The sequence below is a fragment of the Thamnophis sirtalis genome, unplaced genomic scaffold (assembly GCF_051295495.1).
Source record: "Thamnophis sirtalis isolate CommonGarterSnake01/CBP01778 unplaced genomic scaffold, rThaSir2_p1.2 scaffold_7, whole genome shotgun sequence".
Taxonomy (NCBI): domain Eukaryota; kingdom Metazoa; phylum Chordata; class Lepidosauria; order Squamata; family Natricidae; genus Thamnophis; species Thamnophis sirtalis.
Genome location: NW_028261387.1, coordinates 53254143 through 53507483, shown reverse-complemented (window position 1 = coordinate 53507483; position 253341 = coordinate 53254143). Strand labels below are relative to the sequence as shown.

The window sequence follows — 253341 nt, the reverse complement described above, 5'->3', positions numbered from 1 at the left end:
AATGTAACAAAAAGGCAACAGTAAAAATATTGGGTTTCTGCCTGGATGGTCTCTTGTGACGAGCAGAAGGACAGAGAATGGAAGTAGTGATCTTCCTCCCATATTTGGGCATACCAGAGGTTGTAAAAAATCTAATATATATATATGCAGTACCTTAGGTATAAGTATAGGTCTCATTCCCACAACACAACAAGTGTCATGTGAGGTATGTTGAATTGAGAAAGAGTAATTTGCTCAAAACCATTCAGTGCACTTACACAGTAAAGAGTTGACTAGAATCTGCATGGGTCCAACATTCAATCCTTAAATCAACCTAGTACACAGCTTGGTTTCCCCTCTTGGTTCCTGCCCTTAAAAATGCAATATTAATCTTGATCTTACAGCAGAAATGCAAAACTTTTAATATTTGTTTATTAATATTATACAGAATTGGAAACTAATATCACATAGATACATTATTCTTTTTGCATGGAAACAGAGGCTCTTGAGCAAAGAAAACAAATACTGTAAAACTATAAATGTAGACTCCATTTTCAGGGTCCTTATTTTTGTAGAAGGTTAGTGCTTACTTAAGCAGTTTTACAGAGAATTATTTTTAAAAATACTAAAGAGAAAAGAAATATTGGAAAAGGGAATTTAGTAGAATCAATTTGTACATGGAAATACATAGTAGAGATTTGAAAAAGGGATTAAAAAATACATTGGATATGTAGTTTATTCTTACCATTGTTCAAATATTTTTTTACTGAAAAGAATTTCAATATGTGAATTGTATTTATATGGAATAGATTGAAGCCATTTTCAGAAAAGATGTTCTCACATTGAATCAGTATGGAAATTTGAAGCATAATCAGGCCAATTATTGTCCTGCCAGCTTGCTGTCTGCTTCTTTGTTGGATATATGGTACTTACCAGAAGGAAGAACTCAGGTACTGGGGAAAAATACTTTCTTCCTATAAGAGTTAATGATTCATATGTATGGATCAAGGAACAGGGTAAATTAGCACACGAGATATAGATCAGGTCATGGCTAGCCGGTACAAATATCTGTTCTTTGTTCATATAATGATTGAATGTATCACCTTCTTGTAAACTAAAAGAAGAGACTAGACCCGTGTTGGCAAATCTATGGCACGCGTGCCAGAGGTGGCACACAGAGCCCTCTCTGTGAGCACGCATGCTGCTCTTCTGATTTCCAGTGTGTACATGCATGCCAGCTGACAGAGCACCTGAAAATGACAAAAAAAAGGCCGTTTTCTGGATTGTTTCCAGGACTTTTTCGGGCTGTTTTCATACCATTTTTCATACTGTTTTTGGACATTTTTGGGGCTGTTTTATGCCATTTTTAGACTGTTTTTTGGCGGTCCAGTGGAAAAACAAAAAACAGCCTAAAATGGCCCAAAGAACTGCCTAAAATGGTCTTAAAAATGGCCTGAAAATGGCCCCAAAACCAGCCCCCAAACCGGCCAAAAACAGGCATGAACACCAGCCAGCTGTTCTTTGGGTTTCCGGGGCTCTGGTGCATGTGCATGCATGCGCATTCCGGTTTGGGCACTCAGTGCTGAAAAGGTTCGCCATCACTGGAGTAGACCAATATTGAAAATATACAGCTCAGCCAGTGCAGACAGCAACCATAATAAAATTATTAAATTAATTTTTATTGATTTCCATCTTGTCAAAGGACCACATGGAGCCTGAACTGATATCTCATTGCAAATCAGAATGAATTGGGCAGGGAAATATGATCTCGTGAATCTGTTCTATAAATATTTTGTTGACTGTACTACTTGAAACACCTTGGAATTCAGGTTTGGCTGGTGAGGACACAGCCAAATCATTTTTGGACATTGTGCTGCCAACTCAATTAAAATTGAATTTAATAAAAAGAGATGTGAAATTACTTACATGGAAGAAAGTAATCAAATGCACAGCCATAGGATCAGTGTGCCTAGTAGTTTCTGCCTGAATGGATCTTAGAATTTTAATTGCGCGCACATATTGTGCATGGATTAGTGGTGTGATTGTGCATGTATGTACATGAACAATATTGATGCAGTCTCAAAATGTGTATTTTGGGACTGTTAATAACTTGTAAGAAATGGCAGTTATTATATTGAGTATTGTATTATACATCTAATTGATCAATAGGGAAAAAAATCTAACACTTATCAAGAGAAGGGTCCTACAGCAGGGCTGGATTATAGATTTTTTGTTTGGATTCCTACACTGAGCAGAGTTGGGTAGCACATCTGTGTTTCTGGGAACCCAGATATATCCTGCCTATACTGAAGCACAAAGTAAAGCTTTCTAGATCAGCTGGGCATCTAGATATCTACAACTTGGTGGGCAACTACAAATAAGCGAGCCAACGGTCCAAAGGTATGAACAGGTAAAAATAGGTTTCCTTAAAAAGATTTTCCTAAACATTTTAAAAAATTCCATTGTGGGACAGTAGCTCATAAAAGTGATTATTCAAGCATATTTCTTTATCCCACAAAAATTATTCTATGGGATGTTGCATATTCAGTTTAATTCACCAATTCACTTGTGAATCCCATACTTACTGCAGAAGAAAATCTAATCAAGGATGACTCCAGAGTCGATGTCAATTCTGTATAAGATTTAAATTAATAATATGATTTGCTTAATTGTGACTTTTCTTATGTGAATCCAGCCTATGGGTATTTATAATCTATGGTTTGTGGACAAAATGGCAGCCTTTCTGAGACACTGAATTTAGGTAGGTCAATAGTCACAGATCATGTCATGTAAGGGGGAAGAACTGCAATTTACAATTTTTCTCCCTGAATACTTGTTTGCTTTTTTAAAAAATCTTAGATTTTTGTGTGTGTTGTGTGTTCTGCCTTAGAATATCAGAATCTTGTGACCTTTTCACTTTAATGTGAATGTGATCAGAGGAGCTCAGGACTGCTATGAGGGGATTCAGGATTTCATTTCAGTTTCAAGGTGCCCATCCAAGGTATAGACTTTAGTGTACTATGCAAAACATGGCAGCTGGAGTTTATTTAATAAATCATCAACAACAACAATTTATTACTACAGTCTTAGACCAGTGACCAGAACAAATAAAAGCACTCAGTATATATAAACTTAAACCTTCTAGTGTAAAATAATAAATAACAACTAAAATCTATAATAAAATCCAGTGTCAGTTAAACGTGGTCTGACTATAAGATAGTTGCAATCCCTAAACTGTGTGACCCATTGTAGGTTCAATGCTAAAAGGGAAGTGACTAAGCGGTGCAAAGTGTTTGCCACAATTATTACATAACATTGCTATGGTGGAGAAGACACCTGTTTGCGACAAATCCCCAGTGCTGCTGTGCAGAATCTGGCCACCTACACTGTAGTTATGGACTGTTCATCCTTAAGCAGCCGCTGGAGATAGGTAGTGACAGAACGGCCAGGATACCTAGCAGTTATTGGCAGAATATGTTTTTTCCTAATCTTTGTGTAAAAGGAACATCTAAGGATCATGTCACCCACAGTCTCCACCTCTCCTGAGTCACAAGGAAAGAGTCTTTCCGTCAATGGTATCCTTTTATACTTTGCCATACAGAACAGCTGATGGAAGCGCATGGCACCGTGCAAGCAAAAATGCTTTCGGGGGGGGGTGGTTTGCTGACTCCAACTGATTAAGGTAGCTGGCAGGAGCAACAACACGTCTAGTGGCATCTGGAGCCAGAAACAGCAGAACTTTCCCTCAGTCCACCTGCCTCTCGATGTCCTCCACCCTTTGTCGCAAGCTTTGTCATGGTTACTAGATCTAAGCCTCTATCTGTGGTGCAACTATAGCTCTGGATAGCAAGATGGATGGCATATAAAGTCAATAAATAAATAATAATTCAGCAAAAGTAAATCTATCCATGAAAACGGCAAAGCCCTGGTGGCTTGTGGATAGAATGACTAATATTTTCAAGTCAACCTTTCAACATTTGCTTGGTTTCTCAACTGCTTTTCTAGTCAGGGTCAGTTTAGGAACTGAGTTTAAAACAGTATACACGATGGATGGATATTTCTAGAATACATATACAATATAACACAACCCTTACTTATCCCCAACCACTAAATATCTACTTAAATACAAACATCTTGCATCACTTGTGGAAGGTCTCCAGGTCTGCTCTTAAGTTTTATGGCAGGGAAGAGCACTCTCTCAAGGTCTGTATGCCCACATTGAGTAAGAAAACCATCTCTCTTCTGTTTCCCACCTTGCCCCAACCAGTGGGATACCAGGACATATCATTATTGTCCAAAATCTGAACTAACACGTGGGTCTTTTAATACATTTTAATTTCAGGGCTATGGGAAAAGGAAGGTAGGATTATACGTGAATGATCTTATCAGAATTTGGCATTGGGGGGGGGCAATCAGAAGGTTGAGACAGAAGGTTCAAGTTGGATTAGAGCTGTTGAGTGGGGTTACAGAGATTTTACTAGCCCCTAGCCCTCTTATGTGTATTGCAGTATAATAACAATAATAAGGTGAATAGCAGCTCACATCTTCATGGCTTGAGAGCCACGGTGGCACACTGGTTAGAATGGAGTATTTCAGGCTAATTCAGCTCACTGCCAGGAATTTGATTCTCACCATCTCAAGTTTGACTCTGCCTTCCATCTTCCAAGATCATAAAATGACCCAGATCATTGGGGACAATATGCTGATTCTGTAAACTGCTTAGAGAAGGCTGTAAAGCACTATGAAGTGGTATGTAAGTCTAAGTGCTATTGCTCACCATCCCCCAAAAAGAAAAGGCAGGGATATGGTGCTTGGCTGTTAATAATGCAATTGTCCTTTCTAATTGACATTTAGCCTCTTAGTTTTTTTTAAAGGCCTCCACAAAATATTGTCCTGGTGTAACTACCAGTAACAGTGTAACACTATTTTTCTTAAATACATAGGACAGTGTTTCCCAAACCTTGGTAAATTGCTCAAAAATGGATAAAAGTGTCATTTCCCCACCTTTGGGTAAGAGCACACAAACCCATTACCCAATCACAATAAGAACATTTTTATTGACTTGAAAGTTTTTACTGTTGGTAAAAGGTTTTTCTAATAAGCACTGTCTAATAAGCATTTTTTATAGTGAAGAAAAATGTCTAGGAAGCACATAGATAGGGTAAGAATGGTTGGAAGTTTTATGGATCCTACCAGTCTTTATTTCATCAGGAGAAGGAGAAGTACAGGGAGATGCAAGCCCTCTGTCCCCTAAATAAAATCATTTATGGTGGCAAGAAGATTACCGGGTAGTGCCTTAATGTGATTCCAAGCAACCAGTGTTAACTCTATAGAGAAAGGCTGTAATACCAACTTTACTTCTGTCTCCTTACCTTGCAGCGTTTGAAGATTAGTTGACTTTGTAGGCAAAGAAGCTCCAGTTCTAGTCTATTGACCTGGGAGCCTGGCCATTGTGGCCCATTGAGTAATAATATTGGTTTTCCCTAACAAGGCACTTTCCAATTTGTATCGCTCCCCCAATTTCTGCAGGTCTCAGATTCTAAGCTAGTATATGCCTGATCATATATCCTTACTGGACCAGATTTTACACACAGGGATCCTTTCCCACATTCCTTCCTTTAACATTTCACATTTTATCTCCTTGTGCTTGTGGATCGATCCCTTCAACTGGAGGTGGGAGATTTGTCAGGGGAGAGTGGGATGGTGAGAGAGGGAAAATGGCAGGAGAGGGCATTGCAGGGATGACAGGCATGAGAATGTATGGTGGGTGACAGCCTGGGTAAAAACCAAGAGATGCCCATTGGGAAAGCTGTATGGAATCTCTAAGTGGTAGTATAGTTCAAAACTTAATGGGCCATCAATGGGTCAAGTGCAACTTTAAAGGAACTCAGCAACCCAGAGCAGACTGCCTTAGAGGACAAGGACCAGCCAATGGAGGAAAGTCCAGCGCTAGGACCAATTAGTACTGAGGCTACTATCATATTGAAACTAAGCATTAGAAACAATCTGCTGTGAAAGGTTTAAGGTTTTCTGGTTGGGAAGCAACCATTTTAAATCTAAGCAGGAAAATATGGGTGTGCAGTATATATTCACTCATCTGGGTGAAGAAGAATGGAGATGTCATCTGCTCCTGTACTTAGAAAGCATTGGATTTCCCATGATGGCAAGCAAGACCTTCCCCAAGATAGACAGAAAATTGTTCTCCTTAAAGCAGGAACCATGCCCACCCTTAGAGAGTTTGATCTTAGATCCTGATCCAAAATCACATGAAAAAAATGAGGTAATAGATTGTTTAGCCTTCCTTTTTCTCTTTTTTTTAAAAGAAACACAGTGGATTTCCTTTGATCCTAGGTCACAGGTTAGCTGTGAGAGTGACTTGTCAGCTTGTCTAATCTGGAAATGGTAATAGAAAAAATTCCATGGCTGGATTACTGAAAACATTTAATCTTTCCTCCTTTTTGTATTTTGATTACCCATGGTTTAGCAGCAAGGAAAAGATTCAGGTTTTAAAAGGGGTTGCTGACTTTGAATGTTCAGCCAAGCATCAATTTCCCAGATGCCATTTGCATCATCTTTGTTGAATGGGAAACTCCAAAAAATGTTGATAATAAGGAGAAACCAAGTCCACTTTTTAAGAAAGCAAAAGGAAATGCAAATTAGATCATTTCTATCAACTGTTGGGCCGTCTTTTGAGAGAAAGGTCTGATGTGTCCAGAATGAACACAATGAACGGTATTGCTATCACTTTGCTTTGAAAATTAAAGAAGAAAATATCAGTGTATTAAATATGTGTAGAGAAATATAGCTTCCTGCAGTCACATGAGTTCCAAGACCACCTGCTGGTTCCCCATTGACTTTGCTTCTGGGGATCTGTCAAGAATCATTGGAAATTGTAACTACACTACAACAGCCACAACTTTGCAAATAAACTGGTCTGAACATTCTAGAAATTTCAGCTCAACTGGAATAGTAGGTCCCAAGTTGTTCATATTTTTAAGCTAGCAGATTTTAAGTCAACAATTCAAAAAATTGTTGCAGTATAATGCATCATTTGGGCTAACCTGAGGGTACAAATGAAGCAAACACTGAGAATTTTGGTAATTTATAGATCTCACTTGGAAATCTCCAGATTAATGGTTGGTTTTAGTTATCTCTTCAGGAGATAACTCATCATGTAGTAGACACAAAAAGTGGTGCTACTTGCTTAATACATGTAATGAAACAATCTCTAAAATGCTAACGCTACAATTACCTTAAATTGCAAATATGACATTGCAACAACAGTTTATCACAGAATAAGATATTATATGGTAGTATCTCATTCCTGAAACCCGGTCAAGAGTTGATATTAGTTATATATGAGCAATTTCTAATCATGGTATTGAAATGCCCCTCTGATCATGTTTGGAAAGTGTCCCCCACTGTGTCTCCTCCATGCCTTAAGTATGGCTATTCCCAATAATACATCCTATGTCAATAAGCTGCTTTGGAACCTGCAGTAAGGTTAATAAAATTCATCTGATTATGTGCTGATTGCAAGTGATCAATATCTACAGTAACAGGTTGCAATATATCTAGCTTTAAAGGGTTTTGGATGGGAGGTTCTCATTCAACTAACACTTCATTGTGTTTTCCTGTCATCCTAGAGCTGTGAAAATTATATCATCTTAAATCATACTGCCTAGATAGCATCTTAATGAGCATCTGGAATGGGTCTTTGCTGGATGGCTCCTCCACACGACACTGACTGTAGTTACAGTTATTGGCAGTTTTCCTTGGCCAAAATTTAAATGCTACCAACAGGACTAGCTCCCATTAAATTTTATATGAAATACCTGTTGGCTATTTTTGGTCAGTGTTGAAGGCTGTCTTGATATTGTGTTTGTGGAGAATTTTGCTGATGAAAAAAATAGACCAAAAAATAGCCAACATCTTAAGAAACCCCAAAGACAAAATCCAGCTAGAAAACCAAGGAGTCTACGAAATAACATGCAAAATCTGCCCTGCAACATATATAGGATAAACTAATAGGAGAATAAATACATGCATAAAAGAACACAAGAACGCAGTAAGAAAAAAAGAAAAAACTTCCTCCCTTTTCCAGCACCTTAAAGCTACAGGACATGAAATTGATTTTGAAGGAACCAAATTAATCTCTAAAACTGAATACTTCAACAAAAGAATAATTATGGAAGCTATCAAAATAGAGAAACACCCCCACAACATGAATAAACGTGACGATACCTCCTGCCTACCAGACATCTGGAAACCAGCCCTAGTCAACAAAGGAGCCCCACCACCCAGGCCGTTACAACACAAAACAACAACGGACACAGCCAGCACCAATCAGCACCAATCTACCAATTATGATACAATTACACAGCCAATCAATCCACTTACAGAAACAAAGCCAGCACTCCACACACACACACACCAAGATTTATAGAAAGACAGCAGCTCCGACCATGCTTTACTCACACAAACATGAAGCCGAAAACACCAGCCTGAAGATGGCAAGTGAGACCTCACCAAAACGTTGCCAAGACAATCTCAATTTTACATGGGAAAAGACCCGAATACAAGAAGACGTGCATTTAAGAAAAAGAGAAAAAGAGGAGCAGGTAGTGGCCAATTAACCCCATTTCATTTAAACTTTCCTGTGATTGGAGCTGCTGGCTGGAAGGGGGGAAGCAGTGAGAAAAAGAGGAGTAGGTAGTGGCTTGCGCGCCTAACGGCATGCGAATCATATGCCCATAAACCAAAATAGTAATACATTCTGGATTAGTGCGCTTGAAATTGTGATTTTATTTATTTCAAAATGACCGGTTTAGTTCAATGTAATAGCTGTCTTGCACCTGTCTTTCGCAGTACTCTTTTCAAATTTGGATACTGTCCCCTTTGTAAACAAATTACTAGTCTACATAGACATTCTAGATTACCTATCTAGAATCTCTAATCTGTGCTCTCCAAGCGGAAATTAGGTGTCCAATTCGGCCATTCCACTCTACGGAGATACCACGCTATCAGCCCCCCACCGCAAAGATCCCACAGGAGAAGAGCAGTCTGGACAACCGTGGGATCTGACAGGATGAGAGCTGTGAACCATAAACACGAAGCTTTTGCTGTGACCCAGCATAACAAATATAGTGCCCTTGCTGACCCTAATGTGGACACTAAAGAGACAGGTCAAGGTAGTTGGGATAATGATGACTCAAATAAGCAGACTCAAATGAAGAACTTACTTCAGAAAGGCAAAATGGGGAACTAGGTATCACACATCAGTCGCACAAGAAAAGCAAGGTATGCAAAAAGAGAAATCACCTTCTGGTTGGTGATTCAATCATAAGGGATGTAAATTTAGGAAAGGATTTGGAAGTTTTAAAAGAGGTCAGGTGTCTGCCAGGTGCTAATGCCAGCAGAGACAAGAGGCATATTCTTAAGACAGTCAAGAATGCAAGTAAGGACTGTGATGTTGATGCTATTATACATCTTGGCACAAATGATCTGTCCCAAAAAGATATACTTTCTGTGAAGAATGATTTCCAGAGCTTGGGGTATGAATTTAGTAGTATAGGTTGTAGGCTTATCTTTTCAGAGGTTTTACCAGTATATAAGGAACAAAAAGGGAAGGGCCAGTGTGTAGCAGAGTTTAATGTGTGGCTAAAGGAGTGGTGTAAAAGGGAAGGCTTTGGTTTTATTAGTCATGATGTCCAATGAAAAACTGTACAAAAGAGATGGTTTGCACCCATCCAAGAAAGGGACTGAGTTACTTGGCATTAAATTCACAGATTTTCTGGATAAACATTTAAACTGAACATCGGGGACAGAGAATTAATTGATACAGAACATTTCTGTCCCCAACAATCTAAAGTTCATAGGGTTATCAGTGTATGTAACACAGATGTTTGTGCAGGTAAGAGTATCACTCCCCTTGTCAAGCATTTAATAGTGAGTGCCATGCCATATGCATGAATCATACAAGTGGTAAGAAAACAGGGGCAGTCAGGCATAACACAGGTTATGTATACAGTAAACACAGGGTCAATCAAAATGGACTCAAATGTCTATACACCAATGCACAGAGTATGAGGAATAAACAGGGCGAATTAGAAATTCAAGTAAAAGAGGGCAGATATGATATTGTTGCCATTACAGAAACTTGGTGGGATGAAACCGACAAATGGAACATACAGCTAGAAGGATTTAAATTATTTAAAAGAAATAGACCAAATAAAAGAGGAGGTGGAGTTGCACTATACATAAGAAATAATTACCTCTCTACAGAAATAGAGCATAACAATGATCAGAGCTATCTTGAATGCATTTGGGTCAATATTAAAGGCTGGGGGGGGGGGGGAATGACATTGCCATAGGTCTATACTACAGGCCACCCAACCAAGCAGAGGAAGTAGATGAACTTTTTGCTAGTCAGCTAACTAAGGTATGTAAGAAGCGCACCACAATAGTAGTGGGGGATTTTAACTACATCAACTGGGAAACAAACTCTGCGCCAAGTGGAAGGTTCCTAACAAATGTAGCAGACAACTTTGTTTCCAAAAGTAGAGAAGGGAACAAGGGGATCAGGCGTATTGGACTTAATTCTCACTAACAGAGAGGAAATGATACAAGGTGTTAAAGCTACAGGAACCCTGGGGGCAAGTGACCATGCAATATTGGAATTCAACATTATGCAAACACAAGTAGTAGAACAAAGTGAAACTAGAGTCTTGAACTTTAAGAGGGCTAATTTCAATAAACTTAGAGAGAGCTTGGATGAGAATCCTCAAGGGGAAAACAACTCAAGAAGCTTCGGAAATTTTGAAAAAATGAGATTACAAAAGCCCAGTCTGGCACAACACCAATGAAGAAGAAAAATAACAGCTCCCAAAAGAAACCAGCACTCTCTGACAAATTGAAAGACAAAAAAGATAAGTATAAAAAGTGGAAAGGGGGGGGGGACATAAGTAAGGCAGAATATCAGCAAATAGCCCGAGCATGAAAAAATGATATGAGGAAAGTTAAGGTTCATAATGAAGAAAGGCTTGCCACAAAAGTAAAAAAATAACAAAAAAAGCTTTTTCCAACATGTTAAAAACAAGAAAAAAGTTAAACAATTGGTTAATTGCTGGGAGAAAATGGCAAGAAGGTGACAAGCAACAGGGAGAAAGAAGAACTATTTAACTCATGTTTTGCATCTGTCTTTACACAAAGGGATAAAACAGTCCAACCTATCAAAAACAGCACCACAAAAATCAGATTAGGAACACAAGTTGAAATAGGGAAGAAAATGGTAAGTGAGCACCTGTCTACTCTAGACGAGTTCAAATCATCAGGACCGGATGGATTACACCCCAGGGTTCTGAATGAACTGGCGGATGAGATCTCAGAACCACTGAACTATATCTTTCAGAGATCCTGGAGCACCAGGGTACTACCAGAGGACTGGAAAAGAACTGATGTGGTTCCCATCTTCAAAAAAGGGAAAAAAAACAGATCCAGGAAACTACAGACCTATCAGCCTGACCTCAATACCAGGAAAGATTCTGGAAAAGATAATCAAGCAACGAATTAGCGAACACCTAGAAGCAAACAAAATAATAGCCAAAAGCCATCATGGGTTTGTCAAAAAAAGATCATGCCAGACTAATCTTTTTGCATTCTTTGATAATGTGACAAAATTAGTGGACCAGAGGAATGTCGTCAATATAGTTTACTTGGACTTCAGTAAGACATTTGATAAGGTAGACCATAAACTACTACTAGATAAAGTAGAAGAATGTGGGTTAGACAGCATCACCATCAGATGGATTTGTAACTGGTTGACTAAACGCACTCAACGTGTAGTGCTCAATGTAACTGCACCTCCATGGAGGGAAGTATGCATTGGAGTACCCTAAGGCTCTGTTTTGGGCCCAGTACTCTTCAACATCTTCATCAATGATTTGGATGAGGGAATAAATGGGGAACTCATCAAATTTGCAGTTGACACCAAGCTGGCAGAAATAGCCAATATTCCAGAAGATAGCCTTAAGATACAGAAGGATCTTGACAAACTTGAACATTTGGCACTATCTAATAAAATGAAATTCAATGGTGAAAAGAGTAAGGTTCTACATTTAGGCAACAAAAACGATATGCACAGGTACAGTATAGGTGGTACTTTGCTCAACAGTAGTAACTGTGAAAGGGATCTTGGAGTCCTAGTGGACAACTATTTAAATATGAGCCAGCAGTGTGCAGAGAAGAACAAACAAAGATGATTTGGGGACTGGAGACTAAAACATATGAAGAACGGTTGCAGGAACTGGGTATGTCTAGTTTAATGAAAAGAAGGACTAGGGGAGACATGATAGCAGTGTTACAATATCTAAGGGGTTGCCACAAAGAAGAGGGAGTCAAACTATTTTCCAAGGCACTTGAGGGTAGAACAAGAGGCAATGGGTGGAAACTAATCAAGGAGAGAAGCAACTTAGAACTGAGGAGAAATTTCCTGACAGTTAGAACAATTAATCAGTGGAACAGCTTGCCTCCAGAAGTTGTAAATGCCCCAACACTGGAAGTCTTTAAGAAGATGTTGGATAGCCATTTGTCTGAAACGGTATAGGGTTTCCTGCCTAGGCAGGGGGTTGGACTAGAAGACCTCCAAGGTCCCTTCCAACTCTGCTATTGTATTTTGTGTGTGTGTGTGTGTGTATCTACCTACTTTATCCAAAATGATCATTGACATATTGTCTGATCATTTGAACAACCTAGTGACTATGCAGTAGCATCAAAAACTTGAGAAATCACTTTACTAATTCTTAGAGCAAATCAAATCACAGAACACCTACATCTCTATCATCCAAAAGAGTAAGCACGAGATTGCACGTTGAAATTGCCCCAGGTTATATTCTGTGATTCAAGAAATGTTGTTTAAAAGCTTTCCTGAGATTCAGAAAGGAATTTCCCACTGCCATAAAACTGCCAAATCCTTTCAAGCTTTCAGTTTCTCTTAGATTAAGGTGACCAGATTTTCAGATTGGTAAAGAGGGACACCTTTGACCGGGGGGGGGGGGGGGGGCTTGATTAAAAAAATTATGATCACGTGACCATGAGAATGCTGCAACGGTCACTAAGTGTGAAAATGGTCGCTAAGTGTGAAAAATGGTCATCAGTAACTTTTTTCAATGCCATTGTAACTTTGGTCACTAAGCCCATTATACCACCTTTCTTGCCACAGTTCTTAAGTAAATAACTGCAGCTGATAAGTTAGTAACATAAGTGAATCTGGTTTCCCCATTTGACTTTGTCAAAAGGTCACAAAAAGCAATTACATGACCCCAGGACACTGAAACCATCATAAATACGAATCTGTTGCCAAACATCAAATTTTGATCGCGTGACCATGAGGATGCTGCAACAGTCACTAAGTGTGAAAATGGTCGCTAAGTGTGAAAAATGGTCATCAGTCACTTTTTTCAACGCCATTGTAACTTTGGTCACTAAACAGCCATGTTCCTGACTTAACAACCACCATGATTCACTTAACGTGGCAATAAAAGGTCGCAAAATGAAGCAAAAATCATTTAACAAAGGTCTCCCTTAGCAACAGAAATTGGGGGATCAATCCTGGTCGTAAGTCGAGGATTACCGGTAGCCAATTGCAAAAGGCAACTTTGCTTGGAACAGGTGAGATTGTGCCCAGATCCCTTTCATGCCAACATCCTATCCTGTCCATGGGGAGAACTCCACAGGCGGACAAAAGCCCCCAATCCCCTCTCAACCTCCAGCTGACTCTGCCATCCGCCATAACCACACATGCCCCTCAAAGGCAAAACTCAGGGGGCTGAATTCTACAGGGGGAGGAGTAAAGGGGGGATTTGAGGGGCAGCCCAAAGCACCATCTGTCTAAATTTGCATCAGGCAGGCAGTAACATTTTCATAGACCATGATCAGAGGAGCAGCTAATCCTATGGAGAGACTCCTCCTGCATTCAGTCCCAGGCCTACAAGTGGAAGTACCCCTTCCTTCCTTCCTTCCTCCTTTCACCTTCCTTCCTTCCTTCCTTCCTTCCTTCCTTCCTTCTTTCCTTCCTTCCCTCCCTCCCTCCCTCCCTCCCTCCCTCTTTCTTCCTTCTAGCCTTCCTTCCTTTCCATTCTTTCTCCTTCCTTCCTTCCTCTTGCCTATCTGCCTTCTGTCTTTCTGCTCTTTAGATCTCTCTTCCTCCTTCCTTCCTCTTTCCATCCTTTCACCAAAAATCAGGATGTTTTATTAGCATCAGCATCATTCTGCTGAAAATGCCAGATTCTGTGGTACTTCTGGATGAGATTTAGAAAATTACAGAGACATGAGGAACCATTATATAATTTCACTTGGCAAAACTCTGATTAAAATAATAGCAACAAAATGTAAGATTTTTTAATTTTAAAACTCTAACAAAACATAGATTTGTTTCCAGTTTAGTTAATTAATGTCATTATAAAAAGGAATGCAATTGATTAAATAAAAATGACTTTTTCTTTTATTAAGAATATTTATGCTACATTAAACTAGAAAATATTTCATAGGCCCTTCAACAAGTTTGTTACAAGTTTTCAGGAATGCATGCATTCTTGAAACTGATACCATGTAATGTTAAAAAGCAGATGGTTAACTAAGTACACTAAAAACTATGTTTAATTATTTGCTACTTGAGGCCAATAGCAATGATGAAGAAATTTCTGTCATCCTCAGTGACAATATTTTTAGGGCCAAAAAATAAAACTCTGTATATTGGATCTGTTGAATGGAGAAAGGCCTGCTCCCCCATTTCAAGGAGCTGCCACTTCTTCCACCGCCTATTCCCCCGCACCTCTTAGAAGTCCAGCCAGCTGCCCGCCAAGCTCTCCGCGGAGACTCACCCAGAGTTTTCACCGCGATTTGCCTGGTGAGGGGAGGCGGCAGGTTGATGCAGACCAAATCCACAGTATAATAAATGCAAGTATAATAAATACCTTCCTCCTCTTTCTCCTCGCTGTGATCTGGATGCCCGACGCGCCTTCCTTTCCTCCACGTTCGGCCCTTTCGCGTGGAGCCTCAAGATAATGGGCAATGCAGGGTTACTATGTTAAGGGCGCCCAGTCCCAACTGGGAACTACTGCTGCTGCGGCACCCGATCCCTGCAGCAGTGGCTGGCTCTGCTCCCGGCTGCAGGCCCCTGCCCTGCCGCGTCCAGCGCGTCTTCAAAAGCATGACCCGGCATCCCAAGTGGAGCTCCCCCCCGCCTAGCTGCATTGCGCACACGCGCGGGGATTCAAGGTATCCGGCCGGATTCCTTGAATCCCCACGCATGTGGGCAACGCAGCTAGGCGGGCTCCGCTTGGGATGACCAGGCTATGGAGGGCATAGCCTGGTCATCTCAAGCGGAGCTCCCCCCCGGCCTAGCTGCGTTGCGCACATGCCCGTGGATTCAAGGTATCCAGCCGGATTCCTTGAATCTCCGCGCATGTGCGCAATGCAGCTAGGCGGGCTCCGCTTGGGATGACCAGGCTATGCCCTCCATAGCCTGGTCATCCCAAGCGGAGCTCCCCCCCCCGCCTAGCTGCGTTGCGCACACGTGCGGGGATTCAAGGAATCCGGCCGGATTCCTTGAATGCCCGCGCATGTCTGCCACACAGCTAGGCGAGGGGAGCTCCGGGTCATGCACATTTGGCATGACCCAGCCAGGGAGGGGCAGCGACAGCGAGCCGGGCAGGCAACCCGCTTGCTGTTGAAGACGCGCTGGACGCAGCAGGGCAGGGGCCCGCGGCCAGGAGCGGCTTCTGGCGGCTCCCAGGCGGAGATCCCACCACCATCCACTCGCGGCTCTTTCCGCCCGGACGCCCAAAGCCTCCCAGCCCGCCCGGGGCGAGTCAGCTGCAGGGCAGCCGGTGGTGGGCAGGAAGGCTTCTGGCGGCTCCCGGGCAGCGATCCCACTGCCATCCGCCCGCTCACTCGCTACGCTACCCCACCCATGCGAGCGCAGCGGATGGGCGGGGGAGCGAGCTATCGAAGAAAGTGCCAAAATTAAGCAGGATCTTTTGGGAACGGCCCGGGACGCAGGAAAAATTATGAGAAAGCGTACCTGTCCTGCCAAATGCAGGATGTCTGGTCACCCTATCTTAGATGGATCAACCAACTTGTTTAAAAAAGAAAGGGGGATAAAAGTGGCAGTGGAAGGCAGAGTTCTGGAGTATTCCTCCTCAGAGCTCAAATGGCATTACAGAAAAGGCCCTGAGCTACGCCTAACTACAACATCTCAAACCTATTCATAGATATATCATGGATTGTCCAGACAGAGAGACTTTTGCTGTTTTCCCAGAGGAAACATTATTTTCATGGTGTACCCTGGTACAGGTACATATTTATATGAAAGAGGCTTCATTGTGACAAGAACGTGTTCTCAGCAAATGGAAAGCAGGGTACCTTTGCACTGCTCCAAGCAGGCTCTGTAGTTGAGCTGACAGCACAGATATTAAAAGGTGTGGCACTTTCTCTACAACCTTCTGAATGCATTCTGTGTCAAGTTTAGAAATTTTGATTTCTTCATTTTTAAAGGCAGTTTATGAAAAATGTTTTAAAGTAGGTCAGTGCCATCTTAATTTTCAAGACAGGACTAACAGCCTATTAGTGTGAAATCATCCTACATGTTTGCTAGTAATGGAATTGTACATTGACATAATTGATTGATTTTAGAGGATACTATAATGTAATGCCATGTTGCTAATCTGCAGTTTTGTTTTCAATTTAGGAGAAGTAATTGTAAAGGAATAGCCTACACACTATCATTATTTCTTCAGAGCTTGCAGAATTGGAATTAATCACACTCTGCCCCTTTGAGTTTCTGCCAATGCTAAATGGCTTCTAATATCCTTACATATAAACATTTCTAGTTTTTTCATAAAATTTGGTCACTATTCATACACAAATGAATGATTGTAAACCACCCAGAGTTAATCTGTGGTAAAACAGTCAGCCAATAAATATTGCCCACTTAGCTTTCTTTAGCCTCTGCTGACAATTGCTAAATGGGCAATATATTTTAAGTTCCAGAGATCACAATGTCTGTTTCCTCTTTTATAAATACCCCTGTAGCCGCTATTTTTAGGATAATTCGCTATATGTATGTATGTATATATACATTAACATACATATATACATACACACATACACATATACATACACACACACACACACACACACACACACACACACACACACCGTACATGCACACATACTCATTCAGAAATCACACACATAGTTCCATAAACTCTCAAATCTATATCAAAGTTACGTATCTCCAAGTTCTGGTCAGATATAAAAAGAATCTTGGCCCATAACTGGGTCCCATTTACTGTGACCATTGGCATTCTCCCAAATAGTAAATGAGATTCTGGTTATAAAAATAGTGTCAGCATTCCAGATAGAATCCAAAATTAAATCAGAGTCCAAGGCAAAGTACTGCTCAAAGTTCCAATTTATTAAGAGAGCCATGCTGGCACATCTGGGAAAACCCAAATCTGAAGCTTCTCAGTTTTCCCCTCCCTAGTTAAAGTTCATGATCTTGCCCCCACACCCACAAGTCCATCACATAGTTCAATCTTCCAGTGCCATGCTGGCAGTTCCACCTATCCAGTTCCGGTCAAGTGCAGAGGTACCAAGACAAAGGATGACCTTGGCAATCTAGAAAGGAATTTTATTTTGGCTACCTAACATTCTACTCCATACTATCCCCCCTCCCAATTCCCCACTATAGAAACAGCATAGTGGAATAGAAGTGTGGCAGGCCAAAGATCCAAAAGGAGCATGGCTGCAGGCTGACAAATAGTGGGTCTTCTATTATCTTAAATGTTCCGAATATAGTCAAACTATCTCAATGTAGATTTCAAGGAGTCCAAACTAATTAAGATATATTTTTTATAAAATGCATATACCTCCAATTTGTGTCTTTGAAGCAGTTCTGATTCTACTCCCTATATCAATCCATATTTTCCCAAATACAGCAAAACAGTAGATTCGAACATTCTGCTTCAATATTTAATTATAATTATCTAAATTAGTTAAGAAAAGCTGTGAGATATTCCCCACTCTGTTGATTACACCCCAAGCATTGGAAATGCTTTTGAATTAGTATGTATTTGGTTCAGATTCATTCAAGGCTAACTCATCCCATGTAAATATTACAACACAGGGACAAAAAGATCCATAGTTGGTTAGGTTTCCCATTCCTATTCTTATTCTGTATTTGCTTATATCCTGTTTGGTTTTCAATAGGAGAGTGCTTGCATAAACAAAAAGTGTCCATTTTAAAAAGGTTGCCTTTAGGCCTTTCTTATTAGATCTTTACTACAACATTAATGGCCTTTCCTAATAGTATTGTAATATAAAACAGTGCATTTACTTCACTAGTGTTGGAAAAATGAACTAAGCATTCTATTCAAATTCCATTTGTTGTAAAATGAATTGCAAGTACAAAGATTTGATACAGAATAGATATAGCAGTAGTATCATGATAGTCTGAAATCTACTCTTAGCTTTGGAAACTCAATGACTTTCAGTCAGTTGCTATTCCTCATTGTTTCCCCCTTTGCATTTGAGCATGCAAGAAGGGCAGGAAAGGAGAAAGGTAAAGAGGAAAGACAAAGAAAAAGAAGAAAAGATGGAAATAGAGCAAGGAAGTAAAAATAAGGAAAGAGGGGGAAGAAAGGAAAATGAGGAGGGGAGGGAATGGAAGGAAGGAGGGAGGGAGGGAGGGAGGGAGGGAGGCAGGCAGGCAGGCAGGCAGGCAGGCAGGCAGGCAGGCAGGCAGGCAGGCAGGCAGGCAATTATAATGAGAGGGGGGTCCCAGCCTCCCGAGGTCAAACACAACCCTGATGCAGCCTTCAGTGAAATCATGTTTGACACCCCTGTTCTAGAAGGTCTCTTTGAAGACTAATGCAACCCTAACCATATCCTAATATAATGTAAATTGCAATATAAAAGTGTAAAGTCCAAGGAGAACTTCAGGTTATATATGTCAATCAATTGTTCAGTTTCAGGCATTCAAATGTTAAATGACAATAATAAAAGCATACGAATAAACACATAAATATACATTTATGTGTACATAAATATTGTTATGTCGTACATATAGTACATACTTATCTCAGAGAAGTAATATAATGCAGTTTAGAAACAGAGACAGAAATAGTAAACACTGGGCGAGATCATTCGGAGGCACGGGATAAAATACCACCAATATGCGGACGATACGCAATTGTATCTGTCCGCCCCGTGCCAACTCAATGAAGCGGTGGACGTGATGAACCAGGGTCTGGAGGCCGTTAAGAACTGGATGAGCGCTAACAAACTGGTACTCAACCCGGACAAGACCGAGTGGCTGTTGTGTTTCCCTCCCAATAATTTGGCTAATACACCAACGCTTAGGCTGGGGGGTCAAATTTTATACCCCTCAGACAGGGTCCGCAACTTAGGAGTCCTCCTGGACCCACAGCTGACTTTTGATCACCAGCTGTCAGCTGTGACCAGGGGGGCATTTGCCCAGGTTCGCCTGGTCCGCCAGTTGCGGCCCTACCTAGACCGGGGGGCTCTCACAACAGTCACTCGAGCCCTTGTGATCTCTAGACTGGAATACTGCAATGGGCTCTACATGGGGTTGCCCTTGAAGTGCATCCGGCGACTACAGCTAGTCCAGAATGCAGCCGCGCGAGTGATAGTGGGCGCACCGCGGTTCGCCCACGTTACACCCGTCCTCCGCGAGCTGCACTGGCTACCTGTTGGTCTCCGGGTGCACTTCAGGGTACTGATGACCACCTTTAAAGCACTCCATGGTAGTGGATCTGGGTACTTGAGAGACCGCCTTCTGCCGATTACCTCCCTAAATCGACCAATTAGATCGCACAGACTGGGCCTCCTCCGAATTCCATCTGCCAGTCAATGCCGACTGGCGACTACACGGAGGAGAGCCTTTTCTGTTGCTGCTCCGACCCTGTGGAACGAGCTCCCCATGGAGATCCGTACCCTCACCACCATCCAGACCTTCCGCGCAGCCCTCAAGATCTGGCTCTCCCAGCAGGCCTGGGGATAGGCTTTCAACTTACCCGCCCGAGTGTTTGATTGTTGAATGAAAGTTGTGGTTTTACTATTTTTTCTTTGTTCACATATTGCTTTGTTTTTGACCTCGCACCCCCCCTCCCCTGTGGTTGTAAGCCGCCCTGAGTCCCCTCAGGGAAAAGGGCGGCATATAAATCCCAATAAAACTCTAAACTCTAAACTCTTTTATTTTTTTCAAAATCACTCCAAATTTTCTTTCCCTCTATTATTCACACTAGTCTTTGATTTTGTTTTGTTCCATTATGCAACACATAACAATATCTTTCCCTTATCCTTATTTTTGTGTCACCATCTTATATGCCTGTGTTTCCTGTCACAACTTCTTTCACTTCAATCAAGTATTTTCTTTTTTGTATTTCCTGTTTAGTCTCCATGGATTTTTGTGTCACTCAATAACTAACATCTAATTATTATTTTCCAAGATGTTTCTGTCTCCTTTCCTCACATTTACATTTATTCATTCTCTTGGAAGATTAATCTATCTTGTAATATCTTTTTCTTTTATTTCTTTTACTTCCATTTTATAAAATGGAAAGCATACATTTATAGGATAGATTTTTTTAAAAATAAAAATAAAAATTATGGCTTTACTTTGGTCTAATATTGATACGATTTTCACATCAACAAATAAAGTTTCATTCTCTCCAATGCAATAATGTGCTTTATCTGGGATTATAATCTACACAGAGTAAAAATATAGTTAAATCAATTTCTAAGGTTTTTTTTTACCCTGAAAGCACACACTTCTGCAATCTCTGTCCTGATTTTTTTCAGGGAAAGCAAAAAAGATTTCAGGGGTAAAAAATGCCATGCATAAAAACTAAGGAATATATTTCATTAACGCCACGAATGTTCCCAGTATTAAACTAAGGCGTGCCTTCAGAAGGGTCTATGACAATTCACCATGGCCAACTCACATGACCAACTTGCCACAGCCAACTCACTGCATAACAACTCACCACACCCATCTCGTCACAGTACAACTCACTGTAGGACAAAGGTTGCACTAATATCAAAGAAATGGTAGAATAGAAAAATTAAAGAAAGGATGCAAAAGGAAGAACAGAATAAAATGTGAATGGCAGAAATTAAATTTTTTTAATTTATTTTAAATGATTACATAGAATTGTTACATTGTCCCGCAGCAAGTTGTCCTGTGACAAGTTTTCTCACAATGAGTTGGCTGTGATGAGTTGGTTGTGACGAGTTGGCTGTGGCAAGTTGTCCCATTTCCCCTTCAGAAAGGACAGGTTGACGGCAATGATGATGTCTTGCACATGCAATGCCATTAAAATTGGGTGGACCTTCAGTCACTCCATAATGGTCAGCTTGCTTTTAAAAAAATCCTATGGATATCCTGCTTAAAATGAAATATGAAGAAAATCACTGATACTCCAAGTAAATTCAACCCTGGAACCAAAGATTTTAGAATGGCGCAAAATAGCATAAAAATAGTTACACGATCTTATCCGAATAATCTGTGAATTGAATTTTACAAAGAAATATCATTCTGATTTTAAAACTCCTTAGCCTTTTTGTTATTTTACCAATCTTCAGCCTTAGGGTAAGATAGGGGAAGGGCACACAGAAGGACGACAAGGGTGAACAAGTAACAAAACATGCCACAAACTGTGCCTCTTGTATGTGATATTGTGTACAACATCACAAGTACAAAAGGACACAGCTTGTTTATGCAAGTCACGCTTGGTCATTATTCTGGCTAGTCAAAGATGCCTATACTTCTACAGAACCAAAATTTCCACTTCCATAGCTGTATTGTACTGATACACTTATTCTGATGTCATAACACAGAAAACCCCAGATGCTAGCTGGGGCTCATCCTCTTTCCTCCGACTGACCAAGTCCAAGAATATGTTCCAATTAGTGTCCAGTGCTCACCCTCAGATATCATAGGTCATGTGGTAACAAAATTTTACTTACTAAAGAAGTTGCTAGACTAGCTTTCCCTGCATGTATTTGCATGCATTTACTTCTTGTGTTTGCCAAAATATCCATGAAGGTGCTGTGATAGAAAACTGCATGATAACATCAATTCTTTAAAAATGAGCAAGGAAATCCTCCAGAGACTTTGCAGTTTACTCACTATCTTTCCTCTGTTTTGTTTAAAAGCTACTCTGAATGAGAAAAGTGAAATGGGAGCACCTCAGCAATTTTCCCTCATAGCTATGATCATGGTTACATGTTGCCACAGTGGCTGGATTTGGGGAGGAAAGGAAATAAACAATGCATCCAGGAAGCGACAAGTTCCAAGAAGAAAGATGTTTAATTTTTATGGAGAAGGGAGGACTGATTGAGAAAGTGACAGTTGATTTCAGTCTTGGATCCAGAAGCCACGGCAAGGCAAGAGTTCCTGCCAATGTGAAAGTTACAAGATCTGTGATGATTCAAAGAAAATGTCCACATTGCTGTAGTTTTAATAGCAATATAACCTGATACTAAAGCAAATGATAAAATTAGCTTAATCATATCCAGAGTTGATCCAAAGTGAGACAATGTGAAAGGGCTCTTAGAAATGGCAAACAGGATGTAATATGCATGTACAATAATAAATGAACGTTAACTCTCCACATAGGTAAGGAGCACAATAAAGAGTACTTGATTTCACTCTCTTATGGGTAAAGAATTCTGAAGAGGATATTCCACTTCTGTGCGCTGGGACCAGGTGCTTATTTCATCACCATCTATTATCATACTCCTCCCTTGTTTACTTGTCTCTTCAAGGTTATGGTTAGGAACCAAAGAAAGCTGCTTAATTGTGTGTGATTTATGAATATTAGTATCCTGGGACATGCATTGTTCATTTTAAAGATGAAATAGAAAGTGTGGTATACATAATCCTCATCCCACTGAAATATTCTGACAATATGTATTTACTGTATATTGCCACTTAAATCCCATATCAACTGGATACACAATGACTCTTCTAAATTGACTAATGTAATCATCCACTTGGGGTGTTCATTCTTCTGTCATTGTTCCTGAGTGGCCACTGCATCAAAAGATTAGTAGCTTTCATCTCAAGTGTTTTGAATTGCATGGAGTTTGGTCTTTATAATTCTGTTTTCTCATTTTGTTTGTTTTAAAGCTGTATACAAATCTCTCTAGGGCAACATTTTGTAATCATTTATCAATGTTTTGTAAACTTTTATAACCATTATATCAAATAAATTTCTGATTTCCTGAAGTCATCTTTCTTGCTAATCTCACATTGAGTTGGTTCAAGAGAACCACTGATAAGAAGTACTCCATTTTAACTGATCCTGATCAGAAGGAGAGTGAATATTTCATAATCATTATTAAAAGTTATTTAATAGCCTTGAAGGTAAAACTAATGGATTGCCCCCCCCCCAAATCCCTGAGAGGTATAGCGCTTTTCTCTGCTATGCATAATCACATAATGCACAAAATGACAGGCCATGATATCAGTATAGCTGGGGAATGGCAAAGATCTAGCTATACTAGCGCTACAATTTTTACGTACCATTTCTGCAAATCAGCATGTAAGAAGGATTATAAGGAAGTGGCAATTTTCCTGGCCAAGTTTGGGATTTGCTGAAATCAGCAGTCAGTTCTGGCCTCAAAGTGCACCATTGACCTTGGTATAAATATTCTCTGTGGGATGCAACAAAGCCCTTATGGAATTTTGCTTTGGTCTCCCAAGGCTAAGAGCAAATAGCTTTTTTGAATTTTAAAGCAGAAGTTTCTGCAGCAAGATACTTTCTTGGTTTTATTTTTTTTACTATTTTCACAAAAAGTACAAGAACTATAGAGTTGTTCCAAAATCTTCTGATACCTGTGTTCTCTCTCTCCCCTCGCAATTTGTGAAGAAAAAAACAAACTAAAGTTATATTAAATCAACTACAACGGTTAAAGTAAACCAAACCAGGTAAACCAAAGTAAAACTAGGAATGCATTGCATCTCCCTTGAAAGCAAACCAGAAAAATGAAAGAAATCCTAGCCCCAGAAAATTACAAGATGGGACACATTCACTAGACATTGTTACTGTGTCACTTCCAATTTTTGCTGCCCTTGAAACATTCAGTGCAACTTCCAGCCTTCAATAGTTTTTCACCCTTGTACAGCATTGAGAACAGACAAAATAATTCCTACTAATCATGGTCAAGATACAGTATTATACAGTATTCTTTAATGTTTTAACTTCAAAGGATTAACTATCTGTACCATAATTATGTAATTAGTAAATAATTAGTAAATAATTTGTGCTTGATTTCTTGGAAGGATTTTCCACTTCAATGAATTTACCTTACATTTCATGCTTCCTGTATTTCTAAGTGTGTCTTCTGGCAATGTTTGTCTCCCTTTCCTCCCCCTTCCTATTCCTACCACGCCAAAAAAAAAAAGAGTCCCTGAGTGAATATCTCAATTCAGTAAGTGAGATCTGAAAGTTGTGTTAGAGACAAAACAGAAAAGCACATATGGGAATCTAGAGGCCCTTAAACTTTCTGTTTCCCCTGCATTATAGAAAACCAACATAAATTGCTTTTATGATACCAAAACCTTCTGCAATGAACATACCTTATCTTATCATGAGTACATTTTAATTTGCAGGTTGCACAGAAGCTGGCTAATCATGGTGTATAAAAATGACATCATAAACCATCTCTGTGCCATATAATTTTGCATTGCCTGAAATATTCTAGAAATAACATAGTTCAGTTTATTTCCACAAACTCAACATTCTTGAATAACATTGAAGTTAATTATACTAGCATTTGGCACTCTTACTAGTTTCATCTAAAATTGTTTTCAAGTATAGCTTCTTAGGAAGATTATGTGTTCAAACAGTTTATTCCAGTCTATTCAAAACTTCCACTGAGCAGAATATAGGACTAAAATTTCAATTAAAATTAAATTAAATTAAAATGGTAGGAAAACCCAAAAGTCTGAAAATATTTATGCCATTGTTTAAAACCAGTAACAATCTTGAAACAACACTCAATTTATATTATTTATTTAATTAATAAAATGTGCTTTATAAGGTGAATCTTATATGAATAATGAGGCAGGCATCCTCTTTGCAACCTCCAGATTAAACCTGAATATTATTAACTCCAAATATTAATGCTTAATATAGTTGTATTTTCTTCAACTAATCAGTCAGGGCTGTAAGAAAGGGCTGTGTTTCTGAGTAAAGGTGATGTTTCCGTTCATCTCTTGTAAAGTCTCTGCTTAAGAAAGGGATTTTATATGGAATTAAGTCAGGGGTGGGATTCAAAGCTTTTTACTGCCTATTCTGTTGGTGTGACCTATTCTGTGGGCGTGGCATGGTGGTCATATGACTGGGTGGGCGTGGCCAACTTGATGTCACTCAAGAGAAAATGTCATGGATTGGGTAAAATGTGATGAAGCTGACTTAACAACACTCTTGCTTAGCAACCAAAATTTGGGTCTCAATTCTAGTCATAAGTCAAGGACTATCTCTGCCTTCCTCTGTATGGCAGTCTTGTCCTAGTAAACTCCTCCTTCCTGGCAATTTTCCTCTTTGTTAGAGGCACCGAAATAATCCAGACAATGTAAGGTTTCCTGCTGCAGCATGGGGTTGGACTAGATGGCCTTCTAGCCCTATATTGCTGTGCTGTGTTTTTCTTTCTTTCTTTTTTTCTTCCTTCCTTCCTTCCCTCTATGGGAAGCACCCCCCGCCAAATAAAACATTACTCCCAGAAAAACTCCGAGAAAAAGGAAAAATTAAGCTGCTGACAAAGAAACCTGCCTGAGGCTCATTCCACATTCCTGCCAGATAGAGATAATGAGATAATGAGCCTATAGAAAGTTTGGCTCCATTCACACAAGCAGGGAATCATCCAAACACAAAGCCCATATTGCACAAACCCCCAAACTTCAAAAACATAGAACTATATAAGAATCCTTCCTTTTATTCAGTTTGTCATTCAGCTGCTGACCCAGAAACAAACTGCTGAATGTCACTTTGCAAACCTCCTTCCCAGCAGCTTTTCAATTTAAAGCAGGACTCCAAAGTTTGCAGCTTTAAGACTTGTGGGCTTCAACTCCCAGAATTCCACAGTCAGGCATGCTCAGGTCCAATTTAAAGCGACAGCATTTGTTTTTCTCCTTTGCTAAATCTCCCGACTGAAAAGTGAGTTTTCTTGTTTTCTTTTTTCTTTTTCTTTTTCTTTTTCTTTCTCTTTCTTTCTCCCTTCCCTTCCTCCCTCCCTCCCTCTCTCTCTCTTACTTTTTAAAGCTTTTTTTTCCTTTGCCTGAACCAGCAGGGGAAAAAAACTTTTTTTAAAAAAAGCTTCTCATGGGAGAACAGGTTCAGGGGCATGGCCAAGCCATCATTACTACCAGTCCTATCCGGTATGCCAGATTTTCACTACCTCTTCTGGCGTATTGTACTGTACCGGAAGGAACCCACCTCTTAATTAATTGCAACAGAGTGGTAAATAGATGGTTCTCTGCTTATTTGACTTCAGTTAGGGAATAACTACTTATACAGGAAGTAGTTCGCAATTGAAAAATAACCATCACAGATCAATAGAAATGCCTACTACTGCATAACCAAATAATTAATTTTCCCTTCCTTTAAGCCGATTGTATAGAACAAAGGAACTGCTACCCATTCAGTACTGTACCACTAAGTGATTTCTGTCTCACAAACCTATTCCAGTATTTCTGCTGTCAATGACATCAGATTTATCTCGCCACTGGCAACTTACCACAGGCAACTCTCCATGGCCAACTCACTTCAGGCACTTTGCTGAAGGACAAGAGTTACATTAATATTGAAAAAATAGTGGAAGAGAATTATTAAGGAAAGGATCCCAAAAAAGGCAAAAGGAAATGTGAAAGAAGAAAATTAAAATATTTTTAAATTATTCTAAATAATGAAATTGAATTGTTGAATTGTCCTGCAGTAAGTTGTCCCGGGATGAATTGACCACAGTAATTTGTTCTGTGGTTCACTGGCTGCAGTGAGTTGTCCACAGTGAAGTGGCTGTGATGAGGTGAGCATGACAAGTTGGCCATGGTGAGCTGAGTACAGTAAGTTGTCCCATTTTGGGTGCGGGTCTGGGGTACACCCACAACATGAAGTTTTTCTAATTCAAGTACAAGATCCCATTTGGAGGAGCTGGTAGAGCTTGCAGGACTACCAAATTTGTGCTGCAATAATCCTGTAGATTATTGGATGCCAGCATAGATATATTTAGTGGCCCCCTGGATTTTTGAAACCCAAATTTGACAGCTAAATGTTGGAGCATTGTGTCCTAAATTTAATCTACAATTTTCATTCAAAATACTTAGATCTATTATCCAAGGCTTATATGATATTCACACATGACATATGACTTGTCTGTCTGAAAACAGCCAGAGAGAAAAGATATCAAAAATGAAAAGTAAATTATTCATTCTTTGGACAGGTGAATCCAGAATCATTGCGGAAATATCCCCAAATGATGATAAATCAAACCAAGGATAATTGGTTAGATATACCTGTTTCAAAAGATGTTCATCACTTACCCTAAGGGCTCACTATGATGCAAATATGTATATGTCCCTGGTCTTGTGAATAACATGTACTGATCATATTATATATGATAAGTGACTTTCTATTAAAGTCTAGAGAATTACATAATCAATAAACAATTCCTCTTATCCCTACAAAGGGATAAAACAAATATTTCATACTCCAGAGATAATTTTATGTACCTATGTGTTTCATTACGCATATGCACTCTAGGTATGCGTGGGTTTCTAAAACAAAGGATTTAATGATTTGCTGGAAGTCCACCTACATATACAATGACCTCTGTAAGCAAAAATCTTAGTCTAAAGCTTAATGTTCTTTCAAAACTTCAGTGAAAAGGAATGTTAAGAATCCATAGAGCTGGGACGTTTGGAAAAGGAAGTGTAATGCCTCTGATTTCTGTGCAAAAGGAAAAGCTTTGGCTACAATTGAACTGTACCATGGCTGTTCTCTAAGATTAAATATACTCCTCTAAACTTACTGTAAATTATTAGCTTCTGACTTTTACTAATTACAGGATATTGTATCATCTGATAACCTAGCTGATACAATACAGCCTTTCCATTCTTTTCCAATCTGTCTACCTATGGATATTAAATGTGTGTGAAAAATTTATTCTCTTATCATGAATTATCATAGAATCATTCCTATCCTGTTCAGTGATATTCCACTAATAAACCTATATTCCAAGGATTTATTGGTTTCACAAACCAGTTAGGTCGGTGGTTAGAAAGTGGGAGCCTGTGAGTTCAAGTCCTCCTTTAACCATAAAAGCCAACTGGGTGACTTTGAGTCGGGCACTTTCAGTCCAAACCAGCTCACAGTGGGAGCTATTATGGGGGAAATAGAAGGAGGAAGGTGTGACAGATATGTTTGCCACCTTGAGTTATTTACAATAATAACAAAGGCTGGATACAAATAAATAAATGAATGCATAAATACATTTAGAAGTAACCATATGCTATTTTTGCTTCTAATAAAGGATGGTTAGTAAACACAAAAAAATGTAATACACTGCTGTAGTTTTGTTGTTCTTCCAACATTTGCCTTATCCTATATATGTGATCGGTCACATGGTGATTCTTATTAGATATTAACAAGATTGATAATCACATGATACCTGGAAGTACTACATTTGAATAAGGTCATAGATTTTTTTAAAGTCCTTAATAAATTATATTTTATTGTTGGTCAGCTAGTCAACCAAATGTTTGGATTTGGCATTTTTGTCCACCTACCAACTCATTGTTATTATGGTTCATTGCATAGTCAGCCAGATATTTAGACTGGTTTTGGCATTTTTGCCCATCTATGAAGTCCAGAGGTGGTATTAAGCTGGTTCGATCAGTTCAGACGAACCAGTAGTAGAAATTTTGCATAGTTCGGAGACCCGCAAATACCACCTCTAGTTGGCCCTGCCTTCCCACCCCCGTTGTTCCCTGTCTTGTATTCTGTGGTTTTTTGGACGTGATGTGCCAGTGCCTCGAGTCTGTTAGGGACTGGATGGGGGTTAACAAGCTTGTACTCAATCCGGATAAGACCGAGTGGCTGGTGTGTTTCCCTCCTACTAATTGGCCAAGTTTTCCATCTCTCAGGCTGGGGGGTCAAACAGTACGCCCCTCAGACAGGGTTCGCAATTTGGGAGTCCTCCTGGACCCACAGCTGACTTTTGAACACCACTTGTCGGCTGTGACCAGGGGGGCATTTGCCCAGGTTTGCCTGGTGCACCAGTTGCGTCCCTACCTGAACCGGGAGGCCCTCACAACAGTCACTCGTGCCCTTGTGACCTCTAGACTGGACTACTGCAACGTGCTCTACATGGGGCAGCCCTTGAAGAGCATTCGGAGACTTCAGCTTGTCCAGAATGCAGCCGCGCGAGCGATCATGGGTGCACCTCGGTTCACCCACGTAACACCTATCTTCCGCGAGCTGCACTGGCTGCCTATTGGTCTCCGGATACGCTTCAAGGCGCTAGTCGTCACTTATAAAGCCCTTCATGGTATTGGACCTGGGTACTTGAGAGACCGCCTGCTGCCAATCACCTCCACTAGACCGATTAGATCCCACAGATTAGGCCTCCTCCGAATTCCATCCGCCGGCGAGTGCCGACTGGCGACTACCCGGAGGAGAGCCTTCTCTGTGGCTGCTCAGACCCTCTGGAACGAACTCCCCGTGGAGATTCGAACCCTCACCACCCTCCAGGCCTTCCGCAAAGCCCTTAAAACCTGGCTGTTCCGACAGGCCTGGGGCTAAAGAGCTGTTGCCCTCGTCTCGAATGGTATGACTGTTGTGTGTTTTTAAATTATGTATTGTTATGTTTTGTCTTTTATTTTCTGTCTGTACCCCCCTTCCCTGATTTGAATTGTGAGCCGCCCTGAGTCCCCTTCGGGGGAAAAGGGCAGCATATAAATATGATAAAATAAAATAAAATCAATAAAATCAATTTTTTAGCTCAGCTAATTCATGTGGCAGAGTAGATTGCTGCGTCTCAGCTGAGCTAAAAAACAGCTCAGCTCACCAGCACTGACACCAAGGGCGGTCTTTGAGTGCTGTGCATGTGCACGAAGTGCTCTCTCATAAAACCGGTAGAAAAAGATTTGGAATCCCGCCACTGATCAAATCTTCCCAATAACCTGAGAAAGGCAGGGTTTTTTTTCTTGATGGTATTACAGGTATCCTCACAAGATATAAACTTTATTAATTGAATAATGTGGTAATAAATACAAAAAGTACACTATTTTTATGGATTCTTGTATCCTCTATAGTTGTTAAAATAATTTGTGACTGTGAAATATTTGCCGTATTTGTGTTAAATACTAGAACTGATTAAGAAAAAAGTTCTGGGGTAGTTTCTTCTACAGTAGAACTTAAATCTTTTTCCCTTCCTCAAATTTTAGTCATCTATACTTAATAATCAACCAGATACCCCATGCTATTCCTATTTATTAGGAAGTTAAATTTTATTTGGTTTAAGTAGAGCTTACTTCCAAATAGGAATGCCAACTTGCTCTTGATTTTAAGTAGCTTGGGCAGGTTTTGTACCTTGAAATAGAGAAATCAAGGAAATGTTCACTGCTATACACATTAGTAAGATTTGCAGATCAAATGGCTGCTTAAACCTGCAAGTAGAATAGATAGTTGAAAACTTGAAAAACTATACTTTGAAATAAATAAACATCAGTCTGCTGCTGCCAAGACAAGATACTTTATGCTGACACCAGCCCTGGTAAAATACACAAGTGTATTTTAGGTATACAGGCCTGGACTTTGTGTTAGAACATACACTATATTGCCAAAAGTATTCGCTCACCTGCCTTTACTCGCATATGAACTTACTGTAAGTGATATTCCATTCCTAATCCATAGGGTTCAATATGACGTCGGTCCACCCTTTGCAGCTATAACAGCTTCAACTCTTCTGGGAAGGCTGTCCACAAGGTTTAGGAGTGTGTTTATGGGAATTTTTGACCATTCTTCCAGAAGCGCATTTATGAGGTCACACACTGATGTTGGATGGGTTTACATGGTCTACCACTTCGTGGCTGAGTTGCTGTCATTCCCAAACACTTCCACGTTCTTATAATATAGCTGACAGTTGACTGTGGAATATTTAGGAGCGAGGAAATTTCACGACTGGATTTGTTGCACAGGTGGCATCCTATCACAGTTCCACGCTGGAATTCACTGAGCTCCTGAGAGCGACCCATTCTTTCACAAATGTTTGTAAAAACAGTCTGCATGCCTAGGTACTTGATTTTATACACCTGTGGCCATGGAAGTGATTGGAACAGCTGATTCTGATTATTTGGATGGGTGAGCGAATACTTTTGGCAATATAGTATAGCAACCCCCATTATAGCCTTTAATGAGATTTCTCAAAGTTTATACAGCAATATTTCATTTAGTGACCATTCAAAGATACAATGCCACTGAAAAGTGACTTATGACAGTTTTTCATACTTATGACCATTGCAAACTCACATGACCAACTTTTGGATGCTTGGCAAACTGACATGTATTTACATATGACGATTGCAGTGTCCCAGTGTCATTTGACACTTTTTGCAAGCCTCTCACAACCAAGTCAAGCAAGGGGAAGCCAGATGCATTCAAAAACTGCAGTGATTCACTTAACAAAAATGTCATGAAATGGGGCAGAACTCACTTAACAACTGTCCTTCTGAAATTTGGGGCTCAATTGTGGTTGTAAGAAAATAAGATTTCAGGAACAGAGTGGTCAATGCCTGGAATGCTCTACCTGACTCCATTGTTACATCCTCAAACCCTCATAGTTTCAACCTTAAACTGTCTACTAAGGACCTCACCCCATTCGTAAGAGGTCCATAAAGAGGGTGTGCATAAGTGCACCAGCATGCCTACCATCCCTGTCCTACTGCCCCCATTTACTTGTATTCATTTCCTTTGTTCATGTCCATGTTTATACTTATACCTGCTATTTGGTTTGGTTTGGTTTGGTTTGGTTTGGTTTGGTTTGGTTTATTAGCATTTGTAGGCCGCCCTTTTCCCTGAGGGGACTCAGGGCGGCTCACAGGAAACCAGGGAGGGGGGAATACAACATTAAGACAACAACATATAATAAAATAGTAAACAACATACATTCATCATTCGGGCGGGGTAGCGATCCTTATCCCCAGGCCTGACGGGCGAGCCAGTTCTTCAAGGCTATGCGGAAGGCTTGGACGGTGGAGAGGGTACGAATCTCCACGGGGAGCTCGTTCCAAAGGGTCGGGGCTACTGCTGAGAAGGCCCTCCTCCTTGTAGTTGCCAGCCGACACTGGCTGGCCGATGGAATGCGGAGGAGGCCTAGTCTATGGGATCTTATAGGTCGTAGGGAGGTAATTGGCAGAAGGCGGTCTCTCAAGTAGCCAGATCCACTGCCATGTAGGGCTTTATGGGTGACTAATAGCACCTTGAAGCGCATCCGGAGATCGACAGGTAGCCAGCGCAGCTCGCGGAGGATAGGTGTTATGCGGATGAATCGAGGTGCACCCGCGATCACTCGCGCGGCTGCGTTCTGCACTAGCTGAAGTCGCCGGATGCTCCTCAAGGGCAGCCCCATGTAGAGCACATTGCAGTATTCCAGCCTAGAGGTCACAAGGGCCCGAGTGACTGTTGTGAGGGCCTCCCGATTCAGGTAGGGTCGCAACTGGCGCACCAGGCGTACCTGGGCGAATGCCCCCCTGGTCACAGCCGTTAAATGGTGGTCGAATGACAGCTGTGGATCCAGGAGGACTCCCAAGTTGCGGACCCTCTCTGAGGGGTGTAAAATTTGACCCCCCAGCCTGAGTGTTGGAATATTGGCCAAATCTTTGGGAGGAAAACACAACAGCCACTCGGTCTTTTCTGGGTTGAGCACAAGCTTGTTAACCCTCATCCAGTCCATAACGGCTTCAAGACCCCGGCCCATCACGTCAACCGCTTCATTGATTTGGCACGGGGCGGACAGATACAATTGAGTATCGTCCGCATATTGATGGTATCTAATCCCGTGCCTGCGGATGATCTCTCCCAGCGGTTTCATGTAGATGTTGAATAGTAGGGGGGATAAGACCGAACCCTGCGGCACCCCATAATTTAGGGGCCTTGGGGACGATCTCTGCCCTCCCACTAACACCGACTGCGACCTGTCCGAGAGGTAGGAGGAGAACCACCGTAACACGGTGCCTCCCACTCCCACCTCCCGCAGTCGTCGCAGAAGGATACCATGGTCGATGGTATCGAAAGCCGCTGAGAGGTCAAGGAGGACCAGGATGGAGGAATGTCCTTCATCTCTGGCTCTCCAAAGATCATCCATCAATGCGACCAAAGCGGTTTCTGTGCTGTAACCGGGTCTGAAGCCTGACTGGAAGGGGTCTAGATAGTTTGCTTCCTCCAAGGACCGTTGGAGCTGGAAGGCCACCACCTTCTCAACAACCTTCCCCAGGAAGGGAAGGTTGGAGACCGGGCGATAGCTGTTAAGAACAGCTGGATCCAAGGATGGTTTCTTCAGGAGGGGTCTCACCACCGCCGCTTTCAGTGCGGCGGGGAAGTTCCCCTCCCGAAGGGAGGCGGTTACGACCGCCTGGATCCAGCCTCGTGTCACCTCACTGCAGTTAGCAACCAGCCATGAGGGACACGGATCCAGAACACAGGTGGAGGAACTTACAGCTCTCATGGCCTTGTCCACATCCCCGGGGGTAACGTCCTGAAACTCAGCCCAGAGCTGTTCTACTTGATCCCCTTGTGCCTCGGCTGGAACTGCAGGTGTGGAGTCCAAGTCCGACCGAAACCGAGCAATTTTGTCCGCTAAGAATTGGGCATATTCTTCAGCTCTGCCCTGCAGGGGTTCCCCCGTCTCCCTTTTGTTCAGTAGGGAGCGGGTTATCCTGAACAGGGCGGCTGGACGGGACTCAGCGGATGCAACCAGGGTGGCTATGTGTGATCTTTTTGCTGCCCTAAGTGCCCTAGTATATTCCCTGGTGCAGGTGGTTACCATTGCTCGGTTCGATTCGGACTTATCGGACCTCCAACGGTGCTCTAGGCATCTCCTCCGGCGCTTCATCTCCCGGAGCTCCTCAGTGAACCAAGGGGGTCTCCGGGATCCGCCGCCTCGGAGGAGCCGCAGTGGCGCAATCCGGTCGAGGGCCTCTGACGCTGCCAAGTGCCACGCAGCAGCCAGAGTCTCCACCGGACTGTGGGCGAAAGTGTCAGGAATAACCCCAAGCTCTGTCTGGAACCTTGATGGCTCCATAAGACGCCTGGGGCGGAACCACCTGGTCGGTTCCTCCTCCCTACAGTGGGGGTTTGGCCTCCGGAAGTCGAGCCTCAGTAGGCAATGGTCTGACCACGACAGGGGTATGATGTCGCTCCCCCTCAGACCAAGATCATAAATCCACTGCTCCGAGAGAAATACAAGGTCAAGCATGTGTCCCGCTGAGTGGGTTGGGCCTCGGATTACTTGGGTCAAGCCCATGGCTGTCATGGAAGCCATGAACTCCTGCGCCCCATCAGAGTTTTCACCGAGCGATGGCAAATTAAAGTCCCCCAGGACCATCAACCTAGGGAACTCAACTGCCAGCTCGGCTACCGACTCGAGGAGCGAGGGGAGGGCTGCTGCAACGCTGTTGGGAGGCAGGTACGTTAGCAGCAAACCCACTTGACCCTTGAGGTCCAACTTTAACAGCAAAGACTCACACCCGACAATCTCCGGAGCAGGGACCCTACGAGGAACTAACGACTCCCGGATAACGGCGGCCACACCCCCACCCCTTCCCTGGGCTCTCAGCTGATGCAGCACCTGAAATCCTTCTGGGCACAGCTCTACAAGGGGGACTCCTCCCTCTGGGCCCAGCCAGGTTTCAGTAATACATGCCAGGTCTGCCCTCTCGTCTAAAATTAAGTCCCGGACGAGAGGAGCTTTATGGACAACAGACCTGGCATTTAGCGACAACAGCCTGAGACCAGGGTCCTGACTACTTACGCCATCTGGTCTTGGAGTGGGACTCCCAGGGCCGGAAGGAGGGATCTCTGTAATGTAGCGAACCCTCCTTCCCCGGTAATGGCCTGCCCTGAAGTCCCCGCCGTATCTGCCCCTCCCTGTTACGACCGCAATACCCCGACCCTCTCCCGTGTCTCTGGTCCCCTCAACCACCCCTATAGCCCCCGCAACTCCCGGCAGGTCCTCCGAATCAAGCACACTCATTTATACACTCAAGCAGTCCCCACGTAATAATTAAAAACACATAAAAATACAACAATCATGGAGTAATAAAAGTGGGATCATCCAGTTCACACATACAGTCCCATGCACTCACCATACCATTTAAAAATTTGTGCAGCGTGCGTAGGTCTTATAAAAGAACGTACAAAAAATATGCAGAAGGGAGGGTAGCATTTCTTCCCTTCTTATGTGGTTGGAAAGGTCCCAGAAGTCCAGGCGATTAAAAGAAATCGTCAAAGATGTTAAAGTCCGGTTTGCCAATGATGTAAGTGAAGGCAAAGTCTGGGTAGTTGAGATGGTTTCCCTGGGGCGACGAGGGGCAATACTGATCGGATGGGTACAATTTGTTTGCACGTGAGGAAGCCCAAGAGATGTAATTGTAGATGTAATTATAGGAGGGGTGGGTAGATGGTAATTAAAGAGGCGGTAAAGATGATAAAGATGGTAGAGATGATAAAACCAGCCAAAGGATGGAGAAAGTACCATTAATGGCCACTGGGGGGAGTCTGAGGTCCAAGTACGCTGCCTTTCCGGAGCAATGGCGTCCAATACAGAATAGTCCGGTGGACGATTTTGCCTAACGTGGCCCTCCTGAGGCAGCAGCAGCAACAGATGATAACCAGCACAACAAGGAGCCTGTCGTTAAAATCCTGGGATCACAGTCCAGGTAGATAGATGATAGAACGATGCAGAGCCCAGTGGGAGCAACGGCAAAACACAAAGAGGATGCCGTGCCAGGGGGGAAAGGAAGGAATCAGCAGGGCCACGGTACAGAGCAACAAAGTTGCGGTGGGGGTAGAGAGCTATCCTGTACATGTTTGACAAACTAATAAATAAATAAATAAAATAAGTCAAGGTCTCCCTACGAAGCAAGGCAATATCGTAAATAAAAAACAGTACCCAGATATATTCTTCGTGAATAGTAACACAAGAGAGCTTTCAAGTCTTTTTTCTGTGTGGGCCAAAAACTCTGGTTGCTTCTTTCAATTTTTCTCCCAAGCCCTCCTCTGTTCCCCCACCCCTTCTCCCTTTTCTCTCTAATTTCGGTTCCTCATTCCTGCCTGGATAAAATTCTTCCTCCCTATGTTAGCTCAGACAAGTATTCAAGTGAACACAAGGGGATTTAGTTGGTCTAAAAATATAACATAAGGCAACTTGGGAGCTAAAATTTCAATACGGATTATTTCACCTAAAAGAAGCAAAGGACCTGTTTCTCTCCTGAGTAACATTTCTGGCCAAGTCCTTCAAAACTGCTTTGTTCCAGACAATGAAACTCATTTGACTAATGGAGGCATTTACTCTAGGAGTATTGCTGATTGCCCCAGTCTGTTCAAAATCAAAAATTCCATATAGAAACATAATTATCGTGAGAATATTATAAAGAATTTATATGCAGAACTTTTTCTTAGTAATTAGAGCACATTATGTTAAGTTAGAACCTCAACCGTAAGATGGCAAATCCCAATGAGGGAATTAATGCACTTTAATTGTAATTACTACAAATCTATAGAGGTTAAACTGGGACTAAGTCTTATTGACTTTTCTATAGTTCAAGAATTGGACTGCTATGGTTTTAGTGAAAGCTTAATGTCATTTGTCAAGCTTGTACCCCTTAAAACTTCAACATTTCAAATCAAAAAAGTTGCCATTCTAAGTTGGGTTCATGAAGGTTATTATAATAAGTTCATCCGCCCTAAGATATTATCCAATGAAGAGCCATAAATTCACTAATAATGTCTAGAAATAAATCCTCTACTTTGATAATGTTATCATGGTGTGTGAAAAACAATTATATTTTATATGTATGTACATTCTAGGGTACACAAAGGTCTAGAACAGGATAAATTTATTTCCTCTTTCTCAAACTTCCTTGAATAAGTTATCAGCAGAGCAATAAGTAAATACCTCTGGATATAGAACTCCGCTCTCTTCAAATCTCCCCCATCTAGAAAAGAAGCAAAGCAATGCTAAACTTCCATCTTGAGGAAGATTGACTCAACTTAGATCTTCTCTTGGAAGCAAGAGTCAGAAGTAAGGGGTTCATCCCTATGCTAAGCCAAGATTTGGTTTGTGCCTTCGCATATTGCATGAACTTAGCCAATTTTAGCTTATTCAATAATTATAATTAACCAAATGAACCCAACCAGTGAAGCTCTCCCAACTTTGATGTCTCTCAGCTGGCTCTGTCCAGGGCATTATATAGAGTTATCTGTTGCAGGAACTACTGATTGATAGGGACAAACTTCCTACATCTTTCATAATTTCAGTACAGTATACATTGTCAACAGGCTATACCTATTGAAATAGGCTTGCTGACAATTATTCAAGATGCAGGACCTTTGCATCATTTTGGTTTCAAATGTCTGTTATTGCACTGTAGAAATGGTAATAATGCTTCAGCTTCAAATGTTATGTTTAAGCATATATAAGCCACCATCTATGGAGAGCAAGTATTGCAAGACAAGATACTCATATACAATAAATGAACAATAAATAAGAGTTGATTTACAATAGCGTACTAATGTGGACACAGCAGTAGGGATAATAAACAGAATGCATTTCTTGTCATAATTTCCCTTTAACACTCTTGCAATCACTATCCTTCCAGATGGCACCCTGTGGCTGAAGAAAATATTCCTCCTTTACATTTGGAGAAAGTGCATGAGATTAATTAGTGATTACAGATCTGGCTACAAACCTCTACTGTATATATGCACTAGCTGGCAATAAAAAGATGCATTTTTTAATGTTTGCCATCTGATTGAAGTTCCTATGGATCATTCCCACAATTTCCTTGGTTTTCAAAGAACATGGAACCACCCAAAAAAACCAGCTGCGTGCACATACCAAGGAAAGCTCCAGAAAACCAAACTAAAGTTAAAGGTAACGCCTTTATCAAAGTTAAATAAATAAATATACATGTATATTTATTCATATCAGATTCCATTTCATAGGAATTATTAAATATGCTGTTATATTATACATATCATAAAGGTGTAACCCAACTTTTAAACTCTGCAGAAGTATAATGCCAAATTTCAATGACAGGAATGCACACTCATTGTATATGTGTACAAGATTTGGTTAATGTAGTAGTAATTTGTAGTATGTACTACTTCCAGTAGTAGTTTCCATTCTACCAGGTAACAACCAAGAGAAGAGGAAAGGGATAACAACCTTCCAATGTTCTGAGTATTTGCTATGAGAGCATTAGAAGGAATAATCTTTACACAATTAGTAAATCTCTAAATAATGTTTGTTTCTGTTCTATAATCCTGTATTGCAAAATTTAACCTTAAATCCCCTGAATCCCATGATATTAAATGTTATTCAAAAGTAAATTATTAGAAAGCAAGTGTGGTGAATTCATTGCTCATGACATACAGTCCAGCATCTTATAGTAGTCACATAGAAACATCTAGGTCTAGGAGTTCAAAGATGATAATCGTCCACTAGCTCAGAAGCATAGGATCATTCTATTTGGCAACTATATATAGCCATGGGCTGTAGACATGTATAGCAGGTTTTTTTTAGTAAGCAGTCATCACTATATCATCATACATTCACTATTCATTATGTATGTTTTGAAGAAAGAGAAAAGAGTCATATATTTATGGGTCAAATAATTATGGTTTTGAGATCACTTTCTTCCATCCCATCTTCACAGTGATGTTGTGAAGATACCATTAAGAGTTCTAATCTATGCCTGAATATAGTAGACAGATATGGAGCTAAGGATCTTACAAAGCAACCACCTTAAATCTGGTATTCTTGAGATGTATAATGGAATGCATATTCCAGAATCTGAAACAGACTTTGACCATATTGGCAGAGAAGTTTGAGCAATGGAGTTCCACCACCTCTCAAGGACATGAGAGCAGGAAAGACATTACAGGTATGTTATCCTTTTTCTGGGATTTCTGTAGTTTCATATTTAGCTACCCTGTAACCTCAGGTGATACAGATAATTAATTATATTTACAGGGGAACAAGTGTGCACCTATTTCCTCTTATCTCTCTGGAAACAATTAATCAGACTTCTGCTTTCATTGATAAACCAAACAAGTATGATTTCTGGGCACTGAGATAAGTTTGTAATATTAATTATACTTACAGATGAAAAATTACTGACACTCTTGCACTCCTCATTTTAAAAAAAACAAACCCATATATCAAAATTAATTTCCCAGGGTTAAATGTAAATTCTTGGGAACTTGTCAATGGCATCTCCATCTTTTTCTCTTCCTGCTTTACCTTTGTGTTTCTGCTTCCAATTCTTCTCCTTCCCCTGCTCTTTCTCAGCAGCTGCAGCAGGAACTTGTCAATGGCATCTCCATCTTTTTCTCTTCCTGCTTTACCTTTCTGTTTCTGCTTCCAATTCTTCTCCTTCCCCTGCTCTTTCTCAGCAGCTGCATATCAAAACAACAAAGCAGAGTATTGCTGTAAACATCTCTGCCAATATTTATAGGACATGGAGTGCTGACTGGATTGTAGCTTAGCTCCCAATATTGGCATCTGAGCTTACAGAATCAATGTCAAGTCATTATACAGTCTGCTAATCCTAACCATTCACTAATCACTAACCTGTGATGCTCCTTCTTTGCACCCACCAGGCAAACTTCACCAAAATCCAGCTTTAGGTATGCAATCTCCCTTGTGTTACTATCTGAAGAACTGTCCTTGTGTGGAAAGTGAACAGATCACTGCTTTTTTATTTCTCTCAGGAAAATGCCACTATAATCATTTTGAAGTAAAAAGCAGAGGTAAGAAAAGGGCAGCCCTACAAATGCTTTTTTACTGCAATTTCCATCATCTCCTAACATTAGCGCTAGTGTCTATGAATATGTTATGAATATGTCTATGAATATGAATATGACATATGAATATGACATATGTGCGAGGAGAACTTTTACCTTTACCTATTAACTATGACATTAGCTTTCCCAACAGAAACTGAAATCTAGTCATAGTACATTTCTTTAAAATTATTTTTTAAGGACCCTGACAGACATACAAATAAGGATGATATATTTCTATTTTGGAATGCTATTCTAATGAGCTTGTTTAAAACTGTAGCCTTGTGTGATTTGTATGCTTGTGCATCTATGTGTATACATCTGTACCAGTGTGGAAGTGGGAGAACTAAAACTGCTCAATATCAGTCTCTTCCTTCAATTTAGGGACTTCAGAATCAATTGCCACTTTTGAGGAGGTCTTTCCTTTGCTTTCATTCCACCTCTTTTATGTCATTCTTTTCTAAAATAAAACCTGGAAGCAAGAAAGGAAGTGCTTTCCCCTGGACATCCCATCTTCAAAGCCCGACTTGTGGGAGTTCAGTAGATGGCACAATGAATCCCATTGTTCTTGACTGATGCAGATTGGCCATCAAGAAGACAGATAGACTGGCAGGAGACACTGTCCAGTCCATCAGGAAACCATAGAACAGGTCAACAAAAGCAATTCCTCAATTGGCAACCCTCCCAAAAGTCCCAACTTTGGAAACAGAGTCATGTTGGGGAGGGGGGAGAGCCCACTGGACTCTGAATGTGATGTATTGTCTAAGAGTGGCCACCTAGGTCAAAAGGATCAAACAACCTGATTCTAAAGGGAGGGGAGACATATAGAGAAATTGGGGGTGGAGGGAGCTGTCCTTCTAGTGCCTTCTTATCTCCTTTTCCTATCCCCTGGGCTTTGCCTGGATAGAGCTGTTAGCAACTGCCTCGCTTGCAAGCCAATCAGACTCCAAGCTCTGCCCTCTGTCCCCTTGACTGAGGTGAGTTATAAATGAGTCGCCGGGCTTTTGAAGCCCAGAGCTTCTCGGTTGCAACTCCTTGGAGCAGGCAGCTCTCTGCCTCCTGTCACTTTGTGCAGCTCACTCACCTGCCCGGATCAGCCCATTGCTGCTCTCCTCCTGAGCGAAGGTAAGCCCTGCTCCAACACAATTGGGTTCTTTGTTCAGTTTGGGCATAGGGAGGGAGAGGGGGAGACTTGCTTGCCAAACCATTGGGTGTGAATTTCAATATTATAAGACCTAAGGTGCCTTTAAAAAAAAACCACCCTATTTTTTCTTCTTTTTGTGCAAAGCAAATTTACCAAGGAATTAGTTGGTAATGATTCATGAAGGAAAATATGGCAGGATGTATGTGAATTCATTAGTATAAATAGTATCAAAGCCCTAGCGCTCCATGCTCAGACAAATTTGTCCTGAATTTACTAAAAATGCTGGATAACGGAGTAAATAGTCCAGAATTATGCAGTATACCCCCCTCCCCCAGTCAGAGGGGATTTAAAACTTCAGCCAGTGAATCTTTTTAATTAGATTTTAGTACCCAGCAAATCAGAGAGCGGATCCAAAGAACTTACAGCCTAAATACTGAAGAAAGCCGATTGTCGATAAATTATGCAAGAAAAAAGAAGTAATGGCATCCAGGCAAAGATATATGAACAAAAGAAGGATGATGATCAGATCAGACAGTCTTCCTGCTATCCTTCAAAGCATTGCACTACAGTTCCCACCTGGGGCAGCCAGCAAGCTCAGTATACTGAGTGATGATGAATGAGAATTAAATTTCTACATACCTAGTAAGGATTAAATAAGGAAGATAAAAGATAGTTAAACTTCGGTTTTTCTTGTGGGGAAAAAAGAACACAAATTTCCACGTAGCTCAAGGAGAGTAATGAAAAGTCATGAAAAACAGTGTTGTGGTGGTAGTTTGTGCCAGACTGACATTTCAAATGTCAGGATGCTATTGTCTTATTTGCTTGTATCCAAGAATTTGACATTTGAAAGAAACAGATCAGTTTCTGGGCTCTAAGCATGCAAAAGAAGTTACAAGAGAGGAATCAGGTGTGGCTATGCCCTCTTTCCCTGGGTTTCTAGGCCAGTCTTCACAAAATCATTCACATTGTTTCAGAGCAAGGAAAGGATGCATATCACTAACATGAGACCTATGAACACACACACACACAGAAAATCTGTATCCAATTATTTGTGTTCACCTGAACCTAGAAACACAGAAAAAGACACTTTTTGTGTGTGTTCTCCTGAATCTTCCTTTGAACAACTATAGTAACTGCAAGCATAGAGAGAGATGGAAGAGAGAAACATATATTTCTTTGTCTATGGAAGCATTTGAAAATGGCACCTGTGCTCCAATCTGGGATTTTGGTGCAGGAAATAGGAGAGGATTTAACACACACCCCCCCCACACACACACAAACACACATTTATATTCTCTCCCTCTCTGTCTTTCTCTCTCCCTTCCCCTACCTCCCAGGTGTGGGTTCCGGTAGAGACTACTGCTGGTTCACTCAGGGATGCACATGCAACTTGATGTGCACTGTACATGCATGCACAGTACAACTAAAATTGCTCTGCGCATGCGCAGAAGCAAAAAAACAAGATGGCAGCACCTAGTTCAGGGGCCTAGCAGGCCTGAGTCACTGCTGGTTCCAGCGACCCAGGCCGCCAAGCTACTACCGTTCAGCTGAACTGGTCCAAACCAGTAGGAACACACCACTGCTCCCTCCCTCTCTCCCCCCCCCCCTCTCTCACACAAACATATTTGCCTGTATAGGAAAAAATAACAGAAAAATATAACCTTTGCACAAACTATGAGATGTACACCACAAACACTATCCAGGGTATACCGGTATATACATTTTAATTTGATTCATTCTGATTCATCCTATTCTCTGATGGATTTGGGTGACTGTTATTGAAACAGCTGTCCAGAACACAACTTTTCAACTTACAGTTCTGGATCTGATAAGTAGATATCAGATTTGAACTATGACATCACCAGGGGACCATTAATCATGTAAAGAGTTTAAATAAACATAATCTGAAGTCATACAGAAGTAGTTACATTTTACTTTTTGAATCACTAATAATACATACTTTAGGACAGTGTATTTTTTTCCTATATGAAAAAACAGGATCTACTAAACTACATTGAACCTTGAGAACAGGTTATACTAAATTAATTGAGCCTTGAGAACAAGTTATACTAAACTAATTGAAAAATTATGTTAAACTAACTTAAAAATTTACAGAAAGTGAAAAAAGAATGGCAATAATAATTGTTTAAGATTCACTCTCATACTTACATACAAAAGTAAATTCCATTAATCTCAGAATGTACTTTTATGTTTAGTGCACAACATGTAGACCATGTGCTACTTGATATTTTTAAACAAACATTAAAATACTTGTGGCTTACAATTGCTAGAAATATAAATATTTTAAACCTTTTAATTGATTAAAGGAAGTATTTACACGGAGTGATACTACTAGAATTTATGCCTAGCTAGGCACATTCAAATGTATTGCCTAGATGCTTAATAAGCTTTTCACGGAATGGAGAAATGCTCCTAGGAAAATGAAGTGTGATGCTAGAGAATCTAGGTTTATAGTCCCAACACTTCTGGAGAGCCCTGGAAATTGAGTAGCTGCTTCAGGGATCAGTTCTCAAAGGAAAAACTTTCCTAATTTCAGAAGCCTTCACTTCCGGAGGGACAATGAAGATGGTATGAAAATATTTGTTCTTTTCCGTGCCTGGTTCTCTAACAGAATCTAGGGGGTGGTAAAGAGGTGTGCCTTAGAGAGCTTTCTACAGGCACCTGGCTGAAAGTGTTCTCAGGTTCTACTCAAATACTACAGTCTGTAAACTTTCTAATGTTATAATACTTTACATTGAGCATTCATTTGGGGTACTAACAGTATGTATAGCAACTAAAATATACAGCTGACCAACTGCACTTAGCAGGTGATCCTCAATGGAATTACATCTACACTGAGGGAAGTGTGCAACAGGGTACCCCCAAGGTTCTGTCTTAGGCCCAATGCTTTTTGACATCTTCATCAATGTTCTAGATGAGAGGATAGAAAAGGAACTTATCAAATTTGCATTTGAAGCTAGGGGGAATAACTAATACTTCAAATGATAGACTCAAGATTCAGAAAGACCTTGACAGACTTGAATACCGGGTCCTAGTCAACAAAATACAATTCAGGGGTGAGAAAACTAAAGTCGTACACTTAGGCGAGAAAAATCAAATGCAGATATGAAATGGGTGGTACCTGGCTCAATAGTAGCAACTGAGAGAGAGATGTAGGTGTCCTGGTAGATCACCACTTAAGTATGAGTGAGTAGTGTGCTACAACTGTCAAAAAAGCTCTGCATCAACAGAAGGATAATTTCAAGATCATGTGAAGTGATGGTATTGCTTTATGCTACACGTGGATCACACTTGGACCACACGTGGAATACTGCATACAATTCTGATCACCATGATATAAAAAAGAAGTTGAAATGTTAGAAACAGAGCAAAGAGCAACAAAAATGATAAGGTCTGGAAGATAAACTATATGACGAATGATTTAGGGAACTAATTATGTCTAGTCCAACAAAGAGAAGACTAGGGGCGATATGATATCAATCTTCAAGTACTTGAGGGCTACCACAGAGAAGGACTCAACTTATGCCCCAAAGCATTTGACAACAGGACAAGAAATAATGATGGTATATCATTAAAGAGAAAAACCAACCTAGAACTAAGGACAAATATCCTACCAGTGAGAACAATTAATCAGTGGAAAGGCTTGCTTTCAGAAGTTGTGGGTACTCCATCATTGGAGATTTTTAAGAAGAGACTGGACAGGCATTTCTCCAGAATAGTGTCCTGCCACAGGCAGGAGGCTATACTGGAAGACCTCCAAGGCCCCTTCAATCCTATTATTCTATGTTCTATTTAGAAATAGCAAGTTCAGGAAAGACTGTCCATTTTACCTCCTTCATTTCAGCATGTAGTCTTACATATTCCCCAAGGAAAAAAAAAGCCAATGGGAATCTTCTGGTTGAAAATAATATTTGTGCTCTAAAAGAGATTTTCTCTGTCTGTCTGAAAGAAGTGGGGAGAGAAGTATGTCTCATCTTTTAACCAACCTATGATTTCCACAAGCCAAGACCCATGGGCACATCATAAGGTGACCAGTCATTAGATTTCAGAGGTATAGATACACCCTCTCCCAATTGCATTAGTCCCCAATCTTTGATTGTAAAAAAGCAGGATGCAGATAATGTCTATACAACAGTGGAAAAAATGTAGCCATAAGCATATTTACAACAAGCCATGGCTATCTTCTCGGGGTAATTCCAGAGACCAATAGTCTGCATCTTTCACTTAAAGACATACAACAATAGCATTCTGAGAAGGAGCAGAGCTTGCATCAAAAGTCAATGTTGCTTTCATTATTTGCTCCTGCAGTGAACACCTCTGAAAGTAGTAGATTGATCCATGGATTCTTCTGCTTGCTTCTATATCTTCCTTTCTTTCACACTCTGCTTCTTATTTTTCTTTCTTTTCATCCCCACCTATCTCTGCCTCATCCTTTGCCCCCAGTACATCTTTGTTCGTATTCTTTATTTTGTTTCAATCCCAAAATATTGGATTTTTAAGAGAAAGCTTTATGTCTACAAGGAAAATATAATCTAAATCATTGTTTTTCTAACTTGGCAAATGCATAGACTTCAAATCCTAGAACTTTCCAGCTAACCTGCTGGCTAGAAAAGTTTGGAAGTTGAAATCCACACTTCTAAAAGTTGACAAGTTAGGAAAAACACTGATATAAATGGAACTATAAATGTCAATAGGACTTGGATTTTATCTAGATCAAAACAATGTTGCCCAGTGCTGACCCAATTTCCAACAACATAGCATGAGCTGTTTATCTAAACTTGAAGTGAAAAGAAGATACAGAAATATAGAAGGAAAAAGAAGAAATAGAGACAAAAATGTGCAAAAAAAATGAGCCCATCAAGTTTTTAAAGATATTCTTCCTCAGAAAAGAACAGATTAACAATTTCATCTGGTGGAACAAATGTCCTGGTTTATCCACTCCCCCCCCTCCTCCTCCTCCTCTTCCTCTTCCTTCCTCTTTGTTCTTTTGTGTTATGGAACTTCATATACACTTCCAGATATTTGGGGCTATCCTAATATCCTAATATCCTAAACTCAGGCATTGTGTTCAATACTAAGTGGTCATGGAGGCTATAGTTCACCTGTTGAACTATAGCTAATTGTATTTTTACTGCCAGAAAGCAAATCATAGTTTCCCGCCTCTGGGGCCAAAATAATTTGACTGAACTAAAATTTAATTCATTTTGACTCTGGCAAAATATGTCCTGGTTTTATGCATTATGCCTATGTCTATTTGCTTAATTTCATTTCCTACCCTTGGACTCAAGATGAAAGAAAAAAAATATGCACATCCATTTTAATTCAATTGCTCCAGGTGTGTGTGTGTGTGTGTGTGTGTGTGTGTGTGTGTGTGTGTGTGTGTGTGTTAGTAGTGGCCAGGTGTCTGAAATTCTCATTCTGGCTGCCAAGCCCATCGTTAGTTTGATTTGAAACTCATGTGAAGTGGTACATCAAACATTGGCACAGGCTCAGCAAGTGTGAAAGCACTAAACCTATGACTGACTCCTGGCTATTTTATTCTTTTACACTTTAAAAGACCATCTGCCTGTAAAAATCATGTATAAATGCTCCAAATATTTAATGTAAGCAAAGAAAAACATTGACATTTGGCTTAACTAGTGGAGACTCAAGAGGTCTGGTGAGAACCAGAGAGCTTTATGCTGACATCCTACTTTGGCAAAATGAATGTAAGAGCATTTTAAAACAGGGAACAGAAAGGAAAATGAAAAAAGACATCAAAATACACCTGCTTTCAAACATCTATTAGACTTGCTGCTGAGTGATTGTGTGTGTATGTGTGTGTGCATGCACATGCAGAGTGTGCAGAGGTGGGTTTCAAATCCCGGCACTACCGGTTCACTCGTGCTTGGTCATGCACGCATGACACTTCCGTGTATGTACAGAAGCATCTGGGTGGGTGGGCGGATCCTCCCACCACCGCCACTAATAGTTCGGTTAATCCGGGCCAAACTGGGATCAACCCACCTCTGATAGAGTGTACAAATAATGGTTGCTGCTATTTTAAATCACAATTTTAGATTCTTTTAACGCAGCCCTCTGGATCCCACCCATGGTCCTCCTCCCTGCACTTCATTTCTCCACTCAATAACTCTCAGGCTCCGACAAAACATTATATGCCTCAATTTTTATTATTCTGAAAATGGAGGAGAAAGAGTCTGAAAAAGAAAGTGGCCAGTTCAAAACCAGCCATTGGACTTCATGACCGACTGGAATTGAAATCAAACCTAAAGTCATCTTTCCTCCCAACCTATAATGTCTCTAAGGTCTAGGATATCTCACCATGGGCAACTTGCTGCAAGACAACTTGATACAGATCAACTCGCTGCAGTACAATTCAATGCTGCATTAATCATTTCATTCAGTTACTTTTATTATTATTATGTTTGCATTGAAATTATTCCAAATCTTGTTTCTGGATTGAGTTTATTTTATTATTATTGGCTAAGGTTGCATTGAAATTAATTTAACTTTTGTATTTGTTGAATTGTCTTGAGGCGGGTTGACCATGGCGAGTGGCTGTTGCCATTTATCCCATTCTGCACTAGCATGCCAATGTCACTGGGCTTTCCTTGTGGCAGTAAAAGACTGAGACAAAGTGCTAAATAAAAGACCTGACTGTTGATGTACTAGTTCTTTAGGGAGAAGAAAACCCTCTGCTTTTCATACCAATGGTTCACAAGGGATAGATTATTCAGATAATCGAATCAGTGGAAATTTCATAAATGTCAAATTATAAAACATGCACCCCAATGGATTTGCATTCTCATTTTCAATAATGGCATCACAAAGCAGAGGCAAAGAAAATTATACATTGGCTTTTTCATTTGTTGGCTTTCCTCTTTTAACAGGCAACAAACATCCAGCCATTTTGTGATGTGAGAGAGAGAGAGAGAGAGAGGGAGAGACAGACAGACAGACAAACAGACAGACAGACAGAAGAGGGACAGACAGACAGACAGACAGACAGAAGAGAAAGAGAGAGACGAAGATGTGACAAAGGACAATATGCAATTTTTCAATTTGTATATAATATCTTGCATTTACATATCAGGAAAAGAGCATCCAAAATTTGACAGTCATGCATCTGATTCAGGTTACCATTTAAAATGGAAAAACTGGATTTAGAATATTGAACAAGCAATTTTTGGGGGGAAGGGGAATGTGAAATGAGGGGTATCAGCTCTTAATGTACAGCACCTAGCATCATTGTTAGTCAAGGCCTCCAGATGGCACTATGAAGCAGTAGTTTGAAGGTATAGCATGGTCGTTTGCTGCTTTGGGTCAAATTCACACTATTCTTGCATATAAATCACTTTAAGGTGGTTATATTGCTTTAATAAATTAGTACAGGAATGTTAGGAGTTCTCATCACCTGAATAACTATGTTTTATTGGACTCCATTTAACTGAAGATGCTTAGATTTTGATACATCTAATAAAAAGCTGGAGCTGACAGCCTAGGTTCAAGATCCCAGTGCCATGTGACCAGGCCCTGCCTACCTAGTAGTTAAAAAGCATGCAAATATGAATAGATAAATAGGTACCACTTTGATGAGAATGTAACAGCATTCTGTGCACCTTGGAATAAAATCATTCTGGCCACATGACCATGGAAATGTCTTTGGATAACGGTGGTTCCCTCAACTAAGAGGAGATGAGCACTGCCCTTAGAGTCAGACATGACTGGGCAGGGGATACCTTTGCTTTTACCACAGTATCTCCACATACCAGCATAAGAGGTCTTGCCCTGTAAGCATAAGAACTTTTTATAACATACTTTCTTTCACTACACGTAAAACGGTATTTACCCTTTCCAATTTTAAAGTAGGGGTTTTTTTTGTCTTCTCTCAACAAATATTCATGTGTCTGAAGACATGGGTTGGTGTCTTTATCTCAGTTTGTGGATTTGAAGCTCAAAGACTGATGAGGAATCGTTAAAATAATCCATACTAAATTCAAATCTAGATACTTGGATAAAAGCAGGAAGAAACAGAATGTGATCTATTACAGGAAAAACAATCAATACTGCCTTTCCCCCCTGAAATAGATCATATTCCATTTCTTCTTGCTTTTATGTGCCCTAATTCTGGGATTATATAAATCTTTATACTACATGCAGTTTTGCTGCATGCTAATTTCTTTTCAGCTATGATTGGCTAGTCTGGCTAGGAATTTTGGAAGCCCTAGCACTTCACTGGAGGCAGTAGCTACAATACTATACTCAACCATGTTGAAGAAGCTGAAGCTTTTTAAAGGGATTAACTTTCCCAAGATATGACCAATTCACATCAAGCAGGGGAATTAGTCATATCTCAAAGGGCTGAACAATAACATTAGCAATGGCAAGATGGGGACAGAGAAAAACTTGAGAAAAAAAAATAAAACAGTGCAATACATGTTTATCAAGTCCCTCCAAAATTGGGCAATTTATTCTACATATGATTGCAGTTGTTGCCCCCGAGGTCCAGAACCTAGAATGTAAATTATTTTTCTGCCTCCAAAGATTTTCCTTTCAAACTGTTCATAATTCATTTCATGTCACTTTATGAATACAGGTTTGCATTCTAAGTGTTAGAGTTATTAAAACAATTCAACTTGTCCTGTGGTCTTGATTTTCACTTCAAAGTTATCAGTCTTGCATTCTTCTGAATCAGTATTAGCTAACCTATTCTCACAATGTTTTATCTGGGCAGAATAAATGTACTAATATAATATAATGACCAAATATAACAAAATGCTATATAATTGCAATGCACCTCTGGATTTTTGAATTCAGATTTCTTTCCTACTCTCCCCTTTGTTTTTTGTTTTTTTTAAAGACCATTGATAACATCTGCAGAAGTGAAAAGGAAACTAAATTATTTTCACTTTCTTAGTACAATATATTACACTCACTAAAATAAAGTAATAATCCGACTCAAAACTATATCAACTAACTTTTATTGCTGATTTCAACCCGAACCATAATGTTTACCTGTTTAGTAGTAGAAATATTTATGTGGATGAGATCAGGGATAAAAAGGCAACTGAAAACATGTTTAGTGAAGACTATCGTCAGGTGCTCAATTTAGTCGTACCAGAGCAATATTTCATTTGAATGAAAGGTACTTGACTTCCTGTGACATGAATTCTGCTGTAATATTGCAACATACAGATCATGGTAATAATAGAGTGTATTACAATGTGCTGTCATATATTTCTTCATGACTACACTGTGTCCTAAATGGTGCATTCAGATCTGTATAATCCTCAGTTTCCCCCATCCTATTTACTTAAGAAGGGGTTCATTTATGGTGCAACACATACTTTATTTCCCCTTCTACACACAAGGTAACAGAAGCTCCCATTTCATTTTCATTAAGATAATACAGGTAGTCCTCGACTTACAGTCCCAATTTTGAGCCCAAAATTTATGTTACTAAGAAAGATGGTTGTTAAGTGGGTTTTGCCCAATTTACAACCTTTCTTGCCACAGTTGTTAAGGGAATCATTGCAGCTGTTAAGTGAGTAACACAGTTGTTAAGTGAAGCTCACTTACTCATTGATTTTGCTTGTCAGAAGGTGGCAAAAGGGGGTCACATAACCTCAAGCCACTGAACCATCATAAATATGAGTCAGTTGCCCAGTGCCTGAATTTTGATCACATGATCATGGAGATGCATCCATCAGTGGTCATAAGCAGTGCATATTTTCAGAGCCATTATAACAATAACAAACTGTTCTGAGTTGAGAACCACCTGTATGTATTTTAGAAATCTCCAATATAAAATTAAGATTTTCCGTGGCCAAACTTCCTTCAAGATAGTTGAAGTTGATAGTTGCCATGCACTCTTACAATTTTGTTTTCCACCTTCTTATGAATAACAGGAATGGGCAAGGATCTCTAAGATAATAAGTGTGTGGCAGATTTCCAGGGAATCAAATGGCTCAGTTTTCATATCTAAAGCTAAATCTGTATTACACATGATATACTACAATCAATTGCAGACAGCAACTAGTGACTTCAGGATCTGCATCTTAAGACTGAATGACGATTTATCCAGTCAGGTCGCAAGAGTCAGATTCAACATCCATGAGCATTTTCCATGTAGTCCTGTTCTAATAACAACAAGGAAAACAAAATAAAAACACCCTGCTCTTGTGAAAATATGTCTTCCTCTAGTGGAATTCTGATGATTATAGTAGTGGAGAGCAGAATAAAATAGGAAGCAAACCATGTCTATACAAATGACTCTTATGAGGAATATAGGTCAACTACCCAATAATTAGCCCAATAGAATACAGCCAGGAAATCAAAACAACAATCAAATGCAAATGTGTGATGGAAACTTTAATACTCCATGCAGCTAGGACATCAAATTTTCATAATCCAATTTCCTTACACAATTTGTCTGAAAACTGGGCTGAACATGCTCTGAACATTTTAAATATTAAATTTCAGGAAACTAGTTACTAATCACACTTAATATCTACTTACATATTTACATACTTATGCACACAACAACTGCTACATTCATCTAGCAAACTATGCCTATTACCACTAATATTCTGCTGGAGATTATATTTTTGTAGTATATTTAACTACCAAGAGAACCCTTTAAGATTCTAATAGAGATACATAATGTTTCAAAGTTTCAAAGTTTAATAACACTTGTATGCCGCCCAATCCCGAAGGACTCCGGGCGGCTCACAATACAAATAAATCAAAAGGCATAGAAAAAAAAGAAAAGATAGACTTAAAAAGACACCATGCACTCCATTCCAAGTGGGGCTGGACCATATTTTAGGGTCAACAGCCCCAGGCCTGCCGGAACAGCCAGCCATAATAGCATAAACAAGTACATGTACAAGTACAATAGATAACTTCAAGCATTCCAGATGTTTTGAACCAATCCCACAATCTGCATCATTAGTCATGACCTATTGGAAGCTTTCTAGAACATCTGGAGCAAATCAACTTGCCTGCTTCTACTTTATGAGATCTAAATTTTATTTTTCTAAATGAACAAGGATGGCTGCTATACATTGGCCATAGCATCTAGTTTTCGTTTAATATGACCAGATTCAGCAGAAACAAAACACAATAGAAAACTTCACATTACTTTCACACAGTATTCTTATTTTCTAATATTTTAATACTTAAATCTTTATTTGCTAAAAGTACACTCCTTAGAATCTTCAGTAGCCTTTTCATCTATTTATACATAAACTACTGCTAGTGAAATGAATGCAATTTCTTCTCATATAAGCGTGCATAGTTATAGCTATATAGCTATAGCTATCCTAGGATACTTTTGAACAGAAGCCTGATACCGTAGTATCAGCAACCATAAACTAAAGGGGAAAAATAACGGAAGATGTGGGGAAAATTGGAAGATTATAGAAAGCAATTTTTTTGGAGATTCCATATAATTTTTGAGCAAGAGAGATCTCTCATAACTCAAAATGTATTCCAGAAGTTCCATCACTCCCAAAATGTTTCAGTTTCTTACTTTCCAGAAGTGTCACTAAAATAGCATTTTTGGTGCATTTTAATGCTTAGGTCAAGCTTATGAGTTTGACTGAATCTTGTCTTCATGAGTACAATACAACTCTTAAAACCATCTATACTTATTTTATCTCTGACAATAGATCATTCTATTGTGTTACACAAGTTCAAATGTAGAACATTTAAATACTTTTCTTCCAATTGAAGTGATACCAGATGCTCTTGACAACAAAGAACAAAGCAGAAATAATGGAGGAAAGGCAAGCAGCAGAATAACAAAGTCTCATGATTAAAGTTCCCCCTAAAACAAACAGGCCAATGATGTCAACATCACCAAGAGCCAGGTTTTGGGTTAGTCTTATCAATGGTCTTTCCCTAAATTAAACACAAATTGAAACTTTACAGATTAGGACCCATGCAACAGAGGACACTGAACTTGAAATAGAAAACAAGGCAAGCTCCAGAGAAAATTGAGGATACATTTTTATTTATTCAAGCTGACCATCAGACTCTATTCTGATTCTAGACTCTCTGAAAAATGTTGTTGACAACTTTTATTCAGCAATCCATTGTTCTACAGATTGTTGCACACAAAGCAAATCAAGCAGAAAAAGAATGATTGGGAATTAATATTTGGAAATATTAGGTATACTGAAGAAAATTGGATGTAGTGATTGCAAGATTTGTCTTCATTTTGTGATCGGATTAACATTGTCCCCTACCCCAATCTCAGCCTTTCAGATAGTTGACAAGTTCATAGAAAGAGAGTATTTTAAGTTCTGAGTTAACGAGGATAATCAGAGCAGAGGTGGAATTTGATTAATTCCATTTGCATACAATTTCTGGAAACTTTGGGAATGCTGCAACTGTAATAGGAAAAAGTCAAAGAACAAAAATACTAGGGTTGTGCAATGCTTCAGTTCAGTTCCAAAAAGGTGCTGGAAGCGATGGGTGCAAATTTAATGCCCCACTGCAACTACTTAGAGCAAATACATCTTTTCCTGGGATTGCATGGCAACTGTGGAGGGCAGCCATTTGATTCTAGGACAGGTGTTAAATTTGCACTCCCATTAACTCCAAATGATCTTTCATAATTAAATCCAATCTGCACAGACCTAGAAAATGTAAGCTGGAAAACAAATGATGGGTCCTCTGCATAAGGCAAAGAGTTGTATACCTGGGGATGAATGACACCAAGAAATGGTGAAAAGAATGTCATCCTTTCTCTCAGCTTGTTCTTCCACCTTTCTCCAAATCTGAAGAAGAATTTGGCTAGTTTCATGCTGGAAGCAGTTTCGATATATCAGGCTTCAGTCTATCAGCCTAGTTCCCCTAGACAAATTCTGAAGAGTTGGCTGGGGGGCAGAGGGAAGGGATGAAAAAGTGATCTGAATGTATTGCTGTGGCTGAACCTTGACAATCTGATCAGATAAAGAACAGAAAAGAAAGACCCACTTCAAAGTATTGTTGTTTAAAAAGAAAATGATACAAGGAGAATAATCCTCCCAACAAAAAATTTACCAAATCATGATCGACGTCTAGGGACTCAAGCAGGTCTGGCAAATGGTAAACTCAAAGAAATCCTAATTTATGATTCAAAATCAGCAGCTTGAATTGTCTTTCAAACACAGAATTATTACTGGGTAGTGATCACCTTTGATTTAGCAGTGTACTCTTCTGCAGTCCATTATATTCCACTACAAATGCAACCTCTTGTAGATATTTTTGTGAATCAAGAGGGTTTTATCATTCTCTGAAAGATGGACCCAATCCATGAGCATCTCTTTCCTACCATTTCATGAGAAATCACTCTCTGTAAATTCCAAAATGAGTGACAAAGAGCTAAATTCTTTTAGTGACAGCAATGATTAGTTGGCCATTTCAGAAACTTCTAGCAGAAACCTGCCTTTTCCCCTGGCAATCTTTGCTGCCCCTTTCTTACCCTCTCTTTCCCTTAGGCAGTCTCAGGGTGGGATGCAGGAGGCCATTTGTTATGAACTCCTAATAGATATTGGAAACTTCAATATACTTGGCAGCTAGTAAAAAATAATAATTTTGAAAGGGGTCACAAGGTGAATTCTTTCATTTGAGTGCTCCCAAATTTTTGCATACAAAGACAAATAAGTGTTCTCGGCTGAAGAGAGTCATGAATAATGCTTCTTCAGAGAGGTAGGTTCCCCTATGGAGTCTACTTTTCATTAAGGGTTTAAATATGTTTAGGATTTCAGTTTCACAAAACAGAAAGCAGTCCCAATTCCCCGTTCCAAAACTGGTCAAGGAAATCTCAGTTCCAGCAATCTCCCATGTCCAGATTATTTATTCCAGTTAGTCACTGGACAGAATCAAATCCAAATGTCCAGTTTTGCAAAACAGATATCCCCAAAAGAAAATTTTATAAGGATCTGATATTTGAAAATTATATGTCAAATTGACATTAGTTAATATTTTTATTTCCCCACACACACATTTTTCAGAAGGTTGATATTTTATGGGCAATTGTATTTCAGTGATTTTTTTAAAATTTTGTTATGTATTGGGGAATGGTTGCTAAACAGGGCATTGGTTAAGCAAGTCTACCTGTATTGAATTATCACAACCAAGGAATTTCACCTTGATATCTTAGCAATAAAGAAATAATCCTCTTTAAAATAAGAGTCTATCCAACTTTCTGCTTGCTCTATTGCCATTAAAGGCCACACATCACTGCTTGAGTGTAAGAATGTATGATTTGATATCAATCTCCATCTAATTCCATCCTTTTGCACACTTGAAGCTTGTTTTCTGCTTTAAAATTACCAACTTCCATCTAAGCAGTATTAGACCTTTTCAAGTGAATGGCCTGCACACACCTTCTCCTCTAGTGTCAGCTCTGATTGGCTACAGAAATAAGCATATCCCTCCCACCCAACTTCTGGTAACTACTCTATGCAACCATTTCAACTGGGTGCCAGGTTCCTATGTTATCCACTGGTCTGCAATTGCCATTTTAAAATTATTTTGTGGTTAATCCAACAATCCACTTACCTTGGGCAGTGTTTTCCCAGCCTATTTAAAAGTTTATTGCTCATTTCAATCCATATAGCTGCCTTTTGTGGGCACCTATTTGGTTTTCACTCAGATTAGATAAAGCATGGAGTAAAACCTAGGAATTGGCAAAGATGAAACTGTCTTGGAAGCTCACAATACTAAACTAAACTGGTCCCAGTAATCAACCCAGAGTGGATGCACGTATATTTGACTTCATTCATGAAAGATGAAACGATCCCTAAAAGAAAATGGCAAACAGACACTGACCTTTGCATTCCCTGCTTGGGTAGGAAGGACAAAAAAAAAAGGATGGTGGACCCAACATAGACTGAATTGACTCCATTGCTAACCCAATGTCTAAAAAATGTGGCCCGATTGCCAAGCACCCAAAATCTAGTCATGTGTCTGGAGGAGGGCAACTATTTGAACTTCCAGCCCAGGTTTTAAGTACCCTCTAGATAAGCCCATCAGAATGTCAAATGATGCCTAAGGTGAGATCTATCTGTAATGCAAAAAAAAAAATGCCCTCTGAATTTAACTATGTGAACTCTTTCTCCAGTTACTTCATAATTCTTTTCATAATTGTTTGCCCACTTACAAGACACCTAAATACCTAAGCATAATACTAAAATAATCACCTCTGTACTTGTTCTATTTTTGAACATTTTCTCCTCCAACTCCAGCTTATCATTATGCAAAACTGCTCTTTCCCCTTCCTTTGATCCTTTTGTTTATATTAAGGCCTTTACTGCAAGGAGTTTATTTATTATGTACCACTGGTAACACCTTGATACTGACACAAGACTGGTTGAGCTGGATTGATTGGCATTATTATCATTTAAATAGGTCAAATTGTTGCATTTCTGTGTTGTCCTTCATTCCAAAGCATATTTACTGAATGGAAGCTCACACACTAAAGTTCCTGGAATGGCTACTCTGAATACAACCAGAATCCCCAAGGCTCTGCTGTAGAAACTTTGACAGTTTCTAGCTCATGTGTGAAACAAGAGATACAGTGGACACTAATCCCATTTTCTTTGTGATAAAACCGTGGTAGAGGAAAACTGAATGTCTGGCCCATGACTAACAATAGAACAGCAGTGTCATCACAGCAGTATCATCACTGTGATAGTCAGCACTTGGCCGTGTGTGTGTTTTTTGAACCTGCTCTTCCTCCCACACCATTCAAATTCCAGGAGGCCTTCCTTAAGGCAGTGATGTCTCAAGAGAGGCCCAATCCCTGGTTTCTGGAGAAAGGGCAAGGACAAGGGGTGGGACTTGGAAAAGAAAAACCTAAAGCACAAGTTAATGGGGATAAGGGTAAGAGAAGAAAGCTAACTCATTTTACTAACAGACCTTCTTTTGGTGATGCTCACTTCCTTCTCCAGTTGACTTCCATTTCACTTTGAGGTGAAAGATTTCATGAAGCAAAAATGATTGAAACTCGGTCACGCTACATCATCAACCGTCCAGCTTATTCTAGCAACTACTTTGATGAAGAGTTTGACCGGAAAAGTAGAAGTTACCCCCTTGGAGAGAAAATAAAGAGTCTTTTCAGGTAGGTGGGATATTATAGATTGTGAAACACACATGGTCTCCAGATTTTTGGATACCCTAGCCCTTGATGGTAAATGTATTAGTCCTCTAGATTTTTTTTTAACAGGTATTGTCAAAATGAGCATCTGTTTTTGGTTTGTACAATCCAAGAGCAAAGAGACCAATTTTCATCCCAGGAATATTTTCCAGTAAATTTAATCCCATAAATTTTTCCCCAGTCAATTTATTCAGAACTTGCAGTCAAAAGAGTAATTCAGATCTGGAATTGGGTATACCAATTACCCAAATATTGGAGACATTGGAAAGATGTGGGAAATAGTCCCAGGTTCCTTTTCTTCTTTTTTGATAAGATGTTGTTTAGTAAAGGACAAGTAGAGTATGTTTCCATTGCCAAGGCCAAGTAAGATTAGAATAGGCAAACTATGCAAAGAGGAAAATACAAAATTACTTTCCAACTTTCATCAACAGAACGTCATAAAGGATGCAGATAAGGGAACTGGCTGTACTAATTCAGTGCCAGCATACCTTCCATTTGCCTTTATTCGTTATTGAGCAAATATGATGATTTTTATTATGAAAGAAAAGAACAAAAATATTGGTTAGCAGCCCCTAATTTTTTTTCATATATATGTATATGTGTATATGTGCATACACAGACATGTACAGGCACACCCAACACATTACATGAATACTTTTAAAAAGTAAGCAATAGTAAGAACAAAAAGACATTTGTGCAAACTATGGAGCCTTTAAAAAAACTTTTTCTTTTTTTTAAAAAAACCTTGCTTTTTATTATTTCAAAGCAAGTTTTAAATTATTTTTCCCCAAAAAATGCTTTGGGATTCAGGGCATGGACATTTTTACATTTAGCTTTTTTTCAAAAAAATGTGGGTCAAAATACATAAGAGAATTTCCAAGCCGCATTACAGTTTCTTAGTGTGGTATTATTTCTACTTCACCTGAAGAAATGAGGTGTGGTATACATAGCAAAATAAACGACCTCTTGTCTTTGCCCTGAAGCCTACAGTCTGAAAGGCTATAAGGAAAGGAGGAGTCTCAGGCAAAACCAGAGGTCAGAGCAAAAGGTGAGTTTTGATCAGTCCATCACCGAAATTAGGCATCTATCCCACCATTCTAAGTGGGGGGGGGGACTCCTTTCAATCAACCCTAATTCCTGGCAATGGAAACTTGGTTTGATCCCTATTTTACAACCAAGCACAGGCAATAAATGTTTACATTTGTCCTTCATACTTAGTAAAACATTTTATACTGGGGGTGTCTTAAGGCATGCTTAATCAAGTATCCTTTGAGTTTTCAACTTTGTTTTGAAGAGAAGAAAAAACTTACCTGATTAAATGCAGAATATTGGTAATAGCATAATTCAAGTGCAAGAAATATGAAAATAACAACCGGACTTTGTAGCAAGAACATTTTTATTACGGTATTATTTGAATAGTATGCTTCTACTATTGTGACTTGTATGCATGTCATTTGATGTATGCCTTTGGTAGATGTCAGTTAAATGAAGGCATAACCGAACTAGCTTTACTTAAGTAAACTGGATGCATTACTTTAAACTACACAGCAATTCTCATGTTGACTTTAGAGTTGGGTGGCACCCAATGTAACTGAATGGTCTCTTAAGTGGACAGTGATGGAATCATGCCAAATAAATAATTGCTTTCTGAATGATCTCATAGATACATGATCAGAGCTACTTTAGAGTCTTAGTTGAAAAGAACCCATTTCAGTAGCAAATGTACAACACTCCTCTTATGTTGGATATATTAATGCTTAACCAAAAGCAGCAGTAGCTTAATTATTGTCACTTATTGCCAATGTTATTGAAAAATTAAAAGCCTGACAGCTTTCATGTTTAACCAGGAAACTTAGTTCAGGTTGAAGGACTTCTTTGGCTGTGATTAACTCCTTATGCTTTCAGAATTAACTGGTTTTGGTTCAACTTTTATTTTTGCTTTCTGCTGATATTTATTCTTTGCTGCAGAGATATTGTGTATAATGGTTTCTATACAAGTTTGGCATTTGTTTAGTATAGAAAGAGACTCATTTACTGCTCTTGGTTCTCTAACTATAGGTTCACATTGGTGCAAATAATAGACTTATGTTGTATGTATTTTATCTGTGAGTTGTAATACTCTGATCAGCTTTGCTGATGTGCTTTGTTGGGCTGCTGAGTCAATAAGAAGCCTACTCTGCATACAGACAAGATTAAAGAGATGGAGAAAACAATCATCTTGAACTCCTTATTGATTTATTAAGATAGCTGGATAGAGGTTACTATTTTATAGTGATGGAGTTTAGCCCTGGAAGACAGCAGACTTCCTCCAACACTTCTCCCTTATTCTAATGTATACCATAACCATTACAATAATGCAGCACTTACACTGAATTAAGAGTTGTAACTGCTGTCATTAATGTTGCAATATCACTGTTTCTTTACACCTTAAATTTAAATGCTATACAGTAAAGGATTTTGTAATGATCTTATTTGACTGCAATCAGTGTAACAGAGCAGTAATATTACTGGAATAAGCTATAATCTATGCATGCTAACTAACTACAGTGCATACTTAATGCCAATGTGATATTTCAGGTTTTTTATTTTTAATAAATTTACAGACATGCCTAAAATTCTGTTTTCACTTTGTTATTATGGGATACTGAGGGTAGATTGATTAGAAAAACAATGAATATCTATAGAATCAGGCTGCAGCATAACAAAATTGACAAAAGTGAAGGGGGTCTTAATACTTTCTGAATTCACTAAATGTTTATTTCATTTATTTCATTTCATTTATTGAAATGAAATGCATTGGAACATGTGCTTTGCTAGGTTCAAATGTGTGCATTTCCAGTTAAAAGGTGAGATTAAATAAGGACTCTAGAAACCTCTCTAATCAAGAGAGGTTTTCTGGGAAACCCCTATTTATAACACTTCTGACTCAGTCCAACACATCCTGGATAGAAGGCTGTAGAAGTAAACATTGACTGAACTAGGCAGTTAAGTGCTGTTCTATCCAATTGATTTCTTCTGTTCCATTACTGAAGTAGGCCACTTGGGACTGTTTTGTTCTCTTAGCTAATCTGTTGAACATATTGTACTATGTTTCCTTGAATTAATAATATAGGCGCTTATTAGAATAATTGATATTTAATTTCTCAAAAACATGCTAGATATAACCGTTTTGCTAAATTCTGATTTGGCTTGAAATTTTGGTATGTAGAAACTTGAAAACAATTCAAAACCTAGGCCAGATATTATGCTCTCTGGAATTTGATGAAGCCAGGATTCAGGGCATTATATACAATGTGAAAATAATTATGAATAATAGGAGAAAGCTTTTTTTTTCATTGTGCTTTCTATGATTTGTTCCAGTGCTGTGTGGGTACTGAAAACAAACCTGAAATGGTAGCTCTTTGCTCTACTTGCACCTTCAGATAATGAATAATCATCTGCCTTCCCATGTTACAGAATAAACCTCATAGTAAATATTTCCTATTAATGTCTTTTCTCCACAGATGTTCACCATCCAGACTCAAGCTCATCCTTTACAGTCTATTTCCCATACTTGTATGGCTTCCAAAATACAAAATCAGAGATTACATTGTGCCTGATGTCCTTGGTGGAGTAAGTGCTGGAACTATTCAAGTACCTCAAGGTGAAAGAAACTTGTCTTTTCCATGTTATTCAAACATTACTGGGTGGTTTAATTGTTGGACACATTTGCAAAAAAAAAATCCCTTCATGTTCCTTGCGCCTACATTCCATATAAATCCTACTTGCAATCATGCTTAGATTCAGTTTGTCAATGCAGTCAATGAATTAGTAAAATTTGCAGTTTTCTTTCTTTCTTTCTTTCTTTCTTTCTTTCTTTCTTTCTTTCTTTCTTTCTTTTTTAAAGTCTACCCAAGCTTTTTTTAAAAATAAAATAAAAAATATTTGGGTATAACTTCAATTTCCTGTTTGGGAAGTATGAAATAGCAGAAAATGTTCTGGTTCTCACAAAAAATATGGGTTGAAACACTATACTTGACCATAAAAGAGATTGTTTGCTTTTGCAAACCCAAATGTTGTTTGTAAAATATTGTTTATAGATTACTATAGTGCACTAAGCAGGAAAATTGTGAATTATTCAATTAACATGGTTAAACAAACCACGATTTAATGCAATACATTGACATCCAAATACAGCCAATTTCTATTACCTTCAAAAAAGAATAAGTCATTAATATTAGCATGGGTTTATTATAGAAATATAAAGCTTTTCAATTTCAAGGTTTAAACCCTTTACACAGACTCATATAGGTAATGTGGATTACCTCTATGAATTGTTTTGTAATGCTAAATATATTAATTTCTATTTTTTTGTAATTTCATCCTTATCTTGCTTTTTGTAGAACTCCTCTGCAACATGTATCACTGTGCTATTACTTTGCCTCGCCAATAATTAAGGTTGGGCAATATACAGACTTACAATCAATCACAGGAAGTCTATACACCACTTTTCATTGCAACTGCTAACTTAATTTCAAAAGTCCTCTACACTTCTACCAGCAACCTGCTTGGAAAGAAGAATACAAAAGGAAAAAGGAAGGAAAAAGGAAAGGGAAGGGGGAAGCAAAGAGCACCTCTCCAAAGTTTTCAGCTTCACCCATTGTTGGTTTAACCAACACCAGGCAGACAAATTATCCCAAAAGGCTAATAGTTCCACATAGGTTCCTATGTTATAATTCACTTCTGAACATATCTATAGCACCTTCTGTAACACATTCATCACAAGATGAGCCCTGGGAAGCATATATGAGACTGTCATGTTTTTGCATTATGTGATCTTGAGTGTAATTGTAGGAAGGAAGATTTGATATGTTCTTCATGTTTGTTTTCAGGCATGGCTTTTGCCCTGCTGGCCAACCTACCTCCAGTCAATGGGCTCTATTCTTCTTTCTTTCCTTTGATTACCTATTTTTTGCTAGGAGGTATTCATCAGATGGTCCCAGGTAAGATTTCATCTTCTATTTTAATATTTACTGAGTGCACATATTACATGTTTGTAATCCTAGTGCATGAAATTATATTATCAGGATGTTTTTTTCTCAGTTTGCCATCTCAAATCCTTTCATGAAACAACTGTAAAATATTGGTTTCTTGATTATGATGAAAGCCAGAGCCGAGTCAAAGAACTTCCTTTAGAGTGTAATCAAATACCAATTAACTACTATTACTAATTTATATGCAATCTGGATATAGTGTACTTTAAAGGACATTTGACTGTTAATTACAGGATTTAAATCTAACATACATTAATGGCATCAGGTTGAAGAAGATTGATCTGTACAAACTTGGAGTTACCAGTTATTTATAGACTAACTGTAATATGAGAAGATACTCAACTCAAAAATGTAAGATAAGTTTCATACGTGTTTCCAAACAGGTACATTTGCAGTCATCAGTATTATCGTAGGAAATGTCTGCCATGAGCTGGCTCCGGATTCTGAATTTCAATACTTTAACCACACAGCCAATGAAATTATGGTTAACAACACAGCCATGGAAGCAGCCAGATTGGAGATCTCTGCCACCTTGGCTTGTCTGACAGCCATAATACAAGTAAGAGGGTTTTTTGCATACAAAACTATAGGAAATTTCCATATGACTTACAATTCCAGCGACTGAATGTCTGAGTGGAACACATATGGATCTGTTTATGCTAAATTACAATTTCCAATAGCCCTCAAAAATATGACTAATAGTAAATAATACACGGAATTGTAATTTATCAACAAATGGAAGACTATATGTTCCACAACACTAGTTTTATTGTCCTTATCTGTGTTTCTGCACTACATACTTTGATGTACTCTATGCAATGTGCTACTGCTTTCTAAGTTGCTCTTATAAGATCAAGAAAACATTGAAATCTGAATTCTTCTCTATCTTGACTGAAATATAATTTTAATACTTGTTGCATAATGGGAAATCTATCAATCTATTTGTCAAAGACATACATACATACAGGCAGGCAGACAGATGATAACAATAATGAGGAAGAGGAGGAGGGAGAAGGAGAAGGAGGAGGAGATTAGAATAGGTCAAAGGTTTTTATCATTAGAACAGTAATTCTGTTTCCATATTTCATAGCACTTAAATATTGATGCAATCCAGGAATCCTGTCTTCCAAATTTTCAAAATGTTATTAAACAAATGGTTGTAATTCAAGGACTACCTCTGGCATTTATTTCCGCACATCAGTGGTTGTGCCAATTTTTTATTATCTGCAATCTCTTTCTCTGAGAAATTCCATTTATTATTGCATCTGACATGCCCAACCATCTCTCTTTCCATAGATATGCCTAGGATTTGTGCAGTTCGGCTTTGTAGCCATCTACCTTTCAGAATCCTTCATTAGGGGTTTTATGACAGCAGCTGGTCTACAGATCCTCATCTCGGTTCTCAAGTATATTTTTGGTCTGAAGATTGAAGCCTACACGGGACCCCTTGCCATTGTCTATGTAAGTGAGGCTGATACTATGATTATTGCTAAATCTTACGAGATTGGGTGCGCAATCAGTGGGATCAAGAGTAGCACACAGATAACTGGAATTTGTCAGGGGTTACACATGATTAAGGAAAAAAGGAAGAAAGGAAGCCAGTATGATCAAAGCAAGATAGTGACTTATTGAGGAAAAAGAAAGACATTTTCCTTCCATTCTATTTACCTTTGGTTTTTCACAACTTTCACTTTCACCAGTTTTAAAATATTTAAGTGTAATTTTGACTTAATTACCAAAATGGGAGTTTCACCTATTTCCATATAAAGGTAAACTGCTTAGATATGTCTAACTCTAGTGGCGATGCTCATGTCCATTTCTTAGCCAAGGGAGCTGGTATTGTCTGAAGACACTTCCATGGTCATGTGGCCTGCATGACTATATGCCTAGGTACATGGAATACAAAATGTGGAATTATAGTCATAGATTATTCCCCAAAGATAAATGCCCCCTGGGGGTATTTCCTGGATGGACCCAGGAAAAGCCAATTTATCAGTGTCCTCTGTAAGAGCTGCAGGCTAGGGGGTGGGATGGTTTCAGAGTGATGCAGTCTGTATCACAACACAAACTCCTCCCCGTTTCTACATGAACCACAAAGTTACAATCATACCACAAAGGGCAGAGCTTGCTAGATGATATTGTGACTCTGCTGCAAATTTTTTTGATGAAAGTAGCAAGAGACTGCTGCAACTCACTGTACAAAGAGAGGGATTAACAGAAGTATAATCCGAAATCATCAATAATGGTGATGAAACAATTTCTTCTTACTTCAAAACACAAGTAATTAAACTATATGAGAATCAAATGTTTATGAAAGAAAATATGATTGCTTTTAACCAACAGGATGATTACGGGGGCTATAATTAAATTTATAAATATTCATTTCCAAGGTAACAACAGTTATTTAAATTTCTCATTGTATTAAAAGCTGTATAAGAATTTGGATATGGTGGTATAATTAATCTTAATGTAAATTTATTGTACATTTTCCTAGAAAATATAATTACTTGTTTATATTTATTTCTTACTAGAAGAAATTAATTGTTTGCTTATTATTAGCTACTATATACTGTATGTTATTGCAAAATAATGGAAAAGGAAATTCCACTTTCTTTGAGCCACTGGTAACTAACAATGGGTGAAAAAAGCATTGACTGAACAGTTAGCATAGCAACCTTTAAAGAATATATTATTGGCATCTGGTATCTGTTATTTAGAGCACTATAACAATAAGGTACTTCTATTTAAAAATTGATGGAAATATTGAATATAGTACTACAGTAGATTTATATTAACTCCTAATTATTTTACTTTTTGCTTATGAGCAAAAATTGTTTTCTGGATTTTTTTTATTTCTCGGTTCCTAGATTTTTAAAATTATTTTAAATATTTGTTGATAATGTTGTTAAAGTGTTGTTGTTGTTATTTTAAATAAAAGAAAAAATAAAGTCTGAAACCAAGGGAAAAATATTAGGATTCCATTGTTCACCAAATCTTATACCAAAACTTGAATTTTATTATATAATTTTTTCCCAAATCACTGCAACAGAACAAGTAAACAAAATTTTGCCTGGAACATGTTTTCTTTCTGGGCAACTCTTGATTCTTAAGATCCCAAATGCCAAGGTTTTTGCAATATTAAGGAATGAGCTTAGAAATAGCAGACAGTTACAATTAATTCTAGTCCATTTTAATTATAAAGGATTAGAAGAAAGCCTTCATAGAGTTTTGGAGTTTCTCAGTTACCTGTTGTGAGCCTCTTGAATTTTCTTCTAAGTCTCAGCAGGATGTTCAGGTTAGATTAAATACATCCTGTCTGGTCAGGCCCTGTTTACTGACCTTTTAATTAATTCAGAGTTGGCTACTGTCAGAACTGCATTTTATTTTTGTATTGCTTTGAGTGTTGGCTACTACTGCAAAATGCAGATTTCTCAGTTAATCTTTACATGTTGACTAATAAACACCATAGCATATTTTCCATTCTAGCTGGCATGTTGAAAAACCTCATGTTATCTTTTTCTTGATGAAACCTCCAGACATTTATTGATATTTGCAAAAACCTGTCGAAAACCAATGTGGCTTCCTTGGTGTTTGCTCTGATCAGTTCTGTGCTTCTCATCATTGTGAAAGAGCTAAATATGAAATATATGAAGAAGATTCGAGTCCCAATTCCCATGGAGATCGTTATAGTAAGTAGCAGTTACAGATGTTTTCATTCACCTACTATTTTCCTTGGGATTGGTACTTTTCAGAAGCAGAGATAAATTGGAAAAAAAAAACTTTTAAGACGGAGGTAGCATGCCTTTTTGTTGTTTATTTTAGGAAATGCTGATTTGATTATAAGCAAAAGTGCAGTGCATATGGCAACATAAGAAGACCACTTAGCAATAATATTTTGTACAATAATTTCAAGACTATTGTACATAAATAAAGATCACTGGGGCAATGAAATTAGTACTGAGATACCAATAGACCCTTGCTCACTTATATTTTATAGAGGTCCCAAGATACTGAAAGCAACCATTCCAAAGATATTGCAACCTGTTGAACTCCATATTTTTCATCCTGCATGGTCTTTGTTATAATTGCAGTCTCAAAACTATTGTCAGATATGGGGTGACTTTGGTCATCCAAGATAAAACACTGGCATGCAGAGGTTGACCTTGATTGACTTACATTTCAATGCATCCGGGTTCAACATCCTTGAAGTATTCAGTAGCAAAGGTACATGCAGGTAATGCAGCTTTATTCTAAAGCATTGAAATATGATTAGAAAAAAAAACTAAAGTAAGATGCTTACATGTCTCTGGTACGTGCTGACATCCAGGGAGTATTGGTGTAATTAGAGCTGTGGGAAATGCACAGATTTTGGCAGACAATGTCTTTGGTTTCAGTTTGCAATCCATCCAGAATTGCATTCCTGTGAAATGAGCATTGCTTGCTAATATGGGAACCTCTTAACCAAATTTTCCCTGTTCTGTATGAAAGGCAGTAATGGATACAGAATAACAGGAAAAAAGTTTATGGTAGTTTCAAAAACTACAGTGAGCAAAACAGTTTCTGAGAAAATGGGTATTTTGTAGAAACTATTCCTAGGGGAGTAAACTCAGATCAAGAGCCCAGTAAGAACTTTCTCTTGTAAATACAGATCAAGTTTAAATCTGGAGATCTGAACAGTCAACTATGTTAGTCCATGCAAACAACCAAACATGTTCTAATCTTAGATCGTCCTCAGATTCTAGCATTGTGTTCTGATTTTGCATTTGGGGATTTGCCTCCCTTAAAATTAGTGTATTTGTAAATTGAAGTATTGTGGTCTAATTACTTTGTTAAATATGCAATACCTACTTGAATCATATTAGATATCAGTGAGGCACTATGTGCAAACCGGCTTTGATTTTTATGATCAGGCTACACTTGCACTTTCTGGGGGCAATTGAACTTAATAATAAAAAAATAAGAAAAGATGGGTCATAACATTCAGGGTCTTTATTGTTCATATACTACTGCTCTGAAATAAACCAAGGTAGGCAAAAACATATTATGAAGACCAACCAAGGTACAGAATAGGCAAAAACTAATGGACACCTGGTGTTTATCCAGAAAGGTTTGGCAGACAAAATAAACCATTCAACTGCTTATGTCATCAGAATATTGCCTTGATCACCATATCTAGAAGTAAGAATCTAAAATGTTGATGATAAGTTAGATGAATGAATCAAAATCATAGAATAAAATTTAGCAGGGACAAAGGAAACTACCTTCACTCAGTTAGGAAATATTTGCAAGTAATAGCACTTGTGAAAAAATTCTTGGAATAGTTGGAATAGTTGGAATAGTAGTATGTAGGAGCCCAATGCGTGATATGATTGCAAAACAAAATCAACTGTTTCCCTGAAAATAAGACTTCCCCGGATAATAAGCCGAATTGGACCTTTGGGCACATGTGCTAAAACACAGCAGCAGCCATGAAGTGACCATGCTCGCCGCCTCCTATAACTCAAAAATAAGGCTAGGTGCTTATTTCAGGGATCAAAAAATAAGACCCTGTCTTATTTTTGGGGAAACACAGTAGTTTGCCGATTAGTTTTCCTTTATTCCCATACTTAGGTGAATTGACTGAAATATTAACTACTTAATTGTATAAGAAGGCATTAATATACTGCATATGCAGAAGTCATTTTTGTTTACTACATGAGAGATTTATGCTTTTGTACAATATAGTTTTTTATTTTTCATATCGTACTTGTTTTAAAATGAAACTGAGGAAGAAAAATTGATATTATGGCAGTCTTGATAAGGTAATAAATACTCTTTTCAAGAAAGAGGAGGAAATAAACTTAATTCTTCCTCTTTCATAGAAAGTCATCAACTTTTATGAACCTTGAAAGAGAGAGTGCTTGAGGTACTCAATCACACCACAACATTTCATGAACTTTGAGCAACAGTTTATAATAAATATTGAATCTCTTTCAAACTTATATGCTAAGACACGCATTATATTCTGAAAGAATACAGTTCCAATGCTGATTAACATCACAAATGAAAAATTAAGCTGAGCTAAAATTTCTGTTTATGCTTGGACTTCAGGTCATTGTGGCTACAGTCATTTCTGGAAGCTTTAATATGCCTAAGAAATATGACATGCCAATTGTTGGACCTATTAATATGGGGTAAGTAAATATTATTTCTTTCCAAATAGGAATTTGCTAGTGAAGCTATCTCATTAGTACCATTGTATTTATTACATTACTAAATCTGTTGTTTCTTGAGCAAGAATTAAATTATATAACACGATAAATTAAAATGGTGAATTAAAAATAGTAGACCTAGAGTATGGTTCTAATTAAGAAAACAGTATCAGGAATCAATAAGACAAATTGAAGGACTAAACTTCTCCTCCTCCTCCTCTCCAGCTTCCGGTATTGTAACCAGTAGTGTTAAAAGGAAGGAAATGATGGATCTTCTTGAAAACAAGTTAAATTTAACTTAGAGTTTTCAATGGCTGAATTCATCCTACCCTTTATAAATACCATAGAATTTTGTAGAAAGTAGGGCAGACTAAAAGTGTTAGTATCTGCAAGGCTTGAATGACAATGAGTCAATCCACTACTAATTTGCAGTCATAGCATAATTACAATGTGTATAATAATTATTGCTATGTAAAGCAGGTGACAACTCATTATAGCGCTCTAATTATAAATTTACACTGTCTGCATTGCTATGATGAAGGAAATACTGGGAATCCAATAAACTAATATTTCCTAGTTTATTGCTCTTTGGGTAATTTCAAGAAGATTGTGGTAAACATAGATCTTTAGATGTTCTTTGTTAAATTCATGCATTGCTTTTATGCTACATTTTTCATGATATATACCATCTCTATTGGAACCATTAATAATGTTATGGAACTTCTGATTACCGGATCAAAGTCTATATTATATGTCAGTACACTGAGAAAGTCATAAGGGTTGAGTGTACCTCAACAGCTACAGCTATTTTACTAAGGCTGCTGAACACTGGGGTGTGAGATATGGTGGCTCAGCAGTTAAAGTTGCTGACCTTGTCAGCCAGAAAGTTGACAACCTGGGTTTGAGATCTGAGTGCCATGCAACAGGGAGTGCTCTCGTTACTTGCCCCAGCTGCTGCCCAGCTAGCAGTTCAAAAGCATGCAAATGTGAGTAGATAAATAGATACCACTTCAGTGGTAAGGTAAGAAGCATTCTGTGCACCTTTGGCATATAGCCATGCTGGCCACATGACCATGGAAAATCTTTTTGGACAATGCTGGCTCTCTTGGCCAAGAAACGGAGATGAGCACTTTCACCAAAGTCGGACATGACAGGACAGGGAAACCTTTACCTTTGCCTTTACTAGACACTGAGCCTTAATAATACAGATGCCAGTTATTGTTTTCAAAATCTTAAACTTACAGGGCTCCTTACAGTAACTACATTGAATTCTACTGTATAGTGCAATATTAATGCAATATCAGGTTTTCAATTTCAATTATATAGCATGTGAAGGATGTGTGTTGTGTTTTTAATTCGTTGTACCGTGTGCAATGACAATAAACTAAAGTAAACTAAACTAAACTAAGCTAAACTATACTAAACTAAACTCCTCTAGCCATACAGCTATCGGAGAACTCAGAAAAATACCATTTTTTTAAAAAAAGATATAAAAATAATAATGTAATAATTAATCGAATATAAATGTCACCAACTCCTAGCAGACTCTGGGTAGCTTCCAATTTAAAAAACATTTAAAACAGGAAAACCACAAAAAATGAGCAAAGATGGCAGAGACAACAAACTCAGACAGAAAGAAAATAAAAGAAGGAAAAGGGATTCAGTCATGTTGAGGAAAGATCTGAGATGAAAGACAGGACTTGAGGTCCCTGTGAAACACCACTAGAATGGCGGGGTGGGGGGAGGGTTGGACATTTGAATCTTGGGAGGAACCTCATGCCCAGTTTTGCAGTCTCAGTTGTCCTTAAATATATTGCATTTGACAGCCATACTTTTGCTCATAAATGACTGCAGGCTTCCTCAATCTGGTAATTTTGGTATGGAATTTTGTTTCCATGCTAAGAACAAAATGTCCTAGTCTGATTTATCAATTTTGAACTGAAGCATGGGCTTTTATGTCAAGCTTGTTTTTTTTTCCTTTTCATTCTTAGGTTTCCATCTGCCACACTTCCTCTAGTGGGCAAATGGAAAGATATGATTGGCCCAGCTTTTTCACTTGCCATTGTGGGCTACGTGATCAATCTAGCCATGGGCAGAACCCTTGGTAACAAGCACGGCTACGATGTGGACCCAAATCAGGTAATCTTGATAACTGTGAAATATATAGAATGATTGCATGGCTTGCCTGCCCATAATTCCATTTCCAAGGCTGGAAATTTAAATACATCTAGTCCTGGACTTACTACCATAATTGAACCTAAGAATCAGTCATATGTCGTGATTGTTATAAAGCAGGTCATCACATCAATGATCTGATTTTGTGACCTTTTTGTAGCAGTCGTAAAGTGAATGCCACAGTCATAACTACACCCATTGTTCTTTATGGGCACTTTTTGCTGTAAACTAGAAGGAAAAGCCAGTTCCTGGGGGAGGGGGGGAGTAAATTATGGTAATGTGACCACAGGACATTGCAAATGGCTGTAAATGCTATATGCTGAGCACCCAAATTTGTGGTCACCTGGCCTTGGAAGGTGTGTCCATCTGAACTTCAGAATTGGATTATACGTAGCTTTTGAGGAAAGGGCAGGGTCCATTGTAACTTTGAACCAGTGGTGCAATTCAGCCAGTTCTATCCAGTTTGGACAAACCGCTAGCTGTGGCGGCAAGAGGCTCTGCCCACCCTCCTGGACATCATCACGTCCAATTTTTGACCCTGCACATGCTCATGAAAGTAAGTTGAGTTCATCCCTGCTTTGAAAAATTACTAAGCAACCAGTCAGAAGTCAAGGACTACTGTCTTCTTCCTCAGAGAGACACAACTAGATTTATGTAAGGATGGGTAGGCAGGACTTATTGAACAGTGTCATCCTCCTCTGGCCTTTTTGCATTATGAAATGCCCTAGTAAAATACCATTATATCAGTGAATTTAAAAAAATCTTTATATAATTCAAAAACTGCAAAGTATAGCGGTTATAAAGGATTTGAAGTTATTAAGAAAAATGGTCGCTGTAACCCAGCCTTTTCCAAGGAAATCTCTTACCGACAGTAAGTTAGTAAGCCTACTGAACAATTTTCTCAATACTGTATTCCTTCCAAAAGAGAATGGCATGTATTACTCAGAGAAAGCAGATTGCTTCACAGAAAACACAACCTCATATAGATGGCTATTAGGTGGAGCCGTTTAACTGTCTCTGCTTCTTGGCATAGTTAATTGAGAACTTATGTGTAGAAGAACAGGATGTAACTTACATTAAATAAATAATAACAACAGGAGGAGGAGGAAGCTATGACACGTCCCTGTGTCATAGTTTTAGGTGACCCCTCTACATAGAGGTTGTGCTGTCAGGCAGCCAGTAAGAACCTGATCATTACTACTCTTCAATTGCTTCACAACTGCTGACTTGCCTCAGAGCAGAATCTGGAGCAAACCGTTCAAGGGATTTAGTATGTAAATATTTTTAGTCCAATTAATCAAACTTCTTTGAAGAGTAACTTAGAATGATGCCATCTGAGAATGCCATCAAGGAACATCATATACAATAACTTGCACAATGCTGGCCTTTTAAACAATTGCTACAGCCAACTGTGCCATTTCTGCATGACCTGCTCTCTCTTAGCCCAGTGGCTGAAAGGATGATTCACTTGGGTGGCAGATTTAAATTGGCAGATACCTGTTAGTACTGTCTTGGCCTGAAAGTGTCCAAACATGTGACTGATGTGACCCAGAGAACCATGGGATAATTTTGGAATGAGTGGAAAGAATTCTTGTGGAGGGTTGGTGGTGGATGATTCTCCTGCAATGGGATAGCAGATTCTGAAGACTTAATCGGTGCAGTCTTTGTATGAATAATGTCACCCACAAATGAGGGACCAGATTAGGATAATGACTGACCTATTTCTATTTCCAGTTAAGTGTTGCCAAAACAAACTCACTATAAGGACAAGGGCTTGATGTTTTCTACAACCTTAACTGACTCATCCATTGTCTCCATAGGAAATGTTGGCCCTGGGCTGCAGTAACTTTTTCGGATCCTTTTTTAAAATCCATGTGATCTGCTGTGCGCTTTCAGTCACCTTAGCTGTGGATGGAGCTGGTGGAAAATCTCAGGTTGTTTATCATTTACTTGCCATTTCATCTTCATAATGGGAAGATTTATTTGTGAAAAGTATTCTAGACATTTTTACACTATGTATGATGATCCTGGGAATTCAGAATTAAAGTTCTCAGCATCCTCTCCAAACCCATATTTCTAGAGTCATATTCAAATTAATACAGAATATTTGTAAGATATAACTGGGAATTTCAGGCCCGTCACATTGCAATTGACCATGGTGATTAGGACTGCTGAGTTTTGTATTGGAGCAACAACTAGAGATCATTGTTACTCTGCATAATTTACCCTACTATTCTTAAAGAAGTGGCCAGAAGGATGAGGAACTCGCAGAAAATTAAGTTCTGTGACTGATATATGGCAGAGCAATGCAGTTCTTTAGATTCAATTCCAGAAAAGTGCTATGCAAACCCAGGAAAAGATGTGACTTCTTGAAGGAGTTGCAGGCACATGCTACCTTTGCAACCCCATGCTCTCCAAAGCACCTTTTTGGGAATCAAATCCAAATTATTGGACAGCTCTAATAATTAGCATTTGAAACGCCATATGGTCATCACTGTTTTAATTAATCATACCAGGTAGTATTACTGTTCCCATACTGTAGAAAGGAAATGAAGTGATACAGCTAAGGCCACCTTATTGATTTAGAATCCCATCTCTTCATTATTCTGCTCTCCTACACTACACCAGTTTGCGAGCTAGCACTTTAAATTCAGCAAATTCAAAATATTATAATGAGTCATTTTTCATCAGCAATAGTTTCAGGAGATTTAGTCAACTTCTTATACATAACATTTCTTTCTTTTGCGGGAATAATGTAGTTAGAAATAATTGTGCTGCAAGAGAAGCTTCTTTTTTTCAGTCTGATTCCCAGAGTTCTTTAGTATTTTTGGATTTATTTTGTTGTTGTTGCTACAAGGTGATGGAGAATATTGTTATTCCTTTCTAATACAAATTTCTCCCAACTACAGAAGTCACAATGGTTGTCCATCCCTTCTAATCTGAAAAAAGATCTTAGAAGTTCTATCTTGTCTTCTCTTCTCTTGAGGTTTAATTGAGGTGTGAGATATTAGGGAAATTGCAATCCATTAAGAAGTGATTTGTACAATGAAAAATAAGACACACAGACACATAATTTAGCCACATCCTAATTAAAAAACCCAACTTCTCACTCATGTGAATGTGAAGGCAGCCATGGTGATGCAGTGGTTAGAATGCAGTATTTCAGACTAACTCTGCCCACAACCAAGAGTTTAATCCTGAATAGTTCAAGGTTGACTCAGCTGTCCATCCTTTCAAGGTCATGAAATGACCCAGATAGTTGGGGGCAATATGTTTTTTAAACAACTTTTATTTATTTTTGAACAAAGACAAACATAAAAATAAAAAAGGCCATCTTCCATTACAAATTGTAGAGAGTGTGTCAGTTGGTTACAGTATTTCCATGCATCTCTTCCATAGTCATTACCTGCTTTTCATATCAAATCACATATTTTAAATTCTTATATATTCATATATCACTATTAATATATCTCAACCTTAATTTGACTATAATTGCTTTTACATCCTTTTATATATAATATTCAAAATCTAGAATAGGATTATATGATAACATTCTATTAAATCCTCCTAAAATCATCCAATCGCAATACATCTTTATAACATTCTAGATAAAGCTTTTAAACCTCCTCTCATATTATCCATGTGTTGTTTATATAAAATTTCATATTATCAAATATATCTATATGTATTGTTATCATTATTAATCATTATTTAACTATAACTATTGTCACTTCATTATATATATATTACTTGTAAACTAAATTTAGCTTAGTTTTTATTATATATTTTCATTGCATCAACCTGTATCTTTCCAGTAATAGTGCAGTCTTATATCTCTTGCCATTTGTAGCATTAATATTCTAGTTACTTTCTTAATAAATCTTGTATGAACTTCTCTTCACAACATGTTGTTCCTTTCATATCTCATAAAAGCTCGAAACCCAGCATCTGCTCTTTCCATCAGCTTATCTTTGGTTATCACTGGTGCTTTTGTCAAGATTTCTCTCCTTATCTCCGTCATTTTTCTCTCTTTTCTTCTCTGTGCTTTGAAGTCTGGGGTAGAGTTCCAATCCCTCTATCTCCCCTTTCCATATTCCACTCTTGCCATTACTAACCACATTCATTTTGTTGTCAGTATCCACAGTTTTCTTATCTCTTTGTTCATTTTTATTCCATTTTTGAACTCTGTCCTCCACATTCTTCATTTGATAAACAGCCTCAGTTTTTCAATCAGATTTTTCTGTTTTGTATTCCATATTCTCCAATTTCTTTTCAATTCTCTCTGTCACAACTAATAGGTTTTGAATTTTAAACATAATCATTTGCAATGTTACAGTTTCTTTTTCCTGCTGTGCCATTCTTCCAATTTTGCAGGTACTGCCATCATAGGATTCAAGCTATTTTAATAAACTTCAAACAGGTTCATTTATTATCTTTCAAGTCAAAATGTTGTCTTCCCTCCAATAGCTAGTGATAGAACTCCCAAAAAGCACCTGTATAAACAACTTGTGCTCTTCCTACTATCACTATCAGTAAACAAACTGAAAGAACCTTGAATCTCAAGTGATCAAAGAAAAAGAAGAAAAAACAATGTATCCAGCCTCCAGCCTCTAAGTGGCAGTGTAACTGCTTTTCCTCCTGTTGTTACAACCCTCTTTATAATCATTCTTATTATCTTCTTTATATTCCAAACTTAAGAAAGAGAGAAAAACCTTAAATGGAGATCAAAAACTATCCAATCAATCCAATCAAGCATTATAAAAAACAAGGAATTTTTTATTTAATCCATAGGTGTAATCAAAAGTGAAAAAAGAAGAAGAAAAATTAATCCATTCAGTTTAAAAAATAGGAAGTCTTTGCAAAAATTCCATCCATGAAAAAAAATTAGAAACAGGATAACACACTAAGTTTAATGTAGATTAATTTTGCCGCTTACAGTCTTTTATCTTCAATTTTAATTTAACTTAATTTTTTGGGGGGTAGTCTCTTTTTCTAATAATAAATTTTCCTCCCCAATTCAACACACTTTCTCTTTTCGCTTTCTTCCCGTTCCGGAGCTGTCCCAACTTCAGCAGCTTCATTAGCTGCATTTCTGTTGCCAGAAAAAAAGGCTATTCCTGGATCTTTCATGGATTTTGCGGTGTCCCTGAGATCAGCAGGAGGTGCCCTTCTCAATCACTGTCTCTGCGGGACGGTTTAGATCCAAATGGACCATCCAGCAGCAGAAATATCGATGCGATTTCAGAGTACCAAAATCGCACGTCGCAAAATCAGCCCCTTTTTCTCATTGGGGCAATATGTTGACATTATAAACCTCTCAGAGAATGTTGTAAAGTACTATGGAGCAGCATATAAGTCTAAATGCTATTGTTATTGCTAATATCACTACATGTTTTCATTTTGGGGAGAACTGCTTTTACATTTAATTAAATGGGATGTTTCTTCATTGCAAAACAAATATTCAGTGCAGCAGCAGTAACTATTATTACAATGATTTCACAGGACAAATTAAAATGTGCATTGTTATAAATTAGGGCAGGAAACTATCTTTATTTCATAACACTTCCTTTCATCAGTTATTTTGATTTGTATTCTTAAACTGGAATGTACTATGACATAGTCCCAAATAGTTTTTTGTAATAAGCTACTTTTCTCTTCTCAGGTGGCAAGTTTTTGTGTAGCATTGGTGGTAATGATGACCATGTTGTCTTTGGGAAGCTATCTTAGCCCTCTTCCAAAGGTAAATATTCAAATTACTAGATCTGTTTTAGAGGGTGTTTTCATCATAGATTTAAACAGGGGAAATGCATTTTTGTGAACACATTGTTTGATTGCCAAAGTACAAATTTTTCAGGAAAAGTCAGAAAAGTTGAATTCATATGGAAACAACTTAAATAACTGAACAGGAGATGCAATAAGACACTTTGACCAAACTTCTAGTAACAAACTATGAGTAAAACAAACTATATTTTGTTTGTCAGTAATAATTTGTCTGACTCCTTAGAAGCTCCAATTTTGTCTCTGGATGGAATTACAGCCCCCAAAGAAAAAACAGATCCATGATCAGGAGATTCACTTAGATTCATGGCTCCTGCTCAAATAGAAGATGGGAGATGCCACCAGGAGTATATCCCTCTGGCTTTAGTTGAGGCACCAGAAGTGGCTGTTCTTAGAGCTACATGCTCTGGCTAATGTGACTCAAGCCCTTAATACCTTATGGTTGGACAACTGTAGAATAACTTACTTGGGGCTGCCTTTGAATCATTTCAAAGAATGGTAGAAAATGTGCTGACAGTTAAAACATGATTCCACAGACTCCTTTCCTTCAGTCAATGCACTGGTTATTAATAGGTTTCACATACAATTCAAGTTATTATGTATTAAGGCCTTTATGGTTTGGGTCCTTTGGGATTGCCTGCTTCAAACAGAATGTGCCCAACCTTACACATTTGAACTTTAATGCCTGCTGCCTATTCTACTTCTAGAAGAAGACACTGACATTCTTCTGCTTGGTTTTATGGTTGCTTTACACTGAAAGCTACTCAATCTGTTTGGGTGGCACAGAAATATTGTAAAACAAATATAAATAAAGAAGTAAATATGATTTTCAGACATTGTAAACTGTAATTAAGATCAAGGGGGGCCAACAGACTTGTAACTTCCCTTGCAGTCAAGGGCAAATTATATGGCAAAACATTATAAATTGTTTGACTCTTAAACATTTGCCTTTTAGATTTTAGCTAGAATATAATTGCCTTTGAAATAGGACTGAGCAAGAGGATTTCTGAAGTTGCTCTAGTTTAAAGTAGGAAGCCTAAAAAAGAAAAGAAAAGAAATCAGTGAGGAAAGCCGTAAACTAGATTTAGTAGAAATACTATAAAACATTACCACCACCCCTCGCTCATGTACTATTTGTACATGATTTGGAAGCTGAAACATATCTATCAATTAGAAATAGTTAACTTATTACTTAATACACACACATACACACCAAATATTTTCGGTTACTGTTTTTTCATCATCCCAAACCAATAAGACTAGTGGTCAGGGGCTGAAAATATCAGAAATCTTTGTAAGTGGATTTGCATATAATCATAGGAAAGCAACTAAGTAATTTATTTCAAGAAAGAATTTGCTCAATGGAAAAAGGAACAGAAAATAACAAACTAACGAACCAGAAAAGAAGATTTTTTAAAATCTTCTCATGATGCCTCTCATATTAGGACAGCAATTTTACATACACTTCTTGGGATTAAGCCTTTTTATTTATTAAGACTTAATTTCGAGAATATTTGCATATGATTGTGCAGCTACTTTTCTTTCTTCTGTGATCTGTGTCCAGAAATACTGTTCTGTATGATAAAATGGACTGTGATAATAATAACACAGTACTTTGATCAAGTCCTCTGAAAGGAGACACATTCCATGTATTTAGAGCAGGCAGGTCAGGGTTTAAAACATTTGGCTAGACAACATAAATGTTTTCTGCCATCTGGTGGTCACCAGATTGTTGCAGCCCATACCTGAAAGATCTAATTAAGCCACATTCCATTTCACATTATTTGGCAAACACACTTCTTTTAGGTTGCTTCTATAAACTTATCCTAGCTGTTTACAAATAAAAAGGCATTACACTGGGGGCCTACATATTCACACCTATTTTGTCATTAATTTTATCATGTAATCTCCATCACAGGCTGTTCTAGGAGCTTTGATAGCTGTAAATTTGAAGAATTCTCTCAAGCAACTGACTGATCCATATTACCTCTGGAAAAAAAGCAAGTTGGATTGTGTGAGTAGCAGAATATTTAGAGAAAGAAGAATATGCCTTTTAGTGTGAATTAAGTCACTATTTTATACAATGTTAGCAAAAACCTAGACAAATATTTTATTTACAGTAAAAAAAATTGCATTTCTGTACAGCAGAATTCTTCTAGAATCTTACCATAAAAATATTCAGAAACTTTGTTAAAACAGTCTAGTCCAGAGAAGCATTTCAATCACATCTTTCGTTTTAAAAGATACTGTATGTCACAAAATGCATGTTGTATAAATTGCATTACATATTTAGCTAGATACCAGGTTTTTCTTACTGTTAAAATGATTTTTTGTGACTTTATAACTAGTTATGCATGGATGTTAATAAGCGTATATGAGTTGATATTACAAAAAGTAAGTTGAACTAAGCTGTGATATATGTAATACCCAGACTGGAATTACTATTGCATATGTTGAATTTAAACATCACCAAAGCTTAAAAAGATGGGAAGTTTTAGCTGAGAACATGGATAGCAGATGCTAGTCAGAGCAGAAAATATGAGACCAGAAACAAATTACTTGAATTTCCGCAAGGTGACAGACTTACTAGAACAGTGTTTCTCAAACATTTTCAGCCTTGGGATCCCTCTACATTCTTATAAATGATTGAGGACTCCAAAGAGCTTTGACTTCTGGGGGCTACATATATCAATATTTACTGTATTAGAAACTAAAACCGAGACATTTTAAAATGTTTATTTATTTGATGTCACATACCCCCTGAAAGGGTCCCATGGATTTCCAAGGATGCCTAGCAACTTTGAGAGTTGCTGTACTAAAATATAGATGACCTTCCACTAACCAAAGGAAAAAGGCTTAAAAAGAAAACGATAAGAGTACTAGGCACTGACTGAAAAAAATTCTATTGACAAACGTATAACATGTTCCAAACATTTTATCATGGAAAAAGCAAATCTCTTCGGTGTTTGCTGTTGGATATTTTGTTTGAGCAAGTTGCATAACTGTAGATTACATCTGCATACATTTTGCCCATATTTGCTAAAAGTTTATTCAGAAATTGCTTTATCAATAAAAAAGAGATCCATCCTTTGAATTTCATTAATTTATGCTCTGTCAGTTAGCATTGGAGAGAATGATTCACATCAGCTTGCAAACACAGAGGCACTGACTCTGTAACTCTTGGAATCATACTCCAACTAAACTCTCTTTTAACTAAAGCAAAGGTAGGCAAGCAGGCCAGCCAAAGGTTCATGCAACCTCCCCTGGCCCATTTTTGCAGTCCACAAAGCACCACCAAATCTTGTCTTTGATCAGCACACATTTCTGTGATATTAGCAAACAAATGTGTAAAATAAATGTGATTAATGTCTGCACAGCCTGGTTTATACCTTACCCACCCAATTCTCCCCCAAAGTTATAAATTTCCCCCTTGCCTGAATAATACTCCCATAGTCTTTGTAGTCAGAGCAAATTTAAAAATAGGAGAGGGGCTCCAATAGAAAAAGTTACTTATCTTTGATTTAAAGCACTAATACTTAACTTTTTTGCTGGACAGATTCCAAGAGCAGCTCATAAGTCAATAAAAAATTATAGCAACAGTAACTAAAGAGCTACTGTTTTAGTAAAAGCTAAAGAATTTAATCTGCCATTGTTGTTATTTAAAGAATTAAGAAGAAAGGGAAAAGGGAAATTCAGACACAAATTTCTTCTGTTACACATTCCTCTTGGGAATAGAAACTCTTACAATGATTATGCTTGGTTAACACAATGGAAAATTGGAAAAGATCATATCAGTGCTTTCTGATGCTGCCTGGGCATGTTTCAGGAAAGGGAAAAAATTATTCTACAATGATATATAGAGAGATGTTGGTATTTATTGCTACAGAGCAAATATGTAAAAAGAATAGTTGTTGCATGTGGTCTTAGAATTTGACTTGGTGTTTATGAAATTGTCCTGAACTTGAACTATTTTCATACAGGGCATGGTTACAATCGTAATTTACATAAAACAGAATAGTGATTTCAGCATTTGTACATATTAATGATGCCTCTAGAGTACCTGATCTTGATTTATCTAGAGACAATAATGCAATTCCAAGTTCTAGTTTCCATAAGCCATAGCTAAGCAGGTGTCTTTCAAATACATGCTCTGCTTTACCCACTTCAGCAAACTTGGGCTCAATACAAGGAAGTAACCTGCTGTGTTTCTGTCTTTCCACAGATGGTTTGGGTGGTGAGCTTCCTATCAGCATTCTTCCTAGGCTTGCCTATTGGACTCGCTGTGGGAGTGGGTTTTTCCATCCTAGTGGTAGTTTTCCACACCCAGTTGTAAGTATTAACGCATCAGTAGAGACATTTTCCATAATTTATGTCAAAATGTCAAATGAAAATCAGAATGGCATTATGTGGAACATGAAGGAACTACCCACTGTTAATAAACTGCTAATCTATCTTTCCTGTGAACATATTCCAAGGATGGAATAGGAAAGTACTTCTGCCCTGTATACACAAGGGAATTTCCTTTTATTGCTTATCAAGGGCTCAATGTAAGAAGTAAAGGGTTTAAGTAAAGGGTAAAAGGATGCTGGTTTCTAACAGCACCGAAATCTGATAGTATAGTTTATGGCTAAAGCTAATCTTTCCACAGCATGATTTCATTTGTGAAAGCCAGTCTTGGGTGCTATACTTCTCTGTTAACCTCAGGTAAAACATGATTGGTCTATGAAGCATCCGGATGTGCTTATGAACTGTATTATTGTTATTGTGGTAAATAAACATTTAGGAAGCATTCAAAGTGTTTTAGGTGCTGGACAGATTATGGAAATATAGAATAATTCCTATCCATTCTCTAATGGGCATGATAGAAAAGGAGAAAAAGAGCAGGAAAGATGAGGAAAGCAAACATTGGATGGATCTTTACTTGTCCATTGGTCTTTCTTCCCAGGGAAATAATTTTTAGAAAGCAAAAGATGCTGGTTTCTAACAGCACAGAAATCCGATAGTATATTTTATGGCACAGGGCAAGACATGCTTTTTTCTATATGTCTACAGTCCAAAGCATCAGAAGATACAAGAATTATAAAGTACTTCCATTCATGAAATTAAGATGGCAAAATCAACTATGTGAGAATTTCACCACCTAGTAGTCTGTAGAGATTCTCAGTCATCCAGGTCATGGCTGTCCCAAATATGCTTTTTCACAAAGCAACTGGACTTTCTTGTTTTTTTCTTTTGAAGACATTTCACTTCTCATCCAAGAAGCTTCTTCTGCTCTGACAGGATAGTGGGGAATGGAAGGATTTATATTCCTTGCAGACAGCTGGTCATTTGCAGCCTTTTAGAGGGTCACTGAAGCACTTGGAGGTTTATCTGTGTCCTCAGGGTCACCTGAATAGTGTTCCTGGTCCTGTAACCTGCAATTATTTCTCTGGAAATCCAAAGGTGCTTTTTCAGGAGGCAAATGGACTCTCTTGTTTTTTTCTTTTCTTTTTCATCTTTGATACAACCATGACCTGGATAACTGAGAACCTCTACAGACTTTTAGCTACACAATTTGGGATGAACACCCTTTGAATGATAGGGGAGTAGGAATGGATTTCCAGAGAAAAAAAATGCAAACTACAGGACCAGGAGCACTACTCAGATGACCCTGAGGGTGCTTCAGCGACCCTCTAAAAGGATGCAAATGACCAGCTGTCTGCAAGGAGTATAAATCCTTCCATTCCCCACTATCCTGTCAAAGCTGAAGAAGCTTCTTCAAAAGGAAAAAACAAGAAAGTCGGGTTGTCTCCTGAAAAAGCACCTTTGGGACACCAGCTATAGTTAAACAAACCAATAGAGAGAAACTTTTCTGCAGCAGGAATTTACAACAGTGAACAGTATACATGCGATGCTGGCAGTGCTGATGCTGGCTTCCCTGTCTCTATTAGGCATAATGTCTGGGGAATTCTGGGAGTTGAAGTCCACCCATCTTGAAATCGCCAGGTTTGAAAAACATTGATTTAGGAAGATAATTCTTTATCATTAGTCTGCCTTCACCTGGTGACATTTTGGTATTTACTTGTGATTAAGTACTGTGATTATTTACTTGTGAAGTGTATCTTCGTGATTACCACTGCATGAAAGAGTATTGTAATAAATGCCCAGGTCCATGTGTAATAAATAATCCACTGCCATGAAATTTCATCCTTTTCTATCTCCACAATAACTATTTCATTTTCAATTCTTAATTTCAGTGTATTTTTGTATTCTAAATATATCTATAAAACTTTATCATGCATTCACATAGGGGAAAACAATGTATGCTTCAGACAGCATGTTTATTCACACTTCTTCCAGAGGAATTCACTGGGTATTGGGAGAAATAATCAAGATGGTGGCCACAATAGTGTGACTGAAGTTCAACATGCTTTTCATTTGCATTGCAAATGCATATAAAATAAATGGATGGAGCTTCAGTTACATTGTGGCTGCAATCTTCACCCTTTTTTTATCAAACTCTCTAAAAACCATTGAAGTTTTCTTTTCTCTGAAAATCCAGTTCTACTATTCCCAATCTAGTACTCTTTGGATGCTGGTTGGTAACATCCAAAATTGTAGACCACTTAGTTCATTAGCAGCAGGGAGAAGGATTGAACTGCAGAAACAACCACATAAGCATATTGTAAAACCAGTGCACCTAATTCACTTAGAGAATTTCCAATAAATGCAGTAGATGTATTTTGAACAGATGTCTTCCATTGCCCAAATCCCCATGATTGCTCTGGAAGTCACTCCTCATCACTTTGTCAGAGCTATCTAAAACTCTTCTGCTGCTCCACAAGATCTGGAAATGAGGTTCTTTTGTTCCATATATCTCTGCATCAGATGAAAGTTCTCACCTGTTTATCTATCTAGGTCTTTGCATTATGACTGCTTCCCCAGCCTGACTTATTCTTGCTCCATCTCATTCCTTCACTCCTACATAGTGCAAATATTGTCTTCTACTCTGAAGGACTAAGCTTTCCCATCACCTGGTAACAAAAAAAAGGAAGAATAGTTGAATATGATTAGTAGTGCATTGCTTCCAGACACACCCTTCATCTCTTTCACTAAGGAAACCTCTCCCAACGTCAAAATTAATCACTCAGGCCAGGGTGGGTGAGAAAGAATTCAAAATAGTTCCAGTTAATTTGTGTAGATTTTTTCTAGTATTTTATGCACAAGAGCTAATTCCTTACAAATATTTATTTATGTGCTTGCTTGCTTGCTTGCTTTTATGCCACCAAAGACACAGTCCTTTCTAAGCTTTCTTTTCTCCTTCACATTGGATTCAAACTCCTACAACCAGACCAATGATAGTTTGATAATTAGCAGGTTAAAAAAAATCACCTTCTTTAGCATTTACTGCTGTGTGCATATTCCTTGTAAACTGCATCTGTTAGCTATCTGTAATTTAACATTCATGCTCCATTATTTTCTTTCCCAGTCGCAATGGTTCTGTCCTCGGCCCTGTAGCTTCTACTGATATATATAAGAACCCCAAAGTCTACAGCAAGGTAATAGAAGCAACAAAAGAGCTTCATACCATATTGATGTGATTTGACTTTGTTGAGCGATTATGGTTTCTATATAATGCTAAATTATAAAACATTTTTGTTTGTTTGGATGTGATGTGCAGCCTATCCCAATGAAGCCATAGTTTTGAAACTGAGAGGCAAAATTCTCAAACAATATTATAACTTCATGATCTGTGAATCAGCATTATTGCTAAAGGTAAAGGTTCCGCTTGCACATATGTGCTAGTTGTTCCTGACTCTAGGGGGCAGTACTCATCTCCGTTTCAAAGCCAAAGAGCCAGTGCTGTCCAAATTCATCTCCATGGTCATGTGGCTGGCATGACTAAATGCCAAAGGCACACAGAACGTTGTTACTTTCCCACTAAAGGTGGTTCCTATTTTTCTACTTGCATTTTTACATGCTTTCGAACTGCTAGGTTGGCAGAAGCTGGGACAAGTAATGGGAGCTCACTCTGTTACGCGGCATTCAAACTGCCGAACTGCTAACCTTTCTGATTGACAAGCTCAGCGTCTTAGCCACTGAGCCACTGCGTCCCCTGCATTATTGCTGCTGGCTCTTATTTCAACAATATTGAAAAAGTAACACTTTTATCCTTAGATTTCTTCTGCTCCTCATGTGAATAGTTTGGGATTATTAAAAAATCAAGGAGGTCTCTGTATAAAACCACACTATTAGGAGGACCCATAATTCTGACATTTATGATCTGATATTAGGCTTCATGAGACCATATCACATTTGGAGGCAAATGGTTTAAATGCAATGAGATAATTTAATACCAAAGGTCCAGTCCAACCTCTTTTTCTTTTGCCCAAAGCACTGTTGACTACCAAACCCAAAATGTTGGTGTCATTATGGGAAAATAGGAGATTTTGGAAATAGTTTTAAAAGTTATAATGGAAATGGTTTTTACTCTGGGCTGCCTTAATTCTTAATTTACCTATTCTTAATTCACCCATTCACTCATTAAAAAAAAAACAATCAAAAAAGATTTGGATGTACTATAGTCAGAGGTGGGTTTTCTGCTGGTTCGCCCCAAATTGGGAGAACCGGTAGTGGTGGCGGCGGAAACTGGTAGTGGTGGCAGCTCTGCCCACCACACCCTACCCCACCCCCGGACGCTTCTGCGCATGCAGCGAACCAGTAATAAAATACATTGAAACCCACCACTGACTATAGTGATATTATGGTATCAGAGGACAGCTTCCAGGAGCTGCCAGAGCAATGGAGCTTAAGTTGTGGCTGCTTCTTGTGCCATCCACCATTGTGGACAGTGATCTCCAACTTTGGCAACTCTGCTGGCTGGGGATTTCTGGGAGTTGAAGTCCACCAGGCTTAAAGTTGCCAAGGTTGGAGACCACTGTTCCATCGTAAATGAGTCATTTCTCCCTAATAATCCTACATACATAACACATATTGCTGAAGTGTATTCTCAGTTATAGCAGATGTTATGTGAACCAAAAATAGAAAAAATAAGCAATCCTTTCAAAGAGGAGTCTTCATTTGAAGCCTGGATTGTTTAATAGCATAGGATGAGATTTTATTTTATTTATCCCTTTAGCAAAGGGAAGAAAGTGAGCAGAGCTAGAAAACCCTTCTGTTCTTTTGTTCGCTCCTTACTTTTATTGCTATTGAACCAGAAAGGGAAAGATAACAACGGAACAAAACAGAACAGAATAGAATTCTTTATTGGCCAAGTGTGTTTGGGCACACAAAGAATTTGTCTTTGTACATATGCTCTCAGTGTACATAAGGAGAATAAAATACATTCATCAAGAATAAATGATACAACACTTAGTGATAGTCATATTTAACATTCTAATTAAATCAAATTCTGATATATACTTGATACTATTTTTCATGCCTTAAAGAAGTTCCCTTTTTCATCACATTAAAAAATAGAGCGGAGCAACTATTTTGGAGAAATCTAAATTTAATTCTATGTCAAAAATTCTAAAAGACTTAATCTGAATAAGACTTTGTAGTACACCTGAAATTGCATCATTATGATCTACAGAGGTTATATATCTGTACTATATACAGCATTAAACATATAGCCCTTATTTTGCTGCACTAATTAACCTGTGATTGAAAAGCAATACATATTTTTATTGTTGATATTTTAAAAAGACAAAGTATAGTTTAACTTCTCCCTATTTTTTTTTCTTCCTTCTCATTTTGCTGGTCCCATGAAATATTCTCTTACTGAAATTTGTCACTCTTGTTTTGTAGGTTCAAGAAATAGAAGGGATTAAAATTGTCACCTACTGCTCCCCATTATATTTTGCTAATTCAGAAATATTCAGGGAGAAAGTTATCGCAAAGGTAAGAAATTTTGATGCAGATGAATCATATCCAAACTGGAAACAAAAGGCTGGATCGTTTCTGTATATGCACATACATGCACACATGCAAATGCACACATATGCACAAGTGTGCATTTGCATACTCACACAAATAGTTCTTTAAATTTATTTTGGCCTAGTGGATGAGAAGGCTCCTTGCAAAGTTATCTTCCAGGGAGTTCTTTGTTTAGAAGAAGTGAATATATTGTTACTTCCCTTAAGTTTTTTTATTACTACTATGTGTTTATACACTGCTTCAAGTTTTGGTTTTAATATTTTATTAATGTTTTATTTTAGGGAAAGGGATACTTTTATTCATAGTCCACCCTAAAACTATTTTTACTGAAAGATGGCATTAAACTTCTTAAATATAATGTCTGCTTGTTGAAGTTTATTGCAAAGGAAAAACAGCCGATGGGCAAACATTTATACTGCAAAATTATATCTTAACTTTCCTCAGTGTTTCCCAGAGAGATGTTGGTATGGTTTATTATCTAATAATAAATTAAATTTTATTTCATATGATATTCTTATAGTCTCAATATATGGTTTTAAAAACCAACCAGGGATATGTTGATACAAATGCTATTATTGGATGCTAACAAAAATTCCAATTAATTAAGTAGAGGTCCTCTGCTTTATTTTTTTATGTCTTAGCATGAAAAAATAGTACTCCTTTATTTATATGTCAGGTTGACATTTAGATATCCAAAAAGTCCAGGTATGAAGATAATGTAGCTAAATACTTTTTTCACCCTAAACAGACTGGTGTGGATCCCATCAAAGTCTACTTGGCCAGAAAAAAGTTTGTGAAAAATCAAGAAAAGGTGACAGCAGTACAGAAAACAAGCAAATTCAAATCTATCTTCAGAAAAGACAAGGTAACCAAGCAATTATCTAGGTTATAAGTGAGGTTTCCTACGGTTAGACAAAAATGGCATTTTCTTTCATCCTGGAAAGAAAAAAATAATAATTTACACATATATTTATCACACATTAAATATTCTGAGCACCTGGATCAGATTTGTAAAATAACTACTTTTCTTTGTTACAGACTGTGTCTCTGCAAGAACTCCATAAGGATTTTGAAAGCACCTCTCCAACAGATACCAATAATAACCAGACAGCTGCCAATGGCAACAGCATCTCCTATATTGTCTTCAACCCAGCTGTGAACTCTTTACATCCAAATAATACCTCATGTGAACAGAGAAACACAGCTGATCATAGGAACAGCAACTGCAGCATTAATCCAGCCTCCGGAATTGATCCTATGAACCTTGCACCCCCTTTTGTGAACTTCCACACCATTATTCTTGACATGAGTGGAGTTTGCTTTGTGGATCTGATGGGCACAAAAGCTTTGGGAAAGGTATGGGGTTTTTTTTGGAACCTGTCTTGTTCACTGAAGCTAGTCTTTAAAATGTCCTGTTTAAATAGGATTAATCAGGACTAAAGTTTGATACAAGTAGCATTGTACTTCTGGCTGCAAATTGGAAAGGTGGACAACTCAGTATAGTCAGAACAGACTATATTGTCTCTGGAGAAGACATGTGAGAAGCCAGGAGATTATTTGTGAAACCAAAGTAACAACTAACATTCTGTTGATCAAACAAACAAAAAACAAATACTGCACCTTCAGTAGATAAAATATGAGTTTTTACATTGTTATTTTAACTTTCTGACTAAGCACTATATAGCAAGCCACAGAATAAAGAGATGCAGATTGTGGCTTCAATTCTATATGCCAAGTACAATATTATTTTCATTTTCAAAGATATACCTTATAAATAAAAGTGAGCCTTATGATTTCCATTCCCGTTCTAATTATTTGGTTTTAGACTATATATTACATCATTAATAACTGGGCATTTTGGAAAATTCAGTGCTGTGTTGTCTTTGGCTTTATTTATTTTTTTAGAAAAAAAAAAGAGCTTAACATATTATATCTAATACTTACACATTAAATGAATGCTTGTAAATGCTAAGGCCACAACTATTTGAAATCAATCCATCACCACTGTCTCATTTTGTCTTCTTGTGTAGCTTTGTACCAACTATCAAAGGATTGGGATTAAGGTCTTTCTTGCAAATATACCTGGTAAGAATTTTATTCTTTATTACTTATTTAAAATGCGATACTGTTTGAGCTGAAAAATATCCAGGGTAGTTTACAGATTAATAAGGAAGCCATGTTTTCAGAGTTTAATATATAAAGACAAATAAAACAATTGAAAGAGGTGGTGAATAAGAGAAATATGGATATTTAATATTTTAAGAACTTTAATGACAAAGCTGATAGAACAAGCTACTTGGTAATTGTTGGTAAAGAGACAAACCCATATACCTAACTTCATTTGACTTCCATTTAACAAGAGGCCAAACCATTTCTGGTGGCAAATATCAAAAGTTGAATGTTCACTTACTATATCATATCATATGTAGGTTTACACATGCAATATATAGTATATCCCAGGGACTGGAAAAATCACAGTTCAAGCAACAGTTTCATTTTGCTATCTTCTGGTTTTTAAGAATTTAAAAACAAACACAAAACTGATAACATTACATTGCCTCAAAGGCTTCTTTTTCAAGGCAAAAACACTTTAAATAGACTTTTAGTGATCTTCTAGGGCAAGGAAAAAGTTTACAGTAATACTAGCTCCTGAGAAGAGCAGAAATGAAATCAAACTACTTGAGGTAGCCTTCTAGTAATACGCATGCAGAAACATATGAGCTGTGTGGGTTATTTTTAAAATGCAAGATAGCTTCAAAGTTTAAACTCAACCATAGGTGAATGATCAGGCTCATAAAGCAGTTTACACAGCACAAGGTTTCCAAAGGGAGAGGAGAGGAACAATTAATTTTTTTTCAAAACGCTCTACTGACTGATTGTCATGGCAGAGCTAAAATTCATCTTCTTTCAAAGAAGGAAAGTTATCTAGCCAGTCCTAAGTGGTACAGATTTTTCCTGTTCCCTGAAAAATGTTCTGCTATGTAAAATCAACTCTATTTGAGTATATTGCTCAATAAGCTCATTAGCCAGGTAGGGGCAGTGCAGATCTTTCAGTCTTCCTGTTCAATCTGTTTGGGCTTCAGATGGAAGCAACAATAGGGTTTACTTAATTTACTTAAAAGATTTTGGAAATCCCTCTCCAACAGCAGTTATAGTGAAAAAGAAATGAGCTGCAATCAGTAATTTTAAGTTTGTCTTTTTCATTAGCTCAAGTGTATGATGATATTCGCATTGGTGGAGTCTTTGAAGAAGGAGGTCTTGAGCCTTGTCACCTCTTTGTGTCCATCCATGATGCTGTTTTGTTTGCAACAATGAACAGCAGCAGAGCTCCTTGTCATTCTGTCCTAGAACAGGTATAAATAATTCACTTATTTAGTTATATTTACTACTTTATTTCATACCCTGATTTTATTTTCTTTAAAAATATGATTAAACACTGATGACGCATGGAACACTGTTACCTTCCCACAAAAGGTAGTCCATATTTTTCTAGTTACATTTTTACTTTTGAACTGCTAGGTTGGCAGAAGCTGGGACAAGTAACGGAAGCTCACTCCGTTATGGGGCGCTAGGGATTCGAACCGCCAAATTGCCAACCTTTCTGATCGACAAGCTCAGATTCTTAGCCATTGAGCCACCGCATCCCCATTTATGGATACATAACAACAATTCAAAAAACAGAAATGATATCATGTATGCTCTTCCATCTTTTCTCATGACCACCAAAACTGTAGCTGGCAATTCTATTGTCATGGCCAAGCTAACTTTAGCAGTCAAAATTCTAAAAGGAGAAAAAGAGAAGTGTAGACATTGGGGAAATATAGATTTTGTGCAGCTAAAATGAGAAAACAGTATGAGTTTGGTAACAGGCGTTTTCATTTTATTTTCTTACTTGAATTCCATTCTATTTGTAGTTTTACTATCATTAAATTCTATTCAAAGGCTATACTTGCCCAATCCTAATTATACTACTGTTTTTAAACAACCCACTAGCTTACTTTTCCTGTAAATCTAGTTGAGTTTATTATATTACAAATTAAGATGAAACACAATTGTTGACAGTCTAACATAAGCATAATGAACAAAGCATATAAAAATGGATCTAAATAAGTGTAAATCAAATGTGATATATAATTAAAATGGTTGCTTGTTATTGATTTAATCACAAGATGACAAATCACGCTTTATATCTTAGTTATTGCATATATGCAATCATAAAATCTTATTTTAAACTCCGTGAAAGTCAAGTTAGAGACAAAATCCATTGAAGAACAACTTCCTCCTCTTCCTCCTCCTCCTTGCATTTATTGTGAAAAGCTAAACCAGGACCAGTTCTGTTTACTCTTACAAAGTATCATGTAATCACTTTGGACAAAAGCTTGTTGATCAGCAATATCTTCATTTTATATAGGTCAAACTAGCTTATTAGCATTTCATTTAATCATTCACTGATTTGAGCACATTTGCCATCTCACCTAAATCTGACTGGGATGATAAATGAACTTGCTACCATCAGTACACAAATATGGCCTTACTACTTACAGCTTGAATATATGAAATGGCAAGTTAAATCATTTTAGAAGTAAACTACCTATTTGTTGGTATAGTAATTAAAGGCCTTGAGCTAGAAATCAGAAGAAATCAGAAGGCAAAGCCAGCTGAGTGACTTTGAGCCAGTTATTTTCAGCTCTAGGAAGAAGGCAATGGTAAACCACTTCCCAAAAAATAAAATTCTGTTCAGAGACCTGCATAGACTTTACTATATAGTCTTCAAGAAGCAAAACTGGCTTGAAAGACCACATACACATAAAATCTGCTTGTTTGATCTGTAATGGCACATTAAAATTTAGAAACATCAGCTGATGCTGCAGTTTTCAAAGAAATCTGCCTTCAAAGTAAATCTACTACGTTGTACACAACACACCAAGGGAAAATAGATATTTTAAAAAGACCACCAGATTCTATTCAGTTACGGAGATCATGGGTCACTGCAGCCTTTCTCAACTCAGCAACTTTAAGATATATAGACTTCAGTTCCCAGAATCCCCCGGCCAGCAAGATGTAAGTATAATTGCAGAATTGCTTTCTAGTTTTGTTGCACATCAAAGAAAATACATCAGGATGCTGCAGTGATTTAAATTGTAAAAGTGGTAAGACCACACTTGGAGTATTGCATCCAGTTTTGGTTGCCACAATATAAAATTTATATTGAGGCGCTAGAAAGAGTGCAGAGAAGAGTAACAAAGATGATTAGGGTACTGGAGTCTAAAACATACAAAGATTCAGGAATTGAGTATGTCTAGGTTAATTTAAAAAAAGGACTAGGAGTGATATGATAGCAGTGTTCCAATATCTAAGAGGCTGCCACAAAGAAGAGAGTCAACCTATTTTCCAAAAGACCTGAAGGCAGGATAAGAAGCAATGAATGGAAACTAATCAAGATGAGAAGCCACCTAGAAGTAAGGAGATATTTTCTGGCAGTGAGGACAATTAATCAGTGGAACAACTTGTGTCCAAGTGGGTGCTCCAAAATTGGAAGTTTTTAAGATGACATTGGACAAGCATTTGTATGAAATAGTATAGAGTCTCCTGCTTGTGCAGGAAGTTGGAATAGAGGTTCTTCCAACTCCGTTACTCTGTTATTCTGTTAAATGCTTTTATCTTTCCTGTATATCAAATATATTTACTCCATAGAGGTATATACATTTCAATCAATCTTGCAATCACTTGGATCCTGGCAAAGTATTAAGCTCATGTTTTATAGATAGCTGAATTTAGAGTTTGTGTCTTAGAACAGAATTATAGGACTAGCATAATCTTTTTTGAAACTAAGTCTACATAATATATACTGTATATGAAATAAATTCTAAGTGGTATATATAAATATTTGCAGTTAAACCCAGTTGTATACATTCACTTTTTCAAACCTAGAATGATTTCCACTGTCTGTTTCTACTTTAATAAATTATTAGAGAATTAGAGAAAGAATCGTGTTACCCGAAACTTTGAAAAACCTAGGACTTGTATTCTAGGACTTGTCTTTCATGGGATGTCTAATAATTTGGTTTGAGTACATTAATAGAAGATTATTGCCAGCTATGAATTCCATTTATATTTTTCCAGCTCTATTCCTCAAGCATTTAAAATACCACCTGTCAACTATTTATTATACAATCCAGAAAATTTTACTGGTATTTGAAGCACAAAGATAATGACAGAGCTGATTAAAATATCATACCACCCTAAAACATTATTTGTATACCATGCTATTGTTAAGATAGGAAATGCTGGTTTACACCTATATATATTGCAACTCAGAGCTATGACACACGTATCATAATTATAATTTGTAATTTGTAATTTGCTAAATATGTCTTACAAGGCTGAAACATTATCAGTGGCTCCTGAAAAAACCCATAAAATATTTATATTATGCTGTAACTTGGGTTAATCATCTTATATATGTGTGTATTGATTCATGAACTTATTGAAATGTATATTACATGAAATGAATCCCCTAGAATCTTATGCTGATAAAAAAAAGACTCTGAAGCTTTATTGTCATATGTTAATCTTGTAAACAATAACAACTTTCTTCCTACTCAGAGGTCAAATCAGATCGAAGTCTCTGTTTCAGATGAATCTCTGGAAGATAGCAGTGCTGAATTCCAAAATTTGGAAGAGGTCAGTTAAAAGAACAAAATGATATTAAATGAAGACACTGACTCATTCCTCTGCCAGATGTACTGTCTATTATCTCTCATGTTCATGTTTGAATTGTTGCAATTTGTTGTACGTGGTCTGCTACTGAACACATTCAGAAACTTCAGTTAGTACACTTAGTCCGTTGCAGGAATTGCATTATTTATAGATATAAATTTACTTCCAATTGCAATTCAAGGTGGTTGGTGATTATCTCTCTGGCTTGCATGGCTTGAGAAAGGGATGAGACCTCTGTTTTGATTCATATCTGCCCATCCCAATCGTGCTTACTGTAAGGGAATTAGATCAGTGGTGGGGTTCAAATTTTTTTACTACTGGTTCTCTGGGCATGGCTTGATGAGTATGGTGTAGCATGGCTTGGTGGGCGTGGCAAGGGAAGGATACTATATAATCTCCATTCCCACCCCATTCCAGGGGAAGGTTACTACAAAATCTCCATTTCCTCCTAATCAGCTGGGACTCGGGAGGCAGAGAATAGATGGGGGCGGGGCCAATCAGAGGTTGTATTTACCAATTCTCTGAACTATTCAAAATTTCCACTACCGGTTCTCCAGAACTGGTCAGAACCTGCTGAATACCACTCCTGAATTAAATGGAGTGAGACTTAAGCCCCTGCTATCTCTTCCTTCATCTGGAACAGGTTGCCTCCCTAAACTCAAGACGTCCCTATTAATATTTAGGACACTAGTTAAAACACTGGTCTTCCCACAGGCCTTCCAGTAATCAGTGTTACCATGCTGTGGTTGAATTCAGTGATGGTTAAAGTGAAATGTTAACTATTCTATTTCTTGTTCAGGATTATGTTGCTTTATAATGAATTGCTTCTGTATTTTACTATAGTATAAACTGCTTAAAATTTGTAAATTGAGGCAGCACACAACTATGAGTAAACAGATAATAAAATCTAAACACAAGAAATAAGGAATTCATAATGATTAAATTCAAACAGAATTAATATTTGTTTCTCCAAAATCAAAAGGAAAAATTAGTTACGATTAAACTACTGGTCAATGCCATAACTTAATTACAACTAAAGTTTATTATAAGCCATAGTCCAAACATACATCGGATTCGAATGTAATTTTGTGACACATTGTTAGTAATGTTGGCATCAGTTTATAATTCAAACCTCCATTTTTTTTTGTAGGAAATGTTTGGAAGCATTTTTCATTCGGAAACACAAACAGCGCTGTGAGCAACTCAGGAACATTCCTGTGATAGCAAATTATTTGTTTATGATGTTTTCTTATGAAGGTTCCTGTGTCTGAATGGCAAGGGAGATGGCCTTTCTAGCAAGGGGCCATGGGTGCTTCTATAGCACTGAGGACAGAATGTCTCTCGGACCTGGTATTCTCTTCTATAATTCCTCTTGGATTATGAACCTCAGAGCACTTGACTCTTGAAACAGTTGACATGGAAGGAAGAAACTCAGGGAATATATTTCATCCATCTAGAAGAAGCAGAAGGATAGCTTGAATATCTCTTCTTACACTGTTTATTTATGGAGCCATAAGTATGCATGTAGCAGGCATGCATATCTACTAATTCTCCAGCATTGTTCTTATGAGGGAAAACAAAGGAAAATACGGAAAATGTTTGATTGCCAGATAAAGTGCTCACAAATTGCGGCAGTTTCAGTTCACAAGGAGGGGCGATTGTTTCGTTGCATAGACTCCACACTAAAGTTAAACACAAGTATGATGATGCCTAGCCTTCTTCTAATTCTGTTCATTGCAACCTACTACTATATTTCTTATTTTTGTGGCCTAAATGCACCAACTCATTTCTCAAATCAAGGCTGTGTTTATTGTACTACTGGACATCATTAACATGTATTACTATATTGCCTAGAAGTAATACTTCCTTTTTCATTATAAATGACATCTATCTCTGATCTTTTTCTCTCTCTTCTGAAAAATGTGTTTATGTTTAGAGGATGAAAATATTTCATGTACATAAAGCATTTCTAATGTTCTTTGAATTTTTTTCAAAATTAAACTTATTTGACATAGGTTTAATTAAACAAAACCAAAGAAGATACATTAATTTATTCTAATACAGGTAGTCCTCGACTTATGTCCATAATTGAGGCCAAAATTTTTGTTGCTAAGTGAGACATTTGTTAAGTGAGTTTTCCCCCATTTTATGACATTTCTTGCCACAGTTGTTAAGTGAATCGCTGCAGTTGTTAAGTTAGCAACACATTTGTTAAGTGACTCCAGCTTCCCTATTGACTTTGTGAGAAGGTTGCAAAAGGTGATCACACGATCCCAATACCCTGCAACAGTCATAAATATGAGTTGATTGCCAAGGTCTGAATTTTGATCACATGACCATGAGGACAGTACAATGGTCATAAATGTGAAAAATGGTCATAAGTCACTTTTTCAGTGCCATCGTAACTTCGAAGAGTAACTAAATGAACTGTTGGAAGTCGAGGATTACCTGTAACATTTTTATTATACTTGCGTTTATAAATTTCAAGGTTATTCCATATTATTATTGGTATTGTAGCCTTTTGTTCTTAATAACTAAACTAAGCAAATTTACCTTAGCTTCATTTTGAAAAATAAAATTTCTGTAAGAAACAATTATTTTTCAGCCTGATTATCAGTCCTGTGTATTGTGTTCAGAAAAAGATACAGAAGTGTAAAGCTGTCTAACACATTTGAAGGCACAAAGCGCCAAACATTTGTAGAATGCTTTGTACCTAGGGCATTCAGGAAGGGTTCCCAAAAAATCAAAATGGTGGTCACAATGACACAATCAGAGGCCAGCCTTTTTACATAGATTGCATAAATGCATATTTAAAAGGGGCAAAGTCTCAATTGTGTAGTCACTGCTGCCATCTTGACATTTTCGACTCCCCACTAATGTCCCTGCTTTGCACAGACATAGTAAATTGTACTGCCTAAGTATAACATTAAAATAATTTAGATTAAAACTTTTTTAGTGCTCAAGTTTTGCCTTGCATACAGTCTGGACTAAAGGATTCTTAAATGAGTCAGAGGACTCAATTCAAGAACTGATTCATCTGATTCCTCTCAAACATTCTCAAGGGTTTTTTAAAATTATGCCACAATGAAGAGAATCTACCTCTCAGGCAGGTTTGCCTAACTAGTTAATCTAAGCAAAGATAGTTTTTAAAATTGTGTTTTATAAATGCAAAATAATTTTATATAAAAATGTAAATGATGCAAGTGACTATTGATGTTGGATAGTTTTTTGTTGTGATTGTTTCTTCCACCAGGATAATTCTGTAAAGTGTATGATATACACAGCATATGATACGCATCATGTGAATAGCCCAAACCAAAGGATATTTTTTAAAAAGTCTCTTAATATACCAAAGTTTAGTTCTACCATATGAAAAGTTTATCTTAAAAATGCTAATGGAGAAAAGCACCCAGTGGTTCTGAAATCAATTAAAGTAGAATTTGAAATTAGAGCAAATAAAGACTGACTTCTTCAAAATGTTACATGCATTGAATTCTGGATAATTAACTAGATTTTGTCTTGTACAGCTATAAGAATGTTATTAAAATTTCTGGTCTCAAAGTCATGTTGAGTGTGTATAAATAGTAAACTCTCATTCAGTCCAAAGTGGATTTCTGGTGATTTCATGGACCAGTCCCTGCATCTTTATTTAGAAAGTAGTGCAACTGGTTTCCCAATTTGACTGCAGTAAGGCCTTCTCTTGTGCTTGTGGTATCCCAGCAAGTTCTAATCACGTTGGTCTAACCTGCTGCAATCACCAGAGCAACATGAAAGAATAACTGGCAGGGTGTTTGCAAGTAAAGACAGCAAGACGCTGTCTTTAGCCCAATTATTTGACAGAAAGATGGAGCATTCACAAGCCATAAGAAACAGCTATGGGTGGTCCTCGACTTACAACCACAATTGAGCTCAAAATTTCTGTTGTTGAGACATTTGTTAAATTAGTTTTGCTCCACTTTATGACCTTCCTTGCCTCAGTTGTTAAGTGAATCACTGCTGTTGATAAATTAGTAACACGATTGGTAAGTGAATCTGGCTTCCCCATTGACTTTACTTGTCATAAGATCACAAAAGAGGATCACATGACCTCAGGACACCGCAACCATCATAAATATGAGTCAGTTGCCAAGTCTGAATTTTGATCAGACCATAGGGATGCTGCAAAGGTCCTAACTGTGAAAAATGGTCAAAAGTCACTTTTTTCACTTATAACTTTGCACAGTCCCTAAACGAACTGTTGTAAGTTCGATGACTATCTGTATTAGCCCCTTAATCATCTAGGGGCCATTTCTAAATGCCATCAACCGAGTCAATTGAGATTCCCTTCTCCCACTAAGTGCGAGGGACTACCCGCGAACTGCACAAAAAAAGCCTTACCAAGTCAAATTTCCCGCCGCGGTGATAAATTAACAGCTCCGTCAATGATTGGCTAGAAGCCGCGCCTGCCTGTCAAAGTTCCCGACGCGGCTGGGCCAAGACGCAGGAAAATGGCGACCTTCGGTGCCCGGCTGCGGGGCGTCTTGTGCGGGGCTGGCTTGGGACTGTGCGGGATAGTGTCGGTTCTGCTGGTCGCGATGCTTCTCCGAGCCTATGGGACGCGACCTTCTGTCCCGGCCTTAGGACTGCGGGGAAAGCAGCAGCAGGGACGGCAGAGGCGAGTGGAGGCTGCCTTTAGTCCCCGCGAGTTGCAAGAGCTCAAGGAGGTGCTCCAAGGTAAAAAAGAAAAGAAAAAGAAGCAAAGATGGAATTGGGTGTAAAAGCAGTCATTTCTTAAAAGTAAATGTTTCCCTGTTTTTAATAGGAAGTTAGTGTTTCGAGAGCAAAATTATAGCCTTGTCTACGTCTTTTAGACTAAATTGTGTTTTCCTCTGTTATTGACTTAAATGATTTGGTACAATATGCAGATCTCCTGCCCCGGAGTAACCGCTTAGAACTGAAAGTCTATTGCTGCTGCAGTTACCTCTGCTACAACTCCTGCTTTACTGATACTCTTTCACAATCGGAATGCGTAACACAACTTTATATTCTGCCCAGAATAACACTAGCTTTTTGGAGGCTCCACGATGTATCGTTTTGAATAAAATCACTTTTGGGGTTTTTACCCTTGTATATCGTTCTGTCTATATAATACCTATAGGCATTCCATTTGTAGACACAAATATATCCGAAAATACAGTATTCGTATGATTTGATTTGTTACAAAAGGCAGGCTTTGCACCCTGCAGGACTTGGGGATGGATTCATTTCCCCTCTTCTTTCCTTCCTCAAGTTACAGGTGGGTTGGGAAAGCACATTCAATCTTCCAGGCAGTCACCATTCAGTCACTAAATAACTCTTAGTTTATTTGGAGCTGTCATTTTAACTTTTGCCCCAAAAGGAGATATTTTAGTCACCCGTGCCCTTAACACTTTGCAGATGCTTTAATGCAGGCGTGTCAACCCACAGGCTGCAAGGGGCACTGAACAGATAGTAATGTGGCCCAACAAGATCATAAACTTTTAACATTATTATGTGATTCTTAGTGATCAAGTATGTTATATATTTTACATGCAGCCCAACACAATTCTTCTTCACTCATTGTGTCCCAGGCAAGCCAAAAGGTTGGATACCCATGCTTTCACATAATGCTCTATTTAGGCTGCTAACATAGTGATGAAACATGTGCTGTAACATCACAATGTACTTACTTCCCTCCCACATCAGGATACAAGTGCATATTTGCACAATGATTTTGCTGCATGCCATCAGTTCGTCATTGCTAGAACTAGCTGAGGTGCTTTATAACTTCTACTTACTTGGAAAGAACAGTTGACAACAATATGCAATTGCCTATTTGCTAACCAGGCAGATTAGAGAATGAAAACTGTTTTGCAGGAACAGCAGAGTGACACCTATTTTGCATGAACTGCATTAATTTCTGGCAAGTTTCCAAATACAATTCAAAATGCTTGTCAATACCTATAAAGTCTTTTGAGGCTTGGATCCCCAATTACCTTGATAATATCATTTATTCCACATTCAATCTTCCTGATTGATTTCCATCTTCCCATGAGGTTTCAGGGAGGCAAGTTTTTTTCATGCTTGCTCCAAACCATGGTTGGGGGGATCAAATCTAGGAAGGCCCGTAGATTTCAGAACCTGGTAAAATCTCCTCGGTTTTTGTATCTCTTCTTTGAGGGGGGGGGGTATTAAGGATATGGCGGTAGCTTACTGTACAGTCTCTTACAACTTCTGTATGCTTTGTTCTTCTGTGTTTTATTATGCCCTATGGATTTTAAAATCATTTTGCACCTGTTGGAGAAGTTAAATATGTATTTGATATTTTATTTTAAGCTTTTCAGAGCCTATTATTAGTGTGGCATACTGTCAAATACATGAATCGCAATAAACTGAATTCTCAAGTGCAGATCTTTCTGATGGATTTGTGCCCAGAGATGTGCTCCCATCTTAATGTACAAAGCCCTTACATGACTGTTCAATATTATCACAAATGCTCTCTTATAATTGATACTAGAGCTTTTCAATTGATAATGATGGTTTCTTATATAAGTGTATCTTTAAGACATTTTAATGGGTGCAGTTGTCCATCTGTGTTACTCTTTTCAAATATTATCTGAGCATTTTGAAAAATGCTTTATCCTTTACAAAAGGTGCTGTCAGAATACAAACAGTTTCCTTCTCACCAGATGATCAGAATATAACAGCCCTGGAAGAATTTGAGCCATATATTTACAAAGGTATTTAAATGTAAATAAATAATAAAATTGTTTTTATTAGTGATAATGCTACCAATTGCATAGAAAATATAATTATTGTATTGCGTTTATTTCTTGATAGAACTGAAGCACCAAACTGAAAAAATATGGTTCATTATTTAATAAAGTTCAATTGACAAAAAATGTGTTGGTGGTTATAAGTGTTATTATAGATGTTATCTGTGAAGAAAATAAGGATTCTTTAAAAAATGAATATGTATTTGAACAATAATTTAATATTGTTTTTCAATAGGAGTTATCATTCTGTTATAAATTACACCAATTCACAGAAAGAGTAAACATGTATATTTAATGATGAATTCTCCCAGTTTAATATTAATGTAAGTGGGGAAATAAGATCCCTTTCAATCAGTGGTTGGCAGAAATACTATACTAAGTTATGACCAGCGTTAATTGTTTTGTTGGATTCACAATGCTAAGCTACATGTTATGGATTCTAACTAAATATTTGGTTTGTGTATAACATAAATATAAAATTTTAAGCCAAACAAATCATGTTATTTTAAGTGGGACATATGGTGTAAACAAGATAGTATAAATAGGACTGACAACAGTGGATTAATGGTATAACTCAGTGGGGGGTTGCTTAGCGGTTTACTACCGGTTCACTCGTACATGTCCGGGCGGGTGGCCGGAGCCTCCCACCGTCGCAACTACAAGTTCGGCCGAATTGGGCCAAACCAGCAGCAACCCACCTCTAGTATGACTATAAAAGAAATTAAAAGGAAAGCTGCAGAGACAGACAGACACAGAGAGACACAGAGACAGACAGACAGACAGACAGCTTTAAGTATTCTTGGGGGAGGGGGGAAACCACCACATATTACTGAGAAATTAAGTCCTATTTATTTCAATATACCTAGTTCCTTGCAACCTAAACCTCATGGGTTGAACCAGAAAGTGCAAAGTTCTAAAATCAATTCAATTAAAAAAATCAATATGGCTGCTTTAAATAAGCCACTTTCTCTCAGGCATGGAGAAATAGCATGGCATTAAATTTTCTTAGGAAATAAATTTGGTTCCCTGTTGTTTAATCAGTAATTTTGTTAGGTGATTTTCTTTGCACCAAGTTCCCGTTTCTTGCTGTTATGATGGCAAAGTGTTGTTTATCCATCTAACTGCAACACAAGGATGATACTTTAGGTTTACTTTAGATTATTGCAGCTTCAGAGATAAAGTATGAGTAGAACTTTGAGCATCTGAAGGTTGCTATGTACTGTATATATTCAGAGTAAGATAATAAATGCTGATGCAGGAACAATATAAATAGGATTATTGTATTGCAGATGTTGTCACTACTCTGGTCACAAGAGGAACATTTGTTATGTTTGCTAGGATATACTTGTTTTTTGTTCCCCAGTGAATAAAAGAGGGAAAAGAATAATTTCAAACTTTTTTTCTTATTTATATTATTTTCTTTAAAAACAGTTCATCTACATACAGAAATACAAAAACAATTTCTTTCTCCCATATTTCAGTTAACCATTTTCCAAATATATTATATCATCCACTATTCTTTTATACATGCCATTCATTAAAAGTCTGGCCTCTTTACCCAACACACAGTAACTTCAAAATTAAATCCAATGGCTAACTTTGTTTAATTCTCTTTCCTGAAGTTTTTCCTGTAGTGTTTTCTACCTCATTCATTCAACATGAAGTCATCGGAGATTACAGCCATCTATTCACCATCAAGGGATCTAACCCTAAATTACAGCCATATATGCTGCTTGCACATATAGATGTGGTCCCAGCATACCCTGATGGATGGGATGTCAGTGATCCCTTTTCTGCTGTGGAACATGATGGATTTATATATGGAAGAGGAACACTAGATAATAAAAACTCAGCTATGGTATATCAATTTATCTCCTTTTGGTGGGATGCAGAAATACTCTGAGTTGCAGGAGTCTATGAAATTTTATGTACCATATTTATGATAAATCATGGCTTCCATTGCACAGTAAGGGGAGAGGCAGTCAGTTTTCTTTCTGTATGCTGCAGTTTTCTAAAGAATTTTACTGGTTTTAGAATTGCATTTGGCTGAGCTTCTTACAGACTTCTTAGATACACCTTTAACAATTGCTCCTCTTGGAAAACTGAAACTGAAAAGATGGAAATTATACTGGCTTTTCCTGCTTTCACTGAACAAATGGTTCTATTTTTTCCAGAATAAATTAAATTGATGATTATAGGGGAAATACAGTCACCTATGCCACCTTGAAGTGAAAAGGTGGTTGCTGGACACAAGATAAAATGGAAAAGTAGTGAAAGAGAGTCAAAGGGTGTGGCCTGTGACTCTTGTTGGGTTGGGGTTTTATGGCTGAGTTAAGCCATTTGGTGATTAAAGGTAGTAAATACTTTCATTTCACTATGAAAAATATTGGCAAATTGAACCTCCCTTGGAATAGTGTGATTTTAGTTGACTTAGAGGCATGCAAAAATGGAGCTGGGCTGCACATTTCCTACTGTGTTAATCAGTTTTGCTGATTTCTCTGGTTGCAACAATCTGGCTAACTAATGATTAAAACAGCTTTTCGGAAATGAATTGACACATGATTGACATGGATCTAATGAAATGCAGAGCTTCAAAGATCAGAGAACAACAGCTACTCTAACTCAGATTGGAAAACAGGAGGGAAAAGCAATAGTATCCTTCTGTCCCAATACTTTCTATGAAAGCTGATTCAAAGCTAGAAACAAGCAAGAAGAGCCGTCTGATTAATACCGTATTAGTCACATAGACCATTATTAGATAATTATAACAACCTATTTAACATGTCTGCTGATGCACAGAAGACTTCGATTGAGGACGGATGAGATACGTCTTCTGAGAAAAATAAAATATTATTTAATCCCAGATTTAAGAGCCCATTATTGCATTCATAAGCTTCAAAATGAAACGCCTGCCACCAAGTTGACATGTCTGTAATATGACAGATGGGAAAAATGATTAAATACATGATGAGACTAAGTAGATTTAATTTAAACAAAATATAGTTTTTGCCTTGGCTCACTTCACTTTTGGAGTACTGTTCATGGCATGCTGCCAAAGGCAATTATAGCTGTTGGCTCGAAACAGATTTTACTGCCCTGCTCTGATGTTAACAAAGCATTATTTATTGCATGATTGAGTCAGTTGTCCTGGGGGATTATTAGAAATGGTAGGCAGCATATATACAACATTTTAAACATATATAAAAAAGAGAAGAAATCCACAAACAGTCTTTGGTATAGTAATTTATTTTCTTCAATGAAAAGGAAGCAAGATTACATAGAGATAGGTGATACAAAAAGGGTCCTAGGACACACACTCACTTGCATCTAACACAACACAAACACAGGAACCTCTTCTTCGTGTATTCTGTGTTCCAGTGATGATGCTTTCTTCATCTCACCCCCAATCCATGAGTGATGCTGGCTTAACCAGTCTTTAAGCAGCATTTTCCTCTTTGCTCTAATACCATCCCTGGGCAGCCTCAAGGAGTAAATGTAAAATGTGTAAAATCTGTTAGTCTTCACCATCTGCTATTGTGGAAGAAAAGCAAGATAACTAGGGACAGAGGCAATAGAGGTTTCTATTGGATAGTGATCGGCTATAGGGACAGCAAATTTCTTGCCAAATATTATTTACATGTATTGGTCACCCAATTCCAGGAGATTCACTGGATTATGCTCACTCAAGGGTGGATAGTACTATGTAGCTCCATAATAGTCAAAAGCCTTTAGTGAATAGAGTTAAAGTCTCTGTATGAGCTCTGCTTTCTGGTAGTCTAATTCTTGATAATAACCATATATGGTACAATTCACTGTGAAACTGTAAAATAGTTATTATTTTCTTTCTAATCCTCAGGGCATTCTACATTCTCTAGAGTTTTTACTGAGACGAAATTACAGACCACAAAGATCTTTCTATATAGGCCTTGGGCATGATGAAGAGGTACTATTTGTTTGTTTGTTTGTTTAGAAGAATGTAAATTCTAGTCTCTTTTTAGGCATGAAAGATAGCTGGATGATTTGGGGCCAGTCATCAATTCAGCTCACAGGGTTGTTGTGAAGAAAATAGGAGAAGGAAGGAATATTAAGTATGTATGTTGCCTTGAATCATTTATAAAAATAATAAAAACTGGATAAACAAATCTTTAAAAAAATTATCCAATTAGGATTTAGATACATGTGAAAAGATAGTTTAGATATACAGTATAAAACCATGGTGGCGCAGTGGTTAGAAAGTAGTATTGCAGGCTAACTCAACTCACATTACCAGGAGTTTGATTCCTTCGATCCTGACAGATTCAAGGTTGACTCCACCTTCCATCCTTCCAGGGTTGGTAAAATAAGGACCCAGATAGTTAGGGACAGAGATGGGTTGCTCCCAGTTTGGCCAAACCGGTAATGGAATTCAGACCAGGGTTGCAGAACCTGCCACGTCCCCCAAACCGGTTGTCTTGTCGCTGCCTGGCGGCCACCATTTTAGTTTTTAGTGACTGCGCATGCACAGTTCACTGTAAATTGTTCTGTGCATGAGCAAAGAACAATTTTCATTGAACAGCACACACACACACTAGTGAAGCGGGTTGCGAACCGATAGTAAAACTGGCAGCAACCCACTCCTGGTTGGGGGCAATATGCTGACTCTGTAAATCACTTAGAGAGTGCTGTGAAGTGGTATATAAGTCTAAGTGCTATTGCTGTAGCAGTTTTCTAAATGAGATTATGTACAATCTCTTTAAATTCAAACTTCAGTGGTTTGGGCTATAATTAGTAAATCACTTATATCGTGTGCTGAATAATAATTGCCTTCTTTTAAAAGACTAGCCAAGCAAAATGTTAATCTAATTCCCTTTCAGGTGGGTGGTAAAAAAGGAGCAAAGAAAATTGTGGCTGAGCTGGAATCTAGAGGGGTACAACTTTCTTTTGTGCTTGATGAAGGAAGCTTTATTTTTGATGGAGTCATCCCTAAAATAGAAAAACCAGTAGCTGTGTAAGTAAAGAAATACAATTGTTTTCTACAGTAAATGCAGTTCTTTATCTATCTCATAGAATCAGGTTTAAACAATTGAATGTTGGAAGCCATGCCTTACAATTCATAAATAACTGAAACTGCAATCTATCAAATTACTTTGCCTGTTTTTTGCCAACCTTTGTTCTGGAATGATGAAAATGTGGACATTATTCTGTATCTCATATTGGTTGTGCATATGGTTGTTAAGTCCTCGGACTTACGAATGAAGCTCCGCAACAGCCAGGCACTCTGGAACCAATCAGGCGCAACCTGCAGTTGCTGGGCTGTCAAATGTGCGGCTATTGGTCTCCCTGTCTGACAGCTCCGTATAAATAGCTGTCAGTAAGGGAGGGGGTGCCGGTCTACTTGATCTTGTTTGCGAATGCCTATTAATAAAGTTGGTTGAGTTTAACTTACCTCAGATGCCTCCAGCCTCGTACTTCTAGAGAACTTAACACTGGCGACGAGCTGGTGGGATCTCGGGCTCTGAGATACAACCTATAAAGATAAGCAAGCAGTTGTTAGGCACTCCGCATTGCCGGACAATTCTCGCCGCGGCTCGCTACTCTTCTATGGCATCTCACTATGGCTGCAATGCCTACGTTCGGGACGGCCGGCGAGTCTTGGGCCGCCTTCCTGGAGCGTTTTGAATGCTTCCTTATCACTAATAACCGGCAGGGGTATTCACAGGCTTGGAAGTGCGGCTTCTTCCTCAGTGCCTGCAGCCCCGAGCTGTTCGGGGCGGCCCGCTCCTTCGCGGCCCTGCGCCCCGTCTACGAACTAAGCTGGGATGAGCTCATGGAGGGGCTAAAGGCTCACTATGCCCCCAACTCCCTCTAAGATCACACGCCGGTACGCTTTCCGCCGGTGTGTCCAAAAAGCATCCGAATCGATCAGCCAGTTCCTCCAGGCGCTACGGGTCGCCACCATTCAATGCGAATTCCCCGACCTGGAGGACCACCTGGTTGAGCAATTTGTCTGCAGGGTGAAGGACATCCACCTCAAGCGGCGCCTCCTCTCCAAGGCAGACATTACTCTGACTCAGGCTGTCGACAAGGCTAGGGCTGCAGAACTATCGGAGCTGTCAACAGTGGAGATGGCCCGCTACCTGCCTCCCTTGCCTGCAGCAACACCTCTGCCTCCGCTGACTTCCCCGCAATCGACCTGCCTGATAGACGAGCTGGCCCCCTTGCCGGATCCAATCTATGAAGGCCAGGTCGACCGCCTCCGAGCCATTTCCTGGCGGCAACAGCCTCCACAAGCCCGAACCGCTGCGGCGGCGGCTGCCTGCCTCAGCTGCGGAGGCAATCATGCCCGGGCGTCCTGCCCCTTCAAGGCTTCGATGTGCCGCCGTTGCAGCAAGAAAGGGCACCTTGCCCAAGTCTGCTGGGCCACCCTGCTACCTCCAGCTCAAGCCGACCCGTTTCTACCGGTCTATGGTCCGCCTGCACCACCCAGGAACCAACCGCCCCGTTGCCAGCAGACCCGCCGAGCCGACTGCTACACCCTGGGGTAAGACCTTCCTGCCACCCCTGCAGTGTCGGTCAGCCAAGCCATGGCTGGTACGAAGAAAATTACTGTCACCGTCTCCATCGAGTGGTCCCCCTGCCTCATGGAGGTGGACTCAGGCTCCTCCCGGGTCTCCTGTCATGGGCCACTTTCTCCCGCCTGTGCCCGCGAGTCCCCAAGTCGCAGCTGTCTCCCCCGGACACCGTGCTCCGAGACTACCAAGGGACTCATATTCCTACCCTGGCTGCTATGGGGTGCGGGTGCAGTACGGGGGGAAATGCTGTTTCCTACAGGTTTTGGTGGTACAGAAGCCTCTGCCGGCTCTCTTGGGCCTAGATTGGTTCACCCCCCTGAGCTTATCCCTTTCTGGGGTGAATTCGATGGCGGACACGCCCCCTGACATCGCGGCCGTCCTGACGGACTACGCCGATGTCTTTAATGGCGAGCTGGGGAGGTATAAGGGGACCCCTATTTCCCTCAACCTAGACCCCCAGGTTGCCCCCGTCCGGCTGAAGGCCCACAAGGTGCCTTCACCTCGATTTTGCGGGTCCCTTACATGCCCAGGTTTTTCTGGTCGCTGTGGATGCCTACTCTCTCTGGGTGGAGCTGGGGCTTGTGCGCTCCACCACTGCGGAGAGTACGGTGCGGGCTCTGCGGCGCTTGTTCACCACTCACCGGTTGCTGGACATCGTGGTGTCCGACAATGGCCCACAATTTTCCTCCACTGTTTTCCAGGCTTTCCTGGCCGCCCACGGGATTCGCCACACACCGGTCGCCCCTTACCATCCAGCCAGCAATGGCCGGGCTGAGAGGGCGGTCTGGTCAGCCAAGGAGGCTTTGGGCCGTATGGACCGTGGCGGCTGGCAGGCAAGGATGGATGCTTACCTAATGGCCCAGCACTCCACTCCTTGCCCCCTCATGCGGCAAAGCCCCGCGGAGCTGTTGATGGGTCAGCGTCTGCGGACCACTCTGGATAGACTACACCCCCTCTATTCAGGAATTCAGCCTGGCAACCTGGGGCACCCCTCCCATTCCTTTGCTGTGGGGGATCTGGTTTGGGCCCGTAACTACTCTGGGGACCCACCGTCACCGATGTAACCGGCCCCATTTCCTACAGGGTCCACCTACCCGATGGCTGCGAGTGGCGGCGCCACCTGGATCAACTGAGGCGCCGCCACCCTCCAGAGGCCTCTAGTCAAACCGACACGCAGAGGCCGGCTGCCGACGTCTTGCAGCCAGCCCCGGATCCACTGCTGTTTCTGCAAGCTGTACCATCGCTGGCCTTCCCCAAGTCAGGCCAACCCTGCCCGGGCGCCGGGACTCAGCACCCCTCCGCAGCAGCTCAATCCGCCATCGCACCGCCTCCTTCTGCACAGTTAGGCCTTCCGTTGTCAGGCCTCCCCAACCCCCTGGCCGCCTACCGGCCTGTTCAAAATTACCCGCTTCCTCCAGCCGCGCCCCCTCCGCCTGGCCTACCTTTTCCAAGGGTTCCGCCTCCTGGCCTAGGCCACAGTGACATCACCCAGAGCTCCACTCCCTCCAGGGAGGAGCTCCCACGGGGACATCTTACCTCTCCAGCGCCACCTCTTCAACTAAGGCGTTCTTGGCGTGTCCGCCATCCACCTGCCTACCTGCAAGAGTACGCATGGACTACTCTTGACGCATGCGCCCTCGCTGGGGGGGGAAGAGATGTTAAGTCGTCGGACTTACGAATGACAGCTCGGCAACAGCCAGGCACGCCGGAACCAATCAGGCGCGACCTGCAGTTGCCAGGCTGTCAAACGCGCGGCTATTGGTCTCCCTGTCTGACAGCTCCGTATAAATAGCTGTCAGAAAGGGAGGGGGGTGCCAGTCTACTTGTTCTTGTTTGCGAATGCCTGTTAATAAAGTTGGTTGAGTTTAACTTACCTCAGACGCCTCCAGCCTCGTTCTTCTAGAGAACTTAACAATGGTAACTGATTAACTTCAGGTATATGAATGCCTGGTCATAGTAGCTCCCAGCAATAGAGTACATAGACCTATACATCTCCAGATGTTGGCTTCTGCTCTACTTACAAGACTAGAGTAACTAGGGCGACATGTATTTTGTAATATCAGATGGGTGAGGATTTGCCCTGGGGTGCCAGAGGACATTAGTAGAAATTCCTGCTGCACTGCCCAGCAGGCAGGAAATCTGACTGTAGAGTAAATTGGTTGATACATACTGTACACGTGGTTTTAAGCAAAGCAAAAAAGATCTACATAAAATTGTCCGAAAAGCAGCAAAAGTCAGATCTAACTTCTTGTTTATTCAGTTTGAATATAACGAACAGTCCAACTGTATTGCATTTGAAATTTTATTAATGTTTTTTTCCCTCTACTTATCAGAATAGGTATCACAGAAAAGGGTTCACTTAATGTAAATCTCAGTGTAACATCTCAAGTTGGCCATTCTTCTGCTCCCCCTAAGAGGACCAGCATTGGTATTCTTTCTGAGGCCTTATACAAGTGAGTGTCTGTCTTGAGAACATATTAGCATTGTGATTCAATGCATATCTAATGGGGAAAAACCTTATTTGGGTTGAATGCAACAGCTTCCAGTAAAACATATAAAGCACAGTAGTCTAAGGTGCTACAGAATAAGTCATGAATAGTTGTAACAGAATTTTACAACCTGGCAGTGTTTAGCTAGGATGGTTTACAACCTATCTAACCCATTTTTTCTGGATGTTACAATACATCTTCAAGGAGGAAGTTATGGTTGTAGAATTCGGAAATAAGTGGTATCTATTTATTCCGTTCTATTGTGTTATTTTCTAGAATGAGTCACAATAATTTGTAAAGCGGGTGATATATCTAAGTTTATGGGGTGCTTTATTGCTATGCCATCGAGACGTTATTAGGAAAGAAATCTTAATTTTGTTTTTTCTCCTGCCTATCATTCCCCTACCGCCAATCATTTCAACATGGGGGATAAACAAGAATAAGAGGCAAATTCTATTTCTGAAGAATCTTTTAGTCTTCATCAACAACTAAGGCTGTTGCCTATTATACATTGCTGCAATTGAGCAAATAATTATACTTAAGAACAATTAACTAAACTAATTGCATATTCTTTTTCTACTCCACTTTCCTCTCTCTTTCAATATTGTTTCTTCAGTTAATTTTATTGTTATTGAATAAAAAAGAATCAAAAGCTATGTGTGATATGCTACAAATAATTAACACAGTACATGACTTATATGATAGATTCTCATATACTTTTATTTTACTTATTCAACATATTTATATAGCTGCCCATCTCAGAGTAATGTACAGCAAACAAACTTTAGAAATCATTATTAAAAAGAAAAATAGTACAAATTTTATTTTTAAAACTATATCCACCACACAGAGAGAGTAAAAACATCTCTATTTCAATCCATTTTACACTGGGAATAGAGAATGAGATTTGATCCATACCTTCTGCATGTCCTACCACCAGGAGTTCCTTCTTTTGTAGATGGCTACATTCAAATTATAAAAAAATCTCTTTGCCACATAATATGATTGAAAAAAGATACTTTCAGAAGGATGGGTTACATGTTTCATGTACTAAGGGATTTTTTTTCTTAAAATCTGTTTGATTTATCTTTTTAAGAAAGAAGCTAACATATCTAACAAACTTACATATTAGCGCAATATATCATCTTAGCCACAAAATAATTCAACTGAATGTACTTCATTTTGCTTTTTGCATTTGATTCCTATAGGTTGGAAACGCAGCCTATGCCCAATTTGTTTGGTCATGGACCTGAAATCATGATGTTTGAACAACTGGTACCAGTGGTGAGTATTGAACAGTACATGTTTTCTTCATTTCTACATCTTTCATAAGATCATTTTAAGGCATTTAAAGCATCTCCCATTGCTATACTGCTATACTGAGCACTAGGCAAATGTACTTGATTTTCAGTGACAATGACTCTGGGTGGCATCATCATATAATACATGCAAAACAATTTCCAAAACATTCCCAATCACCAGAAGAAAGACAGCCATTAAAAGATAAAATAAGCTGCAGGACTTGCCACCAACTGACCCCAAAGCCTGGAGAAACAGCCAGGTTTTCAGAGCTCTATTGATCATAGCCAGTGGCAGCCAGCTATATCTTAGAGGGGCATAATTTTTCTTGATCTCAACAGGTGGCACTGATTAAAGGATGAGACATGCAGCATGTCAATGTTATCTGAACATATAGGATGGGCAGAAATTGTGAACCAGTGTCTGCTCAGATAGTCAGATCTGTGCCATAAAGGACTTTACAACTTACAACCTTTCATTTAACAATGGTTCAAAGTTACAATGGCCTTAGAAAAAGTCACTTGCAACCTTTTCTTGAATTACAACTATTACACCACCCTTGCAGTCACATTATCACAATTTGGGTGCTTGGTAACCTGCTCACATTCATGATGGTCACAGCATGTTGCATTTATGTGGCTGTGATTTGTGACCTTCCCAACTGGCTTCCAATAAGCAAAGTCAATTGGGGAAGCCAGATTCACTGAATGACTACATGATTCACTTAATGACCACAATGACTTGCTTAACAACCATGGTAAAAATAGTTAAATCATATCTAGTCAGTTTCACTTAATGACCACATTGTTTAATGACTGAAAGTCAAGTCCTAATTGTGATTGAAAGTCAAGGGCTACCTTTATAGGTAATAATCAGGATCTTGACTTGCATCTAATACCATAAATTGTATTTTTACAACTATTACTTCCTTTGTTCTATAGATTCACTTTCTATTCTTCTTTTTATTTCATTTAAAAGAAAATTGTGTCTTGGCTTTGTTTACAAATAAAACAAGTACTCAACTCAGATTATAATTAATAGAATGTTATAAAAAAATAATCTCATAAAACCACTGCCTTCCCTAGCAAGAATGGACTGGATTGTAGTTTGTATATAGTAATTATATTTACTTGAACAATCATATTTTTCTTGAATGGTAGATAAATATGTAGAAGAAAGTCTTATCTGGGGGTACATTTGCTGATGTGTATATTCTCTCCTCCCATTCCCAATCTCCTGCCATTCAGTTCGACTTCCCCCTCAATATCATCATGGCAAATCTGTGGCTCTTTGGACCTCTTGTTGGCTGGTAAGAAAGAAGATGCTTTTATCACTTTCCTTTCTTGAAACCTACATGCATAAATTAATTAGGAAATGGTGGTAAAGGTTCTCCCTGTAGTATTCTTTCTTACTGCCTTTCTCCTCCTTTTTTAAAACTGTTCTTCTATTTTGAGAAGATGCAACAACAAAAATCTGCAAAACTTTCTTCAACTGCATTGATCTTTTATCAAATTCTGAAACGGCAATTATGTGAGTGTTAATACAATGCTATCACATCTGTTTGTGGGAGGAATAATATCTGCTAGTGAGCGACTTGACAAACTGCAAGAGAAAATTATCCACTGAACAGTTATCAATCTAAAATGTATTATGTAAAAGAGAGCAGAGGAAGTAAAAATAAACTGAGCCTGGGTAAATAAATGAAAAATATACTGGAAGCTACAGGCAATATATTTAGGGCTTCTTCTTTCTTCCCCTTTTTGTATTAATTGCTGTACTTCAATTAATGTAAAATATTGCTGCTATTTTGCAGAGTACAGAAAGTTATGTTGGTTTAATGTGGATACCAAAGAAACTTTTGCCTTTTAAATCTTTATGCAGGTTTCTTGAGCGAACTCCTGGCACTAATGCTTTGGTTCGGACCACCACTGCAATCACCATGTTTCATGCAGGAATAAAGGTATAACTGGAAGACACTAGGTTGGGAAAGTTGCAACTGAATCGGATAATTGGTGGCTCTTGCCCCACTTTTGTAACCTACAGAGACCCAACATTTGCATTGTAAGCTGCCCAGAGTTGCTTTCAAAGCAAGATGGGCAGAATATAAATTCAATAAACAAACATTTGATAGGAAAATAAATCCAGGTAAGATTTCCTGCCATTTTTGTCAGAAAATAAAACCAAACAGGTATATATGGCAATGGAAATGCTTAACATACTTAAACAGAACAAAAACGCAACCAGAAAAAAAAATCCTTCCTTTCCACCCAATTTTCTTGCATTATTGTTCTTCCTGTAAAAATAATAATATTCTACTAAAACACTCGTCATGACTTTTAACTGGGTGAAACAATGCATTGGTGGGCAACTATGTTTGAACCTCAAATTGGCTAATTTGCAGGATGAGTCCAAAATCCAGGACCCACGAATTTCAAGGGAATGAAATTTAGGGAACTTGTGACTGCTTCTGTGCTACTGGTTGCTCCTGGCAGCTAGTGCAGTCATGTGATCTTTCATTTTCAATGTAGTTCCAAAAGAAAAACCAGTTGTTTTCAGTTGTATATTAATCTTTAAAATCCTCTGAATTAATGTATATCTTTGAATCAAGAATTTTCTAGCTATTTTGCACATCCACCAAATATGATAAAATGTCCCTTATTGTTATTAACATTTCCAGCATTAATTTGAGGTCCCTTAATAACATTCGTGTTAACGTATTCATCTTTCATTTATTAATCTTAAAACCTGCTAATGCACCAAATTCTTTTAATTTGCCCATTGAAATTGCAATTCCCTTTAAAGGATCTTCTACAATCAAAAGTAAATCACTTGTAAAGCCCCTAATTTATACTTTTCTATTAAAATCTCCTCCACAGTCCTCTCATCTTGCCTTATATCTCTATTCAATATTTCCAAAACCACAATAAACATAAAAGAGGATATCTCACAAGGGGAACACATCTTTCCCAGAGAATCCTACTTCTATCTAATCCCAGAACACAAAATGAAGCATCCACATCCCTACATGCTGCAAAACATCTTTTGTCCTAATAGATACACATATATACATAAGATGCACATTTTACAAAGAGCTCATCATGTTTACCCTTGATAATTTTAGATATATAGTAAACTTCAGTCTATGCTTGAGAAAAGTAAGCTTGTTGAATAATGGAAGTGCTTTGTTAGTCTGATGTCTGTGGCTGTCTGTGTGTATATGTATACATGTAGAAAATAGAATACCAAAGATGCAGTGTTTTAATCACTTAGTAATATAGCTATTGTTAAACAGCGACATCAACTGGTAGAACTGGGAAAAGTTACCCAAATTGGCGATCCACAATAAATGCTGCTCTGTCCCAGTCAAATGTGAAATGGAAATGTGTCCAGGGGTGAAATGCTACCATTTCGGACCAGTTTGCCTGAACCAGTAGTAAAAAATGCTACCAGTTCATCCAAACCAGTAGTAAAAAAAAATCCTACTGGTACAGGCGAACCAGTATTTCCGACGATCAGCTGTGACGCGCAATTTATATTAATTAGAATTGTCAGATTTCCTGCTTTCTAGCTAGATTTAGATTAGCTAGAAAGCACAGTGGATTCCCCCCCCCCTTTTCGCTGTTCTACTTACCTTTGCAGACTCAGAAGGCTTCAAAATGTTCCTTTTTTAACACTACGTGGGCTCACCTCAGGGGTGCAAAGCATGCACTTGGTAGCAGATTCACCGAACCGGTAGCAGACTTCAGAGGATTTTACCACTGGATGTATCTATCTGATTTTAAGTTTTTTTAAAAAAAACGTAATCCACAGTTCAGTTGCTTTACTTGCAAATAGTTCAGTTATAATAAAACAATCCAAAAGAGAAAAAAGTTAGGGTGGGATGGATGACTGTTGAGGATGAAAATATGGTCCAGCAAATCAGCACCTTGGAAATATTTCAAATTGAATCTCCACTCACTCTTTTATCTATATTTAGAGCTGAGCCATTGTTTAAGATCATGGGTTTACTATCCTCACATAGACATATGTGCCCAGTGTAAATTTGTATTTATTTAAGGCATAAATTGGCAGCATTTTTCTTTCCCTGAAGATGGACCCACATTTCCCTGTGAAATGAGTTAAGGACAAGCACAAGTGGGCCTGTCTACTATTCTTCAGAAACAAGCTACTTACTGCCATAGCATGTGGCTACATTTTTTTCAAGTGCATATACATCTGCCAAGTTCTTCTTTTGCAGAAAAAAAGAGGCAGAGCTTTGCTCATCGTTAAAAGAATGGCATGGGGGAAGGAATAACGGCATTTAGAAAAGAAGAGTAAAAGCAAGCAAGTGCCACGTTTGCAAGTCTCCTTTAAACTTAAAAGAGATGCTGACAACAAACCAGGAACTATGTTAATAGTTTCAGGTGAAACTGCTTTGAGTTGCTGCCAGAGATCTGAAATGTTTTGATGCTTGAGGATAACTCTACCCTCGTTTAGATCTTCTTTTTTCTTCTTTCCTTCTTTCTAGACAAATGTTATTCCACCAAAAGCTGATGCCACAGTGAATTTCCGCATCCACTCATCACAAACCGTTGAGGAGGTAGTATGATGAAGAGCAGTGGAGTTTTATATGCCTTTGCTGTTTTAATCTTAGAATTTTCATAGTTCAGATCTAGGCTTGTAGAGTTTGATATTCTAGTTTTACTTGAGGGAACATTAAACAGGTTACCTGGTTTGGATATAGTGCTGCACCCACCCTCTTTAAGCACCTCTGGTATAACCTGGGCTGATCCTGTTAATACCTGTTTCTTATAGTCGAGATGCTAGCTGGTTCTATGTCGCAGCTACTGGCATTCTGGCTGCTGCAGCAGAGGGAGATAGAGCATAATTGGGAGTGATCAACAATCATATTCTCTTCTCCATTTTAGCACCATGTAGGATTCCAGTAGTTGGAGGAATTCCCTCACCACCTACATCTCCTCTAACACAAAGTCCTAATTTATGGGTCCTGAATGATACTGTTACTGCTCCCTGCTTGAGAAAACCTGCTCCCTGCTTGAGAAAGTAGCATTCTCTCTCCAGAGGTATTGGGGAACCTGAGCATTTCCAGAGGTCCTTACCTTCCCACTAATGTTAGAGAAGGAACAAACAATTTTTAGTAGCTGAATATTGCAATACGTGCTTTGAAGGCAAAAGGCCGTAAATTCAGTCCCTGAATTTCTCTGGCTAAGATTTTCTGGAAGCTTGGAAAGACACATCAGTCAGAGAAAGCAATATTGAACCAGATGAAACAATGGTCTCGGTTGGAATCAGACTGTACCCGTTTAGCTGACTGGCTGCCTATATCAACATGCCTATGTGTTACGTATGATAGGTTGTCCATACAAGGATAATAAAGACAAAACAGTTAAATCCCTGGTGTTGCATCCCCTTTTTCCTATGTCTTTGTGGTAGAGGAAGGCATCAAAAGAACATTTTCTCCTACAGTACTTGTGACAAAAATACAAGAAATAATGCTTAAGCCAAATGTTAAGATTATAACAGTTTATTTACCATTCTGCCTGATTGTTGTGTTCTGTTATATGTTTCTGTCTTTAATATGAGTTATTTAAATTTTGGAATTATATCTGCATTAAAGAGACCATTAAAATATATATTTCGATACAAGGACTCAAATTCAAATTGCAAGAACTTTCAGTTCCTTTGTATAACAGGAAATAAGATTTCAGCAATGAGATTCCTGAAAGATTCCTATCCTGTCTACATATTTTTATTGGGAGAGCTGAAACTAGTATAAAGGACTGAGGGAGAGTCTGGAACTTGTGCTAATATCATGATGAAAACCATCTTGGCTGCTTTAACTTGTTTGTTCTTTGGGTGTATTCTTAGATCCTGGAAATATTAGACAAAACAATTAATGATAAGAGAGTGAAGATAGAAGTGATGGATACCTTTGATCCACCCCCCGTTAGCCCCTGGGACGATCAGACCTTCGCTGTACGGGTTTTCCGCCAGACCATCCTGGATGTTTTTCCAGATGTTGCCAGTGTAGTTCCAGGTAGTGGCAGATGCATGATCATTAGTGTTTTTCTCTTCTGTTTCCATTCAATCCCAACATTGTTTCTATTTTTTTTTCTATGTTCTCTTTTGTTCCTCTGCTTTATTCCAATACATGTGGATGCACATTAAAATAAGGACACTTCAAATACTATTAAAATTACATACATACATGGAAACAATTACATTTTTTTCTTTAATGTCTGGGAGCTGTTTTTTAAAATTAATATTATTACTATCAAGTACTGGTGAATTGTATATTCTCCATTCATACATAAGTTTTTTTCAGGATCATGTTGACCTGTGCATTTATTTCCTTCGCCGAGACCATCTGCTATTCGATTACGTCTTCTAGCACTGGATTGTTTCAGTACAAAACTATGACTCTTTCAGCCATTATTTACTGCATTAAAAGCTTTCATACTTAAACAGATTCTTCTTGAAACATTTAATTATTTTCTAGACTTTTTAAAAATTCAGGAGAGAATTGTCAAAGCTCATGATAAAACTTTGGCCCATAAGTATCAGTGCAAATTAAAGGAAACTAAATATAGTACTGATTAAAATTGATGCAGCTTCAGTTAACCGCTAAATATATAGACAGACAGACAGATGGATATAGATATAGTTTTATCACAAAAGGTAAAACACAAAAAAGATAAGCAAACAAATAAAACTAGACAAAAACATACTAATGGTGTTTTTTACTGATTATTTTTTTACAGGAATTTGTATTGGAAACACTGATAGCAGGCACTACAGCAGTCTCACAAAGGCTATTTATCGATTTAACTCAGTAACCTTTAAAGCTGATGATTTGCCAAGGTACAGTACAATGATCATTCTTAATGAAATACTGGTGGAGAAACATGAGTGGTTTCATGAGACATAGCCATTGAAATCAGAGAAAGAAAAGAGTAATTCATAGCCCTGAATTATGCATATAGAATTAATTAAAAGATAGTAGAGGGAGAATTAGAGCTGGTATCTGTCCTGATAAAAAGCAAAATGAAAGTGCAGGATATTTTCTAGAACTAAATGAATATTGATATCTATCAAACTTATAGTTCTGCCCATTTCATAAAAGGTGTCTCTGGGCAGAGCACAACCTGGTTAATTAAAACAGTAAATATATAAAAATAATTATTATTAAAATATAAAGTAGTCTTGTATCTAGTGCTTCCAATCAAAAGCACCAGATACAAAAGAATGTGAATATTAACCACAACAATGGAGCCATCTTAGAATTTCACCAGTCCCCTGGGAGTCCTGGGTCTGATGACATAGCCAGATCTTAAGGGACTTCTGGAACATTAACTGGGATAGTGCTAGCCTCACTTCGGAGGAAGGAGGTTAATGTTCTTTCAGATGGGTACCTGTCTCTTGCATCCTGCCTAGCAAACAGGACGTACAGCATGCCTTCTCTACCAATCTGATGGGAAGAGAGCCTTCAGCCTCATGCAGTGAAGGGCTTTTAAACTTAGAATTATTACCTTTAATTAGACCTGGAAGCAAGCTGTCAAACAATGCAACTCACGGAGCTGAGATTAATACCTGCACTGCTGCATGTTCCCACATTGTCAGCTAGATGAACCAGAGAAATGAATGGCTTTACGAAGAATTTCTCATTTATATTTCTGTGTCTGGGTTCATATATTCACTCAATTATAATTGCTTGCTTTTTTGTGTATAATGTGATTCCAGCCATTTTAGTTAACTGTTTTATGAACCAGTTCAAAGTATTTTTTTCAATGTCATGATTCTAGACACATCATACCTTAAGTTAATGGGTTTGCTGTTTTGGACACTTTTTAAAAGAAACTTAGAATATCAGGATTTATATAAGTAAACTTCATAAGTTCTTTAGGCATTTGACAGATAGATTAACTGGTTAATTGAGGGTGCATTGCCTCCTGGGATTTTACCTCAGTTCAGAATCACCTTCAGGTACATCCAGTCCTACAGTGTTGGCTTTGCCTGGGGATAAATGAATATATTGTTGATTCAGTCATAATGTATTTGCTTAAAATGTTGCCACTCTGGAACTACTGTAGCTAGAATATTCTCCCTTGCTAGGAATGAGCAAGAATTCATTCCCAGCTTCTGGCTCCATTGTCTTTTTCTTCCTTCCCTTATATTCTGCAGATTTTAAGAAAATTTCAGGTCAATTTCAATTTTAGGGGACGGGAGAAAAAGCAGTGGCAATATGGAGGTGCCATGAATGTCTGTTGTATTAAAGGTTTGCTGTGTTTAACACTCTTTGGGGAAGAAGAATTCCTGATTTTAATTTCTTCGCTGGGGTGTAAAACAAAATTTGAAAGAAAACTATAGGCTCTTGACTATACAAATATATGGCATTGCGTGTGTTAAATGTAAATAGAAATGCTGAAATGGACATTCTCACAATAAATACTGTATCATAAATAGGATTAGATTCTAATTATGTTTAGATCCGAACTTATTCATACTTAGGCAGGATTTTTGCATAGGATTAGGCTATTTAATCCTGTTTTCAAAATAGTTATTGGGGTATACCCAAGCTGTTAACAAGGAATTGCCAACTTTGCTGCAACTGGGAGTTATATTTAAAAATGGCTTCCTGGTAGCTTTAGAGAATTTGGCTAATGATGTACTGAGCTTAGAACAGATAAATCCATGAGCAAAAGGGAAGAAATTGGCAAGACTTAAGGAACTCATTTCACCTCTCAAATTCTTCCCAAATATTGGCCCTGCCACATTCTATGGGGGGCTTTGGAGACCACCAATAGGAAATTCAGGGGCTATATGGCCACACTGTTATCATGAACATTGGGTTGTATAGCATGCTAAAACAAAATTAAGCAACTCTATTAAGGATTACTGTAATATGTAAACTAGTCCCTGACTTAATTTAGTTTTGTCTCTGACTATGACTAAATCTGAATCTAAATTTTGGAGTACTGTTGCACTGCACATATATTTGTAATATAAAACTTTTACTTAATGATGTGACTAATTTGGCATTAAGCAGCTGCTTTCTTTTCCCCTTTTAATCAGATTCCATGGGTTGAATGAAAGAATCTCTGTGGAAGATTATGCAAAGCAAGTGGAATTTTTCTTTCAACTAATTCAAAATTGTGATTTGAACCAACCCACAGAGCCACATACAAACCTCCATGAGCTATAGAAAGGAGAAAATATAAAGGCTTGTGGGAGTTGTTAGAAATCTGAATTATTCAAAGCAGCTGTGTTCCATTTTATTCTCAGTGCCCAAACTTCTTTACTGTGTTAGAGATTTAAAGTAATAACACAATCTAGTTGCACTGCAAGTTGTTGTGAAACAAACTATTAAACATAACAATTCAACACATTATTCAGAACTATGCAAAGAAACTATGTTTCAGACTAGCTGTATCTCAAAGGCATTACAAACCCGAAAACAATGCTGTCTACATGAATTATGTCACATGCAATAATACCACAATGACCTCTAAAGGAATTAGGTGTGATGACATCTTGACAAATGTGATATAATTAACCTCCCTTCTTCACTTCCAGATAACATCCATGGATGACTTTATTGGAAAATAGTATAATATTTACGGTACATGGGGAAGAACTTTTCTGTTATTTTAACTGTATAGAAGGGCAGTTTTGCATAAGGAAAAACTGGAGTGTCTGGTGCCAAATGTTAAGTATAACATAGAATTATCACTTGAAATGTGAACTATTTCACTGTTCTTTTTGAATTTCTACATTTTACCGCTGCAAATTGTTTTTTTTATGCTTATTATTTCATTTTTCATTTTAACTTCTCTTTTGACACCATACTATTTTAAAGGTTTAGCATAGATAAGACAGTTATGAATATCTCCAATTGGCAGTACTACAGCATTTCTACTGCACAAGCAAAACATATTGAGGAAGAAGGGTGATTCAGAAATGTGAAATATACATACTGTACAAGCCAAATCACAGGTGATTTATCTCAGGAACAGAAGAGTGATTTACCTCAAGGACATATGAAACTCGGGGCAAACTTTGGTACAGGTAGTCCTTAACTTACAAACACTACTAGGACCAGAATTTCCACCTGTATGGGGGACGTGGGAACTGCTATAAGTCACTTTTTTCACCACTCTCTTAAATTTGAACATTCACTGAATGAAAAGTTGTAAGTCAAGGATTATCTGTATTGTTACATTTTTAGAGGGAGTTAATTTAGTGGGTTTGGTTTCCTTTATTCACTTAATTAATGTATATGAGGCAAGGAGAAACTTTTCAATGTCAAAGCCTGTAGTTCTTGGAAACAAATCTTGTGTAGACCATGTATTAGGGGTGAGGCCAGGTTTCTGGTAAAAAAGGTGTCCTTCCAGGATTTCTCTTTTCTTTCATTGTCTGACACTTTCCCACAGAAAATACATTTAGCGGCTTATTTTTGCTAAACCTAAATAGTAAGGAGACAGAAGGCGGGAGAGCGTGGGCAATTTTTGGCAAAATAGCAACCTAGAGTAGCCAGGCCACATTCTGTATAACCTTTGAAATAGCAATTAGATTGGAGGGGGGGGGGATTCTATTCATGAAATTTTGAGAGAGGGGTGTGGGTGTGTAAGTCATGAAAGGGAGAGAGTTGTAGGTTCTCTTATTCTAATGCAGTGTAAGGTTCAGGAGTTCAAGTCCACAAGTCATAAATGGGCCATAGTTCCCCACCTCTGCTGTAATGGTTTGATAGCTCTGACTATAGTGAAGGCAACTTTATGTTTATCTTCCTGGGACTCTATTCTCACTTGATATATTTTTTAAAGCAGACTGTCTTTTATCTTGTTAAACTTTTATATTGTTCACTTGAGATATTACTGTATGCACAGTGGACAAATAATTATATCCAAGCTTATTGCACGTTTCATACAGTTTGCATCCTGGGTGCTGCTTGTGTATGACTGCTGCACCTTATTTGACTCTATATAATTACAAGATCTTGTACTTCTGTGGCACATAACTATTTTTCGGTCTGATGACTGCATTTGACTTTTGATTTCAAGCCAGGGATTGCACTCCACAAAATGTAACCAGGCAGTTTTAGAGTTTCTTTTATGATTTTTTTCAAATTATTTTTCTGCACTGAAACATAACAAGAGTCATATACTCCCCCCTAATATGTATAACAAAAATATGATTTAGCAAAATTTGTAGCACATGACAATAGCAAAGGAAGATAATACTATGATTCTTATAGACTTTGCAGTGCTTAACTAATGTATTTTCACGATTACTTTATTTGTATGTGCCAACGGCTAAGGTTTGACATTTTTCTTCTTGGTGATTAAAAAAAAGTAATCACCTGTGAAGTGTTGTTTAAATATATTATAAAAATCACTGGAGTAGTTTTCTATTCCAGTGATTTCTCAACATTATTTCCTCAAAATAATAATTACATAGAAATAAATGTCCACTAGTTTCCAGCTCTCTGTGTCCTAAAGTTCTTCTTTTTTACAAAAACTCTATGATGTGTTAGATGTTCTATTTCACCTCCAAACTTTGATGGTTCACTCATACAGGGTTCACTGACAAAACCGCACCGACAAAACCGTGCCCACAAAAGCAAACAACATAGTGGGACGCAAAAACAACGAAAATAACCCTAACCCTAGGGTTAGGGTTATAATGTTGTTTTCGCATCCCATTATGTTGTTTGCTTTTGTGGGCGGGGTTTTGTCGGGCGCACATTTGTCGGGTCACGCTCATACAGGTTTGTAATCTCTACATGTCATTAATTGTGATATAAAACACTTCATTTTGCTTCATTAAGCACTTTTTTGAACATTTATGAGATAGTAAGCACAGTAATGCTTAAATTTTTGAATGATCTTTTTTCTCCAAATTATCAGGAAAAGGCAAAATATTCTTGTTCTTTTCAACAAAAAGTAATGGATCCATTGTCTAAAGCAGCCTCTGGCTTTATTAACTTTCATTTAACCAATATTTTCTTGGCAAATCTTCTTTATCAGGCTATGCCCTTGGATGATGAGAAGTGTGTTTGGAAATAAAACAGGATTTAGACACCCATTATGAGGAACATTTGTAAGAAAATGGTTTCAGTGATAGGAAATAGATCAAACACTCATTTATACCCAACATTCTTGGAAACACTGAAGTGTTATCTTTTCCAAGATAATTACTGTATTTTTCAGAGTATAAGACGCAACTTTTTTCCTCAAAAAAGAGGCTGAAAATCTGGGTGCGTCTTATACATCTAATACAGCATTTTTTTGCCTCCTGAAGCCCCCCCCCTTCACCAAAATGGCTGTGCATACACTTATGGAGGCCTTCATAGAGTTCCTGAGGGATGGAGAGGGCAGAAATGAGCAAAAAAAAAATGGGCCATTCCCCCCCCCCACCAGCAGCATTCTATAAGGCTATGCATGCATATATATTTTTTACAAAAAACAGGCCCGTTTTTGCAAAAAATGGGCAGATTTTGCTCATTTTTGCCCCCCCCACATCCCCCAGGAGCACTCTGCAAGCCCCCTCAAGGCTATTCATGCCTTTTATTTGAAAAAAAAGGGGCTCGTTTTCAAAAAAACGGGCCATTTTGGAGAGGTTTGCAAGAGTGCAAAAACTTTTTTTCCCTTACGAAAAGCTCTTTAGTTAGAGTGATAGATGAGAATTACATTGATCAAGTGCTATGCCAGCAGAAACAAGTCTTAGGTGCTGCAGGTTGTCAGTGATTTCCTTCTCCAGCACATGGATAAATACACCTTGAAACATCTACCTGCCTACCTACCTACTCACCCTACCTACCTACTGTATTTCTCTCGCTATCCCTCTACCTACCTACCTACTGTATTTCTCTCTCTGTATCCACCTACCTACCCACCCTACCTACCTACTATATTTATCTCTATCACTCTGTCTCTCCCTACCTACCTACTGTATTTCTCTCTTCCTCTCCATCTATCTACCTACCTACCTACCTACTCTTTCTCTCTCTATCCCTCTACCTACCTACCTATATTTTTTAATTTGGCCTCTGCAAAACCTTGGTGCATCTTATAGTCCGGTGACTGAAAAATACGGTAGTGATTACAAAATCAGTTTGTAAAGGAAAGAGACAATGCAACACTATTGTTTTGAATAGGTTTGCCCAGAGACAAGAGTATGATTTTACTGAATGCCTCCAGTATAATAACAGTAGATGAAATGGTTTAATAAGCTATGGCCCCCAAATACTATAAACTAAAAAGACAGCTGGAATAGAAACAAGACTGACTTTATTCCAACTGCTTCAGTCACACCATTTATCCATTAGAAAAAGCCTTCATTGCAAGAATATATTTCCTTGTGTAGAAAAAGAGTGGTATTCGGCTTCAGATTTTATGTTTCTACATTAATGAAATGCAAATACATAAGCTAAAATCATGCATTCTGACAAATCACAATAAGCTTGGTTTGTACTAACCGTGGCAACCTGAAGATATATAAATTTCAACTTCCAGAATTCCCCAATCAGCATATTGCCAGGGGAATTCTTGGAGTTGGAAGTCCACACCTCTTAAAGTTATCATGGTTTACATTCTAAACAGAAATCAAACAAGCTGCATTATATCATGCCTTGATAGATTTCTGAAACTATCTATAGCAATTTAGTAAATGCCTTTTTAAAGGATATAAAATATGGTAATCAACCCCCCAAGATTTTCTAGTTGAAAATGTCATTATTTTCATAATGTATAATCATTTGCAAAATTGAAACTAAAGGTGAATCCTACACACAGTATTGACAGACTGTTTGATTACTTAATATTTATACAATTTAGAAAAGTTTTAAGGGATAAAATACAAAAGCACTTTTGCTGCCCTTTGCCATAGGCTTAGGTGACTGTACTATATATTTCATCACTCAAGTGTGGATTAGTTATTAGTCAACTGAAGTAAGATAACAAAGGCAGTGAGCTAGAATATTTTTGGTAACCTCACCTTTCTCTTGGAGCTAAGGAAGCTACAGAATATTACAAAGTGGAGCTAGCTATACACTGTACACTGTTCCCTTTCTCTGTAGTGATTACACAAAGACTTATGGTAGAAAGAGCAAAGGAAAAATAAAAACATGATGGTTAGTGCCCCAAGCAGTGGATTTAGAGTCCATATTTGGCTTTCACCTTGCAAAAGGCCAATTGTTCTGCAGCCAAGGAAAAAAATGAAGGCTGGTCACCTGCTGGAAACTAGCAGAGTTGAAGCAAAAGTCAATTACATATCATTGATTAATTCCATAAGAATAGTTAAGTTTAGTACAACAAATTCTCACTTGTTATAATCTCAGGCAGTAAAATAGATATGTGTTAGAGATGGTCTACAACTAGGAAGACATGAATTATTTAGCTGTTATATTATTGAATAAGCACTATTAGCTAAATTTTTACAATATGCTAAATCACCATGCTGGGTGTCTGGGTCTGCTAAATTTTTACAATATGCTAAATCACCATGCTGGGCGACTGGGTCTGTGCAGCATATCAACCTAAAACTTTAAAAACTTGTATTATGCTTGGCACAATATGTCAATGCTTCCAATGTAAATAATCTCGTCCCTTCTTTCATTTTTACTGTTTATGAAAGCTCCACTTTTTTGACTTTGCATTAGTCATGTAAAAAGGCTACTGTATGAGCTTATAAATTAGAAATTCTGAGAACCTAATTATTTTCTCCATGCATTTATTGTACTATATGTACAGGAGTATATTAGTAACAAGAATGTTGACTAATCTGTTGGCCATGTGCCAGGCACATATCAACTCTGTTGAGGAAGTGTATGACTAAAGCATACAAAGAGTACTGCATCACATCTAAGACAAGGTCAAATTCCACACCTGCATATTCTGAAGCAATCAGTCATGCCAATTTCTATTTTAAGGACAGGATTTAATTCTGATCCTGTGACTACAGAGCCTGTATATCTGTTGGGGCATGCCAAGAAGCAGGATTTTTAAGACAAGGTAACTGCTGCTATTCAAATGTAAGAGTGCTACGAAGTTCTTCAAAGCTAATCTCTCTATCCTTGACTCAACATTACCTCCTCAAAGTTCCTGTGGTTTGCTCTTCCCCATTCAGGTCCTTTCTATAGCCTGATTGCTATTGTTCAGATTTTAAAGGCACAGTCTGAATACCAAATCCTCATGACAAACAATGTGAGCATAAATTTTGCACTTACACTTTGCTTCTAAATTTCTCAGAGGTGTATGTCAAGCTACTATTATGGTAAATGGATGGAAGTTTTTCACAGGTCCAAAGCTGAAATAGGGAGGAATGACCTGACTATGAAAGGGCTATAGTTCTGGGAGAAATACATATTTTATGTGCCGAAGTTTCTGAGATCTCTCCCCAATTCCACTAGAACTGGTAAGAAAGCTCTCAGCCTGAGTCTTGAAGAATCTCTGCCAATTGATTGTATAGCCAATATTATGCTAGATTAGTGTTCCTCAAACTCAGCAACTTTAAGATATGTAGACTTCAAGACTGGCTAGGGAATTCTGGAAGTTGAAGTCCAGGTATCTTAAAGCTGTTGAGACTGAAAATCACTGAGCTAGTTGGAATGTTAATGGAGATTCTCAATCATCCACATCATGGTTGTCCCAAAGATGCTTTCTCAAAAAGGCAATTGGACTTTCTTGGGTTTTTCTTTTAAATAAGTTTTGTTTCTCATCCAAAAAGCTTCCTCTACTACTAAGCTAAAATTCTGTTGGTGAACAAACCTTCCTGTTCCTGGATCAGGAGGGTTTGCTTACCTGTCATTGCAATGAAACATGGGATTGCCCTTAAAGACCACCTGGAAACAGTGTTATCTGATAGAATCCAGGAGGTGTGCCTTCTCAGTTGATGACTAACTTTGGGACAACATGATGCCACCACCACCACCAAGATTTGGATGGTCCTGGCCCTGTTATTCTTATGTAAAGTCTTGAAAGCCTAGCTTTCCCCCTGGACACCAGACTTCATGAGCCTGTCTGTAATACTTGAAAAGCAAATGATTGTCAGACTTAGTTTCTCCTGAGTATGTATGCATGTTATATGTATGTATATTTTTCTGTTATATCAGCTGTCCAGCTCTCATCATCTGAGAGATATGCACTATATAAAATAAATTGAGTAAATAAATAAATAAATGAATTTTATCTGCAAGTTGGGCTGATTCTGAAACTGAGTTAGATTGGATTCCTCAAAATTGCAAACATTTTTGTAAACTCTCATCCATGCTCTGTCTTCTTTTTTCTGTCTGAATTGCATCTGGATCCGATTCTGGATCTTTAGTTAGAACCTTAACCATACATGCGTCTGCATGCACATGTACAACCTTTAAGAACAAAGATGAATATATACAATTATCTTTCTTTGAATTATCCTTACTGAATAAGAAAATACATTCATTTCATTTGGGCTCTGGGGAAGTAGCCAAGCCACCAAGAATGATGGGGTATGGATGGTGTCTCCCTCTTTTTCAGCTATTAAATTAAGCTTTTTCCTCCCTTTAAGACTGCAAAGATTGGCAGATGCTTCTTAGAGGAACACTGAGTAAAGCAAAAGGAATCCAAATATATTTTGAAGAGTCAAAAGTGAATGAACCTCACTTCCACCATATGGGGAAGAAGTATCAAAGAAGAGATTAAAACAGCTAGATTTTCTGTTGATTCTGATTGAGTCTGATACTTATTTAAATGTGTTAAAGAAGATTTGCAATGGGAGAAATGTATGGTTCTGATAGCAATAGACCTTGCAGGTATGCCTCAACAATTTACTAAACAATTCCCCCCCAAAAATGTCATTTTACTTCTGAAATTGCCCTTTCTTAAAAATCTATTTTTGCTACTTATGCTTGGTAAGTATTGATCCCTGTGGAAGTTTTTGCTCACAGGCTGGGCCTGCCCTTCGCTCAGTTCTGCTGCCATTTCTTAGCCCTGTGGCCTTTGTTGCTCTTCCATACCTCAGCTACCAAAACTAAACCTACTACAAGGCCACCCACCCATCCCTCCCATGCTACTTAGGAGTGGTCAGAGATGTTAAATGTGATAAATGAGGACTGAACAATTGCCATTCTTCTAACTGCAGACAGAGCGCTAATATGGAGGCCTCCTGAGGAATAGAGGTTTGCTAGAATGGCACCTCTCAGAAATACTGCTGTCGGGACATGTTTACAATCGCCCTGCATGGCCTATAGGCCGAGCTGCCATTTAAAGGAACTCATGCTTCATTTCCGGGCTTAGCAGTTTCCCGGGACAGCAGGCTCTACAGATAGCATGAGCTCAGTGTGATGGGAAAGGGAGTGCCGTGCATCATTCTCCCCATTCCCTTCTTTGTGATGGATTTAGGAACAGCAGCCACCAGCACAAAAGGAAATGGTGTCAAACAGGAAGGAAAATGACCACATTAAGGGGAGGGGGAAATGATGGATTTAATGATAGCTCAGCTGGTCAAGCCTGGGACAAAGCAATGCCATGGTCAACGAAGCAGGGAAATTGAGATATGGGCAACTCTTATTGAAACATTCCATTATTGTTTTCACATTTTCTTTCAATGTGTTTCATTATCAATAGGTGGAGTAATAGTCATTGACATTATACCATATACAGTAGGCTAGGATAGAAGGGCTTACTCAGAATTATAGAATCCATTCTCTGTTTGCTTTCTACATATCTCAAACTTCCCTACATTTTCTGCCATTTCTGATCATGGAATAGCACGCAGAAGGAAAGCTCAGCATATTCACAAGAAAATACTCATGGCTGGCTGGGGAATTCTGGGAGTTGAAATGTGTTTGAATATTAGTAGTTGCAACCAAATTGCCAAGCTCGGAGCTCAAACCAACAGCCTAATTCTGAGAGTCTCAAAGTTGCCAAGCTTGGACACCTCTGCTTTATGTGGTATTACAAATATCATAAATGCTTTACGCCAGTCTCCTCTTACAAATCTAAATAAGCGTTAAAATCCAAGAATCTTTATAGACAATTTCAGTCTCAAACCTACTAGCTGATATCTTACAGCTCTGCAAATTAATAAATATTGATCAGTGGAGCTAGAGTTCCATTTACTTTCTGCTTTAAATGGGTGCCATGTGAAGGTTCAGCTTCAGACATTATTAATGCTTTGGAAATAGTATTCAACATTAAAATTTGGATTTTCTTAAAATGGGTATTCAAACATACATAGGTAGATGCTATATTCCTGATATATTTTTTTCTGAATAAAGTTAATAGGCACTCCCTGCATCCTACAGCAGTGCACTAGAAATGTCAATCTGTAATAATGCTTATTTTTTCATAGATAATTCTGATTCATTAGGTTGGTATTTATCTCAGTTAAGCTACAGTAAGTCTAAATTAACTAAGTGAGACTGGTTTCTCACCAGACTCATGTTAGAATTGTACCCATAATATTAAAAAGAGAAGCAGTTCCATTAAAAGAAATAAAAAAAATGAACATGATTTTTATATTTTATTAAATCAAGATATTCTCAATGAATATAATTGGAGGGGGAAGCCTGAATTTTTATTTGACAGGTGGGTGTTCTGTCATCTGAACAACAGCAGCTGCATAGGAATGTAGCCCCGTTACACAGGATATGAGGACACTTTAATCTCAGCTGTGGCTTTAATCCCCACTGAGGGAACAACTGAATTCACAATGGTGGGTTATCTTACATAGCATAAGACCAGCATGTGAAAATGTCATGATGGGACAATTCTATGTTGGCATGTTCTCAGATCAGAGCGAACTGGGCTTATCTCATATACTGAACTTGCAGATAAGGAGACCAAAGACATTTATCCCGCAATACAAAGTTTAGAGCTTTCAACTGTTTCAAAAGTTTGGGTTCAAGCTTAGTAAATATATTGCACTCATAACCAAAAATACACGGTTGGATAGAGGAAAGGCTGAAATAAGGAACTATGCTAAACAGCCAGGAGGTACCCCATGTTCTTCTAAGCCACCATGTGGTTTGTTTGGGACTTACATGTGTGAACACAGCCATTGTCATCTATAAACCATGGGTTTATGGTATATGTCTCCCTCCCCTTATATTATAATTCAGACAATAATATATAGTTAGTCAAGATACAGTATATGTAATCCTGACAAAAATATTTAAAAAAAGAAGACAATTGAATGCTAATACCTTTTTTCTCTCCCTTGGCATGGATAACATATATTTATGGTAGTCAATATTCTCTTTTCTTAAGTTGTTCTCAAACTCAGAAAAACTAAATTTTTAATTCTAACTTTTACAAAAATGTATCTGTAAGTAAGCATTTCATATTAAAATAGAAGATGATTTAATCATGGAAGCGTTTATGCCTCTCTGAGTTTCAGAAATTTTATCTGAGAGTACTCATACTCAAAAACCCCTAGAATTAATTTTGCCTTGCAATAGGGGTCTCTTTTGGTGCATTCCATTTACTGGTGCATTCTACTGTTTACAGCTGGCGAATGAGAGGACAAAAGATGGCAGCCAGGGGCACTCATCTCCATGTCTTATTATGCTTGCAAAAATAATATATATAAAATCTCCAGCTAGTCGCTATTTGAGGGAAATGACAAAGCTACACCTCAGGCTATTTAGAACAGTGTTTCTTAGCCATGGCAACTTTTAGATGTGTGGACCTCTGGTTAAGGAATTCTGGAAATTGAAGTCCAAACATCTTAAAGTTGCTAAGTCTGCAAAACATTGGTTTAAGGAGATGGTGGCAAGCAATTTTGGACTACAGAATGGAAAGGAAAAGTCCAACAACTGGGATATGTTTAGAAGTTCCACATAGAGGGAAACCATTCACTACATGTCCAGAGTAAGTGCTGCAAATAGCATCGGTAGCATTTCTTTTTGAGCAGGAATCAACTTTCCAAGCCCTGTATTATGCAGACATAAGGAGAAAACATTAATCTCAGTGCAATTCTTCCGTGCAGACAAAGCCATAGGCTTGGTTTGCACAAGCTAACAAAAATGAGGTTGGCTAGTCTGTAGCCCGGTGTTATTTATTTTAAAAGAAATGCTCCGTTAATCCTAATTTACAGTGTCTCTGAGCAGAAAACAAGATTTAAAAAATACCATCCAATGCAAACAAAAGAGGGGACAAACCAAGCCAGTCCAATTACTTATGATTCAATAGCTGAGGAAAATGAAAATAATTGGATTATTTCAGTAAATCATTACCACAGTTTAGTATGTGATGCCAAAACACCTTAAAATGAAAGCCTTAAATATGCTAACGTAAGAGAAATTGACTTACTTCCAAGTAAGCAGACATAGGAGTAAGAGACACATGTCCTAGTTAAGGCACAGCCTTACAGGAGTCAGGAAAATGATTTGGCTGAAAACCTAATATGGGACCTTGCATTAATTTCATCTGACAAAAAATGTAATCAAAACAAACTTTAGTTAGCATTATTGTTGCTTCCCAAAGTCACTGAAAAATAGTACAGGTAGTCCTCGGCTTACATTCACTTAGTGATTGAAGTTACAATGGCACTGCATGACTGTTTTTCATATTTATCATGGTCACATGATCAAAATTCAGACAGTTGGCAACTGGCATGTATTTATGACAGTTGCAGTGCCCCTGGGTCAAAGTAAATGGAAAAGTCAGATTCGCTTAACAATCAAGTTACTAACTTAACCACCGTAGTGATTCATTTAACAACTATGGCCAGAAAGGTCACAAAACAGGGCAAAGCTCACTTAACAACTATTTTAGCAACTGAAATTTTGAGCTCTATTGTGGTTGCAAGTCGAGGACTACCTGCATCCTAACTGTGCAAATAAGGAGCAGCCTTAATTAAGCTTTAGAAACACATCTTCATATCTTTATTAGACAGGCTCCCAATGATTCCTTGGTGTTTTTACAATTGTGTTAATAACTGGTAAGATATAATCTTTACCTACTGTATTTTTACTTTGAAAAGAATATGTTATTTTAAGGGAAGGGGAAGAAGGGTGAAAGGGAGAAAGCTAATTCCTCTGTCAAGTTGCCCTCTGAATACATAAAGTAATACTGTATAATAAAGTAATATTATTTCTTTAGCTCTTGCAGTTTAGTACTTCTTTCTTCTAGTATATGCAGAGTGAATGAAACTAGTTATTTAAAAAAAACAGGGATGGAGGTTTTGAAAGTTTTTCATTAAGTCATTTAATTGATATTCTCAGATTATATTTTTAAGCATTCTAGGAAGTCCTTTGCCTTGATATAAATGGAAATCTGTACATTTAGTAGTTAACTCCTTTATGTTTTTTTAAGTGTTCCAGGATTGGTTGTATATGTGCTACAACACAACAGTAGCATTTGCACACTGGACCATTTCACTTCAAGGTACAACAAATCATTTTAGTGATTCCAGTCATAAACAGAAAGACCAGTTACTAGCCACATGATGATGGTTTTTGGCAGCCTTACAAGAGTGCTTTGCCATTGCTTTTTTCCCTAATGATTTTTTTCCCAAAGTAATTTATAACACTGGAATTACCTGGTGGTCTACCATCGAAGTCTTAACACGGTGCCACCATGCCTACTTTTGGGCTCTAATAAGGTCTGTCAAGTGTGGCTACCTATTGAAAAATACAAACCTGCTGAGAGATATAAACACTCCCTTTCTGGGGAACAAAAAACTAATCTATTTGGGAACGAAGTCCTTCTACCTAAGGAGCTAGTTTTCCGGTTTCAGGGATGTTCGCTTTAGGTAAGTGAAAAAACCAATGCAACCCTAAATTGCATTAACAGAAGGATTCAATCAAGATACCACTCTATAAAGCCTTAGTAAGACCACACCTAGAATACTGCATCCAGTTTTGGTCATCACACTATAAAAAAGATGTTGAGACTCTACACAAAAAGTGCAGAGAAGAGCAACCAGGATGATTAGGGGATTGGAGGCTAAAAGATATGAAGAATGGTTACAGGAACTGGGCATGACTAGTCTAGTGAAGAGAAGAACCAGGGGAGACATGATAGCAGTGTTTCAATATTTGAGGGTCTGCCCTAGAGAGGAGGGAGTCAGCCTGTTTTTCAAAGCACCTGAAGGCCAGGCAAGGAATAATGGATGGTAACTGAACAAGGAGCGATTCAACCTGGAAATGAGAAATTTTCAGACAGTGCGAGCAATCAACCAATGGATCAGGTTGCCTTCAGAAGTTGCGGGAGCTTCATCACTGGAGGCTTTCAAGAATAAACTGGACAGCCACCTGTCAGAACTGGTGTAGGGTCTCCTGCTTGGACGGGGGGGTTGGACTAGATGACCTACAAAGGTCCCTTCCAACTCTGTTATTCTGTGCTGTTCTAAAATGTTGTTCTCCCTCTTACGCTCTAAAGCGGTAGTTGTTTTATTCCGCGTCCTCCTATTGACAAGTCCTTTTCGCTCTCCTAACCCACCTATTGCTGCTGCCCAAATGCTCTTCCCTAAAGCGCCAGTTCCTCGCACGCCCCATTCCGAACAGCTGTCGAAACTCCCCAGGAAAGGAACGCCGCGGCATTCGCAGGCAACACGTGATTGGCTCCCGCTCCGCCAAGCCTGGCAGCCCATTTTCCGTCTCTCTTCACGGCAAGAAGGGAAGGCGCCCTGCAAAGCCCGCCTCCTCCCCTGCTGTGGTTGGCTGGAACGGCTACCAATCCGCTCCAGGAGTTTGGAATTGTCGTTCGTGTCAGCGGTGTGGAACCAATAATCGGTAAACAGGTGGACAACCATTGGATGTAGGTGATGTCAACTCCACCGAATGTGGGAGGGATTTATATTTAACCCGCCTCCCCCCCCGCCTCTTTTGCTCTGCTCGCAGCAGCGGCTTCTCGGTCCCAGCTTTAATTGTAAGACAGCGGTTGTAAGGAGAGGGGGGAGTTTGGATAGCGGAATCCAGAAGTGGAATCGGGAAGCCGAATTGGGATGCAGGTAGGTCTCATTCGCTGCTCAGGTGGAACTAAGGCAAGGTAGTAAGTATTGGAGTAAAGATGCAGTTTCCAGAAGAGGCTTTAAAAGTATAAAGCAGTGGGAAAGGGAGGGGGGGTTGTAGTGGGCTATTCAGTGGTGGGCTTTTTTCCGCCTTCCTGCTTGCCTCTCTTTTTCCTCAGTCGCCTTCGCTTTGCACCCAGGACTTTCGGGGGGGGGGGGGGGAACCAACTAGGAAGCTTGATTTATTTTGGATAATGGCTGTAGATGCTGGTTAAAGAAATGGAGTCACCATAAAAGTAGACGGCTCTTCTCATCTTTTTTTGGAGGGGAGGGTTACAGTCGCTTATGGGTATCACTTATAGGGGTGCAATTCTTTGGGGAAGGGGAGGTTTTGTTGATGGCAGAGGGAAAAGGAAGGATAAGCAGGTTAGGATGTGTGTTTCTAGTAACCAGGGATCTTTCCCTGGATTGCCTGATAAAGATGCTGACAGTATGGATTAGAGTACCATAAGGAGCATTAAGGAATGTTTCTAACTAAATTATACATAGAGTAAATCTGACTTTCCGAAGGAGGATGTTAGGTCATCACAAATATCGAGGGCCTGTGGATGGATCCCCAGGATGTGGTCTGCTAAAAGATACTAAGAAAGGAAGGAAAGGAGATGCATTGAGCTAAGACAGAATATCACTTTCAGAAAGTGTTTGTGAAACTTGATGGTAGCCTATTAAGTTATCTTTATTTTGTGTAGCAGTGATTAAGAAGCCACTGCCTAACTCAGACATAATTATTAAATGTGTTTGCTACACATCTCTGGCCGACTTGCAACAATCAATTATAGTAAAATAAAAGACATTAAGAGAAAAGATGGCAAACACCATGAAGTGAGGGGTTTGACTCTCCCTCACTTAAAAGCCTAGGTGAAGATAGCACATTCCAACTTTCTTTGAATATAAAATTGGATTACATAGTTGTCTGAGAGCAAGTCTCCACCCAGTGTTCATTCCTTATGAACTTTCATTTTAACTGGATTTAATGTCTCTTGAAGGCCTTCTTTCAAGAGCATGTTATTTATTGCTTATGCTAGCATAGCAAGTTTCCAGGTTTTTTGCTTGCTTGTTTCATAAATCAGTAATGCCAACTGCAAATAGAACATAAGTAAGCTTGGCAGTTTCAAAATTTAATACAAAAATATTGTGCCCATGGACCAGTGGGAGCTCATATACTCTTACATAACTTTGACAATATGGTTGGTATTCAATGAGTTTAAAAAAACTATTCAGAATGATTTCAGAAAAAATATCAAAATTGCCTACCTAAACACAATATAATTGCTTTTAGAATTTAGTATAAAGCAGTTAAAAACATGTTGAGATACGTGTGTTGAAGTGACTTGTTATCTGTAGGATTCCTTGTACACGAATAAAACTAGCTCATTAAATTTCTTCAGTAAATTGTTTTAAGAATTTGGAGAAGTGCACCTACATGAAATGTTGGGGAACTAAAGTTCAAGGAAACTCTTACCTGGCCTTCTTGATATAATGAAACTCTGGCTGTTTTTATATAGTGCACTAAGTCACATTAGCTTAATCATGATTTAGCCACTGTTATGGATGAATTAATAGAGCATACTAAGCCACAAAACACAATGGTGGGATGGGTTAGATCTTTTAGGTTATAGCTGAGTATGTACACATGTTGGTCAAAAATGAAGTTAAATAATTTGTTGCTCAGTGTATTGCAGTGTAAAGCTTGGGTACAACCTTTCTAGTGTGGCCAATCTATGTTTTAGTGTGTTGCATGAGCTTATGAGATAGGGTTAATTCAATAAAACATGGATTAGAGTGTTTATAATCAGAGTCAGAAAACAGAATGTGGAACTTATGCTCTAAAGCAAAATTTGTTCAAAACTGTTAGCTGTTGGAGTAAAAAGCATCAAACACACAGCACAGCAGAGGGCAGTAATGTACATACATTAACACATTCATGTGTCTGCTGTAAGTTTCCCTACTTCTATACTTATTCCAGAGAAAAACTGTCAGCGGTTTGGCTTTATGTCCTCAAAATGCTCCGAAGATGTAGCTTAACTGGTACCTACAACTTGAACAGTATTCATTGGCTGAAGTTACACTAGATCATTAACAATCAGGGGTGTGTTCCTGCCAGTTCTAACCTCTTCTACAGACGAGGTTCCACAAATCTACTGTGCTATTTAGAACCGGTTCCAGCTCCCTCCTCCTGCCCTTCCGCACCACACTTGCCCCACCTACCACTCACTGATTGGCTGGCTCACCAATCGTCCTGTCTGCCTCTAAGAGTCCTATCTAAACCTTAAAGTCTTAAAGCTGTCAAGTATGAACATCCCTGGGTTTTTTTCTAAAGGGTGCAAGGGTCTTGTAACTTGACAGCTTTAAGACTTGCACACTTCAATGCCAGAGTTCCTGAGCCAACATGACTGGAGGAGGAATTCTGGGAGTTGAAGTCCACAAGTCTTAAAGCTGTCAAGTTTGAACACCCCTGAGGTTTTTTTTCTAAAGAGTTACGGGTGCCAGAGTTTCTGAGCCAACATTTTGGTTGCTAAGCAGGAGCGTTGTTAAGTGAGTTTCACTACATTTTACAAGTTGGCCACGCCCAGCCAGTCATATGACTGCCAAGCCACTCAGTCACATGGCTGGCAAGCCATTCCCACAAAGCAGGCCACAGCTACAGAAGAGGTTCTACATTTTTTTGAAACCCACCACTGCTAACAACAAATACTATAATAGTCTAATCCTCTAAATGAAATACATTTATGCAATATGCCCTGTGACTGTGATCTATGACTATCTTAAATGACATGTAACATAAAAGAGAGAAGTAGAGGCTGGGCAGATGTGATGTTGACAGCGGAAGTATACGATCCTCTTCCTTTGCAGCTGCTGTTATATTGCCATACGGGTGTATATAGGGTTTTTTGCTTTTTACTAGCATAGGGAAAGTAAAGCTAATACACAGGAAGGAAGAACAAAATGAAACAGTTCTTCTACAGTTGTTGAAAAATACATTGTCTTTTCTGTTTTTTCTATATTTAAGGTGAGAGCAGTATGATCCTTGAAGAGTATGAAATACTTTGACATTGCTAACATTGGACAAGCTTGCAGTGTAAGCCTATCCAGGGACTTCATGCTGCTTTAAATAAAAAAATTAATTGCCGTGGCTTGTAAAGTGCAAGATACCCTTTCAGAGAAAAGGGCGGCTCTTCTTACAGGCAACCAATAACCTAGTTGTCCTACAAGAACATGAACTTGGATTTGGGAGTCGGCAGATGTTAACCAACCTTTCATAATCACCTAGAGTCACATAGCAGCATGTCAGCTCTGACAGAACTAGCATTCTCCATTCTAGAAAAGAGGTAATATAAGAGTTTGATTTTTTCCCTTCAAACGTCTCAATTGTAGAAACTGACTACAAAGCTGAAGTCATATTTTATTCTATTAATCTTGTTTTTTTTTTAAAAAAAAAAAAAAGCTTGGATCCAAATTCATTTCATGCTATTTTTAAAGACTATTATACAAAGTGCCTTACTGAAGGATCTCTTTTCTCCGCTCTGAAGAGCAGCTGAACTGTTCATAGCAGTCACGGTGAAACAGAACCTGAAATCAGCACACCACTTTGGATTATGTTTTGGAAAATTGTAGACCAAAGAAATCAATAATCTGGGTGTTTTATATTGTGCTTTAAGTGTGCTGGATATTCCTTGCTGGAGGTTAAATTACAAGAAAGGTGAACCGGAGTGGATTTGATTTGATTGGAAACTATTCTAGTTTCTCTGCTGGCTCTGTGTCTGGCAACTCCAGTTCTGAATTGTGCTTGATGGGGGTTTTTCTTAGAGGTGCCAACCTTTCAATTAAGGACAGAATACTAGAGTTGGGGGACTTGGCTTCTATGTGCCAAAAGCCATATCAGCTTACCCCCCAAACAGAAGTCTGCTGTCCTAACAGTTGCCTTCAGTGCTACATAAAGAAGAACTTTATAATTGTGCAACATAACATCTAAGATGGAACTAAAAGAGGCTCATCATGCCAATGGAGTGGTGCTGCCCATTGTGGCTGGGCCTATTGACTGTCTATCCAGTCCCGACCGAGAACATCTCGTTGAGTCTTCTGATTTTTTAGAACCAGAAGGAGGAGGAGGCATGGAAGTGGTGGTGATTGAATCCCGAGCCAATGCAAAAGGGGTACGTGAAGAGGATGCCCTGTTGGAAAATGGCAGTCAAGCTACTGAAAGTGATGATACTAGTACAGACCGGGGCCCAGAACCAACCTCTCCTCTCAAAGAGACTTCTTTTTCTATTGGTCTACAAGTCCTTTTTCCATTCCTGCTGGCAGGGTTTGGAACTGTAGCTGCTGGGATGGTGCTGGATATTGTACAGGTAAGACTGAACTCTTTCACAAAGTATGGTGTGAGATTCTTATGAGTCTGTAAGTCTACTGCAAGTGACTTAATCCCACTCCTTGTATAAGTTAAATCATAATAGAGTTTGATTCAGGAACTGCAAATATTCTTTCCCCCTTAATTTTTAAGGTGAGATTCTTATTTAAGAATCAATTAAGAAATAACAGCAACATTTCTGACTCCAGAATAACCCATTTTTCAAATGAAGTAACTGAATTTCTATGATTCCAATGTCACTGCCCTATGAATTACTGGGTAATAAGAATTTGTGGTTGGGTTGGGTCATATTAAAGTTCAGGATTATACTATGTTTGTTTCCTTTATTCAGGAGTAGATCTTCAGATTTGAAGAATCTAACTTACGGCTTTTATAAGGAATAGTCAATGGCATACTGTCATCAAGTGATCTTCATTTTAAGTGTAATGTCCAAGGAATAACAGTTATTTCTAAGGCAGTTATAACATTTCCTTCTGTTACATCTATTCAACTGAGCCAGTATTAAATATTATATTCAGAAAAAAAGTGTTTTTAGCCAATGATATATCACTTTTAAAATGTATCCATTGGTATATCACTTTTTTTTAATTAGGTAAAAAGATTGCTGTTGGGCTTTTACCTCAAAATTACAGATAGTCCTGAACTTACGACCGCAACTGAGGCCAAAATTTTTATTGCTGAGTGAGACATTTATTAAGTGAGTTTTGTCCCATTTTACAACTCCCCCCCACAGCTGTTAGCTGAATCAGTGCAGTTAAGTTAGTAACACAGTTAAGTGAATCTGCCTTTCCCATTGACTTTGCTTGCCAGAAGCTTGGTATCTCTTGGTACTAATCAAATGATTGGTTTGCTAAAGGGGTGTGGTAAAGACCTGAGTTAAGATGGTTATGCATGAACTCTTAATTCTGAAAAATATAGAAAGGAGAATGGTCACTGTTCTATTTTGCATACAGTGAAACATCTCTTGAAGCATATTTGGTTGTCTTAATGGAGATGGGAATCTAGTGTTTTTATCATTTCAATTTGAGCCAGTTTTTCAATATGATGTGGAAGTTCTCTGAACAACTACAATATACAAATTATTATTCGATATTTTTTAAAAATTACCTGCAAGTAGCCCACAATCCTACTAGTCAGAGTATATAGTATTTGGTGAGTTGCTTTGATCACCAAAGTATGCTTATTTATAGATAAAATGTTAGAACTTCTTTGGATAAGTTAAAGCTCCAATACTGCTCAAGAACACTAAGCTAATGGATTGTGAGGCACTAAATTTCAGTTCTGGAAAAGTTCCATCCAGGAGGGTTGTCTGCATTAATACCTACTTACCCTCCCACTGCCTAATTCTGGGAATGGTTACTGAGAAATCTATACTATGGTTTCACAGGTCATGTGCTTTGGGCATATCAGGTTTCAGTGTTATTTGCTATTCAGAAGATCCCCTTCCCCAAGTAAAAATACATAATTCATTATTGGTATTTGCAATGGTCTGTGAAAATACAGGTAACATAACTAAGGGTAGTTGAATTTGTTAGTTATTTTAAAGCTTGTTTTGCTGCTGTTACAGGTTTGTGTGCCACGTATAGCAGAGTGTAATGCATGACATTTCCATTACTTACATAATCTTTTTACTTATTTATCTAATTGTCCTGAGACACAAAGCTGAACTAATGTCTAATGATTGTAATTTTCCTCCTATTTTGCTTTTAATGATCACTCATAGGAGGTGAATAATGTGTTGCCTGAGGTAGAATAAGTGCAGTTCATATCCTCTTCCTTCCCTTCCTTTCCTTTCCATCCTTTTGAGGTGATTTGAGAAACTTGTCTGGTCTTTGGATGTTGAAATCAGAACAAATTTCCTTTCATGGAACAAATGCAATGTCCTGTGAATGGAAATTGATGAGAGCCAACATGTGATTACAGGAATAGGATGTAATTAATTCAAAAATACAAAATTGCTATTGAGCAAATCTTGTAACAAGTATTAAGGGTTCAGTATGATCCATGTCTTTTTATTTATTTAAGCATTTCAAGCAGATAAGAGGCCTGTACAGCCTCTTAAACAAGCATGAATATTGATATAGATGGATTTTTATGTGGCAGATAATTTAGATTCCCTTTAAAGACAAAAGTAGTTGGTGAATGAATTGGCCTTTGTTTATGGTACCTGGAATAGATCATCCATTTTGAGGTTTTATAGTTATAGATTAGAGTAGAAAATTATTTTGCATAATTTTAAACAGATTTCACTTTAGCTAGTTGATAGTTGCAGAGGGATAAAGGGATTGGTCTAAAATATATGGACTTGTTATTGGAGGGCCATACCTATTTTCCATCCTTTTAAATGTAAGGCAAGTCTTTTCTCTTAATTATCATTAGAAACAACTGATTATTTAAAAACACAAAATGTGAATTGAACAAATAAATGTAACAATAAATTCTGGCAGTTGAAATTTTCCCCTTTCCTTTCACCAAAGTATTGGTTTTTTTAACTGTAAGACATTGTTATTCTGAATGGATTCAGTAGCACAAAGATGCAATAGATGTGCACATAAATGTTGTCAGATGTAATCCTACTGTGGTTTCATGTATGTAGAAACTGAGATATTCAACCAAGAAGTGGTTGTGTTTCATAAGTCTCTGCCAGTCAGCACTAAAAATAATCATTGAGGTAGAAGAACATGTTGGCTGGCCTCAGTCCATGACTTTTAAAAGATTGCACTACAGTGGGTAAAAAAATATATGTAGAGGTCATGATTTAATATCCTTTTTCTATGAGTAAAAAGTAACACAAACTTCATAGATACCTTCCTTTTAATATTTTTAGTTTTAACTGAGAAAACTATGTTTTTGAAGAACAGATCTCTCTGTTGAAAGAAAAGTCAGTGATTTCCTGAGAATGTTATTCTCAGCCCCAAATGCTTTCTGTATCTTCAGCTGTGAATTGATTAGTTGTTTCTAAGGATAGTTAAGATCTTGTGTTCATATCCTAAATCCTTTGGAATTTCAGGGAAAAGAAATCTTTGTAATCTGATAGAATTTAACCAATGATCATATTTTATTGTCCAAGTACAACTGACCTTTGTAGCAGATAGATATTGGGCCATAAATATTGCATTGTAGGAGCCAATCAGGATAATACCAAAAAGTAATAATAAAGTAAAAGTAAAGACATCTCTAACAGCTATACTTTTATATCTACACCTCTATATCAGTGTGGGTAAAGTAACAACAAAATTTCACTTCGAAAGTACTGATATATCCTGACCTAGTAAGCACAAACTTGAAAAGAAGTTCATGATGGAAGTCTTATTGCTAAGATGTTGTGTAAATTCAGCAACTGTAGCTTAATCAACAACCATGATTAAATGAATAGTGGTTTATTGCAATGTGTGAATCTAGCCAGGAAGTTCAGGATAGAGGCAAGAGATTACTCCATATAGTTGTTGCCTTCTTCAATAGAATGCTGGATTAGATCCAGCACAGCTCCTCTTGGGGTCTTAACTCAGGCATCCATCCTTACTGGAAAGCTAACTTTGTGTTATTTTGAAGGCTTTATGCCTTCTCTGCAGCCTTTGTGGCTTTCTTTCCTCTTCCCAAAACTCTTTGCTCTGTAATTATCATTGTTGAAGAAAACCATGTTTTGCCCTTTATATAGAGTGTTCAAGTTTATCCTGGAAGGGACAGGATGTTTACAAGTCATTGGATGAGTGGAAATGAGTTTATGTCTGTTAGTTACCTCAATTTTTCCTTTGCCCGTATTTGTTTATATAAGTTTTAATTGGAAAGTGGACCCTGTAACTTCTTTATGGGAAGAAAGGTAAGACATAAGGAAAATAATGCAGAATGTGGGGGGAAATATCTTCTTATTGCTGTTCCTGATCTAGAGTTCTGAACTACCATATTTGACTCCTACCTACATCAGATAAATATCAAAAACTGCAATTTTATCCGTGTTTACATGCTCAACTCTGATCAATGAATTTTATTCCCAGGACCTTGCAGACCAGATTGTAGCTTTAATCACTTTGAATTCTGTAATTACACCTTGACTGCCAAAAAGCAGGCATTATGTGAACAATTTTGTCTTATTTGGAATTCATGAGACATTGGCAGCAAGATGTTATTCTGTGACATTTTAATCTTCTACCAAGAATTGAACTTATGGACCTTTGAACTTTAGATGTTTATATAGATTATATTAATTTTAGGAGCTCTTTGGGATTTGTAGGAAATAATATATCAAATCTGTTGGAATGGTATATATCAATGTTGGCTAACCTTTTTGGCACCGAGTGCAAAACAGAAGCACACACACACGGTGGGGGAGTGCCGGAAAGCAGAAGAGCAATTTCCTGGCACACACATGCAAGAGTACCAGAAATCAGAAGAGCAGTGTGCCTGGGAGCGCTGAGAAGCTGTGCTTCCAGTTTCCAGCATGCGCGCCTGGTCTTCTGGTTTCTGGCGCACATGTGCGCATGAAGACCAGCTGGCCAGCGTGCATGCACGCACCAGAAATCGGAAGCTCAGTTTCCCAGTGCGTGCATGCATGCCAGGAAGTTGCTCTTCAAGTTTCCAGCACTCCCGTGCAGAATCCGGAAGAGTAATAGGCGACGACTGGCGTGCCTGGAGAGATGGTTCTGTGTGCCACTTCCGGCACATGTGCCATAGGTTTGCCATCAGGGATATATATACTCTACCTTCACTTAAGTTCTCAGAGTAGAGAGATACAGATGTATCATGAGGACGACATCAGCCCCGTTCCAAATGTACAGGTTGGAACGGGATTTGAAACCCACCACTGCTCTATATCAACATAAAAATAACTTATTCTATTGTCCAAGCATAGCCAAATATCTTCTGTTCTAAGTAACAGTACATCAATCACAAGACATGTTCTTTTTCTGATAGCTAGTCTCTTGGTAAGTGTTGAAAAATCTTAGAAATTTTAATGATATATTTGAAAAATAAGCCTTTGCTGAACAATCTGTTATCAGAACCTGATGCCTTGGTTTTACAGCACTGGGACGTCTTCAAGTATGTGACTGAAGTATTTATCCTGGTTCCAGCTCTCTTGGGGTTGAAAGGGAATTTGGAGATGACATTAGCTTCTCGCCTTTCTACTGCTGTGAGTATTTTGATAATTTGTCAAGAGAGTTTTTCTTTAAAAAAAATAGTGTAAGCTCACATTTTGCTAATTTTCATCCTTTCTTATTTTCTTTCTTTACTTTTGTGCTTGGCGTCAAGTTCCAAGATCACTGGTTGTATGACTAACTCTTCTGAGATATGACGACTGATTTGATATTTTTGTAATTTTCCAAACTTCTTAACTGCCATTATTTCAGCATACGAAAGCAGATTCTACTTAAATCTCAACACTGTGTGCGAGCTCCCCAAAACCCCATTTGGGCCTAGAAGGCCTCCTGCACCAACCAAACGGGGCACAGAGGGGCCGCACATGCCGTCCCGTTCCACGTTTTGGGCCTGGAAGACCTCCTGCACCAACCTGGAAGCCAAAAAGGGGTTTGGGGTGCTGCACAATGCCCCCAAATGCAATGCGAGAGCCCCGTGCATGTGCCCTGCGCATGCACACACATCCCTGCATACGCCCCATGCATGCACGGGAGAGACCTGAAGAGCAGCTGGCCGGCAGGAGTCATGTGTGCATGTGCGGTGGAGCTGGGCTGGGGCGATGGCTGATGTGCCTGCAGAGAGGGCTCTGCATGCCACCTGTGGCACACATGCCATAGGTTCACCATCATGGCCTTAGCCTACTCAATTCTATGAGGTTGAATAATTCAGAGTAAATATTCCCCTACTGACCTTTAAGATCCAAATGAAAACAAAGTTACAAAGAGAGAAATGTTGTAATAACCTATTGCTTGAGAATGATGAGTGATTCCAAGGTGATGAGCCAGATGATTAGGTCTTGGAAGTATCTCTTTATGTTGAAAATTGCGTTACTTGAAGAAGGGTGGGATTCTAATAAAAATATTCTCAACTATGGATATTTGTTTTTTCTATGACAGCTAAAGCGGGAGTCTATCTTTTTAAGGATGAACGGCTGACATATAAAAGCAATTTAGGAATCATGAGAGAAATGTAAAGTTACTGGTGTATGGCACAAACTGCAAGATTGCAAATAACCTCAAAAGGAATGGTTTTGGGCAGCCAAAACAGAAATCTAAGTTTCAAAGTTAGAAGTGGGATATTTTGTTGTTGTTTTAAAGTTGAGGTGGGGGTGGTGCAGGAAAGATCTATAAGACACTGGAGCAGTTAAATATTTCTTAATCAAATCCATTTATTTTTTTTGCCATTTTTTCCCTCACTCCCATTTTCTGTATTCAGCAAATATCAGGTGTAATTATAACTTTGCCAGGTTAGTCTACTTAAACCCTTTAGAAGACCTGTGAATGAAACTCGCATGCCCAATATTAAGTAGCAGTAATACTAAGCTTTAGTACAATAATTGGCCAATTCAAAAGCAAATAAATTCTGAGACAATAAAAAGCATAATAAAACTTAATAATTGTAATACTGATATAATCAAAGTATGGTGTAGCTATAAACTTAAATAGATTCAGTGAAAGCTGATTAGATAGGGAATCATTAGCTGAAATAGTGATCTAGCAAAATATTGGTTACTGCTTCAGGAATTCTTTCATCACAGGGACAAAATCTTGATTCAAATGGAATACCAATCAGTAATGAACACCAATGCTGAAGGGCAATCAATCAATACAACTGGCCTATTAGAGTTCTGAAAATATGCTATAAGAGAACTGTAGTAGAAATGTAATAACATTTGGTTTTCAATGGCTTTTCAATTCACAGTTCCTCAGACTGTTGGGTGGGCATGGCTAGGTGGGACTGGGTCAGTGGTGGGTTTCAAAAATTGTTCGAACCTACTCTGTGGGTGTGGCCTCCTTTGTGGGAGTGGCTTGCCGCCCATGTGACCGGATGGGAGTGGCTAGCCGCCCATGTGACCAGATATGAAGATGCTGATGACACTTGTCAGAACCACCTTAAATTACCTCACACACAGCACTGGCATGCATAACAATATGATGTAAACTTGTTTTTTAAAAGGCATCTTTGGTTTGCATTAAAACAACTTCAACACACGCAATGTTCTGATTGCACCACAAACACAGTAGTCATCCTTACCTTTCACAGAGGCACTGAGTTTTATAAATAGGAGCATGATAGTGTAGAATAATCATATCCAAGGACCAGTGGTGGGTTTCAAAATTTTTTGGAATCTCTTCTGTAGGTGTGGCCTGCTTTCCGGGTCCACTGGTGGAACCTCTTCTAACCAGTTCGGTAGATTTGACGAACCGGTTCTACCGAATAGGTGCGAACTGGTAGGAACCCACCTCTGGACTGAGTAGGTGTGTCCAATTTAGCAGTACAAACAATACACACAAATTAAACTTTAATTTGTTTTGCTCCTGGGAATGGAAAGCAATTAGTGAAAGGTGTGCATGAGGGACTTGTCTGTGTGTGTGTGTGTGTGTGTGTGTGTGTGTGTGTCCCTCTCTCATCTGGAGGCCAGGGCCTCCAGTACCACTCTGCCGTCCAAAAACAGGCCTGTTTTTGGCTCCAGAAGGTGGGTGAGGGCGGTGAGTGGGTGGGGCAGCCTCATGGTCCTGCACAGGCCGGATTAATGGCTTCAATGGGCCGTATCAGCCTGTAGGCTGTAGTTTGAGGACCCCGGCTTAGGTCATAATTTTACTAAGCTGGGTTTTGTTAAGTAAGCCATGCCACAGGGCATCATATATGTTAACTGAAAACTGTTATAGTTTAGTAAGATGTATGACCCTGGCCTGTGAATTGTTTGCCTATTTATAATGTATGATCCCAATTAGCAGATTAATTTACACTGATTTTGAGATGCATCCTCAATTTGTACTCATGGTTTGAACGCTGCATAAATCTATGAACGGTCGTTCTAGGTATGTGAAAACAGGTTCATATTTTTCACAGATTGTCTGATTTTGGCAAAGTATGATGTGAGTATGGAGCCATTGTGGTTGATAAAGTAGGGCTTATCACTTAATATTACATATGAATATTGTCAAAGATGGCTTATTCCACTGCCTAAAGTTAAAAGTAAAGACAGCTTAGTACAATACATATGAACCTATATATGTAATCCTGGTTATTATAGTGCATAAAATATTTCCCAACATTGAAGACTCCTTCATGATATTGCTACCTTCTGCAATTGTTTCTTTGGAAGTTACCAGATACCCATTATGGGGAGGGCTTGCCCTGTACAAATGTTATAACCTTAAACCTACTATAGAACTCACCAGTTGTTTCTTATTTGACCTTGACTTGAGAACGGTTTCCTTCCTCAGTCCTTGGAGCTGTGCTTCTATGGAACATGAGTCACAGTTTGATCACTGAAGCTCTTGCTGTGTTCCAGCAAAGCTGAAAGATGCTGGCAACAAGAAGAGCTTGGCTGGGAAACAAATCAGCTTTTTATTCTCTCTCATCCTCTTCTTGTTGCTTTGCCTCTGCCATGGGGGTGAGGGGAAAGCATGTGCTATTTATTACTGCATTAATGTGTTGTATGAGGGAATTCCCCATACAGAGACCTGAATGCTTCCTCAGCATTGACGTCTGTGCAAGAAGAATGACTTCCAGTTTACCAGTTACACTGAAACTGTATCACGTGGGATTTAAAGGGGTTGCTCTTATTCACAATAAGGTTTTGTGAGTTTGAGCTAGCAGTAAGTTATGACTTCAGAGAGTATCCCCTTTCCCTTGAAAGGACTTAAATATATGCATGTTGAAATTATGTGAACTCTCCTAATCAAAGCCTTCCAAGGGAGGCTCAACAGTCATAGGAAGTATTTTGGAGCGGCTTTTAAAAATCAGTTTGCTTGATCTTTATGCTGTATGCAAAAGAAGCTTAGAATTCCTTCCAAGTTCTCATTTGATGTGCATTAACACTACCAAAATAATTGTCTTATGTTACTTATGAAAGGAAAACACATTCATCCTATACAGGAGATTAAATGTTTGTTTTTGCCAGTAGCCAAGTTATGTGGATCACTAACCTAATTGCAAGAGAACAAGGAATCCCTGAGCCAAATTCAACAGTAGAACTAAATACAATTTTGTAAGCTGAATGACTTGTGTCCTATCTTTCTCTTTGGACCTTGCCAGGTTTGGGACTGCCAGCAGCTTTATGTGTCTTTTTTTCTGAAGCAGTTCTGTTTCCCGTGATGTTTTCCTTTCTGTTTGTACTGGTGAAACATGAAAGAAGCATAAATGAGACAAAGAGCCAGTTTGCCTAGTAGACGGGCAAACATAAATGTGAAAAGGGGAATTACAGAAAAGTCTGGTAATCATTCTTTAGTCACTAATTTAACATTGTCCCATTGCCACGAGTAAGTGCTGTTCCTGTCCTGATGATCTTCATACATTCATATTACATTTTGATTTAAGATTATGTACTTAAGCCATTATATTTTATCATGGCTTGTTATGAACTATACATGGCCATGGTGAGTTCACCCAGGCTGAGCCAATAACAAGCTGTTATGTCTGAATATTACATTTTAACCATGCCCAATGTAGAATGGATGTGATTCATGATTCATGGCTGCTTTAATAGTTTTGTCTACTTATCCATTTATATCTAGCCCATATTCCATTAAAAGCAATAACATAACAGGATTTCACAGGTTGAAATACTGGGAGATTAGATTGATGGCTCTAGAGATAGAGCACTTATGGAACTCATGATTTTGAATAAAAATAGCCAAAATGATAACAGTAATTAGAGATACACATACACATATTTTGGGCATATATTCATACAATGTATATTTGAACTTGGGGGAAAAGAGAAATCTTTGAATATAAATACACTAATTCAGTTGATCTTAAAAGATTAATATGTAACTGAAAGCAAAAGTATTCTTTTTGAGTTGATGGACAAACAGCTGGGAAAAAAGTTATGGAACTTTATGCTATAATAATCATGCTGCAGTTATCCTGTGTGAAAACAAAGATGGAAAGATTCAGTATTACCCATAATGGAGGAATGGTTGGTGAAGTTGATGAAACTTGCAGAAATATTTAAATTCCTTGATTAGAAAAAAAGTAATATTTTTATTGTTGACTGGAAATACCTTTTACACATCTTACATAAAATTGAGAAAAATGAACATATGATTTATGATTTTTGATGATTAGAGAAAAAATAATTATAGAAAAAAGTTCTGTTTAAAACCATAGAGAAATAATTTTCTGTTTGTACTTATAATTGCTGTAAAGAACATTGGAAACTACTTCTATTTGTTTTCTATTTTTCTTCTTTTTACACTGTTTTCCCCCTTTCTTTTTTATTTTGTATTAAATTTATTAGTTGTTAATCTCTTTTTAAAAATATTTAATAAAATCTATATTAAAAAGGAAAATGATGAACAAGACACTGGCTGAAGCAGTAAATCTAGAGTTGTAATGATGAGTCTATCTTCCTGTTCATAATACTTCTGTGGTTATCATACCGAATAAATTTTAAATAATCCAGGAAGCATCATTTCATCTATTTATTTTTAATCTTTCTCTTTCTCTCTGTCTCTTTTTTGTAGGCTAACATAGGACAAATGGATACACCAAAAGAGCTCTGGAAGATGATAATAGGGAACATGGCTCTGATACAGGTGAATTTTGGACAAACTGACACTATTTCTTGAAAGGAGACAGGGAAAAAACCTGGTAGAGGAGAGGAAATCCCAGTTTTCTATTATTGGGCAATTTCTGGATACATCTGTCTTATAGCCATATGATCAAAGAATATTAAGCAGTCTTTTGGCAGTCACTACTGCCACAACCTAGAAAAAGTTTCTGTTAAAGTGTAATAGAAGATCGTTCTGAGTCCTTTCCTGTGACTCAGCAAAAGAATCATGATTTATCAGTGATGTCAGGAACCTGAGGAAGTACCGGTTTGAAGCAGTAGAGAGGCTTCCTTACTTAGGACACCCAATAATTTCTATCATCTGTCACCACAATTAGAATGACATTTACTAGTCTCTGAAATGATTCCATGTAAGTGAGAATACAGTTTGCTCTTCACGAGGCTGCCACTGAAGATCACTTGGCAACTGCAACTGGAACTGTTATTTCAGTAGAGTAACAACTATCTTTCAGGACTAGCCACTGACTGCCAGTAGATGATAATCAGGTGCAGTTCAAATAATCTGGACCTTTCTTATGTTGGGAACCATTTTTATAAGTAGAATTTCTCTGTCTTAAGCAGTTTGAGTAAGATGGTAAACCCCAATGCCTCCTGGGACTCCAAAGATGAGCTTTGCAATAGAATGGCTTGACTGCCAGAATCAGATTGAGCCTCATCCTGTTTTCCTCTAGAAGATCAGTGAAAACAGTTCTCTTCCATGGATGTGTTTAACTGGATACCAGGATACTGTATACAGATAGTCCTTGACTTATGGCCACAATTGAGCCCAAAATTTATGTTTCCAAGTGTGAAATTTGTTAAGTGAGGTTTGACCCATTTTATGATTTTTCTTACCACATTTGTTAAATGAGTCACTGCAGTTGTTAAGTTAGTAACATGGTTGTTAAGCAAATTCGGCTTCCCCGTTGAATTTGCTTGTCAGAAGGTTGCAAAAGATGATCATATGACCCTGATACACTGCAACCATCATAAATATGAACCAGTTATTAAGCATCCAAATGCAAATCACGTGACCATGGAGATGCTGCAATGGTCATAAGTGTGAAAAATGGTCATAAGTCACTTTCTTTGGTGCCATTGGAACTTGAAATGGTCATTAAATGAACTGTTGTAAGTGTCAGGGTTCCAAATAGCATCCTCTGTGAAATAATATGTCAAGGCAAGAAGGTCCCCCAAACATCAATTTATTAGAAGAGCCATGTTGGCACATCTGGGAAAACCCAAATCTGAAAGCTGCCAGGTTTTCCCCACCCAATTGAAAGTTCAAGACCCTGCCTCAATGCCCACAAGTGCATCAAATGGTCCAATCAGTTACTGCAGTTGATGAAGATCTCTCCCATCCACATCCATCCAGGTGCAGGGATAAGACAACCTTGACTTTCTGAGAAGGAATGTTGTTATGGCTACACATCTCCCAAGCTCCATACAATCCCCCCTCCCAGTTTTTCATAGTAACTATGTTTGAATATGTGGCAGGCTTGAGGCCCTATCCCCGATGGCTTCCAAGCCTAACAGTAAGTCGAAGACTACCTGTATTGTTTTCTATATTTTATTATTAATGGTTGTTATGATTTATCTATGTGAGCTACCTAATATGTGATTAATCAAGCAGCATATTTTTAAATCAGTAAACAATTTTTCCAATCAATAAACATTTCCCTGCAAATAAACATGGCTGCATTTTCTAGGTTCAAGCAACAGTTGTTGGTTTTCTGGCTTCAATTGCTGCAGTGATATTTGGCTGGATCCCAGATGGACACTTCAGCATTGACCATGCTATTCTCCTTTGTGCTAGTAGTGTGGCCACTGCCTTCATTGCCTCTCTTGTGCTGGGTAAGAAACAAAAGCTTCCTTGAGAAAGAGATTTCATCTGCAGTTCATTGTGCAGTAACACTAACATCTCCTTTCTGTGGGCTCTAGGCATGATCATGATTGGCGTAATCATTGGTTCCAGAAAGATGGGTATCAATCCTGACAATGTGGCTACGCCTATTGCTGCCAGTCTTGGTGACCTTATTACTCTGGCTCTGCTTTCTGGGATAAGCTGGGGCCTCTATATAGAACTGGGTAAGATTGTGAAGACTACATTGTTCAGTGGGAAACACCGTATGTGCCAAAATTTTATAGTATTTAAATGTTCGTTCCCATTGATCTAGTTTTAAGCTCTAATTGTATCATTGCAATATTTTCACATTATCCTTTTTAGTAATACAGAGAAGGTACAGACTACATTACCAGTCTTAGTTACACATGTGTCACATGCAATATTCCCAGCTAACAATAAGAAGTAAACCAGTCAATCTTGGCATTTTGGGGCCAATATGCCAATTAAGATGCAGAATATTACAAGCATTGAAAGTATAAGAAAGGGTTGCATGGTGAATAAAAGAGGCAGGAGATGAGAAAAATGCATATAAGAAAATGATTGCCAAAAAAAGGATAGATGGGATATATTGTATGATGTGTCTTTTTAAAAAGCTAGTTGCAAAGAAAGTAATCAAAAAGAGTAAGGAAGAGCTATGAATAAAAGAGGCAGAGAAAATGCAGAGTAATTTTGAGGAAAATAAAGAATTGTGTTGGAAGTGGGTAAAAAATTGAAAAGGGTCTAGCAAAGGGATTGGTATGAAAAATGTAATGAAATGATTAAAGTGAAGTAAGGGAATGATGAAAGAAGAATTTCATAGATCTGTATGGAAGAAAGTATTATGTTGGAATTGTAATTGAAATGAACGCTGTAAATGCTAGTGTTCAGGGGAAAATGTGAGAACAGTGAACAATGTGAAGATTGCAGGTATAAATGGGACTACTAGAGAATGCTAAAAATAAATACTTTCTTATAGAGTGGCTGTATAATTTGAGTAGCAGGAAATACGCATGTGCATCTATGTCTGATGATAGGAAGAATGTTAGCATTGTTCATATAAATATCTTGGTCTTCCTATGTTTGTTCTGCTTTGGTATTTTTGTGACTTGAATTTGGATAGAGTAATAATTTTTAAAGGTATTAATAAAATACCAAGTAATGTACCAGACTATCTGATGGTGAAGAACTTTGAATTTTTCCATCATGGAATATATAATAATTTTTTAAAAATGTTTTGCTCCACTGGAAAGATACTACCATTCCACACTTAAAATATAAGACATGCTTTCCCTCTCTTTCTTTGAATTTACTCTATCAATTATCACTCCATGTGGTCAAGGTTCAATTAGAGTTAAAAACTCTTCAAACTCTGTTATCCTGTTATTCAACCAATTTCGTTGTATACATGATGTTAAATGACAATAAAGGCTATACTATACTATAACCTGGTAGCTTTTATGTTTGCATAGAGATGTACATGGTTTTTTTTTACATATGGCCTGAATATTGTGGCAGTTTTTCTGTCATTTCTTTTTGTATAATATGGCAAAATGTTTCCCAGGGAAAGGGAAAAACAGCAAGAGGTTTACAGTGGATTATCTTGTTAAGTGAACCTAGAAAAATATTTGGCAAAATTCTGATTGAAATAAGAGGAAAAAGCTGGCTGTGAAGAAACTTCAGAAAGTACACTGTGGTTTTATGCTAAGCAGGGGGTGTTCATACCAGATTTTGCTCTTTAGAAAGTCCACTGAGAAACATATGATTGAAGGGGAAAAAAGACTCATTGTTTCTTTAAATAGATATGTCTATTCTTCTAAATAGATAAATATATAAAGCAGTGTTTGTGGTAATATTAGAGCCACATTGGCTGGGTGCATGAATTTATGGAAATATTTCTATCCAGATGATATAGCTACATATAATTTTCTGTCACTCCAGTACATGTCATGAAATATATACCAGTATGTTGAATGCAGTAGAAATGGGATACTTCAAAAGTGTGTGTGTGATAAAACAAAAAGAAGGTCAGGAATGAATGGATGCTGAATAGCAGTTAGACTTATATACCGCTTCATAGGGCTTTCAGCCCTCTCTAAGCGTAAAAGGAAATATGAAAGACATTTGTTGAATTGGTTCAGTCATTTAGAGAGAATGTATGTGTATTCAAATCACGAAACAAATATATGAAAGAATGAATACATTGAGTGGAAGAAGACTGAGAAAGTTATAATTAGATGGAACTGATGAATGGAATTGATTAGATCTTCAAAAAATGAGAGGTGACAAATTTAAACCTAAGGTAAGGAAGTGGCACATGCATATTTAATTAATTTATTTATAAAATAGGTTTTTATCTTGCCTTTATTACAACAAATATACATACTCCTTTCTCCTATTTCAACAATCCTGTGAGGTGGGTTGGGCTGAAAAAGAGTGACTGGCCCAAAGGCATTCAGTCAGCTTTCATTCCTTTCATTTCTCATTAGAACTCACAGTCTCCTGGTTTCTAGGCCAGGACTTTAACCACTACACCAAACTGGCACATAGTAGAAACAAGTATAATTTTCAAAGATGGAAAGATATGAACAGGGTGAACATATTGATGTAAATCTATTTAATTTATTTTTCTTATCTCATGCCTTCCTTATTTGTTTTTTACTCCTTGGACATGATGTTGCTTGCCCTTAAAGGGAATAGGGTAATGCACATATTACAAGTAATATCAGTCTTAATAATGGAGATTTATTACAAATGTGGGTATTTGTTTCTGGGTATGTAGAACAATTGACTCTTTGTCTCTTCTGGAATTCTTCTCATTGAGCAATTGGTACCGTAGTAATGATCTTAGACAGGAGGATTAGTCCAACTGAAGCAAATGTTCTCTGCCTGCCTGCCTCTCACTTCTGAGATCTTCCCTAATGAAAAGAGAAAAGGAACTATCTGATCGCATTATTTGCAGATCAAGGGGCAATCTTAGCATTGCATTACCAGTCTACCCACCTTTCTGTAGAAATGGGGATGTGGTGAGGCACAACAATACTTGCCTATAAATCAGCATCTTCAGAGCATCCACAGCAAGTTCAGGAGTGAAATGTTTCATCATGCTTTCTGAAACAGGTTTTGGGAATCAAATCTGAAATTTTGCATAGCTACCATACAGTAGTATATAGTAAAAATTACAAAATTTGGTGTAGCAGACTAGAAGCTGGGAGACTGTGAGTTCTAGTCCCACCTTAGGTGATCTTGGGCCAAGCATTGTCTCAGCCCCAGGAAACTAGCAATGGCAAGCCACTTCTGAAGGAAAACTGCATAGACTTGTCCAAGCAGTTATAAAGAGACCATGCTGACTTGAAGGGACAAAAAAAAAATCTCCCAGCAACCCATAAAGTGGAAACTTATCTGTGCAAATTGCAAAATAGGTGCCATTTCTGCAATTTCAGCTAAAATAGCAATTACACTATATAAGTATCTTGTTTACATATACTGTAGGGACAGTATTTGAAGTTCTAAGATATAGGTGTGGGATATATATTTAGGGATCTGTGTTCATTAAAACAAATTGTAGATAGTTTGTGTATTGACCTTAAACTCTTCTGTCTGTGGCTAAAAAGGAATGATTGTCTTCTTTAGGTAAAATATGATAAATATTTCACTTGCCACTTTATTATCCTGCTGTATCTGCTGTTCACTGGTTGTTCACTCAAATCCCTTTTTCTTCTTTCTATCTAGAAGACAAGCCTTATGTGAATCCCTTGGTGTGTGCTTTTTTTGTTGCACTGCTACCTCTCTGGATCATCATTGCTAAGCGGAATCCAGCAACCCAGGAGGTACTATATTCTGGCTGGGAACCAGTCATCATTGCCATGGCAATTAGCAGGTATGAATAGCAATAGCACTTAGACTCATATACCGCTTCATAGTGCTTTACAGCCCTCTTCAAGCGGTTTACAGAGTCAGCATATTTCCCCCAACAATCTGGGTTCTCATTTTACCAACCTCGGAAGGATGGAATGCTTAGTGAACCTTGAGCTGGTGAGGATTGAACTTTTGGCAGTGAGCTGAATTAGCCTGCAATACTTCATTCTAACCACTGTGCCACCACAGCTCATGAAGACTGCAAAGGTACCCTCCTCTCTTCATGAGAGTATCCTGGGCTCAGTGAGCTGAAAAGGCAAAACAGATGTTTGCATTTTTTTGATTCAACATATTCGCATCCATTTGAAGGCTGAAGTGTGTGAAAAAGCCCACTTAGTTATGTAATTATTATTTCATTTCCATACTTAACCTAGCTAAGTATTAGTATTGTATACTATATCACCCATGACCCCTTGGGTCATCATTTCAGAGATATTTTCTTAACCAGATTCCTCAATGCCTTCAACAATGGCAGACCTAGTTACTTTAAAAATTATTAAAAATTCAGGGAGATATTCAGATAGGCATTGTGTTTCCCTGAAAATAAGGCCCTATCTTATATATATATATTTTTGCCACCAAAAAAGGCACCAGGTCTTATTTTCAGAGGGGAATGTCACCCACTGACTCACCTCACTTGCGCGCATGGCCCCAGCCTTCTTTTTGCTGTCAGAAGCAATATTTTCCAGGCATCACAAAAAATAAGAAACACATTTTTGAGGCTGTAGCAGAATTATTTTATGCAGTTGGCTATTATATCTTCCAATTTTTTTCAATGTTTCTTTTTTCAGTGTTGGAGGATTGATATTGGATAAAACAGTGTCAGATCCAAATTTTGCAGGAATGGCAGTCTTTACTCCTGTTATAAATGGTGAGCTGTTCTTCATTTTAAGCAACCAACTTCAATATATTTAACACTTAGTGAGAGAGAGTGGGATATTAAAAACTACAACTTTAGGAACTTCTTTAACTTTCTTGAGTCAATGACACATGATGGTTAGGATACTGAACTACAGTGGGAAGCTTTAGAATCAAATCCATGTTTAGCTGTATGTTATTAGGTAATGGGCAGACATGATGTCTAATCCCAACCTACCCTACAGGGTTATTGTGAGGGATAGGAGGGTATATTTATTTATTTATGTTTAATATTTATAACTCATCCCTATCCTAAAGGATTCTGGCGATATATAATGTCAAAGAAAAACATGATGATAAATACAAATGAATATCAGAAGCAGAAATTGACCATATACAAAAAAGCAAAGATAAAATTCAAGATAGACACTATCAATTAGGATCAAAAGCATTTTGGAATAAAGGAGTTTTAACTTGTTGTTAAAGAGGTTACCATGTTAACTAATAGTATACGTGGGCAGGATAATTTAATATAGCTTCCTGATTAATTAGCTTAATGCAGCAGTTTGATATTTGTGAATAGCCTGTACTAAAATGTTAATACTGGAAGTCCTTGGTTTATGCTGCCAATTGGAACTGGAATTGCCATCACTAAGCTATGCTCTCATTAAAAGTGACATCACATGACACCACTTGCTGATAGCAATCCTAGTTGCCATTGTTGAGAGAAAATCACATGGGTCATTAAACAAGGACCTCCAATTACTGACTTTTGATTTTTTGCCAGCTTTCTCATTGAGTTTGCTTATGGGAAGCCAGCAGGGAACATCAGAAATCATAATCATGCGAATGTGGCTTGCTGTGATATGATTATGAGCCAAGTACCAAGCGCCTAGATCACAATCACATGTTCATGAGGATGTATGAGTGCTGGAACTCTGAGGGCCAGTCAGAGGATTGGTAAAATTGTACTTGTTCAGTACGGTCATAAGTTTGAACAGTCACTGAAAGAGTGGCTGTTAAATGAGGAGCCCTTTACCTCGTAAATTCTATCAATATCTTCTAAAATGAATTAAAGGGGAGTTTTCTCCTCCTTCCAATGTCTTGTATCATAGCAGGCATTGCAATTTATGTATAAAATGATTTGGTCAATGCCACCTTAACTGATTTTTATGTCCTTAGAAACATTAAAGTGCCAGTCTGAAGGTCAGTGAGGTAGTTTAGGTGATCCTTGTGTTTTAAACAGATCCTTAGTAGAAGTGTGATCTATTTAGGGAGAAATTGGTTATTGGCAGACTCAAAAAGTTAAATAAGAGGAAATGAATACTAATACAACCTTACAGAAATCTCCAACTCTCTTTCTATGGGTCTGTTTGTATTCTCTTCATGTGAATGGCATAATAGTTGTAAAACATGCCCCTTCTTCAGTTACATTATTATGTTGAAACTCTCAACCATGAATTCTGTCCACCACTGATAAGGTATTGCACTTCACAGTGTTGGAACCACAGTAGAAATTGGATGTACCTCCTATAAGATAATGTAGATCTTCCCATAAGAAATGATGGGGATCAGCTTCAGATTGTCTGCTATACACAAATATGGAAGGAAATTCTCGATGCGTTGATACTGAGGAATCACTGGCACCAATACAATTGATCATATTTTGCCTCTGTTTTCTTACAGGTGTTGGTGGCAATCTGGTGGCTGTCCAGGCTAGCCGCATATCCACTTATCTCCATATGAGTGGGGTGCCTGGAGAGAATTCAGGGATAGCCCCCCGCAAGTGTCCAAGTCCCTGTAGCACCTTCTTCAGTTCAGGTACCTAAACATGCTTTGTTTGAATACTTCCCTTTGAATCGGAGGGAGGGAGGAAGGTAGTTTATGTCATAGCTAGATTAAAGCCTTTGAGACATTTAGTTGCTGATGTTGCCATGCAAGAAATGAAGATAGAATTACAGTGCAAACATGGAAAGTAAGAAACATGGACATGGGAAAGCTCAACTCAGTGAAAGATGAAATGAATCAATAACACCACTGGCATATTAGGCATTAGCAAATTGAGATGGATTGGAATTGAGCCCTTCAGCCAAAAGATCACACTGATCTTTGTATAAGACATGAAAAACAATAAAGGAACAACGTTGCTTTTATAGTTGGGAGGGACATAGCAAGAACATACTTGGCTACAATAGAATGCAATGTCTTAAACCCAATTGAGTAAACCTAATTTAAATCCAATTGATTAAGATTAAGTGCTGTAGGCAACCAGTATACTTAGGAATGAAGAAGGAAGACTTGATGTTGTGGAATGTGTCTATGAAAGAGGTGGTGATGGGATGGACTATGCTAACACAGCAGTTCCCAGAAAGGAGGGAGCACATTCCAAGGCGTGGGGGGCGAGGGGGAGAGAGACAAGAGACAGCAAAATCCAGAGCTAGATCATGGAAAGAGATTTACGACAGCCATTCCCTAGAATCTCCCAGAGTATATCCATTAGTTTATTGATAGTATAAGTTTAGTTTGTCAAGAGTATACCTATATGGAGTAAGCAAATAAAGAACTTAAATTTGCCTGAATTGTTTTTCATTGTTCTTGGGCTACCTTGGTGCCCATTTTGGGAGGCATAATATCCAGTTCTTACAGAAAGATTTGGATAACAGCTGCATAGGTCTTAGTTGCAGAGTTCAATGGAATACAAATTACAGTGGTAGGATATTCTTTATAGTATACAGTTCTGACAAATAGTCCCAGCAACGAATGTACATTTTCCAATTTATAGTTAAAACAGAGGCTGGCATAACAACATAGAGACATTTCCTTTCATAAGTAGCATATGTCAATATAACACTATCCATCTTGTCAGCAGATGTGAATTCCCGGTCTGCTCGGGTGCTTTTCCTTCTGGTTGTGCCAGGCCATTTGGTTTTCCTTTACACCATCAGCTCCATGCAGGGAGGCCACACTACCCTCACTCTGATATTTATACTTTTCTACATGACCGCAGCACTTCTCCAGGTAAGAGTTGTCATCAGTTGCCTGGCTTATCTTGTCAAAAGGGATAAAGACAAGACAAGATATAATGAAAAGTGTCTTTTACCACATGCGTGGGCAACTCTTTTGACTCAGGAACCAGATTTTCTCCCCCTGTTGTGTCCGTGAGGCCAAATGTTTTTGACATATTTTTACACCCATGGGGGAAGGGGGATTTTAATGGTTCTACACACTTTGGGAGACATATGGATAACCCGAAGGGCAATGCTGTTTTTCAGAAAATGATACCTATCCCTTTTCTTGGGTGCATGATAGCATCCTGTCAGTAGACTCTTTTTTTTTTAGTCTATCATGGATTTCAAGGATTGTTTCAGATTTCACTGTTACGTTCTGTAGCGACATAGTTTGTATTGCAGCCATTACACTGCAGTGTAAAAAAGAGAATCAGTGCAGTAGTATAATTATAGTGTTGAACTAGGACTGAGAAGAACCAGATTCAAGTCCATGTTCAGCCGTGAAACTCACTGAATCTTTGGATTAGATGATGTTCTTCAGCAACTGCGTATGTTTGCCTTGGGTACTCTTAAGGGAAGAAGCACTGTTTGCAACATCTTAAGCTCTTAAGAGGCAAAATTTACACCTTAACTAAAATAAATACGGAAATAAAATAGAAGAACTTGCTTGGAATAAGTTAAGATAATTTGTAATGCATATGAGAGCCAGTTTGGTCTAGTGGTTGAGGCACCAGGCTAGAAAGTGGGAGACTGTGAGTTCAAGTCCTGCTTTAGCCATGAAAGCCAGCTGGGTGATTTTGGGGCCAGTCACTCACTCTCAGATCAACCCACCTCACAGGATAGTTTTTGTGGGGAAAACAAGAGAAAAGTGTGTTGGGTATGGTCACCAGCTTGAGTTATTTGAAAACAAAGAAAGTTGAATTGCCAGAAATGAGGCTAAAGTATGTTAGTACAATCTGAAGTTGTGTTGATTACGTTTAGAAGTGCCATGCAATAAAATTACAATCAAAGTTTTTAAAGGAGTAATTTATGCTGAAGTGCTAATATTCCTTATATAAGTTGACTGCATGTGTCATGTGGTACAATGCTAGCTTTGATGTTGAATATGTGGGAGACTAGAAGTAGAGCTGTATACTCCTCTGTACTAAAAGTATTTCCCCCCTTTTTTGTATTCAACCTTTCATAGCCAAGTGGTAGTAAAAATTAGATTGTCTGCAGGGAGAATGAAGCACACAGTGCAATTTTACATAAATTGCTTCTCTCTTTTATCATGCCTTCCTTTGTCTACCTGGTAGTAAACTGCCACATCAAGTAGAATAGATATTGCACAAGGGATCCTGGAGAGGCCAATTACTTTGAGCTGTCTCAGTAGGATCTTGGCTGTGCATGATTCTTCATCAACATGGGAAGGCGGTGATTTTTTCCCAGGATGTTTCTGGTTGAAATTGGCTTTCCGTGCCTGTGGAAGTGATTGTTAAGTCTGGAAGTTAATATACAATTGAGTTAAAATTTAGAAAGCAAGGTATAGCTCTTCTTTAAAAAAAACAGTAGATATGGCTAATAAACACAGCTCATCCACGGTCTCTGTTGTGCTTGCATTTGAAAAATTGGAACAGTGGGCTGTAGCCCATTCCAGGTTCACAGTATAATTTTAGGACAGGACCTTTGTATCTCTCTTGAGCTCTTTTTGTCATTACCTTATTACCAAGTAGAAGTAGCTTGCAGTACTGCATTCTAACCACTGTGTCACTACGGTTCATCTACAACAGTGGTCCCCAACCCCCGGTCCGTGGACCGGTGCCGGGCCGTGGAGTACCTGGCACCGGGCCGCGCAACGGCCGGGGGCCATGATCGCTGCAGCAGCCAGGGGACATGATCGCTGCAGCGGCCGGGGGACATGATCGCTGCAGCGCAAAGGCTCCTGGGCCGTGCGCAAAAGCTCCTGGGCCGTGCGCAAAGGCTCCAGGGAAGAGAGCCCCGCGCAGGTACGCACGTGTGGCCCAAAGCTGACGTGTACCTGCGACCCTGCAGACGTCTCCCCAGTCTCCCTGCGGCTCTACAGAAAACGCCTCGCTCAGAAGACGCCCCCCCACCCCTGCGCGTGCTCAGCGGGCCACGGTAAAATTATCAAAGGCTGACTGGTCCGCGGCGATAAAAAGGTTGGGGACCACTGATCTACAACACAGATGCAAAATTTAATCATGTCATGTGACGTATCGTGATGTTTTTTGCCTTTGTGGAGCTGGGGTAGGTGTGGCCCAGGGGATGCCAATTTGACACCCCTGAGTTCTACAAGGTGCTTTCCCACTGTTGAAGTAATATAGAGGACTATAGGAAATAATCTTTACATCTTTGGATCTAATCATTGCTAATGTGACCATTATGTTTGTACCTTTCAGGTTCTCATTCTTCTTTATATTGCTGACTGGATGGTTCATTGGATGTGGGGTCGAGGCCTGGACCCGGACAATTTTTCTATACCTTATTTGACAGCACTGGGTGACTTGCTTGGAACAGGTCTCCTGGCACTCAGCTTCCACATCCTCTGGCTAATTGGGGATCGGGATACTGATGTTGGAGACTAACAGCATCCTTCCTCAGCTTCTTCAGTCAGTTCATCTCCTTCAGTCACATTCCCCTGCCCCCATGAAGCTTTGTTGCCACCCTCTGTCGTTCTTTGGGACTTTAACTTTGATACTAGATTCTCATTATTTTCAATGGGAAATTTTATGTGGTTTATATTTCAAGCCAAGTGTGTACAGGAGAATTAGTTTTAAGAAGGAGTTTAAGAAGAAAATGTATAAAGACAATCACCAAGTGCAATTTCAAATGTGTAACTATTTATATATAATAGATATAATAGAGAAAAATTGAACAACAAATTTTAAAGAAAACCACCTTCCTCCATTTGTACCCACTTAAGGCATAGATAAGTGTTTTTCCAGCTTGGCATTTTCAAGATGTGTGGACTTCAACTCCCAGAATTCTCCAGCCAACACATTTTAAAATTATCAAGTTTGAAAAACACTATACTAGGTATGTACAAGGCTATCACTTGTGTAACATAAGTATGTGAATAGTTAAGATGCAGCTGGTAATTGGTTTGTTTTCAAACTAGGCTGATATTTTTCATCTGTTGCCATAATTGGTATCAGGTAGTAACAAATAGATGAAGTGTTTTGGACACACACATACCCCTCCTAGCTTATCCTTGATAGTATAATAAATAATTGGCCAAAAACAGGTCTTTATGGATCTGAAAACTTTCAATATATGAGATTGAGACACGTTAATATTTTGATGCCAAATCCTGATACTACAATTGAAGGCAACTTTTAAGTGTTTAGCACTTCTTCAAATCTACAGAACTCAAATAAAATTATTAAAGTAATTTGTGGGATGTTTCCCAGAGTTGACCTGATGCATTGTAATGTCAAGATAGAGTTGGTTCTTTTGAAAAGCCTTCACATGAAATACAATGAGAAATTAAAGCTCCTCACACATATATTTCATAGTTTATTTCTTGAAGTTTAGACTTGTATACAAACATTGTCTTGTCTGTATAGTGTAGTTATAAAAACTGCAGGTTCCTCCTGCATGGTAGCAAATCCAATATTTTCAATGTAAGTTCTGTCCTCTAGGTCAAACATTAGAACATCTGTAATATTGAATTAAATAGATGAATGCTATTATTATGAATCTGAAGAAATGGCATTTATTTTATTTTATTTTCCATGAAAAATGAGACATTAAGAACACATTAAGTCTTAGAATTGTAAAAACCAGACAGCAATCAGATAATTTGGATGTTGTGCATAGCAATTGAATCTGTGGAAGCAACAACATATCAGGTTCCCTAAGTAGGGGGATTTGGCATGAAATACACTCTTCTTACTATAGAGTCATTTAGAATTTATCTTCTCACGTGATTTTGCTTGTATAAATGGAGCTGGAGCATAGGTAGCTCAAAATATTTAAATAAGGAATGCCAAATCAGTTGCATAAAACAAGATGTGAAAGGGGGATCTTTTTCATTTTATTCAAGAATGCAAATTAAGATTCTGTGCTGTCCCAGAGAGACTGGAGGCCTATTGTGCTGCATGTTATTTGATATTGAACTCAACAATATAACCAAAATTGCTGGGACACCTACCTCTTTTGTATATGACTCACTAATCATATACATTATGATTTCAATGCAGAACTCTATTAAAGCTTGTTTTATTAAAAGTTCTCTTGTTTCAGCTTCTCTATAATCAAGGATTGTTTTGAAATACTTGTTTTAATTACTAATAAAGCTGAAGTAAGTAAGGAGCGATGGACCAGTGTCAACCCTTGAAAATGCTGCATCCTAGGTTTGACTTACTACTTTCAAAATGTACAGGGCTACCAGATATGGATTGCAAAAATCCAGAACCACCAGATGACAATAAACATTTAAATTTCTTAGCATTTCTTTTTTGTCTTCTTATGGTTGCCTGGGAGGTTGCAGTCCTAAACTTGCTCAAGTAATGAAACTGAATGCTTGTGGCTTTCAGAAAAGCTGTTATCTGGAATGTAACAGCAGCTTTCCTGCAAGTTTCCTTTAAAAGCAATGTGGTTGCTATTTACCAAAATTTAAATTCGGAGTGGAAGTGAATATAATACATTATTTTCAATATATTCCACAGGAGCTTATGTAGAGTGCAACTATTTTTAGGATAATTCTGTGACAACCTGCGTGCTGCCATAACCATATTTTAATATGTCATCAAGGGAGGCTTCAAATTCATGCTGCAATTGTTTGTGAGTTAATCCTTCTGTGTGCATGATGCCTTCAGTAATTTGAAAGTAATGGATATGGCTGAAGATGCTGTTCTTGCCTGCCCTCTGTGAATACAAGTATTTATACTGTGAGGTTTCTTCAGATTTCAGTGGATGCAAATGCTTAGTTTCTTCTTAAGAAATTGACTTTTTCCAAGTAAGCTACCAATTACTTTCAAAAAAGTCTACAGGTTTCATACTATCTTAAGCATTAAGTTATAAGCTCTTTAAAGAACTTTCATCTGCCTTATCTAAATGTCCAGCTGGATGCATTCATTTTAATTTAACACACTAGACACTTTTCTTATATATGTATATAATACCACATAAACATCTTCATTGTGTTTCTCTCTGATTAATATCTATGTCAATAGATCTCATTAACGGATATATGTCTCCTAGTTAAATTTAGTCTTTCATCCAGGAGCTGAAATGTTTGTGCTGCTTGGATGAGATCCCTGAATTGCCTTGAAAGTGGTAAGGTGGGAAGCAAAGTGCAAGTATATGAACAGAATGTTGTAAAAAAAATAATTTTATACTCACGAGTTGCACTCAAATGCATGTATATTTAAACTTGGCTGCAAATGAAAATTAAGCTATTGGTTTATACCTTTAGTCAACAAAGAAAGCAAATTCCTTATTTATAGTTGTTGTAATTGAATTGACAAATGCCAATTTAACTGATAAATTATATTTGGTAAAATAAATATTTACATTTATTTATATGGTTTTTGGTCCTTCATTTTTATCAAAAATTTGTAGCTGACATTTTAGCTGATGTTTGTATTAATAAGCAAAAAAGACTAGGCCACATCGGTTTCCTTCAGTTTTACCATTGGCTCCTTTGTCCTTTATTTCCAAACTACATGGTTATTTTAGGGATTCTTTAAAGAACGAGACACATGTGAGCATTGTTTAAAACCACAGAAAAATACACTTTATCCAAATTAACTTAAATAGCTGTTCAGGGTATGGTTGAATGGTTATGTACCATGAAATCTCTGCCAGCTCTTAAAAACCACATCAGTCCAACCAGGTCCCCAAGATTCACCTTGTTGCTGATCACGCTCTTCTCTTTCCACATTTCCTAGCATTATGGATTTTTTCAAGGGAGTTGAGAATTTTTGGACCTATATAGTGTCACAGTGATGGCAGTAACAGAGGTCGGGAGGCTTTAAGGAATGTTTTTAGTATCTAGGAAATTTGATTAATGTTTCTAGTAGATTAAGAATAAAGCAAGCTGGGAATGTGAAATGTACAGCCCCAAATAAGGAGTGGTTCAAAACTGCCAAGGACACTGACTTGAACTTTACTGATTTGCAAACACATTATAATGGGAAAACTGCATCTCCTGAACATACAGATGAGCATTAACAAGTTCATACTAAGAAATTATGGAATGTTACATGCTAGCACTATTGTGCATATACACTACATCAAGAGATGTGTCAAATGATTTAATCAATGAAAGAACTCATTCCAAAGCCAGTATGTTTAACCTGTATGTAAAGTAATTCTCTACCTTTTTGTAAACTGCTTCTCTTTTGGCTGAGTGGCCAGTGAGGTGTTTTCTCTACTTATGTAATAAATAAAGAGCAATTTAATCTATCTTTCTGGCTCAGAGTCTATTTGGGTAAGGTATACAGGAACAACAGACCTGCCGACATTTATGGCTAACAAACAGGAAAACTACTGCTTGTATGACTCTGACTTTGTTGCTAAGGATTATGAACTTTATATCTGTTTCCAGTGGCAATATCTCAAAATCTTCTCACATGGTCTCCATGCTCGGAGCCAAAAAAGGTAATGCTTCAACCATCTACCAGCGAAGGAACAAAAAGTTTAAACCAAAAAGAACTTTGCTTCCCCTCTCTCAGGGGATTTCACCCTGTAAGGCTTCAAAGTAAAAAAAGTGTTGCACACTAAATTCTTCTGTAAATATGTGTATTAGAAATATTTCAAAAACTAAGTATAGGCAACACTCCTGTGTTTCCATGACCCAGACAATCTTGAGATGTTCAGCAGCTGCTAGATTAGTTTAGGAAATAGATTTGAATTATGGAAAGTTTTAGAAATCTCACCCCAGAAATCTTTAGAACTGAGTCTGTCATTTTTAGAAGATCTTTTTTTTAAAGTTTTATTTCAACTGGCCTTCAACACTAGTTAAGATTTATTGGCATTCATCTTGGGGAAAGAATTGATTTATTATTGTTGTTGTTCTTTATAATTGTGATTTCTTCAATTCCCTTCTTTGTTGGTTTTCCATGAACTTAAAATATTTTAAATGTTTTGGAAATCCTTTTCCTATGTATTTGTTTTCTCCTTTGCTTTTGCTATTGTGTCTTTAAGTTTTTAGAGGAGCAGGGCAGTTATGACCACTGTTATCATTTGTTGGATTAAGCTAACCATGGATAATTTTGCTTATGTATTATGTAAGGTGAGAGTTGTTTTGATTGTGACAAGGTAGAAGCATGATAACTAATGAAAAAAATGCATTTAATGTAAAACCCTCCCCCCTCCTTTGGTTAGGCTATAATCATTGTAACATAAATAAATAAAAGATAGAAACAATAGTACAAATTATGGGAAAAGGTTTATCAAAAACAGTCAACATGGCTGTGAATGAAAGTAGGATTCCACCACTCAGAACATAAACTCTTGATGTCCCAAGTGATGGAATCCTACTTTCATTCAAAAAGAAAGTTGATGTCAGGAGAATTTTTTTTTAAATGTGTTAGTCAAAGGGGTGACCGTTAGTATAGAAAAAAGAAAACGGGTGAAGGATGAATAAGGATGAAGCATAGAAAGGATAGAGGTTGCCAGAATAGAAAGGTACACAGAGTATAATTAATGAAATAGCTATAAAATAAGGTGAGCAAACATTGGGCAACAAGAGGACGTGACATCTTTTTGTCCCAGTATGCAGGCATAACCATAAAATGAAACATTATTAAAAAAAAATTGTATTTCTTTCTGAGCAGCTTTTCTGGAGGTGCTTTCCTTAAACATGCTAACTGCAAATTAACAAGCTCCACTCTGTTCATTAGTTGATTGATATCCTGCAGCCAGTTTGTCCAGTTTGTAATCCAGCAACTGACCTTAAATCAATTACACCTGAAGACTTTTGCCTCTTTAACCTGAAGTAGCACATTCCCGCACTTGCAAAACCAAGAGTCTTGTTATTGGAGAAAATATTTTCACATGTAGTCTATAGTACATTTTTGATAGTTTTTCATTGTAAATTTTGTCAGATGTCAAGAAAGTTAAACAGTTAATATGCCCTCTCATTCTCTCCCCCACTCATTTTTCTTCCTTTTCAGTTGTCTGGGTTCTCCTCTCTTACCTAGTAACCCTAAAGTAAGCCAATGTTAGGTTTCTTTCTCTTATTTTCTGTCTTTAATTTCATATGCCATTTCTCTCTGTAGAATGTTGTGGACCCGCAAAGGAATTAGCGCTTGTGTCCAAAATTTATATACATATATAAATCATATACATTTTATATGCTCCGCCTTTTCTCAAGTAACGACATAGAAAAGCAGCGTTTTCCTATTTAAATCCGTTTTCAATTCGCTTTTCTTACACCCGTATTTATCCATTTCATACGGGAAGAAAGGCACAGAGAGCAAGCTCATTTTTCAGAAGGATTTTTTTTTTAAAGGTATATCCTTCAGAAATGAGTTTTCCTAACAGGACTTCTTAGTTTAATCTGCGAAAAACGCTGGAGAGCACGATTTTATTCTATTTCCACTGCACACCAAAACACTTGCTGAGGCGCCCGTCGGACTAGATTAAAACACTGTATATTTCCCAAGTAATAAAGACGCGCTCCGCAAATGCATGCCGGGTGATGTAGTTTTTGGGGCTTTAAAGGGGCAGAGCTGCCTCCTGGTTCTCTCACATGACAGCAAGGCGAATGCGGAAAAGAGTTGGCGAAGCAGAGCCAGAAGCGGTGCGGGAGAAAGAAGCGCGTGCGGCTCCCCTTTTAAGTTTTGCCTGCCTTCCCGGCAAACGCGCTTTGGTGCATCATCGGGTGCGGAGCCTTTCCTTGTTTCTTTCTTACAAAGCAAGGTAGGGCGGACGAGTCTCTTGAGTTCCCATCGCAGCACTGCCGATGTTCATATGACTGAAAAAACGCTTCTGGAAGTGGTATATTTGGTCCCCTCGCCCCTAAATTAGCCCGGAAAGAGGCATCCTTGCAGCCGGAAAACTAGGAAGCGACCCTTTCGTGAGTTCCCTGTATTGCAGAAACGACGATTGAATGTGCGGGTGTTTTCTCTCTCTCTCTCTTTCTGTAAATAACACGAATTGTACTTTGGTTTTTCTTTTCTTTTTCTTCACTTGATTGACCCCTCAGGAAAGGGAAGAGGAGGCAGCACCCGCTTCTTTTAGTTGGGTTTGGTGTCCAGTCATGGTGGGCCACCACGACCACATGTTCAAAGTCTTAATTATTGGTGATGCCACAGTTGGGAAGACCTCTTTAGTCCAGCGATATGCTAATGACAGCTTCAACAAGCACTACAAGTCTACTGTAGGAGGTGAGTTTTCTGGATTTTTCTCAGGACTCCACAAGGAAATTACAGAAACACCTAAAATATTTGGAGGGGAGGCAGTGGCAGGGAAGGGGTTTAATGTACATGGTTGTTCTTGTGCACTAAATACTCCCCTAATTGCAAAGATTTGTCTGATGAAAAGGCTTACATTGAAACACAACTGCAAGAGAAGTTACCCCTGAAGATATTACCTTATTTCTGTAACTGATGTTTATCTGAATGTTTGTATTACAATACTTAGTTCCTCTTTGTTGTGGCTTTTCCATCCTTGATATGAAACCCTATCTTTCCTCAATTTGGAAATTACTATGTTGCTAAAGTATCATAGCGAAATGTGACCATGTTTACTCATAGTCTTAGCGGTCGGTTGTTAAATAGTCTGCTTCATAAGCTCTGATTGTGCAGTGCTTTATTGCCACAGAAAAGATAAACTAAGTTTTTCCAGTTTTCTATGTAAAGCTGGGCTATCTGCTCTTCTAATTTCTTTTATGATTAACCTAAATTACGGTACATGTTTTCTTAAAATCTATAATTCAGAGCAAAGTATCTACTACATATATAGAATCTCAGTGTGTGAATTCAGTATGTACTTTTGTCAGTTCCACTTAATCCAGCATAAATCCTACTGTGAAAGCAATATGAACAGGCTGCACACTTTAACATTCGCTGATATACATGTATGTTTATATTAAAATAGTGTCTTTTTAGAGACTTTTAGATAAATTATTCTATTTATTGCATTATTTTACAGATAATGAAAATAATGAAAAAAACCCTACACTTTTAATGCTAAATAAGTATGTAGGGGATCTGAATGTGGGTGTACCAGAGGTAGGTTGCTGCTGGTTCGGCACAAATTGGCCGAACCAGTAGTAGCGGCCACTCGACCAGACTCTTCTGCACGTGCACAGAAGCATTGAGCGCACACCTGAACCGGTAGTAAAAAAAATTAGCAACCCACCTCTGGAGTATACATATTGAATGAAACAAGGCATTAACTATTTTTAAAGTTTGTTATTTAGGCATTATCAGTATCCAGTGATTTGTGTGTAAGTTTTATTGCCAAGAATATGTGATGATTTATATCAAAGTTGCACAATTTGGAGCTAATTGTGAGATTTCTGAAAGTCACAACCAAATTAGTATTTTTAATGTGACGGAGTATTTTTTTTAATATATTTTTATTACTTTTACATTTAAAACGATGCAGTACTTCAGAGTCGAAGTGACCATACATTCACATCAACCATTAACTATTATCCTACTTAGTGCATTATCTATCCTTCTGTCCAATCACAATATATACAGTTTGTTCCAGTCTTGTCACCTTGTCTTATATCAATCATAAAATCTGTTCCAGACTTCAAAATATTCTGATTCTCCTTTATTTTTAAGTTCAAGAGTGAGCCTATCTGCTTCCGCACAGGCCAACACTTTTCTGATTAAATCTAGCTCTGATTATGTATTTTCTTTTTTCCAATACTGCACAAAAGTTATGCGCGTCACAGCTAATATATGTATAATTAGATAGAGTACATTTTTCTTAAACCCCTCTGGTATTATTTGTTTTTTTAATGTAGATACAAATGAAATCAAATTTCATTTCTGACCAGATTTGTGTGCTGGTTATTAACATACTTGAGTGTAATCCTGGGAGACTATAACTCAAATGGCAAAGTGAAATGTTTGCCCTGAAGATATTTTTAACACTTAATCCAGGCCTATATCAATGGTGTAATCATAGTTGCTGACAAACCTTTCTGTAGTTACAGCAACATGCTAGAGAGGTGAGTTCTGGCCTGCCTTAGGCACAAAGCCAGCTGAGTCATTGGGCCAGTCACTGCTGTCAGCAATGAAAAAACCAATGACAAGCCACTTCTGAAATATTGCCAAGAAAACTGCAGGGACAATACATCATCAAGGTATACCAACACACCGTATGACACATATCTAAGATCACATGAGTTTCTTCTCAGCTATTCTGGACTTTCCAGGCAGTCACCAGGAATCCACATTGAATTGAAAGCTAGCTAAATACATACAGTCCATACATACCCTTATATTCTTGCTTTTCTGTCCGTCATCCAACCCATTTCACTTGTAATTCTTCATCTTTGGCCCAGATTACTATTTAAAATTCCCAAATTCCTTTGGTGAAAGTATTGTTTATGCCACAGAATTGCTGTACAAGAGGAATTGACAGAGATCAGTAAAAAAGAGCTCCACTGAAGACATGATAAAGGCCCAGTTTTATTCTTGAAATAGATACTGATCAGTTAAAATGGATATACTTTGCAAGTTGTGGGGTTTTTTTGTTCACAACACTACCTTGAACTTGAAACATTGCATTTAAATAATAGTCATTGTTCAGTTTAAAGTGTTGCTTCCCCAGCATGGGGTGGTGGTGATGCATAATGTTAATAGGGATCCTAAAAGTGTACTTCCTGTAGTTAAATATGTTTGTTTTAATCTCTGAGAGGGAAAGATCACAGAAATTTGTGACTCCAGTAGAATTGGGTTTGTAGTTGGATTTAGAATTTTGAGAACATGTACCAGTAGTAGGTACTCTTGCAAAATAGCGAATGATCCACTGACAAGATAGTTGCTATAAGATCTTATGAGTTCCAGTACATTGGTTGATTAATTTAATAAATTTGTGGGATACACATCTCATTCACGACTCTGGACAGCCTACAGTTAAAATTGAATAAAGCCAGTAAAAAAATATCCCTGCATACAGAGCTGCTTCTTATCAGTCCATTACCTAGGCTACAGTTCTTCATCCTAAAATCATGCCCACCAACCACTATAGACAGGTAAGAGTAGTGGAGAGATGTGATCCATGTTAAAATAATTCTTTACATTTATATTATGTTCAGCACTGCCACTTACTATCACAGAAGTTAACTGTGCAGCCCTCACACAGTCACAGTAACAAAGTGGGTTCTAGCAGGATGGATATATTCAAGGTATAGATGGCTAAGGAGTGTTGACTGATGGAGCACAGAAGGAGAGCCTTTTCTCCCATGGCACCTGAAATCATCCACCCTGAGATTGGATTGTCCCCTTTCTCCATTGGCCCTCTGTAAGGCCTTGAAAATTTGATTTTGTGCCCAAACCTGTGGGCATGTGATACAGCCCATCTCCTGGCTCTGTGGACAATTGGTCAGATTATGCCTGGCAGCTATGTGTTTTATTTTTATTTTATATTATTGTTTATTTTATGTATCTTATTTATTTTATTGCAACCTACTGTAATATGGGAATGACCTTGGGAGATAGGGCAAAGAAACACAGCCAAGGAAATAGTCAGATAAAAGGCAGCTGAGCCTTCAGGAGGAATGTGAGTGGGGCAAGCGGCTCAGAGAAGACCCTCCCTAATTTCTTGGGCTGTAAGGGGACAGAGTTGGGGAGAGATGTGCAGTACTTTCAGACTTGCAAGATTCTGTTAATGAAGTTTTTTAATAAACTAGAGTTAGCTCATCTGATCATGTTCCCTGTGTGGTGTAACTTATAAGACTGGCAGCTACCTACAGCCACACAAAAGTGAGATGAGCATTTATATAAATCAAGCACATAATGTGTATAAATCTTTAACACTCTGTGGGAAAATGGTATAGATTTTCCCCAGGAACATTCAATCAGCTTGGTCAATCCTTCCTTCTTACTTATTCATCTGCCTTTCCTTACCTAATTAGAAGTAGCATACTTCTGAAAAAAATGTGGTTCTGGAGTAGAATATTTCTAAAATTTATTTGCCATATATATGACGATAGTCATGACAATAAACATAATGAGTCACAGATGGTCGTCCATGTTTTCTGCAAAGATTCATGTATTAACATTTAAATAGAAGACTTATTTAATCACTCACAGGAACAATGGTGCTTAAAGCAGATAAGATTGTGTTGCTACACTTACTGTGCACTGGAGGAAGAATGTTGCAATGCCAAAGTAGCTGTCTTGGGAAACATGTGCAGCTTTAACCTCAAAATAAATCAGAAATATGTGCTGCTGCCAATAATGGGTCATTTTCAAATTTATTCCATTTAAAATCAGTGCTGGTATAGATCATAATGCATATGTCATTCAAACTATTTCTACATGGTGTATACACCCCTTTCTGTTAAAATTATTTAATATGTATACAGCCCATATAATTTAAAGCTCTGTGTGTGGAGCGGAAATACATTGAGGGGCTCTTTGTTCTTCAGTGTAATTTACAAAAGATTTCTCCATGAAGTCAGAAGTGCTGTGACTCATACAATAGATCACAGATTTCAAACTTGGTCACATCATGTGACATATTGTGATGTATTGCAACAATCTTTGCCTTTGCAGAGCTGGGGTGGGCGTGGCCTATGCGTGACGCATCTGGCCCATGGGTCACTAGTTTGACACCCTGCAATAGACAATGTATTTTAGAGTGTCTGTACACAGAGGGTAATCAGCATTGATGTACAGTGTAAAAGAAAGTACTATAAGCAATAAGTGGCATTTGCTTTTTCCTCTCTCATTTTCTGTTTGTTTTTAGTGGATTTTGCTCTGAAGGTGGTGCAATGGTCAGAGTCTGAGACAGTGAGGTTACAACTATGGGACATTGCTGGTGAGTTTCAAGAAGTTACCTGCTGTGTGTGTGTGTGTGTGTGTGTGTGTGTGTGTGTGTGTGTGTGATTGATTCTCAGCCTTTTTTTAAAGTAACTGTTCTTACCTTATTTGTTCGGCTCTCTTAAACAACCTAACAATTAAACTATTTAAAGGGTGGGACGACTCAAATCACATAATATTCCACTTAAATGTTTATGTCTTGTACCACTTCTGAAGTCACAGCAGGTGGCAGCACCTGACCAATTTCGACTGCTATGGAAGCTAAGTAGGTTTAGGTCTGGTTAGCATTTGGATGTGAGAACTGGATAGATAGATTGTAGTGTAACTTGGGAGGTCAAATCCTCCACCCCACCACTCAAAAGGCATCTTGAAAGAAAGGTCTGATAAATTGTATCTATTGTTAATGTCACAAAAGTTTCATGGACGCATAGGAGTCAAACTCAGATTAAAAGTATTTAGATAGCTTTGCCTCTGAAATATGGTTTGCATAATTTGCAGTGTCAGTTGAGGGGCAATGTTTTTTGGAACACCATAAAAAAAACTTGAGAAGGTTCTGCAGTTGATGGATATTGCAATTAACACCTATTAAAGAACTATTAGGCATTAGAAACCCTTCACATAACTTGATTTGCTTGTTATTTAAAGTTTATGATCGTGTGTTTGGAGCAAAGAGCCTGCTGATTGAAGATTTTATTTTTTTAAATGTCAGGTTTTGCTCTGTAAGGGAAAACCGACATTCAAACCATGGTGACAGTTTTCAAAATATGTGTTCAGATTTCTTAGTGAAGAAGTATGCAATTTTAATATTCTGGGAGGCAGTCCTCCTGCCAAAACTATAGGATGGAGAGAGAGAGAGGGAGGAGGAGGATGAAAGAAAGGAAAGAAAAAGAAAGAAAGCCCTTTCTCTTTCTCTCTCTCTCTCTCTCTCTCTTCACACACACACACACACACACACACACACACACACACACACACACATGTTGTGGCCCAGCAGGAGCTGTTGGAGCTGCCACCAGACTCCGACAGCAAGGGGCCCTATGAGTCAGCTTTGGAGGATGTGGAGGACCCTGGACAGGGTTCCGACTCCGAGCAGGGCACAGAGAGGCTGGTTGGCCACCAGGAGGCCCCTGAGCCTTGGACCAGTGGGGAGAAGACAAGGGAGTGTGATCCGGACATCAGCAGTGCGGAGGAGCCAAGGGAGTTGTTCCTAGATGCCCGGCACCGGAGAGCTAATAGGTGTAAAGAACAGTTGCGCAGTTACAGGAGGCAATTGCACTCAGCTGGTGGTAATTAGGCTGCTCTCCATACTATAAAAGGAATGCTTGTGCACACGCCACTTTTGCAGAAATCAACACATTTACAAAAGTTGGAGAACTGTGGTGTTACCTTGGCAGGCTGGATTGCTGCCAAGGCTTGTCCGTGCTGGATTGCTGCCAAGGCTTGTCTGTGCTGGATTGCTGCCAAGGACCTGTCTGTCTGTTAATAAATTCCGTAAAGTATCTTTGGCTCAGAGTGCTTTGGTGTGAGACGAGAGGGATCAGAACATATATATAATCTTTTAACTTCCTTTAAGGCAGCATTCAGGCCTATTATATTTATTTCCTCTTATTACAAGTTCCTTATAATAGCCTTTGTGGTTTATTTTCATTTGGCATACTTTGAGAGATATGTCAAGAAACAGGTTGTGTGTGCACTTGCATGCTTTTGAGTCAGTTTTGATTCCTGGTGACTAACAAGGCAAGTCCCGGCAGTTTTCTTGGCAAGATTTTAAGAATGGTTTGCCATTGTCTCCCTCCTTGGGCTGAGAGAGTGACTGGTTCAGGGTCACCAGCTGGATTTATGCCTAAAGAGACAATTTCAATTGCATTTTATTTTCATATGCACTTACTTGAAGTTAAATATGCACTTTACAAAAGGCAAAGTCAAGAAACAGGTACAGTAGAGATTCCAGGAATGTTCTTTATAGCTTGACTTACGACTGTTCATTTAACGATAGCTCGAAGTTATGATGGTGTCAGAGAAAGTGACTGACAACCCTTGTTCAAAGTTACAACCATTGCATCACCCCCACAATCACCTGATTGTAATTCAACCCACATTTACAAAGTCTGGAGTGGCTTGGCATGCGTACAGGTTACTGTGATTTCTGACCTTCCCAGTCAGCTTCTGACAAGCAATCAATTGGGGAAGCCAGATTCGTTTAACAAGTACTTAATGACCACAATAAAAATTGTCATAAAATCATGTTCAATCAGGTGATGACTCAATGACCAAATCTCTTAGTGACCAACATTCTGGTCAAGAATGTGGTTGTAAACTGAGCGCTACCTGTATTGTTTGAACAACAAAATCTGCCCATCTCTACCATTGCCCCTGTCCTGTGGAACATTCTTCCCCCAGAGGTGAGGCGTGCCTCCATTCTCTTGGCTTTCTGTAAATGTGTAAAAACACAGCTCTCCTCATGTTATGTTTGTTTATTCTAAAGATAGTTATAATTTTCTTTTTCTTGTATTAAAAATGACCGATAGATAAACTGAAAAGATGTGGGGGGGGGGGGCAAACATTTTGGAAGAAAGCAAAAGCAAGCCACTTCTGCGCAAAGGGTGTGAAAATTTCATGGATGTATACATATACTTGTGAAGCATCAAGCTTGATTTGAGAGTCTCTTCCTTTTGACAAGTTTTGTAGGTTTGTGAGAGGCCTGCTCAGAGTTTCTAGTGGCCAGTTGTGACCTTGAAGTTCAATCTTGGCATCTCTGCTTGGTGATCCAGTGAGAGAGACATATACTTAACCTCAAAGTATATCTTAAAGCAAATGCTTAGCCTAGGAATTGGTTTTCATTTTAGACTTTGGGAAAGAAAATTTGAAAGTCAAACACCCCTGCCCAATATAAGAAATCACAATCTTCTAATTTACTAAAAGCCACTCAGTGGACCATAATCTCATTTCCCCAGCCCAGCAGGCATAATACTTATTTATTTAGCACATTATGTATCATGAGCCAATAAACAACACATTTAATGGCAGCACATTTAAAAATCTCCATTTTACTTTGGATTATCTCTGATTATATTTGGATCGATTTAGAAAAGTTTAATGCGAAATACTAAAGATAAAACCCTGAAACAGTTGAATCAGAAAATATTTGCTTTAAAATAATGATTTAATGTTTCTCATTTAACATGCAGGTCAGGAACGTTTCACATCAATGACTCGGCTGTATTACAAGGAGGCATCAGCCTGTGTCATCATGTTTGATGTCACCAATTTTAGCACATTCCTCAATTGCCAGAAATGGAAACAAGATTTGGATAGCAAAGTGAAACTGCAAGATGGAAGTCCTGTCCATTGTCTGCTATTGGCTAATAAGGTAAATAAATACTGACTTACTAGAACTTGTTGATTACTATAAGTGACTGTAAGTATGCACTATTACTTCATCATAGAATCATAGAAACCTTTTGAGGAAATGGCGTACAAATGGGTGCATACATTTAGAAAGAGAGAAAGAGAGAAGTTACCATGCTTTTCTGTGTATCATTATGGTGTGTGTGTCTGTGCTTTTACTGTGCAGAGATTTAAAAATAGGATGTGGATCTTTGGAATGGATGAGTCAGGCAAGGAATTCCATAGAAAAGGATTTCATTAAAAAAAGCAACCACCTGTTGTGGATACAGGTGTGATGTGATATTAGACCAAAAGCTAAAGGAATAGTGTGAAAACGATTAAATGACTCAGTGTCAGCTCTTAGCATCCACATAGATAAATTCTTATGCAAAGCACTCCTGGGTCTGTAAAGCTGGATTGCTTGAAGACTTGCCATTAAATTGCTACATGTATTGGGTAAGGATAAGGATACATCCTATCAGTGGGATGTCCTCCTATACCAGCTGCAGTTCCAGAGCAGGAAAGGTGGGGTAGAAATGATCTTCTAAGATGCTTCAATTGTGACTGGGCAAGTGGGCAGCAAGTTATGATTGCCAAGTTGGGAGTCCTGCTGAGTCCTGCTCATGGTGCTGCATGGCAGGATTTTTTCCTGAACTTTTGGACTTCATCTCAGATCTGGGCTTTTTTGAAAATTCAACCATTTTGTGTGTTTGAGCATTCCTGAGTTGGGATTTAACTGAGCAAGTGTTAGTGAAATAGATGTTATAACTAACAAAAAGAATTTTATGTACAGGAATACATTATATTAGGCAAAGCTTAGCACCTACTAGCCACATGCTGTCATAATATTAAAAGCTATAAACAAACTGCTACGGTAGCTGCTGTCAAACAAGTTCAAATGCTGTCTGAAAGAGGACCATTTTATGATCTGAAATATCACAGTATGGACACACCAAACCTTAAAGAGCAAGCTATTCCAGAAGAAAGGGACTAAAGCTGTAAAACTCAATCTCTAGGTCCCAAACCTCTAGGGCTTGATAGATGTTTACCCAGTATTGGCTTAAGAACCTATCAACAACCAGGTCAACTCATAGATGTCATTCTATTGACAATTAGAAAGTGAGGTGCTGGATTTTATGCCAGTTAGTATAATTTGGGCTAAGATAAGGTAATATGCCTAATACTGTAATCTAAAGTCTGGATGAAGATCTGAATTGGGGATGTTCATGTTATAACCCTACCCAATATGCCACTTCTCCATTTGAAATTTTAATTCAACACAGGCAGAAAAGCATACATTCTGTGAATTAAATCTTGAACATTATATGTTAGAAAGAACTGATAATGCAAGTGGTGTACGCTCAGAATGCTTAAGTTAGAGATGGAAACAGAAACATTCTAGCACTGTAGAAAGTTCCAGGTTAATTTTAGTTAAGTTTAATTTTCTTGTCAAATTAATATAATGCCATGGAACAGACTGCTTTAAGCAAATGTCTGGCTATTTTTCAAAACTCAAACTTAATGAGAGTTGATTATCCAACTTCATTTTTAAAAAACCCAAAATACAATAACTTTTTATTGAAATATAGCTAAAAGAAAAATGCTGTCAGGATTACATTTTTTTCTTTACTCAGTTGAAGTAATTTAGTAAGTTAATGGTGGTGTTTAATATGATTCTGGTATTGTATACAGTACATGATAGATACACATTAGAGTGCTAGTTTATATTCACGGAATATAAATTAAATCTCTCCACAACACATTGATTTCAATTTTCTTGGTACAATTTTCTCTCTCCTTGACAAATTAGATAATTTCCCTTCTCAGTGTTCTCCTCTAATCACTACAAAAGAGGTAGATTTTCTTTAATTGCAGAATGGACATGAATACTTCACTGCTTACCTTGCTAGTTTAAACTGCAGCAATGTTGAACCAAAGATGTGCTTTATAATTAAATATATTTAATTAAATGTAATTATATCTTGCAATTTAACAATAGTGAGAGATAAAAAATTGTGCTCAGTAATTGTTTTCACACTGAGTTTGACATTGCTGAACTCTTTTTCAGAGTGATCTTTATCCATGGGCTATGACTAGAGAAGAAATTGACCTGTTCAGCAAAGAGAATGGTTTTACGGGTTGGACTGAAACATCCGTCAAGGAAAACAAAAATGTCAATGAGTCAATGAGGTAGGGAACGTTGAATGTTTAAATGTTTCTCAAAAGCAGTTGTGCATATTGTTCCTTTAGGACTGTGTTAAATAGTAGCATCAAGTAGTACTGCAGATATGTTTAAATTCTCCGAATAGGAGATATTGTAGCTAAGATTGGAATGTGAATTACCACAGGGATCGGGGTTAATTTATACTGAGATGACTGTCATTGCTATAGCTTATGACTGGAGTGTAACGTCTAAGCTCTAACAGTAAGAGGCTATAAATGGAAAAAGAGCATACCAGAAACAATAGTATATACCTAGTCTTAATATCTATGCACTTGTTTTGAATGGTTTTTACTCTCATTGGTGTTTAGCAATCCAGCATTATTCAGTGAGTATCTCAGAGTTACAAATGTATGTGGGTGCTTGTTGACTTGTAGTTCTGTTATTAAAGATGTTATATAAACAGTGCAGTGCAGATTTCCAAAATTACACTTTTATTATTTACTCATCTGGAAGAGATCCAGAATAGAGAGGTTACAAAAATAAATGGAGACTTACCCTTTCTTGAGATGCTGTCAAATGATTGCTGCACGTTTTGTGGGTAACTCAGTTTTCTCTCTTCCTAGGGTCCTTATTGAAAAAATGATGGTCACAACATGGCCAGGAGATAACGATATGTCTGTTTCAGGCCGTGGGGACTATATCAATCTGAAAGATGAATCCACACCCAACTGGGGTTGCTGCTAACTATATTTGCTTCTTCATCTGGCCAGAGGTCTAAAGTGCCATCCAGACAATCTACGGTATATACTTTTTAAAGCACACACAAATTCTGTCTTTGCACTGTTGAGAAAATCAGAAGAGAAGGCAATCCCTCATTCTAGCAGGGATAATGGAAAATACTGGCTTGGCTGCTTATGAACCATGAGGGGTACTTTCCCCATTTCATTCAGCATTGTCTCTTCAGCTTCTTCAATTATGAAGGATCTGCTGATTTCAGCTCCCAGCAGTTAAAAGAAGAACTCCGCTTCTCTGGATCAAAAATATCATTGCAGGGAGTATGGATATTGGGACCTTTCAAACATCCAAAAGCCTAGCCTAATGAATCTTGTATTTGACAGTGTATCTGCTAAATCTTCCTCTGCTCACATTTAGCACAGACTTCTTTTAATGAGTCTTTTGTGGAGGGAGGCTTTGCTCTGCCTTGTGACGCAGCTGCTGAATCCTCTTACTGCAGCTTTTCTTGAAGTGCCATTTTTGGGCCATGAGAAGTCAGTTGCCACTTTTGTCTTTTTCGCCAATAATGTTATGTCTAAACCTAGAAAAGTTCTATGAACTCTGACCATTTTTGTCCCTGCTTTTATGTCAGGCATGCAGTTGTTAAACTCTTTCTTGAAGTCACTTTATTAAAGAGCCAGTGGTGAAGAGAGGCTAAAGCCATAGACTTCATTGCACTGATACACTTTAACTAAGGCACCAGCCTTATTTGTTCTCTTTATAGCCCTTTCTCTTGCAGGATCTAATTTGCCTCTTTCAAGATTCTGATGAATTACTTGTCTTCAGCCATTGAACTAAGAAGGGTTAGATAGTCAGCATAGCAGGCTGTTTGAAAGGCCACCTACTGGTTTAGTAATCTGAGGGACAAAACAAAATAAAGAGCATAGCAGGACAAAAGCTAAAGTTAAAATATTTCCTGTGCCTTTCATTTTTTTAAAAAAAAAGTAGAAGGAATTTTCCTGGGATTATTAGCTGGCAGCTTTCTGTTTTTGGTGAACATATGAAGTTAAAGCTACTTAGGTTTTTATAAATTGGTCAGTTCATAATTCAGAAAGGCTGACATGACATTGCAAAATTGTCATACATATTAAAACATTTGAATTTTTAATATTCATTTTTTAAATGGTCAGGGAAGTGCAGTGCTTAAGAGTAAAATATTCTGGGGATGAAAAGTTAGTGGGAGGACTGATTGCAAATAGATTTTTTTGATGTCTGTAATGTTTCCATCTTGACTGTGCTAATACAACAGGAAAAGGTCTGAAAAATCTTAAAATAGGTGCTTTACAAAGGTTAAACCAGTCATCCTTATAGAAGACTCCCAATGGCTGTTTCAAAGGCTTTCCCAGACTCCCTTTATGTGTGCATCCATAGATGTTTTATTTGCGGTCAGTCTCTGAACTAACAAGTTTGGAAAGCTCTTGTACTTAAGAACAGAATTCAGGAAATTCAGTCCCTTTAAACTGTCTAAGCTGTATAGTGGGTGGGTTCTATGTCAGCTTCTCTATGTGTAAGTGTATGTATTTTGTAGAGATTATATCAATTTTAGGGGCCTTCTGTTAGAACTGCAATGATAAGATCTTTATATTTAGATATCTTTCTTAATGACAATCTCTTTACTTTTATATTTTTAAAGCAATTTTGTACTGTATCAGAAACATGCTGTAGCAATCAGCAAATTGAATTGAACCACTTTTGAGGGTTGCTAAGTGGAACTGCTCCAAAAATTTGCTTATTTTTGGGAGTACAGTATTCAAGCATTATTTGGCCCTGTTTTAAACAGGGAACATCAAAAAAGCATAATATTCTTCCTACAGTATACAAACAATGCAAATATTCTGCCTGTTTGAGTTAACAAATATTAGGAAAAGAAATTCAGCAAACAATTGTGTAGAAATTTTCTCTTTAACATCCATTGGAGAGAATCCTTATGAGACGATCATATTGTTTGAAAGACAGAATTTCTTTTATCATTTTTGGGAAGCAATATGATGCAGAACTTAATGTCTATCCAAAAGGAATTCCTGTTAACTAATTGGTCTGAAGATGTTCTAGCAGGTTGCACATGTTTTTTTTTCCAAATAGCATTTCTGACACAGCATCATTTCCTTTTGATGACAGTAAAACATGGGAAATTAATAGATTACATTTTATGAATTAAACTCAGTGCAGCTACTTTGACTGACTACAACAGGGAACTTTGTGGGAATGATATAAGATTGCTTGATGCTGTGTTATAGTGAGAGGAATATGTATAGAGTTTATATCTGAACTTTGCACTGCTTTTTTAATCACTTGATTTTTCAATTTGTCCTTTTAGACAATAAATAAGCTTTTTAAAAATAAACAAAAATTTCAGATTGTTATTTGTACCTATTTATTGGCTCATAAATTTTATTTGAAAGCCTCAGTGGCTAGGGAAACAGCAAATTTGCCATGAGCAATCATGAAAGAATCAACAGAATGCAAGGTATATAATTAAAAACAAAGCTACAAGATTTTAAAATAAAGCTTTGCCAAATAACTGATAGCTTGATTATTAATTCGGGTTTGTTGGCTGATCCTAAATCATTTGCAACTCTCTTTTGGTCTAGTTTTATAGTGAACATGTTACTTGTTTAAATGTTTTATGCTACATACTTTAAGCAAGTGTTCAAAAACAGCTCATACACTACTTACACTTCGTTTAAAAACTTTTGTACAAGCTCTTTTGTTGGTTGCAGGTAAAGAAGAAAGCCTTCAAGTGAGATGAACTTCAATGATAATAGTTCTTTTAATTTCTCTAAAGTAAAAAAAATAATTTCTGCATCAATGGGTAAAACTTACCTAAGTGCACAAAAAGGCCTTTGAGTTTATAATGAAATCATTTTGTTCTTATACATTCATTGAGCCTACTGTAGATTTATCCTCTACCTTTTAAGATTGCCTATACCGTAAGCACTTTCTGTATATCTGATATTGATTGCAGAATTAAAAGAAAGTGAAAGAAAATATTATATACTATCCCATGCCTTACCCTAAAAATGAAACTTCATTTCCTTTAATAATATTTTATTCTTTGGATAGATTCCATTGCCCATTAGTTGCTTTTTATGTAAGCCTGTATTAAGAGCCGAGGTGGCGCAGTGGTTAGGGTGCAGTACTGCAGGCCACTTCAGCTGACTGTTATCTGCAGTTCAGCGGTTCAAATCTCACCAGCTCAAGGTTGACTCAGCCTTCCATCCTTCCGAGGTGGGTGAAATGAGGACCCAGACTGTGGGGGCGATATGCTGACTCTGTAAACTGCTTAGAGAGGGTTGAAAGCCCTATGAAGCAGTATATAAGTCTAACTGCTATTGCTATGTAAGGAAGTTTACTTTCTATATAATGTAGAAGCTACAAACTTCTAAACTGGTAATGCAGTTAATTTGAGAGCGAAGAACAATATTAGTTACAAAATCAGTTTTAGAATAACATTCATAGTTCCAAGGTTGATGAATATTTGGAGATCTCCAAATGTTATTTGCTCACTTTTCCTGATTCAGCTACCTGATGTCGCATGGAAAATAAATTTAGATGTAGTAAAATTATGATCTAATCATTATATTCTCATTCCTTCTTCGTCTACAAAATATGTAGCATCCACTTGTGAAGACAGATAAACCAATATTTATATACATGCTGTATAAAACATGTACATGGCTATTCTACATGTAACTTCAGAGAAAAATTGAGAAACTATCTTCCAGCAATTAAATTACTATAATCAAAAACTTGGTTTTACAAAAAGACAGGTTCCATGTGTGTGTTATATAAAATTCTGCCCATATCTTAATGGCTCATAAAGACAATTAAAATATCCATAAAACATTAAATGCATGACAATTATAAAACATAAAACTAAAAGGCTAAGCATTAGTTTGGATTTTATTTATTCAGCAATTTATTACAGATGTTTTTAAGTTGTTTCAATTACCAAGACAATGAATAGTCAGGTGGCTGTTGTGACTCAGCAGAAGTTTGCTGTGAGTTGAGTCGGGATGCAAGATTAATGATGCAGCTGGGGCTCGTTAGTGGGGTTCTGGAGATAAAAGGACGGATGGTGCCACGCCCTGGTTGCAGCAGTCAACGTTCATTCATTCGTTCATCATTCATCGGTCATGGTTTGTTTGTGAGAGATACTTGGAGAAGTGATTTGCTTTCTGTAACCCTGATTCAAGGAGACACTTGGAGAAGTGAATTGTTTTGTAAGAGTTTTGTTTTATATTCTGTTATCTTCTTGTCAGGGACCTGATTTATGTTTATTTTTGGGCTCGCAGCCAGTCTGAGCTGAGGACTGATAAAGTTCTTTCCTTTTAAGTTTGTCTGCCTGTCGTCTGTTAACGAGCGAAGAAGGGGGGACAGAACAGATTGACTCCTGCCCGACAAGCCTCCATTTGATGAATTATGGAGCAATTAATTGCTGAAAATAGGCAAAGGCTCAACAAATCGCGATTTTGGTGGATTACACAGCTGCAGAGAGCTGCAAACCCCGCCCCCAGCCAAGGAGGAAGTGCCCAGTAGCCATGCCAGATAAATATGATGGGAGTCTGGCCATGTGTGCCACATTTCTGGGACAATGCCAGCTGTTCCTGAGTTTGAGAGCGGAGGACTTTCCCACTGACCGGACGAAGGTGGGATTCATTATCAGTTTGCTCTCAGGCATAGCTGCCCGTTGGGCTACCCCCTTGTTAACTCAGCCGAGCCCTTTGTTGGATGACTTCCAGGGCTTTTGTCAGTACTTCAAACGGATGTTTGAAGATCCTATCAAGGGGGAAACATCAGCTAGAAGTCTGAAGTCACTGCAGCAGGGGAGTGGTTCATTGCAGGACTATGTTAGTGAATTCCGGCTGCCTAGCCAGGATTCCACGTGGAATGAACCAGCTCTAATGGACACATTCCAGGATGGATTGTCTGAGGCCTTGCAGGATGAACTGGTGAGGGTGGACAGGCCACCGACGTTCGACGCGTTGGTTCACTTGTGCCTCCGGATAGAGGCCCGGCTGCAGAGGCGAAGGCCTTGCCGTGCATTCCAGGAGATCACCAGCATGCCGGTTCAGCAAGGGACTGCAGTGGACTGGGAGGAGCCCATGGAGTTGGTGCTGTCAGACCTCGAGTGTCACGGACAGAGATGGACAGATGACGTGCTGAGGGATTGTGCTTCTACTGTGGGGATCTTGGACACCTGGCAGGGAGTTGCCCCAAGAAGAACAGAAGGGTTGCGCGGACTGCAGCCATCCCTCAGCAACGCACTATCATGTCGGACAACCAGCACATTTGTGCAGCCGTGATACCCCGCTCGCACAAGGTAGCATGCGTTCGGGGGGTGTGGAGTCCCAGGGCAGATGCCCTGCCGAGTAAAGTAGAGAACTCTGACGCTGCGAACTCGCGTTCAACTCGGACTGTTCTACCCGTTGCATCCTGCGCTGCCATTTGTCATCCCGTGAGCAAGCAGTCTCTGATGCTGGATGCGCAGCGGAGTGACGACTGGGTGGAGCGATGAAAGGCGGAAGTGGGGCCGGCGTCCCCATGGACTTTGGAAGGGGATCTTTTGAAGTGTCGGGGCCAGCTCATCCGGGCACATCCGTCAACGGATGCTCTCGCAGGTTCATTGCGCGTCTGCATCAAGACATTGGGGGTTTTTTCGGACGTTGCGCCTGGCCTCCCGTCAATTTTGGTGGCCACATCTGAAAAATGACATGCAGAGGTGTGTGGAGTCATGTGCCCAGTGCCAATGGGCCAGGTCTGCAAGGAGAACTCCGCCAAGATTCCAGCCTTTGTCAACCCCAGTCCCCGCAGCACTGGACTTTGTTTCTAGGTTCCCGGCGGGGTACCAGCATCATGGACTGTGTTCCGTAGAGGCCGTCACCAACCCTTCTGGGCCGCACCCCTATCGTCAGAACTGGGGGAAGGGCCCTGCGGGAGGGGAGTGTGTGGTGGCTTGGCAGGAGTCGGTGGAGCTGCCGCCAGACTCCGACAGCGAGGGGTCATATGAGTTGGCCTTGGAGGAGGTGGAGGACCCTGGACAGGGTGTTAGGGCTCGGCCGGAGCTGTTGGAGCGGCCGCCAGTCTTCGACAGTACGGGAGCTGGTGAGTCGGCCATGGAGAGGGTGGAGAACCCTGGACAGGGTGTTAGGGCTCGGCCGAAGCTGGTAGAGCTGCCGTCAACCTCCAACAGTATGGGGGCTGGTGGGTCGGCCTTGCAGAGGGTGGAGGACCCTGGACAGGGTGTTAGGGCTCAGCCGAAGCTGTTAGAGCTGCCGTCAACCTCCGACAGTAGGGGAGCTGGTGGGTCAGCCTTGCAGAGGGTGAAAGACCCTGGACAGGGTGTCGATGCCGTGAAGGGCGGAAGGAGACATGGTGGCCACCGGATACCTAGGGAGTTTCGGCTCAAGGGAACTATTCCTGCAGAGGTTTGGGACTCATGAAAAAGGCACCACAGGAAATGAGTGTGGGCCATCTTGTGGACAAGCCATTCCGACTGCATCCAGATCATCAGAACCCAGGGAAAGGACCCTGCGGTGGGGGATAGTGTTGTGACTCAGCAGAAGTTTGCTGTGAGTTGAGTCGGGATGCAAGATTAACGATGCAGCTGGGGCTCATTAGTGGGGTTCTGGAGATAAAAGGACGGATGGTGCCACGCCCTGGTTGCAGCAGTCAACGTTCATTCATTTGTTCATCATTCATCGGTCATGGTTTGTTTGTGAGAGACACTTGGAGAAGTGATTTGCTTTCTATAACCCTGATTCAAGGAGACACTTGGAGAAGTGAATTGTTTTGTAAGAGTTTTGTTTTACATTCTGTTATCTTCTTGTCAGAGACCTAATTTATGTTTATTTTTGGGCTCGCAGCCAGTCTGAGCTGAGGACTGATAAAGTTCTTTCCTTTTAAGTTTGTCTGCCTGTCGTCTGTTAACGAGCGAATAAGGGGGGACAGAACAGGTGGCCCCATAAGTACTTTTCTTCTTGCATTCTGGACCAGCTATACTTTAAATTTATTGAATGTATTCAAATCAATCTTGTCCGAATTAGGCTTCATTTATTCTACTATCAACAGATCAATGCTCAGCTGATCCCAAAAAAGTGAACCTTGTGGAAAAATGCTAGAAAGAAAGAAAATGCTATATATTATCTCTGTAATTATGTAAAAATCCAAATATGATCCAAATATGTAAACATATTAATAAGTTTTATAAGAATATATATATATATATCAGTAATTAATGTAGTATTTTAAAACATAGTTTGAATTTTATTTTGTTGGTTCACAAGTATACAAGTATCAGTTCTTTGTTATATCTCCATTCTATTTCCATTCAGTCTTTCTGCTTAAAATTGACTTTAAGTGAACCAAGACTACCATTCTTACCCATATTTATGGACCACTTAGGTCTCTTGTACTAGAATTCATTGTTCGGGTGTTCTTCTAAGAATAGTTTTTCTAAACAGTCACATCAATACTTTTGAAATGATGATTCAAGATCTTCTGAATGTTAGAAGCATGAGTAAATCATTAAATCCCTTATACAGGATTTTTTGGTACCTTGAAAATTTGAAACTACTTTACTCCACTGATACTGGCTGGAATTCCTTTGATTTTTCCCATCCAAATGTAAGATTATTCCATTTGTTCCTGATGAGATTTATATTTGTGTTTTTTATTCCAACTGGTCAAGTTCCTTCTGAATCTTGTCTTATCTGCTAAGGTATTTGTTATCTCTCCATTTTTTGTGTCAGCTACAAATATGATAATCGTATTTTCTAATAGCACTGGGCCCAGAATTGACTCTGGTAGTACGCTACTGCCATAATGTATATTTTTGGGAAGTGATGTTCACTCAATTCTTTATCCATATAATGGTAATATAGTCCAGCCATGTATTCCTGTCTTGTCTGCTAGGATCTAAGGCAAGGTAGGGTGTTCTTCTAAGTGTTAGAATAGTTTTATTCTATAGAATATATAGAATGATTTACTGAAGTCAGGGTATATTGTGGCCAATGTATTCCACTGGTCAACTAACCTAACTACTCTTATTAAAAATGTTAATTGGAATCTGTGACTGTATCTTTAAAGAAACCTATTTTGGCATTTGGTTCTGCCTTGCATTTTATTGTTTAGGTAAAATTCTATTTCCAGTTGCATGAAGCAAACTATTCCTAGTTTTTTGCTCAATTGTAGGATAAAGCTCTTTCATTCTGCTCTTCACTATTTCCTGTTGGAGTGTATACCTTTTTGGTTGGAAACATCTGAACAAAAATAGTTTATTTTTTATTTATTGTTAAATTTATTTGCCGCCTATTTTGCCAAGGGGCTACTCTAGGCGACTTACAGCAGTAAAAAGAAGACATGAGAGGGTAGAAACAATACAGAAGTAAAATAGAACAATGAAATGAAAAATGAAAAACAACGAGAATACATCAATATGATAACAAAAATATGGATGTATGAAGAACAAAGAATAAGGAGGTAGAGTCGAGTTTGCCATCAATACAGCAGCTACTTCCAGCATGGAATTCCACCATGCTGGAGGTCATCTGGCAGAGCCAGGTTTTCAGCTCCTGCAGAAGGATAGAAGGGTAGGGGGAGATCTTACCTTAGAGGGTAGAATGTTCCAAAGGGGCACTGGAACAGAGAAGGCTCTTTTTCTGGACCCCCATAGTCATACGTTTTTGACTGATGAGATTTGTAGTAGGTCCTTTCAGTTGGCATGAGTAGGGCTTGTCCTAGCAGGACAAGACGGTAATACTTTTAATATTTTGGCCTCCCCTTTTATTCGATGTCTACTTTGCAGAGGTGATCCATGCTACAGTGATAGTCTGAACTGTCATCAAGAATGTACACATCAAGAAGGCTCATTCCTGATGATAGTTGATCATAAAGGATCTGGCAGTATACAATCTACCAGAGAATAAAATCACACACTATTCCAATATCGTGCCAAGAAAATCAACCAAACAATGCCTTGCACTAGAAGATGAGCCACTCAGGTCAAAATGCATCCAAGGTACAGGGAAAGAGAGAAGACAATTATAAACATCAGTGGGTCTTATGTGGCTGGATTAAAGCTGAAAGATACATATCTAACGAAACCAGATGTGTATAATATTGGTACAGAGAATGCCAAAACCATGAATCAAGGCAATTTCGATGTTTTCAATGCAGAAATGTCAAGACTGAATGTTAATATTCTGGGAATCAATGAAATGATGTAGATAGGTCACTTAATATCAGGGAAGCACCAGAACTTCTGCTGTGTATTATAAAATCATACAAATAATGAAGAAGTGATTATAACTACAAAAAGCATTACAGCTGGTATCCATGAAGATTCTCAGTCTCCCTGGTCCCAAAGGTGCTTTTTTTCAAAAGGCAACTGGATTTTGTTTTTTTCCTTGAAGATGTTTTGTATCTCATCCAGGAAGCTTCTTCAGTTCTGACTGAATGGTAGAGGATAGAAGTATTTATATTCCTCACAGTCGTCTGGTCCTTATCACTCTTTCTGAGAGTCATTGAGGCTATTTGGAGGTTTATCTGTGCCCTCAGGGTCATTTGAATAGTGCAAATGGATGTAGAGCCTCTTGGAACTGCTGAACAGACTGTGACATTGGATTTAAAATTGGTGAAAGAAATGTTGAAAATTTCAGATATGCTGAAGATACCTGAAACACATGTATTTTGTATTTCATGCCAGTTATCTGCCATGTGGACAAGTCGAAACAACAGTACTAGAATCAGATTTCTCTCACTAATTTACTATAGTCATACTTTTTCTGGCCCTCTTCTTTGGATTAGATGAATGGATAAGAACTTCATCTGAGCTCCAGGGTGTCGAGCTTCCTTCTAAGAAGTATAAGTGGTTATACTTCTATATACATAAGAACACTGTTCAGTATAAAAATAAATAATCAAAATCCGTATATGATTTATTATTATCAAGACTATGGACAAACATCAAACTTTGCTATCGTAATTCAGTAACTTAGAGATATACCCTGTATATTTCTAATATATTCAAGGTTAAAAATAAAAGCTTCCTTAAGGCTGAACATGATTCCCAATTTCTTGGACACGTGTGCAGCTCTGCTGCAAACATTAAAGAAGTTTACCATTGCTTGCTTCTAGGATGTTTTTCAAATTTCAAGTCTAGGCTACAGCCCTGGTATTCGCTGGCAGTCTTCCCTCCAGTTACTCACCAGGCCTAACCTTATTTATCTTCCAATTCAATCCATCTATTCTTTACTATAAGGAAAAATAAGAGGCAGCATTATATATACTATCTTATCTCTTGTATAAGACAGAATATAAAAACTCAAGGTATGAATGAAATAAGTGCTCATTCATGAAGTGAACAAAATAAGTGCTCATTAGATTCTAAAGTGGCTGTTTCTGTGTAAAATGTTCTGCCTAATACAGCATAACTAGAACTGACCATTGTTTGCAACCTCATTAATAGAAATAATGTTACATTCAATGGTATATAAGTAAACAGTTGAAAGGCCTCTAAGCAGGTAGAAGAATTTCATTACAGTATTATTCTGAATTCCTTTGAAGAAAATATTTAAGAAAGATTGTGCTGTTAGTTTCAACAATTAGGGAGAAAATATGAAGAATTGGCAAATGTAAAATGAATATGGTAAACATGTATCACCCAACGATACATAATTAGTCTTGGTTCCTAATTTTTTATTAGTCTCCAACTACTCCATATTCATGCAAATGTCATTCAGTATTTTAATAAAGCTTTATTAAAAGGCCTACAAATAATACAAATGTAAGACATATTTAACGTGCATTTTATGGATGTTCATTTTTCGAAAGATACTTAACTTATACCACCATTATAATTCCTTTGCATTTAAATGTACTTTCCCAATTAGAGGTTACAAACCAAATCTTTAAGTGGAATGTTGGAAAGATTTTTTTTCAAATAATTCTATTAGATATTACAGTTGAAAAGAACAAAAACTACACTGACTGAAAAATTATTTTAAAAAAGGAAAAAAATGTGAAAAAAAATGCACACAATTTAAGTAAATGTATTGCCATCTCTTAAGTTACAACATATTCTCTCTTCACCTTGTAACTCATATCTTAACTAAAAACAAAATACCCAATCCTTTTCATTCATTCTTTATTAGCCAAAGTCCAATAAGTGTTGTCAGATATAACTTATCTATCTTAACCTTGATCAAATATGCCAACATTGTATTCTTTTCCTATACTTTTAATTATGTTAATTCTTAACCCCTTCAAATAGATTCCTCCAATTTGATTTTTGTCATCTGGTTTTATATTTCCCCAAAAATTATTTCAGGATTTTAGCAAAACTTTTTTGTATATCCAGTAAAAAGAATTTTCAAATTCTTTTAACAGATCTTTTTGTACATGCAGTTTTAAAAAATCCATCTCTTTCTTGGTTTGATAGTTGTGTATCTCTTTTAGACACTGAAGCATTATCCAGCTTCATTTGAAAGTCCAGTACATCCTTTTCTGCATCCTTCTCATTACTTGCCACATTTATATTCACATTCAAGTTAATTTCAAAGACATCCAGAGGATCTTGTTCTTCTTCCATTGCAGTTTTAACTGTTCATGTATCTATCGTTTCCCAGACAATTTGTCATAAATTTTCATACTTTTTTCATAGTTTCCCATGAAAAAGATCAGTGTTCAATAGTTCCTTCCATTCTTTTGTTATCCTCTAGTTCCCTCTGGTGTCCATCATTTAAAGTCTCGTTATCTTGTTTTGACTGCTGAGAGGGTAAACAATGACATTTTCTCATGGGAAGAATTCTTCCAAGTTTAAAATTATAATTCCAGGACCATTTGAGCCCTTAATCCATTGTTAAACTTTCTAATATCCATATTCTAACTACCCTTTTGCTGATTAATCACAAAAATAATATTTTTCAAAATCTTTTAAAATCATATTTATTTTATTTATTTATTTATAGAAGACAACGCACCTAGTGAATGAAGATTAATTTGCTGTTCCAAATGGTCTTTATCCTTCTAAAGCAACAAGTCTGAGGGACCGTCTCTTGCTGGTCACATCTACCCCCACTAGAGCAGGGAGGCAAGGAATGTTGCAGGTGCCATCCCCTAGGGAGATACACCTGGTAGGATCCAGAAGAAAGGCCTTCTCCGTGGTGGCTCCCTCTCTCTGGAACATCATCTCCCCCCCCCCCCAGATTAGAATAGCTCCCACTCTAACACTGTTCCAAAAGGCGCTGAAGACCTGGTTCTGCCAGCAGGCCTGAGGAACCCAAAGTGGGATGGAGCCCATTAAATGGCTTGTGTGATGTGTTGTTGCCGGGGTGGGTGGGTGGGCCTATTATATTATTTTATTATTTTATTCTATAAATTTTATTTTGCAGACTCCTGTAAGCTGCCTTGAGTCACCATGTGTAAATAGGAGGCAATATAAATTTTCTAAATAAACAACAAAACACAAATCCAAAGTAATTAAGAATTGAAGCTCAGTCAAGTGTAATGCCTTTTTAAAAGACTGCACTGATGACTGTAAGCCGTCCCTCAACTCCCAGCCACTTAACCCATAAGCAAACTGTGAAACAGCAATTCCTGTGGTTTACTCACAAAGAGCAGCTGTTGCAAAGTCATATGGATTCTTTCAAGATCTCCCTTTACTCTAGGGCAGTGGTTCCCAAACTTGGCAACTTTAAGCTCTGCTGGCTGGAGAATTCTGGGAGTTGAAGTCCACAAGTCTTAAAGTTGCCAAGTTTGGGAACCACTGCTCTAGGGAGATATTGGTAGGTTTGCAATAGTGGTGAATATCTGTAGCTCAATTGTAGGATGAGAGTGAAGGTTCGTTCTCTGAGCTTATAGGTTGGTTTCCCAATATTTCGTTACCAGATTGGGTAACATATCAGTAATATCAGTAGTCCAGATCCTGCATCCAGGTGCTGACTTTGTCGTAATGCCACCCTGTTACAAAAAAGGGGTGTTTAGCTCACCATGCTTTCAATCATAAATTCAGTATGTTGGAAAAGAATCACTAAGATCTCTAGAGCAGAAAGTTTTCTTAATGGAAGATTCCACATTCCATTTCTTGAAAATCATACCTTGGTTTGGAATTCATCTTCATACTAAACAGGAAGAATGAAGTGCACAATGTATTGATATGGTAATCTATCTAAATTGTGTGCTGTATTCTATTGTACAGTCTTAACAATTAATCTAGAAATTATTCTTTTTGGCAGGAGATATTATTGGGCTTTGGAGAAGTTAGATTTAAAACCACAATGTGGGTTTTTTTCAGTACTGCACAAAATAAGGCTACCTAACTGAGAAGCCTTTTTCTCAAAAAATAAATATCAGCAGATTAAAAAAAATAAAAGACAACTCAGTATATATCCAAAATTTCCTTCACATAGGCACGTATTGTACCTTTTCTCATGTTGATTTCTAAAGAAAATAGCTACAAACTAAATGAAAAGATGAAAGTTAGGATTTTTTTAAAAAACAGCTTTTTCCAAAGATTCAGTCAGCTAGCAATTTGTGCGCTCTTAGTTTAAATGAAAGTTCTGTAATGTTTAGAATGATTTTTGGACTATGTGTAACTAGGAGTGGGGTGTATATGTTTTAAGTTATGATCGATTTTGATCAAGACTTCAATTTGGTAGATATGACTCTAGTAAGACAATATGATTAGCAGATGTTGCAAGGGTTAACAACCCAGTAGTTAGGTTTCTACAATTAAAGGCAGCCTTCTTGGGAAGCTTTGCAGTTGGGAAACTCTGCTTTGTAATCCTAAAATTTGCTTCATGATTTCCAGGTGGTTACTCAAGAATGTGGGAAAAATTTCTGCACATAGTCAAGGTGTGAGACTGGATTATATTTTTCATGTTTAATATTTTAAAATATATATATACTAAAACTATCCTTCATAAATTGCTGGCTGCTCAGAATTAAATGGTAATATGTTTCTTGACAACAAATATACAAAACTCAAATCATCAGTAGAAGCACAATGCAATGGCCTTAGTACTGTATGTTCTTTATTTTCTTAGAGATGACAAACTGAAATTGTGTATATATGTGTTTCTGTTATCTTCTCACATTGCATGTATATTTGTGCATATACACTAGGAAGCACTGAGTTGAATGCATAAGCTCTATGTTGCATTTATAAGAGTGGTGGGTTGCCAATTTTTTAACTACTGGTTCGTGCGCGCTCCTGAGTGCATTCATGCACGCAATGCTTCTGTGCATGTGCAGGGTGGGTGGGTGGAACCATCACAGCTACTACTGGTTCGCCCAATCCGGGTCAAACCAGGAGCAACCCACCTCTGATTTATAACCAGGAGGGAAGTTAGAGGAGAGGAATCAACAGTTCAAGCTGCTACCCAACTGCATCTCCCATAGGGATGCATTGTGACATGTTTCTCCCTTGAGTGTCTTTTCTATAACTCACGGCTAGATCTGACTAATTTTAACTTGATTTTTATTTTGCTGGTTTATATCCCCATACCATATTTAGTCCAGTTTTGATCTGTTTGTGTAGAATTATACAGCAGAGAGACAGAATCCAATGTTCTGTTGAACTGGAAGGAATACCAAATTAAAAAGGCATGGAGAGCATAGCTTATGAACTCTTTGGAACCTCTTAATAGCCACTCTGGGTCACTTGACTTGGAAGAGAAAAGAGGGCTTAGAATGGTGGAATCAGTACTCTTCTAAGTTGCTGCCCAATTGCCTCTCCTATAGACTCCAGTGAAGCTCCAGAAAAATTTGACCCATTTTGAAACACACTACAGGTAGTCCTCGACTTACATAATTGAGTCCAGAGTGCTAAGTGAGAAATTTGTTAAATGAATTTTGTTCAATTTTATTAGTTTTCTTGCCACATTTGTTAAGTGAATCACTGCAGTTGTTAAATTAGTAACACGGTTGTTAAGTGAATCTAGATTCCACATTGAGTTTGTTTATCAGAAGATTGCAAAACGGATATGACACTGCATATCCTCTGCATATCTCTGCATACCTCTGCAACACTGCAACCATCATGAATGTAAATCATGTAACCATGGGGATGCTGCAATGGTCGTAAGTGTGAAAAATGGTCATAAGTCACTTTTTCACTGCTGCTGTACTTTCAACGGTCACTAAATGAATTGTTGTAAGTCAAGAAATATCTGTATTGCTTTCGCTGGCCTTTCTCATTCCATCAGATTTGTTCTATGCTATTTTCAGAGTTAGACTGTTAATCTGGTCACAGAAGGTAAACATGTATGGGCAAAGTTGGAGGCTACTCCTCCAAGAAGCAGCTGTCTTGCCCTTACTGCCCTCTGAAGGCTAAACCTTAATTACCCAGATAACATATGTAACGGTGGTGGGTTCCAGATCCCATTCCAACTGGTATGGTTGGAACGGGTCCAGCAGCATCCACATGGTTGCACGCAGCGCGCGCATGCATCTTAGCACCTCTGCAACGCTCCAGCTGCTCAGCAGAATGTCGCGCAGGTGCTGTACACGCTGTGCGTGGAAGCACTGAAGACTTAAAAGACCAGTAAGGAGCTTGGGCAGGTGGGCGGGCTCTCCGGAGCACCGTACCAGAACAGTATCCGGTGCTCCGGGCAGGCTCCGGTATGCCTGTACCAGGGCGTACTGCCTGCAACCCACCACTGATATGTAAGCAAGTATACGTCTGCGGAGAAGATCTAGGTTAGGGGTATCAAACTCAATTTCAGTGGCCTGAGTGCTCTGCCAGGGAAAACGGGCTCCTGAGCTCAATTTTCGGCTTGCAACAGCCTCTTGCAACCCTCTGCCAGTGAAAATGGAGCTCAGAAGCCTATTTTCGCTAGCAGAGGCATTGTGGGTCAGTCCTTCACTGTTTCCAGGTGGCCCCACGGGCCACATCTAAGCACCGTGAAGGCCAAATCCGGCCTGTGGGCCTTGAGTTTGGCATCCCTGATCTAGGTGAAAATTTTGAAGAGGCAGTAACATCCATTTAATTCTTACTGGCAAGAAAATAAAAGAACTAAAATTTCCATTTCACTTGAATTCGTCTTGATTTGTAACTTGCACAGTTCAACTCTTCAACTTTTGGTGGCTTCCTCTTGATTTTTTCTATGTCTCAGAAAAGTATCATTGTAAGAAGAGAAACACTGAAAAGAGAAAAGGTAATTCTCTTTCAGTGAAGCAGGACAGTGGATTAAGCACATTGACCTAAGTATTGTAAAATTTAGCAACGAGCACCTCATTCACTTACTTGTTCACTTGAATTTTGATGGTACATTTGCTTAGTGAACCAAATCCTCTATTTATGCAATCCAGAGGGAAAAAGAACGTGCTTTAGTCAGCACTGTATAGATTGGTCTACACATGTGGGTACTAATTTGTTTTCTCCTTCCACAACGTGCTCAATTTTCTGATTCCGATTGGGATTAAGAACAAAAACTAAGACAAGTTTTGTAAAATAAATAATTGAATCAAATATTGACGCCAGATACATCACACTGTGTGGCTTTAGCATGATACATTAATTATCATGCTGACCTATTCAAGAGACAAAAAATGGCCTGGTCTCATTCATTTGGTGATGGAATGAAGGGCTGTTCCTTGGGAAAAATAGGTTACTTATTCTGCCTATTTCCTCAGCCACTGTTACTCTGGCTTACAAGTAGGAGACAGAATGAGGTGGTCGCTCCATTAGGAATGCTGTTATTACTCAAAGAAGTTGGAAGAATTATTTCTAAGAGCGAGCCAGCCAGTCACTTTAAAGTACCATCCATCAGTCCATCAGCCAACATAATGTTTGCTACCCAGGCTCCAAAACTTCTGCTCAGTAAAGAGACCAGTACTGATCTTACAATTTTAGCACAGGTCAAACTGAGGATTTTACTTGTTTTTAGTAGTGTTTGCCAGGAGAAAAAGAGCCACCAAAAGCTCTCCTTAGTGCGTGGTAGGGCTGCTGCTCTGAACAGAGAACAAGAGACAAGAATAGTCCTACTCTACTGCATTTGCTAGCATATTTCCCTGCCCCTCCCCAGAACAGCAATAAACGGAGGAGATTCTGCCACAGCACTGAATCAGAGGCTTCCGGGAAGCTAATACTATCTTCACTTTAATTTTACAGCCTGTTGTTTGCCACCCCCCTAGTAAGTAATAAGAAACCGAGGATGTGAAGAGGATACTTTAAAGTGGCCCTCTGGGGAATAATACTATCCTACCAAATAACCATTTAACTAATCTACCAGTCAAGAAACGTAAGCATTAAAGTACCCGCCTGGTACTGCCCTAGCGTTGCATAGGTCCGAGAGCTGATTGGATCTCACTTTCCTTTCCCTCCAAAATCCTTGCCCAGTTTTATTATCGAATCTGCCGATAGGCTCCAAGATTAAGATCTCGTTTAATAAATGCCTATTAAAATAAATTACGTCGCCTGCAAAGGGCGCTAAGCCTTTTGAACTCTTGAGAGGGGATTCATGAGGGCTCTTGGCGAATCTGTCAACGCCGTAGCCCGCCAGTTTTTTGTGGTTTTTTTTTGTAGCTGTTGTTGGCTTCTCAGAGCTACTCAGCTCTCATATGAGCTTTAGAGAGGGGGTTACTCTCGAGCTTCTTCACTCCTCCCGCTCGGGAAAAAAAGGGGCGGACCGTCGCTTCCATGATCGTTCGAATGAGCCAATAGGCGCCGGCGAGTTCGCGAAGCGACCAATGAAACAACTAGGGAGGAGATGCAAGTGGCGTAGGTTGCGCTGTCCTCTCAGCTCGGCGCATCCCCTCCACTGGACGAAGTGCGACCATTTTGCAGGGGGGGAGCTGCGAGCGGTGGCCATTGACGGTGCGAGAGAGGCAGGTTTGGGGCGCGGGACGGCGGCCTGAGTCGCTGGACCCCCGGGGATTAACGCCCCTTCCCCGGGAAGGCGAGCCAGAACAAGTGCCAACGCTTCTCGGGTTATTTTGTCGTCTTCGTCGCCAGTGCCCGCCTCCCTCCCTCCCTCGCTTCCATTTAACCAGCCAAGATGTCTAGGCCTGTCAGGTGAGTCCTTCGCAAAGGGAGAAAAGGCCCTTAAGGCTGTTTCGGTTTCCCCTCTCGGAGGCCATCCGCTGAGCGGAGACGGAGGCACAAGCAGTGCTGGCCAGGAAGTCCCACGCGAGGGAGGGAAGGCGGCCCGGACCGAGGAGGTATGGCGGGAGAGCGGAGGGGAGGGGCGTGTGCAGGCATGCAGCGTGCTGCTGCTGCTCCTCGATAGAGTTGGGGGACTACAGTACAGTATGGCACACGCCGCTGCTGCCGCCGCCCTGCATGTCCCTCCTTACCGGATGCAATGCTGCCCCTTAAGGTTAGCGCAAGCAAAGTCCATCATGCTTCGGCTTGGGAAGAAGAAGCGGTGGCGACAGCGGTAGTTTCTTTCAGTGCGCATCGCCAGCGAAGAGCGAAGGCAAGCCAAGTCCGGCTTAGCTCGGAGGTTTGTATGCGGTTTCATCCCGGAAAAAGAGAGATAATGCCGGAGTATACCGGAATCAACGTGTGTGTCTCTTAAGCCTTTTTGTACAGCTTTGCTGGTACATGTGTGTTGGGACGCAGCTTCTGAGTGAGCATCAGCTCACAGGGAAAAGGATTTCCCGAGGGAGGGGGTAGTGGATTATTTTAACGGGACTGATCGAGAGAAGTAAGGTTGCAGTTTCTTCAGACGTGAAGCAAAGCCGATCAATCTTATATTTCGCTGTGTATTACGTTTAAACCTTGCTATTTTCCCAAGGAATTTGACATGTGTGGCGGCTCTGTTTAAAATTAGATTTTTTCAACAATCCTATGGGGTGAAGATGAGCTTTCTAATCAGCATTGTGGCTGATCCGAAAGTTTGAATCCACATTTTCCTGCATGGTGAAAGAAGTATGGAATTCTTGTCTGCCTTGGTAACAAACCCTTTGTATAGTATGTTAACTTGTTTTCTTGTCAGTTTTGCCAGGATGCTTTGGTCATCCTTTTCACTACTGTTCTAGGCTTGTTGAGCATGCCAGGGTACTCTCTATTTTCAAGGGATTTTCCAACACCTTTTCAGATCAATCAGGCAGGGTTGTATACTTCCCACCTCCATTTTCTGTAGAATATATATGAAATACTGTCTAGTAAAAAGAAGAGAGAAATTTTCAATATTTCTAATTTGGCTCTTAAAGCCAGCCAAAAAATGGAAACCTAAGATTCTATTTGTAACTATCATTTGTTGTGGTAGGACTAAAAAAGTGACTTGTCTCAAATTATTCTGCTAAGTCTGTGGCTTAACAAGAGTTAAATACAGATTGCTCCATTCAGAATGTACTCTTCAGTACACCATGGTAGGTTTTATGTAAGCTTTAAAACATACACTGGGGTGCAGCTTATTGTAATGTAATTCTCAGCAAGCTGTACCATAGCCATGATGTGTGAGAATCATGGAACATATAATTAGATAAGAAAGCTTACATATGTAATTTTGAAATTGCTGTAAGTCACCATTTTCTCTGTTTTAGTTTTATGTCCAGAAATGCATTCAATATTTAATTTCTTCTGGTGCTAATTGTTACCTCTGCAGATTCTAATAAATGGGATTGCTTAAAATAACTAGCAAGTATTTAGTTAAAAAGTAAGATTATCAAGTCTTATAACTTTTTCTGGTTTAAGGATAAGTAAATATTAAACAAAAAGGCTTTATATTTCAAAGCAACTTCTAAAAACTATGTAATAGGAAGACTTATGTAAGAATATTTATATCAGAGATTTTGCACATTATATATGATGTCCATGGGGCACCCTCAACTTAAACCTTATGAGGGTGCCAAATCTCACAGTTCAGTGTTCAGATGTTCACTGTTCTTAAAGTCCTGCAAGACTTCATAAATGGGAATGCTGAAATCTCAAATGTGGCATTCTTGTGATTTTTTCTCTTTTCCTATCTATCTATCATCTCATAGAAAAATATTACTTGTACCACCATGCCAAATTGATGATGCATAATATCTTTAAAAGGATGTTGACCCCAGTCTTGTGCTGTACAACTTTTAGATATGAAGATAATGTTTTTTTCCCCTGCAGAGGGCACTGTCATTAATTTCACAAGAGAAGAATTCTATTCTCCTTTGTTCATGGGCTTGCTTACTCTTCCTGAGTATTAATTTGGTGATCATCTGTTTTTCTTTCAATTAAAACTCAAAACATTGATAATGATTAAAACTTATAACAGCCACATGTATGTATAGTGCTAGGAAGTAGGGCAGATGTTTTCTTTTTTCTTTTGTTTGAAACATAACTTGGAACATCATTCATTGCTTCAGTATTTGCAGAATATTTAAATTTTGATCACAAGTTATGATAAAGTAAATTGAAAATTTTTAGGCCAAAGCGAAAATGAGATTTTAGACCCATTTTGAACGGTAATGATGGGATCTGTGGCAGCTGGAACAAATGAATTCCAGATTCCTTTACTTCCTTTTATTTGTGAAATGAATTAGTTCTAGTGAAAATTCACAGTGTTAAAAACAAGCAAAAAGAAGAGTAAACCAGTTTGTTTAAGACATAAGTTTATGGCAGTAGGATCAAACATGGGATTTTTTTATATGGGTAGTACTATGTAAAGATATACTGATTTCTAATTAATGTAATTATTTCAAATGAAATCATTTTCAGTTCTTCCATGTTTTTCCTACCTACAGAACTAAGATACAAATATGTAACTTTAACTACTATTTTAATTATTTGTAACTATAAAGGATTTACATTTTTAAATCACATAGCACATAGGGCAGTTAGTGTTAAGTTAGATGCAATGTGCTATTGTTCTTAAAGAATCATTAGAAGAAATATGTTTATTCATTTCTCCAATTGCTATAAAAATCTTCAAATGGATTCTTTTTTCCTCATCCATAATGTTTGGATATGATATACCTCTCAAATGAATTTGGAGGGCATTTTGGCAGTACTGAATGAATTCCTTGGGAATTAAATTTTAATAAAGAAAAGATTAAAGAACATTCACTAAGCTTCTTTCTGTCCATCCTCAGTAGAATATCTGTATTTACGTAGGTTAAGAAAATACATCTCTAAATAGTTGGTTAGGTGTTTTCTAAAATGAAAATAAGGAACCTGGAAAATGCAAACCTTTATTAAGAAGATGGTGATTTATTGACATGTTTGAAAAATATGTGAAGTATGCTGGTAAGAATTTTATTTTCATATTCTCCTAATTCACCTAGAATTAAATGTGATACTACACTTTTAATTGACAAACTAGTCAATTACATTGATTTAAATTTCTTAGTAAGAAAATAAACTCTTCTGAGGGAAAGTGAAGTTAATATAATTTGACTTGTTATTTATAATTTTTAATTTACATTATCAGCTTTGATTGAGATCAGAAAAGATTGAGAACTTAAAATTATCTGATATGTGTACTTTATATTAAATTAACTAATCATTTGTAAGTCTAAATTAATTGTGTTCATTGTAATGATTTAAATCACAAACACTGCTTAGCAGTAAATTTGATTAAAATAATGTCATGTATATTTTTATAATTTATAGAAAATCTTTACAGGTAGTCCTCATTTTACAATCACAATTGGGACCAAAAATCTGGTCATAAGTTGTTGAGGTCATAAGTTCAGGTACCCACATAACCAGACCCATTTTTCTGACATTTTTCACAGTAGTTGGTAAAAATGTTAAGTGAACACATTTCTTCTGAATAGTGTCTTTTAGCTCAAAATGGACAAAAAACATTGTGATAATCCTCAGTCAGTTATTTTCAATGTTTATTGTACTTGTCAAAAATCAAGTATAACCACACATGAAATGCTTGTGATTGACAGAAATAAAGTAAAATATAGACTAGTCTCCTCTAAATCAGTGTATTTGGTAAGTTGGTTCATTTAATTTCTTCTCCAGAGCAAACACTAGTTTTAGAAGAAAGAAATCCCTTTATACCTTTCTGAGAAAAGAAATTATTTTAATTCCCTGCATTTTTATTAGCTTCTTTGTGTAACTTTTTTCAAAAAATATTTAATATTTAATATTAAATGCAAAAAATGTGTATAGGTAATTAAGTTATGATAGTAATGTGGACTGGAATCTCAGTTACTAGATACTGGGTTATAAAGCATGATGTCACATGAGCGCATTGCTTAGAAAAACCAACCTAACACTTCCTATTGCTATTATTAACCAAATCACACCAGTTGTTAGGCGAGGACATACACAATCCAGCCATTCCTGGGTTATGCCCTCCCAATCCCAAGTCTTGGTAAGGTAAGGGACTACTATCTCTTTTTCAATTACCCCACCTATTTGCCTCCATCTTGTACTGTAGCAAGCAGTCACAGCATCTCTAAGCCTTTACTTCCACCCTGTTCTGTCTCAAGCCTCTACAATATATATGGACGCAGACTTGGCTGTCTGCCACAACTAAGGAGGGAGATAAACAATCCCTTGGCTGGGAGCCCAGAAAGCTATCTCTATGAAACAAGGCATGAACTCATGAAATTCTCCCAATCTTTCTCTATGGTTGGATCAGTAAATTGTTGTTTCCTGCAAAATTCCCCTCCCATCACCCCACCTATAAGCTCTCCAGGAGGAGCTAATCAGTAGCCACCTGTTCCTATTTCCTTCTGTGACCCTTTTTCCAAAGCTGCTCCATCCTCCTTGCAGCCCTACACATACGCATGTCAGGGACAGCCTCCCTCTTCTTCCTGACTGCTCTCTGACTCAGACGCCACCTGGTGGCCAACAGGGCTCTCTAGTCCCTGCTCTGACTCCGAACACTCCCCAGATTTTTCCTCAGCTGCCAGGGCAGTCCAATAGCGTTTATCGCTGTCAGATTCCACCAACAGCTCAGCCAGCTGCTGTGGGCCACAACACTATCTCTCACCGTAGGGCCCTTCCCCCGGGTCTGCGCTCAGGGTGTGGCCTAGATGGGAATTGATCATAGAAGGCGTGCAACAAAACAAGTACATGCACGGAGGTCACATTCTCCCAGGTAAAATCCTCCAGCCCATAGCACATTGAATCAGGTATTGGAACCGTTGCTTCAGCCATCGGGAATTCCCGGATACTGGCAACTTTGTACTCAGACGGCTCCTCGTCATAAGGTTGTGTGGATGTATGCTGTGAGTTATTGAATGCAAACTCCACCACTGCCAGGTAGTCTGCCCAATCATTTTGCTGCTGGTTCACAAAACAGCACAGGTACTGCTCCAACATCCCGATCACTTTCTCCATCCCTCCATCGGTTTCTGCATGGTGTGCTGAGGACAAGCAGATTTTTACATCCAAGGCGTTCCTCAGCCCTTTCCAAAACTGGGATGTAAATTGCGCTCCTCACAACTCTGTCAGGTAGGCCGTGCAGCCTGGAAAGATGTTGGATAAACATGTGGGCGGTGGCGCAGGCTGTCGGTAATCCCTGACATGGGGTAAAATGCGCCATCTTTGTCAGCATGTCTACCGCTACGAACACTGGTAAATCCAGAAGACGGAGGCAAGTTCGTCAAGAAGTCCATAGAAATGCCCCCCCAAGGTCTCTTCGGTGTCGGCAATGTCTGAAGTAGCCCTGGGGGAGTTCCTGTCGCTGACTTGGCCTGCCGACACCGTACAGAAGACGTGACGTAAGATTGTACATCAGGTTGTAATCGGGGCCACCAGAAGGTACAGGAGATCAGGTTCAAGGTCTTGAAGAGGCCAAAGTGCCCCACCACAGGATTATCATGGTACTGGGATAGAATAAGTCCCCGAAGTGGCCCCACTGGCACATAGGGTCTGTCTTGGTACCGCAAGAGTTCATTGGTGAATGTCCATGCGAAGGCAGGCCCCACCTCTGCCTTCCGTTGTTCCACCCAATCATTATGCCGCTGCGCTTCCTGTATCTGAGGCCGTAAGTCTACAGGCTCCTAAACTGCGGAGAAGGACTCTATGGGCAAAACTCTCCGGGTGGAATCTGGTCTTTGGTACAAGAATACTCAGGTTTCCGCAAGAATGCATCTGCCCTTTGGTTGTGCGCATTGGGGATGTATGTCACGCGGAAATTGAACTGTGCAAAGAAGAGGGACCACCGAATCTGGCACTGATTCAATTTTTGTGCGATCTTCAAAATTTCCAAATTTCTATGGTCTGTCCGGGCTTCAATTTGATGTCTGGTCCTCTCTAAATGATGCCTCCAGGCCTCAAAACCCACCTTAATGGCTAGTAACTCCTCCCAAATGGTATAATTGAGTTTCCATGAATAATAAGCGCAAGGGAAGAAGGTACCGCTGGAGGCATTAGCCTGAAGTAATACCACTCCAACAGCGATATCTGGTGCATCCACCTCCCCTGCAAACGGACGGTGGGGGTCAGGATGCTTCAAGATGGGATTTTTCATGAAGGCCTGCTTCAAGGCCTGGAACGCTTGTTGCTCAGGGGCACTCCAGTGAAACGGAACTTTCTTCTGAAGGAGCCGAGTGAGGGGCGCAGTCAGGGAAGCAAAGTCGGGGATAAAGGTCTGATAATAGTTGCCAAGGAGTCATTGGACATCCTTCACTCACTGAGGAGGTTGCCAACTATGCACAAACTCAACCTTGCCCGTCTCCATCACAATGCCTTTAGGAGAGATATGATGCCCCAGAAACTCGATGGTGGGCTGCCAAAACTGACACTTCTCCAATTTTGCATACAAATGATTCTCACGGAGCCATTGTACAACCAGGTGTAGGTGCTGCCGATGACACTCCTGGGAGGACAAGTAAATTTGAATTTCATCTAGATAAATAATGACAAACTGGTCCAAAAGATCCCGGAAGATGTCGTTCATAAAATGTTGGAAGACGGCAAGGGCATTGGTCAGCCCAAAAGGCAGGACCTTATACGCAAAATGCCCATACCTGGTGCCAAATGCCGTCTTCCATTCATCCCTGGGCCGAATCCGGACAAGATTATAGGCTCCACGCAGATCCAATTTCGTGAAAACTGTAGCCTCTCTGAGCCGCTCCAACAGTTCAGGAATAAGGGGCAGAGGATATCGATTGCGCACCATGATAGAATTAAGCTTACGGTTGTCAAAACATAGTCTCAAATCTCCGGTTTGACGAACAAGACTGGGGCAAACAGTGGCGAAGACGAGGGTCGGATAAAACCCCGAGCTAGGTTTTTGTCCAGAAAGTCCCACAATGTGGCCAACTCCAGATCTGCAAAATTCCCCTCCCGCCACCCCACTATAAGCTCTCCGGGAGGGGCCAATCAGTAGCCACCTGTTCCTATTTCCTTCTGTGACCCTTTTTCCAAAGCTGCTCCCTCCTCACAACCCTACACATACACACGTCAGGGACAGCCTCCCTCTATTCTTCCTCACTGCTCCTTGACTCAGATGCCACCTGCTGGCCAACAGGCGTCTCTAGTCCCTGCTCTGACTCCAAACATCCCCCAGAGTCTTCCTCAGCCTCCAGGGCAGTCCCATAGTGTTCATTGCTGTCAGATTCTACCAACAGCTCAGCCGGCTACTGTTGGGCCACAACACACCCCGCACCACTGATGAGTACCTCTATCAAGTGTGGCTGTTGTATCTAGTGTTCAAAATTTGATCATGTGATCATGGTGCTGCAACAAACATCAGGGATTGGGTATAAAATGCCATTCAGTGCCACTATAACTTCAAACAGTCGCTGAACGAATGATTGTTAAGCATCAATTGTAGAGGTGTCTCAGTAGTTAGTTATTCATGAGGATGGTATTAAATGAAAAGATTCTTTTGTTTTCCAGTAGAAATATAATCAATATTCCTTGTAAAGCAGGTGGGACGCTATCATGCTTACAATGTAGGAGGCTTAGGAAGTCTTGTGCAAGATGATGTTAGAGAATCTGCACAACCCCCCCCCTCCCCGAAAGTTTGAAGTTTAATAACATTTGTATGCCACCCAATCCCGTAGGACTCCGGGTGGCTAAAGATGGCAAAACTATTAAGTACATTTTACTCTAAGTATAATCTTTATTGTCATTGTACTTAAATACAACAAAATTGGTTAAGCTACGCTATGGAGTAAAGAGATTGAGTGCATTTTTTTACCTAGATAGGTTGCAACAACGAATTGGTCTAACTTATGGTACAAGTATATTTTATAAATAGCAAATTTCAACAGATGCCACAAGATGCAGTGTTAAATAAGTTTGAACTGTAAAAGCAATGATAAAAATTTCCAAGGAAGGAGAACAAGGTGGAAGAATCTTCTAAGGTTTGTTTTCAGGTGGTAAGCTTCAACCAACGCCAGAGAGAAGACATATTGTTCAGTCACTAAGTTTTGTCTGATTCTTTCTGACCCCATGGATCATAGCACATCTCTCCATCTCTCAGGCTGGGGGGTCAAACAGTACACCCCTCAGACAGGGTTCGCAATTTGGGAGTCCTCCTGGACCCACAGCTGACTTTTGAACACCACTTGTCGGCTGTGACCAGGGGGGCATTTGCCCAGGTTCGCCTGGTGCACCAGTTGCATCCCTACCTGAACCGGGAGGCCCTCACAACAGTCATTCGCGCCCTTGTGACCTCTAGACTGGACTACTGCAACGTGCTCTACATGGGGCAGCCCTTGAAGAGCATTCGGCGACTTCAGCTTGTCCAGAATGCAGCCGCGCAAGCGATCGTGGGTGCACCTCGGTTCACCCACGTAACACCTATCCTCCGCGAGCTGCACTGGCTGCCTATTGGTCTCTGGATACGCTTCAAGGCGCTAGTTGTCACTTATAAAGCCCTTCATGGTATTGGACCTGGGTACTTGAGAGACCGCCTGCTGCCAATTACCTCCACTAGACCGATTAGATCCCACAGATTAGGCCTCCTCCGAATTCCATCCGCCGGCCAGTATCGACTGGCGACTACCCAGAGGAGAGCCTTCTCTGTGGCTGCTCCGACCCTCTGGAACAAACTCCCCGTGGAGATTCGAACCCTCACCACCCTCCAGGCCTTCCGCAAAGCCCTTAAAACCTGGCTGTTCCGACAGGCCTGGGGCTAAAGAACTGTTGCCCCCGTCTCGAATTGGTATGACTATTGTGTTTTTAATTATGCATTGTTTTTTTGTGTCGTTTTAAATTTTTTGTTTGTATCCCCCTTCCCTGGTTGAGTTGTGAGCCGCCCTGAGTCCCCTTCGGGGGAAAAGGGCAGCATATAAATAAAAAACCAACATTCAAAATAAATCAACATTCAACACACCAGGTTCACCAGTTCACTGTCTCTCAGAGTGCCCAAATTCATGTTTATTGCATCAGTGACATTTCTTCTAACCATCTCATCCTCTGCTGTCCAGTGTTCCTTTTGCCTTCTGTATTTCCCAACATCCAGGTTTTTCCAGTGAGTCTCTTTTCACTAGGTGACCAAAATATTTGAGCTTCAGCTGCCAAAGAACAATTAGTTTTGATTTCCTTTAGAATTGATTTGATCTCTTTGCAATCCAAGGAACTCTCAAGCCTTTCCAGCACCACAATTTGAAAGCATCAATTCTTCGGCATTCCACCTTCCTTAATGGTCCAACTCTCACAGTTACATATTACTACTGGGAAAATCATAGCTTTTGAGTATATAGACCTTTGTCGGCAAGGTGATAGCTCTGCTTTTTTTTATGCTGTCTAGGTTTGCCATAGTTTTTCACCTCAAGGAGCAAGCGTCTTTTAATTTTATGGCTGCAGTCACCGTCTGCAGTGAGCCAAAGAAAATAAAATCTGACACCATTTCTATTTAATGTTGAATTTCAATCCAACTTTTGTATTCTCCCCTTTCACCTCATCAAGAGACTCTTTACTTCCACTTTTACTTCCACTTCACTTTCTGTCATTAGAGTGGTATCATCTTGCATATCTGAGATAGTTGATATTTCTCTCAGCAGTCTTTAATTTCAGCTTTTGATTCATCCAGTCCAGCATTTTGCATGATATATTCTGCATTTACTCTGTTAAATAAGTAGGGGGAATCAAATAATGTGCAGTCTGCAAAAGATAATTTTTACAATATATTTCCTGCCAGATGAGGCTACTGAAGAAATGAGATGACCATTTGTCTTGTTCCTAGAAAAGGTAGCTCTCGACTTACGATCACAATTGAGCCGAAAATTCCTATTGCTAAGTGAAACAGTTGTTAAATGAGTTTTGCCCCATTTTACGACCATTCTTACCACACTTGTTAAATGACTGACTTTCCCTAGACTTTGCTTGTAGGAAAATTATAAAAGTGATCACATGACCCTGGGACACTGCAACCATCATAAATATCAAGTCAATTACCAAGGTCCAAATTTTGATCATGGGATTGCCACAATAGTCATAAGTATGAAAAACAGTCATAAGTCATTTTTTTCAGTGTTGTTGTAATTTTGAATGATCACCAAACTATTATAAGTCAAAGACTAACTGTATCCCAGAGAAAATAGGTTTGCTTTGAAATGGTTGGTAGTAACAAACTCTAGGCTTCTCCCAGAAATTATGAGAACAAGAGGAGTCAGAAGATAGCAGAGTTGTGAAATGGGTGCACAGCTCATTACAAGTTCCAGCATTTCATTTATTGGCTTCTGGAGCACCAGTGACATCATAAAGTCAACATTATGTAGAAAAGAGTTTTAAAAAAGTTTAGAGGTAGAAATGTTATATACCCATGCATCATTGTGTTAAATGTGCAGATTTATGTGAAGATATTTGCTTAGTACCATTATGATTATTAGTTCTTCATTATCTTATACAAATTATACTAGATTAGTGACCCATATATTGTATACATAGGTGTGTGTGTGTGTGACATATTGTATTAAAACCAGTTTTTAATTTATCATCTTTTGATGCTGGAGAAGCCATGATCATTAAATTGCCATGTTCTGTCATAATTTTATAGTAAATTTATATTAAAAATATTGCCAAATGATTATGATTTTTACATAATATAATTCTTAATACATTTTAAGCACTCCAAACATATAAAGATGCAAATCTTCATGTGATTAATTGTAACAAAAATAGATCATACACAACCCCAAGAAAGTCATGGCCATGAACATTTGGGTGAGATGATTCTGGCCTAATTGCCTCAGTCAATGTAGCCAAACACTATCCTTTGAAAAATAATTTATATCTCTAGTTTGTACCATTGTGTATAGGCAGTCCTTGAATTAAAGTTGAATTAAGTTGTTTAACAACTCTTCAAAATTACAACAGTATTGGGAAAAAAGGGATTTATATCTGGTGCCCTGTTCTTCCTGCACCCCATGACCATGTGATCAAAATCCAAATGGCAGCCAGCAGGAAGGCTGCAACTCCCCACACCTCCTCCACCACTCCCCACCCCAGCTATGCTCTTTGGTTGCCTCTGAACAGTTGCTTTTGGAGACCATACCAGGGCTGGGACTGAAGTAGAGGCTCAAGGCCTTCAGCAGTCCTACTTAGCTATCTTCTCCATAGCCAGCCATATCAGTCCCATTGTCCAAAGCTTATTCTCCAAATAGCCTAGGAAAGACCAAAAGATTTCTGAAGGATTGTGAGAATAGGGTTGTGCAATTTGGACAAGAAAGAAGGCCTGATAGGGCCAGCAGCTGCCTGAAATACAGGTGGTGTACCGCATGATGGCAAAAAAACAAACAAACTGATAAAGATCATCCAGATGCAGGAGAATCTGCCGAGCACAGAAAGGCTGTGTGAAACAATTTTGACTGTGCAGAGATGCTGGTGTGGTATGCCACAATGTGGGCTTAAAGCATTATTTCTCAGTAGCAGTGCTGGGGCTGAAGTTAAGTTTCCTGAAATGAGACTGCTGAAAGACCAGGCTTCTATTCCAGTTCTTCCACTGCTGCCAAGTGCCACTGGAGGGCAGTCAAAAGGGCAAGGATTCTCTCAACCCCCCATGCATTCCACGCTCCTATTTACGGCTTTCGTCACTCAGTGATTCTTAGTTAACCACGATTGTCAGGATATTATAATTACTAAGTAATGTAGTCATGTGATTTTCTTACTTTACAACTGCATTGTTTAGCAACAGAAATTCCAGTCACAATTGTGGTTGTAAATTTAAAATGACCATTTTTTATATATATATATATATATATATATATATATATATATATATATATATATATATATATATATATATATATATATATATATATATATATATAAAAAAAAATACAACACAAATGTAACAAAGGCAACAGTAAAAATATTGGGTTTCTGTCTGGATGGTCTCTTGTGATGAGCCGATAGACAGAGAATGGAAGCAGTAAGCTTCCTCCCATATTTGGGCATACCAGGGGTTGTGTCACTGTGTGTGTGTGTGTTTGTGTGTGCTGATAAATAGTTATATATAGTTATATATAGTTATATAGTTAAATCACTGGACAAAGTGTCAGATTTGTTTTTTAAATATCTCGAATTAAGAATGTTATCTGAATTTTGAATACCTAAACTTTTGTTATAGTTCGGGAATATGTATAAAGCATATGAAATTATTTTTTGCTACCTATTACAAATTATAACCTCTTTTTACAATGGGTGCATTTATACATCAGAGCAAGTCAAATTTTGTTTTGTTTTAGAATGGTCACATTTTTTTTAGAAAAAATATTCAAGAGTTTAATATGTGATTTTCAGTTCCAACCGTGTTTGTTTTGAAGAATAAATTGTGATATGAAGTTTGTTGGAATTTTGATATACAATAGTTCATTCCCTAGCTATATGAAATTAAAAAGATGTACAATAGTATTTCTGCTCTCTTCAGTTATATGATTGCCATATTGCTAGACTACGTATAAATATTTTCAAATATTCACTAATCCTGGAATCCTAATTAGTGTTGCTAATTAGACCTACAGCATCAGTCAGAGGCAAGTCTTAGCTGTATTATAAACTGTTTCTGTTGATCAACTGCTGGAACTTTAGACATTTCTGAATATAGAGAGCAATGAGAGTATATCATGTATTTACATCCTGCAGGAACTAAGGAGTACTCCCTTTACGTCATCTGAATTCCCTGCAAGACTTCTATCTGGGTGAATTAATGGAGAAAAACTATTTATATATTCCAAAATATATGTTTACCTTTATTGACCAAATCTTTTTTTTAATTAGTCAAAATCTCAGATGATGGAATACTGAATTATGACAACTATAATTAATATTTATGTGTTTTCTTTATATTAAAGGTCAATTCTATGTGGTGTCATTTTTCAGTGTCCCCCAAGTTAATACTTTTTTGTTCTATTTCAGGAACAGAAAAGTAGTAGACTACTCACAGTTTCAGGAATCAGATGATGCAGGTAACTATCAATTCCTAAGCAAAACGTTTCTACAATTATGAAAAGCAACGGGAAACAAATGTTTGAAAAATATTGCATATTTTAGTCAGGGGCTATATTTAAGTGATACTTTGAGGTGTTTATCTAGATCTTTTTAGATAAAGCTTCTTAGTTTCTATGATTCTAGAAAGTTTATTGTGTTGGCTCAGAAATGGCTATCTGTTAACATTTCTGGAACCTATACAGTTTATTTCCTTTCTTGGATAGAAAAATGGCATGCTCCTGTAATTTCATAGTGACCAGAATTGTTATTGTATTTTTAGTAAGGCAAAACATAGTAAAATTCCAAATTATTGACATCTTTTCGTTTTAATTATAAATTGTATTAGATTTTTATAAAATAAGAAACAAGAGCTTAATAATAAAACAAAATTTATGTAACTCAGTGTTGAACTATGAAATCCTTGATGCTTTCTTCAGTTCATTGTCAGGGTAATTACAACAGAGATTAGCATGCAAGTATTATAATTTTACATTTTTAATTTTCCTAATAATGTCCAATATGGCATTTTTTCACATTTGCCTATATTGGGCCAATATTTTTAACTATCATAATTTTAATAGACTTTTTCATTCATTCAGTGAGCTCAATCTCAAGCTGCCAATTTAAGTGTGTTTAAGGTTTTGTTTTGTAGGGGTCTGCTTTGCTTTATTTAGAGTTTATTGTTTCGTTTGTATGTGGGGTTTTTTCTTTGGTTTTTGCCTTGGCATTCTTCACTTTACCTCTGCTTGCATATATTATTATCCTTATTTACTTAAACTGGAGATACCCTTTTGAATATCTTTGTTTTTATTTGAATTTTGTTTAATATATTCTCAGTATTCTTTCCAGCTCATTCTCACTCACACACTCACTTATAAATGCAAGAAAATATAGCAAATTTAAAACTGCGCAAAATAAATAACAGCAGTCTATAAAATGCTATTTTTTAAAAAAAAGGAACTCTGAATTTTCAGTACTTCTGATCAAAATTTAATCTTTTGTTTTTGTTAGAATAGTATATATAATGGCGATTTTAAAGTTAAACTGACAGATTTGTAAATCATTTATTAATTCTGCTTAATCTTGTTTACTGTGTAGATGAAGAATATGGTAGGGATTCAGCCCCTCCAGCAAAGAAAATGCGTTCATCACCAAGAGACGCAAAAAATAAGAGGAGGTCTGGAAAAAATTCTCAGGAGGACAGGTAAGCTGGATATAGTTTTCTAGTAGTTAGATTTGGTGTGTGGCATTTGTCTCTGCTTGTGTATCTAGAGGCTATATATTCTATTAGCTTACCTTAAAGAAAGTATGAATTCTATATCAATGTTTACTAACCTAAAAATTGTGTCCAATTAGAAAGTTTTGAATTTTAAAATTTTGTAACATTGAACATGGAAAGATAAAAGTTCTACTTGTTGTTGAACTACCATTCCTAGTTTCCTTTACTATCAACAATTATAACTGGTTGCTGTGGGCAATAGTTCATCACAACTATCAGGCATATCTTTCCAATTCATGCTTTGCTTTCACGATATCCGAGACCTGCAAAATCATAATACTTTTAAGCATATTTTAATACTTGATATTAATCTTTTATTTTGGTCTTAATGTAACTTTAGAGTATTTATTTCTACATGATTGGATTAATTACGCTGTTTTAGAATTGCAGCGTGTGTGCATGTGCACACATAGAAATAGTGAAAATGGATGGCAGAAAAAGACCTAGTGGTCCATTGAAGTTGTCCTTTGAGGTATTTTTTGGGATTGCTTGATTATTTTTATTGGATGGACATGACTTCATCCCAAGCAAGTTTAAACTCAGTTACTGATAATTGATTATTATCTCTGCTGGAAGTTGATTCCAAGCTTCTATTATTTTATCTGTGAAGTAATCTTTTCAAACATTACTTTTTAAATTCCCTATCAGTTTCTTGATGTTTGGTTATATAGAAATCTAGAAGCTTATTCAGCCTCTTAATATATTTTAGGGGTTCAGTTATTTCTCCCCTTCTGACCTCTAGACTGTTCATATTCAGTTTTTCCAATCTCTCCTGATTGTCCCTCAGACCTTGTACTGTTTTGTTATTCATATCTGGACTTACTCAACCATATCAATATGTTTTTATTTAAAGGGAGGTCTCCAGATCTGGACACAGCATTCCAAATTGGGTCTGACTAAAGCCCTATATAGTGTGATTAGAACCTAATATAATATGATTCTACCTTTTAATTATTTTAATTGACCGTGAAACTAGGCAATGAAAAATTCAATAGAAGAAATGAGTGTTTGCAAAATATACATTTAGAGAATAAACATTAAGAGGAGGAAATATAGGAGACAATAATTTCCTATGTTTTAAAGGAAAAAAAATAGCATTCACTTATTGAGTTTTAGTACCACCTGAAGCAATGGTGATATTTCCACCTCATGGTTTTATCATTCACAACATTTTAAGGAGTATTAAAAATAGCAAATATTGCCTCTAGAGATATCCAAAAGTATATTTTGTAGTGAATACTAAGCAGTAAAAATGGATTGTACAGGTAGTCCTCAACTTACAACCACAATTGGGAGTGTAACTTCCATTGCTAAGCAAGGTGGTCATTAAGTGAGTTGTGCCCAAACTTATGATTTTTTTAACTGCCAATGTTAAGTGAATCTGTCTTCTCCCATTGCCCTTGCTTGTCAGAAGCTGGTTGGGAAAGTTGTAAATGCTGATGGCATGGCCCAGGGTGCTGTAATCATGGTAAATACATGCCAGTTGCCAAGCACCAGAATTTTGATCAATTGGCGATGGGTAGCTACAACAATTGTAAGCGCAAGGACCAGTTGTAAATCACTTTTTTCAGCATATCATTGAATGAGCACTAAACAAATGGTTATAGTCAAGGATTACCTGTACTGCTAATGCAAAATAGGCTAGGGAATGATACATAAAGCATGATATATATGAGGTATGTATGAGGTGAGGACGGATTCAGAAAAACTTATTAATTCTGCCCTGTTTTTCTTATTGTAAGCAGAAGAGTTGTCAGTTCAAAATCATTTGGCACCACCTAAATATGAAAATTATCCAATAACTTAACTTTTTCCATTTCATATCACAATACATCAATACAAGATTTAAGCACCATAAAGGGATATTAAAATTTTGTATAAAATTTATGTTTGCCCAAATTATTAAAATTCTATTAAAGTATGTTCCTTCCAATTCCATCAGGAAAGATGAAGGAGGAAGCACTTACAATCTTCAAATGTGTAAATAGTTGAGGCAGCAGAGAATCCATGGTGAAGAAAAATTTACTGAAACAACCTAGGATGAATTGTAGACAGGTCAGATCATAGGTTGACAATTTTCCAGTATTGGTGTAACCATGAAAGGGATGTGAAGAGTCATTGGCATGTTGGCAGGGCACTTCATTGAAAGATCTTAACAAACTAGTTTATACCAAGTTGATGTGTTCTTTTCCTGATTTTAAGTCATGTGAAAAGTGAATATTAAGAAGCACTTCCTTTCTTTTCTAGTCTTAAATAAGAAAAATTAAAACTGGTAGTGAGTATAAGATACACACTAGGAACTTATTGAATAAAATCTGAATATTTCCAATTTAATTTTCAGCTGGAATTCCTAAATTGCATTTTTTCAGAAATGTTTTTGCCAAGTTATTAAAACTTTTGCTTTCTCTGTAAATCAGACTTTATGTAGAAAGTTATGACTCTATGAACTTCAGACAAATACATCCTTAGAACTCAGATTTCACAGTTAAGCTGCACGTTCCCTTCATTATCCAATTTTTCATCGTAAAGGAGTGATAGAATTGAAAATTAGCTTTTGATTAGCAATAGCAATAGCAGATTTTTATATACCGCTTCATAGGGCTTTCAGCCCTCTCTAAGCGGTTTACAGAGTCAGCATATTGCCCCCAACAACAATCCGGGTCCTCATTTTACCCACCTCGGAAGGATGGAAGGCTGAGTCAACCCTGAGCCGGTGAGATTTGAACCGCTGAACTGCTGATCTAGCAGTCAGCTGAAGTGGCCTGCAGTACTGCACTCTACCCACTGCGCCACCTCGGCTCTTTTGATTGATTGATTGATTCATTCATTCATTGATCAAATTAATAAAATTAATACAATTCTGTATTATGACCATTAACCAATTTAGTTGCTTCTCTGGGAGTGTAATATCATCACAGCAATCTTTCTGGAAATATTTTTAAATTGTTTTCCTTTTTATAGTGAAGACTCAGAAAAGGACATGAAGACAAAGAGAGATGATTCACATTCAGCTGGTAACTATACCATTTTTGTAATTTGATGGCAGTTTGATCAGAGTATGTAATCAATGATTTCACTTTTACTATTACATGAAATCTTTAATGCTTTTTGGTTTAAATCATCTACTTATTTCTGATATGTGAAATTAATATTTGAATAGTTAGTACCATGTGATTTGTTTTTATGTAGCAGATAGGAAACCTATTTCTGAATTACAACTCTCTGCATTCTTCAACACTGAGTAGAGCCATCCTATTTGGGGGTGTTTAGGAGTAAGCACAACCTTCCCATGGCTGCTATAGCCAATTTCTAAGAATATTTCTATTATTATTTCTTTTATTCATTAAACATCACAAATACCACTAACTGTTGCTAATGGTTGATATAGGTTGCTATCAGTGTCCTAGGTATCAACCAAGTACCTTCCAAGTACTTGTTACTGGGTATCAACCAAGTACTACTACTACTGCTACTACTACTACTATTCCATCTTTTTTTTTCAGATGAAGATTTTGGCAGTGAGGATGATATAGGAGCAGATGATGGTAAAGCTGATAGTGACTACGAAAGTTCTCAAAAGAACAAAAAAGGAAAAAAAGTGAAGCCTGAGAAGAACAAAAAAGCTGCTTCCAGATCTAGAAAAAGGGCTGCAGGTAATGTCTTCCAATGATGTGTTTAAAAGATAACATCATTTAATAATTATGTGATACATGATTGATTGGCAGATAATTTCAGGTAATGTTTCATGAAATCTTAAACAAATCATTGGAATTTAATTAATTTGAAGTACAGTATGTACTTGTATGTAAACATGTATGTATGTATGAATGAATGAATGAAAGAAAGAAAGAAAGAAAGAAAATTGGTAAAATCAGAACTAAATCAAGCTGTTTCTTGATCTGAGGCATGTTGAAGATAAACAAAAAAATATGTCATAACATACAGATGAATAAAATAAAAATTAAACTGTATGTTGCCTGTTTTGTTTATTTTGATATCTCTACCCACTGTTTTGGTTCTGATTTACTTAGTATAATATCTTAACTCTTGTTCATGTGGTTCAAACCTCATATAAAGGTTTGGCTTAGTTCAAAAAGCCAAATAGCAATAGCAGTTAGACTTATATACCACTTCACAGTGCTTTACAGCCCTCTCTAAGTGGTTTATAGCCCTCAACAATATGGGACCTCTTTTTACCCACCTCGGAAGGATGGGAGGCTGAGTCAACCTTGAGTCTGGTGAGAGTCGAACTGCCAAATTGCAGGCAGCAGAAGTAGCCTGCAGTACTACACTCTAACCACTCCACCACCACAGCTCAAATGAAGGAAATAGAAGTGGATAAAGAGTAATAATTATCTTTGATTTTGACATATAGTATAATGTAGATGACAATTGATGCTGGATGTTGAAATACTAGGATTATTTTGCATAAATCATATTTAGAATAATTACAAATTGCAACTATTAGATACAGGTAGAATTAAGTGAACTACACTCCATTATGGAAAGTTGGACTTTTATTTCTACCTATTTATTTCTGCCTGTTGGAAATGTATATAGAACAAACAATATTTAGTGATTTTTCTGATTTTATAACAGAGGATAGTGAGGATGAGAAAGAAGACCACAAAAATGTGCGTCAGCAGCGGCAAGCAGCATCCAAAGCTGCGTCCAAGCAAAGAGAAATGCTAATGGATGATGTGGGCAGTGAGGAGGAAGATCAGGAAGAGGAAGAGACAACATTTCAGGAAAGTAAGTGACATTCAGAGGCGCATGTATAGATATATGGAACGTAAGAATAAATTGTCAGTCTGCAGCCATGATTGATATGGTGTCCACATTAATTGTTCAGACAATCAAACATGATATTTTATCTTTTTAAATATGACATCCATTTCATTGTTGATATATTCGATGTCCAGGATGTCTATTGGCAGCAAAGAGGATTAAAAAATATTCTATCCCTAAAATTCAGGACATAAAAACTTTTCAGACCATGGCAATTTTTAGGTAATATTCTGCTAGAAAAATGCAAAGAATATAAAAATGCCACTCATCACTGTTTTACCTTCAGCACTGGGCAATAGTCTGAACAGTCTAATTTTATTACAAGTACTATCTTATCTGGCTTCATGATACAGTGACAGGCTTCAAATCTTTATCTTCACAGTTAGTTAGAATAAACCAAAAGTTTAAAAACGAATTTATGTTAAAATATCTGCAGTACAGCTTTCTAACTTGTCTGTTGTATAAATTGATAGACGCATGCTCTAAATGGTGAAAGGTGGGGAGCCATGAGAAATTTTTAGTGAATGTATCAAATAAACAGAAACCCAGTGAATGTGTGAACTGATGAACTAGAATCATGGAAACCTGGATTCAAAACCTGGAAGTCTGTTTTAGGAAGAATAAGATACTCTTTCTATATAATAAGTTACTGATATTGACTGCAAAGGGCACTTCTACAACTTGCTACAAGATGGAAGACCATATTGAACAAGAAAGGAATCATGACAGACTGGGAAGGGCTTTGATGTAGAACTACAACAGCTATTGTAAAAATAGTCAGGCTTTGAGCCTTAATTGCTTTTGAGGGAAAGAAATTTGCCTATGCAACTGCTATTTTAAATAATAATACTACTTATCACAAGCTCTAAAGCAAATTTACAGGAGGAAATACTGAGGCGAAGAAGTTGTGATTTCTCCAAATTCTAGCAAGTGTGTTACAGGATATAGAAGCCAAGAATACTGACTCCTATCTCTTGATCAACCTACCAGACTCTCTCCCTCATTCTGTCTCTCTTCCAAGTGAACAAGAACAGCTCTTCTTAGAGACATTTCATTCCTCTCTCTCTGCACAGAAGATTCTGCCAGCGATGAAGACTTCCTTGCGGAAGATGATGATGATAGTGACTATGGCAGTTCTAAAAAGAAGAATAAAAAAGTGGCTAAGAAATCGAAACCAGAAAGGAAAGAAAAGAAAATGCCTAAACCAAGACTAAAGGCTACAGGTGAGCTTAGCTTGCTTCAAAAGTTCTTATTTTACATCCATTAAGAATAACAGAATGAAATGTGTTGTTTGCAAGTATTTATATTTTCTCAGCTCTTCATCTTGTGTGTGTTTAGAAGGATATCAATCAAATTCTCAATGTTAAATCCAGATTTGTGGGTGATATAATTGAATAGACTACTAAAAGTTCATTTGTGCATTATTTCTTTTTCAAAGAATCAGAAAATTCTGATTGGATTTGGATGGGATTCTTCTGATGTTATCATTGTTAGTATTATGTTCAGACCACTTGCCAGTGCTGATTAAAACAAGTGATATTAGTGTCTTTTAGATCCTTCAAGTGGTATTATTTTCATTCTATTTCAAAAGAGAACAGTGTTGCTCATTTTGACATGTACAGATACCTACAGAACTACGTATATCTTCAAATATACAATACTTATTTGGTTACATATTACTTATTAAAATTCAGCTTCAATGAAAAATGTATAGAATTGTACTTTATTTCCTATCAATATGTCTATTTATCCTCAAAAATGCTGTTGCCTTCTACATTTGCAGTAGAAAGCCCTACTGAAACTGCTTTCATTATTAGCTTTTTGCTGCTAATGTTATGGAAAATTGGAAGGCAAACATTGTCAACCAAAACTTAGTGTCAGAAAAATTACTCATAGGCTGCCTGTGCTATTAAAATATAGATAGTATGAGCTCAACCTGATTCTTTGCTAAATAAGGATCCTGCGTGTTTTCATAATAGTGCTAGAATAGAATTAATATAATTTATTAGATGATTAGAAAGCAGTATATAGAGTTGCTTTGGATACCAAAGCTTTATAAACTGAAATGAATAAATTTAATAAATAAAAATCCCTTTGATTTGGAGTATGGGCATCTTCACCATTAAAACATGTGATGTAATAATCAAATATTTTACTATTGTTCTGATGCTTTTCTTCAGTTACACCTAGTCCGGTAAAGGGCAAAGGAAAGGGCGGTCGTTCCACAGCTTCAAAGACATCAAAAGAAAAAAACCCATCCCCAAAAGATGATGATGATGAACCTGAAAGTCCTCCACAAAAGAAGAAATCAGTTAGTCCTCCTCCAGACAAATCTGGGGATGAAGGGTCTGAAGATGAAGTCCAGTCTGGTGAAGATTAAACGGTGGTGTGGGAGAGAAACTTTTTTGAGAGAGAGTAAGGAAAAGAGGATATGCTTAGGGGTAGAACATGGTTTTGGTTGTGGCTTAACTATTGGGCTGTGAATGCCACTTTTACTTTAGTTGTTTTAATAGTACAATTCTTCTGTTTTGTTTTTTTAAAAAAACCTTTATGTTTTGATGTCACAGTCTCTATTGGCCATTCCGTTCTCCCCAACAAACCTGAAAGCCATTTAGATTTAAATTAACAGCTAACTAAAGATATATTTTTGAAAGCTTACTACAGCTGTTAAGCAATAAGATTGAAGCTGACCCTTGGAGATCATTGTTAACAAATAGAATAGATTTTCCAAAGCTGAGAAGTCAATTTGCTTAATTGAATCTAAAACGAATAGATTATTGCATATAGCATTTTTATTGACGTAAACCCACCTTTTGTAACTGAATTATTTTGAATTCCATTATGCATTGCAAGTTCTAATACTCTGAATCTTTTGGCTTCCACTGTTTATCTTAGTGGCCAAGGTTATTTTAGTAACAATTTAGTCTGATCTGTTCCAGGATTTGAGAAGGTCATACCTGTTCATACCATTTATATCCTTTGTTAGGACAAAGATTTAGGACAAAGATTTCCATTGACTAAAATGCATTAATATCCTTATAGCTTATTCTGAAATTTCTGTGCTTTTTCTGCTTTCTTTCTATTACGTTTGATTTCATTGAGAAATTCTGGAAGCTGGAATTACTGCTTTAAAATTTTTGATCAATGCACTGAATGAGTGATTACACAGTATCTTTTTCAACCACTGGGTATTCATTTAAATATATTTCACAAAGTTGGAATACCCTGCTTCTATAACATAATGTGTTTTTACCATACCCTTCATTGTTTACTTCCCTTTCTGAAGAGTGAGTCCTGGTTCATAACCAAGCCTTATTTTTGGTTAGCAGAAGCAGGATGCCCATGCTAAACAAGAAACAGGGTGTAAACTGGAAGACATGATTGATACAACAGCAATCCTGACAGAATTAACATTTTAGTATCTATGCTTATATACTGTAATATTTCTGCTTATATACTGTAAATTTATAAAAAATCAAATGGATAGCAACCCCCAAAATATTCTCTTAGTAGTCTAGGTCTATATAATAAGTATGACAAAGCCAAAGTGAAAATGAAGCATAATTTTGGTTTTCTCTTTCTCACATGTGCATACATACTCACAAACCCAACAAAGTACAATTTTGTCTTTCAAAAATACTTGGCTTATCCTCCCTTTTTTATTTAAAGCAATGCTACTTGTGTCTGTGATTGGTTCAAATATAAATCTGGGTCGTTTAGCAAAATAATACACACATCTTGGCTTTAAGTGATATCTTTGATCTAGATGTTGGCTTAATAATTTTTGAACAACATCTAGAAAGTGAAAATGCTTTGAGTTTCTCCTTGGACAGAAGCTAATTTGAGCGGAGTATTTTTTGCCAATTTAATTGAAATTTAAATGTTGAAGGGTTATAGCTAAGTATTATGTCTGAATTCTGAGTTCAAAACAGTCTTATCGCATCCTACAAATTAATTACTTGGTGACCTAGTATATGCAGTTGATCCAAATGTGCAGGTATTGAAGTGATTACCTCGTAATTATTATGGTCAGCCAGCAATATATATTTTTGCTGCTGATTCAGATTGGTTTTATATAATATGCATTTTTTTCTTTTTGAGCTTTAGCTAACAGATACAACTGTGTAATAAGAATTGGGTTGCCATTTAGATTCTTCCTCTGTTTTTCTTCCAGATAAATGATGGCAATTGAATTTCTTAATCCTAAATCAAATGCTGTGCTTTCACTGATCCTTGCATTTAACTCCTAGACAAAAATATTTTCAAGGTTCCTGAAATCTCTTAATTCAGATAGTAGTTTGGCCTTTTTCCATTTGATAACCAATACAGAGACTGAACATTAATTTTTCCCCTACTGTTCACAACAAAGCAACAAAGTAATATTTTAAATATTTCATTCTATTTTGCAGTCTTCTGTCTCTCTGTGCATATTGCTTTTATGTGAGGTATTTTAGGGATTCAATAGCTATATTAGTTTATTACTTTGTTCCATAGAACAAGTGTTGCCAGATAAACAAATAGGTAATATTCCAGTGGGCGCTAATCACACTATATTGGTTGCATCCTGGGAATGGCAGGTTTTTTGACGTAGTTTTAATTAAGTATTTCTTGCATTTGCTGAAAAACCAAAAGCAAATAAGTTTAGTGTATCTAAGTTATTGCTTCATATATAAATGTGATCGCAACAGGGGTATACATAAAATTTCAGTCAAGTTTTGAGAGGTGTGTATTTACACATTACCTTTGAGGCCTGAACAGGTAATGGTGGCTATAATACTGAAGAAATAACTTGCACACTGTAAAAGGATAATATTTAGATACATTCTTTGCGATGACTTCTCTTCGGTATATTATTCTACCACAGATCAAACAAAATGCAGGGGCATAATGACTGGTTTGATCTGGTATTAAAAAATCATGTTGAAATATATTGGGGGGGGGGAGAAAGAAATGTATATGCATTTGGGTGGTTGATGTGATATAAATGTTGAATATACTCAATTGTAATTGCCTGCACCAAATACTGAAACTGTTAATACTTTTAGACTGATTTTTAAAGCATTACTCAAGTATATGAGACAGCTTAACTAGAGCTAAGGAAGAAATGCTATAACATGCTGGAAATTTATGAGCTGTAGAAATTGGTGCTTTTGCTTTATGTAATTTTTCTGTGGAGTGTTTATTTTTTATAACAAATCATAATGTTGACACATGATTTTATAAAATAAAAGGAAATCAATTCCCATGATTTTAGGTATTTGGTAAATCATATTAGTATTTTGGGGGAGATTTAACTCTTTCCCCTTTTCGATTAAATGACTGGATCTGAATGGCTTGGTCTCAACCTTGGTCCTCCTGTTACTGAAACTCTCCTTTCTTTCTTTCCACCAATACCACCCCCTCAATTTCAGTTGGAGTCTGGGATTAACTCCTCTTGTGTGAAATTCACAGTGTAAAAGCTAGATATGGATGTACTTGTGATGATTTTCAGGGCCCAAAATTTATAAGCAAAACTAAGCTGACATTTGGCTGGAGTATCTCTTTCCACTTTCTTCAGTTTACTGCTTTGCTGAAGGACTTACACTTCATTATTTTCTGTTTAAAAACTCTTCTAACATTTAAAGCAAGTGCTTCTCTATTTTGAGTCTATTAAAGGAGTCACTACATTTTGATTTGATGTGTTAACCTTTTTTAAAAAGATCTGTTGACCCAAATGTGCTGTTCCAAACAGTGGAATGGTTCCATCAGTTAGAGCATGTCTGGTATGATTGTAAAATACCATTGTGTATACATTTTCTATACCTGGGTAGGGATTTTTAAATTGAGAATACAGCATTGGGGCAGAACATAAACTTGCTATAGCCACAATAACATAAAAACCCTTCAAGTATCTTGTATGAGTGGAAATGAAAGCGCATGTGTGTACGCATGCATGAGTGTCAGTCTGACAAAATGTGTGTTAGAAATTTGTGGTTTACTGCTGGAGAAACAATTATTACAAAAATTGTATATAAGAGTTTTACATAATTTGTTTATCAGGAACATGGCACAGTCAAACCCTAACAGTTCCCACATTATAGAAACTGACAAATGAGCAAGTGCTCTTTGTATCAGATAGAAATTGATTGAATTAAATATCATGGATATTTGTCTTGGAATTAGCTATTTTGATGGGTTCTAAATCTGTCCGGATTATTGGAAAGCATATATTCAAATGCGGTACCAAGGCCACTAGTCATGATGAATAACCAATAAAGTTGTCAGTCTGTTGACAATGAAATCTGCAGCATGGTACTAAGGATCAGTTTGAATGTAATGCTTTATATAAAAATGAATTTCAAAAGGGAGGGGGGTTGAAGTGAACATGATATTGTTAACCATGTTCGTGAATTATAGATGCAACATGCATTGGTAGAATTGTGTGACAGTCTTTCGTGCTACTTAATTTTACATATTCCAGTCTCTGTATGTACTTGCAATTAAAAAAAAAGTTCCTGCCTTGCTTTTTATTGAAGGGTTCCCAGGACTGCATATCAATTATTGAGCTCTGTTTTAAATATGTGTACCCTTGGCTTGTATTTTGTATTAAAAGAGAACATGGAAAAGAACCCTTTATTGTTCAGCATGTTGGAATTGTGTCACCCTTATTTTCTCTCTCCTCTCTCTCTCTCTCTCTCTTTCCCTTTTTTGTTTTGTTTTTGTTTGTTTTTGTTTTTTGAATATATTAAGCAACTTATTCTTCTGTATCTTTTTTTCTTTTGTAAACTTTTTGGTTTTGTTTAAAAATGGCTTTATAAAAGGGCTTTTATAACCCATACCAATGCCTTCTGTGTTTCTTCCGCTCTTTACTGTATATGCCAGCCTACCCCAACATGGCACCCTCTATGCAAATTGTATTTCAGTTATTATAATTCCCAATATCTGGTCATGGCAACTAAGAATTATGAAACTGGTAGTCTAATACATTTGGAGGACACCGTTTTGGGGAGGGCTAGTATATGCCAGGTATAAATTTGTTTCTCAAAATCAGTAACAGTCTAAGTTATGTATTAACTTATTTTTGTATTCCATTTGTTTAAGGCTTTTTGATAATTCACTTGAGATACTGAATTCAAAACTTGGGAAACCAGTTGACTATAACTACTTATAAAACTAAGTTTTCCCATGGGATCACATGATCCTCATCTGAAAAAGTAGATCAAACTGAAAATAAAATTTCAGTAAAACATTAACTTACACATTGGCATATAGTCCAGACCTAGGGGTCAACATTATTGAAAAAATATATATTTCAACAAATATGTAAAATAATAACATTCCCCAAATATTTAACTAGCATTTTTTCATTGATGTTTTGAATAGATGGAATTTAAATTGTCCAAAGGGGGAAACAAAATGACTGTTATGAGATGCAAAGCCACCCACTGCAAACTGAAGACATTAAATTCTTGTTAAAAGATACAAAATTGTTATTGCCTAGAGAGTACAAGATCTTATGAATCTGAGACCATGCTTATAATTTATATTATTTAAATGTTTTAATATTTTGAATTTTAAAATTGAAAAATTCTGAATCATTGATGGATATGGAACTTCAATAATGAATTCTCCTTCAGTTCTTTCAGGTAACATTTGGATGCAATTCATTTGTTTAAGTGCAACTAAGAAAAGAATGTTAAGATTTACAAGCTGTACAAAACCTAGTAAGAATTTTCAATCATTAAATTAATATTGCTATATATAATATAATATAATGTATATAACCAGTTTTAACTGTTTTTAAAGGTAGATAAATACTTAGTATATAAAGACAGCTTACATGATAAAAACCCTCAATTAGAATAAACAATAGGAGTTTCTGTCTTTGTTTACTCTTATAATGAATCAGTCAAAATCTAATGTTTTAAATCCTTATGTTAAGGAAAATCCAAATTTAGGATGTTATACAAGTCCACGTGGAATTATATGGTAGCATAAAAGTAGTTTCCAGATTAAATTCTTTATGGGACTTGTTTGTTAAAGAGGAAGTTACTTTTGCCATTGATCCATACTTCCACAGCTTAATCTGTTAATCTTCTAAAGAAGAAATTATATGTAATTTAAAAAGCACATAGTATTCTGGCAGTTGTTGTCATATTCACAGCTAAACTTGTATACTTTGTGGAAATATAAGGCTTTGTTAAGCCTCACAGAAAAATGGCAAGGAAGAACAGTTAATATTTAATATTTGCTTTATATTGAGCTGAATTGTCTTTCAAAATCGTTGAGATCTATGAGATTGCTACCAAGTATGAAAAATTTATTGCATTTCCAGATGATTTTATTCTGGTAATCAATATTGGAGTAATTTATAAATCAAAAAAGTAAATTATTTTAGTGCTAAATTCATTTATGTGCAGTAAATTAGAATTTTATCTCACATTGGCATGTCTATTACATGTCATTTGTTCTTTTTAAATTGTATTTCCATAAGAATTTACAAATTAGCTGCAATAGATGTTCTGAATTTTGCGTTACAGATTTTTCAAACTTATATGTAGTTTCAGGTTATGGAGCCAAAGTGCAACATCAGGTAACCACTTTGTTTAGTAATGGCAATCCTCTAGGCCTGATTGTTGTCATAATCCCAAGAGTGTGGGTCATTGAGCCAGAAGAGGGAAAAGTCCCAGGCAAGCAGGCCAGTGGGTGAGAGCTGTTGGCAGGGAGTGTGCTGGGCGTGAGCATTATGGAATGCGGTTGGTTGAAAAAGCATCAGGAGTGACTTACTGCTGGTTTCCCCATTGATTTTGTGAAAAGTTGGCAGGGAGCCTCAGGTCACTGCCATAATCAGAAGCTGGGCATGGAGTAGCCAGATCATGATCACATGACCATAGTGACACTAATGGCCAGTACTCTGAGGAATGATGATAAATCTCCTTTAGAGACATTGTAACTGAATAGTCGCTGAACTAGTAGTCATAACCAAAGAACTGCCTCTAATCAAATCTGAGGGTTCCATCTTATTTTTATAATTCCTTTTGAGCTATACTACTTATTTGAAGGTGTTGGAATCAATGTAATTGAACATTCCATGGAGAAATCTTGAAAGATTAGCATCTTTGATTTCTTGAAGATCTTACAATATACGAGTAGTCCTCGGCTTACAACAATTCATAGTGACTGTTCAAAGTTACAACACTGAAAAAAGTGAGTTATGACTGTTTTTCACACTACCATTGCAGCATCCCCATGATCACATGATCAAAATTCAGTTGCTTGGCAACTGCCTCATTTATAAAGGTTGCAGTGCCTTGGGGTCATATAATCCCCTTTTGCAACCTTCTGACAAGTTAAATACATTGGGAAACCAGATTCACTTAAAAACCATGTTATAAAGTTAACTGTAGTGATTCACTTATCTGTGACAAGAAAATATGTAAAATTAGACAAAACCAACTTAAAGTCAAGGACTACCAGTATACAAATTATTTTTCTGGTGATTTTTTTTTCTAGATTAGCCTTCATGAAAATAAATATTACTTGGCACTAAAACAAAGGCAATATGTCTGAACTTATTCCTGTATATATATTACATGTTTTATTATATGATCAAGTAATCATCGATAAACAGGACATTTCTACTTGTATCTGACAAAAGATATTATTGCAAGCATCCAGGGAATCCCGTTCATCTGTAGAGGTAACCCAGTGGTATAGTGATATGTTTAAGTCTGTAATTCAAATTAAACAACTGGCTTAATAATATAGTTTTGAGATTTTGTGTCTTGCAAAATTATAAATTTAATGGAGAGGAAAAATAATTGTCTGTTAATTTCTTAGTTTATTAGATTTATATCTCACTTTTATTTTGTATAACTCAAGATGGAGTGGAATAAGTTCCTACTTCCCATTTTTACCCCAACAATGCTGTGTATTGGGTCAGACTGATTTTAATGCCTGTTTCTAAGACATCTGCCATTATGCTCTGCAAGTGTTAAACTGCTCTGCCATCAAAAAATTGGGGATAACGTTTTTTAAATATGGTTTTATTCATTCTGGGAGCCATAGTGAGTTGCAAGAGAGATCACCCAGCAAATAGGCTGCCCATTCTTTAAATCATGTTCTTTCTAGCCATGACTTAAGTCATTTCTTTTCATTTCCATAGATTTAAGGTTCCTTCCAGCCCTGTAATTCTATGATTCTAAATTTTCATTCTAAATTTTTCTGAAACCATGTTGGAATAAAGTGGATATATATGCTTTAGTTATGCGTTATTTGTATTTGTATTAAAAGATAGATTTTGTTCTTTGATCTGATAAAATGAGACTATTTTAAACACTGATATGATAGTCTATTCAACTGTCAGATTATGATTGGGCACTTCATTTACAATTTGAAGTGAAGATAATTTGAGTATCTTAACATGCTACAACTACACCTATGAAATTGCTTCAATAGTCCCACTTTGATTATAAAAAATAAAATAGTTATGAATTGTGTACATTAACAGTAAGGTTCCACCTTTATATTAAATTCGTTTGCTTTCACCCCATTCCTATCTCACTTTGAAAAAAAAATCATACAGTTCTTAAACAATATTAATTGCTGAAAGGTCCTAAACCCCTTTGCACATTTACCAAAAAGTCTCTTCAAATGGTAATTTGTTTCTGGACAATATATGAGAATTCTCTGATGTTGGGTAAATGCGTTTTAGAGAAATCACCAATTTTTGGACAGTTCTTTTTTCCCATTGCACCTATATAACCCATGCTTTTCAGAAGCTCCCTCATACGATTCTGTATCTAAAAACAAGGGTCTCTCTTCTCCCATTGAATGGTTTAGCATTCATTAAATATAAATGCAAACTATACATTTAACTTACAATATTACAAGTTTTGAATTCTAGCATAATGGAATAATGCAGAAAGTAAATAAATATCTTATATTAGCATTCCATGAAATACCATGTTTGAGTTGAAAATGAGATTGCCATTTACTGTTGACATTCAATTATGAAGGTGAGTTCATAAATTCCCCAAATAGTATTGCAAGAGGTTTTATTGAAAACCCTTCCCCTCAAGAAAAACAGGTAAGTGAAGTCACAGGTATTTCAACAAGGACCAAGCATAATTGCTCATGGGGGTGTAATTGGATGGGAGGAGAGATGAAGTAGGCAAGGGAATGAATTTTAAAAATCCATTAATTCAAATTTCATTTATGGGAGATTTTTGTCTTATCAATTTTATTTCTACAAAACACTTGATAGCTCTGAAAAAAGTAGAACTTAATCCATTCAGTTAAAATTTAATTCTAAATTTTCATTCTGGTAGTAGGAGTGTACATTCACAAGCATCTAAGGACAGCTTACATCTTAAATTGTGTTTAGATCAAGCAGTAGAGGGCATACTTCTACCTCAACATCATCATACTCTAGTAAACCTCAAAAACTCTAGTTCAGTTTCTTTTTGGCAAACCAAAATTATTTATTTGAAATGTCACTTAAATACGTTTTCCCTTGGATATTCCAAATATATAGTTTCTAATTCTAATTTCTAATATATTAGATTTCTAATATATTAGATTTCTAATATATTTGTGAGTGTGTGCACTTGTATTTCTCTTGTTCTGGCAACTTAAAATTCTTAGCTCCATTTCATAAAATCTGTAAATATTCCAGTTTCTTTCATCTGCTATTTCAGCTTGTGTTTGATCATATGAATCCTTTCATGTTTGATAGTACTGTAGGCATATAACATCACTAGGCTAAAGTTTGCATGCAGTACACTGGATTGCTCTGCCTTGATAATGTCAGGCAAAAGCCATAGAGAAATAAACCTTGCATTTTATTGGGCTTGAAAATAGATTTTAAGACCTGGTTTTTTTGTCAGTAAGTTATAATTGTCTTTGATAAATAACATAAAAATTACTTAAAGATTACAGTTCCTAATTAAAATATAGCCAGACATTTGTAGCTTATACTGTATTTCATAACAATTTAGAGGCTGAAGTACTTAATCCATAAATATATATTCTTGCAATTTGTTTCTCTGCATTATGTTTCCAATAGAAATCTTGCTCAGCCCCTTCTAGTATCTGCTTCATCTCACACCACTAACATTTTAAAAACTTTTTTACAATCACAAGGTTGGTTATAAGTTATTTTTATCACATTTATTTAAACAAAGTGGATTTGGAACTTTGCTCTAAATGTATGATGTGCATGGTATAATTACAAATTGTATATAACTGAAGGTTTATATTATAATCCAACTGTACTGTGTCTTTTCCTTTACCCCAATTTTCTAGTGGTAATGGTTTTAATTAATTACTTGTGCATGTAATTTCTTTAATCCACTGCATGGATATTTTCTTCCTTTTTACATAACTTGCTCATTGTTTCAATCTGCCTTGATGTTGCACAATCTCTGCTAGACATAATTTTAAGCACGTAGCATTGTTTAGATGATAGGTGTGCTTACTTGCATAAATAGGTGCCTATAACTAAGCATGCAGTCACTTGCTGTTGGGGCTATTGAAATAATTGTTTGGTGTAATATCTAAAGTAATGTCAACTTTTAGTTTTATAGGAGACTAGTTCTTTAGACAAATAAAGGGTTTCTGAATGTTATATGTATCCAATCCTTTAAGTACAAATCTGAAAAAGACTTTGCTTTGGGAGCAATTTCATGCAGATGTAGAAGTAGTAGAAACACTGAGATTGTAAAGATGGGCCGAGACTCTTAGAATTTCAAAGCCTTAGGAAGTAAAATGCTTGTTCCAATATAGTTCTTTCTCTCTGCACTGGGTTAAGTTTCATTATGTTTTTTTAATTTAAAAAGCAAATGTGTCTGTAGTGTCAGTCCTAGACAAATAAGTCATAAATAAATCAAATCTCACTTTAACTCATTTGTCCTTAAAAAAAAACATTTATTCTATTCAGCAGTGTTTTGGGACTTCTAAAGGATTCTGCTGTATCACTTAAGGCCACTTTTTTCTTGTCTTGTCTTAGTACTATATATACCACAAAACCTTGATTACCAGGATATGAGTAGATATGAAAACAAAATATGCAGCTTTGTTCAACACTTGAAATTTTTGGGTGATCTGAAAAAATTGTCTCTGGGATTAAGAACTGTAATTCTCACTGAAATTCTCACTTTACTATTTGAAGTGGGCAACTGCTTGTTGCTAAAAGTATCCAACTTCTTACACTCCAGAATTTAGAGTGTATCCATTGAATAGGCACATTTGGCATATAAGATTCCCAGCTCTTCTGATAGCTCAAAAAATAGTCTATATGTTTTTAGTTTACATTTGAAATGATCCTTTCATTTTTGATAATTTCATGTTATCTGCCCAATATATTTAATTCTGTAATATTGAAAATATGGGTCAATTCCAAGAAAATCAGAAGAGATTATTTCAGGATACCACTAAATTTGTGAGATTTTCTCCAGTACTCATTAACTAACATTAGATGACAGATTGCAAAGCCAATCACTGAACTAGACAGAAAAGTTTCTAATTATGTGACTAGCGTGATGCTGTTCATCTCACTCAACATTTTCTTGCTCCTAAATTTATTAATTATGGATACTTAGAAGGAAAAAACCTAAAACAAAAAAGGCACAGATCTCAGGATATATCTCTCCAGTTTCTTGCTGGTAGTAATTTGAGCCTCTGCATATGAATTACCCAGGAAAAGGGAGAGTAAAAGGGCAAAGGGGAAGATCCAAAATTGTTCAAGTAATTTTTCTCACTAATGAGGCTGAAATCCTACTTAAATACAAACAATTGATTATAACATATACTGAACTTTCATATTATCTCTTTTTTTTCCAGATCTAATGGCAGCAACATTTGTTTACAGATTACAGTGATTAATTACCTTTGTCGTGTTAGCATATTTTTCTTCTATAGTTTGGGCTGGATATTTGGAATTTTCACTAGAAATTCTAGGTGTAAAGTAAAAGGTAAAGTAGTCCCTGTGGATTTTATTCTACTAGTCAGTGGAGCAGTGCTCATCTCCATTTCAAGGCCATTGAGCGGGTGGTATCCGAAGACTTTTCCACGGTTATGTGGCCAGCCTGACATCACAGGTGCTTGAAGTAGTGGTAGTATTATATTTCAATGCAACATATAAGTCCAGAGGGTTAGTGTTAAGGCTATCAGTAGTTATGCCAGGCAATTAGCATCATCTGCCAGCCTTTCTTGCTTCTCCAACCACACAAAAAGGGATCAATGAGGCTATTGTGGTTGTAGGAACTGTTCTAATTTTTGTGGAATAGCACTGAATGTATTGCTTTCTTCCTATCTGCAAAGATCTCAAAAGACTAAATTGCCTTTGTATTCAAACTGTGAAATAAATATGAACTTCCATTTACTGATTGAACAAACCAACATCTGAAACAAATTTCTTGGGAAACTACATAGATGATAATTGTTGATGAATTTTTGAAGTTAATACAATCCTTTGCAAATGCTTTATAATCTTTGTATGTATGTATGTATGTTTATTATACTTGTATGCCGCCCTATTCCCAAGGGACTCAGGGCGGCTAACAAACAAGTGGGGAAGGGGGAGATACAAAAAACAAATTAAAAGCTACACAACAATCACAACAATTCAAGTGGGGCTGGGAACTCATCAGCCCCAGGCCTGCCGGAACAGCCAGGTCTTGACGGCTTTGCGGAAAGCCTGAAGGGTGGTGAGGGTCCGAATCTCCACAGGGAGATCGATCTTTGCAAGAGATTCCCAGCAACTCTGGTTAAATTCATTTAAATTAATAAAATAATTCCCTTTTCCCCTCATCACTTGTGATTTTTGCAGAGGAGAGATCTGAAAATAGTAAAATTTATACAGGCTTCTATGAGTTGAAGTCCTAAATATTCATTAGCTTTCTTGACCTGACTCAGAAAAACACCCAGGCGCCTTACTTTATTTAAAATAATAATTTAAAAAGAAATGACTGCTCTGACAAAGTCACATAAATAACATCCAGAAACAACTTGGCAGGAGTTCTACAGACACTCTAACCTTAGGACCTCTATCAATCTCTTAACAAGACTTCCTAGGTGGTATAATGACAACTTTTAATTAATGGGACCTGGAACACACTTGCTATACCTGAACACATGACATTGGCAAAAACAGCTAGAGACAAGGCATTTATTTAAATGCTTCCATTTATTAAACACCCCAGGATCAACAAACAGCAAGAAACTGCTTAGGTGCAACCCTGTCTATGGTTGCTACTACCTTCAGGTCCCAGAGGACAACAAACATCTCAGCAGAATTGCCTTACACAGTTATAGGAGGAACCCAAAGTGCCCTTTGGAAACTAATGGGCATTAGATCATTGGGATAGACCAGTCAAATGGATCCTCTCTCCCCATCCACAGAGATGGGAAGAACTAATCAAGTTCATAGCAATGCAAGAGTGATTTAGCATTACATCTTCCTTGAGGCAAAAACTTGTTTAAAGTGTGACCAGGCACATATCAGGCCAATAATGACCTGACAAAGACTTATGGTGGCTAGACTGCTGCAACCCCCATTAAATTAGGGAAGATAAACTGATGTTTCCTCAGACATAATCCATGAAAATGTCAAAAGTATATTGGAGCCTAAGATTCAGGAATTCAGTAAGCAACCCTGCTGTATAGAACAGATACAGACAGCGGTTGCTGTCCTTAACTGCAAATACAAAGTCTCATGGCCAGTTAACCCACAAAACTGCCTCTGGTTGCTGTTAAAATCATTAGTCCTTTTCCTTCTGTCTCCCCAATAGCAGCTGATACCAAACGCCAAATCCAGAAGTGCATATTTCTGAGGAGTGAATCACTTAAGGACAGGTTTATTGCAAATTTATTGCAGGCATTCATGAGGAGTGGCCAGAACCAAATATTTCCTCTTGACAAACCCACGTTGACTTCTCATAATTACCATGTTGTCAAAGTGCTTAGGGATCAATCTCTCTGATACACTCTAGAATCCTCTTAGATGCTTGTGGTTTGCCGGATCTTTCATTGTCTCTTCTGTGGAAGATAGAAATATTTGCTGTTTTCTTTCATTCAACACTACAACAGTTATTCAGGGGTTCTCAAAAATAATATGTAAGTTTGGCCAGATCTTCAGCTAATCCCTAAGATGCAGTGTGTCTGATCCTGGGAAAACAAATCTTGAGAACTGTTGCTGGAAGTTTCATATCAGAGGTAGGTTTATGAAACTGCAAATCTGAATTTGAAAGCTGACTGAATCACCTTCTGTTTTACATCTGACAATGAACTTTCTATTCATTGTTTAAAACATATTCTTACATATTTGACAGCCTCTGTGCTAAGCAAGGGGTGACTAAATGGCTTGGAACATAATCCTTTGTGGGTATGTTGTAATATTTGCTCTAAAATCTTCATGTGTCCATACTACATTTAAGTGAATATCAAGAAATCCAGTACTAAATTATAGAAATCCCTTGGAATTAAGCAATTGGGGTTTAGGGATACATATAGAAAAAAAATTATGTCCTGTAGATTGAACAGTAAGTGCACCTTGTTGAACTGTTTTGGAAACTCAATTCACTACACATAGAGCACATTATACAGAGAGTAACCCAAACTTTTTAAAATTTAATTTTGGATTTGAAGGCCATCCAACTCTGAGCAGCTCACATCCAAAGACAGAAAACAAATGTTCAAGAAAGAATAAAATAACAACAAATATGACAAAATAACCATGGGGGCTCAGCAGCTGTCCTAGCCCTTCATTTGGAAGGAAATCCAGATCTTCAAAAACTTAAAACAACCAAAGGATGAGAGCCATATGGAACTCCTGGGGGTGGGATGCTATTCCAGAGAGGAGCAGGGAACACACACTTCTTGGGCCGTGTTGGATGACATTATTAAATTGAGGGAAATGCCCACACCATCAGATCATAGTGAACGAACATAACCTTTGGACACTTCATAGTGCAATGCTATATGATATGTGTTGCAAATTTTTTGCTTGTTCATCATATTAACCTTTCCCTTTCTTGGCAGTTGCCTTTGCACAAGGAAACAGATCTGGTTGAAAAATGCCCTGACTGCATGTTAGAGAGAGTGGTTTAGTTTCATTGCAATGGTCAACAGAAGCTACATTCAGTCCACATACTCACAATTTCTCTCAAGTCAAAAGCCATGTTTGAAGTTCAAGGAACATGCTGGAGCTACAAAAATTAAAAATGGGAAAAGAACAAAATGGACAAAACGCTGGATTATTTACTTAACTATATTACTTAACTAAACTCCAGAATAAGATAATATTTGGTGGTAGTTTAGACAGATGCCTCTCTAATTCACTGAAGTAGAAGGAAGGGGAGTGTGATGACCTAGGGCAAGGCATAGAGGCAACACAATCAGCTGGTAGTTAAAATTGCCCCTTTGTTGCTCCAACTTTCCCCAAAACGCTCCCACATTTATGGCAAGTCCCAGAGCAAAGTGATGACACACACACACACATCTTCAGCACCCTTTGGCTCCAAGTAGTCCTGCAAAACACTGAGCACAGTGGCTCACAAGCAAAGCGGCAAAGCAAGAAATACAGCAGGGCAAGGGAATAAGTCAATGAGTCCAGGAAGCAAAGGAACAGAGCAATGGTTTTAGGAAGCAAAGGAACAAGGAAATAATCCAGAAAGCAAGAAATAAAGCAAACTCCAAATGTCAGCAACAGCTCACAAAACACTGAATTCAGCATTTGTTCCTGACGGCGTCTCCTTAAATCTCAGTCCCAAGGTGTGCCTTGTGAAGAGTGTGGCACTCTCCTCCCGAGTCATTGGGTCAGCCTGAGCTGTTCTCGCCTCCTCTCCTCTCTCCATGCTCATGCATCAGGAGGAGACGGTCATCACTCATTGCCTGATCTCTATTGCTCTTCAATTCCACTGCTTGCCCTCTCTTGGTTATCCTGCCCCTGTTCCTCCCTGCTAGCAAGCCATCGCACTCCTGAGGGCCCTGACCTGCCTCCTCCCCACATGCCAACAAAGCCACCCCCTCAGTCTGCTCCAGCTCATCATCATCCACAGATTCAGGCTCCAGTGGGGACATGCAGCATAATTGCAATACTCTATTATAGCCAATCTCAAAAAAAAGTTTTAGCTTTCCTAGTCTGGTCTGCCTAGTGGAGCTTGACACACAGGGGCCGAGAGCAGTCAAGTTTCAGGCAAATGTATGAAGTATTCATTCTAAGGTTATGTATTGATTTAAAAAATCCCATTATTTTTCATATCAAAGGTAGATGTCATGCAACACAACAATCTTTAGAGATGAAGGGGATAATAATGCATTCCTATCCCTATGTTTCTTGTAGGCAATTGATATGAAAACACCAGTTGCCTTAATTAGGACATTTGCATAATTTCAAATAAAAATTTGGGGGGGGGGAGATGAAATATTCAACCAGGTAAAGAATAGTTTGTTTTTACTTCTCATTGGTGGGTATAATTTGTATGGAAATATGAGAAGACCTGTCATTAGGAAGTTGTTACTTTTCCTTAGCATTTCTCCATGGTATCAAGAGTTTGGTTTTTTTGCCCCTCACTTGCCTTTGTCTAGTTATTTTAATGAAGCTACCAATGCATTATATAAGGAGAGTGCTTGTTTATCAACCATGTTGCAAAGCCTAAGGGGGAGCGATTGGCCCCTAAGTCTCCCAGCTTTTGTGCCTAAGGAAAGGCTAGAACCCAACTTGTTGCACACCATCTTAATTACTACATCAGGTAGTGTACATGTAAGTAATGAAGAAATAGGTAAAAAAATCATAAACATGAATGATGGGACAAGAGATACTATAATATAGAAGAAACCGTTTTGGATGGTTGTTTTTGTATTTTATTTGTTCCAAAACCATAGAAATTGCAACGGACACTTTTAAAACTTTTTAAACTAGAGATTAAAGGCATAAAAGCCAGGACTTTCTCCAAACAAAACATGTGCTTTATCAACCTGAGCTCAGGGTATTCTCTAAAGTAATAAATCACTTAACTTTTTTAAGTACTTAAATTATAGCTCTTGCCATGATATCTCCAGTTCATTTAGTTAAAAGTAGTGTTGTCCAAAATTTTCTTAGAGGATTCAGTGTTCCACCTACAAGGACCTTGTGTACAGTAAGTGCCCTGTGGGAAAGTTCTATGAAGTCAAACTCATTTCACTAACTAATCAAGCCAGCAGATGAGTCCTTTATTCTGCCAGGACTGTCACAATTTGCAGACTCCAAGTGTGCAAATCCACTCATTTTTCCTCTTCCACCACAGCACAAACCTTTATTCCTAACCTCAATAACTTGGGATGATAGTTTGTTTACTGTTATATAACATAAAAAGTTATTGAGAACCTGATAGTTTACATATTTAAGATCTTACAAATTGATGTAACAAAAGGCATTACATGTATAACACTTTTTATGTGACTTCTTTATCTGCTTATTGTAGCTTTCACTGTAATTTTAGAAATTTTGCATTAAAATCTATTTTGTCCATCAAAGATTAAAAATTGGCTCCAAACAACTGTTGATAATAATCATGTGCTGCCTATTTTTCTGCAATCATTTCCTACTTATGTGGTCAAAGGTTTATGGGTAAACATACTATGAAATGTTTGCACTGAACCAAGTAAACAGAGTCATAATATTTACCTGAAGCAAACTTTATACTTGTATCCAGAATTAGTAGAATAATGAAATAGGAAGGGCAGAATTAGAAGCAAAAAAAGTAGATCATTTTGTGTTATATCCCATTGCAGTTTTCATTTTTAAGTTCTGGATTTGTACTGCAGATATATTCTCTTTTGCGGATTCTCATGGTGTTTCTTGTTTTGAATTATGTAAACATGTAAACAATAGCCAGCTGAATAGTATATGATCCTGGGTGTGGTTTACTTGTACAGGTCAAGAATAAATAGTTTGATTATAGGACCTTTAATGTATAGGTCATTTGGAAACATGACACATGTGGTCATTCATACAACCATTATTTATGGGGCTCCTTGCATAGTCCTAAACTAAAAAGTGTTTATTTTACAAATTTAGATTTTAATTTTTCATGTGAGTCCTTGAGTTTCAATCTAATTAAATGCTCATATATGCTAAAAAAAATGCCTTGTCTCTTGTATTCGTGCTTCCAAAAATGTAAGCTTCAATCATACTTTTCCATCATACCTCAGTAAAGAAAATAATACGGCAGCTAATAAATTCAAATAATTATAATTATGCTCATCCTCTGCTATATAGAAGGAATCATAAGAGTATAGGTGAATATAAAGATTTTTTTTTTTAAGGGAAGTTTGCTCTTTCAGACTTGCAAGATTGATGTCAGCCTTACATAGTAAACCAGACAGGAAACACGATTTGAGAAACTAATTCTACTTTATTTTGAGGCTATATTAACAGAATCTTCCAAGTCTGAATATACCAGAGGTAGGGAACGATGGCCCTTTTATGACTTGTGGACTTCAAGTCCCAGAATTCCTGAGCCAGCCAGCCAGCCACAAATCATAAAAGGGCCATTGTTCCCCACCTCAGAATTTACAAAGTCCCACCACCACTTTAAATTGCTTGATCCATTACTCCAGGCTCCATTACTCAATTTCTAAGCTTGGGGGCTTCTGCCTCTCTAGTCTGATTGTTTCCTAGGCAGCATTTCTTCCTTTCATTTCCCAAGGTCTTTCACACATTCCATTTACATAACCAGATGGTTTCTAGCAGCCACAGTTATTGATAAACATTTTGCAACCTTTCTAGAGGTTCCTGAAGAAGACTGGATACTCAGGAGAAGAATTGATAGTGAGATTTAATATGCTTGCTGTTACAGTGCATCCCAGTACTTTATTCATGCACATCCGAACTTCATTTCTTACTTTATGACATTTGGAAGCAGACTGTAGGAAAAGGCATAGGCAGTTGACAAGATGGCCTCCTTTATGACTGAGGCAGTTGTTCTCTCTTGGCCAACCTCCTTAAGAGGGTGTTTGAGGAAATCGTGGAACAAGGAGTGCTTTGAATGATTACACCATCTTCAGACCCCGGAGGCAAAATGACAATAATGTCAATCACAATGATAATGTGATTGACATTATCTAATATGAGAAGAAAAGGTATCATAATTATGTCACTGTTGACTAGTTTCTTCCTTTTCTGCTATACTTACAAAGAATTTGCTGATTAATGGTAAGCAGTAGAAAGCACTTCCCTTCAAAGCACTAGTCTGCTTTTTAAGCCCAGCATGTTAAGAGCTATTCTCGCTCCCCGGTATGGTTATCCACTTTCCCTACTATCATTGGCCTGGACTGAGGGACTGGATAACCGTCACCATCAGCCATATGCAAGATTAGCCTATTTAACAAATCCAAGGCTTAACCTACACATAGCTGCTGCACATTTTTTCCCTCTCTGTTTTATTAAGGAAAGTGCAGGCATTGCTGCAACCAAGTTTCACCTATCCATGTAAAAGAAAATACTGTTATTCCCTTTTATCATCTCAATTACAGCTACAATCACACCAATGAAAGTCTTTTGGAGCTAAAGGCATGGCCTAAAGTCAAGTGATACAAACTAAGAAATCTGAAAGGCTACGGAAATAAACATGGATGGATGCATTTTAAAAGTGAAATGCCACGATTGAAAAATCCCTCTTTGTTCCACCACCTTCCTTCAAAAAACAACCCCCCCCCTTGCATTTTCTCCATAGAAGAAGAGCCAGGGTGGAAAGAAAAGTCTCAGCAGTTTTTCTGGTTCTGTTCAGGTGGGCCGCTGGAGCTTCCTCAGGATAGGGTTTGAAACAAGCTACTTTGGAGGGCTGCAATGGCTGATTGATTTGCTGGAGGTTTGCTATTATTCAGGGTGACTCTATTGCCTTTTCTCTTGCATTTAGTCTCTTTTTTAACTATCTGTTGCAAAAGAGGCCAAATAAAATGCCTGGTACAAAGTAAACCACCGTCTCTCATATAGGTTTTCTTGGTGGAGACTCCTGTTTTGCCTCCTTCTGTGTGCAGCTGCTATATGAGAAGGGGAGGAGGAGGAGGCTTGTCCCTGCATGTGGGATTGGCTCAATGCCCAGGCCAGTGCAAGGCAGACCCAGGCCACCTTGACCTTGCTTTGGAGACTCCCAGAGAATGCATAGGAAGCTAGTAAATAGGCCTGGAATTATAAATCTTCTTTTAAAGCAGAGAAACGTATGTGTTTCCAACCTTGTTCTTTAGGCTGTGATAGATGCCAGCTGTTTGTTGCTGGGCTAAGCAAACATGCTGTTAGAACATTTAAGGCTCCTTTAAGGTCACATAAGGTCATTCTTAATAGCAGGGTGTCTTCTTAACTGGAAACGTGTACCATGTCCCTTTTTTAAACATGTAAAAAGCTAGCCCTGCTGGGCTTAGAGACCCACCTGCTTATTTGGCTGAGGAGGGCTTGATGCTAACATTGCAAAGTGTTTTCTATCTCTTCGCTCTAATCTGGTGTTAATATGGATCTTGCATTGAAAATACAAAAAAAAAATTCAAATTATTTTTCATTATTTATAACTCACCCCAATTCCCAAGGACTCTGGGCAGTATGCAACATCAAGTAAAAAGGGAAATAAATAAATGAAAATGACAAATGCTGACTGGTAATTCTGGAAGGTGTTACTCACACATTGGGAGGGTGAGATTTGGGGGAAGTGTGGCTATTTGTGGGTAAATAGTTTAAATGTCATTCTAATGCCTCTAAGCATGCCAAGAACTTGTCTTTAGCTGGTTCTAGGAGACTTAGAAGTATAATGATAAAGGAAGAAAATGAGTGTTGTGGTAGCCATCAGCCAATAATTATTGTTGTAAGTTGAGGGTTCACTTTTTTGCCCCTGTTGTTAAGTCACTGCAGTTGTTAAATGAATCAGATGGTCATTAAGTGAATCCAGCTTCCTCCACTGACTTTGCTTGTCAGAAGGCAGCTAGGAAGGTCACAAATGGCAATCACACAATCCTGGGGTATGGCAAACATTATAAATACTTGCTGGTTGCCAAACACTCAAATTTTGATTCTGTGACCATGAGATGCTGTAACAATTGTTTTAGGACTAGTTGTAAAGTCTCCCCCCCCCAGTGCCATTGTAACTTCGAACAGTCAATAAAAGAATGGCTATAAATTGAGGACTGCCTGTAGTCTGTTTCCCCCTAAAGTATACATGGAAACCTGCACATTTTCTTCCAAGTCTAACTTTTTATTTTATTAAGCCACTAAAATATAAAACTAAAAGAGTTCTTCAAGAAGCAATGAAAGTGATTCTGTTGCATGCCTAGAGGAGATACAAAGAGATGAAAAGATGCATAAAGGACCTTTGCCTTAAATGCAGTCATCAGTATAGCCTGTGATCAATAATGCATCATTAGCACCCTAATGAAAATAAGACCTCCCCATAATAAGCCCAATTGGGCTTTTGAGCGCATGCACTAAAATAAGACTTCCCACAAAAATACACCCTCCCCAAAAATATTGCAACACAGCAGCAGCCATGAGGTGATCACACTTGCTGCCTCCTGTACCTCAAAAATAATGAGACCTCCATGATAAGGCCAAGCACTTATTTCGAGGGGGTCAAAAGAAAATAAGACCCTGTCTTATATTTGGGGAAATACGGGTAAAGAAGAAATTAATTTCTTTAAAGTGAGATAGTTTTGTTTAGAATGTGTATCTGTGGGTGGATAGATACTGGTTGATATTAGCTAATAATTCCAATTATTTAAATAGAAATATAGTGCATCTAAATTTAGCTGGCAAAACTATGACCAGTCAAGTATCTGCCTCTTCAGCTGCTCTCTGAGTATTGACTATTGATAAGTAATTTCCTCTCTTCTTTCCTGGAAGTCCTAACTTTCAAGTCAGACTTTGAGTAGACATCTCTTCCAATGAAGAAAGGAGCTTTGTAAAAAAAAAAAAAAAAAAAAGGACATTTGTCCAGCACAGTGTGTTTTAAATTACTCCCCAATAGCTAATTCAACATGTTTTATTTAGATTTTCCTCATTATAATCCTTTTCCACCCAAGGGATGGTACAAGGGGAGCAATTTGCCATGGTTGTAGAACTGTTTTCCCATGCCAGCCCAAGGAGACATAAGAGCTTTGTGTTAGCAGGAGAAAAGATTGTCTTAAGGTTTAGTAGCAAATTCATGATTGCATTTCCATGGTCTAATGTTTTGAGTGTCTCCTCTATGGCAAACGATAGGCAGTGCTTGACTTTTCAATGGTGATTGTTCACACTGTTAGAAAAACAATAATGAACAAACATATTTTATTTTTCTTCAAATCCTACATCTTTAATTCCAATTGCACAGAAGAGGCAGTATTTAGGAACTTGAACAAAAGCAGTCGTTGAGATTATCCCAGAGTCGTAGCAGTGCAGTGGTTAGAATTCAGTATTGCCTGCTAACTCTGCCCACAGCCAGGAGTTCGATCCTGACTGGCTCAAGATTGACTCAGCCTTCCATCCTTCCAAGGTCAGTAAAATGAGGACCCAGATTGTTGGAGGCAATATACTGACAATGTAAACAGCTTAGAGAATGTTGTAAAGCACTAGGGAGCAGTATATAAGTTTAAATGCCATTGCTATTATGAATCAATATATACACAATATACCTTCAACTCAGTCTGGCAAATTGACTTGAATTCTACAAATTTAAACATTTCTTCCAGCAAGCCATTATAGTGTTTTCAAGCCAAATATGCTTTAATTTTTTTTTTTATTAAACTTCAATGGGCTGGGTTTTTTTTTGTGTGTGGGTGGGGGAGGTAGCAGCATCCTTTCCAATAAATTTATTGTAATTAAACTATGCAACTATTTTAAAATTTGTGGTTTTCTCATTTAAAGTACGATATTTTTACAGTATTTAAAACCAATTAAATGATAATTAATGATAGTGATCTCACTGTCATATAATACAGTAATATATAATGTGTTTTTAACAATGCAATGTTGATTTGACTAAAACTATTATATGTCTTCTTCTGTTTGTCATGTTATTCTATATCACTAAGATATTTTCAACACTAAAGTTGTTTGCCAGATCTGCTCTAATAGTGACTTAATTATACTTGCTAATTTCACAACTATTAAAAAAAGCAACTTATAATTGCTTGAGAAATTCAGTGAGTGAGGTTATGCAACAAAGGAAAGCAAGTCTGGGGCTAACAATGAGTAAACAATTAACACACTGCTTTGGGATCAGACAAAATGGCAAACTGTGGCCAGTTGTGAATTGCTGGTTAACCATCTGTTTGGTTGTTATTCCAGTCACCTTTTTGCACTGGCCAGCCAACACTTTCCTGAAGCTTAGAAAACATATTCTGAAGTAAAACAAGCCAGACTGTTGGGGATAAGCAGTCGCAGCAGTTGCAATAGCTTATTTTCACAGTTGCTCTAATCATCTCAGAAGCAGAAATTAACCACAGACTAATGCTTATGTTTGAATTTGATGTCACACTGGGTGATAATTTAAGTGACTAAATCCATGACAATGGTTTCCAAACCATTTGAAATTATGGTTAAGATGCTTCTTAAAGATAATTAAAATCATAATCCAAATCCAGAGTTCATACTAGGTGTAACCACAAGATTAACCACAAGCCTTTATGTTGGCAAAAACATAGTCTAACTTTGTATAAGACCGCTTTAAAAAAACATGGAAATAACTTAGAATTTATTTGCTGAGTACTTCTAATGAGGTATTTGCTCTGTAATAATTTTGTTATATGGGTCACATTTTACAGAGATCCAAATCATATCAGCTTCATGGATAATTCTTCCATGCTTTCCCACTCTACAACCAGTGTTTTATTTTGTTTCTCTTTGGAAGGAACCTAGTTGGCTGCACATCTCTGGTGATCTGATATTAGTTGCTCTTAGACCTCTCAGTATGTTATTTGTTTATTAAAATATCAGTGTATGACCTTTGATGCAACATGTTGCAAAGCTCATGCAGATAATAAACCTCCCAAAACACTGATGCTATGATAAGTCAATATGTTGCAAAGAGCAGGTGTTCTTTGAATGTTGTTATTTTTGCAAGTTGATGTTAGCTTGATTCTCTCATTGAAATACTGTCAGCTGTGACAGATGGGTTTGTACATGGGTCATAGCATGTGATGCTTTGTTGAAAACAAAATCCTGGAGGTTAAGAATTCAGCCCACAAAAGCACAAAGGGACAAAATGCAAAAGGTTTGCTCTCCCACAAGGCAAAAGTAAATCTTCCAAGTGGTCTTTCATTCTTCAAAAGTCTTCGCAAAAATGCTAGACATCTTTCCACAATCAATAAAAATGCTAGCCAGAAGAGCAGGTTTATTTGGTTAGATAATAAATCTCATGTATTTTTATAGTGTTGTGCAATAATATTCTGCTCTTTGGTGTGTGAGTTGCTACACATTCAGGAACAAAAATAAGTTTGTCCTGAGAAAGTTAGGCCTGCAATTGATCTTTTGGCACCCCACAGAGAGAGGCATAGGACCAATAGACTAGGGGTAATCCTTATTGAGGAAAGTGTTCCTCGACCAAACTTCATAATAAGAAAAATGCCCTTTAAACAACTTTACTTAGCAATCTTTGTCTTTGATTAAATGATTGTGTAAAGCAGTGTTTTTCAACCACTGTGCCGCGGCACACTAGTGTGCCGTGACATAGTGTAAGGTGTGCCGTGGGAAAAACACCTTATATATAGTCAATATAGGCACAGAGTTAAAAAAATTTAACGTTTTCTAATGGTGGTGTGCCTCGTGATTTTTTTCATGAAAAAAGTGTGCCTTTACACAAAAAAGGTTGAAAAACACTGGTGTAAAGGATCCCTGTGAATTTAGAGGAGGATTTTATTAAGTATAAAGTTCTGGTGATTTCCCATGTTCCTGATATGATCAGATTCAAAGATCACATCCCCCCCTCTCTCAACAATATGTGGAACATGATACATCAAGTGTAGACAATAAGCATGTGATAAAACAAAATTTATAGACATTTTAATACTAAATTTAACGATAGAGCCTAGGATATCCTCAGGAGAGGACAAAACAGCCCCACCATTTTGATCTGGCTTGTGACTGCCATCTTGACTTTTTGGTTCCCCTACCCCCCAAACATTCGTGACTAAAAGGAGCCACTTAGGCCTTTATTACATGTTGTAGTTCACAAATTCAGTGGTTAAGATGCTGAGCTTGTCAGTTGCAACAGCCCAAGTTTAAGATCCGAGCAATGCGCAATGGGATGAACCCTTGTTACTTGCCAACGTAGCAGTTCAAAAGCATGCAAATATAAGTAGATAAATAGGTACTGATTTGTCAGTAAGGTTACTGCATTCCATATTTTCATTTGGTTGCATGATGACAGAAACGTTCCTCAAACAACACAGGCTCTCTTGATTGAGAACTGGAGATAAGCATTTCTCCCTTGAATCAGTCACAACTGGACAGAGTAAACTTTTAAACCTTTTTTTAAAATGCCCCACTGATCTTGATGAGTAAGAAATTTATTTAAGAAAATTCAGTTCTTGTTAAGATATATTATTGCATTTTCCTCAATAATACTGGATGAACAACCCATTAAATACGGGGTTTGGTTATCACAACTCATAATAAACCATTATTTTATTTTATGGATTGTTGTCCCATAGCATACGGCAAACAGAATTACTAACTTATCTTAGAGAAAACTCTGATGCCCTTAAAAGTGTATTGTATTTCTGTTTACTGTAGTGCTTATATATTTTATATGTAAAAGGTCTCTGATTAATGACTCTTCCCTTTCAGTATAAATGACTAATTCATAAGGATGACTGTATAACAACTTTCTTAGAATAAGAGCTAGCAGCCAATCCTATGGGCTTGGCTCTTTTCTGTTTTAGTTTATTCTGTTCTGTGGTTTTGCGCACCTAAAGAAAATAGTTCTCCATTTTAAAGATTTTGTTAAACCATTCTTTTAAAATTGCTATCATTACTTTTTTTAAAATAGAGTCCCATCTGGGTTTCCATTGTTCAGGATCAAACTGTTATATAAATTTACCATCCTTTAAAAACCAGTGATGATAGCAGAATTTTTTCCTTAATCATTTCTGTTGCAACCAAGAAAATGACTCCTCTGGCAGATGACAGATGTTAAGATTCTATATGATTTTGAATAAATTCTGAGGCCTTGTGCCAATTTAGCATAAGATGATGCACTCAAGCAATTGAGGAGATTCCTAAAGGGAAGGACTACAAAAAATAAATAAAAACATATCTGGTATTAGAAATAAAGGATGTGAAATCTGAGCCCTCTCTCTTTAAAAAGGTAAAGATTCCCTTCACACATATATGCTAGTCATTCCCAACTCTAGGGGGCAGTACTCATCTCTGTTTCAAAGCCAAAGAGCCAGTGCTATCGGAAGACATCTCCATGGTCATGTGGCCGGCATGACTAAACCCCAAAGGCTCACAGAACGCTGTTACCTTCCCACCAAAGGTGGTTCCTTTTTTCTACTTGCATTTCAAACTGCTAGGTTGGCAGAAGCTGGGACAAGTAACGGGAGCTCATTCCATTACACAGTGCTAGGGATTTGAACCGCCAAACTGCCGACCTCTCTTTAGATGAGGCCAAATAGAATTTGAATCCCATTTAACAAAAATCTGTTTGTTGAACATTCCTGTAAAGAATTTCCAATCTCACTTAGGTTTTGTCTTTTTTTCACAAATATAGACCTGGAGAACAAAAATCTTGGCTAATTTAAGTCCATACATTTCACATTGTATAATTGAAACAATAAATAGTAATCTTAATTCTTAAAAGAGTTATATTAGCCAAAACCAGTCAGATGTTGTTTATTCAATTTAAAACAGAAAAGTAAAAACTTACTGGAAGCAGATTCCTAAACAGTAAGTAACAAATAAAAAGGCAAAATGTTGGAAGCAGACAACTTTCCTCAGCTTATCATCATCTGACCCAAAGAATAATATTTCCTGTTGAAGATAAGGCCAGGGTGGTAGTGAAGAGTGACAAATATAGAAACCATGCAATACAACATTATAATTTGCTTAATACCCACAAAAAATAAATAATAGAACCTGTTACATTCTTCTCAAACATCCCTGCCAGACATTTTTCAGCCTGGCCATAGTCCAGTAGCACTTAATTTACCTCCCAGGGAAAACCCAGCTCTAGCTTTTAACTTGACAGAAAGTGCCAACATTTGCATTTCCCTGGAGTCTCCATAGTTCTGCTGGCAAAGGGCCATTCTAGGTTTGAAGGACCGGTGAATGCAGACTGAGAAATAATTTTTACTATCCCAGGAAATGCCCCAGTATGAATGGAGATGTTACAGTAAAAGCAATTATCAATTATCAAGTTATTTGCTTGTTATGGGTCCCATCCTTTGAACCTGAGAATACACACAGTTTAGAATAACAGACTGTTTAGTCATTGGCTAGAAAGAAAGAAATTGCATATATAACGCTGAGCAAACTGAAATCTGTTCTTCAACCAGTTGTGTTTAATGTGATTTCTTCAGCTTAAGGTTCTTGGCACATCGAAATAGGCAGTCTTCATTCATCAAAAGATTGCCTTGTTTTAAAAAATGCTTTATTTAGCTATAGTTTGATTAACCCACAATATGTAGCCATATAAATAGCTCTACCTTACTTTGAATGGACTCAAACATTTTGCTGTATCAAAAAACATCAGCCTTGCAATACAAATTAGTCTGAAGTTGTAAGCTGGCCAAAAATAATAATGTTTGTTTAATAATAATTAATGTTTAAAATGTTAAGACATGCTTTTGAACTGAAACAGCTCAAATCACACCATGTCCTATGCTAATGGCTGTAGCAGTCTGAGATGAAAGGAGAAGCAGTTGGTTAGTGTATTGAGGTCCACATTGTTCAAGCACTGCTGGACAACCAATTTAAATCTTAGGGTCAAAAAGGTTTAAAGGACTATATTTTCTTTTTTAATACAAAGTTATTTAAACTCTCTATGACCAGACAAAGAAGTATCTATAAGATCCTATTTTGATAGTGCAAATAAGCGAGAAAGAAAGGTAAACTATTCACTGCATCTTTAGGACTTGAAGGTTATTTAGGACTTGAAGACTGAACAGTTGAGGTCTAGTACATATTTCATTTTTTCTGAAAAGTAAAGCCAGTCTTCCCCCTCTGAAATTTTACATTTCCAAGAGATTATTTGAAAGAAAATGAATCCTGATTCTTCCTTCAAAAATAGTTTTAATTGATTTCTGGAACAAGTGTGGCAGAAAGGGACATTATCTGTGTCCATTCCTTACCAGCAAGATGAAACTCCTTTTTCTCCTGTTCAGTTTGTTGAATCCATTCCAAGAAACATCTTTTATTTCCTGAAGCAGAGGCTGTTTTTAAACTACATAAATGTTACATTATTCTTTGCTTTTTCTGTATTGTAGTGTAAAAAAGCTTTGAAACGCTGTGTGTTGTGCCAGTCAAAAACTTCCTGTAAGAAGGGAATCATTTATTCCCTTCCCCACCTGTGACCTTTGCCAGGAATATATATGTGTATGCGCATTTCTCTGCTCCATTTTGTCACCTGTAAAAATGACTATACATATTTCAACAATGCTCTCTCAGATTTCGTCATGTTTGTAATCATGCCAACTTGCTCAGAGGTAGGCTCCACCTAAGTCAATGGGATTTCTGAGTAAGCTTTTGGATTTAGTGCCTGAAAATAACTGGCTCTTTTGGATGCTAGGGAGTTTAATAAGAAAATCTCTTTTTGGTTATAACTTTTTAAAAAGAACTGCTAAAAATAGATTTATAAACAGATATTCAGGTAGCAATGACCTCCGGTATTCAGTGCTACTGTAAAACAAGGACCCAGGCATGTTACTGAACTGGTATATACCTCTATAATAGACAAGATGGAAAAAACCAATTGGGAACACTTGGCTTGCACTCTATCTACATTTCCTGTTTAGAGAACAAGAGCAGATAAGCTTAAGAGTTCAGATGCTTACTCTGACTGTGTCAAGGCCCCTGCTGTCTGTATCCTCTGTGTGTGTGTGTGTGTGTGTGTGTGTGTGTGTGTGTGTGTGTGTGTGTGTGTTAAAAATAGCTTATAAAATATATGTGGCTGTTTAAGGAAATCATAGTAAAGAGCAGTTCTGAACACCTGTAATAAATATGCTTTACAATAGATACTGGAAACAAACTGCAGATTCAGGCTGAGTCTCCAGTTATATGCAATGTTTTGTCTCTTACACAAAGGCTGCCAATAGAGACATCAGCAAATGGAAGATCTAGGATATCTGTTCCTGACAGGAGAAGGGAAAAAATTCTTCTTAACCAGCTCAGCTCCTCATCTAAATAGTCACCAGTAGCAGCCCTGCCTAGAACATCCTCTCAGGAGGTAATGAGCAGTGTGTCCAAAACTCTATTTGCTTTTCTAAAGTATTTCCTAGTTTAATTAACCCTTTTTTCCCCATAGCAGGAATTGTAAAAATACCTTGGATGAGAATGCAGCTATCTAAATATGGTTCTTATGCCTTTTAATCATATTAAAAATGATTTATTTTAAATTAAAACACAAGAGAATCAATAATATTGAGGTTAAAGATGAACTCTTATGATGACATAATTTTGAAGACATGAAGAGATAAAATGTTGAGAGTTCAGTGTTTTTCTTTTTAAAGAACATGATCAGGGTTATAGTTACTGTTCCTTTCTCCCTCCTATTTTGCAATGAAATCATCCTTCCTCTTATCACTACCCTATTGCTATTTGTTTAGATAGCTACTGTATAATGATTTCCATAGCAGCAACCACTGGCAGTGGGATGGAGTATAATTTTAAAAAGGAGTGGAGAATAAAGTAAATCTCTTTCGCCCATCACAGTACTTTAGATTTGAACTGAGTCTTTCTGCAAATGCTTAAGGTAGAAATTCAGCCATTGAACATCCCCTGAATAATTTCAATCATCTTGTTAACTCTGAGCCTGAATTGTCCCTAATTGTCATTTTGCAAAGAATCAGAATTTATCCTTTTATCATGTTTTCTGACATGAAAATGAAACTTGTTCTCCTTTTCATGTTGTGTTGGGAAATTAAGACTGTTGAATTTTTTATTATCAATGTTGAAGCAATATATTAAATAATAATGGCATAGTTGGCATTATCAATAGGAAATCACTAAAGAGAGAATTCTGGTCTAGAAATGGCTAAAACGGCAGATAAGGATTGATAAAATTTCTGAATGAGACTCAGTTATATATATAACTATATATATAACTATAGTTATATATATATAACTATAACTATTCATATATATATATATATATATATATATATATATATATATATATATATATATATATATATATATATATATATATATATATATATATATATATATATACTTAAAGGTTCGAATCCCAGTAAGGATATGGCTAGCTGATGAGAGCTAAATAGCTTGAAATAGATCTATACTAGTCTTCCTTTATTTATTTATCAGCACAAATAATAACACAAATATATATATATATATATATATATATATAAATTAAAATATTGCTGGTAGAATAGTGCATGGCTGGAATTATGAGGAAAATATAGTACTTTTGAATTTTTGTGTGTGTACCTTTAATTAGTCAGTGTTTGCTGGCAGCATTGCTTCCTTCTTAGGGCTGAGAGGGAGTAACTGATCCAAGCAGATTCAGCTACCTTTGTGAGGTGGGACTAGAGCTCACTGTCTCCAGTTTCTAGCCTGGTGCCTTAACCACTGCACAGACTGGCTCTATTTAATACTTTATTAAATACATTCTGGATGCAGTACTTTTAATTTCGCTTCTTCCTGATTTGTGGAAGGGCAGTATTTTATCAGCATTCAAGAATCATCCTGTAGAAGTAACCTAATTGTTTGAGAAGATTGCTATAGTCTGTTCAGTACCATTTTTGGCAGTTTTTTTTAAAGCATTAATGCTTATGCAAACCAATATTAATATGATTTGATTCTGGTTTCATGGTATTGTAACTCTATACATGTTATCTTTATACATGAAAGACATCTGTATAGTTGGCTGGGATTCATGATGCACTAGTAGAGATAAATCAGATGATTTGTTGCATAAATAAAGCAATAATAATCTGCTTTGTGATTACTGTTTTTGGTACTAGGTTCTGATGAATGCTCTTCAATGTTTTTCATAATGATTTCAATGAAGAGGTAGAATAAATGCCTATTGTATGTGGAGATAGCACAAATATGAGTGGGATAGTGAATAACCAAAACAAATTCAATGTTATCTTCAAAGGGTGGAAGAAATAGGTAGATAATAAGATAATGAAATTTAACAGAGACAACTTCAAGGTTCTTCTCTTAGAAAACAGACATTAAATTAGCCGTTACTTGTTGGGAGCTACCTTGCTTGATAATAATGTATATTTAAAAAATCTTAAAGAATTGTTGATTACAGACTGAATATGAAAAAGGAAGATATGAAAAGGAAGATATTTCCAAGCTTTGAGACAGATAATACCTTTTGCTATTTGTTGGCCATGCCACATTCAGAATATTGTATCACCAGAGGTGAAGAATGATTCAGGCAAACAATCACACATTCTGACTGGTGAATGATTAAGAAACTAGAAACTGGTAAGATTTGAAGGAGCTGGATTATAATAATAGTAAGAGGAGAATATGACAGTAATCTTCAAGTACTGGAAAGGATGTCATACAAAAGTGGTCAGCACCTGTTCTTAATCTTTGCAGAGTATAGGACATAAATCAATCAGTTTAATTAAAGCAAGGGTCCCCAAACTTGGCAACTTTAAAACTTTTAAGACAAGTCTTAAAAGTTGCCAAGTTTGAAGACCTCTGAATTAAAAAATAGAAGATTCTGACTGATCATTAGAAAAAAACTTCCAAACAAAGCAGCATGATTGTTGAGATAAATCATGCGACAAAGAGATGATATGCTCTCCCTTCATTGGAAATCTTCAAATGAAGGCCAGACAGCTCTCTGACTTGAATATATTAATTTCCATTCTTGCAATGAGCAAGAGCATAGACCTGACGATCTAGCTGTGCTCTTTCAATGTTAAGCTTCTGTGACATTATAGCAAGGAGGACAATTCTCCTTAACCTGATGTTCTCCTGATCTGCTGGACTTAAACTTCAGATACTTCAGCCGGTGTGTTCAGGCAAGATGACTGAGCATATAGCTTGGACAACATTGCTTGGAGCAAGAAAACAGCTTGGAGAATATTCTGAAGGACAGCTTAACTGCATCAGCTCTTGAACTTTTGAAGCCATAGATGGATGTTCATCTTGTAGAACACTTTCAAAGCTAGATTATTCAGTGACGGAGACATTATCAGTCTTTATCACATTCTTGCAGATGGTGTCATATCCTGATGGCAAAGTGATCTCAATCTCAGTTCAGTTTTAGATCATAGAAGGAAAATCTGTAAAAGAATCTAATCAGGCAGATGCAGCTGGTGTGGCAGTTGCCCTTCCTCTTCCTTGATCCCAACCATATCATTTTTGACAAGCGTTCTTCACAATTTCTGTATATGCAGGAATAAGAATAAATAGTTCTCTTTTTCCTATATATATTGTTAAGGTAAACAGTAACCAGAAACATAGTACTCCAGATTGGGATTCCTAATGTATTATCCCAATCGAACAGTTTCTGCTGATTGAACTTGGAAACTTGTGGTCGTAATTCAGGGCATACGTGAAGAAAGATGTCAAAAACAATAATAGGCAATTGGCCTAGGACAGATAAAAGGTGGCTAAAATATCTGCTGGAATTCTACAACAGTACAGAGCAGGTATCTTCACTATGATGTTATTACTCATTGTACATAAGACCTGAAACATGTTTCAGTATTATCTCACCTTTTAAGAGTTAGGTTTCTTAATATTTAGGGATGATCAGCCAACTATGGCAACCTCTAAGTTAAAACATTCCTGCTAACTTCACCTTGTCAGCCATTTTCTTTTCCAGCACAGCATTACATAATTTATACTCAGGCTGTGTGTGCAGGGAGGAGGATATGTTTTACTTCATGGACTTATTCATTTGCATTAGGGTTACTTGGTACTCTGCAAACCTCAAGTTTTCAAGCACGTTGATACCTGCTCTTGTTTGGCATTGCTTTGGCTCCATTCCTGCAAGCATCCACCTCTTGGACTAATTAGAAGGAGTCATGGACTCTCTTTGGAATTTTTTATTCTTCCTGATGTGGCAATCATTTAAAAGCAACAGATAATTAACAATAGCCCTTTAGTTTTTAAATCATTACACACATGCTGATTTCTATTAGGCTGTTCTCTACATTATACTTCTGAAGATCAACCTCACGTTAGTAATTTTGAACTTGACATGGCAGAAAGACATACATTTGGTCAGGAATTCAAAAACACAATAAAACCAATTAACATTAATGTCATGTTCCGGTGTTCACGGTGCATACAAAGAGAAATTCAGTGTGTTTGGTGAAAAACTTTTGTCTCTATCTAAGAAACTACGTGGTAACCAGCACTAAATGACAATGATACAAAGGTAATCAAATCCAAGTCAGTTCTAACCAAGTTAACACCATCACCCATATATATAATCCATTACCCCACCCAGCTCCACCCACAACTCCACCCAGATGACACCCACCCACCATCACCAATCACCATGACCCACACCTTCAGCCACACCCCCACTCAGTGTCATCATAGCCTCTTTCCTGGTTAGCCGCACCCGAGTAGAAGAGTTACATCAGAGTAGGCAGTTGCACCCGAGTAGAAGAGCCACCTGCAGCTACAGGCTCAATCGACATCAGAGAGGCAACATCAATGTGGCAGAGTTAGTGGCGTGTACGCAGGGCCGAGCGGGCATGGTGATGGACAGGTTCCCCCTGGATGGCAGCCTGAGGGCTGACAATTAACATTTAGCCAATTGTTTTCTTCAGCAAAAGATATGTCCTGGCTAGATATGTGTCCACATGGTCTTGTAGCTTTTTGCACTCTCACAATGAGTTAGATACCTATGGAGGTTTTTTGAGAGTAAGATTAGCTTTTTGCATCAGTCAGTGGTCTCAAAGAGCCATGCCAATGGACTTGTCCCCACTTGGTAGACTCATGAGAAGAATGGGTGTTCCATATGCTTTGTCTCATGTGTAAGGATTCCAATCTGCAAACAGTTTGGATGGAACAAGTATCTGGTGCTCCAAAAAGGGCAGGACTTGTACAACTATACCAAAAGAAATGAAAAGTGCAAGGCATGGGATATTAAATAAAAAATAAACAGCAATAATATTTCACATTCAAAAAGTTTTATGTGTATCACTAAAGTGTCTTGGCATTGTCATAAACTAATATAAATTGGATTATCAATGAATTGCGTATCAACAAATGCCTATCGAATTGGAGAACAGATGTTTCAATCCCCACATCTGTGACTCTATTTGTGAATATTTGTACAAATATCTAGTTGGTCACACAGATGTTTGGGCAATGCCTGCATTCACGTCTGGATAAAGGAGTAACACAAACTGATGCTGCATGAAAATCTAAATGGACTACAGAGTGAAATTGACTTCAATGCTAGTCTAAATACAGCTGAAACAAGCTGCTCATTTATCACTGTAATTGGCACTTGGAAGACAGACTTGGATCTGTGAGGTCTCAGCCATGATTGCCTGACTCACTGAAACTTTGTCAGGCATAGAAAACCCAACTAAAAAGAGTCTTCTACAGTTTAAAAGCAGGAGGCAGCTAATCAGATCAGTTTTTATATAATAACTTCCAAGTAGGATTGGTTACAGGTAATATTTAGTAATTTCCTGAAAGTTTTGTTCTGGACAAAAGAGGCTCCTGTTCTTCTTTCTGAAAGTGCTTTTCTACCACTTTTGCAATATTTTAAATTGACTTACGGTACTTTATTGCTGCAAAGGAGTCCTGGGTGCTTCTGTTGATTCTATCTCATATCTCATATCGATCCATCCTTGTGCAACCTCTTTGACTGATCAGAGTAAGACTGAAAGGAGGATGACTTGTTTGGGATGTCATGGGAATGCTGGAAGCCCGTGAGACTGCACAATGCTGGAAAAGTGACCGGAGGGTGAAAAATGGAAACACTCTGAGGAACACTCATTAATCACCCTTCTCTCATGCATGTGCGTATACACACATGCACACCACCCACACACCTTGGCAAGTTCTTAAGCAAAGTCCAAGAGTTTAATGTTACCCATGTTACCTTCACCAAATCTTTATCCTTTGGAAACAAACAAAAAAGCTGCTTGGCATCATGTTGTTCTTAGCAAAAATAAGCCTGCCTAATGACGTTGTCAAAGAAATGAACAAATCATGAATTTGTAGATATGGTAGATATGGGAATATATAGCTTAATCTGGGGAAATTAAAATTAGAATCATTGTTCCTTATCCTATATTAGGAGCTCTGCCTGAAATACAGGACTGAAATCAACAAATTCAACAATCATCAATCATCAAATGTTGAACTGTTCTGAAAGATGGTTTATGTTAAACCATGTCTGGGTTGCCAAATAAAAATATTTAATTGTCTCCCCCCCCCCCTCCACTTCCAATGCAATTTTAAGCATGGCAATTGAAGTCCAAGTGCCTAAAAATTGGTAGTGTTAG

General features: G+C 37.9%; 5 protein-coding genes across 9 annotated transcripts; all 5 read left to right on the top strand.

Annotated features, from left to right (window-relative positions):
• The first annotated feature begins 41149 nt into the window (after window positions 1-41149).
• SLC26A9 (solute carrier family 26 member 9) lies at window positions 41150-95014 on the top strand. The gene is made up of 21 exons (XM_087720074.1): window positions 41150-41255; window positions 57240-57409; window positions 60949-61088; window positions 62317-62427; window positions 62862-63037; window positions 63775-63939; window positions 66015-66167; window positions 68569-68651; window positions 70661-70808; window positions 72665-72778; window positions 76507-76584; window positions 78541-78636; window positions 80845-80951; window positions 84091-84160; window positions 86412-86504; window positions 87289-87405; window positions 87579-87896; window positions 88571-88625; window positions 89748-89893; window positions 93147-93224; window positions 94411-95014. Exons 2-21 carry the CDS (start codon window positions 57285-57287, stop codon window positions 94456-94458), a joined length of 2421 nt encoding a protein of 806 aa, XP_087576200.1. The 5' UTR covers window positions 41150-41255; window positions 57240-57284; the 3' UTR covers window positions 94459-95014.
• A 1299-nt stretch (window positions 95015-96313) lies between these two features.
• Window positions 96314-121575, top strand: PM20D1 (peptidase M20 domain containing 1). The gene is made up of 13 exons (XM_014063225.2): window positions 96314-97973; window positions 99911-99997; window positions 101656-101891; window positions 103890-103976; window positions 104887-105020; window positions 108918-109037; window positions 110282-110357; window positions 111620-111681; window positions 112254-112332; window positions 114880-114951; window positions 116241-116409; window positions 117134-117233; window positions 119445-121575. Exons 1-13 carry the CDS (start codon window positions 97748-97750, stop codon window positions 119572-119574), a joined length of 1578 nt encoding a protein of 525 aa, XP_013918700.2. The 5' UTR covers window positions 96314-97747; the 3' UTR covers window positions 119575-121575.
• Window positions 121576-133179: 11604 nt separating this feature from the next.
• On the top strand, window positions 133180-164492 carry SLC41A1 (solute carrier family 41 member 1). Its single transcript, XM_014063224.2, has 11 exons — window positions 133180-133304; window positions 136375-137713; window positions 142754-142861; window positions 148344-148415; window positions 150139-150283; window positions 150371-150517; window positions 154044-154191; window positions 155021-155100; window positions 156774-156908; window positions 157957-158105; window positions 160495-164492. The coding sequence occupies exons 2-11, from the start codon at window positions 137339-137341 to the stop codon at window positions 160678-160680; spliced, it is 1545 nt and encodes a 514-aa protein (XP_013918699.2). The 5' UTR covers window positions 133180-133304; window positions 136375-137338; the 3' UTR covers window positions 160681-164492.
• A 2322-nt stretch (window positions 164493-166814) lies between these two features.
• Window positions 166815-180744, top strand: RAB29 (RAB29, member RAS oncogene family). Of its 2 annotated transcripts, none has more exons than XM_014063220.2 (6): window positions 166815-167123; window positions 167253-167433; window positions 171983-172054; window positions 175245-175426; window positions 177512-177633; window positions 178231-180744. In XM_014063220.2, the coding sequence occupies exons 2-6, from the start codon at window positions 167307-167309 to the stop codon at window positions 178349-178351; spliced, it is 624 nt and encodes a 207-aa protein (XP_013918695.2). In that variant the 5' UTR covers window positions 166815-167123; window positions 167253-167306; the 3' UTR covers window positions 178352-180744. The 2 variants fall into 2 exon arrangements, with proteins under 2 accessions (XP_013918695.2, XP_087576199.1); XM_087720073.1 differs by having other exon boundaries at window positions 166817-166966.
• Window positions 180745-196131: 15387 nt separating this feature from the next.
• Window positions 196132-230106, top strand: NUCKS1 (nuclear casein kinase and cyclin dependent kinase substrate 1). Of its 4 annotated transcripts, XM_087720072.1 has the most exons (9): window positions 196135-196397; window positions 209589-209638; window positions 210759-210864; window positions 213901-213953; window positions 214443-214592; window positions 215539-215691; window positions 216801-216950; window positions 217908-218142; window positions 229549-230106. In XM_087720072.1, exons 1-8 carry the CDS (start codon window positions 196381-196383, stop codon window positions 218105-218107), a joined length of 879 nt encoding a protein of 292 aa, XP_087576198.1. In that variant the 5' UTR covers window positions 196135-196380; the 3' UTR covers window positions 218108-218142; window positions 229549-230106. The 4 variants fall into 4 exon arrangements, with proteins under 4 accessions (XP_013924729.2, XP_013924727.2, XP_087576198.1 ...); XM_014069252.2 differs by lacking the exon at window positions 229549-230106 and having other exon boundaries at window positions 196133-196397; window positions 216804-216950; window positions 217908-222544; XM_014069251.2 differs by lacking the exon at window positions 229549-230106 and having other exon boundaries at window positions 217908-222544.
• The last annotated feature ends 23235 nt before the right edge of the window (window positions 230107-253341 follow it).

What these genes read in the sequence shown, in the direction of transcription:
- PM20D1 (XM_014063225.2), top strand. Translation starts at nt 97,748, where the DNA reads ATGGCGACCTTCGGTGCCCGGCTGCGGGGCGTCTTGTGCGGGGCTGGC. An exon ending in TGTTTCATGCAGGAATAAAG is followed by an intron (nt 112,333 to 114,879) that starts GTATAACTGGAA and finishes CCTTCTTTCTAG; the next exon opens with ACAAATGTTATTCCACCAAA. An exon ending in CATCACAAACCGTTGAGGAG is followed by an intron (nt 114,952 to 116,240) that starts GTAGTATGATGA and finishes GTGTATTCTTAG; the next exon opens with ATCCTGGAAATATTAGACAA.
- RAB29 (XM_014063220.2), top strand. Translation starts at nt 167,307, where the DNA reads ATGGTGGGCCACCACGACCACATGTTCAAAGTCTTAATTATTGGTGAT. An exon ending in ACAACTATGGGACATTGCTG is followed by an intron (nt 172,055 to 175,244) that starts GTGAGTTTCAAG and finishes TTTAACATGCAG; the next exon opens with GTCAGGAACGTTTCACATCA. An exon ending in AATGTCAATGAGTCAATGAG is followed by an intron (nt 177,634 to 178,230) that starts GTAGGGAACGTT and finishes CTCTCTTCCTAG; the next exon opens with GGTCCTTATTGAAAAAATGA.
- NUCKS1 (XM_087720072.1), top strand. An exon ending in AAAAATTCTCAGGAGGACAG is followed by an intron (nt 210,865 to 213,900) that starts GTAAGCTGGATA and finishes TCCTTTTTATAG; the next exon opens with TGAAGACTCAGAAAAGGACA. An exon ending in AGAGACAACATTTCAGGAAA is followed by an intron (nt 215,692 to 216,800) that starts GTAAGTGACATT and finishes CTCTCTGCACAG; the next exon opens with AAGATTCTGCCAGCGATGAA.
- SLC26A9 (XM_087720074.1), top strand. Translation starts at nt 57,285, where the DNA reads ATGATTGAAACTCGGTCACGCTACATCATCAACCGTCCAGCTTATTCT. An exon ending in GTTGGACCTATTAATATGGG is followed by an intron (nt 68,652 to 70,660) that starts GTAAGTAAATAT and finishes TTTCATTCTTAG; the next exon opens with GTTTCCATCTGCCACACTTC. An exon ending in AATTCCAAAATTTGGAAGAG is followed by an intron (nt 93,225 to 94,410) that starts GTCAGTTAAAAG and finishes TTTTTTTTGTAG; the next exon opens with GAAATGTTTGGAAGCATTTT.
- SLC41A1 (XM_014063224.2), top strand. Translation starts at nt 137,339, where the DNA reads ATGGAACTAAAAGAGGCTCATCATGCCAATGGAGTGGTGCTGCCCATT. An exon ending in GGGCCTCTATATAGAACTGG is followed by an intron (nt 150,518 to 154,043) that starts GTAAGATTGTGA and finishes CTTTCTATCTAG; the next exon opens with AAGACAAGCCTTATGTGAAT. An exon ending in CTTTACTCCTGTTATAAATG is followed by an intron (nt 155,101 to 156,773) that starts GTGAGCTGTTCT and finishes GTTTTCTTACAG; the next exon opens with GTGTTGGTGGCAATCTGGTG.